Source organism: Onychostoma macrolepis, chromosome 09 (genome assembly GCF_012432095.1).
Source record: "Onychostoma macrolepis isolate SWU-2019 chromosome 09, ASM1243209v1, whole genome shotgun sequence".
In the NCBI taxonomy this organism is placed as follows: Eukaryota; Metazoa; Chordata; class Actinopteri; order Cypriniformes; family Cyprinidae; genus Onychostoma; species Onychostoma macrolepis.
The window spans coordinates 7,609,057-7,897,414 of NC_081163.1; the positions used below are offsets into that span (position 1 = coordinate 7,609,057).

At 36.3% G+C, this 288,358-nt stretch overlaps 6 protein-coding genes across 36 annotated transcripts in view; 5 read left to right on the forward strand and 1 right to left on the reverse strand.

Moving 5' to 3' along the window:
• The first annotated feature begins 6,384 nt into the window (after positions 1 to 6,384).
• cwc22 (CWC22 spliceosome associated protein homolog) lies at positions 6,385 to 63,730 on the forward strand. Its single transcript, XM_058786167.1, has 21 exons — positions 6,385 to 6,543; positions 15,588 to 15,687; positions 19,888 to 20,108; positions 21,367 to 21,419; positions 21,508 to 21,594; positions 21,713 to 21,979; positions 24,875 to 25,003; positions 26,150 to 26,318; positions 26,401 to 26,454; positions 26,540 to 26,675; positions 26,771 to 26,977; positions 29,700 to 29,762; positions 30,434 to 30,538; positions 31,845 to 31,929; positions 40,940 to 41,000; positions 56,165 to 56,242; positions 56,871 to 57,023; positions 57,205 to 57,332; positions 57,415 to 57,516; positions 57,599 to 57,807; positions 62,792 to 63,730. The coding sequence occupies exons 1-21, from the start codon at positions 6,481 to 6,483 to the stop codon at positions 63,367 to 63,369; spliced, it is 3,048 nt and encodes a 1,015-aa protein (XP_058642150.1). The 5' UTR covers positions 6,385 to 6,480; the 3' UTR covers positions 63,370 to 63,730.
• On the reverse strand, positions 43,362 to 45,111 carry LOC131546549 (uncharacterized). Its single transcript, XM_058786170.1, has 2 exons — positions 44,303 to 45,111; positions 43,362 to 44,155 (listed from the first exon to the last, which is right to left on the reverse strand). Exons 1-2 carry the CDS (start codon positions 44,371 to 44,373, stop codon positions 43,621 to 43,623), a joined length of 606 nt encoding a protein of 201 aa, XP_058642153.1. The 5' UTR covers positions 44,374 to 45,111; the 3' UTR covers positions 43,362 to 43,620.
• Positions 63,731 to 67,919: 4,189 nt separating the features above from the next.
• Positions 67,920 to 207,047, forward strand: znf385b (zinc finger protein 385B). Of its 2 annotated transcripts, XM_058786168.1 has the most exons (10): positions 67,980 to 68,073; positions 100,830 to 100,893; positions 100,969 to 101,286; positions 169,422 to 169,564; positions 185,069 to 185,179; positions 196,848 to 197,031; positions 201,852 to 202,163; positions 203,832 to 204,016; positions 204,276 to 204,377; positions 205,928 to 207,047. In XM_058786168.1, the coding sequence occupies exons 2-10, from the start codon at positions 100,878 to 100,880 to the stop codon at positions 206,138 to 206,140; spliced, it is 1,584 nt and encodes a 527-aa protein (XP_058642151.1). In that variant the 5' UTR covers positions 67,980 to 68,073; positions 100,830 to 100,877; the 3' UTR covers positions 206,141 to 207,047. The 2 variants fall into 2 exon arrangements, with proteins under 2 accessions (XP_058642152.1, XP_058642151.1); XM_058786169.1 differs by lacking the exon at positions 100,830 to 100,893 and having other exon boundaries at positions 67,920 to 68,073.
• Positions 207,048 to 222,908: 15,861 nt separating this feature from the next.
• sestd1 (SEC14 and spectrin domains 1) lies at positions 222,909 to 251,738 on the forward strand. The gene is made up of 19 exons (XM_058786828.1): positions 222,909 to 223,024; positions 225,194 to 225,257; positions 226,371 to 226,456; positions 227,515 to 227,623; positions 229,061 to 229,151; positions 231,706 to 231,819; positions 238,406 to 238,519; positions 239,283 to 239,377; positions 239,601 to 239,656; positions 241,151 to 241,371; positions 243,105 to 243,227; positions 245,808 to 246,002; positions 246,770 to 246,884; positions 247,378 to 247,537; positions 247,638 to 247,719; positions 247,809 to 247,931; positions 248,480 to 248,671; positions 249,431 to 249,552; positions 250,521 to 251,738. Exons 3-19 carry the CDS (start codon positions 226,402 to 226,404, stop codon positions 250,675 to 250,677), a joined length of 2,124 nt encoding a protein of 707 aa, XP_058642811.1. The 5' UTR covers positions 222,909 to 223,024; positions 225,194 to 225,257; positions 226,371 to 226,401; the 3' UTR covers positions 250,678 to 251,738.
• A 5,066-nt stretch (positions 251,739 to 256,804) lies between these two features.
• ccdc141 (coiled-coil domain containing 141) lies at positions 256,805 to 287,414 on the forward strand. 4 transcript variants are annotated; one of them, XM_058786825.1, is made up of 27 exons: positions 256,805 to 257,224; positions 260,878 to 261,000; positions 262,888 to 263,079; positions 265,244 to 265,352; positions 265,685 to 265,938; positions 267,368 to 267,487; positions 268,306 to 268,500; positions 269,247 to 269,419; positions 269,572 to 269,713; positions 271,126 to 271,245; positions 271,368 to 271,559; positions 271,658 to 271,837; positions 271,940 to 272,119; positions 272,220 to 272,345; positions 272,433 to 272,621; positions 273,190 to 273,351; positions 273,604 to 273,753; positions 277,699 to 277,839; positions 278,025 to 278,222; positions 278,525 to 278,708; positions 278,903 to 279,015; positions 279,131 to 279,193; positions 279,717 to 280,241; positions 281,171 to 281,994; positions 282,892 to 283,064; positions 286,840 to 286,979; positions 287,121 to 287,414. In XM_058786825.1, exons 1-27 carry the CDS (start codon positions 257,093 to 257,095, stop codon positions 287,136 to 287,138), a joined length of 5,118 nt encoding a protein of 1,705 aa, XP_058642808.1. In that variant the 5' UTR covers positions 256,805 to 257,092; the 3' UTR covers positions 287,139 to 287,414. The 4 variants fall into 4 exon arrangements, 3 of the variants coding, with proteins under 3 accessions (XP_058642808.1, XP_058642810.1, XP_058642809.1); XM_058786827.1 differs by having other exon boundaries at positions 281,171 to 281,295; XM_058786826.1 differs by having other exon boundaries at positions 278,025 to 278,141.
• A 788-nt stretch (positions 287,415 to 288,202) lies between these two features.
• The window catches only part of ttn.2 (titin, tandem duplicate 2), a 163,328-nt gene continuing 163,172 nt past the window's right edge, over positions 288,203 to 288,358 (forward strand). For all 27 annotated transcript variants that reach the window (XM_058786692.1, XM_058786704.1, XM_058786696.1 and 24 more), the window contains exon 1: positions 288,203 to 288,358. This exon is cut by the window's right edge and continues 76 nt beyond it. The gene's annotated coding sequence lies outside the window, so the exon portion shown is untranslated.

The following is a 288,358-nucleotide window of genomic DNA, read 5'->3' on the forward strand; positions in this document are numbered from 1 at the left end:
CATTTGAATGTTCTCTGAATATTCTGAAACAAGTAGTCATTTTTTTTTATTTTTTAAATGTAAGAAATGATTTAGGAAAAAAAAAAAAACGTTCCATGAACAGTGTGTAAGGAAGGTTTTTGTAATAACATTTTGAGAATGTTATTAAAGACCACGTAACTCTAAGCAAACATTCTATTAAATTCTAAAAGTGTTCATACGAATCATATCTTAAGAATTCATACAAAATCGCTACCTTGTAAAATAGTTGTTTTCTCATGAGACTGGTTTGGATGTGACTCATCGGGGTGTTTTTTTGTTTTTTCGTTTATTTTTTTCTCAGCAATGTAAATTTTGATCCAGTGTGAGGTGTGAAAATATGATAAATAATATTATATATAATTAAATCTAATAACAGCATAGTTTAAACTAACAGTTGGACAGAAAACACCAGTAAAAGTAGCGAAAAATGTTTCTATTCTGCCCGTTGAAACGTAGTAAGTACAGATTATTTCACAGACGCATTTTAGTAAACAAATTGGAGAAAGTACCTTTGTGAGCAAAATGCATCACACAGTCACTGAACGGACAGAGACTATGATGGATCCGGCTCTCTCGATCCAGAGCCGAGATGTACTTTTCATGGCACACCAGGAGCATGTCGATCAGTTTCTCTGTTGGCTCTGGGAACCCCAGAGAACAGTTCACTGGGATGAACACCAACAATCACATTGTGTATCACACCATTTATTTACTTTGAGAGCTCATCTCTCCCAAAGGCTCGCCGTGGCTCTGTTCCAAAACTTACTGAACTGCCTTGCCATCTACTTGCTATATAGACAGCAGCTGTTTGAGGGAACATAGTGACTTAAATTAATCCTTGGAGAGCTTTGGCGAGCTCTACAGAGGGAACAACACAAACAGTTAACACACAGGAAGTTCAACTAAAATTGATTTCAATAGAGTCTGACAAGTTAATGATGCAACACTCACTAAACAGAAAAACAGTTGACAAGTGAAATAGCTGATTGTTTTTTTTTTTTTATTAACATTTTATTAAACCATATTAAGATTGACACTGAATGACTTAGAATTATAATATTAAACATGATCCTTTTTTAGACAGAATTAAAAAATAATGAAATAATTCACTTCTGAGGCAAGACAACTCAACGGCACAGATAAACAATGTGATAAATCTTTATTTGGATCTTTATTTAAAGGGATAGTTTACCCCAAAATGAAAATTCTGTCATCATTTACAAACAGTTTATGGTAGCCATTGACTTTTTACATACTATGGAAGTCAATGGCTACCATCAACTGTTTGGTTCCCAACATTCTTCAAAATATCTTCTTATGTGCTCAACAGAAGAAAGACACTCATACAGGTTTGAAACAACTTGAGAGAAAGGAAAAGATGACAGATTTTTGGGCAAACTATCCCTTTTTAACTACCAGCACAAGCAAGTCCAAAAAAAACAACCACACACATTTTTCTTACTTTGAATGAATCTTTTTCCACTCTGTGTTTCTTAAGATAAGGTGTCTTAGAAAGCTGCATGATTATTTTTGAAACAGTCTTTGTGTCTGACTCAGAATGCTTATAGCACACAAGCATTTAGATGCTTTCTGACATTCCTTTTCTTTCTTCTCTTTACCGCGGTATCCTCTTGTTATTCTTCCTGTCTCCTGTGGTGAAACCAGTGCGAGTCTTCTTTGATTTCACATTCAAACATATAAAACTCTGAGCTGTGATAACCTGCACTCTAAACAATATTGTGTCTCATAACATCATGGTAGGACTGTGGTAATGGCTTGAACTCATGTCAGCTAAAACCTATTAGTCACACTTAATGGAACAGAAAGGAGATAAAACAGGCGAATTGTTTATTCATAACCTCCCCGGACAATGTGAAAAAAAATTCAACCTCTTTTTTTATTTGATTTGACTGTGATATTGCATTTAGAAAGCAGCCAACCCTTTCTATTTTTAATATCCATCTCATATCTGTGTTTGCAGTGCTATGAAAGCATTTCTGCAAACATCCTGTGGATATTTGTTCTGGGTCACATTCTGTGACTTCAGCTATTGTGTCTACGTGGTGCACTGTAAACTGTGAAGTCACTGGTGGATGGGCATAGAATATAGGATCTGTTAGGATTGCAATATACTATAATATTGTGAAATACTATTACAATTTAAAGTAACTGTTTCCTATTCTAATATATTTTTAATATGTAATTTATTCCTGTGAAGCCAAAACTTAATTTTCAGCATAATTACTCCAGTCTTCATCGTCACATGATCCTTGAGAAATCATTCTAATATGCTGATTTGCTGCTCAAGAAACACTCCTTATTATCAATGTTGAAAACGGTTGTGCTGCTTAATATTTTTGTGGAAACTGATACATTTTTCAGGATGTTTTGATGAAGAGAAAGAGTGGCATTTATTTGACATTTTTACTGTCACATTTGATCAATTTAATGCATCTTTGCTGAATAGTAGTATTAAAATAATTTTTAAATGGTAGTTAATTTTTTTCTTTTGATTGTTCAGTGTGTGTATATATATATATATATATATATATATATATATATATATATATATATATATATATATATATATATATATATATATATATATATATATATATATATATATATATATATATATATATATATATATATATATATATATATATATATATTTTTTTTTATATATATATTTATACTAATATATTTGGTTTTGTACTCAAGATAAATTTCATGTTCTTATTTCAGGCACATGCATACAGTATTTATATATATATATATATATATATATATATATATACACACACACACACACACATATACAGTGCAAAGTCTTAGGCCACTACACCAGTATTTTCACCAACAAAAAATGGTTTTAAGTGGATGATGATGAGATCAGATCTCTGTGTGGAGCACTGGCTGTTGTCAGACATCTTGTGCAAACAAAAATCTCATTAATGGCAAAAAAAAAAAAAAGTTGTAAATGTAAACTGATATTTCCTACTGACACTACAGCAAAAGATAGAAATAAATAACTGACTTAAAACCATTTTTTGTTGGTGAAAATACTAGTGGCCCAAGGCTTTCGCACTGTAGTCAGACGCAGAGATCAGCTCTTTATGCAGGTACATTAAAGGGACTCGTTATGCTATTTGTTTATCATGTAATTCACGTTCAGCAGCACTTAAGGAACATTACATGTGATTTAACTTGTATTTCACGTTAATCAGGAGCATTAACCTTCTGGCTGCTGTGAGCAGCTCTATATCTGCTGCTTCAGCTGACTCTGGACAGAATAAATGCCTCAAGTCTTTGCAGCAGCACGTTAATCGTAAAATGAAAATCAAAGTGAGACAGCCTGTTCAGGGTCAGTGACAGGACACTCATTTCTTGTCTATTCAGGCGATTCAAATGACTGAATACCACATTCCAGTAATGAACATGCTTTCAATTGATAAAATCTAATTATGTCTTGATGTTTGTAGATGTTTATAGAAAGAAAAATGTCTAATTGAAAGTCTGAGCTTTTTAAAAGCTTTTTTTTTTTTTTTTAAGGAAACTTCTGTGTATTCCCTAGAGAAAATATTTCATTACCTCTTACAATTACACCACTTAACATTTAAAGTTGTCAAGTCAAAACTTTAGTTAAAAAAATGTATTGAACCAACATTAATACAAAGATGACATTTCTAAGAACTTAATTAAACTAGATTTTTAGCTCTGTAGAGCCATAGCAGCCTATAGCATTTGAATACTGTCATAATATTTAATATTTTTAATACATTTTTGTACTTTGTTTCTGCTGTAATTTTGAATGAAATGTATGAAGTAGAGTCAATGAATTGTTTTAAGTGCCAGTAGATGGCAGTGTTGTCTTTTGAATCAAAGATGCAATTCATTTATATGGACATAGAAGGGAAAAGAAATTCACCTCACTGTAGTTTTAACTCACCTTATATGATGAAAATTATAAATAGAAAGTTCAAAAGAGCAGCATTTATTTAAAATGTTATTTTGTAACATTAAAGTCATTGAGTCCTTTACTGTCACTTTTGATCAATTTAATTCATCCTTGCTAAATAAACAAAACAAAACAATTCTAAAATATAAAATCTTAAAATAAAAATCTTACTGACCCCAAACATATGAAAAATAGTATATTTAATATTTATAATATATTTGTTTTTGTATAGATCCTAATTTAAGCATATTTCACTTTTGATCAATTTAATTAATCCTTGCTAAATAAACAAACAAACAAAACATTCTAAAATATAAAATCTTAAAATAAGAATCTTACTGACCCCAAACATATGAATAATAGTATATATTTAATATTTATAATAATATATTTGTAGCTAGTAAATTCCAAATAATTCAAATACATGTATGTTTTTCACTGTATTACCCTTTACATTTTTGTTATGTCATACTGTAAATCATTTTGTGCTTCATAATTGTTTTACTGTAAACATTTGGCCAAAAATTGTGCCAACTAGCCCTTACTACTATACCCTCCCACACTTTATTGTGAAAAGCTCTGCTCCTGGAAGAGGAGGAGATGTCTTGAGTAGCCTGATATTTTATGTCCCTTGACATTCATGCTTTTGCAGACTAACTGCTTTGAGAGCGTTAGAGGTGGAAATAACAACAACAGCAGGGAGGCAGTTCAGGTCACTTCACAACGGATGTGTCGTTTCGGTTAAAGAAAATGTCACATAAGCCCTTAAATAAGAGAAACGCAGGGAAAATAAACCCCCTTCGGGATGGAATAATGTTTAAACAAAACCACCGTCTTAACCTTTACTAAACAAGAGCTGGATGGGTCACGAATGCTTCACATTAAGTTGTTAAAAGCTTATGAATATCTTTTCTTTGTCATCATACAGTATGTGAGATGGTTTGAAAGCAGGTGTAGATATTTTTAAAACCACAAGCTGTTCATGACTCATGCAGTATATGAGGAGGCAGCATTTATCAGAATGATGCTTCCAAGAAAACATGCAGCCTGTACGGTTAAATGCATACAGAGCCAGAAATTGTGCTTAATGTCAATAAACGTGGATTTGTAAAATAGACCAAACGCAATCCTTGAAATGATTAATGTAAACAATGATATAGAGCCTGTGGAAAATATGGACATTGTGTCATGGCCTGTAATTAAATTACAATCTCTCATGGACATTCAGCATCCATTCTGTTTTGCTCAAGGGGATTTTTTATGAGCCTTAATGATGAGAGAGAGAAAGTTAAGCTGGTTATTGATGCATAATGGTTTTATGCTTTAGATGCATTTTTTCATTCACAAAGGATAACAATTCTTTCATGTTGTCTTTGTACTTCAAAAAATAAACAATTATTTAAACCATTAAACCCCATTAATCATAATCTGAGGGTTCAATGTGAATAAAGTTAATGATGTATATGATTCTTTAACTGTGGAACATTTTTGTCCCCTATGAGAAACACTAAAAAAAAGGTTTTATTTTTATAAAAAGTTAACATTAAAAAGTTTTTATTTATAAATTATAAAATTATATTGTGCTTTTAAATATATAAAGGTGTAGAAATGTTAAATTAAATTGGTTAAATTACAAATCATTTCTTGATTTTGGGTATGTCCTCTAACCTAATTTCAAACTCTTCCCATAATAAATGGATGCAAATTCTAAAAATAAATAAATAAATGCAAATTGTAAATATAAATAAATACATTTTCCAGAACCTATTTTAATTTATTTTATCATGTCAAACATTTCAGATAGCATCCTTTAAACTCCCCATAATAAATGGATACAATTTAAATAAATAAATAAATGATTTTTCATTTTATTTTATTTTATTATTATTATTATTATTATTATTATCATTATCATTTTTTAATTATTTTATTTTTTATGCCAAGCATTTTAGACAGCACCTTTCAAAAAGAGTTCAAAAACAGACCGGAAGGGACAAGTGTGAAGATCAGAATTGTTGTTCATTAAAATATTTTTCTCTCATGATCTGAGAGGAGGTTTATTAGGCATCAAATCAATTAGTTTTTGAGAGCTGTGATTAACACAACACACCCTAAATCACAGGCTAAGCTATGATTAGATCTATATTCTAAGATATGTGATAACTTAATTAAGACTGATGAAGTAGCCTAGTAAACAGTGCCACTTATTGAAGAACTTACACCTGTGATTCCAGGAAACGAAAAAAGTATTTTTCTTAACATTAATCATTAAATTTCACTTACTTTGCCTTGGCGTGGACATTAGCCTCAAGACACGAATATAATGTAAAGTAATATCAAGACATCTGTTTCCTGGCGCAAAGTTGTTGTTTTTTCCATTAGTGGTAATCATCCAGCATATGTTCAGTAATGCAGTGTGACTGCTGAGGAAAAACGCGTTGCGCTCCACTTTGGAGCCTCGCGGGCATCCGTAGCGTCATTTCCGGAAGACGGCAGGAAAGATGGCGGCCGAGTCAAACGAGTCCGAAACGGCATTGAATATGAGTCCTACATCCAGAGATGAGGTAGGACATCATCATTCTACCCGCGGTAAAACACGAATATGCATGTTTTCCACGGCGGGGCAGTTTAAATTGTGTCGTGTTTGTGTTAGTTTGGGTTTTACGGGGGTGGGCCTGTACACATGGAGCAGATGGCGCTGCTTTAGTGTGTGTGTGAGATTAGCTGTGTGCAATATTGATATAAACACTGACAGAAACCAATAATAAACACTCATATTGTTTCATACAAGTACAGCAGTCTTTTATGGGTCCCTTGATTCTCTCTAAAGTGAAATTATGTTTCCTAGACAGGTTATCAAAGGGACAAGGTTTTAAGCAGTAACAACGTGATCAAGTCACAAAAACAAATTCATTTAAACGTTTTCTGTCTTGTTAGGCCTCATATAGCCTGGTTATTTATTAAGTAGGTCTAATTGTTTCATATAAAGTGGAAGCCCCCTTTGAAAACATTCAGATTACAAGCATATACCATAATAGAAGGTTTTGTTGAAATTATTGGTCTCTTCTTGTGGCCAATTATTGTTTACATAATGAAAATTATATTGCACTTTGAGAAGAACCATTTATACCATATCATACGTCTTTCTGTTTTCCTGGCAACTTCTCCGTGCAGTGTTCCATTTACTTATTTGAGATTTCATGTAATTTTAAAGCCTTTTGACTTGAAAACTCACTGTTTGTCTGTGAATAATAACTGACAAACTGAATTGTCAGTGTGCGATTAACAAACTACCGAACACCCTAACTTATATTAAAGCATTTCATTGTTTTGATTTGGCTTGTATGTACAACACATTATTCTTGCAAGGCTATCAGATACATCAAGCTAGGTGTGCAGAATGTGAACATCTTATGTTACAGTTTAGAACACTACAGTTCAAAAGTTTGGGTTTGGGAGGAATTTTAAATGTTTTTGAAAAAATCTCTGATGCTCACCGTGGCTACATTTATTGAATACAATAAGAACAGTAATATTGTGAAAAATGTTTACAATTTAAAATAAAATGTTTATTTTTGAATGTATTTTAAAATGCAATTTAGCCCAATGGTTGCAAAGCTGAATTTTCAGATTCACATGATCCTTCGGAAATCATTCTAATGCTGATCAAGAAATATTTCTCATTATCATTAATGTTGTAGTTGCGCTGCTTAATATGTTAGTGGAAAGCATGATACATATTGTTCAGGTTTTCTTGATAAAAATAATAATATGCTGATTTGCTGTTTAAGAAACATTTATTATTATCAGTATGACAGAATGGTTGAGTACTTTTTTAACATCATAAACTATACCATTCAAAAGCTTGGAATTTATATATATATAATTTTTTTTATTATTATTATTTGGAAAAGAAATTATAGAATTTAAGAAGTATATTTAGCAAGGATGCTTTAAATTGATCAAAAGTGATGACTATATATAAAAAAAAGTTTGATAGGGGAAAATAAAAACATTTATTTGAAAGATATATTTTGTGAGGGTTTAAATGTCTTGCGTCAGTTTTGATCAATTTAAAGGTGCAATAGGTGATTGTCTTCAGAAACATTTTTTGTTATGCTGGTTGAAAGTCTCCTCACATCCCAATAGCAATCATTAAATTAAGTGGTCTAAGTGTATTTATCTGTATTTATACAGGTGCTGGTCATAATTAGAATATCATCAAAAAGTTGGTTTATTTCGCTAATTCCATTCAAAACGTGAAACTTGTATATTATATTCATTCATTGCACACAGACTGATATATTTCAAATGTTTATTTCTTTTAATTTTGATGATTATAACTGACAACTAAGGAAAATTCCAAATTCAGTATCTCAGAAAATTTTAATATTTACATTTGAGTTTCAATTAATGACCATCCCTACAGTATAAATTCTGGGTATCTCTTGTTCTTTGAAACCACAATAATGGAGAAGACTGCTGACTTGGCAATGATCCAGAAGACGAACATTGACACCCTCCACAAAGAGGGTAAGTCACAGAGGGTCATTACTGAAAGGTGTGGCTGTTTACAGAGTGCTGTATCAAAGCATATTAAATGCAAAGTTCACTGGAAGGAAGAATTTGGGTAGGAAAAGGTGCACAAGCAACAGGGATGACCGCAAGCTTGAGAATACTGTCAAGCAAAGCCGATTCAAACACTTGGGAGAGCTTCACAAGGAGTGAACTGAAGCTGGAGTCAGTGCATCAAGAGTCACCGAGCTCAGACATCTTCAGGAAAAGGGCTACCAAGCCACTTCTGAACCAGAGACAACGTCAGAAGCATCTTACCTGGGCTGTGGAGAAAAAGAACTGGACTGTTGCTCAGTGGTCCAAAGTCCTCTTTTCAGATCAAAGTAAATTTTACATTTCATTTGGAAATCAAGGTCCCAGAGTCTGAAGGAAGAGTGGAGAGGCACAGAATCCATGTTGCTTGAAGTCCAGTGTGAAGTTTCCACAGTCAGTGATGATTTGGGCTGCCATGTCATCTGCTGGTGTTGGTTCACTGTGTTTTCTGAGGTCCAAGGTCAACGCAGCCGTATACCAGGAAGTTTTAGAGCACTTCATGCTTCCTGCTGCTGACCAACTTTATGGAGATGCAGATTTTATTTTTCAACAGGACTTGGCACCTGCACACAGTGCCAAAGCAACCAGTATCTGGTTTAAGGACCATGGTATCCCTGTTCTTAATTGGCCAGCAAACTCGCCTGACCTTAACCCCATAGAAAATCTATGGGGTATTGTGAAGAGGAAGATGCGATATGCCAGACCCAACAATGCAGAAGAGCTGAAGGCCACTATCAGAGCAACCTGGGCTCTCATAACACCTGAGCAGTGCCACAGACTGATCGACTCCATGCCACGCCGCATTGCTGCAGTAATTCAGGCAAAAGGAGCCCCAACTAAGTATTGAGTGCTGTACATGCTCATACTTTATTTTCATACTTTTCAGTTGGCCAAGATTTCTAAAAATCCTTTCTTTGTATTGGTCTTAAGTAATATTCTAATTTTCTGAGATACTGAATTTGGGATTTTCCTTAGTTGTCAGTTATAATTAGTGCTGGGCGGTATACCGGTTCATACCGAATACCGGTGTTTATTTTTCTTATGATATGAATTTTTAAAATACCGCAATACCGGTGTTATTTAAATAACGTTCGGAACGCGACACACTGTTTGAAAGGGGTCTCTTTTCACTATTGCATTGTGGCAAGAACACAGCTGTATGTGTTACTAAGCGTGTTCTGAAGCTGTAGAACTAGTAGAACGTGATGATGACACAGAAGAACTCATCCACAATATCCACGCGCTGCCACCAGCTCCCGCGTCTCACACACACGAGCGTGACTTTAGCACTATATTTAGCAACTTTCAGACCCTTTTGGCGGCTTTTTTTCCATAGAATATACAAACTGACAAACCTAGCGAATGTTTTGGATAAACCTTAGCTATGGTTCAGTTGGAAGATGTCGCCAGTGCTACCCCGCGAGCGCGAGATCTGACTCCCAGCGCAGCGTCACGTCTCTCTGCGTCTGTTCTGTGCAGCGAGCGGCAGAGAAGCACCGCATTCATTTGGCCGTACCGCGACTGTTTGGAATTATAAATATGAGCATAGTTCGTCTGTTAATATTATGCACTTTTTTTTTTTGTTTACTCAGACGCAGGCAGTGCGCTGCATGAGACAAAAAAGTAATATAGCCAAAACCACCGCATAGCCGCTCTTTAGTATAACGTTAGATGCATGTTGATTTTATCAGACGATGTCGCGATTATAAATGAGAATGACTCCTGGTTAACATGTATTAATGGGTCGTGTTTAGTCACTATTTAGTGTGGAATTTTTCTACAATATTCGCTCATCATGACAGTAAAATAGGGCATTCTAAGTCAATCTACTGCAGTTTTTCCTCTCTCAATCAGTAGAAAATGTGGTTAACACCCGATCATGCATGAAAAAAATAAATACCGTCATATACCGTGAAACCGGTATAATTTTGAAAAATACCGTGATATACATTTTTGGTCATACCACCCAGCACTAGTTATAATCATCAAAATTAAAAGAAATAAACATTTGAAATATATCAGTCTGTGTGTAATGAATGAATATAATATACAAGTTTCACTTTTTGAATGGAATTAGTGAAATAAATGAACTTTTTGATGATATTCTAATTATATGACCAGCACCTGTATATTCTGTGGAAGGCGTAGGACCAAGAAATGTTTGTCCAATCAAAATGCTCAGGCCAAGCGTTTTAATTGTCTTTCCTACCTGCCTGTCAACTCATGTATTTGCATACCTCTGCACACCCTGTTCGTGCAGACAGGATACGTCATCAGCGCGTTCACGTACACTATTGCAGACAGAGCGAGAATGGCTGACAAACATCAACAACCTGATCTTCCTTCCTGGTATTGTAGTACTTTTACTGACTGTACTATAAAGTTTTCTCACCAGTGAATGACACATGATGTAGCCCAGCAGTTCAATTCCAGTCCTCGTTCCCTTCGCTCTGCATATTTTGCATGTCTTGCTTAGTTAACACACACCTGAATCAGATAACCAGCTCGTTAGAAGAGAGCTACGTGCATGAACTGTGTTCCGATTGACATGCTCCCTACATAGTGTTCTTTGCTCCCTACTCCTTGAGCAGGGGAAATCTGCTGATGTAGTAATGAGCGTATACGTTCAGGGGGTGTGGCTTTGGACGGCGACTGTAGGGAGGGTGGAATGTGCACTTTCAGTGCTATCAGGCTAAAGTCAGCATTTTCCAAGATCTCCTACTGCACCTTTAATGTGTCCTCGCTGAAGAAAAGTACTAATTTCTTTCAAAAAAAAAAAAAAAGGAACTGCATAAAGACTGTAAACCATCATTATGTATATAAATGACACTAAAATGACTCAAAACAGTAAATTGAATATAATGTAACAAATTTGGTGAAACTGAACTCGTGTTACAAGAAGTTTGTGCTTTTCTTGACTTGTTTGGGATATGTTCATCTCTGTTTTCTCACATTATTTTGCTTCATTGTTGCATTGTTACATGTTACAGGTATTCCCAGCCAACATGATATAAACCAGTAGTGCCCAGTCCCACTCCTGGACCTTATGAAATCTGTTTTATTTTTTCACAAATTTTATTATTATTTTATTTTATTTTTTCCCCTCAGTTTTAATTTTTCTAGGTTCCATTTTAATGGTTTGATTTTAAATTTTAATTGTAAAAAAAAAAAAAAACATGTCTATGTAACTGAATTCATAAAACCTCAACAATTGAATAATTTATTGGAATCATTAATAGGACCCTATGAAATGTTTTATTTTCCCCAATGGATGGGCTCGTTCTAGCAGAGTTTACTTCCAGCCCCAGTTAAACACACCTTTCATGCAGGTTTGCTGGAACTAAGCTCTGCAGGAAGGTGGCCCTCCAGGAGCAGGATTGGACACCCCTGGTATTACCCATGATCCAGCTATTCATTATTTGCTGTATTTTTGTTTTTTTAAATAAAGTGCTGCTCTAAAGTTATGTCACTCTCTTTGTTGAAACTGAAAGAAACTCCATTCTAGGTCTTTCAGGTTTAGGCTATATAAAGTGCTGATATGGCTCTCGCTTCCCTCTCACGTATTATCGTTTTTTTGTCGTCGACCAGGCACTGTGTTTCTGAATGATTTATTCCTCAAGCGCTCAGCAGCATTCTCAGTGTGTGTGTAACTCTGAAATACCAGCCTACCTGCTGAATGGCAGATCCATGTTTGAAAGACCAGTTTCCCATAAGCTTGCAGAAATCACTTGAGTCGCCCACAGCGTACGGCCTGGGATTAGGCTCAGTGGGGACAGATAGGATGTCGAGAGCGAGACTCTTTTTATATACAGAGGAAAGCAAGCTCATAGCTATTCTTTGAGTTTCCCGCATCCGTCTGCGGCCAATGCAGAAACAGTACGGAGAGTTTCGCATTACCAACACCCCAGAAAACACGCATCTGCTTCCTGCCCGTCCTGCTGAAACAGCAAATTGAATTTTGATTGAAACGGTGGCAGTGGCAGCTGTGAGTGGCATATTCAGTGAAATCGAATTTAGAGAGTGATGCTTTACTGCTGCTGGGAGAGAATCAGGCTGTTACTGCAGCTCCAGATGTTAGTTCACTGATAGCTCCTCTGCTGTCTGATCGTTTCCCAGCGCCGCTTGTAATTGAAGTTTACTTCCCTACTGCAGAATACTGTATTACTGTCTGAGGTGTTTTGTGTCTTAAGCATCTCTGGCAATATCCATTTATGGGTTTCGTAATATTTCCACACAAATGACTTTTTTGAAAATGATTGCAATGCGGTCAGCTTTTAAAAATGCAGTATAAACTGTCATTTTGCATTGGTTATTTTATAACAAAGGACTTGTTTATGCATTATATTAAAGGGATAATTCACCCAAAAAAATTACATTCTATCATCATTTATTCAGCCTCATGTTGTTCCAATTCTGTATGAATTGCTTTTATTTTGAGGGGAGGGGGGGTGGAATGAAAACTGACATTTCCGTACTATGAATGTCAGTGGAGACCAGAAACTGTTTGGTTTCCACATTTTTCTCTTTTTTTATCTAATATTTTTGGTTTATTTTTGGGGTAAATTATGCCTTTTTAAGTCATAAGGCCTCTGCCCCCATTTCTTCTGAATATGTACTAAAAAAATAACTACTTTAGTTAAAGGTCCCATGACATGCTGCTTTTTGGATGCTTTTATATAGGCCTAAGTGGTCCCTAATACTGTATCTGAAGTCTGTTTCCCGAAATTCAGCCTTGGTGCAGAATTTCAGCCACTATGAGCCAGTCCCACAATGAGCTTTCCTTAGGACGTGCCATTCCTGTGTCTGTAGCTTTAAATGCTAATGAGGAGTAGAGAGGCGGGGCAAGGTGGAGGGTGGGTGTGTAGCTTTAACCAGCTTGCGCTACCATGCGTTAATGTTGACAGTGGATGTATCGCAATGGCTCATAGACACGCAGTCATTCAAGCTTTTCAGTTTGACCCAGAATCTGATCCGGATGGAGAAGCACCGGATGAAGAAGTTGCAACTCAGCAGCTACAGCAGGACGTCTCCGAATGGTTAGTTTAAAATATTGTGATATACATAAAGGGAAGATTCCAGATTGGGCCATCTGAGCTTTCATTTTCTCAAAGGAGAAGCAGGATACCCAGGGCTTGGTTTACACCTATCGCCATTTCTAGCCACTGGGGGACCATAGGCAGGCTAGGGGAACTCATATTAATGTTAAAAAAAAACTCATAAAGTGAAATTTTCATGCCATGGGACCTTTAAGGCAGTATTTCTGATTTCTGATTTGAGTTTAAGGTTTTCATCTACTATTTGTTTTAATTTATTTCAGCTTTATCACCAGAATAATCTTTTTTGCAATAATTGTCGATTTTCTTCTTAAATAGAAGTGTAAATTGAGTTACAACCCACATTCCGAGGTAGTCACAGGAGGCCTTTGACTCAAAATCATATTACAGGTGGTCACAGTAGACATATTTAACACGCATGTTAATAACAAGATGTAAACGCATCTTTTTCACTTGTTGTCTAATCACCTGAGCCGGTTGTATAAACAGGGCGGTACAGTGGCCCACAGTTTTTGGGATTTATTTCAGAATCAGAAAGAGCTTTATTGCCAAGTATGTTTGCACATACAAGGAATTGAAGATTGGGAGAGGGGGGTTGCTGGAGGAGTTAATGGTTTTGTGGAGAGATGTTTAGGGTGGATGTAGGGTCTTAGACTGGGAGTTTCAAATCTACAGTAAAACTGTAGTCCTCTTTGGCCTAACAAAGATATCCTCACAGAAACTAATATAGGATGTTACAGTCTCTGTGAGCTCGTCCAGATCGTTGGTGGCAGCTTCAAAAACACTCCAATCAGTGAGGTCGAAACGGGCTATTCTCTGTTTCGTTGGTCCGATCTCTTTCTTTACAGTCTTTACTGCAGGTTTAGCAGATTTAAGTTTTTGCCTGTAAGTTGGTATAAGATGAACCAAACAGTGGTCAGAGAGTCCCAAAGCTGCGCGTGGGACAGAGTGTTATGCATCTTTTATTGCTGTGTAACAGTGATCCAATATATTACTGTCTCTGGTGGGACATATATCATGCTGCCTTTATTTTGGCAGTTCACGGGAGAGATTTTATCAGCAAATTTCTGTAAAGCTGAGCTCACGTGCGCTTGCGGATGAATGTCAACACTTACGAGAATGAACGAGCAAAACTCCCGCGTCGAATAGAAAGGCTTAAAATTGATTAAAAGCACTTCTAGATCTGGACAGCACATCTTCTTTAACACTGTAATGTCTGTACGCCACCTTTCGTTGATTTAGAAACATGTCCCTCTGCCGCGCGATTTCCCCGTTGATTCTGCATCGCGATCCGCTCTGAACAGCTGAAAGCCTGGCAGATTTAACGCGCTGTCCAGAATGGTGTCATTCAGCCAGGTTTCCGTGAAACACAGAGCAGCCAAAGTGTGAAAAATCCTTATTTATCCGGGAGAGCAGAAGGAGTTCGTCCGTTTTGTTGGGTAGAGAGCGGAGATTCGCGAGATGGATGCTAGGCAATGCCGTTCTGAATCCGCGCTGTCTGAGCTTCACGAGTGCGCCGGCTCGCTTCCCACGTCTGCGCGTCCTGAAGCGTTTGATCAGCGCCGCTGCTCCACCAACTACAACGTTCAGCAAAACGTCTGAATAAACGAAATTCGGTAAAAGAACGTGTGGTGTGTTCTGCGAATGTTTAGCAGTTCACCCCTGGTAAAACTGATCGTGTTAGACAAACAAAAAACAGGAAAAACTAACAAAAACTGGAGAGCAAGACACTGAGGCTGCCGTCTGCGGTGCAATCTTGTTCCTTTTTCCATTTTAAAAGTCCATTCCTTTGCCTTTGCTTTCCTTGGCGTTTTTTCTAGCACACTGTTCTCACAGCGCACACTCGAGAGAACAGTGTACAGTGAGAGTACACTTAGACCTACTGTACTTGTACTTTGTTACAGCACTAGTGTGTTCTTACTCTGTGTCCTCTCTCTGCCTTCCAGCCTCCCAGCCCAGGAGAAACGGAGCAGCGTGAGAGAAAGGCCAGCACAAGTTCATCTGAGGATGGAGACAGTGATGGTGATAACCGCAGGAGGGTTGTTGGTAAGTGTGTCCTTGAGGGAAAGTTCACCCCAAAATGATAATTTACGCAATTTTATAATGTTGTGGATCACAAGATATTTTGAAGAACATTTTTAATGACAGTCATTGGTGTCAAGTGTTGTTTTTGACCCCACTGACTTTGTGTATTGACTATTTTCTTTTTTTGTAATTAATTAATTGTTAATTGTTTTTTTGTTTTTTTTTGTTTTTTTTCGTTTTACCTTTAGTAATTTTAGTATTTAAACTTATTTAATTTTATTTGTTTTAATCTAATATTTTATTTTATTATATTGTATTCCAGATTCATTTTAATAAATGAAAACATTTAACTGCATTGAAAACTATTTTTAATCATTTTAGTGAACAATTACAACAATGCAGGAGTAAGTGTTTTTTTTTTGTTTGTTTTTTATTTATTTTTTTTTATAATGATTTTCATTGTCATTTTCCAAATACAATTTCCACAATATCCAATTTAATAATCAATAAATAATTGTTTGTTAAAAAAAAAAAAAAAAAACAGGGTTTGGAAATATATAAGTGAGTAAATGATGAAAAATGTTACTTTTTGGGTGAACTGTACCTTTAAATCATAATGCCACTGACCCTATATCCTCTGAATATTATGGTTAAAAATAATTCAGCTCCGGGTAGAACAAACCGTACATCCGATGACCAGAAAACGGTTTCCTCAGCACTAAACTGGCACATAAGCCTGCTTGTTTCCTCACAGCTGAGACCTAGTTCCAACATTTCCTAAGTCAGCACAAGGACGAACACAATGACAGCATTGCTTCACTGTAGACTCACCTGTTGTGGGTGAACACACAGTTTGTGTAGCTAGCACGTTTCATTTGACGTGAAATACCTTTAATATTATAGATAGGTTTTCAGTCAGTAGTTTTTCAGTTTTTTAAGTCTCAAAGGAAATAGTTGTATTTTTCCATGTGTAGTGTGAATAAAACAGTGAATCGAAAGAAAATATAATCATGACAGTCTTAGATGCAAGTCTTCCTTTAATATTACTAGTATGTCATTCGGTTGGCTCCTAAATCAAACTTGTAAGGCAAAGTCAAGTCAGTAATCAGTGTTTTCCCATAGAGGTCAGTATCTCAGGGCTCATCTGCATCCGGCCTCAGTGTAGCGCTGCGGACACGTATAACCTTGCTGCTCATGCCTGTTTATCTGATCTATTGCTCCCTGGTCTCTAGAGCTCATCACCAACAGTTTCACTTCAGTAGCTCTCATAGTTGGTGTTATTATCCATAAAATGCTTTCAATCATCCCTTCTGCTGAGCTGTTGCAAATCCGAAGTCTGACCAAGTGAAAACAACACAAGTCTCTTTTCGTCTCCTGACACCTGCACAAGGATAGTTGACCACACATGGGTCTAATTTTCATGATTTCATGAATTTTCAGGGGTTTTTGGGGTGGGGGTTTAGTAGAAAAGCAGTTTTTCAGGTCACAGCATCTCGCATATTTCAACCGTACATATAAAGTATGTTGTGAATGTGATATGTCAAAAATCATGTCTGTAAATGCATTTGTTACAAATTCAAAGAAATGCTATTCTTTTGAACTTTCTATTCATCAAAGAAGCTTTAACAATATCTACAAACAAAAAGAGAGAAATAAGAAAAGAAAAAATAAGCTGCACAATGGATTTTGACATTAATAATAATAATTAAGTAAACGTTTAAGCATCAAATCAACATATTAGATTTCTGACTGGAGCAATGATGCTGCAATGATCCTAGTGTTTTTGCTGTATAATTGACCATATGCACAGAGCGCTATTTAGAACTTCCGGATAAAGATAAGCCAGCTCGTAATCTTCCGGTGAAGCTCATTTTATATGTGCTATATATAGGTAGAGACTCTCACAGAAACATCTCCTGCCTCATTCTTATCAGAAACTGAGAAACAAAATAATTGCAACATTGTGAATAATGATTGTGGAATTAACAGTTTCATGTTATTAAAGAACATATAATTTTATATGCAGAGTCCAGGAAAGTACCCACGTCAGTATAACTGTGCATTTAAATCCTGACAAATAAACACTATCATAACTGTTTAGGCAGTTAGGTTAATCTCTTAAACTACATAATGGTATTCTCGATTAATTAATATCTTACCTTCAAAGCCATGAACACATTTTTAAAATCTTATAAAATTTTAAGCCATTTATGGTTTCTCATTTCTGTGTGGTAAAATTCCCATTATTAAAGGTTCAGTTTTCATTCATGAAGAAATATGCTAAAAACGGGTCTCGGCGAAAAATAGACTTTTTAAGATTATGAATTAACGTTATAACCAAGAGATGGCAGTATATGATCACTTATTGGCTGCAGCTGCCATTTCAACTTAGTTTTTCACGTCTTTTGATTTATTATAAAATAAATATAACAAATTTAGTACTTTGTCGCACTGAAGTATAAAGTAGGCTTTAGCAAGTGCAGGAAGTCACAAATTTACAGTCAAATACAAATTAAATAAGTTGGTATAACAAATAAATAATGCATTCAGTATTTTGAAATGTTTAGATTTAATTGGAATAACTAGGCTACTTCGTTTAAGTTTTATCCAACACAGACCTGTAGTTTGGTTAGTCTGAATTTAGTCTGAATCACTTAATGCACAGCTTTATTTTGACATCGGCTCGTCAGGTGATTCATTCCGTTGCCGCTGTCAATCATAGCAATGACTCGCGGCATGATTTAACAGATTCCCTCGCGTAAGTTTAACATTCGCATTTTGTTATTCCTGAAACGGAATATGTGGAAGTTTGGTCATCTTAGACAAACAAAACTTTTCTCCTAAATGTGAATGGATTATGTAGAGAAACCGAGTGAAGGACGCTCTTCTTACGGCATAGTACACTTGACCGGAAATGACTGAGCTGGCTTATCTACAACTAGGAAGTAACCGTGCATAAGGTCAATTGATCAAATAAATGCAGTCTTGGTTAGCATAAGAGGCTTCTTTCAGATACATACAAAAATATGTCTGACCATAAAGTTTTGAGTGGTTTATTTAATTTTTTATTTTACTTTATTTATTTATTCTTTCATTAACGTATTTGTTTCTGGTATTACAATTTAAATGTTTTGTTTCCAACCATATTTATACACAGTTGTAGCATTATAATGTAACATTATATTATTAATAATAATGATTATATTTTGTTTTATTGAAATTCATATTCATATATATCAAGGAATATTCCACTTATGTGGCACCATGAGACAGAGAAAAAATCTCAAGACTTTTTAAAATATTCAAAAGCTTTATAAGAGATATGGAAGTTTGTAGTCTTTGATTTGATTCATTCACATCACTTACCTTCATTCTTAGATTTTTACTTGCATACCATGTCGCGATACCTGCTAAATAGTTTAAGTTGCTTGCCAAAGCCAATTTTTTAGTCTTATTTGGTGTGTGGCAAGTGTTAATTTTAAGCCCTGGATGTGTTTGTTCCTCAAAGTTTTTCTAAAATGTCAGGATCACTGTTGAAGCTCGACATTAAGAGTGAAGCTGCCACCGAGATTGAGCTCCATATCTGGAAATGATACCAGCTGTCTTGGAGCCACTTCACACTGCGACTACAGCCATTATGTATTTCAAGATCATTTAACAAGAGTCATCCTTTCATGCATTTTTAAAGCGCTGCGCTGTTGTGTGCGTATTGTGATAAGTCATTATAGTAAATGCCTTTGAAGAAAGAGTGAAAATGCATTGATAAAGGCTTGAGTGTTTTTGTTCTCTTTATTTGATGGTTGTGTTTGAAGTGACAAAAGGATCCACAGGAAAACAGCAGGTGTTGAGTCGCAGGCCCAGTCGCAAGCTTGGCAGAACGATCTGCTCTTCATGATTATTTCATGGGCTTTTATGCTCCCCGGCACTGATTCAACACCCAGTTATTGAGCTTTGGCTTCTGTTGTTGTGAATGTCACTTCAGGTTTGCAAGAATCCTGCACTGAATCATTCTCCCAGAAGCGATTTAACTTAAGCTAACTTTTGTTTGTTTTTTCTTTTTTGACTGCTAGTACTGACAGTCCTCTAAAAGTGTTTGTGGCCAAGAATTGTGTTCTTCTCTTTATCATGCTTCATGTTTTCTCTCAACATCTTTGTTTGTTCATCACTATGGTTTTGAATAATGGCAACTGTCTGAAAATCAAGTCTTAATGTTTTTTTCAGATGGCCAGCGTAACCCTGAAGCAGGTAGACCCGAGGGTTCAGCTCAACCTGAGGATGCTGGCTCCAGAGATGGGAGTCCACGAGTGGGCAGCCCTGTGGCAAGAGCATCATCCAGGGCCCGGCACAATCAAGGGTCCAGCGGCTCAGACAGTGACAGCAGTGAAGACGACAGTGATGACGGTGTTATGCACAGGATAAAGAGCAGTGTCACACACATCAAGGTGAGTTTCAATCATACAGCATTTTTAGAATGTTAAAGGGGGGATAGTTCAAATTGTAGATTTGGGATGTGCTGGTTATTTTATGGGTATTTATAATTTAACAGTGATTGATAATTTATAATTTAATTGGTTAAGCAATTAATCAATATTAGCATAAATAAACCATGTGAGTGGCTGCCAAAAACACTGTCTGTACAACAGGGTTGTTGTTATTAACTAAAACAAAAACTATAAACTAGTTGTTTTTTCTTTAGTTAAAGCTAAAAAAATATAAATATTAGATGATAAGCTTACAAGCAGCTAACTGAATTATGTTTGAATTGTTGGACTAAAATTACTAAAACGAAATCCCTGTTCGGACAGTAATTGTTTCTCATGTGGACATAAAAATAAATTTACATGGCACCTCAGTGATTAAAACTCATGGACTCGGATGGCGATTTATTCACAGTGGAGAAGCAAGTTCTGTGAACCTACAAACCCGGGAACCCGCTACTCATGTGACCAGTCACATGGTTGTCTGCTGTAAATAAAAATTAATTATATTTATAAGTTTATTCTTATTTTTGTGTAAAATGTATTTTTAAAAATACATATTATTGAGTAAAATGTTTCCTTGTTATTTTTCTTTATAATATACAATCCTATTTATTATTTGATTATTTAAATCTCTTGTTTAAAAATAGGAAAATAGATAGGTATATAATACACACACACACAAACTCATTCAAAATATAAATGCTATAATAATGCTAAAATTACACTACTGTAGATTCATGTGGAGCATGTGAAGTTTAAATGAAGAAAGGATGGAATTAAATGGCTTTTTGTATATATTTGTTTAATTTGTATTTTTATATACTAGAATACATATTATGCATTGAGTAATTAACAGTAAATTAAACACATTGGTACGAAACATAGCTGCATCTATTAAAAATAATTTGACTGAAGTTATTTACTTATTTAAAGGTAAATACCAACTACTCAATCAGTTTAATTAAGTTTAATTTAATAATTTATTAATTCCCACAATTTAAAATTCCTAGTTTATATAAACCTGAAACACTGCCATCCAATAAAATATTAGTGTGTGAATCAGATATGCCATTGCAGTTTACTATTACTGTCACACTGTTGCCATGTTTAGAGTAAGTACTATTAAAGTCATGTGATCTATAAGTAGTTGACACACATCCAGTGCTGGACTAATTGGTGCAACTACTATGCTTTGCTAATGTGATTGTGTTTGTTTCAGCGCGCCTCTGACGACGAGAGCAAAAACAGACAAAGAAGCTCCTCACCTGACAGGTAAGTCTGTTACTAGTCTCAATTAAAAAAAAAATCAATGTAAAATTCAGACCTTTCTATAAACTGGTGTCATTTGTCTCCATTTTAGGGACGAAAAGAAGTCACAGTCAAGATCCCACTCCAGATCCCGCTCTAGATCTCGTTCTCCTCAAGAACGTTACGGAAAGGGTCGTAGGTGAGGGAATGTGTGTTTATGTTCTCAATAAATATGCTGTTGCCTTTTTCGTCCTGATGTAAAATAATGCACCTTTCAGTTCTAATATTTTCTTTGTTCTCCGTTGTCCTCGCATCAGGTCCAGGGAGCGGGAGCGTGAGCGAGATCGAGACCGCTATGATGACCGGGATCGTTATGAGCGGCGCTTCAGCAGAGAGAGGGATTGGGAACACAGAAGGAGGGGAAGGTCAGCCTCCCCAGCCAAAAATGATAAACCTCCCACTGAGGAGCCTCCAGTGAAGAAGAGGAAGGAAGCGCTGGACCCCATCCTAACCCGCACCGGTGGCGCCTACATCCCACCGGCCAAACTGCGAATGATGCAGGCTCAGATCACTGACAAGAGCAGGTTGGTTTCACTTTGCTAAGCAATCCTACGTTTTATATTTATGTATTTTTTATTTATTTTTATAGGGTTAAAGGTGTAAGGGTGTTGTTGTTGTTTGATATAAAGTTTACTTACCTTAGGCTGTATATTTATAATATTGCACTTTGAAAATCCATCATTGGATTTGGAGGATACAAGAAGAAAAAGGGAATTAATAAGCAGGGCAATATATTGAATATTGACAATATTTTTGTGATCATTTTAATGGTGTTGTAAATAAAACATCTCTAATATGAATTTCAGTAATATAAATGCCACTAGAGTTTGTAAATTTGATTTAGTTCAAACAGTCCATTGCAATGAATCAATTCAAAACACTAAAACACTTCAAATCACTTGAATTGACAGCCAAAGGCCTGCAGAAGGTGCATAATCTAGGTGTAGAATTTATGATAATAAAATATTTTTGTAAAAATACACTATCGTTCAAAAGTTTGGTGCCAGTAAGATTATTGGGTTCCACTTTATATTAAGTGGCCCTAATACCTGTGTACTTGCATAGCAACTAGATGTGTACGTAGCTGTCGGGCCAAAAGCGGGCGTGCTAGTGCGTGCCAGGGCCAGTCGCGTTTCCACTGTCACTTCCAGGGCTTGATCGTGCCTCGTCGGTGCCTCCTCAGGGCCAACGGCGAAAACCTTGGGCCAAAGCTGGCCAACTGGGACTAGAGGAGTGGTTATGAACAAAGGCGGAGTTTCTCCGCGTCTTGAGAGCGTCAGGGCTGTAGATCATTTCATAAAGTTAACAGCTATAACACCAGCATTAAAGACTTTTAAAATAATTTTAGCTCAAAACTCACTTTCAGACAGCAGCGAGTGTTTGAAATAACTTGATCCGATGTGGATTATGATCACCATACAAGGCAGAAATATTTATAAGCGATGCAAAAGACTATGCACGCTAGCCATTAACATTACCATACTAAACATGGTAAATATGACTGCTTGAAGAAATCAGACGTCAGCTTCTCATTCTCTATAACAATCGTGTATTTATTTAGTAACATGTTTTATCTGTCGTCTCGTCTCGAGACTTTAGCTCCGTGTGTGTCATAAAAATATATAATGGTTTTTGTTCAGGAGCTCCCTCTGCTACTCAGGTTGTATTTTTGATGGAAAAATATGGAAATGATCATTCTTACTTAACGTGATGTATACTGTGACTACAAATAAACAGAAACAGACTCTACTGAATAAGTAGGGTAGGCCTATTTGTCCTCTTTCTTTTGTGAAATAGTGGTTCACATTGCTGTATTTCTGTGTGACTAATTTTCAATCCTGATAGATTAATTGATTATGATCAATGTATCACTTAATAGGCTATTGTAAAACATCGAGACGGGTAGGTTTAGGAATGTGTAAAGTGCGAGGAGTTGGATCTCGAGTTGGTAGAGTTGGTGCACCACTGTAATACCAGTGTACTTGCATGGTAACTCCTCAGGAACTGTCCACTTAATATAAAGTGTAACATACTGGACACCAACCACAATTTATATGTAAAGCCTAACTTACTGGCCGCTGCTGTGTAACATCAGAGTAATTGCATGGTAAATCCATAGGAATTATTTACTTAATATAAAATGTAATGCTTTCTTTACCAAAAAGTGCCAAGTCAAGTCCTGTTACACATTTGTACTTGCACATACCATTCAGTGGGTTGTTACATATGTGTAGTTACACAAACATTAGAGCTGTAGATACTGTGTACCAATGTGTACTTGCACTGTGGTTACATACTATGTACACATCTAGTTACTATGTAAGTACACAGGTATTAGGGCCACTTAATATAAAGTGGGACCGATTATTGTTATAAATAAATGATTACTTTTATTCAGAAAGGATGCATAAATTGATTATAAATGACAGTAAGAACATTTGTAATGCTACAAGGGTTACAAATTTCTATTTAGAATAAAACAACTTTATACATATAATACGTATATATTTTGAACAGTGGTGTAAATAGGTAAAATGTTTGTTACTTTGTTTTTGTTTTCTGGCTTTGTCTTTAGGAGATTATGCCTACATATTTATTAGAAAATCGGACTTTATTTGTATCGGATTTTATCTGACTTTATTTCTTCTAATCTAATTGTCTTCAAATTACCATTGTTTAATGATCAGCCATTTAAGCCATAAATAATATAAATACTAAAATATTTATTGAAAACTGCCATAAAACTTTAACATTTTGAAAGATAATTTTTAGATTTATTGCCCAGCTCTAATGGGGAGCAATCATCAGATAAGAAAGGTGATCTTTGTTGATCCATCTTGATACATATTGATTTTGAAGTATTTTCAGACATTGTGATAAGAATAGATTGTGATTTATTGATGGTGGGAAACGCATCCACATGAATTCAATGAAGGGGTCGATTAAATTTCCTCATACAGCAGAATGGAGGTCACCAGCCAGGAAATATAGAGGTGTCCCTTAGGGATGTGGGATAACTATAGCAGAAGGAGTGGAGCGCTGGCCTGTGCTTGAGGCCAGACACTGGAAGATAGGTGATAGAGACAATACATCAGAGATCAGTCTCAAGAGCTAAGGGCAGGAAATTAGTTGGTGGGGAAAAATAGCAGTTCTCTAAGTAGCCGAGCATGACTTCAAAACTCCTTAACATCAGCATTTCCCAGGCTATCATGCTGAAGTACAAACTGAGAAGGAGACGACGTTGAAGTTTTTGTCCTGCTATTACGGTTGCGCCAAATATGACCTTTAAAATGGTCTATTACTGGGCGCTAAAGACGAGTGTTTCAAGATCACTGCTGTGTTAACAGGCTGAAAGTGTCTCCTTCAACAGATTTGTGTAGTTGTTTTTTCATCCATTCTTTTCTTTTTTTATTCCACAGTTTGGAGTATCAGAGGATGAGCTGGGAAGCCCTGAAGAAGTCCATCAATGGTCTGATCAACAAAGTAAACGTTTCCAACATCGCCAACATTATTCAAGAGCTGCTGCAGGAGAATATTGTGAGGGGCAGGTAAAGACCACAGCTCTTGTGTTTTACTCAGAATCAGAAAGAGTTTTATTGCCAGGTATGTTTACATATAGAAGGAATTTGTTTTGGTGACAGACAGCTGACTTTGTGGCCATGTTCTTGTTGTTCTTTACCTTTATTTCTATAGCGTTTTACGCATTAAAGACAGTAACTTCACAATATTGTACAGAAAAGTAATGGAATCAGTGATGTGAATTTCAGTATGAGGCAAATCTGAATTCTGCTGTAAAGCAGCTTTAACAAGACAGTAATGTCATTATTGAGCTCCAGTCAGTGCAGTGTAGGTTCAGTTCAGTTGAGTAACTGTGTAAGTTCATCAGTTATGAAACAAGTTCAATTCAGCTTTAAGCAGATATCTTCTTTTGGCCAAATGCATAATCCTATAAAAGCATTGTTAAAAAAATAATAATAATCCATCCAAGATGGCGAATGCAGCAAGAGAAGTCTCAGTTATGGATATAATTTATTAAATACAGATCACATAAACATCAAATAAAAATACTATTACTACTAAAAATGCTATTACTTACCTTTTCTAGTATATTATGTGTAACTCATTCAGTTTTGAATGGTATTGATAAAAACAACTCTGTGTGGTTCAAAATGGATTATTTTACACTATGCACTACATTTCAAACGTTTAAGATGTGTTTTAACGTGTGTGTGTGTGTGTATATACGTATTATTATAATTTTTTTTTTAAAGAATTCTCTTATGCTTACCAAGGCTGCATTTATTTGATCAGAAATGCAGTAAAACTGCAATGCTGTGAAAAATTACTACAAATTAAAATTATCTATTATCTTATCTATTGTAATACATTTCAAAATGTAAGTTATTCCTACGACAGCAAAGTGGAATAAAGCTCACTCCAGGCTTCAGTGTCACATGGTCCTTCTGAAATCATTCTAATATGCTGATTTGCTGCTGAAGAAACAGTTCTTTCCTTACTATCAGTTCTGCTGCTAAATATTTTTGTGGAAACAATGACACATTTTTTCAAGAATCTTTAATGAATAGAAAGAGAGAAAAAAAAATAAAAAAATTTTAAATGGAAATTTTTATAGAAAACCATAAGACAGCTCATATGTTTGACTTTGTTAATGATCCTGGCGTCTCTCTATCCAGGGGTCTTCTGGCAAGGTCTACACTTCAGGCCCAGGCTGCCTCTCCCATCTTCACCCATGTGTACGCTGCTGTGCTGGCCATCATCAACTCCAAGTTTCCTCAGATCGGAGAACTTATACTCAAGAGACTTATCCTCAATTTCCGGAAAGGTTACAGGAGGAACGATAAAGTAAGACTTTAGGAAGCTGGGTACTGGTTTCTAAACGGAGCACCAGTTTAAATGTTCTATTTTTTTCTTTCTGTCTTTTCAGCAACAATGTCTCACAGCATCCAAGTTTGTGGCTCATCTCATCAACCAGAATGTGGTATGTCCTTCTGGTCCTTTTAACAGATTTTTGTCTATAAACCACAGTTTATTTTGTAGTGTAATTGTATTTTCATTGTCTCAAGGCTCATGAAGTCCTGTGTCTGGAGATGTTAACCCTGCTGTTAGAAAGACCCACTGATGACAGTGTGGAAGTGGCCATCAGCTTTCTAAAAGAGTGTGGTCTCAAACTGACAGAGGTCTCACCCCGAGGCATCAATGGTACATTCCTTACTGTTTTGTTTTTTTTGTTTTTGGTTATTATTGAATGGATGATTTTATCTTATGTTTTATGTCTACATTGTCATATTTTTCAGCTATCTTTGAACGTCTGAGGAACATCTTGCATGAATCAGAGATAGATAAGCGTGTACAGTACATGATTGAGGTGATGTTTGCCATCAGGAAGGATGGGTTTAAGGACCACCCTATTATCCCAGATGGGCTTGACCTAGTGGAGGAAGAGGACCAGTTCACACACATGCTTCCTCTGGAGGACGATTACAACACAGAGGACATCTTAAGTAAGATCAGCTGCACTTAAACATGTCATTTCAGAGTGTTTAAACCTTTTACCTTTCTCCATATAATGAATTGGCATGGGCAGGTGACTGATTTTAGATTTCAGTAAAAATTGATTTGAGATCTCAGTAAGTACAGATCTGAGAATTTAATAAATCACTGATTTTATGTTTTAAGATTTTATGTAGTCTTTTTTTTTTTTTTGCCAAATATGATCTTTTTTTTCGATTTGAGATTTCAATAAAGTACTTATGTGAAAGTTCTATAGTTTTTCTGTAACCACTGATTTGAGATTCCAGTAAACTACTGATTTAAGATTTCATTAAACTACTGATTTAAGATTTCAGGAATATGAATTCACTTACTACCATTCAAAAGTTTGGTCGGTAAGGTTTTTTCTAGAGGTCGACCGATAGTGGATTTTACCGATACCGATAGCTAGGTTGGACCACACTGGCCGATACTGATTAATCAGCCCATAGTTTTCAAAATGGATACTGAAAGAGAGCTAGTGCTTTACTATTTTTAAAAAAAAAGCAGCAACAGTACTGAACCACACTTTGTAAATGAATAAAAATATTGATAGTATTTACTATACTGATCATTAAAGTTATTTCATAGTTTGCTAATGTTAAAAGAAGAAACTTTAAAATGTAAAAAATGTAGCCTATTAGTAGCTAATAGTGAATGTTGAAATGAACACACTCTAACAAGGAACAATACTTCTACAGTTTTCATTAATGCTACGAATGGACTCTTATTGTTAAGTATTACCATTTAATTTCAACAGTCATGCTTAAAGATGGCCATCTTTAAATATCTACACAAGGCCATAGCATTAAAATTACATACATATGGATATTGTATGTGTACTCACACACTTTATTTGCTTCTATTTTTTAACACTTGATAATTATCTAATCAAAAAAAAAAAAAAAAGTTAGTCACACACCGGGCAAAAGCGCAGCGCTACGTCTAGGAGAACTCAGAGGTATCACACACACACACACACCAGACGCTTTGCGTTCAAATCAAGTGGCGGTCTAAAACAATTTATTTAAATCACCAAACGGACATAAGTTTGCTTCAAGAATGAACAATGTGGCATAAATGAGTTTGAAGTTCGGCGTTTAAAAAAGACAGAGCAAGCAGAAAGAGAATGCACGATCTGTATTACAACTCTCTATATGAAGCAGACAGACTTTATTAGAGCCACAGAAAGACAAACATTTTGCTGAAAAATGCACAATACATAATTTATAGCCTAGGGTGAAGTCATTATACATTCACAACGATTTGGGACAAATATAATGTAATTTAATAGAAAACTATGTGAACGGCGCTCTGTTCCGCGGCAGGCTTTTCTGTCGGCTGTATTTAAATGCGTGTCTGGAGTTTCCCGCTCTGTGCAGCGCGCAGTGTCACATGTCAAAATAAACAACACGTGCTGTCAGTGATTTCCGCCTCTAGAGGCCGCTCTCGTACTGTATAATGCCAGCGGACCCTTCTCAGCTACTCCAGCAATGGTTGCAAACCGGAAAACTATCGGCATGGATTTTTGCTGATACCCGATAGTTGAGGCAATCAACTATCGGTGCCGATTAATCTGCAAAACCCATGAATCGGTCGACCTCTAGTTTTTTCATTATTTTGAAATAAGTCTCTTGCACCAAGGTTGCGTTTATAATAATAATAATAATAATACATTTTATTTGTGATATGCCTTTCTCAAACTCAAAGCGCTTTTTTTTTTTTTTTTTATCAGAAATAAAGTAAAAAAAACGTTATATTGTAAATAATGCTTTGTATTTTAATGTATAAAATGTAATTTACTCCTGTGATGACTTCAGTCTTCCGTGTCACATGATCCTTCAAGAAATATTTCTTCTTATTAATATTTAAAAGAGCTGTGCTGTTAATATTTTTGTGGAGACCGTGATACATTCTTTCAGGATTCTTTAATAATTAGAAAGGTCAAAAGAACAGCATTTACTTGGAATAGATTTCTTTGGTTGTCTTTACTGTCACTTTTGATCAATTTAATGTTCCCCTTTGGACCAAAAGTATTATTTTCTTTCAACAACAAAAAAAAAAAAATCCTACTGACAACGAACTTTCAAATGGTAGTGTAGTTTTAATTCATAAATGTATCAGTCATGATGAAACGCATGCTTTAAGTTTCTAATTTCCACTGTTTTGTTTAAAACCGTTCCTGTTTTCATCATTGCTGCTGAAGGTGGTGAGTGAGTACGATTCAGTACCTCACTCACCTAACCTGCCAGGCCTCAATTTCTCATGTTTAGCAGCTAATTACCTTGATACCATCATAATGGATGACTTCCTTCTCTCTAAAGCCACCCACAAGGGAATGCGTGCTCTCAAACCAGAGGCTGCAGTCCTTGCTCTGCCTGTGTGTAATTGAGGGTTTTGCTCTCTCAGTTCTCATATTTAGCCACTGTCTGTACTGATGTTTGCAGATAAGCATCTTTTCTGAGGCTTCTGAGACAAAGTGCGCTAATTGAAAATCCATACAAGCGGCCCTTTGGGGAGCATGAACAGCCATTATCACATTAAGCTCTTTTTATGTATTACGGCTAATACACAGCAAATTCTTCTTTATGGGTAATTGCCTCTGATTACATCTCGTTGGCACTGACTTAATTGCTGTGAAATGTGTAATTGCAAACGAATGTCTGCTTTACATCAACAATATTCCTTTTGCAGATGTCTTCAAGTTGGATCCCAACTTCCTGGAGAACGAGGAGAAGTACAAAGCAATTAAACGGGGTGAGTTAATGACTCTATTGCTGTATGCATTCACCGTTCTTCTCATTATTGCCTATTAAAAGAGATGCCCTCTGATGCACCGTCTCTGCTAGCACATTTGAATTTTAATTGTGTACTAATTGTACAACGGACTGGAGACAGCCATATGGTACAGGAAGCTGAAATGGTGGCCCTTGATTGCGACAATTGGAGATGCTTGTTCTCTGATGCGGAGATGATTACTCCATTTACGGCTTGAGAGGCAAAGCTAATGGAATCGTTCAGCAGTGGAGAAAGTGACAGAACATGGTTGTGACCTAAGATGCCAACGGGAAACCTGGGCAAAGACGAGAGAGTGTATTTTAATTGATAGAGACTTTTACAGTTCTTTACGATAATGCAGTTCATCTGTCCCTCAACTTTTGCGGGCTCTCCACTATAAACATATATTAAAAGCAAAATAAATAAAAAATAAAAACATGGTGATGACTATCAGTATGAAGTCTGGTCCACTTTACAACTTTTTATGGCCCAGAACCATTCAGTTAGATTGGCAGAACAAGGCTATTATTGTTAAATAATAATAATATATATTTTTAAATAAGTTGCAAATTGTCATTTTGAATTATATATATATATATATATATATATATATTATAATTGAATTGATCTGTCTTGTTTTCATACCTCAGAAATTCTTGACGAAGGAAGCAGTGATTCTGGTGATGACGCTGGTGGCAGTGGAGATGATGAAGGTGATGATGATGATGAAGATGAAGACGAGGCAGCTGGAGAAGGTATTTAAAATATTTATCAAGTGTCACATACTCTACCATATACTTATAGAAAAATAGGCACAATTGTATTAATATTCCGTGTTATGATGTGGCTTGGTGGCGCTATACTCCTTGTTCGCCGCCTCCTTACTCGAGTTCTTATGCAAGTGCCAGTGTTTGGGGACAATGCTTTGCATTAGTTCCCCTAGATAATCCTGCTCATATGGTCTCTTGGGTCTTGAGCTGAGGAGAAACTGCATAAAACAGTATGGCTATCAGGAGACTACCTGTTCCAGACCGTAGCACATTATGTTTTAGGCATTAAAGGGATCATAACTTTTTTTTTTTTTTTCGCCTCTGAGGTCCAGTAACAATGTTTCTCAAACTTAAAACAGTTTTAATGTAGTTTAAAGCCAGAAACATACTCTGAAGAAGTATGTAAATGCAGATGTTTGGGCAAGCCAACACAAGCATGTGGTCTTGTTGAATATTTGCGTTACTGTGCTGGTAACAAACCTCAGTACGTAAATGGGTGATGGTTACTTATTTACCTGCTATATACCTGTAGACATGCTCAGCAAGACTAACTTCAAATTGTTGCTCTGTCAGTCAGTTTTTATCTTTTTTATTAACTTTAGTTATTTTATTACTTAATTTCTCATTTTTTGGCAGCTAGATTAATTTTTAATTTGATATTTTATTGTTTCCGTCAACTTTTATTCCAAGTAAAACATTTTGTATGCTTTATAGTTTTATTTTTAGTTAATGTAACAACACTGAAATAAATAGTTATTTTTATATATACGTTTGTAATTTATTTTAATTATTTATTGTTTTATGTATTAAAGTATTATAAAATTATAGTATTGTGAAAGTATTTAAACATTTATAACTTTGAAATGTGTACTATTTCAGTTTAAATGTTTGTTTGTTTTCTCCAAAAGATCAAAGAAAATGATCATTTCATTTTATGACTCCTTTGCACCAAAAATATAATCGGCCACTGTACTGTTTTTAGATGTTCTTGAATTTGTAACTTCTGTCGGACGTCTCGTTGATTATAATGTGAAGGTTCAAGAGCTCGCTGTCATTGAGTGCAGACGGTGTAAGCTGTGTGTCTCTCTGCTGTTCTTTAGTTCCGTTCCTGTGATCACATGAGCTTAGCTGTGTTAATTGCTTCATCAAAGAAGGCTGTGAGCGTGTGAATTAAAATAACTCTGCAAAGAACAAGTGCTATTGACCTCTGGAGGGAGACATATCATATGACACAAACTTCAGCCAGTCTCTGTCCTGTTTAACTGTACTGAGCTTTTTTTTCTTTATTTAGAACAAGAGAAAGTCACTATAATCGACCAGACAGAGGTGAACTTGGTTGCGTTCCGTCGAACGATTTACCTCGCCATCCAGTCAAGGTGAGTGTGTGCGTCATGTGATCCAATGGTTCTGTGTCATCTTCCGTGCTTCCATCAGCAGAAAGGGAGCAGCTCTAAAAGTCACCAGAAATAGTCCGTGCAAAAGCTTATTTTGGCTGGAATTGAAAAACAACCTACTTTTGAGATCCCATGTGTAGAGATGAGGCTGTTTTTTCTTGTTTTTGAACCCAACCTCCTGAAGCCCCTGAGGGCCACAGCACGCAGATTGAGTTAATAACGTTTCAGATTAGTTGTTTTTAATTGAATTTTGCCGGCACGGAGCAGCAGAAGTACCGTCATGGATCAGAAATCGCTGTGGTGAAGGACTTCAAAATTAGTTATCCTTTGATATCAAGAGGGTTTGAAAAATGTTTAAACAACAATTCTGGGGCTGATTGACGAGAGTAGGAGGAAGACAGCACGAGTCTATTTCCCTCGGCATCACAGAACCATTTTTCAGTATGACTGTCGTCCTCCTGCGCATGGAGCTGGAGTTTTACAGCTTTTTAATGATATTTAATGCATATCTTGAGAGTGATAAAACATTTAATTTTATCAACATCAGTTTTAGGTTATTTAGGAAATTCTTTTGAATGTTTAATGGCCAGTCGATATTCAAGTTGTAGGTTCTGTAACTGTTTTTTTTTTTTTACCCATTTTGTTTTCCATTTTTCTATTGCCTTTTTGTCTACTAGGTCGCTGTAAGTGGTCATTTGATTATTTACAGTGTGTGCAGAATTATTAGGCAAGTTGATATTCTGGTCATATTTTTTTTCCAAGAACATTTTACCAATTCCAAACCACATCAATCTTAATAACTACTATCAATTTTGTATTTAATCATTTATTACTGATATGTAATTGCCCATGAAGGCTGAAAGTTAAAAACTCCTTATTTCAGGTGTGCAGAATTATTAGGCAGGTTTTCTTTTGCAGATGAAATGAGCCAAAAATGAGACTGAACTCAAGAATAAAAGTAAAACAATTATTAAATGCCCATGAGAAGGATGCAATACTAATGCAATAATAGAATTAGCAAAGTTAAGGCATGACCACTGGGCAGCGAAATGCTCATTGGGTCAGCACGGTCAGAAAAAACAGGTGGAGAAGAAAAGACACCTTAACTGCAAAAGAATTAGGAATTAATGTCAAGAATCAGGTGAGAAACCATCAGGAACCATTTAGTCTCCAGCGCCATCATTTTACAGAACTGCAACCTTCCTGGAGTCTCCAGAAGTGGAATGTGTCAGGTTCTCAGAGACTTTGCTTGGGTAAAAAAATATTTTAAATGACTCTCACTTAATAAGAATAACATGCTGAAGTGTTGTGAAATACATGAAGACTGATTTTTTTATAGGCTTTATGGACAGATATGTTGAGAGTGACTCTGAAGGACCAGCATCACATCCTCTTGTGCCACAGTTTGAAAAATTTATCTTCCAGAATCTGGCAGTAAGTTTTAGGAGCTCATTTTTAATCAATCCTGCAAGACAGACTTTTCAGGATAGGAGATGAACTAAAATGAGCTCCCAAAACTTACTGCCAGATTCTGGAAGATAAATTCTTCAAACAGTGGTACAAGAGGATGTGATGCTGGTCCTTCAAGAGTCACTTATCTGTCCATAAATCCTATACAAAATCAGTCTTCATGTATTTCACAACACTTCAGCATGTTATTCTTATTAAGTGAGGGCCATTTTAAAGAATTTTTTACCCAAGCAAAGTCTCTGAGAACCTGACACCTTGTAATTCTGGAGACTCCAGGAAGGTTGCAGTTCTGGAAAATGATGGCACTGGAGACTAAATGGTTCCTGATGGTTTCTCACCTAATTCTTCACCTTAATTCTTAATTCTTTTGCAGTTAACGTGTCTTTTCCTCTCCATCTGTTTTTTCTGACCTTGCTGACCCAATGAGCCTTTCGCTGCCCAATGGTCATGCCTTAACTTTGCTAATTCTATAATTGCATTAGTATTGCATCCTCATGGGCGTTTAATAATTTTTTTAACTTTTATTTTTGAGTTCAGTCTCATTTTTGGCTCATTCTATCTGTAAAAGAAAACCTGCCTAATAATTCTGCACACATGAAATAAGGAGTTTTTAACTTTCAGCCTTCATGGACCATTATATATCACTTATAAATTATTAAATACAAAATCAATAGTAGTTATTAAGATTGATGTGGTTTGGAATTGGTAAAATGTTCTTGGAAAAAAAATATGACCAGAATATCAACTTGCCTAATAATTCTGCACACACTGTATTTTAAATATGCCTATATATTTTTTTCTCCAGTCTTAGTTTGAGTTAAGTACATTAAGTTAAAGGGATAGTTCACCCAAAAATGCAAATTCTGTCATTAATTACTAAGTTTTACATTAAAACTTTTTTCTGACCGCGGTGAAGAAGCAACAAATATCGCGGTTTGGCGGTTAATCGCACGACAACCCCCCCACCCCCCACCCCCAGCGGAAATCTCGAATTGACTTTTGATCAATCAACAACGCATGCAGCTTGTAAATGAACATGGAAATTAATAATAATAAAGTAGTCTTCTTAATTATTAAAACAGCAAATTATATTTTGTTATATTAACAAAATAATATTTATTTCTATCGGTTTTTTTCCGATGTCTTTTTAGTTTAATAGGAATTAAGGAACAGTCTTTGTCATCGTTTGTAACAAATTCTTTGTACAATAAATTATTAAAAGAATAACAACCTGAGCTGCAGAAACAAGCCCATTGCTTAGTTCTGGTGAGTTGCGCTAAACTTCGATTCCTATTTCTTTAGACATTGTTTTTCGGGTAACAGTCCGTGGATAGAAACACACTTGTCCAAACAACTATTAATTATGCTACAATTATAATAACAACCTTTTTAAAGTGCAACATAAAAAGGGAACACGAGGCTCCCGCAATAAATCCACTCTTTGTTCACGCGCTGTCCGCTTAGTAATTTTATTCCTGACCCGACCGTTCCCGCTAAATATATCTTTTTTCCAGAATCTCACATTTAAATTTCCACTACTGAAAGAGAGAGAGACAACAAATAAAAATGTAGCCTGCACAAAATTTATTGTAGGCTATTTATTTTATTCGTCTCCAGAATCAAATTAGTTTTACATTTTGCTGTCAACACAATAGGAAAAAGTGTCCCAGAGGGAAAAAAATAAAATAAAAATAGGCCTATAGGTTGTACAAAAATTGTAGCCTATTTGTTATTTTTATTCGTCTTGTCAAAATACAAAATTCGTTTTACATTTTGCTGTGAGCACGGCAGGAAAAGTGTCGCAGAGAAAAAAAAAACGACATTTAAATTTATAAGCAAAATATGAACAAAGCCGTTGGCTTGTAGACATTGCGAAATGAAATGACTTTTTAACCGAACAATTTAACATCCCTGAGAAGAATGTCCGAGTCAGACTTGCCTGAAGTGGGTTTCTTAGCAGTTAGCAGTAAACTGACCATTTTCCAGTCCAAGTCCTTCAAGGACAGCGCATCCACACTTTGCTTTGCCATCCTTATTCTGCTGTCACTCATCGACAACCTGCCTGTTCTGTCTGAGGGCCGTTATACACATGCTGCATGCACAGACACCGCAATAAAATACATGACACAGAAAGCACTGGTCCGTGCGTGCAGCGCGTGAGCGATAAGAGTGAGTAAAGCACAGATATGCTGTTCTGAAAGGAGTCGGGAACGGGATATTGTTAGACCGCCCACTCCTGTTCAAATTACACCAGAGTTACCGACCGCTACCGAGTTTTATTCGGGAATTTAATCCCGCGTCGCAAGAAATCTGGTCCGGTCCGGTCCGGTCCCGCGGAATGCAGACCTCTAGCTTCCTCCTGCAAATACCTTGCCAAAAAAAGTGCGGTGATAACGGTAATGACCTCAACACCGCGGTCGGCATCTCATTACCGCGGTAATGCGGTTATCGTCACAGCCCTACCCGCAAGACCTTTGTTCATCTTCGGAACACAAATTAAGACATTTTTGATTAAATCTGCGAGCTTTCTGACCCTCCATACACAGCAATGCAACTGACATGTTCAAGGTCCAGAAAGGTAGTAAGGACTTTGATAAAATAGTCCATGCGACATCAGTGGTTCAACCTTAATTTTATGAGGCAACGAGAATTTTTTATGCGCAAGGAAAGATGAACAAAGGTCTTGCGGGTTTGGAATGACATGAGGGTAAGTAATTAATGTAATAATGTAATTTAATAATGTTTTTTTTTTTTTTTTTTAACTAAAGCATTGGAATAATTAACAGAAACTGTTTAACAATTAACACGCAGGGTCTTATGAACAATTTACATTGTACATTTTTGAATATGATGCAGAACATTTTTTGAATCGGAGTGCAGTTTATTCACATGGACCGTTTCAGCTGATTCATGTAAATGAACTGAAATTACATATGAGTGCCATTTTTGCTGCTGAAGTTTAAATCAGAGGTGCTACAACATCTGACTTCACACTCTCATAATGATGAGTCTTGAGACCAGGGGAACGTTTGCAAAATTGCTTAATGAGCCTTAAGGAAACTTAACGGTTAAATAAAAAGTGTTTTAAAATAATCAAAATGTGACTGAATTTTGTATCACCTGCAAAATTGCTGTGAATCTAGCATGAATATTCATGCATCCCTAGCAGGCACCGAGTCACACTCCACTCTGTGTGTGTGTGTGTGTGTGTGTGGACTCACAGGCTTCCTCACAGCTTCCCTTTTTCCACTTCTATTGACCTGAAGCTTTAAAAAAAGCCTCTATTGCGGAGCATGTTTGAAAGCACTAAACCTCTGAGCGCCTCGGGGCTGCAGAGCACTCACACGTTAAAGATGCAGCAGAGGCTGATTCTGTATCTAGAACTTAGAGCAGTCAGAAGCAGGCTTTGGATGTGTACTAGCTTCATTTAACCTGTTTCTCTTTAAGTGCATGAATTCTGTATGTGATCACAGCTATATGAAACGCGTGTAACATGACACACAGCATCCAATGAGGCTTCTTTCAATACATTCAACTGCTGTGTGACAAGCTTTTAAATATTTTACCAGCTGGGAGTCAACTGATTTCCTTAATGTCTTTAAACTTGCCTGCTGGCAGCTGGATTCTCCTCTTAAAACAAACCTGGTCTCTCGCAGCGAGGGGTCGCCCAGTGCTGCGGTCTCTCTGTTAACTGGCCTGAGTGCAGAAAGAGGGCAGAGCTAAAAGAAAGAGTCACTACAAAGGTTCTCACTCTGCCTTTCTACAAACTGCCTTTGAGGCCAGGATGAAACTGATTTGGCCCACAAATCCCCCGCCCGGAGGCAAGGCTGGTGTATGGACAGGAAAAGTATGACCCAGTAGAAAATTAGATTAGCCCCAGCTATTTTTCTGTTGAAATCAAGTTCATTGGTTTTGTGGTGCAACCCTGTGATTTCCATTGTGGGGTTTTCTTTCTTTTTATATAGAGAAGAAAGAAAATGATGGGAAAAGAGTGGAAAACAGTGTCTGGAAATTCGAAATTCTGGAAATCATACAAAAAAAAAAAAAAAAACTAACTGATAGACGCAGAATTCTGGCAGAAATTTGGGGTCAGTAAGATTTTTTTTTTTTTTTTGGAAGCAGTGCTGTTTTTTTTCTGGATTTTTGAATAGAAAGTTCAAAAGAGCAGAATTGTTTTAAAATAGAATTCTTATGTAACATTATACATTTATTTGCTGTCACTTTCAATCAATTTAATAAAAAAAAATTTAATAAAAAATTTACTGACCTCAAACATTTGAACAAACATGACCAGGAATGTTTATTAAAATGGTAAATAGGGTGTTTTTTTTTTTTTTTTTTTTAAGTAATAGTTGGACATTTCTCAACATCATCTTTTATGTTCCACAGAAGAAAGTTATACAGTTTTGAAACATGTCAGTGACAGTTAAGACAGTGAAGTTTGATTTAGTGGTGCACAGTATATAGTGCTGTACTGGCTGTGTACTGCTGTGTGTTGATGTGGATAGGGACTGGGTTGACTGACAGTCATATGAAGTTGTCCTTGTGGCTAACTGTGCACCGTGGGACCTGTAGTGTCAAGTCTAGCCGTCATGTCCCCCTCTTTTTAGCTGGCCCTGCCCTTTGAAGTGGTCATGGCACAGCATTCAAACATTAAAGAAGTAGAGCAGAGTGAACTTTATTTAGAACAGAGATTCAAGTTTGGTTAGACTTAACCAGGTTTCCACTCCGTAAACTAAAGCATTAAGCTGAGTTTGTTTCTCTGGCTGTGTTGGTTTGTGTGCAGGAGAGATTAGTATATGTGGGCGTCACATGACTGTGTTTGTCAGCAGTTTGTGAAACTAACTGATAGACGCAGAATTCTGGCAGAAATGTCTGAAAGGGATGCAAGACTAATGACCACTGCTTTAGTTTGCGTTGCACTTGTAAAGAGTACAAATACTTGTCTAACCAAACCCTATTTAATTTAAATGGCAGTATTGAGTTGAGTATTGAGTATTGAGGCCTCATTTACGAAACGAACGTACGACAGAAAATTGGACATACAGTCATTTCAACGCAAAACTTGGAATTGATCAAAATGGACGTGAGCAGTGGCTACGATCAAATCTCACGTCAGGTCTGAGCTCGTGTACGCAAGTTTGAGTTAGCCTGAACTTGCTTGCAGCATAGAGAGTTTCTGAGAATTGTATAATTGTATCGACAAAAAATCTTTTTATTGCCGACAAAAAATCTTTTATTTATTTTTTTTTCCTCCTTTCAGGGCTTTAGCTTTATATGCGCAAATAGCAGTATAAACAACAGACCATGAGGAATCACACATCGTCGTTTCACGCGCCTGCAGCGGAATAAGGAATAAAATAAATAGGGCTACACAAAATATATTTCTCTTAATTAACAGAAGAAAGAAAAAAAAACAGTGCGACAAGTATAGGCCACTTTCGTTTTTGACACTCTTAATGCATTTTATTTGTTTTCTTTATATGTTTATTTTTAAAAATGTAACTGATCGGTGATCACGCAGGTGCCTCTCACGTGCGCGCACAACATTTCAGCGTTACTAAGTTGACATTTCAGCCATTAATCGAACTAAAATGCAGTCAACCAAACATAAAAGTTACCCTGCACAATTTACAAGGTCCACTGTAAAATCAGGGTGCAGCATAGAAACAAACATTTATTGCGCATGTGAAGGATGATGTTTTACATGGATATTGGAACAAGTGAAGTACAAAGCCTTGTTTACATCATATATAATAGTTTAGCAACCCAATGTTACATGGCAAAAATGGAAACATTTGGATGTCGAATGAGAGAGGCTTGTGAGCCCAATGCCGTATAGTTTCGCTTTGATAAATTAATTTTAGCTTGACGTTGTATTCCGTTTATAATGAATACCACTAGCCTAATTTGTTTTACTTCATAGTTTAATAAAAAAATTTCTAGCTACTCATTTTTTCATTCTTGTTCTGTAATACCGTTAAATTTAAAGGGTTTGTTGTGGATTAATTAAATAATCTATATAGTGTTTATAATGTTTATAAATGTTTCGTTATATTTACTGTTATGCCATGGTCTGTCTGAATACTCGATTCTGATTGGCTGGCAGGTGTTGATTAAATTTGTTTAACTGCACAGGTAGTTCCAGGTTAGTTTAATCACGTTCTATATTAATGCGCTTCCTATAAACGTTGGTAACCATAGTAACATACAGTTACAGTTGAATAAGTAATACAGACGAAAATAACCGTCATTTTTATCGTTCCGGTCAAATATTGCAGCGCAAATATTATTGACATCTCTAATATGTGAATGCTGGCAAATGACCATGGCATAAACGGGATAATCAACGGCTAGCTGTGCATTAAATGATTTGAATGCACTTCGCTGCGCGTCGGGTGGTTCTTCGCCCCCACGTTGTGAATTTAAATCGTTTAATGCACAGCTAGCCGTTGACTATCCCTTACATATTTAATATACATATAAATGAATGCCATTGTTTGCAATTATAAGGTTAAAGGGTGTTTTTGGTGTAAGATCAATTTCTCTTTCATGAGATTATTTCCTCTTTTTGGCCGGGTTACGTTTCTCCGTGTCGTGAACTCTAGGGGCGTGGCTTCTAAACCAGGGTGTTTTTAGGGGCGTGATATTCAAACGACGATTGTTTTCTTCCGCCACATTTATCAACGTACGATCTTTTGTACGATGGGATTGGCAGTATACGAATGTTTCATAAATCACACGTGACCTTGTCGTAAGCTGATTTGTTCTTTTTTATTATTATTATTATTATTATTTTGAAAACATTTTTTGAGTCAGGTTGACTGATTCATACATCAAACCTTTTATTTTATTATTTTTATTTTATTTGTTAGAGACCTCTTTCTAGTTATCTTGACTGATTCAGTATACAGAAATGGTCATAAGAGTCATTTGTGTGTGATTCTCATTATCCTGCTGAACACAATAGAAAGATGTTTTCTATTTATTGTCTTTGTTCACATTCAATTTAGACTGCAGATTCACAGCTCAGCTATAATATAATGTCTTCATCCATACTGCTACAGATCCAACAGCTTTACAGTAAACATCGGCTCAAAATGTGCCCCAATAGGCTTTGAAGCGAGAGAATCTTGGCCTGACCTTAAATGAAGCACTGAAGAGCCAACACTATCCCTGGACAGTCAAAAGGGTCAGCCTGCTTAAGATAGAAAGCCTCATTTCTCCTTAGAGCGGACATATTTTGTAATATCTTTTGGGTATTAGGACTATATTATTATTCTGATCATGGTCTTCCCCTTGTTAACCTTCAACAGATGATGCCCTCTGGTGCTGTGATAGTTTTGCTTAATTTGGATGCAGTCTGGTTTATATTTAATACATATTGCTTTATTATGTGCTGCAGTTGCATGTAATATATTAAAATTGTATGCACATCATGGGATCTGGTTAAACTCAATGTGTTATATTTCATTAGCACATGAGATGCAGAAGGTGACGTTTTCATTTTTTATTTTCACAGTTTGGACTTCGAAGAATGCGCCCACAAGTTGATAAAAATGGATTTCCCCGAGAGCCAGACGGTACGTAAATAAACGCTGCTCTTCTCTCAAAAATCCTGCAGATCTGCGTTGCTTTCCGTGTCCCTGCACACAGCTGTTTATCGGAAGCTTTTAACTTTATCTAAATATTTGTTTTCAGTTTCAGAAGTAATTTGTGCTTTTGTGGTCACTTGGGAAGCATTTGTCATCTTAATATCCTTGTTTTGCAGTTTCACAGTGGGGGAAAAATGGCTGTTTTGGCTAATGGCAACTGGGTGTTCCCTCCTGTTTAACTGATCAAATGTCTTTCTCCAGAAATGGCCCGTTTGTGATTGTCACCCTGCTGTTTCACAAAACGTGAATTCAGTGCCAGCAGCTCATCAGTTTGATGGAAATTCCTGTGTTTGTTAGCCCCTGGGCTGTGCTTCGCAAATCTGTTCTTACAGCACTGGACTAGGGCTGGGTGATTTGTTGAACATTTACAATAACTCTAAGCAATTTTTCTCGACAATGTAAATTATAAAGAACAGTTATAGACTTTTAGATGAATTTAACAATCTCTTTTCTCTTTACAATGAGCACTTATAACATAAGCAGATATTTTTACAATAATAATTTGAAATATTTTAGTATTTTAAACATTTTAAAACAAGAAAAATGATACATGAGCGAATTAAGCAAATTTTTTGTTGAATGAGGGTCTGTTCACACAGAACTCATTTTTCCATTCCACTTGCACTGCTTATCCATTGTTTTTCTATATAAAGGCAATAGATAGTTGTGTTCGCGTTCGCGTTTCGTGTCTTTTGCAGTGTTACGTGCAAGTTTAGCTTTAGTGAAAATGTATTAAATTTTTATTGTATTTTTATTCTTTGCTAATATTGTGAATCTAATTGGCTGCAATGAAGCAAAATGATTCCTGTGTTTAAAACAAACACAAATTTAAGCTATTTCAGAACAAATGCATAAATATTAAGCTATATATCAGATGTCATTGAATAGCTGATATAAATATTGAGATATGTTGTTTTTAGCTATATCACTCAGTCCTGCTCTGAACACATTGGTTTTCTTGGCTCTCAGCCTGTTAATCAGTCCGTTTGACCTTTTAAGAGAGATGTGGATGATAACTGGATTCGATCCCCTGGGTCTCCTCTGCCTTCTTACTCCAAATATGGACTTGTCTTGTTTAGCTTGTGCCATACAGATAAATCTGTATGTTTTCCCCTGAGCATATATGTAATGTCAACAAAATGCACGGCAGGGATCATGATGTTTTTGACCCTTTTGAAATGACTTCCGCTAAGGCGAACTGTATCAAATAAGATGGGATTGTAAAAATGTCCGAAATAGAATAGAGCCCCCTCACCCTCACCAGCGCATCTGCTGCTTTTGGCCATTTGAGAAAAGAGCCAGTGAGGTGCACAAGATTGAAACATTGTGTTTGCAGGCCTGAGGGAGATTGTGTAACAGGGGTAGCATCCTACAAATGTCTTCTTTATCGCGTCGCTCCAGCCCTCTGCACAGGCTCAGGAGCGGGAGCAGGTCAGGAGGGGGAGAGACATCTACTCGCTCCCCAGCATACAAACATATGTCAGCTGTGCTGTGGGTGACATCACTACAGCCCACTATCACCTCCAAATTAATCTGCCATGTCTTTGCAATAAGGATTTTTATTTTTATTTTGTTGGTTGGTGCCAGTAGTTCAATTTTGCGCTTCTCTTGCCAATATTTTAACTCAACATCAAAAATGCCAAATTTACTTTTGTGTCAGATTCCCCCCCACACACACATTTTTATGCTTGTTAGGAAAAATCTGAATTTTCATATAAAACGTTTACCAAGCAACATCGCTTCAATCCCAGTATACATTTACCCAACTATTATCAAAAGTATTTCTAAATAAATACAACAAAACATTTTTTGCGACCTTACGTGAAGTATTATGACAATGCATTATGAAGAAGAATTGGACCTGTTCTGCAGCTGCATTAGAGCTAATAATAGCATCATGCTACATAAGACAATTTATGAGATTAATAGTACAATTTTACTCAGGACTCACTTCAAAGCACCATCGAGTGTTTGTAATAACTTCCTTTTACGATCACATGTGGAATTTACTGTTGTTAAAATATGCTATTTATAGTCTTTTATATCTACATTTACATTTACATTTAGTCATTTTGCAGACGCTTTTATCCAAAGCGACTTACAATTTGGGGAACACATGAAGCGATTCATCTTGAAGAGGCAATCCGACAAACGAAGTGCTTGTAACACCAAGTCTCAGGCATTGTTTAAATAAGTACAAGCTAGCAAGGGAAGGAATAAATAAGGAGAAAGAGTGTTTTTTTTTATTTATTTTTTTATTTTTTAATATATGTGTAGGTTGAAGTCAAGTAGTGTCGAAAGAGATGAGTTTTCAGCTGTTGCTTGAAGATTGACAGGGATCCAGTACTCCGAATATGGGTGGGAAGATCATTCCACCAGCAAGGAATGGTGAACGAGAATGTTCTGGAGAGTGATTTTGAGCCTCTTTGTGATGGTACCACGAGGCGTCGCTCACTAGCAGATCTCAGACTTCTGGAGGGAATGTAGATTCTTAATAGTGAGTGCATGTAGGCGGGTGCTGAGCCTGTGGTTGTGCTATGAGCAAGCATCAGTGTCTTGAACTTGATGCGAGCTGCGATTGGTAGCCAATGCAATGAGATAAAGAGAGGTGTAACATGGGCTCTTTTGGGTTCCTTGAAGACCAGTCGTGCAGTTGAAGTTGTGCAGCATGCTCCGTCAGAAAGGGCCTGATCTTTCTGATGTTGTGTAGTGCAAACCTGCAAGATCGAGCAGTCTTTGCAATGTGGTCTTTGAAGGTCAGCTGGTCATCAAAGATTACACCAAGATTTCTGACCGAAGTTGATGGGGTAATTGTTGATGAACCTAACTGGATCGTGATGTCATGCTGTAGAGTTGGAGCGGCAGGAAAGACAAGAAGCTCAGTCTTTGCCAGGTTGAGCTGGAGGTGATGTTCTTTCATCCATGCCGAGATGTCCGCCAGGCAACCTGAGATCCTTGCAGCTACCGTTGGATCATCTGGTTGAAAAGAGAGCGATGCCCAGTGATGAGAGAGTGGAGAGGAGTATCTGATGATTGACAGTGTCAAACGCGGCAGATAGATCCAGCAGAATGAGGACTGATCGCTGCACAAATTAGCATTTCAGATGTACACATTCAACTCATATCTATTGTAATCGTGTGTTTATTATCTTATATAATCTATAGTGTCTGTTGTCGTGTTTATTTCTGATGTGTAAAAGCCTGAACATGTATGCTGTGCTGAAACTCACATTGTTTGTGATGTTACACCCGCCTCTCCGTTCTTAAGTTGCCAGGGATACATTCCAAGTGTAATACACATTAGTAAAAGGATCTATTTAATTTTTATTTGTCAATATACACTTTGGGCGGCTGCGGTACATTATAAAAGTAGCCCAAAAAACCGCAACCCGTCTCTGTATTTTTTCCCGCGACTGTATTTTCAAAATATCCCACTTGTGCCGCTGCCCTGGCAACACTGGTTCGCTGTACCCTCATCACACAATGATAGATAACCTTCCACGCTGCGATGACGGGAAGAAGTTGGGGTCAAATCTTATCAAACGATTAATCTGTGTTAAAAAAATATTAACACGTTAACATTTTTTGATTAATCGCATGCGTTAACGCGTTAACGTTGACACCCCTACAATTTACTAAAAATCCTAAATGCTTAATATGTGTGTTTACATTTATTAAAATCAAGTGGTGTAACTATTAATATTATTTCATGGCTTTGCGCTAACATGAACCAACAACGAACAGTTTTATACTAACTAAAATTAACAAAGCTAAATATTAAATACTGTAACAAATGTTTTACTCATTGTTAGTTCATTTTAGTTAGTGCGTTAATTGTTGGCAAATAGGACCTTATTGTGAAGTGTTACTTTTTTTTAATTTCATAAATATATATTTATAAATGTATATTCAGACTTTTGTTTAATTCTATTTATACTATATAATTCCTGGCTATTTGGTTATATAATTGTATTGTTTTTTTTATTTACGGCCATATTAAAAAGCCATTTTCTTTTTATTTTATTGTTTTCCGTACATTGTTTAGAAGCGTTAAAGGGTTATTCCACCCCAAAATTTAAATTTACCCCCATGTCGTTCCAAACCCATAAAAGCTTTGTTCGTCTTCGGAACACAATTTAAGATATTTTGGATGAAAATCGGGAGGCTTGTGACAGTCCCATTGACTGCCAAGTAAATGACTCTGATTGATTTGAACCAAAACAGCGTATCCGTGTGGTGCGGCTGACACAGAACAGCATACGCAGTTTGCGTCCAGCGGATACTCTCCAAAATGGCGCTACGCTGGCACGGAGGAGACAAATTGTTGAATAAAGTCATTATTTTTGTTTTCTTTGCGTACAAAAAGTATTCTCGTAGCCTCATAACATTACGGTTGAACCACTGATGGCAGATGGACTATTTTGGCGATGTTCTTCATGGTTTTCTGGACCTTGACAGTGTTTACTTGGCAGTCAATGGGACAGTCACAAGCCTCCCGGGTTTCACCCAAAATATCTAAAATTGTGTTCCGAAGACGAACGAAGCTTTTACGGGTTTGGAATGACATGGGGGTAAGTGATTAATGACAAAATTTTCATTTTGGGGTGGAGTAACCTTTTAAGCAAATTGACAAGACTGCTTTACTGAGCTGATAATGCAGCTTATAAGTGATTTAAATCATGAAATAAATACATGTGTAAATGATTACCTCATTGCAAAAAGTGCTCGTGTTTGCCAGTTTGTTAGCAGTGGGATGTACTCAGATCTGTCTCTGAAGCCAGAACTGGCAGAACATGGCTCATGTCCAGACCTACCACAGCCATCTGCGTCATCAGATAGATACACACACACACACCTGAGCCTGCCTCAAACCCCCAGTGTCTGTGCAACATGAGGAAACACGTCGACTACTCTGGTTTCCTTAACATCACTGTTTGATAAATAAGTTATTATTGGAACTAGACATCTGAAACTGGGAATCTGAATGTTTGGCTGGGGTTTCTTTCGGCCAATTAAATGTACACTTTTACAGGCATCTCAATGACATTATCATATAACATAACTTAAAACTAATACATTTTTGCCTGATTTGATTTGTCAGCCTGATTTCTTTTTAGTCGTATGATTGATGTACTATGGCAAATTTATCTTTAAAGGTTGCTCCCTTTAATGAGACGCAACGAACGCAGTCCCTTGTTTAGAGCTTCTTTTAACATCGCGGCATGCACTGTTTCTGTCACACATATGGGTTCACGTCCTTGGAACCCACTGTGTTTTATCCCTCCTGAGTTGTCGCTCCAGAATAAACCGTCCTTGAGTGGTTAGTGATGGCTGTTTCTGCCCAGTGATCTGGCTTTGCTCCTAAATTGCAGGGTTCCCACAGTCACGGAAAACCTGAAAATATAAGAGAATTGAAAATGGTCCATCTGAATGATTACTTAGTGATTCAGTCTGAATTTGAATGGTTTCTATTTATTGATGTTACTTATTACCTTATCTGTATTTATTTATTTATTTATTCATTCATTCATTTTCCTGAAAGTCATTAGTCAAAAAGTGTGGGAACCCTGTAAAACACCCAATTTGCCTAATATTCATAGCTGTAATTTCAAGTTGAACATTTATGGTGAGGGTTTGTCATTAATAAGATTATATAACTTTTCTATTTTAGGAAAATCCCTCTGGATGAGGCCATTCACTTTCACATGTTTTAAAGATGTCTATAAAAAGGTGGAATGTAGCTTTAAATTCTGTACAGCTGCTACTGATTGGCAGGTGTCTCTGTTAGGGTGGAGCTTGTTTATAGTCTGCAAGAAGTCCACCACATGTTTGGTTTCCAGTTTCCACACAAGATGTTGACGAGAGCTTTACAGAGCTGAAGATCTACTGAACTCCCATCGTTCTCAAGGTTCCACATGTCCTTTGCCCCTTCTGTATTTAACTATTTTATTCTATTTTAATATATTTTAAATTGTAATTTATCTCTGTGATGCTCTAGTCTTCAGTGTCACATGATCCTTCAGAAATCATTATAATATTCTGAAAAAAAAAAATAATTATCAATTTTGAAAACAGTTTCAAAACCATGGAACATTTCTTTGATTACAAAATTCAAAAGAACAGCATTTATTTGAAATAAAAATTGTAACATTGTAAAAGACTTCTGACACTTTTGATTAATGTAATGAATCCTTGCTGTTTAAAAGTAATAATTAAAAAAAAAAAACAGTTTTTCATCAGTAGGTCATGCTCTATCTTCTAGTGGAAGAAAAAACGTGGGTTGTGAAAACTAGGAAGCCTCATTTTCATTCATGTCGCATTAAATATTCTGTCTGCACTGAGGTCCATGAAGCTGAGATGTTTTACTCTTATTCAGCCTTCAGTTTAAAGAGATCATTTCATACTTCACCCTCAGAAAAGTGAAGGCCCAACCTTGGCGCCTAAAATATAAATGGTTTAACTTGCTGTGTTGATGTTTACATTGAAATGTCGAGAGCAGAAAGTATTCAAAACATCACAGCCGGTCTCATCATTTCCATGTCGTCACATCAAAGTTTCTCCTTCAGAGGAGGATTGTAAAATGTTTCATAGTGCACACTTTCGACAAGGTTCGAGTGAAAATTAGCACACGCAACGACAATTGATGCTGAGCAGCCGCTGTCTGGCAGTGAAGTTGATGGCGCGATTATTAGTCTTGTGAGCAATAAACACATCAGAAGTGCAGGATGAATCATGGGACTTCACAGATGGCCTGTTCATTATTCAGCCACATTTCTGCCTCCGCCAGCCTCAGCCACATGGAGTACAAACGTATGGATTGAGTGCATCAGACTGAATCACAACTACATTCAGTTAGCAGAGAGATAATTCAGCTGCATGAGACACTAATCCAATAATGATTCATTTCACATAGAGCTTCTGCTGCCATTGTGTTTGTTACTGAGTGAGAATGCATTAAGTGCAAAAAGGGATATGGATGACCATTCAGCATTTTGTTTATTTGGTGGGTCTTCTAGTATTTATGACTAGATTTCCTCTGTGGTCTGTTTTCATTTAGGATAATTGTCTCAGATTATCATTTTGTTTTTTTCTTTAATCTGAACAGTACTGAGTCGGAAGAAACTGGATGTTGTAGTTGGATGACAAGGCATTGCTATGTGTTCGCTGTGGCGTTCTAGGTGGTTGCTTACTTGCCAGAGTTATCCTGAAGTTTCTGTGACATTATATTCCCCATTTTTCTATTATTGTGTCTCTGTTGAAAATACTAAGACAAGTCACTTAAAGTGATTGACCACCTCAACTTCAACTAGCTGCACAACTGGTGAAGGACAAGTTACATGTGAGTATATCTTGTAATGCAACTCTAATATCTTATTGGTGCTCATACTTATGGTTAGGGATTTGAACACACACCTTAAGGAGTTACACTACTGTTCAACACTCCTAAAATTAAAGGTTCCAAAGATGGGTTCTTGCAGTGATACCATTAGGTGGTTTTGCACCGGAGGAACTTTTTCATAGTTCCTAGAACTATTGGCGGAAGTTCCTGCTTTTTTGCGTGTTCGCACCACAGGAACTAGGAGCGTATTTCATGGTTGCCAGGTTTTTATAGCAAAGCATGTTGTCTGCAGCATTATTTTTTTCTCAGCCTCGATGATAACACTGCAAGTTGTCATAGGAGATTTAGTCAGATTTTCATGCTCTTTCAATCGCGTAAACTGTACGTTTCAATTGCGTAAAATAACATCTCCATTATCATGAAACCCACGACACACAGCAAAAACAGCTCTGAACACGGCGTCCTCTTCTGCAAATGCAACCAGAAAAACGGCCCAAGGGAAACATTGGTTCTCTAGGTATGACCCTGTTGGCTAGTTCCTAGAACTATGCGGTGCGAAAGCGCCTATGGAAACACAATTTTGAAAAATGTTGATAACAGTTCCTGGTTGCCATTGACTTCCATAGTATGGCAAAAAAAATACTGTAGAAGTCAATGGCTATATCGGCAACTCTTTGGTTACCAACATTCTTTAAACTATCTTCTTTTGTACTCAACAGAAGAAAGAAATTCATACAGGTTTGGAACAACACAAAGATCGGTCTATGTTGACAAAAATGTCAAATATTTGGGTGAACTTTCCCTTATATTATCCGTAATATTTTGATGCATTTTTCAAGAAATTTCAAAATAGGAAGTTCAAATGGTGAATTGAATTTCACAATTTTTGATACCACACCAAATACTAACAATGAAGATTTTTTTAATTGATAGTTATTACTATTAATGCCATTGGATACCATTAATTTTTTTTTTATTGTTGAATCGACATGGTAGCGGTGTGCCTGTGCTTTTTACATCTTTATAAAATCACATTAAATATTTATTCAGCATGTGTGGAGTATATTTCACACCCCATACGGGGGTAATGGAAAATGCATTTCTCCTGCACAGTCCTCTTCACCTGAGCTTTCACTCCTTGGAGTTATTGATTGAATCCTCCAGCTTGTTCTTGACCGGACAGATCTTCAACCTGACTTTTTCTGCCCGTCCCACAGGTAGATTCGTAAGACTCAGGTTGCACTCATCCACGCAAAAAGAAAAAGGTTATGTTGCTGAGCCCTGTGCACTTAGGGAATGCTGTTGCGCATCTGACCAGAGTTCACTCAATGTCCCATGTGTGCCAGTGATTCAGTCGAGCTGGTTTGTTTGTGAGGTTTCAGCTTCTAATTTTTTGATACTGGGGTTTTAGCAAAAGAAGTGATAAGAAGATTTTCCCTTCTTTTTTGCTCTCAATATATAAGTTTTATTGTGTTGCGGATATACTGGAGGTAAGTGGTTATTGATTGTCTGGGTATGAGTCTGGGTTTCAGTCCTTGTGTTGTTTGTTCGATTTGACAGCGCTGCCAATTTCTTTTCAGAGGAAATGAAATAGGCTGATATGGTTTTGAAGGGTTTTTTTAAATGGTTAAAGCCCTTCATTTGTTTCTTTTTGTTCTTTGTGCTGCTGCTTTAATAAAAGCTAATGGCATTTCATCATTTCTTTTCCATCAGTCTTTGCAGAGCAGATGGCCGGTCATCTGTGGCAACAGTCTTGCTGTGCACGATTACAGATTTCACATCACGGATGCTCTCCTGCGCTCCCTTCCTCTCATATCTCTCTTTAAAAATTACTGTTCTGTCCTGAGGGAAACGCTTCTATCAGCTTCATGTCAATCACAATCTGTCCATCATTCTGTGGTTTCTCTAGATATAATGTATCCAAACAGAGGGGACAGGGGTGAGATGTTGTACTTACAGTGAGGGCATGCGGGAGCTCAACCGGGCCGCAGGTGTGAAAAAGGAAGTGCTAAAATGGCTGTTTTGAGTGTGTATTCCCTCTAGTTTGCTGTGTTGGTAGGATCAACACAAAGGGTCACTGTGGGATTCAGGCCTTTTGGGCTGAAGAGATTTACCTGACATCTCCCTTGACAGAATCTCTAAAGCTCCACTATGGTTTCTTTGCTTGAGGCAATGGGGATGATGCTAATGAGCGAATCAGAGAGTGATTCACCAGTGCCAAAACGCGGATTTATGCTCCTGCTTGGTCTGTTGCACAGTAATGCTGCCGGTGTTATTAGAGAAGTTTAATTAGCAGGGATTTCCCTGTTCATACATGAGGAACAGGTATTAGCTGTTTCTTCTGGAATTGGAAGCTTTACTGACGGCTGTATTGCTAATTTCTAAGATGTGTTGGTCTCAGAAATTAAGAAAGGCAAAATAAAAGTTGTCAGTGTTTACTCACCATTGTTTCATTCCAAATAATAACTACTATTCAAGTTTGGGCTCAGTACTTTTTCTTTTTTCTTTTTTTCTTTTTTTAAGCAATTAATACTTTTATTCTGCAAGGATGAATAAAATTGATCAAATGTGACAGCAAAGACGTTTGCATCATGGTTAAATATTACACAGCATAACTGTTTTCAAAATTATGATGATAAATGTTTCTTGAGCATGAAAAATGATTTCTGAAGGACCATGCGACACTAAAAACGGCAGTAATGGCTGTAGGAAATTCAGCTTTGCATCACAGGAATAAATTACAATTCAGAATAATTTAAATAGGAAACAGTTATTTTCAATAGTAATACTATTTCACAATATTACTGTAATTGCTTTTGAAAGGTGTATATATAATGTAGTATAAAACAATTTAAATATATGCAGGATATCCACGACAAAAATGACATGGGGAAAAAAAAGTTATTTATTTAAAATAAATTTATTTCATACTAAGTATAGTTCAAGTCTATTAACATATTGACATATTGTTTGAGGCTGATATAAAAATTATAATTAGACTTTATTTGAAGTATAACTTGTGGACAATGTACAATTCTTAATATTAAGCCTAAAATGTGCTTTAATGTCACTATTGATGAGGATTGTATGGTCTTTGAATAATATTGGTCATTAAATGCAAAATATTTAAAGTGTACCTGAAGTATACTTGCAGTAGTTCCACTTTAGCACAATCAAATATACTTTAGTATATCTTTAGTTGGACTTCAGCACTACATCCGCACAATTAAAGTGCATTAAGTGCAAAATGTTCCAATTTAGCAGATTTTAAGTATACCAGTTTAGTATAATAAATGTACAATTGCTGGGTATTTTTATTTAGCACATAAATATGTAAATGTATTTGTAGTATACTTAGCATGAAATAAATGTATTTCAAATACATTTTAGTATATTTGTTGTTCACTAGGGAGCAGTGATGGGAATAACGGCGTTATAAATAAACGGCGTTACTAACGGCGTTATTTTTTTCATTAACGAGTAATCAAATGAATTACTGTTTTCCCCCGTTACAACGCCGTTACCGTTACTGACAATAAAATGTGGCATTACTATATTATATTATTAGAATTACATTTTTCAGTTCATCTAAATGGATGCGTGTAGCTGTAGCCTATTTGACGTACCATAAACAGTGTGAAAGCGCACGACTCGTCGTCGCTTTCTCTCACATACACGCAAACAAAGATACAGAGCAAGAGAGTCTTTCATAACATGCAGAATTGACGCGCTACATGTAAACAATATTCTTTGTTGTATTTTCCTGTCAAAATAACGGAGTTCCTTTTGGAATTCTTCAGCTTTTAAGAACTGCCGGTTTCTCTGGTAGTGGGCGGAGCTAATGTGCAAACGACAATCTCATTGGCTGGCGCTCACCTATAATCATCACTGTTTTGATTTCAGCAAATCAATGCGAGTGAACGCAGACAACGTGATTAATATTCATGAACCCAGCAGCTCATTAATCCTTAGTTCGTTTTATATTTATGACAAATATGCATTCATACTTGGTTATTCTAATTACTAAAGTTCTATCATCATATAATATTATATTATAATGCTTCACTGACTGATGCTAAGTGTCAGTAGATAAATAGTGTCGATTAATGTACAATGTTTTATAATAATAATTTATTCTTATTTAATTTAACACATTTAACAAAATTAATATTGGGGGCATCCAAAGTTATTTGACATTTGAACATTTTTTTTTTTTTTTTTTAAAGTAACGCAATAGTTACTTTCCCTGGTAATTAATTACTTTTATAATGATGTAATTCCGTTACTAACTCAGTTACTATTTGTGAGAAGTAACTAGTAACTATAACTAATTACTTTTTTAAAGTAACGTGCCCAACACTGCTAGGGAGTAGGAACATGCAACATGAAAGTACTAATAAATAATCAGTTTTCTGAAATCTTAGCCATAATTCGCCGAAAATCACCCCCTCACCTCCTTTCCTCTAATGATATCACTCAAAGGAGAGAAAAGGTTTCTTATCAGTAATCAAGCGCAGACTGTAGGCGATTTCACCTCCCTGAAATATATATACAGGGTGTTAATATGAGAGACTGGTGCCGTAGGGCTGAACCACCTTTCTGCTCTGCACTCCGTCTCAAACTGTTGTGTGATCAGAACACCTTACCGTCACACCTGGGACATGTGGCTCGCTGCCTGCAGGCACCTGTTAGAAGAGTCGGAACCGATCTCATCAGGGCTTAATACTCAGCCGTACCTCGAGTGCCTGGACACTCCGCTTTTTGATATCCTTCTATTGAAAGTGTTTTAGACCTCCTTAACTTTTCAGCTTCCACTCTAATTTGGTGCCAGACTGCAGCCTGTCGGGGTTTCATTTGTAAGCTGATCACAAACATGCCGTTCTTCCTCATAATTCTGAGCTCCCTGATGAATAAATGTGGGGCTGAAATCAATAGGCTTATGGAGTGGTATAAGGCATAAGTAGAGAAGTGTGGCAGCTCTTGTGTCCGTGCAGCAGGATGAGTTGTTACACCTACAGCGAAGGGCAGCGCAGACCTCAGAAGCTCAGCTGAGCCAGCCGCAGGTGTGAAGTGGGAAGAGTTAAACGGCTGTTTGGAGTGGCTAATCCTTCCTGTTTCCTGTGAGGGGAGGAAAGGGCATCTGTAGGCAGGATCACAGCAAGGCCAGGCATGTGGAAAGGTTCGATAAGGGATTTCAAACTTACCTGACATTACCTCTCCACCATAGGTTTCTTTGCATGTTTCTAGGTACAGCAGACTTCTTGACATTTCTGCTCTAGATGCTTGGAATAACCATCCTTAAAGCGATAGTTCACCCAAAAATGAAAATTGTCATGATTCACATACCCTCAAGTTGTTCCAAATCTGTATGATTTAATTTCTTCCTCTGAATGCAAAAGAAGAAATTCAAAGAATGTGGATAACCGAACAATTTCTGGTCCCCATTGACTTCAATAGTATTTTTTGTTCTGTACTGTACTTTGTACTTTGTAGTCGGCCAGTCTCTAGCGCTTGCGAAAAATGCAATAAAAAGAGTGATGGTGTAAAATATTACTACTATGTAAAATAACAGTTTTCTATTTTAAAATGTAATATATTCCTATGATGACTAGGGCTGAACGATTAATTGCATTTGCGATAATATTGCGATATGAAAAAAATGTGAATTTTCAACCACAGAGGCTGTGACACGCGAGAGTAAAGAGGTGTGTTCGATTTGAAGATCGATCGGTGTATGACATCAATGCACGGCGAGAGAAAGCATAAGAAGGCGTCCGCTCTCGTGATCCTTTGATGACACACTGATTAGAGGAAGCATCAAGTTGGCACGCTACAGTGTTGCCAAGTATGCGGTTTGCCTCCAAAAATGTGATCTTTAACCCCTGAAATGCTAATCTTACCAGGGGAACCCCTCCAAAAAACTTTTATTTTACCCCCCGGAATGCGATTTGGACCCCCCTCGAAACGCGATTGGACTAGTTTTGGGCTAGTTTTGATTAGCAATTGGGTGGGTTGTTTTGTGAAAACCTGATAACCCTGGCACGCGGAAATGGTTGAAAGCGAATATGAACTTACTTCAAAGCAGCACATGGAAATTACTCGAGCAGTAACAGTATTACGGTTCATTTCATTACTGAAGACTTCAACCTTAAGATAATATAGGCTATATAATAAGGTGATATATATATTCTTATTTATTTAAAGTCTGTCTAAAGTTTACAGACAGTGTTTAAAAATGCAATCCACACGTTTACATATGTTTATTACAGTGACTTTGAATGACCTAAATACTGAGTGTGGTAAAGCAACAGATTTGTTTTTTGTTTTTTTATTTCTGCAATCTACTTTAGTTTGTGCGATTTGTTACTGACTTTCATATTAATGTTTACACCAGGCTTATTTGTCAGTGCTTTATGTTGTCATAATTATTACATGCTTACAAGGCTGCAAGTTCAACAAATCAGTCAGTATACTACTGTGATTGTAGTTGTTAAATAAAAATGTTGTTCATATCAATTCATGCATCACTTAATTTCATCGTAACATATAGGCCTGGCCTACAGAAATGAACATTTATATTTAATCTATCTAATATTGTGTTGGTCATACTATACGATTTAGTGCTTGTCTTTGAATAATACAGAACATAAAGATCTTTGAAAAAATAATTGCATATTAAATCGCAATATTGATTAAAAAAAAAAAAAAAAATCCCAATTAGATTGTTTTCCAAAATCGTTCAGCCCTTATGATGACACAGCTCATTTTTTTCTCCAGTCTTCAGTATCACATGATCCTTCAGAAATCATTCTGATATGCTGAATTGATACTAAAAAAAAAAAAAACATTTTATCAATGTTGAAAACATTATTGCTTAATATTTATGTGGAAACCATGATACAAACATTTTTTGAAATTTTAGTAATTTAATAATTACTTTGTAATGTCATTCTAATGTCACTTCTGATCAGTTTAATGGATTCTTGCTGAATAAAAGTATAATTTTTTTTCAAAATGTCTATGTGTGTGTATATATACATACATGGATACATATACACATGACGCACAGAGTACCGTTCAAAAGTTTGGGGTCAGCTTTTCTTTTCTTTTTTTTCTTTTTTTTTTGCCTCGCTGCCTGCAGGCACTTGTTAGAAACAAGGTTACTTTATTCACCTGCATGTTTTTCCATACCCGTGTGGAATTGTAAAAATTTGTATATTGTCCTGGCAACCCTTTTGAATATAATGAATGTAAATGAGGACTAAAGCACCAAAATAACACAAAAAGCACCATAAGAGTAGTCTGTATGACTCATGCACTGTTTTTGCAAGTCTTCTGAAACCGTGTGATCTTTTCATTAAGTAGTTTTTTCTATTTTACAAAAACCTCTTAATGATTAATCCATATCTCAAGTGCTTACTGCTTCATGTGCCTGAACGGATATCCAGTGCACTTGAGAAAAGAGTCTTGAGAGTTCACCAGAACAGTTTTTAGATCATCTCATCTAATGCGTTCAGGTTCAAATTATTAAATTGATCTTGAGGCTGTCTGTCGCTCTGTCTGTCTCAGAATCCTAGGCTCCTTGGTGAAGATATGAGGTTATGAGATCAATAGGCATTAGTGGAGAAGTGCTGGGAATGGATGATCAGCCCCACACTTTTCCTTGATGTATCTTTTAAAGTGCCGTGCCTTGATGCTCAGTCTTTGCTTGATATTTTCTTTTTCCCTCACGTGCATCTGTTTCTCTCCACAGAAAGAGCTGTGCAACATGATCCTGGACTGTTGTGCCCAGCAAAGAACATATGAGAAGTTCTTTGGTCTCCTAGCTGGGGTGAGCATGTCTTTCACTTTTTAAATCACTTTATTTTACTCTATTAAAACTTTTTCTAATGTCATTTTGTAGTTGTATGTTAAATTTTAAGATGTATATTGTTTATATATATATATATATATATATATATATATATATATATATATATATATATATATATATATATATATATATATATATATATACATGTGTGTGTGTGTGTGTATGTATGTTTCTTTGTTTTTATTTATTGTTTATTTATTTTTTAGTTTGCATATTAATTTCCTTATAAGATAAACTGTTTATTTTAGGTCTTATTTTTATATTTTATTTTACTATGTTATTTTAATTTATGTATTAATTATTGTTCATTATTTTTTATTTTTTTTTTCTTTAGTAATGTTATCATAAGATTATTTATTTATTTAATTTTATTTATTTAATTATAATTTAGTTTTTTGTTATTCATGGTTTATAAAATTATTTCATTGAAGTGTTTATTTATAGATTCCAACATGACACAAGGCAACATTATGTTCTCTCTAGATTTATGAATATTTAAAGTGACATACACCTCATCTGCACTAATGGTGCAAGCTCACAAGAGTTGTGTTTGTTTCTTCATCTGATGTTTTCATCTTCTATGTAGAGGTTTTGCCTGCTGAAGAAAGAATATATGGAGAGTTTTGAAGCCATCTTCCAGGAACAGTATGAAACCATCCACCGGCTTGAAACCAACAAATTGCGTAACGTTGCTCGAATGTTCGCTCATCTCCTCTACACAGACTCCGTTCCATGGAGTGTGAGTAACTTTTTATTACTACTTTCTTTACGTTTACCACATCAGCATTTAGACATGGCTAATAAACGAATGCATGCCGCAAGCTGTAATTACGTTTTAGACAACAACACATCAATATGGCCAGACGCATTATTGGTTTCCTGATGTAGTAAAACAGTGTAATTTTTTGTCTCTGTCTCAGGTCCTTGAATGCGTTAAAATGAGTGAAGACACAACGACGTCCTCCAGTCGAATCTTTGTGAAGATTTTGTTCCAGGAACTTTGTGCTTATATGGGTTTGCCAAAACTGAATGAGAGACTGAAGGACATGTAAGGACATGCTCTTTGTGTTTCATTGAATCAATTTAATCGATAATTAGTTAATGAACCATATTGTTTGTTTATTCCTCAGGACTCTTCAGTCTTTCTTCGAGGGTCTTTTCCCACGTGACAACCCGAGGAACACGAGATTTGCCATTAATTTCTTCACATCAATTGGCCTTGGAGGACTTACGTACGTACCTGTGAAATCTCTCTTTTTGGGTCGGCTCCAATTATTGAGAACAAATACTTACTGAACCTTTTTTTTCTTTCAGGGATGAGTTGAGAGAACATCTGAAGAACGCTCCTAAGATGATCATGACCCAGAATCAGGACGTGGAGTCATCTGATTCTTCCTCCTCTTCCTCTTCTTCTTCAGACTCCTCCTCATCTTCAGATTCCTCATCTGACAGCGGCAGCAGCGACAGTGACTCGGATTCGTCCAGCAACTCAGACTCCTCCTCCAGCAGTGACAGCTCCTCAGGTATCAAAACCATCAGTTTATTATCTGTTATTATGATCTGTTATGATTGGCTAACCTACTTTATTACTTGAAGTACTAAAATAATTTACGGAAATGTTAAAGGGTCATGACACCCCATGTTTCAGCACTGGTTAGTTCTCACCACAGTTTTAAAAAATGCTAAAAAAGTGGGCGTGGTGCGCTGCAGAGGGGAAGAGGGGAGACAGACTACACACACAGCTTTGGGTTCAGACAGTTTCATTTCGCTCCCATGGAGTTAAAAACAAATAAATGCACAGCCATTTGCACTCTTCATCAAAAACATATATATGAACGTGCTGTTGCACCTCTGATAACGTTTTAGGCTTATTCTGCTGCATTTATATAAGCCTTTTGATGGCTTGTGTCACGGAGCTGTAAAAACGGTTACACTCACAAAGTGAATCACGTTTGTACCGAACTCTTATTACAAAGCAAAAACAAACGCTCTCCTTCGATCCATGAATGTTTCTCTCAGGTTCTCACAGTCTGAAGCGTCTGTCATAGCAAATCAACACATGCTGTTGTGAATAATTATAGGATGAGAACACGCAGTCTCATCATGAATAATTAAATAGACACCGACACATCATCGATGTACTATATATAGTCCATTGCCAAGTCACAAATTGTGACGTCAACATAATGTAGATTTTAAACCTGGAAGATGAAAATTTAAATTTAAAAATAAATATAGAATAAAATAAAATTAACCAGTTTTCTCCAACAGTTAAAATGATCGGATGCTAACATTGTCTTCTATGATGTGCAACACAAACACCTCTGCTAAAACCTCAGAAAAAGTAGTCTGGGGTTTCATGACCCTTTAAGTGGAATCGGTTCCATAATAGGTTAAACTAGTTAAATGTTCCTTATAATTAAGGCTGCATGATGTTGGAAAAAATTGGCATTGTGATATTTTGTATTTCTGTCATTATTGGGATATGAAAAGAATACAGGACTTTTCTGTGAATTTGTAAAGAATCGTTCTTAAATGATTGGGGTGATTTTGTTAAGGAGCATGTTTGCATAGAGGAAAAAATCTAAATTGTTTTTTTTTTTTTTTTTTTTGGCGTGTGTGAACTATCCTTTTAGGGTTGAACTATTGGAGAAAGTTGAAAAATGTTGGTATTGACACATGGGGTTTCATTTTTATAAGAACCAGCCCAAACCTCTTTCAATAACCATAAAGTGAATAATAAATAAATATTCAAAAAACAATAATATTAATTTAATTTCTTCAACCATCAAGCGTTTATATGCTTTGAAGCGCAGCACCGTGTTCATTTACACGCAAGCAGCTCACGATACGATGTTTCAGCTGCAGTGAAACCAGCAGTTGCATATATTGGATTAAATTACAGCCTTCACTATCACACTAAGCAATATGGTGATATGGATTTTATTTTGTTATATCATGCAGCCCTACTTTATTCCCAACTTGAACATTACTTTAATCTGCTCTTGATTTTGTTGTCATGACCAAAACTAAATGTCCCATTTTTATGGTTTAGATTGAATGGAAAGATTTGGATTGTTGATGTTACATTGTGTCTGCTTTGTAGACTAAACCGTTGTATTGAACAAGAGCAGAGACAATCCTGTTTTCCATCATAACTTTAAAACCTCATTAAGTGTGAAAGAAAGTGTGGCCATTGGCCTGGTGCCTAATTGTTCACGCCATTCATGTCTGGACTTGACGTGAGATCTGTTTTGTGTTTGTGTTTGTTTTTCTTCCTTAATTATTCTGCTTGTTATTGAGTGTGTTCCCCCTCCCTTCCTGAGCTACAGGTCACTCATCAGCCTGCACTTCAGGACAGAGTGTCCACTTTGTAGATCCCATCACATACATTCTCAAATTTTGCCAAAACTGGCTTTCTAATTCCGTTGTCAAGAATTTCCTTTAAGTTTCAGCTATTTAGGATCTCTGCAATAATGGAAAATCTGTACAAATCTGAGCATTTTTAATGTTTCCAGGCCTAGAAACCAATATGATTTTTTTTTGGAAGGGGGGGTTCATGAGTACAGTCTATATAACATGAAAGTCATAGATTGATTGATTAATAGGGCAAAACCTTGATTTGTTTAATAGATCGAATTTCCAGGGCAGAAATATATTCATCCCAGCCAGAAATTGTTCATAAATAGCTTGTTTTGAATCAAGGCGTGATGACAAACACTGTTATAAACACTTCCCCTCCCAATCTGCATGCAAATAGACACTTTTTGTGGTTTCAGCACTGTGTAAAAAGTGATTATAATTAGATTTGAGAACAGGCAGATTCTGACAGGAGTCTGTGAGCTGCAGCCATTCAAGTGCAGTAATTTGTTCTCGAGGCTGTTAATGAAGTTACATTTTTAGAAAAGATGTGATGTCAGGCCTCTGTCATCTCCTCTGCTACCATTTAATGATTGTTAATTGATGTTTAATGCTGCTTTTCAAGGAAGACATACTTCCCGTTCTCTAACAGTTCCCTCAAATGTGTGCATGTGCAAACATATTTAACGCTGCTCATTTTTGCCTGTGTAAACAAGTTAGTGGTTTGATCCTACAGGGTTTATTGAAATAGGCCAGATTGAGTGCTGTAGGGTTCATCAGATCTCTCACACCGCTCGTCGTAAAAATGACTCGGAGTTGATCAGTTAAAAACACAACAGTCTTAAATGATCAAATCATTTCATGACTCACTCACAGAGAGTTGTTTTGAACTGTCAACTGTGTTGTGTACTTAAAGTCAGTATGATATGGAAATTCACCCATTTTAAATGCATGTTACTGATCATACTGTGAGAACAGTTTATCCATGCTACTTTTTATTGAATCTTTTTTTTTTTTTTTTACCTGTAAATTTGAATCAAAGTTTGAGTTTTTAAACTTCCTGTCAAACAACAGACTTCTCTCTGTTGACATACACCATGCTTGTCCAATCATTTCGTCCATAAAAACCTTTCTTACAATCTGCTGCAAGCTCGCATTCAGATCTGCTTCTATCCAATCAAAAACTAATGCGTATAATCAAGTCCCCCCCAATATTTTTTTCTTTGCGATAATCCATTTCAATCAGATGAATGTCACACAATGTAAAAATGCAAAAGATCTGTTTGTTATTGTTACATCATAACTTTAAGGGCAGTGTGTAATCACAAAAGTGGAATCAGAAATGGAAAATATGGAGGAAAAGATCTGTCGCTATTAAAGTTGCATCGCGACTTTAAGGGACCGTTCACACAGAAAGTGTCTTTGCATCTAAAAACACGTAAAAATGAGTGGTTTAAAAAAAACACAGCACAAAATGCCTCCTCCATGTTGCCGTCAAATAAACCAATTGACTGTTCTCGAAGAGCTTGATAGACCGGTGATCTGACCAGTAATAACGGTGAATCCATCATCTTGCGAGACAAACAAATCAGACAGGAGAGTAGATTAACTTCGGTGGACTTAAACTTGAAAAATTCTGTGTATTGGCGTTGAAATGAAATACATTGTGATTAGGGCTGCTCGATTAATCAAAAACGATTGTCATGCGCATCATGTCAGTAAAGCCGGTTCTGTAATCAGTAGTAAATCTCCATCACGTGCTTTCAGATGGAACAGCATTTAAAACACAGAGCCTACAAGCTACACAAGCTACAAGCTGACAAGCTACACAATATAGCATTCATAATCGCAGACCGATTTATAAAATCAAAGAAAACGTTCTGCGATAATGACAGCTGTTTGCGTAGCTTCTCAGTGAACTATTGCTCTGTGTAATAACAAATGCTGCTCCATCTGAAAGCACATGAAAATACCATATTTAATAACATGTTTTTACTCCAAACTCACTTCATAACATCAGTCGAATGTTTGAAATAAATCCTTCTGTGAGATGATGTGGATTCTTACACAGAATAAGGCACACAAACATATTTCATAGATTTTATCACTGCTTAGAATACTGTGTCGATTAGCATTGCATTATTATATACTTTATTATAACAATTATAATGAACTCAGATAAATCATATATTGTCGTAGTCCTTTGTTTATTAGTCACATTGAATCAATGATAGCAGTTAAATCTTCTGTTATTCAGTTGCAGCGATAGGCATTTCCTGAGTTTCTTCTTCGGGGTGTATTTGGAGTTTCAGCGCGAGAGCGCCCTCTGGCCTTCGGATGGAGATTTACTACTGATCACAGAACCGTGCTTCACTGACAAGATGCGCATGATAATCACAGCTTTTGCCTAATTGCGATTGCGTTTTCATTTCGATTAATCGAGCAGCCCTAATTCTGATGTTCATTCTTGTTTATTTCATGCTTTAAGTAAATACGCAAAGTCTATTAAGGCAATACAGTGATCTGTCACAACACATGAAAGAGCTACAAAACAGTATTTATTGTTTGAATTCCTTAAAAAATGACAATTTTAAAGCTGTGACCTTGTTTCATACCTAAAGTAACCTGCTCTGTGTTGTCTGTTGGTTAGTTTCTTCTTTGCTCTGCAACATGATATGTAGCGTGAGAGCGGCATGGCTTGTCGGACATAGCAACATTAACTAAGGAGGGCGGGTTTTTGCAAAGGGTCAATTGCCACGCCAACTTGCTACTATAAGCAAAAGCTCGCAACACTTACCCCACCTCTGGGGTCTTCTGATCGGTCCATTGTTTTGGAACAGACATTGAGTACTAATGCATGTAAAAGTTAAAATTCGTTTAACTTGACACAGTGTCTTAAGAATGTGGCACTCATGTGCAAGACACTGAAAAAGACGCAAGATATGAGCGCAACAGTCATACACGTTGTGTAGTGCGTGTTTACATAGAAAAACGTTAGAAAAGTAGTGCATTAGAACGGAAGAATGAGTTCTGTGTGAATGGCTTCTAAGGCATAAGGTATAATTGCAAAAGTGCAACCAGAACCAGAATTCCAGATTTATGTTTGGTTCTTCTGAAACCTTACGAAATTCTTCTTTCCCTTCACAGGCTCTGACTCAAGGCGTAAGAAGGCCTCAAGCAAAAAAAAGGACAAGAACAAGGAAAAGAAGAGGTCCAGTAAGGCAGCAATCCAGCGGTCTCCTCTGGAGGAGCGGCCCAGCAAAAAACACGAGAACCGGCGGCAAGATGGCAGCAATGAGGACCGCCGCGGAACTGACAAGCACCAGAGAGATTCTCGCCGCCGGGGACACGAGGACGAGTTGCCCCCCGCTCGACAGCGAGGAGAACCTGAACGCGGGAGAGGACATAAAGAGCAGCAGCACCACAGGCACGCTCCAGACCATGAGGACAGACAGCTGGATTCACGCAGGCACAAGGACGACGGCAAAAACTCCCGAGCGGACAAGGACAAAGATAGACGCAGAAGCAGAGAGAAGGAGCCTCTGCGGCGGAGCCGGGACAGGTCAAAGTCACGAGAGAGGAGCCACAAAGAGATCGACTCCAGGGAGTCGTACAAGAACGGCTTGGAGAGGGCGGACAAAGAGAACAGGCATTCTGACAGATACAAAGAGTCCAGGAGGAAAGACGAGAGGAGCAGGGATAGCTCACCGAGGAGACACAGATAGCCACCTGAAGGAAGACGGAATAAGATCATGATATCGTACCAGTTTTGAGCCGTTTCTCGTTCACTGTGGCTTTCACCCTTGTGCTTTTGCTTAGCCTCTGTGTTGTTATACAGTAAAACATAATGATTTTTTTGAGCAGTCGTTGAAAGGACTCTTGTGGAAATGTACCGTACATGCACAGATGCTGTGTAAGCTGTTCCTGAACAATTTTAGCGGTTAAACAAGGCTGTGTTCATATTGTCGGGGGCATTTTGTATTTTATGTATCCTTGCCCAATAGTATTTTTGCTGTTGTTTTGGAAGTAATTGGGAAAAGCAAGATTAAAGATGACATTTGCTATAAATTTAAAAGGTTCACTGTGATTATTAAAGCCGCAGTTGATTCAAACTAGTTAGGAAAATATTAAAGATGTATTGTGATGATTTTGCTAGCAATATAAAATATATAAATGTCTGTTCAAAAGACTGGGGTCAGTAAGAATTTTTTTTTTGATATTTTTTGATATATTTTTTTAAATATTTGGAATATTATTTTATTTTTATTTTATTTATTTGCTCAAAAATACAGTAAAAACAGTAATTTTATGATAATATTAGTCATTACTCCAGTATTTGGTGTCTCATGATCCTTCAGAAATTATTCTAAAATGCTGATTAAGAAACATTTCTTATCAATGTTGAAAGGAGTTGTGCCACTTAATATTTTTGATAATCAGCTTTGATGTTCAATTTTTAATATCCGTGCATCCCTACGCAAATATGGTATTTCCAAGGTTTCCAAGGAAAGATTCAATTTGCAGATTCACTTGGAAATGTTTATAGAAAGAAAATATTGCTTTTGAATGAAAACTGTCATATTTATATCTTGGTACCCGTTTAATGATGGTTATCAAGATATGCATAAGTTTCAGTATTTCACCCACCACTAACTGTTCTGATTTTAATATTACAAATGAAAAACAAGGGGTTTATGTCTGTGGTACACAATCTGTTCGGTGTTGCGCCTAGTGTAATGCACCACATGCGAATTCTGTCACATCTAATTTCAGATGCACTGAAACTTCATTGCAGTGTTTCAGTCAGCACGCCGGCATTGGACATGAAGCTACTTTGCTTTTGCTGTTTTCTGCTGTGCTGCCTTATATGATTCACATCTGCCGTGACCTTCAGGGGTAACTGAGCCTAGACTGCATAAGTGAAGCCCGAGATAGTAACAGCCCTTTTCTTTGTAGCCGATGTTAATGGGATGCAGGACAAGCCCACTGGGATTGTAAAGCAGCGAAACGCATATGAATTAAAGGTCATCAATAGAGAGCTGCCAGTCAATTCAGAGAGGAAGGATCCCAGGTTTGCTGTATGATATACAAAAACATATTCAGGTCACTTTTACTTTTCTCCATATATATAATATACTATATATGGTACATAAATATATAGTGAATTTAATTATACAATGTCATTTGTGTGTGTGTGTGTGTGTGTATATATATATATATATATATATAGTTTTTATTTATATAATTGATTTATAATATGATAATTTATATAATAAATGAATTGCTGTAATGCAATTTTGATACATCAATATATAAAATAAAAATATTTGTGGAGTATTGATTATGATTTTCTTGGACATTATGGTGAGAACTGGGGGGGGAAGTATGCTTAATTTACATAAAAATAAATGTAATTAAAAAATAATAATAATGGATGTAAAACGAGCTTTGTTTTCTATAAGTAAATGATAATTTCTTATATCTATCTTTTGATTTTTGGGAGAAATATGCCCCAGACATGTTCATGTGAGCATTTTTTAAAGAGAGAATAACAATCTGCATTATACTCAAGTGGCTCTATAAGATTAATAATTAATGATTTTCTTGTTTCTTCACTTGAATGTCTTTTTTATCATTGGTTTCTGCTCTTGACAGTATCAGAGTACAAGAACTTGATTCTCTCTACAAGAGAAGCAGAAGAGTGCTCTGGAGGGAAAGCTTGCCCGTTTCATTATCAGCGGAGCAAGAGATAGACCTGTTATTTCCAACTCCTTCGACACCACACTGTCAGTCACTTCTGGAAAAGCTCCTTCTCTGTCACCAGAATCTCTGCAGGAATTTTGCACTTTGGTATCACGAGACATTTTTGTAAGCGCACCCCTTCCACTCACAGCTAACTGCCAATTTGCATGCCTGACTCAAGATTCACTTTGCTCCATGTGGTCTTTATTGCAGAACGTTTGGTTTTTGTGCATATATGCATCTGATCTCTTTCTGTTGGTGTCAGTTAAGTCAGCATTTATTCATAAATGCATTATTGTGGTTATTATAGGCTGTGAAATGAGGTGAGATAGTTGATTACATTCAGAGATGTGGAAATAGCAGCTTTCATCAGACCTTACTCAATCCTGAGACTCGTGAGATAGACTTGATACCAGCGTCTGATGTACTTAAGATTCACGCATCCATGTAAAGGAATAGTTCACTCAAAAACTTAAAATCTGCTGACGATTTAGTCACCCTCAGGCCATCTAAGATGTACAGTAGATGAGTTGCAGTTGTTGCTTTATTGGAGCAACCGATTTGGAGAAATTTTATCACTTGCTGGATCCTCTGCAGTGAATGGGTGCCGTCAGAATGAGAGTGCAAACAGTTGATAAAAACATCACAACAATCCTCATGACTTCAGTCCATCTGTCCAGATGCTTTTTAACTTCAAACCACTGCTTCTGGCTAATATGCGAGTCCTCTATCTATAATACTGTTTTCTCCAGTAAAAGTCATCTTTTCTGAATCAGGAGAAGAGTATGCACATATCAAGCACTATTTACAAGCAAAAACAGTCCAAGAGAGTTCTAAACAAATATGTTGGCTAAAAGTTCAAACCTCTTGATGGATTAGTTGTGGATTAGTGTGATGTTTTTCTCAGCTGTTTGGACTCTCATTCTGACGGCACCCATTCACTGCAGAGGATCCATTGGTGAGCAATGTCGAATTCCTCCAAGTCTGTTGAAAAACCAAAACTCATCTACATATTGGGTGGCCTGAGGCTGAGTAAATTGTCAGCAGTTTTTCATTTTTGGGTGAACTATTTCTTTAATATCTGTGCATGCATGTTTTTATTTAAGATTATTAATGGAAAAAAATGAATTTACACCTACCACTCTCATCTACCTCCTGCTGCCACAGACATCCTGCTGAAAAATGTGGCCCGTGTGTTTCATACTCATGCTGTCAGTGTGAGAATGGGCAGTACTGTGAATGCCTGGAAATAAAATATCTCTATGAATGGAAGCTCTGCCCAACGTCACCACAGGAAGTGAATGAACGGGTGGAGTTCAGTGTGGGTGCTTCCTTATACCCTGTTTTTAAATTCTAAAATAGAATTTTTGTAGATCACTATTACTGTAGCGTGCAATTAGGGGTCTATACGTTCTGGCAGACCGTCTCGCCGCAGCAGACATCTTAAACATCATTCAAACCTTGTTTACTGAAGTCCAACTTAAGCTGCCCCCACTTAAAGAAAGAGAGCCATTGGTTTTATTAGGGAATTCTTGGGTTGCAGATGTTCAAAGGTTCCTCTATCCAGATCTTTCCATCTGGTGAAATAGAGCAAAATTTTGATAAATTCTTATTTTAAATCTGAAACTTCATACATCATGCCCAGGACCATTGCTTAAATTCACGTAAGCAGGACAATTGTTTATGGATGGGCCCAGGATAACATTCCCAGCTGTCCTTCCATGGAGAGAGAGAGAAAATAGTTCACAAAAAGGGTAGTGTATTTATTTATTATTTATTTTTTATTTTTAAGGCTTTAGTTGTTATTTTCATTGATCACTTTATCTTACATTTTGTTTAATCTTGTTAGAATGGTATTAAATAGTAAAGGCATAGTAATATCCAAATATATATCCCAATATAAAGTTTTTTTTCTTGCATTTAGCTTGCACACTTTAAATACATTATTGGTCTAATAGAGTATTAAAAATCTTCTGGAAATGTACTTTAAAAATCACAAGGCCAGTATTTTGTGGAATTAAAAAGGTTTCACATTTTCTATTGTTTTTATTTTTATGTTTATTTCCCTTGAGACACAAAAATGATAAACCAACAATATTTGCTCAACAAAGACTTAATTTACAAGAAGTAAAAAAAAATAATTTATTTATTTATTGGCATATAATTGCAAAATGATTGCTTCCCATAGGGAGAATGAGAGGAAGGCAGTGTACAGACAGTGAAAGTAGGGCATACAGTATGTGCTCTCAGGTAGCGCTGCCCCTGAGGTATCGGGATGAGCATGCGTGATGATTTCTAACGCGAAATCACCAATTCTATTTCAATACTATGGCGAAGTTTCAGTTTATGAATATTACTCACGCCGTGCTGACGTCGTGTGGCTGCCATCCAATAGCGTAGGCTCACTTTGTGAATATTAATGACTTCACGCTGACGTTCTAGTTAACTCTCCAATCGCGAAATGCCAGTGGTGAATATTAATCAGTTGAGGTTGACGTTGTTTAGTAACCTGCCAATGGCGAAGGCTTGTGTCATGAATAATACTCCGGTAGCCATCGCCATAGTAGGATTCGTAAACTTGAGTCAGGACGCGGCGCATCGCCTCACAGTCCGTGTGCGCCGTGCAACCTGCAACACAGAGTGACGCTAAGTCTGTTCAAGTTTACCGGCAAACCTCGGCTGTTCAGGTAAGTGAACCTCTGGAGAATTCATATGCAAATGCGTTTTTGACAGCTTTAATACTGACAACCGCTCAGTCTACCACAACTTCATTTTAGTGAGAGAAAGACAGCAACTTGAAGCATCAAGCCAGCATTTGATAATCCATCCCCTGTGTGTGATTTATTAATGTATTAGATTAACAGTCGCGTCTTTCTTCAACGTTTTTGGAGTCTCTTTGCATAACCAGAGCGCATATTTCATTAACAACTTTGGCAAACACTTTCACCTTAACGTTACCTGTTCGCGCCGCTTTCTAATTCAGCGTCAAAGCTGTTGTCATTCAAGGCATCATAGGCGTAGTGCATCTCAGCTGACGCGCTGGTGATGGCAATAAAAACAAACAAAAAAGTTTACGCTGGTAGCGAATAAGGTTTTGAGACAGTTTATCCATAGAACAGTCATTTATTAAACTTAAAGGGATAGTTCACTTATAAAACAAAAGACTATCACGATTTACTCATCATCATACAGTTCAAAATTACTTCCTTTCTTTTGCTGAAGAATGTTCTGTAATGTAATCCAGTAGTCCATATGACTCGTATTCTATATTCCAGGTTTTCATAAGACATGATGGTTTGCCTGACAAACAATTTAAGTTGTTATTCAGTGATAATCTTGAATTGCGTCCTTGTCATTTGGGAAATAGAATGTCCGATTGATGAATAAATGATTCGTTTGAATCGGATCTTCTCAATTAATCGCCAATTGATAAATCCAATGTAGCCTACTGTAAAGGATTCGTTCACGAATCAAACTGAACTCGTTGACTTGATAAACTGGTTTCAACATTCGTGATCTTGCATCTGTTTTTGGCTTGCCACCTTTTATTAGTTGAGAAAAACATTTAGTTAAATAATAATAACAAAATACTAAAATATTATTAATTTAATATTAATAAAACAATATTATAAATAGACAATTAAATAAATACAAAAATAAATAAAATAAACAATTATTAAAAAAAAAAAAAAAAAATATATATATATATATATATATATATATATATATATATATATATATATATATATATATATATATATATATATATATAGCTGTTTTTATGTATATTGATGGAAATGGGGCAAAATAGAACAGACAAGTTAGGATAGTGACAGTGAAATGGAAATGCATGTACGCCAGTAATACGGGATTGAGCGTCTTTCACAGTTTGATGTCATGTTTTTGCATTTGTCCTTGGACTAAATAATCCTCTCGTATTTGTAATTCTACAGTAGGCCTCATAACATATGCAACCTAAAGGTCTTTATACTGAATTTAAGCTCTGGTCTTTGTGTGTTCAGACAACCTTTGTTCATTTACTCATTTGAATAGTTTAAATATTTTAGAAATGTCCTAAATGGAAATACAAAATGACCAGCTGAATATGATTGCATGCTGGTTCGAAAGTTTCATTCATGCATGATTTCTAAGCAAAATTTGCTTAGTTTAATGCAGCCAGAGGCTTTGACCTTTTAAGTCAGTTTCTGTGTGGGGTTGTTGCGCGCTCTCTCTTTTTCTTTCTCTTTCTCTCCGTGTAATGTGAACATAAGGCAGAAGGTGTGGCTTCTCACATATTCTCCCTGAAGCGTGGTCTACCTGTACATAATTAATAGAGCACTTAAGTCCTTTCCTCATCAGGACTAATTTGTTCAGCAGTGTTGCGTCATGCCTTGAAAAGCAAAACACATTGTAGGCTCAAATCACCTTGGGAAATGGTTTTTTTTGGAACCTCTTTTCATAAACAAATATTAGCCCACCTTTGTTCTAGGCATCCTGAAGATAAATGTACCAACAGCGATAATAAGTAAGTGTTATCACAATAGTATAGCGCACATGCTTATTTTTCCCCTTCCTTCCTTCCTTCTCCATTTCATTATTCCCACACATCCTTTCTTCTTGGAGGAGTTTCTAGAACGTTTAATAAGTCAGAAATATTGTATTATGGAACTCTGATCTATGCATTTTTTTGAAAGTAAGGAGATCTGTCTAATTCGACTTTGAGATTGTACTTCAGCTCAGCACAAAATTGTAACCCAGAGCACTCATATAGGAGCTGGTGATGTGCACTCGCTTGCTCAATAAGTGTGTAGTACCACTTGTAGAGAGAACAATCAAAGAGTTTCCTTTCTGCACGGCAGCGTTACAGCATGTCTTTGCTGCCGTTTAATATCTGTGTTAATCACATTTATAAAATTTCAATCAACATCATGCTGCTTCTGGTTATACAGAAGACCTGATTTGAGATCCATAGAGAAAATACTTGTCTGTACAGTATTTAACCCTACTCACCTCTACTAATGGCTATACAAGGTTAACAAGAACATCTTGCCAATTTCAATATCTTCAAATGAAAGGCCGGAGCGCTTTGGGGTTATTCAAGGTCAATAAGAATATCTCGACAACGTCATAGATTTCCTTAAAGGTGAAGTGTGTCATTTCTGCGCCACTAGAAATTCTACGTGGTTTGTTTTCAAGTGGTTTTCCCGAATGCTACTCCTGTCTGTCATTGGTTGTTTGAATAAATATGATGTTACTTCATACACTGTCATCTGTTTGAAAGGAAGGTTGAGATTTTTAATGTGTAACTCACAGGTTTACTGCAGGAATTGAGCTTATTGGTGAGAACTGAACAGCTTGTGTCATCTTGTAGTGTGATATGTGTCTGCAGCAGGGAAGCAAACTTGTCACCTTTTGGCGAACTTTGCTGTTTTGAATCCAAAATAGTTCATTTGTGTGATTTGCGTAGATCAGATGAGTTTTTAAAATTGGGGGAGGGGTATCAAACTGAAACCAAACTTGGCCCTATAAATTTTTCATGTTCTGGGTTTTATTGTGCATGATTGACATTACTTAAAATAAAATAGTGTTTGTTTTTTGTCATCTTTTATCATACAGTATGTAGCCTAATAAGTTGGGGTCAGTAAGATTATTATTTATATTTTGTTTAAATAAATGACTGCTTTTACATAGGAAGGAAGGAAGGAGGCATTAAATTGATCAAAAATGACAATAAAGGCATTTATAATGTTACAAAAATTTCTGTTTCAAATAAATGCTGTTCTTGTGAACTTTCTATTCACAAAAATATTAAGCAGCACAACTGTTCTCAACATTGATAACAATAAGAAATGTTTCTTCAAAAGCAAATCCGCATATTAGAATGATCATGTGACACTGAAGACTAGAGTAATGACTGCTGAAAATTCAGATTTGCATCACAGGAATAAATTACATTTTGCAGTATTTTTAAATGGAAAGGAGTTCTTTTAAAATGCAATAATATTTCACAGTATTACTGTTTTTCTGTATTCAGATAAATGCAGCCTTGGTGAGTCTTCTTCCAAAAACATAAAACACACATGTATTTTTTAAAACTGAATATCCTGTTTTTTTACTCTGAAATACATCATATTATGCCAACAGAACAGGCTGTAAATGGCAACATGTTCTCGTTAAATGAATAACGTATAGTTGGCATGTTGTCATGATCACTGGAAACCGCGTTGCAGAACTCACCCACGTACAATTCCAGAAAAATGTTGTTTCCTCATATTTCCCCAGTATTGGTTGCAGACCATACATTGTGCATTATTTACAGTAAACAACTCACATGGGCCATTCTCAGTAATTTGTTTCATACTCCACATGAATGTTATTGTTTGCGTCATGTTTTATTTTATTTTTTCTCCAGACACGGACTCTGTTGTGGTTGGATATATTTTCCGTGTTGCACAAAAGCCATGATGCCACCATAAATGCTGCTTTTGTGGTATAGCTTGTCCCCCCTGCAGCTGTGAGATGCCTGTATAGGTGACTGGTAATTAGTCCCATTCTGTCTACCGTGATTTATGGAGCTCACCATCATGCGTGAAAGTAATCCACGAGCCAAAAAGGCAGACGTTCTGCACAAGCGAGCTAGTTATGATTTCATATTTTAGTAAAATTATTTAGGTTAACCTAGTACAAACTCAAACCATTAATCGGCTCTTTACATTTTAATATCTTTATAGTGCATTTCTGTGGCCTTTTTTGTTTCCACATTGATACTACCATATGTCTCTGTATAAAGTCTTAGGATGACCCAATGCTCTTCCTCAAGTTTTTTGAGACGCGACTGACTTTGTTTGACATTATTCCATGTTTTTTGATACAAATTTTTCTATCACACTAGATTCTGACACATTTCTACTGCCACGCAGTATATGCCATCATCTCGCCGCACCCCAGTAATGTCTATTAACGTATGTCTCAGTTGGTTTAATAGTCATTTGTCATTGTAGAGCGATACTACCGAGAGTCTGTTACCAGCTAAATTATATAAAAACTAATTTGCTGTTAAGGTCACGACTGCTGTGGAGTGACAAGCAATTGTGACGTGACGTCTGACGTGACCTGAATTAGCATGCATATTACTGTCAGTATACACACACGCATGTACGCATACCTTCGTCATTGTGTGCGTAGCTCCTTTGACCTTACATTTATTTTTACTGACGGAAAAGCCCGGGAGGGGGCTGCTGCTCCTGGCCGGGTATGGAATGGGGCAGAAATAAATTGCCTCCACATCTCCTGCGTCTCTGCGGAGTTTAACGAATGATAACGTAGCTGGGAAACTAGGATATTGGGAAGGTCAGCTAGTTCTAGTAATTAGCAGGAGGGATGAAGATGGAAGGTGAAAGAAGGAGAGGGGAAATATTCCTCTTCGGAAGGGCGTAATGAATCACTCTTGCTGTATTTTTTTCTGACATTTTGAGAGACTTATCAAATAATTGGGATTGCACAATTGGGAAGACAACAACAATATGGTTCCTGAAAAAAATAAATGTCTTGTTTATTTTCTCCAGAGGGAAATTTGTTTTAACAATAATTTCTAAACCTTTCAAGACCATCTTGAAAGTTCTACCATGAACTTTGAGATTGTGAAGCAAAACATTATATTATATATTATATTGCTTCTAATCAAATATTATAATTCATCTCAGAGCCTTCTGGTTTGTTTCCTGGATTAGAAAAATATATTTACGTCCTCTGCAGAAAATGAAGAGGGAAAATATTTCCGTAACCCGGGGTCACAAAAAAATAATAATAATAATAATAATTTGGGCATCACTGTTGTACTGTATCAGCCCGATCTCATGGCAATTCGTACATATTTTACGAGGTGGCTAATTCGTACGACCTCACTCGTACAAATTCATACAATTTTTGCTAAATCGTACGTATTTTATGAGTTGCCAATTCGTATGAATTTGTACGAATGGCCTACACCTAACCCCGGCCCTAAACCTACCCGTCACTGGGGTTTAGAGAAATCCTACAAAATCGTACGAGTGAGGTCGTACGATTTAGCCACCTCGTAAAATACATACGAATTGGTCGTGATATAGCGTTGGCTGTATAAATAATTTGCTCTCTGAATGTTTCATTGGCTTTCCCTGTGGCCCGGCCTTTTATTCGTTAGCTATTTTATTTTGTTCTTGCATTCAAGAGTCAAATTCTGAGCTACTGTAGGGATCCCATCGAGCTGCTGCTAAATTGGCCAGTTCCTGCTTGTTAAAGCCCGTTTGTCACGTGCGTTTATATTTGTAATGTAGCTGTGAGAAATCACACCGCGTGCCGATGACAAGGGACGGATGCGATGGGTGCCGTGAGAGAGAGCAGCACAGGGACTGAGATAACATTACATTTCCCAAAGAGAGACAGTTACAGTGTCTTTTGCATTATGAAATACTGTACAACACACATGTGAATTAACATGACAGATTTTAATGACTGATTAAAATAAATCAGGTTTTACATGATCATTTCTATTGTGTCTTCAAAAGTTCTATGGATGCCGCAAAATGTATATATCTGACAGAGAATCAGGATTTTTGAGAAAAAATGCAGGCGAGACTCGATTTTATCTGAGGACACCGATTGGATTGTGAAAAGTGTAAAAGCCAGGTATTTAGGGAGAGACTGAAAAGTATTCTTGGGATTCGTGATATCAACCCCCAAAAAAGAGTTGTTTCAGTTAAGATTTAAGTTCAGTTTAAATAAAACAGTGCAAGTTTTGTAACGAGAGAGATTTATGGTATCACATGCACCAATACATTAGTCAATTTTGACTTTGTTGACTATGATTTATGGTGAACTGTGGTGCTTTTTGTGGCTGACTTTTTGTTCCCATTGTTTCCTCCCTCTATCATAAAAAGAAAATAACTTAAAATAATAGAAAGTTCAAATCTAAAGGTAAAGGAGTCAGCAATTTCAAACGATCCCTCTGTGGCATCCAATTAGATTCTCTTCAGCAACAGACCTGAAACTGTTACTCTGCATCAGCAAAATGAGGTGCAGTCTTCTTACTGTGGTGCACACAGAAATCAATTAACACTCTTAGTCGTACCTCTTTGACTGACAGTAACTGAATTAATTCAAACCGTTTATTCCGCACTTAAACTGTTGAAGTCAGTGCTAATAATGTCAGTGCTTATATGAAGCCGTCATCTTTTTTTATATTTTCCCAATATCTACGATGTAACACTGATGTCAAAATGGCTTACATCAGTTGCTCCTACAGTCCTAGTCTGGAAGCGAGGACAGAGTGGCCAGAAACCGCTTTGAGCTACATAACGGGTGACAAATGCTGAGTCGTACTGTTTGGCTGTGTTCTGAATCACAGGGTCCCTACACAGTATTCACTGCTCCACACATATCTGTATAAATTTACTTCTACATATTTGTACAATTTGATATCAAATTTAGATCCTTTCTTTTCTAACATTTAAGAAAGCAGTTCAGGTAAGTGCTGAGTCTGCATCCACTAATTCAGTTCAACTCTAATCAGTTTGCTTGCAGCCTCTGCCTCTTAAAACTCTTGGCTTTCAACTGGGCTTTCTCTGGTTTCCTTTTGATTGGCTACTGGCACGAGGTGTCTGTCCTCACATGGACTTCTAGGTTCTTTAGATTTCCTGTCAATCAGCTGTGGTTAGTGGGATGGAACCTTCCTCCCACTGCTAAAATCCAGGTCTGAGTAATGGACCTAAGAGAGGAACTGAACTGTAACAGCTGCCCTGACTGTAGTGGTTTATTTAGCATCGCCTCAGGTTAAATGTAACCCTGCAAAAATCTGATAAAAGCCCCTCTTCTCTATTTATATTTCAACATGTGCATTAATGATTTAAGTCATGAGTGTAGCTCATGTTGGAATTTCACAATGTACCTAATCCCAGATAATGGTATGCATGTAACTCAATCACAGAGGATCCAGCACCAGACAGACTAGCCACATTGCTTCCTACACTCTTGAAAATAAAGGTTCTTTATTGGCATCTGTGGTTATATGAAGACATCCATTTGACATCCCCAATGCAAAAAAGATTCTTTATAGTGGAAAAAGGATAATCTAAAAAGAATTTCATCTTTAGAATATGAAATTCTTTAGATAAAATGTTCTTCACATTAAGAAAAAAAAAGAGGTTATTTTAAAGGTTCCCTATACGGTTATTTGGAGAACCCAAAATGTTTCTTATGGCAATAACCCACATTTGGAATTTTTTTTTTTTTTTTTTTTTTGCATATAGTATATATGTGGTTCACATATATTTTAGTGCTGTCAAATGATTAATCACATCCAAAATAAAAGTTTTTGTTTACATAATATATTTATGTGTACGGTGTGTGTATATATATATATATATATATATATATATATATATATATATATATATATATATATTTTTATATTATATATGTAATATATAAACATAACATATTTTTCTTGAATATATACATGCATATGTTTGTATTTTTATATATATGTGTATATGCGCCTACATTATAAATATACACAGTAAACACACATAAACAAAAACCTATATTTTGGATGCGATTTAATCATTTGATAGCACTAATATATTTAGAATCAACATTTTTATGTGTCTTTTTAAAATCTTATTTTAAAGCTTGTAATGCATTGTAGGGTTGCCTTGTCTGTGAAGAACACTTAGGGCCCTGTGAAATCTGTTTTATTTCATACAAATTTATTATCAGTGGCAATCAAACTTTAATGAAAGGCATAAAACATTTAACATTTAATTAATCTTTTAAAATGTAATTAATTCAAAATTGTAGCAGTTTCATTCTTTCAACAGAGATTTCCTCTTAAAATGAAAACAGAATAAAAATTTGTAATATTCCTTAAATAGTAAAGTTTTAATTATATTTGAGAAGTCTGCTGTACAATAGTAAAGTATTTCTGTTGCAATTTCTTTAAATTAAACCAAACTTTTATTTTATCAGGTTGTTGTGAAGAGCTTGTGAAGGTTGTTGAGTTTCTGTGTTTATATTACAACTCGAATTCCGGAAATATTGGGACGTTTTTTAAATTTGAATAAAGTGAAAACTAAAAGACTTTCAAATCACATGAGCCAATATTTTATTCACAATAGAAAATTTAAACTGAGAAATTTTACACTTTTATCCACTAAATAAGCTCATTTCAAATTTGATTGCCTGCTACAGGTCCCAAAAAAGTTGGCACGGGGGCAACAAAGGGCTGAAAAAGCACGAAATTTTGAAAGGATTAAGCTGGGACAACATCTAGCAACTAATTAAGTTAATTGACATCAGGTCTTTAACATGATTAGCTATAAAAGGGATGTCTCTATAAAAGGCAGAGTCTCTCAGAAGTAAAGATGGGCAGAGGCTCTCCAATCTGTGAAAGAGTGCGTAAAACGATTGTGGAATACTTTAAAAACAACGTTCCTCAACGTAAAATCTCATCATCTACAGTGCATAACATCATCAAAAGATTCAGAGAAACTGGAGAAATCTCTGTGCGTAAGGGACAAGGCCTAAGACCTTTGTTGGATGCCCGTGGTCTTCGGGCCCTCGGACGACACTGCATCACTCATCGGCATGATTCTGTCATTGACATTACTAAATGGGCCCAGGAATACTTCCAGAAACCACTGTCGTGCCATCTGAAGATGCCAACTAAAGCTCTATCATGCAAAAGTGAAGCCATATGTGAACATGGTCCACTGCCTGCGTCTGAGTAACAAACTATGCGCATGTTAACAGCCAAATTATGTTCATGTTTAAAAGTCCAAACAGTCAGTAAGCGACAGGTGCTTGGAAACGCTGTTTTGTAAATTATTTATTGACGATTTTGCTGCGTTACGGCCAACTGAATGTGCTGTTTCTCTGCCGCTCACTGCTCAGAACAGACACCGAGACACTGCGCCAGGAAAGTCAGACCTCGCGCTCATGGGGCAGTACTGGAGACATCTTCCAAGCTTCCAAGTCCCTAGGTTTGTCAGTATGTACCTTTTATGGGAAAAAAGCTGCCAAAAGGGTCTGAAAGTTGCTAAATATTGTGCAAAAGCCTCGCTCGTGTGTGTGTGTGTGTGAGACGTGGGAGCTGATGGCAGCGGGTGGTGGATATTGTGGCGGCTCAATATAAATAAATCAACGTATGGGAAACACTGGTCCAGAAGCGCCGTCATGTCCTGTGGGCCAAGGCTCATTTAAAATGGACTGTTTCAAAGTGGAAAAGTGTTCTATGGTCAGAGGAGTCCAAATTTGACGTTCTTGTTGGAAATCACAGACGCCGTGTCCTCTGGGCTAAAGAGGAGGGAGACCAGTATGTTATCAGCGTTCACTTCAAAAGCCAGCATCTCTGATGGTATGGGGGTGCATAAGTGCATATGGTATGGGCAGCTTGCATGTTTTGGAAGGCACTATGAATGCTGAAAGGTATATAAAGGTTTTAGAACAACATATGCTCCCCTCCAGACGACGTCTATTTCAGGGAAGGCCTTTCAGCAGGACAATGCAAAACCACATACTGCAGCTATTACAACAGCATGGCTTCGTAGTAGAAGAGTCTGGGTGCTGAATTTGGCCTGCCAGCAGTCCAGATCTTTCACCTATAGAGAACATTTGGTGCATTATTAAATGAAAAATACGTCAAAGATGACCACAAACTCTTCAGGAGCTGGAAACCTATACCAGGCAAGAATGGGACCAAATTCCAACACCAAAACTCCAGAAACTCATAACCTCGATGCCCAGACGTCTTCAAACTGTTTTGAAAAGAAGAAGAGATGCTACACCATGGTAAACATGCCCCCGTCCCAACTATTTTGAGACCTGTAGCAGCAATCAAATTTGAAATGAGCTCATTTTGTGCATAAAATTGTAAAATTTCTCAGTTTAAACATTTATGTTCTCTATGTTCTATATTGGCTCATGTGATTTTGAAATTCTTTTAGTTTTCATTTTATTCAAATTTAAAAACCGCCCCAACATTTCCGGAATTCGGGTTGTGTATGACAATAGTTTTGTCAAATAAAATCATGAAATGCTTGTGAAGTGAACTTTCAGAGTAGCTCTGGAGATGAAGTTCATGTGGACTTTCCTCATATACTGAGATGCAGATGCTGAAAACACCATGAGTATGTGCAGTAGACAAAACTGTGCTGCTAATTCACACAGAGACATGCAGAAGATGCAGACTTCATATTCAATCGCAGTCTTTTTGTGCTTTAATAATTACAGACACTAGGCCATATTGGAATTTAGTTTGTTGTATAACCCTGCTTTTGATTTTCATTCAATTTCTGTGACATTCCATGTTATAGTGTAAATTCTATTTTTATAACTGGACTCTGAGATTCTGTCCATATTTTCCATTGCGGAAATCCTAGGGCCTTAGACACATGCTGTCATAGAATGAGTTCAAATGAAGATGTCTTACAAGGCAGCATAATCATGTTACGTGTGTGCCCATGATGCCTTAAAATGCTGCCTACGTAGTTTTTGGAAGAGCTGTTGGGTCTTTTTATAGGTCTGCACAGGTGGAATATGCGTATGTGGCCCAGAAAGTGTAAAAAAAAAGAAAAAAAAAAGGAAGATAACAGAACTAAAAGTTGGGTAAATATTGTCGTAGAATGTACGATATTTATAATATATGGACTGTGGATTAAAACAGAATCTAGACTTTAATCAGAGAGCGAGAAGTCATTTGTTAAATGTGATTTTGAGGAAGGAAGCAGCTTGCGGATCAGATGAACCAAGGGACGGTTTGGCTCAGTGACAGATGGGAAACATTAGGGCTCCTCTAATCCTTTCAACATTGACACCAGAGTGTGAGAGAGGTAACTCACACCCGCAGCGCCTGATACCAACGCACAAAGCAGAAGACCTTACGCAGAATATCTCTTAAAGCTACCGAAAGATCAGAACTGCTGCATGGGTCAATGACCCGCTCTGTTTGAATAGAGAGCATTCAGCGCAAATTTATACACACACTGGAGGCAGAATTAATGCAATTCTATCAAGGGGTCAAAGTTTGGAGGTTAGCATGATCCAGTTAGCCCCTGCCGGTAGACGATGTAACTGCACCATAAGGTGGCAAAAAGCATTTTATCTGCTGAATGCCATTCAAAAGTTATTATTCAATCTGATAAAATAAAATAAAAATTGCAAGCAGCACATAAATCGCTGCTATAGCCTATATCACTATTTTAATATAGCAGATGATTTACCAGGGCCTGGCCCTTTTGGGGGCTGTTGAAAGCCAAGATAGGCTATATTTTTCCCTGTCTTCTGCCTGTAATGTCACTGAGCAGAATCACTACTGAAAGGTTTGTGACTGTGCATGCTCCTCTAGTGCCATCAGCCAATCAGCACACATTGGCTATATTCATATTACTGTGGCTTCTGTCTGTCTGTCTATTGGCCTACCTATCTATCTGTCTGTCTATTATTCTTTCTTTCAGTCTTCAACATCTACCATGTTGTCTGTCGTTTTGTTTGCCTGTCTGTTTGTCATCCTGTCTGTTGTTCTCTGTCTGTCTGTCTTTCTATCATTCTGTCTGCCTGTCTATTGCTCTGTCTGTTTCTTTGTTTGTTCATTCTGTCTGTCTGTCTGTCTTTCATTTTGCCTGTCTGTCTGTCATTCTGTCTGCTGGTCTGTCGTTCTGCCTGTCTGTCTTTCTATCATTCTGTCTTTCTGGGTATCGTTCATTTTGTCTGTCTGTTCTGTCTGTCGTTCTGTCTGCCTGTCTATCGTTTGTTTTGTCTGCCTTTCTGTCTTTCAGTTTGCCTGTCTCTCTGTCTTTCTATCATTCTGTCTGTCATTCTGTCAGACTGTCTATTGTTCTGTCTTTGTCATTTTGTCTGTCGCTCTGTATGCCTGTCGATCATTCTTTTTATCCATCATCCTGTCTTTGTTGTTCTGTCTGTCTGTCTGTCTATTGTTCTATCTGTTTTTCTATCTGTCATTCTGTCTATGAGGAAGCCCTTAATATGATCAGCCGCATTAGCTTCTGCACTGACCCTGGGCTGCACCTCAGTGGACCACTTCTCTCTCACTGTCAGGTGTTTGTGGATGTGATGTAAGAAGCTGCTGGTTAATCTTTCATGAATCGTCTCCTATAAAGGAAACCATAGCAATTGAGCCTACTTTACCACCCTTCCTGATAGTTCTTCCTGATTGTATCTTAGCATGAGTTATAATTTCAATTTTAAAGTTCTGCTGAAGAGAAGGGACCATACTGATTCAGTTTTCCTCCAGATTTTTGCTGGTTTTGGATGTCGTTCACATGAATTAAATTTTTTTTATCAGGCATCATCATTCTCCTCGAGGGATTTTACTACTGTAAGATATAAATAATGAAGTGCATTTGAATTATTATTTTATCATCAGCCGTGCTTATTTTACGTGGAGTCCCATGTTCACTCATTCTTGGAACATGAAGCTTAAAGATTATCTGTCCAGCGAGGACGCAAGTCATTTAGATTAAGAGTAATCTGATTGCATAGTAGGTACAAATTATAGCATAAAGGGCCACACAAGTAGGGTAACAGCCGGCCTTTGTAAGCCCCATCTCTCAGATGATTGGTCAGCGATGGATTACTAACTCGGAGATAATTATGCGGGTAAATCCCAAATCCTCAATACACAGCAGCTGTACGGACAAACATGGCCTTTTTTCATGTGCTGTTATGATATTGAAAATACTCTCAGCCCCTTTCTTCCTACCCTCTGTGTGGTATGATTGTAAATCAGTTATGACTGCTAATCCAGTTGCTTTTTCAGTGCATAAATATGAATGATATTGCACTATGCCTCATCCTATAATTAAATGCCCTATTCCTGACCCCCTAGTAAAATATTGTGAAAACAAAGTTGAGGAGATTTGGCCGTGTATTATCTGATAACAGAGAAAGCATTTATTTATTTATTGCTCATTTCGCAATGTTGAGTAATTGTGTAATAAAATTGAGGGTCAAATTTGCCCCCTTTTTCCATTTTGCCCCCATTTTCTCCCACTTAGTTTCTCCCTTCTTTGTTTTTGTTGCAAAATTGATTTGTCTTAGTTAAAAATTATCTGCAGCCCAATCAGCATTGACTTAAATCAAGTCATTAATGTTCTTTTCTAGATAAACTTTAAATAAAAATTTTTGGTTAAATATTGTTTGCCCTCCTCTGGGCTCTTTACATTGCCGCAACTTAAGTCTATTTATAAAATGTCCACTTTGTCCTGTCTTTGGACCCTTTTTAATAATTTATCTGTCATCTTGGTTTACGGCATGTATAGTCAGGCCAGGTTCATTAGGATGTCCCACAGCAAGGTGAGTCGAACCTGAAAACCTTTACTCCTTCAGAAATCCAGCCGCCTTCTCCTGATCTCTTTCTCACCCCCCCAAAAAAAACAGACAAACAAAAAAAACACTAGTGCCATCTGAAAAATGTTCCGCTGCCAGAGTCATTTAGTGGTCAGTCTGACCAAGCAAATTTCCACCTCCAGCCAAAGAATCTGTCAGGCATGCTGTCTTACTAGTAGAACACTGTGTTGTGAGCATTTATCTCTGTGTCAGAGTTCAAACACTTTTCAGTGACCATTCCAATTTGTTTATGGTTTCTAGAAAAGACATTTGAAAATGTCTAAATCTGACTGATTCGCAATGAGTCATTCAGACCAATTTGTGATTCAGTATGAATGATTAAATTAAATTGCAGACTTGAATGATTGGATCATTAATTAGTTCAATATGGAAAAGTAGAAAGAAAGAGAGACATGCTGGTGACCAATTTTGGCTTTTCCCCCCACTCACATAGCATCTAATGAATTATTTTGAAGCAAAACATGAAAGCAGAAAAATGTATTTAATAATATTCACTTCCATGACTTCTACCTCCTACCTTAATTTTCACGACTTTTCTAGGCTTGAAAAACGCATGACTGTTTTGTATTTGTGATGATGCATGTGTGTGCAGGTGTGCTTATGCATCTTTCCTCCTTGCTTTACCCCCCAAGCTCTCCAACCCCAGTGACAGGAAGTGCCACTAATGCGAGGAACCGTCTCCTTGCGTGCTTTCAAATAGGGTGGCTTTTCTTCACGCTGAAGGGCAAAAGGAGACATTTTTCTCCTCCTTTGGCTCAGTGAGAGAGCTGACAGCCTGGTTCTGTCAGGCGATGAACTGTCAGGTAGAGTCTTTTCTCGTTTTTCTTGCTCATAGAGCATGTGGCTCTTATTCATCAGTAATGGCGTCACGTTCTTCTCCTGTCTAAGCAGCCTGTGAGCTTCTGGGCTAAATACAATGACCTTGACCTTTTTGGCAGAGCAGCCACACTACTATGCTCTGATCTGTGACCAAATAAACATGCATAAGCTATTAGCATATCTGTTATTTACTTTTTGTGTTACAGTACTTGCAAGGGTCTCAAACATTACAATGTTTATGCTACTTTACTACAAAAAATTTTATGACTAATTCAGCCCAAACTAAACCTACAGACTCCATTTAATTTTAATTGATTGATAATTAATTCTTCAATGGGTGTTCACACTGACTAAGAGCAAAGTAACTTGGAATCATTGGATTGGATTGTTGACAAAAGGATATGGGTGTGTTCCATTGGCGTAAAATACATGTAAATTTGTCCCCCACACTTTTTTGGGCAAGTGTGTCCACGTAGAGGTTTTTAAGGGGCAGTGTGAATAAATCTAGATTTAAATTCAAAGAGACAGGATAGTCTGTTCATGACCTGATATTTTTATTCGTATCCAGAATTAGAACGTTTACATGGAGCGCTCAACAGTCTCATGCAATGTATGTTTCATTCATACGCGAAGCCTGAGGGCGCTCTCACGCAGAAAGTCCAAAACGGACTCATAGAAGTAATAACTTATGACGTGCCTGGAAATCACTAATATGGACAAAGGCATCCAGCTATCGCTGTATAAGCTGAATAAAAAACAGAAACATTTTGACTGATGAAACGTGAAGACATTAAACACATGATTGCAACAATATACTGTATGTTTTATGTGTGTTTTTAAAATTATCTTCAGGTAATAATGTATATGAATAATGCAGTGCTAATTGAAATAAAATAGCATTTATTATAGTATAGAAACTATTCTGCTGCCTTCTGTGATAAAAATGGGGGGAAAAAAGTGTTATATAAACAATTCATACAATTGTCATTAGGAAAATATAAGAAAGATCTTATAGAATACAAATTATTGGTTATTATCCAGCAGTGTATTTGATTTCTTAGCCAATTAAAAATAAGAAATAAGAGAAAAATAAAACTTGTCAATAAAAAAGGTATTAGCACATTTGACATTTATATCCCCCTCACTTTTGATGGTGACGCCCCTGCCAGTGACTGTTTATGTTGTAGAATAAAACATGAAAATATATTGACCTTGTGTCACCACAGACCTTATTTCAGGCATTTAACCAGAAATCCATTTAAAAATCAACTGACTTCAGGATGATTTCCTAAAATGCCAACTCCTTTCTGGATTTTGGCCTACAAAAATGCGTCATCCTTGCAGCACTCTCTTCATCTGTCAGTCAACTGTGATATTACAAATATCATCTTTTGACAAAGTACTGGTACTCTTGACATCCTTATTGCAGAAAACCTGTGTTAATGGCCCAATAGTTGATTCTCATGCACAGAGAAAGACACCTACTAAGTGCCATGACAATGGCCTAAACGCTATTTTTTGCTTCTTAGCAAGCACAGCTGTTTTCCGCAGCAAATGCAGATCTAGCCTCTATAATATAGCACAGCTTTCAACTACAAGTGTTTCTTCTCAGCTGCCTCGTATACCGTTGCATTTTCGTCATCATCACCTTCTGCTCTAAATAGCTCAGCTATATTGACATTCATAAGCAATCGACGGATGCTGTCGTCAAGGTGATGCCCTGCCTGTGAAACACAGCTCATCGGACACATATACCATTACACGTTTGGCAGACGTGACCACTATTGCAAGGGCATGCATGCTCTCTCAGCGGCTCTCTGTAATGGTACACTCCGACTGTTTGCATGCTGCTGCAGCGCACATGTGAATGCCGTAGGGACTTTAAGGGTGGAAATGTTTGTATCACTCTGCTCTGGTTTCGAGGACTGAGGTGTGGTTGTTTTGTTTTGCACTGGTGGTGGATGGGGAATCTGGTTTCAAGGGATTATAGCATCTTGATCCTCATCTAGATTGGTGATGGTCCGCAGGGCAGTTCATACAGGATGCATTCTTGCATTGAAACAGATGCAGTGCAACAGTGTTTTTCATAGGCTCATATGTGTAGGCTCATATATATATATATATATATATATATATATAATATTAGTGCTGGGCAACGATTAATCGCATCCAAAATAAAAGTTTTTGTGTACATAATATATTTGTGTGTATTTATTATGTATATATGAATACACACCCATGTATGTATATATTTAAGAAAAATGTGTTATGATTATATATTAAATATATTTATATATCATATAAATTATATTAATAAATATATACATGTAAATCTTTTCAAAATATATACTGTATGTGTGTGTCTTTTATATACACATAATAAATATACACAGTACACACAGATATATTATATAAACAAAAACTTTTATTTTGGATGTGATTAATCGCGATTAATCGTTGCCCAGCACTAATATATATATACAGTGGGGCAAAAAAGTATTTAGTCAGCCACCAATTGTGCAAGTTCTTCCACTTAAAAAGATGAGAGAGGCCTGTAATTTTCATCATAGGTATACCTCAACTAAGAAAAAAATCCAGAAAATCACATTGTAGGTGGAAAATAAGTATTTTATTGTGGAAATTAAGTATTTGGTCAATAACAAAATTTCATCTCAATACTTTGTTGGCAATGAGTAGTAATGTTTTGGGGCTGTCGCTGGGCAACACGGACTTTCAACTCCCTCCAAAGATTTTCGATGGGGTTGAGATCTGGAGACTGGCTACACCACTCCAGGACCTTGAAATGCTTCTTACGAAGCCACTCCTTCGTTGCCCGGGCGGTGTGTTTGGGATCATTGTCATGCTGAAAGACCCAGCCACGTTTCATCTTCAATGCCCTTGCTGATGGAAGGCGGTTTTAACTCAAAATCTCACGATACATGGCCCCATTCATTCTTTCGTTTAAACGGATCAGTCGTCCTGGTCCCTTTGCAGAAAAACAGCCCCAAAGCATGATGTTTCCACCCCCATGCTTCACAGTAGGTATGGTGTTCTTTGGATGCAACTCAGCATTCTTTCTCCTCCAAACACGACAAGTTGAGTTTTTACCAAAAAGTTCTATTTTGGTTTCATCTGACCATATGATCATCCAAATGCTCTCTAGCAAACTTCAGACGGGCCGGACATGTACTGGTTTAAGCAGGGGGACACGTCTGGCACTGCAGGATTTGAGTCCCTGGCGGCGCAGTGTGTTACTGATGGTAGCCTTTGTTACTTTGGTCCCAGCTCTCTGCAGGTCATTCACTAGGTCCCCCCGTGTGCTTCTGGGATTTTTGCTCACAGTTCTTGTGATCATTTTGAGCCCACGGCGTGAGATCTTGCGTGGAGCCCCAGATCGAGGGAGATTATCAGTGGTCTTGTATGTCTTCCCAGCCTGGTGCAGGTCTACAATTTGGTGGCTGACTAAATACTTTTTTGCCCCACTGTGTATGTGTATGTGTATGTGTATGTGTATGTGTATGTGTATGTATATCTATATATATATATATATATATATATATATATATATATATATATATACATACATACACACACACACACACACACACACACACACACACACACACACACACACAGTGGGGCAAAAAGTATTTATATATATATATATATCATTTGAGTTGGTAAGATTTTTGGTTGGATATAGGTTGCATTATTTTATAAAAATACAGTAAAAATAGTAATATTGCTAATTGGTATTACAATGTTATAAAACTGTATTCTATTTTAATATATTCTAAATTGCAATGTATTCCAGTGATGGAAAAACTGAATTTTCAGCAGTCCAGTCTTCGGTGTAACATTATCCTTCAGAAATCATGTGTTGATTTGGTGCTCAAGACAAGATTCTTCAGTATTGAAAATAGATTTGCTGTTTTATATTTATTAAAAAATATGTTAGAATTTTTTTATATAGGGTTGTTGAAGCTAGTTCACCCTGTCAGAGGTCAATGCGTTCATTCTCTGTGTACGGTCGAGCAATAACTCCTGGAATTGAACTGGGTTCTGTGTGGGTTTGTGAATGCAGCTACTGTGTGTGGAGAGCTGGCACACGGTGAGGTCTGCATAGAAAGCTGGACATGAGGTTTGGTCTGACAGAAAAAATAAAACGGCTTTCAACAGATTATTTCAATTCATTTCACTTCACTTTTTTAAAACCTGTATTCTAGCATAAGTTTTGTCTGGTACTAATATGTATTTTTAAAGCACTAATATGCATCTTTAAAGTACTTCTTTGTACAATTTAGGATAGAAAAATAGTACAAAGATGTGTCACCGCAGTGACAACTTTGTACCTTTTTTTTTTCTGAGCGTGCAATATTATTTTATTTTTAAGCAATTAAAAAAATCTGTGGTAATTATCTGTTGTAGTTTAATGCAACATAAAATTTCTCAACAGCATATGTGGCAATTGTCAGTGCACTTTTTAATTCTTCACATACAAAATGTGTTTTTTTTTGTGCTGTAAAGTTTCTAAATCACCCTTTTAATGATGTCACTACTGGTTATGTGCTGTCGATTTGCTGCATATAAGCATTTATTTCAAAAAACAGTTGTTTTTACACACTGAGCGTTGAATCTAAATAATTTTCTATGGTGATCGACAGAGTTCATACTTAATCTAGAACATTCCCTTAACTTCAGAGTCCTTTAAACTGAATGTTGTCCTCAAATCAATGTCAGGAAATGGAATCATTCAAATTTCCTGTGTTTTCTTATGAATTTCATTTATACTTTCCCCTTGAACATCCTGAATGCATTTCTATCTCCTCTGGTTTGGAGAAACAGTCTGCTGGTGTTGAGTCTAACCTTGCTCTGTTGCAAATGTCGAGAATGTCACACTTTCCCATTCAGGTTGCCCACTGAGAAAGTACCCACAAATGTTGTTGTTTTTCTTAGACGTGCCAATAGAAGGGTTTACTCAAGTCTGGACTATTTAAGAGCATTCCTCTCAGACGGTGAAACACGTGTGTGACAAATGACAGGACATCTCCAAACCAGTAGCGTCCTTTCCTCTCGTTTGCTCTCTCTCTCTGCTTTAGATTTTATTGCATGATTCAGCTGCAAATGTTGTTTTTCTCAAACATGCCAGCTAAAGCAGGAGAACGAAGTCCAAATTAGTCAAACGCACCAGACACATTTTCAGACAGTGCAATGCGTCCATACTTAGTCACAGAATTGAAGAAAAACACAATTACACCGCTTTACCATCAAACAGCTTGTGCCTGAGTTCCAGTATGTGACAGAGCCATGAAATACATACTTTGGGCCACGATGGAGTCACAGTTGAGGGAGTTTTACAGTAAGTCTGCAGTGAGAGGGTGAGATTACATGGAAATGGCATGTGTGGTGGTTTTTGTAAGCAGCCCATGAGCTGTGTCACTAAGTTGGCAGCATGGTACCCAAAGGCCTTCTGTGTGCCTCAGTCACTCAACTCACATTCAGTCATAGTGTTAGGAACGGAGAACCAGTTTGTAGTTTTTCAAGAAATACAGTAACCACCTTGATTTTAATGAAGCTTATTGTTTTCACTTGTTCTAGTTTCGTAATTTACATTTTTATTTCATTATTTAGTAAATAAATGTAAATAACAGTTACTCTTTCTGCAGGTTACATTTTTACGCAAATAGGTGCCATGCTTATGAGTGATTTATTTAATCATTTATTCAATGATTTGTTTTAAAACATTGATTCATTCTGATATTAAACTAGTTATTTGTATTTTTGAGTGTGTCATTGAATCATTAATTCAGCCGATTGACTAAAACACTGATTCATTCAGAAACTAAACTAATGATTGTCTTTATAAGTAAGCCATTGAGCCATTCATTCAGCTCATTCATTCAAATAAGTAATAATTGTATTAATGTAGTTTAAAATGCAATTTATTTTCAGCAGTCAATACTCCAGTCTTCAGTGTCACATGATCCTTCAGAAATTATTCTAAAATGTGGATTTGCTGGTCAAGAAACATTTTTGCTTAATATTTCTTTAGAAGCCATGATATATATATATATATTTTTTTTTTCTTCTGAGTTCTTTGATGAATAGAAAGTTCAAAATACAGGATTCTTTTTAAAGGAGAAATTTTTGTAACATTATACATTTCTTTACTGTCTCTTTTGATAAGTTTAATGCATTCTTTCTGAATAAAATAATTCAAATTAATTTCTTTAAAAAGTAAAATAAACTCTTTCTGACCCCAAACCTTTGAATGTAATGTAGAACTGGGAACAGCTGTGTGGGCATGTACAGGCCTGTACCCTATTTTCTCTCTTTCTCTAATTCTGCAATATGCATCCTCTACTCTCACAGCCCCTCTGTTTTATTTCTGTCTCTTTCACTCTATTTTGTCATCTTTCCTTCAGTGCCCTCTTCACTCTCTCTGTCTGTCTCTTTCTTCGTCAGCTTATCTCTCCATGGATCTCTTTGATAATGAGTAGTAAATACAGTCAAGTCTCATCACCGTTATTTATAGTCTGTGTGTGTGTGCGTGTGTGTGTGTGTGCTCATGTGCATGTGACTGTCTATGCAATAGTCTATTTTATTTTCTCATTGATAATTTTGTTTTTGTTCAGTGATATGCTGTCTGTTTTATAGGTCTGAATTGCTGTTATCAAGAGAAAATCAGGCGGGCTTGACAGACTGCTGATTTTAAAAGTGTTTTATGTACAGACTCTATTTTAATGTATTTCTTTGTTTCTGACTTTTTACTTGAAATATTCAATGACAAAATGGCTGTTTTCAACATTGATAGATGTTACGTGAGCACCAAATCAGCATATTAGAATGATTTCTAAAGGATCATGTGACACTGAAGACTGAAGTAATGACTGCTAAAAATTCAAGCCATCACAGGAATAAATGATAAAACTCGTATTTTAAATCGCAGTAATATTTCACAATATTACTGTTTTTTTCTGCTTCTTTTCCAGAACATTTCTTTGGTGCATTGTGGTATTAGAAATGACTACTGAAAGTTTGACAACCTTCCACCTAGGCCAATATATGAGGCAAATTATGAATTTCCCTGCTTTTATTATTGTTATGAAACACAGGTCAAAATGTTCCTTCACTGGTAGTTAGTTTGTAAGAGCAAACACAACTGACATTTTGTGTAGGAAATGAAAAAAAAAAAAAAATCTAGATTCTGCAGCTTTCATAACACCATCTTTCATTACAACACTTGTTAGAGAGGAGAAATCCAATAAGTTTGGTGGATTATAAATTTTCACATTGCTCATGCTCAGTTTCCAGTTAGGGAAGTTGAAAATACCGGTACCAAGTTAAATATGTAAATGTACTTTCTCAATACAACACTTCTTGGGCAGAAACATCCAATAAAAGAGGTGAATTATGAATGTTCTGCTTTGAGTTACTGCTGTGAAGCTGAGACAGATAATGTAAGAGGAAATGTTGCTTCCCTCGTAGTTAGGCTCTTCGTGTGCTGATTCTGAGAGGTCACTCATCAGGAACGCAGGCTGTGTGTAACCGGCGGAGCAGGTGCAGTGATACCAGACCCCTTTGTAAGCAGATTTACCTCTTGTATTTCCACACACTTCAGCATTGTGAAAGACCCCCATCAACACAACTAATGCCGATCTGATGCTCCACTTAACTACTATCTGTTCTTTCAGCTTTTAAGGGCCAGCGTATATATGTTTGACAGCGCCACAAGGTCAAACGCAAGCCAACATATGTCTTCTGAGCTCACGATCTTATCAGTGCAAGAATTTTCCGTACAAAACTGCTTATACTGGATTGGCGTAAATGGCCATATAATATCCACATGCCCTGGTCAAAGGCGCATTGAGGACATCTGTGAACAGCTTAGCAATTGAGAGTCTCCAGTCCTCACCTGACACTGCTGTAAGCTGCCGACCCTCCATTAACAGACCACTTCCTGTCCAGATGTTACGCATGTGCGTGCCAAGCCCTCCCTGCGTGTGACAGACGCACACGGAGTGGAAAACTTTCACATTCATTTTCTTTTTCTGTGTTTCTGCTAAGAGCTTCCAGTGAAAGGCATTAGCACGGAATTAGGCTGCAGAAACACGTCCGCGGCCTTTCCATCTGTGAGATTTTAGCTGTGGGTTTCGTAATGGGCCGTAAGTTTGAAATAGGCACGGCTGACCGGGTGCGACACGAGTGTCTCTCCATCTTTACGATTCCTGGGAGAGATTTGAAGTAATTTCTTGCTTTTCTGATGTGCTTTCTAGCAGTTGCACCATGTGATAATCAGGTGCAGTGTGAAAAGCAAAAAATTTGATGTTTAATATACAATCATTTTGATGTGGTATTTTTGACCATTGAGATTTGCGCATTGTTTTTTTTGTTTTTTTAATGGCCAATCAATTTTATAGCACAAATTTTATGTTTAAGTGTCCAGATATGCAGATCTTTTTCAGTTTTTGATGTATGATTGTTTATGTAATAAATTATGGAAATGCAAAATACCTTATGAATATTTTAATTATTTCTAATCAATTAAGTCTGTTGTTTCTTGGTCTTGAATATATTCTGTGTTTTACAATTTGCAATTAGAGAAGAATGTTATAGCAGTGAATGCTGATGAATGCATACTATTGCTAATGCATAGGTTTAGATTTTTTTTAAGAAGTTGTGGCATTACTTTTTTAAAATTCCAGTGACGCATACTTTGCAAGGATTAAATAATCAATAAAATACCCTGCAAAAACAGAGCATTTCTGATTGACTTTTTTGCTGATTATAAACATTAGTGTTGTTACAGAGACAAGTGTGATTTCCCAGGACATCTGTTTTAGATATCTGAATGATTGACCTTTTTATGTGTATATTCCAAAAAAAAAAAAATGCTTCCTATCCATCTTTCTCTCTCTCTCTCACTGTCTGTGGTCTCTAGATGAACAGTAATTTTTAGTTACTGTTGCTATTTTTATTCCACTCCCACAACCTGGCATAGAACTCAATATCTGGGTAAAGCTGGTAATTAAGCCCAAACTGTTATAGAAGCTAAGGGTGCCAAAGTATTAACATTTACCTTCTGTGGCTCTTAAATATTGCCTGCAGTATATTCATCAGCACCTGCCCACACAAAGGTCACCCATCCAAACTCTGTGCCAAGGGTCACAAACCATTATACTTCAGACATGTGTTTAGTGCTGATTCCTGATTCGTTGTTGAACCACAGACATGCCTCTATTTATCATCTCTAAACAGAGTGTAGATAAACTCTCACTTTTTTCATGGTTCTCTAAGATCCTTACTCTCTTTTTTGAGATGAGTATTTCCCCCATGTACATTCTATGAGTGCATTGCAACAAAACTAGATCACCCCCATTATAATCAGCAAAGCTTTCTAGACTGGAAGCACCAATTCTGTCTTATCGTGTCAGAACGTGAAGCGCCTTCACTTAATAAATGGACTCTAGCTACTCTACATAGAAAGATACTGTGGGTATACTGCTCTGTATGAGATATAATCACATGAGTGTATAGTACACTCTAAAAAATGCTGAGTTAAATACAACCCAGCGCTGGGTAAAATATGGACGAACACAGCGATTGGGTTGTTTTTACCCAGCGTTGGCTTAAACATTGAAAACAACCCAGCATGTGTTCTGTCCAATATTTACCAAGCACTGGGTTGTATGTAACCCAGTATTTTTTAGAGTGTATAAGATGTAATCACATGATTATTCGCATGACACAGCTTACTGCTCACCATTCAAATATTCATCAAGTGCTTGCTGTAGCAGTTGCAGCATGCTTCAGAATCCCTCCACCTTCCCCAGCTCCGCCCGTCTAGATCTGCTACAGAGTGATTTCATATATGTTATATATAGGGGCTATTTCATATATGTTATATGTGCAGCAGCGTGTCTGTGGATGTATTGGCAGTAGCAAATCTTGGTACTTGCTCTGCTGTGGCAGCAGCAGCGTAGCAGATCTATTCTGCCAAGACCAAACACATTAACATTGCCATGTATATTACCACGATAAACTCTCTGACCTCTTTAGTAGCTTCAGTGTAGAACTGTGCTCTTTTTTTTTTCTTCTTTTTCTATTTTGATGGGGATGGGGGGGGGGAGGTTTGCGTCAGGTGTCTCCCTTTATTAACGTTTGGTTGACTGGATTGACCTGTGAGCACCTGATTAACTTTTTTCTGTTGTCTGACAGAATCTCACCATTGATTGCACATGTCATGCCTGAGTGCACAACTCTCCATCTTAAAGCTGAGGGAGGAGAGCAGTTCGGGGTGGGAGTATGTTTCATTGACTCTAACATGAAAACAAGAGTTTCCTCAGCTGGCGGTCTCACCTTTGCCCTCAGGCATCCATCTGACATGACCACAGCTTGACACCTATCATATCGCATTTGTTTTAATGCAATAATCACCTGACCTTTAGGAGTTATATCTCTGGAGTGCAAGAGAAAGAGAAATGGAGACAGGTTAATAGTATGTGGATGTGTTGGGAAAGATTTGAGGGTACGAAATGTTCAAGAACGGATAACGAAGAATGTGCAATGAAATGAACACGCTAATCAGTCAAAGCTAGGCATGGGCCGGTATGAGATTCTCACGGTATGATAACCTTAGATAAAAATATCACAGTTTCACGGTATCACGGTATTGCGATTACAGCTCTAAAATATGTTATTTTTAAATGTCTGGGTAAAAAACAACAATGTTTTTTTCCACTGAACACAATATATTTTATTTTTAAGAAACATATAGAACATTTTGGAACAGTAAACATTGTAAGGCTAAGTAATTTAATAAATAATTGAATTCTTGTTAATTAAATTAAGTGCAGTCACTTAAGTGAGCCTAAACCTGCAGCTCAACAATAATCAGAACATAAATTATTTTCTGTAAAAAAAAAAAAAAAAAAAAAAAAAAATGCAGTCACTTAACCTAAACCTACAGCTCAATAATTAAAAACATAAATCAAAACATAATTTCTGCAAAAAAAAAAAAAAATGCAGTCATTAAACCTGCAGCTCAACAAGGTTTTTGGAGATACGCTCACTTTCTACACATTCATCTTTCAGTCCAAGTTATGAGCGGTGAGGTACAAAGATGTGTGCACATACACATAAGGAGAACGCGCGATTGTGTCTATCTCACACACACACACACACACACACACACATGGTCTCTCTCCAAACAGTGGCAAAGACACCTGAGAGCCAGCAGTTTGTTTGTTTTTTTTAAATGACGTGATTTTGAACAGATGTAAACAATGGCAGGAGGCTTAAAATTATAGACGTGATACCAGCTAAATTTAATTATTGTACAAAATCGCAGAAACGTAGTACTTTATGCCGAGTTCACACTGCACGATTTTCAAACTCGTCGGATCGCTGTTGTTTTCACACTGCGTGACTATCTGGGGTAGCATTTAGTCGCTGCTATGTTCACATTGCACGATGGATCGGCGACAGGGGCTTTCACATTGCACGATTTCACAACAGGAAGAATCGCAGACAACTCTGTCTGATCCGCAAACTACGTTTCACAACAAAACACACGCGAGAAGTGATAAGGAAATAACGCGAGAACCTGCGTGCGTCAGACCCCTTATATCCCGCAAATTGTCTGTGGGCTGATTTCCAGCTACAAAAAGAAAAACAGATTATGCAGGAGGGTGATTCAGGGAACAGGGATTGTGTTCTGCAAAGAGTGGTAAATAATAATTTTGCAGTAACTGTTATGCTGATGTTGCGGCTGGTCAAGCGTGCTTGTTTCTGTATGATATAATTGTACATATTAAAATACTGATATGGTCTATAACTTCTCACCGAACTTCCCTCTGCCCTGTATCTTAGTCTCTCATTGGCTGAAGGTCATCGCCGATGTAGTTTTCAGTCAGAAATCATTGCACACAGCAGGATTGTGAATCGCCGACAGCTCCAGATATTTAGCATGTCAAATATTTCACAGGCGTCGGCGACGTGTCAGCGATTCCCTCAGATCGCATCTTTGATAATTCACACTGTGCGATTGTCACTCGCGTGAACGAGCTCCGATTTGCCTACGATTTCGGGCATTTGTCTGCGATTTATCAAAACCTGTCGGCGAGTGAAAAATCAGGCTAAAATCGTGCAGTGTGAACTCGGCATTAGTCTGCTATTCCCCGCTCTGTGAAGTAATGTAAGGGAGGAAACTAGTTGACGTTAGCTAGTTAATTAGGTATGTTATCTGCCTCGGTAGCAAGCCAAATAGTATTTATTTCAACACTGAAACAACCGGCGAATGGGTCTCTGTCTTGATTGAGGGTGAAAGAGGGAGAAATGAAGACGACACAGATATATCGTTTGTGTACGACCTGGAAGTATTTATTTTGCGATAGGCGCCAAAACGTCATCTGTACAGAACATCGTTGTGATTAGTCTACGTTACCCAAGAAATTCCCATACGGCAGACTTTTTCAACGGGGGAAAAGTTCCAGGGATTCAGCTTCTTCGGCCATCATCCTACACACAGGTGACTCTCACTGACCGCTATCCGGAGGGGGAGGGGGAGGGGTCGTGTGACTCGTTACGCTCTTCACTGCTCACAACTGAGGGAGTCCTGCACTTTCCGTCTTTGACGACACGTAAAAACTGCGCATACCGCAGGAACGGTATAACGGAAAATTTTAGTGGTTTTGAAACCGTGAATTTTCCAAACCGCGGTATACCTTGAAACCGGTTATCGTCCCATGCCTAATCAAAGCTCTGCCAACATCACATTCAGCTTCCACATTCTGCATACTAATATAATGCATTTGCAATGAATGTTCTCACGCTATTTTAAACCTCTCTGTCTGTCATATCTTGCACTAAAGTTTGCATTTGCTCTGCTACTTGGCTTAATGAGTAAGTGCAACTTTGAATTTTGATACACATTTAGACAATTTCACACAAAGGTCGACTGTATCATAGAACAATCAAGTGTTTATCTAAGAAACAAAGCCCTTTGACCTGTTTTGAATTGTCCACTTCAGTCTGTTTTTCTCTGTACTGGAGTGCTGTAATGGATGTTTTGTGGAAATTCAGTATCGGGATCAAAGCACTCTTTATTTTTACCCTGTGTATTAAATGCATTTTTCAGAAAGACCTTTAGAAAATGTCTGAGAAATGTTTGCACTTGTCACACAGTCAAACTGCTTCATAAATTTCAAAAGGCCACTTTCATGAAGTCACTGTTCCACTGATCAGTCACATTGATAACGTTTTATAGTTCTTGTGCTGCTGCTTTGATCTATGATCTGATTCAAGATTACTGCATTTATGGCCTTCCTATTATATATAGAAAGGACACAGCATTTAATAAGCAATTCATTATTTTCTAGTACTAAATTATGTATTGTCTTGATTAAATTAAATTATAAGTCTGGTTCAGTTCAATTTTTTCTGTTGTGTGATTCAGTTCAGGTGCTTCAAATAAGAGATTCACATCACAAATGATATTTTGTACAGGCTTGTGACAAACCATTTGACAGCAAGTTTCATATCATATCATATTTTATATATAAATGCAAGCAGTTTTACAAAAATGTTCCTGCACAGTAGGTAATATCATTTGAGTTTGCAATAGATTTTATATTTGTTACAAAAAAAAAAAAACATCAGAACTGAGATAAAAAAACCTTTTTCTGTGGCGTAAACATGAGCAGTCATTTTCCTACTTTTTAAAAATGTTTGTGGAATAACACGCAATAGTATGCCCCATACTATTTTTAAAAAGCAGTATGCCGTGCAAATTGTGCAGTAAGTTTGCATTCCAAGTGTTTGCACATTGATGTGACACAGTGTTTGAGATGACACTGGAGGAAAGTAGAAGACCCTGGCTGGTTGATTAGTTGACCGCTAAATGAACAGATGTGTCTGTGATGTGAACTGAGCATCACAGGCGGCTTACTTCCTCCAAACCCCAGGACACAAATCATGCAACATATCTGGAAACCCTGCCTGCGAATACAGGTCACCAAAACCACTGCAGCTTCTCTCTCTTTTTTTCTCACTGGCCTCATTTCCACCGCAAAGTAGAGCAAAGCTCAAGCTTAAGTAATAGCAGGAGTTAGAGAAATAGATTCACAATATTGAAAGAAAGTGATTAACATCAGGGATTTCCACTTACAGTTTTTCTTTCTCTGAATACAATAGATTCTTGAGAAAGTGCTAAGGAATGGAGAAGCGCTGAATGGCCTGAGAGGCAGAGGAAGTTAGAGGAAGTTTATCTGCAGGGATTAGAGTGTGCAGCTGCCCGCAGAGATTACTGAGACAGTGTCAGGAGGATTACTGGACAGAGACCCAAACATGGACTCCATGTGTGCAGCCTTTATACTTTCATCCATGTCTGGGTCATTTCACCCTAAAATCAAAAGGAAGAAACAAGAAATAGTATTTTGCTTAAATAAAATGAATTTGTATTGTGAAATTGCCATGGTAATTAAGTATATTTGCCATGCAATCCTGCAATACTGTAATATGAAGAAAAAAAATCTAAAAAATACATTTATAATACCAAATTGTAATATAGAGTATATTCAAGAAACTACAGAAAAAATTAGATATTTTAAATACCATTTAAATTGCAAAACCACTGCATAAATATTGCAGAAATAGATACATTTTTATAGATTTAGTATTATTTAATATATAACATGTATAGATATGTACTATATACAGTATGTACAATTTTTAATTTATATATATATAATGTTAATGTGTGTTTGTGTGTTATTTTTACTTTACGTATTACCTCTACTTATCTATCTGTCTCTCTCTTACATCTTATAAAGTCATGGCCAAAAATATCAGCACCCTTGCAATTCTGTCACAAAATGCAACACTTGTCTCAAACATCTTGCAAATGTTTTGGTATTCACATGCTTATTGTTTTTGTTTGCACTGCAACAACACACACACACACACAAAAAAACTGAAGAAAAGTCAAACTTGATAAAATTTCACAGAACTCCAAAAGTGGACTGGACAAAATTATTGGCACCTTGTCAAAATTGTAAGAAATAATTGCTTTTCAAGCACGTGATGCTCCTGTAATTTGTATTTAGACACACCTGTGGCAAGTAACAGGTGTGGGCAATATAGTAATCACACATGCAACCAGTTAAAATGGAGAAAAGTTGACTCAACCTTTGTGTTGTGTGTCACACTGAGCATGGAGAAAAGAAAGAAGTGTAAAAAGTTGTCTGTGGATTTGAGAGAAAAAACATGGACAATCTCAAGGCTGCAAGTCCATCAGACTCGGAGATCTTAATGTTCCTGTGTCCACTGTGCGCAATATCATCAAGAGGTTTACAGCCCATGGCACTGTAGCTAACCTCCCTGGACGTGGACGGAAGAGCAAAATTAATGAAAAATTACAATGAAGGATTGTTCGAATGGTGGATAAAGAACCCCGATTAACTTCCAAACAAATTCAAGCTGATCTGCAGACACAGGGTACACAGTGTCAGCTCGCACTATCCGTCGCCATCTGAATGAAAAGGGACGCTATGGTAGGAGATCCAGGAGGACACCACTGCTGACACAAAGGCATAAAAAAGCAAGACTGGAGTTTGCCAAAACTTATGTGACAATCACAATCCTTCTGGGAGAACGTACTGTGGGCAGATGAGACAAAAGTAGAGCTTTTTGGTAAAGGACATCATGGCACTGTTTACAGAAAAAGAAATGAGGCCTTCAAAGAAAAGAACACAGTCCCTACAGTCAAACATGGTGGAGGTTCAAAGATGTTTTGGGGTTGCTTTGCTGCTTCTGGCACTGGATTCCTTGACTGTGTGAACTGTATCATGAAATCTGATGATTACCAAAGAATTTTGTGGCGCAACGTAGTGGCCAGTGTCAGAAAGCTGCGTCTCCACCAGAGGTCATGGGTCTTCCAGCAGGACAATGACCTGAAACACACTTCAAAAAGCACTCAGAAATGGTTACAAACAAAGTGCTGGAGAGTTCTGAAATGGCCAGCAATGAGTCCAGATCTGAATCCCATAGAACACCTGTGGAGAGATCTCAAAACAGCAGTTGGAAGAAGGCATCCTTCAAATCTGAATGACCTGGAGCAGTTTGCAAAAGAAGAGTGGTCCAAAATTCCAGTAGAGAGGTGTAAGAAATTCACTCATGGTTACAGGAAGCGATTGATTTCAGTTATTTTTTCCAAGGGGGTGCTACTAAATAATTAAGTTAAGGGTGCCAATAATTTTGTCCAGTGCATTTTTGGGCTTCTGTGTGGAATTGTATCAGATTTTACTTTTCTTCTGTTTTGTGTGCTGTTCCAATGCAAACAAAAAAATAAACATGTGAGTTCCAAAACATTTGCAACTGCAACAATTTTCTGAGAGAAGGGCTGCATTTTCGCGAGTACACCCCTCACATAAATATTTTATTATATCTTTTCATGTGACAACACTGAAGAAATGACACTTTGCTACAATGTAAAGTAGTGAGTGTACAGCTTGTATAACAGTGTAAATTTGCTGTCCCCTCAAAATAACTCGACACACAGCCATTAATGTCTAAACCGCTGGCCACAAAAGTGAGTACACCCCTGAGTGAAAATGTCCAAATTGGGCCCAAAGTGTCAATATTTTGTGTGGCCACAATTATTTTTCAGCACTGCCTTAACCCTCTTGGGCATGGAGTTCACCTGAGCTTCACAGGTTGCCACTGGAGTCCTCTTCCACTCCTCCATGACGACATCCTTCCGTTTGAGGATGCCCCACAGATGCTCAATAGGGTTTAGGTCTGGAGACATGCTTGGCCAGTCCATCACCTTTACCCTCAGCTTCTTTAGCAAGGCAGTGGTCATCTTGGAGGTGTGTTTGGGGTCGTTATCATGTTAGAATACTGCCCTGCGGCCCAGTCTCTGAAGGGAGGGGATCATGCTCTGCTTCAGTATGTCACAGTAGATGTTGGCATTCATGGTTCCCTCCATGAACTGTAGCTCCCCAGAGCCGGCAGCACTCATGCAGCCCCAGACCATGACACTCCCCCCACCACCATGCTTGACTGTAGGCAAGACACACTTGTCTGTGTACTCCTCACCTGGTTGCCGCCACACACACGCTTGACACCATCTGAACCAAATACGTTTATCTTGGTCTCATCAGACCACAAGACATGGTTCCAGTAATCCATGTTCTTAGTCTGCTTGTCTTCAGAAAACTGTTTTTTCTTGTGCATCATCTTTAGAAGAGGCTTCCTTCTAGGACGATAGCCATGCAGACCAATTTGATGCAATGTGCGGCGTATGGTCTGAGCACTGACAGGCTGACCCCTGAATACATTTCTTATGTCTATTTGGGAAAAAAACTGTAAATTACATTTGTACTGAAATTACAAAAGACCCAATAATATGCAAGACTCAGTCCAGACACAATATGATAATATAATAATGTCAGGAAAATAATACCCAAATGCAATCTCTCTTTATTTAGAGGTGAAATATAGACATGTTTTCATGAGATTCACCTGGCTGAGCTTAGCAGTAATCTATCTCTTCTCACACTCATGTACACACGCATACGTGCGCACAGCGATGGATATTTCATCCCCAGCATGCTCTCAAAAGTGCAGCTGACTCAATTGGTATCTTTATGCTCCTTTATCCTCTATCATCCAGCCCAGGAAGCCTCCAGCCGTGGCATTAGTGCAGACTGGGTTGATATTCAGTTTTTGCAATTTTCAGATTAAAGAGATCACCGTTTCCCAGAGCGCAACACTCCCGTTTTGCAGCTATCCATTACGCCAGCCATTCAATTGTAGTGCTTGAGAGGTCGAGGCTCAGGAGGGAGGTTTTATGTAATTTATTCAGTCTTACAGACCCCCAAGACACACAATAGAGGTTTTAGCGTCTGCTGCCACTGACAGGAATAAGCCCTTCGTAGCTGCTTGTGCCCCACTGGGCCGACTGTCTTCACGATGGTTGTGTAAGAACCGTGGGCATGAGGTATGCGAGTCGAGTCTCTTACCAAAGGCAACAGATGGGCACAGGAGGTCAGTCCGTAGCTCTGTGCCGGTTCCACAAGTGGGGAAGCTTGGCTTGAGCGTGCGGAGGGGAGGAGTCAGAGCTCAGGGAGATGAGAACATTCAGCCACCCGTGTAGCCCACACAAGCGCTCCAGACATCCGCACTCACACACGTTTTTGGTTCTCTACCTTGGTGGTTTTAGGATGTAAACTCTCCCCGCCTGGTTTTCCAAAAAGCTCTGTGTGGGGTGATGCAGAATTCAGAAGGTGAGTCATCACCAATCCTGGTTTGCATTAAACACTTTCTGCATTTCAACCCATCGTCTCTTTGTTGTCCCACAGGTATGAAGACCCCCTTGAGCCCCACCCAGCTGATAGAAAATGGACAACTGTACTTCGCCGTCCCAGGCTGCATGGAGGTAAAGGATCCCAGTGACTCCAACGTAGACATGCAGCTCCAGCAGGAGAAGAAGAAGCTGCTCTACTCGCTCTGTGAAGTCTGCAACATCCAACTGCACTCCGCTGCGCAGGCCCAGGTCCATTACAACGGAAAGTCTCACCTCAAGAGGGTCAAACAGTTGAATAATGGAGAGCTGCCCACGGCAAGCATCAGCTCAGCTCCTGCTCCTCTGCACTCTCTCAGCAGCAGCAGCAGTCAAGGTAAGACCTCTGTAACCCAGAGGAGAGAATCCTCTGATGCTTTAAGATGACATGCTTTTTTGTGCGGGCGTAAACAGCTCTGATGATAATGCGCCCTGAGTTAGCGTTTGACTCAGAGGGCCCAACTTGTCATTTCATGTGGCATTTTTAAAGTGTTGTTCTTATTAAAGCCATAGTTCACACAGAAATGAATATTCTGTCATCATTTCCTTACCCTCATGTCATTTTCAAATCCGTTTGACTTTCTTTTGTGAAATACAAAAGGAGATTTTTTTTTTTTAAAGAATATCCTGGCAAGTTCTGGGGATGTCAAACTCCAAAAATGACAAAAGGCCATCGTAAAAAGGATCATGAACATAGTCTACTTCTACATATTCACTCTTATTTCCAGTCTTCTTAAAGCCATATGATTTGTTTGTGTAAGGAACAGACCGACATTTAAGTCGTTATTCACTGAAAATTCGATTTAATGATTTTTGTGAACTAATTTATTATTATTTTATTTTGAGTCGATTTTTTTTTTTTTTAAATATTTATTTTTGTCATTTTTGCTTTTGTTAAGATAGGACATTGTAGAGGAGAGAGAGGGAGGTGGGATTAGGAAAGATCCTCAAACCGGGGTTCGAAACTCAGGACGCCCATAACGCAACGTCGTGACATGTCGGCGCACTGCCCACTAGGCGATCAGCGCTGATGAGTCAAATCTTTTTAATGAATCTGTTGATCCAGTTCACAGAACCAACTGGGGTGCATTTTGCATTCAACGGTGTGGCGTAACATTATGATATATTGTTGAAGAAATCAAAGAGCTAGTCAAAAATGTTTCTTGAAACAGCAATAACTTAGTCGCACTTGCCATGTTGGTTCAACAACATAGAACCATCAGTAATGTCTTGCAGGTGGTGGTTGAGATTTAAATTAATGTCAGATTATTGCTGTAAATAATCAAATGGCATCTGACTATTTTGTTGATTTTAAAAATGATTGATTTAAGTCTTAATAACAAGAAACTATGCTTGTAAACACAGGTGAGAGCTGATTTCCAACAAAACAAGTTTGCGATGCTGTTTGCAAATGTTTGTTGGAACTATGGTTTCAGGATACACTGAATTGTTGTAATATGTTGGTAACAACAGAACTTCCAACTGTAGTTCGCTAACAATGCTTTTGGGAAACACATCTCTGAATGATTTGTTCTTGAATTTGGATTTCAAATTTGAACTCACTTACTCTGGTCACAGAGGTTACAGTGTAACAGCTCACTGAATTTATCAGTGAGTAATAACTGTTTTGGCCTGTTTATCACAAAAAACTATTGTATGATTTCAGAAGACTCACAATATAACGCACAAGTTCTGATTTCGGTGGAACTTTTATGATGGATCTTTTTGGAATTTCGCAGCCTCACTCATTACTTTCTTGGCCAGGGTACCGTTTTTATTTTACGGAAGAAAAAGTCCATACAGGTTTGGAACAACAATAAATGATGTTGACAACCTTTCATTTCTGAGTAAACTTTCTTTAATTATTTTTAAATGCAAGCAACCATATTAGGTGCCTTCCTTAGGCCACAGGGGTCTTGTTTTGCGGGGCTCAACCCACCTTTCTGTAGCATTTTTGTTGTAAGCCCTGGTTAATTTCTGCCCCTGGAAACAGCAGAATCGAGGCATGTGCATCATCTTTGTAACCTCTTGGGTGTCTCTGACAAATTCCTAAAGTATGCTTCTCACATGGGCCTTCGAGGATAACGTGTCTCTTTAACAGGCCTGTGGTGGTGCTGGCATGTGTTACTGGTGCGAATGGCAGCACCCGCACTTGACCAGTAAGTGACAATTTATCAGTGTGTTCACAGTCTGGTTGGTGGGTGGAACAAAGCTATTTGCACTGTTGAGACTAAAGATGAACCTGCATTAACAGCTCATTCAGTTTATGAGTAGGAACCACAAGCATGCCAGTTTACCTTTTATATTTAAACACACACGCTCTTGTTTTGCAAGTTACCTGGGAAACTGTTTGGGTTGCACTGGTGGAAGATGGGCAGAGGAAGCGTGAGAAGTTGGTACTGGATTGGCAGGCGAGACTCTGGCTGTCAGCGCAGTGTCAGGGTGGTGGTGACCAAACTTTCATTAGATTGGTGGAAAAGTAGCATATAGCTTACAGACATTAGACAGACTGTGTTAGAGTCCATGGGAAAATTGTTGCCTCTTTTGAAGGGGCGGCCAGGGCAAAATGGAAATTTTTATTCAGTTTCGAAGAGCTTATTGCACTATTAGAAGGTCTACTATGTCATAGTGTATTTCATGACTTTATGAATGCTGGTAAAATAATTTGTGTGCTTTCCCTCATGAAGAATCCCAGATATGATTTTTCCCACCATGACGTAACTCTACTATTAAATAATAAAAAAATTGTGGCCGCATATTACACACAGACAGTTTGGGGAATGAAAAAATCTTTACAAATGGCCTAAATTATCATTCTGTTTGTCTACAGAAGTGTTCATTCTTGTACTTGTGATGGTTGCAGCTGTAAACTAGAAACAAGAGTGTTAGTTTGACATTTGTCACAAGAAATCAGAGGTCCGGTGGTTTGTTTGTCTAAATTAAATCTTATATTATAAACTATTATATACCATATAAACTATCAAAAGTTTGAAAAAAATAATTATTTTGAGCGAGGATGCATTAAATTGATCAAAAGTGACAGTAAAGAAATGTATAATGTTACAAAAGAATTCTATTTTAAATAAATGGTGTTCTTATGAACTTTCTATTCATCAAAGAATCCAAAAAAAAAAAAAAATGTACCATGGTTTCTACAAAAATAGTAAACTGCACAATTTCTATTATCTGTGTTCAGAAAAATAAGCACTCTATTAACTGACATATGATTTGCAGTTAAACCTAGCGGTAGAACTTGCTGGTGAAAAGTCTGATATTAAAAACTATTAATGTCAAGACACTTATCTCTGTTTGTTAATTTTTTTAAATATTTTTTTTCCTTGGATAGCGCTTTAATCCATAGATCTTCTATCCAAAATTGTGACTTCATTGCATTTGCAAGTAGTTGCTCAGTTCAGTTTTGTACAGACTGTGTAGATTTAATATGCAGTTGTCACTACCTGAACTTTTCCATAGTGAATTTGGTTATGAGATGCAGGTTCCACTCTGGTAAATGACCAAACTCAATGTGAACAGAACAGAATTAAGCACTCAGTAGAAGTATGACAAGCATATTCACTTTTCATCTATAACGTGATGAAAAAGTGCATAGTTTGTAAGTGTGTCATCAAGTTTTCCACGTGTTTGTCAGATTATGTTTGGCTGGTGTTATGCACGTCAGCCCACATGCGTGTAGATGTGAGAATATAAAAGTGATATATATATTTGGTTTTTAACTATATGAGTGTGTGAAAAGCAGAGGTGATGTTTGATCTGCCCTGCACAGCTGCTGCTCCTGCAGGGATGTCTGGGAGTGAAAGCTCACGTGTTTTCATCTTTCTCTCGCTGTGGGAGCTGGGAGCGTCTCTGGTGCTCCATGGAGCTTCAGTAAACAGCAATAAGAGCTGCAGGGACTGGTGCATTTGGGCAGTCATCTGTAAATGCCTCAACTGCCATTTTAAAAGAATAGGTTAGCTAGGGCTAGGCCAAAGAAACTCAATATTTTCAGATTTATGCAATATTTTTTTGCAATTTTATGAGATTTGCTATGTATCTCGATAGGCTTTTTTTCTGCCTGGAAAACCATTAGTTTGTACCAAATATATATATATAGTGCTATATTTTACAGCACAAAATATTTAATTTTTATATAACACGTGAAATCATATTGAATTTATTGTAAATATTCTAAATCTGTAATAGAAATATATGCATACTGTATAGTAATAATAATTATTAAATAGTATGTTTTTCATAATAACTAGTGCTGTCAAGCGATTAATTGCGATTAATCGCATACAAAATAAGTTTTTATTTGCATAATATATGTGTGTTCTGTGTATATTTATGTGTGTATGTGTGTGTATATATATATACACATAATATGTGTATATTTATTGTGTATATATAAATACACAGTGCACACTCTCACACACACAGTGCATATATTATGTGAACAAAAACTTTTATTTTGGATGCGATTAATCGCGATTAATCGTTTGACAGCACTACATAACGTTAACATAAATCTCTTTTGCTGTGTTTGTAAAATGAATTACTATTCAAATGAATTCATTGAGCGTTTGTGTTTGTGATTGAGGCGGTTTGAGTTGGACAGTGCCTCGTGCTGCAGGCGGTGTCAGTGGCTCTGAATCTTTAAGCAGGCTGCTCATTATTTGCTGTAGTTTGAGCCGGACATATGTAATTACAGCAGGGAGGATGTGCTGCGCTTTACCGTGGTGTCCTGTTGACTGACAGTAGATCAGTTCTGCTCAAAGCGGTCAGACCGTGGAGGAGAAAAGCTGTGCTCGCTCCTCACATCTGTGCGCCGACTTTGATGGATTATTGAGAGTGTTTCTGCCAACGTGGCACTTCATTTGCTTACTATATACGGAGTACATTTCTGTAGTCTATGTGTGTGAAAGTGCATGAGTGTGTGTGTGTGACTGTAGGCCTACATATGTATCACATTGTTGTTGTGGTCAGAGCAGTAGTATCCACTAGATGGCAGTGCTATCATCTTAAAAAGAGTCATTTTCATCATTATGGCTTGTTCATTGCAGGTGAAGATGGTAGTATTTTTTTAACTAAGATTAATAATGTTTGTAAACATATAATACAATTTAAAAAAAAAAAAAGCCAGACTTTGAGTTCATGTCTGGCAGACTCATGTTTCCAAGTCCTGTTCCTTTTCACCTTTATTTCCTTTCCACTTCTATTGATAAGGTGGCCAAAGAATGACTAATGACATGAATAAGCCAGACAAATTCACTCTTCCTGTATTTTGAGTCATCATAGCTTACGCATGTCTGCTCTGATTCTGTCTGAAGTACCTCAGATTAAAATAAACATATGCCACATTCACAGCTGAGTGTGGCTCGAATGTCATTTTTTCCCCCATCATATGCGTCACAGATCTCTTTTTTTGGGGGGGATTATATTGTTACCAGCAAAAATACTTAACACTGCCTGACATAAAATGTGCAAAAATGAAACTGTTAGGGGTACAGTGGCTTGTCACTGGGGCATTACGTTGTGTGCAGTTATTACATTATGAGTTGCTACAGGGACAAGTTTGTACCCCTTTAGTACCTAAAGTTCTATGAACCTTTCAGGGGTAACTAAGAAGTAAAGATGTCCCTTTAAGTGCACTGCCCCAGTGACAAGCTGTTGTACTCCTAAAGATACAATTTGTGCTTTTTTTTTTTTTTTCTTCTGAGATTGAATTTGACCTTTTCGTTTCTGATCTGGGTCACTGTCATATCTGGAAATAAATTGGAAATGCATCCTTCTTTTTTTAACTTGACATTCATCATAAATGTATGTTTGATTTACCCTTGGCAGAAATCATAAAATATTGTACTGACTTGTTTAATACTGTATGTACAGAGTTGTGCAAAATATATAGTTTTTGTTTAAAATATATTATATGTTAAGATATTTGCACAGTAGCAATAGAAGCAAAAATGGTATTGCTGATGAATAGATTTAAGATAAAGTTATTCTAATTGCATATAATAACAAAATATAGCCTAATGTCATATTAAATGATATTATGAAAATTGTTGAGAACTTTGATAAACATGTAATGGTTTTACATGTACATATTATCTTTTAAGAATTTGGGATCAGAAAGATTTGAAAGAAGTACCTTATGTTCACCAAGGCTGTATTAATTTGACCAGCAAAAAAAAAAAAAAAAGATTGTCCTTGATTTTATTTTATTTTATTTACAAGCTCAGGCTGAAATTGTGTGCATTTATGTCAGTTTTAACTCAAAATTCTTCATAATTTGTAAGATTTGCAGAAGGGTGCTGACATATAAAGTCAAAGGATGGCCCATTTTGAAATTATTTGTGAATTTATGTGTGAATGTGTTTACAGTGTCCCATATTTCCTGGTTCTGATCATTCTTCCATCCAGTCTGCTCTATTGAGGTCGCGTATGACACCATAGAATGCATTATTCAAATTTTACCCTTTTTTACCTTCCGCCCTCATAATTAATCAACATGCAATTTGGTGCCAGCCTTCACTGCACATCAGCTTCACTGGCATTGCCTCCTTTTATTTGTTCACTTCTGATGAAAGAGCCAGTGTGAGGTCTTTAATGCATGCGGGTCAGTTTAGGAACCAAATCGGTGTCTGGTTTGGGCCACATTTAAAAGGTAGCGTGAACAACCTAACAAAAAACACCGGATTTGAGACTAAAATTGAAATGCTCTCATAAATATTTTTAGCTCAGGAGAGGTTTTTTGTAAATGAACTCATTAGTGAAACTGCTTGAATTATGCAGCATGTTGTTGAATAAATGTCATAAATCATTTGGCAAGTCGTCTGCCGTCTGGTGAAATGTGGTCGCCTCACGGTGATGTAGTCTCAGTTGATGAGTCATGACGTGTGCGAGGTACAGCCATCGCTGGAATGAAACTTTAATGGTCTCCGTTGAAAGATTTATACTGTTTAGAGCAGCAGGGGTGTGAGGCGGCGTTCTCACATGATGTCCTGAACGCAACCCTCATCTCAACCTGGGAAAATGAGGCTCTCAAGAGTGGAGCAGTGAGAGCATGTTGCCCTGTGGGCTTCCCTCTTGAGTGTATATTTCAAACACAGAGGTCTCCTTTACAACCTGCCATTAACATGCATCTTGTATCTGGATCGTATGTGGAAATTCTTTAGCTGGATTACATTTATACCTTAGAACCAGTGCATCTCCGGTGTGATCAAACAGAGTTCTGATCTCATTTACCAGCGCAAAATAAAAAGGCTGCTGCTTTTTCTTTTTAACCTCCTCTTTCACCTTTTTCTTTATCTTCTTTTTTCTACTTTTTTTTAACCTTCTTCTTCTTCACCACCTTCACATTCTTCTTCTTCTCCTTCTTCTCCTCCTCCTCCTTCTCCTCCTTCTTCTTCTTCTCCTCCTCCTCCTCCTCCTCCTCCTTCTTTTTCTTCTTCTTCTCCTCCTCCTTCTCCTCCTCATTCTTTTTCTTTCTTCTTCTTCTTCTTCTTCTTAACAATTTTCTTTTATTTACTAATTTATTTTTCTTAACCTTAACCTCCTCCTCCTCTTCTTAACCTTCTTCTTCTTTACAATTTTTTTCTTCTTTACTGCTTTCTTTTTCTTAAACTTCTTCTTGATCTTAACCTCCCCCTTCTCCTCTTCCTTCTTCTTCACCTTCTTCTTTTTCACCTTCTTCTTCTTTTCACCTTCTTCTTCTTCTTCTTCTTCTTCTTTTCACCTTCTTCTTTTTCACCTTCTTCTTTTTCACCTTCTTCTTCTTTTTCACCTTCTTCCTCTTCTTCTTTTTCACCTTCTTCTTTACCACCTTCTTTTTCTTCTTTTTTTTTCACACTCTTCTTCTTCTTCTTTACCTTCTTCTTTTTCACCTTCTTCTTCTTCACCTTCTTTTTCTTCTTCACATTCTTCACACTCTTCTTCTTCTTCTTTACCTCCACCTTCTTCTTCTTCTTTACCACCTTCTTCTTCTTCTTCTTTACCACCTCCTTCTTCTTCTTCTTCAAATGTGGAATCCAACACGGACCACCTTTGAATTCATTGATCTAATTGCAACCTGGCTTTTAATGTGGTCAAGCACATCTGATTGTGAAGTATATCATGTGTAGAGTAGGCCACATATGTGATGTGATGGGAAAAATGGAGAAAAAATGTCTCCTGTTGCAAAAAACCATGTCCTGTTTAAGCAAGAAAAATTATGCAAATGTTCAGATCCAATTTTCCATGTGAGTGCAACGCTGCATGGACGATTTGCTATTCAAACGCCATCAAACGTGTTTCTGTCGAATAGACAGAGGGAGAGACAACCCACCCAACAGGCGTTTGATGAGTCTAGGACGGCCAGCGCACGCCTCCCAGCAGATGGCCTGTCCTTCCCGTCGGCCTGTTTTCCATGTGGGTTTACATTTGTCCGTGTGTCCGTGAACGAACTTGTCCCCCCCCCCCGTCCAGCTCCTTTAGATTAACCTTCAAAATATATCCTGGAGAGAAATTGCTTGGGTCACACACACAGTATGACAAGTTATTCATGGCTGTGATGCTGTTGGGAGCGTGTATGAGGCATGAATTTCTTGCTTTCTGTTTGTTTATATGGAGCGGGCACCTTATCTTCATTTGCCTCCCTGACCTGCCGCTCTGCATTGTAAAATAAGTAGCCTGGGATTAGTTTGGTGTGGGTTTTTCTTTGTATATGCCGTGCCTTGTTCTTGAAAACAGCCTTTACTCACCGTTTGAAGTTGAAAATAGGCCCATATGTTTGGAGGTAAACAAGTGATATTTGAATTATTTTTCACTGTTGTTTATGTTCCCTTTTTCTCTTTCTTCCGATGCGTGAGCTCATCATTATGCTAAAAACATGCTTTGGAGAGAGATGCTGCTTTGTGTGACCACAAAGCTTCTAAACATTTAAAAGCACCATTTCACAAACTGGAGAAAGAGATTGAGACCACTTTATGTCTATAACTAAGTTATGCAGGTTTCTACCAAAAGTCTGGAAATCTGGAACCGTTAATAGCACTGGATAATGTTTTCATCACTTAAAGCATTCAAAACAACAGCTCAATCTGCCTAGACTGACATGATGGAACTAGATCACTTCCATTATAATCAACCAAACTGTCTGCCGTGGCCAGTGGGGACACATCAATAGACAGACACCTGGTTCCTGTTTTTTGTTATGCTGCACAGCTACTCCAGATGCTTCACTTTCATGGTCCCACTAAAATAAGAAGGTATCATTATCGCAAAATAAACCCAGACAGGGTGATCAGGTCTTCCTGAAGGTGTTTATGTTGTGATAATGACCAGCTGACTGGACGTTTCCTTGCTTATTATACAGCTCTCTGCCAAATACATACAGGAAAGCACATGAAATATTGATTTGAAAGATTTCAGAGAGCAGAGCAGTGACATTAAAATTATTTAATTAATGTGTGAATTGATTCTGTGAAATATAAATAAACACATTTTATTTATTGCATTTTATCAGGAAATTATATCTTATTTAAAATTTATTTATTTATGCAATTTCTAGGAAATTAATTTCTATTTTATATAGCAGAAAAAAATCACATGATATATCCAGTTATTCTTTGCTTGATTTAAGTGAATCATTGTTTCTTGTGGGGAGTCTATCGCGTGGTTAGCAACACGACTGGCTGTTTCAGTATTCCTGTCTCACAGAAAGCTGAAAGCTAGTGATCTGGCCTGACCAGAGCATGGATACAGATGAGATGGAGAGGAACGTAAATGAGGAACACAGCAGGACTCTACTCCAGAGGTGTGACATTTCATTAACAATGGATTTAAGCCTAATGGCTTTACCCTCGGCATTTCACTGGATGATTGCATGAATAATTTCCTCTCATGTTCCAGCAGATTTGTCTATGAGCAGTTGTTAGGTTGTTAGGCAGTTCATTGTTTAGATTATGTGGAGCTCTTGAGCTGGAGTGTGTGCAGTTCCGGTCTAAGGCCAGAAATATGCTTTATGGATGTCTTTTGGCACAAATTATAAGGCAACGTTGCATGCATCTTCCACTAATAAAGTAGTCCCATAATACACTGCATTGCAATATACGCAGTGTATTTTATATAATTACTGAAATATGGGAAAGGTTCAATAAAAATAGCTTTATGAAAATATTAGGCAAGGCAAGTTTATTTGTATAGCACATTTCATACACAATGGTAATTCAAAGTGCTTTACATAAGTAAAATAATCATAAAAAAATAATCACAACTATAAAATCTGAAATTTTAAAACGTCTAAAATTATTAAAAAATGAATTTAGAACAGTTAGAAATAAAAATGATTATACATAAAATACAGTGCAATCAGTTCGGATGTAGCACAGTGCTCATTCAACAAATGCACAGCTACACAGATGAGTTTTGAGTCTGGATTTAATTGTGGCTAATGTTTTAGCACATCTGATCTCTTTTGGAAGCTGGTTCCAACTGCAGGCGGCATAATAGCTAAAGACGGACTCCCCTTGTTTTGTGTGAACCCTTGGTATTTCTAACTGACTCAATCCGAGTGGTCTGTTAGGTTTATATTCAGTGAGCATATCTGCAATGTATTTAGGTCCTAGGCCATTGAGTGATTTATAAATGAGTAAAAGTACTTTAAAATCAATCCTAAATGTAACTGGAAGCCAGTGTAAGGACCTGAGGACCGGTGTGATATTCTCAGATTTTCTGGTTCTAGTCAGAATCCTGGCAGCAGACTGGCCATCAGGAGAACCGGGACAATTCCCAGTGGCCTGGTGGCTGATTTGGCCCACTGCCCTGTTTTAAAAAAAAAAAATAATAATAATTATTATTATTATTATTATTATTATTACATAATTGCCTGGTAAATGTTCTAAAGTGATTATTTCCGAATTCACCATTCGATAATAAATCTCTAATAAATTCTGAATTGGTTAGTTGTGACTGCAATGCTAAGCTTTGGCTCGCGTGCGATCCGTGCCTCTGCCAAACGGTTTCGATCAGAGTAATCAATGTAAGCGATTTGAGAATAGAGTGGAAGCGCCCAGATGGAGCAGTGAAGCAAAACTACTGTTCAGGAATTTAAGTGCAGGTCAGTTTTATCTGTAAATAGGCTATTGTATTTGTTTTTGTTTACTTAGTTAAGCAGTAGCAGCCCATTACTCATTGCTCAAAATACTGTATACTAAAGGACATCATAATTATCTATTGTAAAGTTACAGTAGTAATTTAACAGACAAATAGGCCTAATCGTATAGTTTTAAAAAAAATTGGTTTAGAGGGAGCTAGGGCCGACAACAACACAACTCTTATGAAAATTATCGATGGTTTTACTATGGATCCAAAGACCACAAATTAACCATGGTTTTGCTACACTTAACCATAGTTTAACTATGGAATTTGTAGGAAGAAAAAATACAAATGGTAACCCATTTGCCAAAAAAAAAAAAAAAAAAAAAAAACATGGTTACTGTACTTTTACTATAATAAAATCACGGTTAATTTTTGTAAGGGAAAAATGACTCTTGTTCAGAATTAGGATTTTTCTATAAAGATATCGTAATGATGTAGTTATTATTGTACTAATTTTGACATTTAGGCAATTTAGAAAGTATAGTTTTGTTAAATCTTGAGTATTAAAGTCATATGTGAGAGAGAGAGAGATATCAGAGCAAAATAAAGAGACTGAAAAGTAAAATAGAAGTGAAGGTGCAGTTCAGGAGAGAACTTTTAATTATTTTGCTTGTCCCAAGCCTAAGGATTTAAAGCTTTTTTATGTGATGGCCATACACACACACACACACACGCGCGCGCACACTGTGATTAGATTAGATTAATTATTATTTATTTAACTAATTAATCATTCATCATTTATTTAATTATAGCCTATCACAAGTGATGAAATGTCAAGGTGGAACTGCAAGATTGTAGTTGTAAGTTGAGTCATCCCTGGTGCTTTAACTTAGGAGCACTATTTGTATGATCAACAGAGCTGTTTCAATTTCAGTTACAGGATCATGCTGTCTTAGATGCCAGTGTTCATCAGTGCAGTGCAATAGGTTTTGGAACAGAGCTTGTGTTTCTTGTTCACTTAATATGTTTTGCATCACATGTTGAACTACTGTGCTGTGTAGCTTAAATAAAGATTATTTTTACATCCATCTCATTCAGCCAGTGGTCATCAGTGGAACATTGTCACTGTTCTGTAATTAACACACACACACAAACAGGTGATGCTAGCCTTTGGAAACGATGACTAGATGTAACCGTGATAGCTCAGTGTGACATTACTGGTGGCTTGTGTAGTCCAACCAGGGCTGAAATATTCAGTTACCCGCAGTGTTAGTATGTCGTTTGGCAGCTGCTTGAAGCTTTCTGAGCCGTGGGGTAACGGGGATCATCCGGTGACATATACTCACACATTTATCTAAGCCAGCATGGCCGTTTACTCATGAGTGTCAGGTTGTGCAAGCCACTTCTCCATTCATTTTGTCACCTCCGATGGCGGGACCCGTCCGTCTGATTCTCTCTCTCTCAGCGTCCTGGGTCCTTTCAGATCGCCAATCATTCTGATTTGTGACAAGCCCCTTCTGAGCGACGGGGTGTTGTGAATGTGTCATTTGGTTTAGTACAGTCATCAGCGGAGCCCTGTCATTGCTCCTTAGATACTTTCAGTGCTGTGAAACTATTTCAGTGATGTGTGATTTTTTTTTTTTTTTATTTTTATTTTTATTTAATGCTGTTGTTTTTTTTGGGGGGGTGCGGGGGGAGGCTTGGATCTATTAAGTTATAAGTGTATATAGCACAGTGTTTTACTATAATTTAATTTTATTATTTGTTATTTTGTCTTTAGTATTTTTTTTTTTTTTTTTTTAATTTTAGATTTCATATTTAAAAAATTGAGTCAAATAAGTTATTGCTGAATATTTTGGAAAGTTTCTTTTAATGGAATAACCTAAAGAATAATGATATTTGTGTAAAAAAAAATACATGTACACACACACACACACACACACACACACACACACACACACACACACACATATATATATATATATATATATATATATATATATATATATAGATTGATTGATTGATTGAAAAACTGATTATTATGATGGTTAAACTTGTGTGCTTTCAATGTGCAAGGAAATTATTTTATTACATTGATGCCCCTGATGGCTATTTTTTTATGATCTCATTAAGTCTTTTTTTTTTTTTTTTTTTTTTTGCTTTTAGTAAAAGCATATGCAAACAACATAAATATAAAGCTTACATTTCTGAGAACATGCCATTTACCTTTTAAACTAGATATTACAAATATTTCACCCTTTTATCATCTCTGATATTCTTATTTGTCATTGAAAAGTTTAATCATTGCATTTACAAATAAGCAGTCATTAAGCATCATCCGTACTGCTGCTTCTGCTAGTCTATAGGAAGAAGAGAGATGGAAAATGATGTGTTTTTATCACTGAGTTACGCCTTATGGTGCAAATGTGGTCTGTGCATTACAACGAATGAGCATCAGTGACCCGAGGTAATTAGCCGGCTGACACAGTTTTCTCTTTCTCCCTCCTCCTCATGCAGATGGGTGTATGAATCTATGTGTGTGTGTGTTTGTGTGCCAGAGACTCAGGGATTCCACAGAGAGGGGAAATGAAGCAGCGTCTGAGGAGGTGCATTGATCTTAAAGACTATTGTCACACAGATGATAAGACACAAGGCTGAGCCGCTGTAGCGCTGCTCACAGCACCGCGCAATCTGTGGGATTCTAGCTTATGGTTTTGATTTTTTGACTCGTCATTCGAATACATTACTGTTTGTGAAAATGTGGACTAGCTTTCTCAACAGAGGTGAGCAGTCTTGTTTGCATTACAAATTTGCTGTTTTTTGTGTATTAATGTTCCTGTCACTTTCAGAATAAATAAATTCCCTGTTCCGTAATTAAAAAATGACATTGTGGTCACATTTGCACTGCTGTTTTTTGACAAAAGTGCTTTGAGAATAATCTTAATGATTTCTAGCAGCAGTACACGTAGCAAAGACCAATTGCAAATTAGATCTTTCAAATATCTCAATTGTTTCTCCTAGACATAAGAGAAATTAAATGGAGAGCAAATGGAGTTTTTGCTGTTATTTTTGGAGTTATTTCTATTTCTCCTGAGAAAAAGACCACAGTAATCTCACTTGGAGTTTCAGAAAGCATTTCAAAAATGTCTGTGCTCACATTTGTCACCAAAAAGACATCAAATTCTCCAATCTAACTTAAGAGATCTTAATATCAAGTCAAATATATATATATTTTTTAAATCGTCCAAGACGCTTTGGTATCTGTTTAATGTATATCAACAGTTGTCTTTATTTTTTCTTGAATTTAGGAGAACATCTGAAACAATGTTGATACCTAAATGACACATAATCATAATTGAAGCATTACCTTTTATTATTATTTTTGTTGTTGTTGTTTTTGTCATTTTGTATGTTTTATATATTACATTTATATTGTATTTTAAATTATTGAATTATTTTTTTTATTATTAATTTAATTTTAATTAATTTATTATTTTTTTTACTTATTGATATTGAATCATATATTAAGAAATGGAATCATCTTAAGAGTATTTCATGATACTCTTGAAACTCAATGATATTAAAAAAATTAATAATAACTGATCAGTTGTTCAATCTGAAGTGAGAGATCTCAAAATTAACTCGGTAAATTCTTCTTTCATTATTATTTCAAAGGTGAGAGAACTCAATATGAACTCAAATATTTCTCAAATTCTTCCAAGACTGCATTATTTTAGCTGTGGTATCCATGTTAATTTAGTTTACTGTACATCTACATTTGTCTCTTTCTGAGGAGAAACATCTGAGAAAAAGTTCAACCTAAATTAAACCTAAACAAGTGTAGCTGACAGTGTTGCATGTGCATTCTGCTCTTGATTATTGTTTGTGGCAGTTTTATTGTAGTAAATAATTATTAAGGTGAGTCGATTTTATCCGAAGCCCTGTTTTTAACCCTGCGTCGTGACACGAGTTGTGGATGCTTTCATCCGTAAGTCATCTGCAGCCTTCAGGTCAGCGGCAGGGCAGTGTGAGGAATACATGAGGGGAGGAGGCAAGAGTTTTCCATGTCTGTGTCTGCATCCGCAGGGCATAACACACACTCTCATGTGTGTGTGTGTGTGTGTGTGTGAGAGGCAATGGAGTGTGACACGCAGAGGAGTGGAGGATGCTGGGATCAGGTGAAATGGGAGAGGGGGAGAGAATTCAGCTTGTTTCGCTCAATATGGAGCAAAGCGTGGATTTGAGGCAGATTATAGTACGATTCGCTGCATGCAGATGAGGAGGTAATCTACAAGGAAAGGTGGATAATACCTGGAGGAAGATTTCAGTTAGCATTGCCGTCTCGGTGGCGTCTTTGAGACAATCACCTGAGCTGTGACTGTGACTAATCATGTTGGAGCCACAGTATAATGCTAATTGGCAGTTGGCACTGCGTAAAAGACAGATAGATGTCAAAGACAGATATTATTAGTAATAGCTGTTCATTGTTTGTTTAAATGGCACTGCATTAAATACATAGTTCGAAACTCTTTGCTATTAACTATCCTGAACTTGGACGTCAAAGACAGATGATGATGATTTATTATTATTATCATGCATAGTATTCATTCATTCAACACTTTTAAGAAAAAAAACAATCTATAACATACTGTGAATTATTTGTGGTTTATATGTCATAGGTTCAATTCCCAGGGAATGCATAATAAAATGAATACCCTGAAGTCACTTTAAAAAAAAAAAAAAACTTCTTTAAAATGCATAAATGTAAATTCCTTCATTCTGAATAATGTGAAAACAAATTCATTTAAATATATGAGCATTGTAATATAATGTAAATTCAGCATTCAAACCGTCATGCCAAGCAAGGACGGCCTTTTTGATCATTTTTGTATTTTCCACAAATGAATGAACCCCTGGTATACATCTGTGCTTTTTTTTTTTTTTTTTTTTTTTATAAAGTCTTATGTCATGAGCATTGCGTTTTTAGTGTTTCAGGTGTCTAGTTAAATCAAGTTCAACTTTTAAAAACATTCAGTTCTTCTTCTTGTGATAGGATGAGTGCTACTGGCAAATAAGACCACAGATACCACCAAAAAATGACGACTTCCCACTTTGATTTGAACGAAAAAGGTTATATATCTGGTATATAAAGGTTGTATATCTGGTTCTATTGAAGAACCTGCTTCTGAATGTAAGTTGTAGGTTACACTTGTAGTAGTCAATCAGATTGTAGGCTGATTATGTTGACTTGCCGATGGCTGAAGCAAAATCAGGATATTTTTCTAAAGGTTAGTTTATTGATATCACATTGAGCATCAAAGAAATAAATAAGTTTCCCCCTATCAGACTTTTGAACTCCACACCGCTCTTCTTGGGTTTTTGCAGTAGGCTTTGAAGGCTTGAAATTGCATTTGATCCATGCTCTCTTTCCCCTGTTTACAGGCTCTTTTATTGCAATGGTCAGTTTATGGTTCACTGCCAGGAACCATAAACTGGCCGTTTTCTGTTTCTAGCCCCGATGCGGTATCGAGACAGCCAAGGTGTCCGTGTGAGATAAAACACCACAATGACACACCGGAGAGCAGGCTAACCATCCAACCGAGACGCCAAGGGCATTATTGCATTAATTCAGAGGGATCACTGTCAGTGCTGGGAAATGCACGATTCATTACTGCCATCTCATTTCATATAATGGTTTTTTTGTGCACTGTTTTGTGTTTATATGCATGGATGCGTGTGCGCTTGTCTCCGGGAATCATTGTTGTGATGTGTGAGAGTGTTTTACAACCATCACGTGAGTGTGTGTGTGGCTGACAATGCACATGAAGTTTAACTTCTTTGGCAGATCAATAAGCACTCGGCGTAAAGGAGCTGTATGTCAGCAGAGCCGCGGTGAGTCGGCCAGCTTTTAGAGCATGATTTTATTAGCTCCACTAATCGATTTCTCCCTTCAGACCACACAGCCGCCGCAAACCGATCTGTGCCTCTTTTCCTCCGTAATCGCTTGGCACGCTGAGTCCTTTTGTTTTTCCCCTTCACAGGAACTCTGATCCCTGGCTGATTGAAGTGAGGACTCTTTCTAGAGATGAAAATCCTGTCATTAATTACTTTTACCCTCATGTTGTTCCAATCCTCTATTAAGAACACAAAAGAAGAGTCATCTAAGGACATTTTGTAGTCATTACAGCTGTCGAATAGATCTTGTCCGATTATCATTTTTACTGATGTTCACACTTTTGTACAAATCAAATGACACTGTCACGGCACTGTGCATTCAACAACTTGGTTACAAGTTATTTTACCTTTGAAAGTGTTCATGTGTAAAGTAACTTACTTATTAAATATACTATTAGTATAAATTACCTTTCAGCCTTTTTACAGCCATTCATTCTAAAGTGAGAGATATCTACTACTGTTTCGTTTTAGGAAGAAGCTCACCAAGCATTTATTTAATTAAAAATGTTTCCTTTTTGAATATATTTTAATATTTTAAAAATGAAGTCTATTCCTGTGATGACGACAGCTGAATTTTCAGTATCAGTTCTCAAGCCTTCAGTGTCACATGAACTTTCAGAAAACATTGTAATATGCTATTTGGTGCTTATGAAACATTTCTTATTATTATCAATGTTGAAAACAGTTGTGCTGCTTAATATGTTTTGTGGAAACAATTATACATTTTATTCAGTATCCTTTGAATATAAAGTACCACCATTATTTTATTTATTCTGTTCTATTCCATTCTGAATTATAAATGTCTTTATTGTTAACACCAGTTGATCACCAGTTAATGCATTTAATCGCTGAATAAAATAAATTTCCAACAAATTACTGACCCCAAACTTTTGACCAGTAATGTAGCTCAAAACAAAGACAAAAATAACTACGGTATTTAGATTTCATGTAGTGGCATTAATAATTATATTAATATAATTTCTGCTGTCAAAGTTCCAGGAAGTCTATAAAAGCAGGAATATTAATAAATGTAGTCTGCATGACTTGTGTGCTATATTTATGGTCTTATGAAATACAAACAAAATGTGGTTCACCCAGGACAGGTCTGGGAGAGAATTGCTCTTTTTAAAGGTTCAGAGAGAGATTGGTTTTGAAAGGACAGTGGCAGGTGTTTTTATCGCTTTTTGCTCTTCCTTAACTTGTCTGGTGTCTGGCTCGTGAATCTTCATAGAGAAAAGTACTCATTACCAGTAGATATGGAGGACTGTTTTCTTAACTTGATCTGGTAGGGGAAAAAAGAATATAAAGCCAGTTGATAAAGATGTCTTTCAGTTGCTTCTTGTGAAGCAAATTCAAATGTTTAAGCTTGGCAGTTTTTTCCCCCCTGACCTTTTATCAGACTCATTCATATGATTTATTCCCCTATAATTGCTTCTTTTCATCTAATCAGCAGTCGTAAGAAGAAATATCATAAAAAGCACACTGGTCATGAGATAAAATGTGAGTCAATAGCCATTAATTCTGCTATAGAAATTAGTAAATATGCAATAGTTAAGGAGCACCATGAAGGCAGCGTTCATTTAACGCTTCAATCCAATATCTGCTCACGTTAGAATGTTCCTTTGATTTTTCACTTCAAGTTTCTGTTTTCATTTATTTTCCCAGCAGCCTTCATCCACCTTTTCAGTTTCATTCAATTGGATTAGCCTCATCAGTTGAAGTCACTTTATTTCACGTCCTCAATTTAAAAAAAAAAAAATGCCTAGGTATGGTTTCTCCAGCGTATCGATTGGTACAAGGCTCTTCTGTTTTCGCTGGTTTTTGTTGGACACACAGTCCTGCGAGGCCCCTGTCGGCGTGTATCTCTGTCTTTTCATCTGCAGCGTCTCTGGAGAAAACCATCTCTAATGTTGTTACTTCATCACCTTCAAGTAGTGCTGCAGCAATTAAGATTTGATAGTGTGCAAACACAGATGCTGCACCAGTGTTACCGCTGCATTACTCTGAGCCGCTCTGCACGCTATCTCAGTCGTCTCAGATCACAGCTGATGTTAATTGATTTGGACATTCACATACATGCACATTACCAGTGGAGTATCTTAGAGGCTGTTCCACCATTCATTATGAATGTGAACAAATATATTAGCGATCATTTGATTATTAAGAATTTAAAAATGTGTATTTGCTGACCAAATCCATTTCTGGTTGTGTATATGAAGCAATAAATCACAAATACACCTAAAATCCGTGTATTTGCTGACCAAATCCATTTCTGGTTGTGTATATGAAGCAATAAATCACAAATACACCTAAAATCCAAGCATTTGTGGTAAAGTCATTGTAATTTATATAGCTTTAAGTGAGACATTGCATAAAATGTTATTATAAAAGGTTTTCAACAAAATGTATTCACCACCCTGGATCATATTTGCTGAATGAAATCCAATACTTGTTTGTTTTTTTGTTTTTTTCGAGTTCTGATTCCAAACTTTTTTGCTCTAGCACACTTTCTCACAAAATATTTTGTAATAATTTTGCTTTCTACAACTATTTGTAAGGTGAAGTCGTCTTGCAAGTATTATCCCAGAATTAAAAAATAAAAACGCAAAGACATGATTTCTCTCTTCCTCTGAGCTGGGTTACATCTATTTGTTCAATTTTCACCCTATTTTTCACACATGAATGATTCTGAAGACATTATTTTATGCGAAATCTTGATTTCAATGTTAAAATTATGGCCAGTGACACAAGAAAATGCAAACATCACCCAGATGTTTTCTGCACACCTGTGGTGATCGTTTTACTACATCCAAACAGCGACCAGAAAATTGCAGTTTAAAAAAAAAAAGGCTTATTTTGTTCAAGTTTCCACTTCATTGCAGATTGTAAGTTAAATCTTTAATGCTTATTTTTGTCATTAACAACATTAACAATGAAACATTTGACATTTGTCTCTTCTTTTTATTTTGTTGTGGTATTCAAAACAATAAATAACAAATAAACATTATAAATAAATCTTAAATATATATATATATATATATATATATATATATATATATATATGCCATGGTCTGTCTGAATACTCGATTCTGATTGGCTGGCAGGTGATGATTAAATTCGTTGAACTGCACAGGTAGTTCCAGGTCAGTTTAATCACGTTCTATATTAATGCGCTTCCTATAAACATTGGTAACCATAGTAACATACAGTTACAGTTGAATAGTAATACAGACGAAAATAACCGTCATTTTTATCGTTCCGGACAAATATTATTAACATCTTTAATATGTGAATGCTAGCAAATGACCATGGCATAAACGGGATAATCAAAGGCTAGCTGTGCATTAAACGATTTGAATCCACGATGTGGAGGCGAAAAACCACCCGACGCGCAGCGAAGTGCATTTATTTATTTATATATATATATATATATATAACTGAGATGTGCAAACCTGGTGGTCAACTACAAGAAACGTCTGACCTCTGTGATTGCCAACAAGGGTTTTGCCACCAAGTCATGTTTTGCGAAGGGGTCCAAATACTTATTTGACTTATTAAAATGCAAATCAATTTATAATTTCTTTTAGATGCGTTTTTCTGGATTTTTTTGTTGTTATTCTGTCTCACTGTTCAAATAAACCTACCATTAAAATTATAGACTGATCATTTCTTTGTCAGAGGACAAACGTACAAAATCAGCAGGGGATCAAATAATTATTATCTCTATATATATATATAATTATTTTTTTTGTTTTGTTTTTTTGGTGTCTTTGAATTCTATATCATCAAATTATGTAATGGTAGTTCTTTTTTGCAAATCTGCAAAAGCGTCCTTTTTCCAAGATGCAGATCTGTGCTATTAATAATCACAATAAGCTATTTTTATATTTATTATAGTCTATTTTCATGATGGTTTTGTAGTCAGTGGTTTGATTTTTTTTTATTTTTTTTTTTTTTTTTTTTATATATAAGATTGTAGAACCAGAACTATATAGTTCTGTGTTTCTGAGGAGCAGCAAATGTCTGTATTTAGTTTTGAAGACTGACGTAAATGGCTAAATGTGAGGATTTACCCAGAGTTCAATGAGCTGTGTCGGTGTGTATTAAAGCGCTTAGAGCCACACTGACACTGGTTTCGTGCTATTAGAAGACTTCACAAACTGACATGACTCTTTCCACCGCAGCATGGAGGTCGAGACCTGTGTGCGATGAACATCCTCTCTGCATTTTATTATAGGCATTATGGCTTCATCCTCACCACAAATGTCTTTTCTTGATCCCTGATAGTGGAATTATGGTGAGAAACAGCTGGTGGCTCATTCACATGCACTTTGCCAAGCTTTTGTGTGGTTTGTCCTCAGTCTAAAGAGACCTCCGCCATATGCGGGCCATTACTGTCAGGTTTTACTCTGCAAGATGCCTGAAAGAGCTTGAGATGCCCTTGGATTAGAGAATCGCATTTGATTCATGTCATTTCAAAGCCTGTGTTAACATGGTGTTCAGCTTGTGTCCTTTGTGAAGAGGCCACCATGACAGTGGGGTGATGAATGAAATCCTTGGCGTTGTCTGAAAACTCCTCGCGGTAGTGGAGTTTTGTGATGCCAATGTTCTTGAAACAATGCTTTAAAGAAACTAAAAAAACCTGGTGTGTCAGATAAACCTGCTTTGTAAATCATCTCTCCTTGAGTGCTATACTGATGTTAGCATGCATGAGGCAAGTTCAAATCAGTAGCAAGGCCGACAAATGCGATTTCTTATTATTTCCAAACATTATTTCTGTAGCTTTGAATGGGTGGTTAGATCAGCTCATTCTGGCTGTACCACATTTCAGGCAGTTTCTGCAGTGTCCTGCGGTGTGACATGCTGTAATTTCAGTTCTTTTATGATTAATATGTATGCATTTTTTATGATTTCATATTGAGACGGTACATTAAATATTTGTACTTTTAAAAATTCATGTCACACCACAGGATGATTAAAATGAACAAATGAAGGTCAAAATATATACAAAAATTTTTATTTATTTTTTAGTTTAATATTTTAAAAAAATGAATCTGTCTACCATCTATCCATTTATCCATCCATTATTCTTTCAATCAATCTATCGATCTATCTATTGTTATATCGTTCTATCTGTTGTTCTGCCATTCTTTCTGTCTGTCTATCCATCTATCTATCATTCGATCTATCATTCTGTCGTTCTATTGTTCTATCTTTCTATCCTCATGTCTGTTTTTCTATCGTTATATATAACCTATTTTGTCATTCTGTCTATTGTTCTGCATCTGTCTGTCGTTCTATCTGTCTGTCTGTCTGTCTATCTATCGTTCCATCTTTCTATCCTCATGTCTATTTTTCTATCGCTATATATAATCTATTTTGTCATTCTGTCTATCGTTCTGCATCTATCTGTCTGTCTGTCGTTCTATCTATCTATCTATCTGTCTGTCTGTCTGTCTGTCTGTCTCTATCTATCGTTCCATCTTTCTATCCTCATGTCTATTTTTCTATCGTTATATATAATCTATTTTGTCATTCTGTCTATCGTTCTGCGTCTATCTGTCTGTCAGTCTATCTATCTATCTATCTATCTATCTATCTATCTATCTATCTATCTATCTATCTATCTATCTATCTATCTATCTATCTATCTATCTATCTATCTATCTATCTATCTATCTATCTATCTATCTATCTATCTATCTATCTATCTATCTATCTATCTATCTATCTATCTATCTATCTATCTATCTATCTATCTATCTATCTATCTATCTATCTATCTATCTATCTATCTATCTATCTATCTATCTATCTATCTATCTATCATCATTTGTTTGTTTGTTCTATCGATTGTTCTATCAATCTAGTAAAAGTTAGAATTACATAGAATTAATCAATTAAATTACATTTGAGGCTTTTTCCAAATATTTCCAGAAGATATCTCTAACTTGTGGGGATTTTCAGTATTGTGCTGGTTTGCTGAACTAATTGAGCTCCCAGCGATTGTCTGCGTCTCATTCACAAGTCAAAATGTGTGTTATGGTTTAGAAGAGCTCATTCTCTTTCATTTAGTGCACTGTTATGTAAGTCTTGGCTCACGTAACTCATTTTTCCCTCTAAAGCATTGTTTAAGTGTGTTTCGGTGACGCTCTGCTTACTCCTGCAATCCTATGCTTGAAACCTTTGTTTAGACTCGAAACTTAGAACTGAGATCTCAGTTAAATACCAAGTTAAACAGTTTGCACTATTGGACTATAGTTAATCTTATAAACGTCACACTTTAGTCATAATCCTCCAACTAAAGTTTTGTTAAGATAAATATTTCATTGGTGCCACAGCAGTGACTGTTCCTCTTGAAATCACTGTGAGAAATGAACCTCTTTTGTTAATGAGTTTCCTTCACTTTCATCCTCAAGAGACGGCGATAAAACTCAGATGCAAAGAAAGGATATTCATGTTCTTAAATTGGATGCATTCAATTTAAAAGGCTTAATTTCAGAAATAGACTTGAACAGCTGATAATGTCTTCATTGTGGTGAGTTAATAAAGGATTTTGCTACCTGGCCAGCTGCTTTGAATAATGGGCAGCTCAGCTGTTAAGGATTGACAGCCTTTATCTTCAGCTGATCACAGACACAATAGAGCGAGTCTATTCATAAAACTTAATGTCACCTTTTATAACCTCTATATATGGATGGATTTAGTCAATCAGAACATCATCAGCTAATCAGAAGCCATTTTCTTCAAGATAGCAACTATGTACATGTGTATGTATTAATGGAATGCCAGTAAAGTTTACAATACAATTTTTGACAATATATTTGCAAACTGCTCTATCATTAAGATTTCTTTGATTTTTACAATGCTTCTCGCAGCCATATTTCAAAAATGTATATAACTATTCCTTTCTTTTCTCATATAATTATGTACATGCATGCATGATATTTTTATACACTGGTATTGTGAGCACTGCAGCTGGACTGTTTTATCATTTTCATAAAGTGAACGTTTTAAGTGCCTCTGTTGTAGTGCGTTCTGAATGCATGAGGACTGGAGGAAGGAAGAGAGGATAATGTGTGTGTAACCTGCAAAATTACTGTATGAAGGTCTGTTGAGACCGTCTCAATTCATATGAGAACTTGCATGTTCTGCTCTCTTTGTTATTGCTTAGCAGGAGTGGCCATCCAAAATGAGTTAAGCGCCATCTGAGCATCTAGAGGCTCTGGCTGTCAGGCGGTGTCGACTTCGGGTTCCCTATGGTGCATTTGAATGTAGCCCGAAGTTGCAGTTCACTGAACCAGAGCTTGAGTTCTTCCAGAGTAATACCATTTTGCATGAGCTTTCTGCATGACTGCCGGTCTTGCAAATGTAGATGCATGACTTGTGAATAGTTTTCTTTGGAAGTCATATAAAACCTCATCAGCCTATACAGAAGTGTTACGCCCATTCAAATTTAGGGGCATGACTAGACTAACGGTACTCTTAAAGGGATAGTTCACCTAAAAAGAAAACATTTTGAAAGTCAGTTTTGGACCCCATTGACTGTCATTGCTATTTTTCAAAATATAATCTTTTGTGTTCCACAGAAGAAAGAAAATCACAGGTTTGGAATTACACAAAGGTTAGTAAATGTTGACTGAATTTACATTTTGGGAAAACTCTCTTTTAGGGAAGAAAATGAACAAAATTCTAATTTTAAGCTAATACATTACTGTTCTTTCCTTTTATTGCTTCACTACTTCTAATTTTGTATATAGCAGGAAAGTTTGATTTTATGCCACTCGGTTGAGGGGGAAAAAAATCAAATGTATCAACCACAAATAGCAATAGAGGCCAGAGTTCCTAAATCATGAACTGCAAGGTTATTAAAAACTGTTGGTAAAATCTTTATAGTTGAATCTATAGTATAGGAACCAAATGAGCTAGGATTGCCATTGGTACCCCCTTAAATATAGGTGCCTGTCCCCAAATCCTGTTTTAAATATTCTAGAAATGCTGAGTGTTTCTGAGAATAAGTGGTTGAGTCTCTGGAATGTCGGAGAGGTGTATAATAAATCCTTGGATGTAAATTCCAATCAAAGTCCACAAGAGAAAGACAATGGTTGTGGTTTCCCTTGGAAACTCACTCCAAGGGTTATCTGGAATCAATTTTCCTAAAACGATGTTATTCGGAGATGATGTCATGGTGAAAACCTGCAGCTGGACTCTGGAGTTCAGAGAATTGTACCTTTTGGCTCTGGATCACATTTCCAAGCCTCCCGTCAAACCTCATTTTCATCCTTCCAATAAGTGTTACACATGGATTAGGTTAGCTGAAGAATTGGGAGATGCTGATAGAAAAAGAAGAAAAAAGCCCACCAAATTGGCACCTGTTTTCCATCCCGTGCTGTTTGGTCTCTAGGCTTTCTTCTGCGAATTGCTAGATTCAAGTGGGAAGTAATTATTGTGTCATTAGTCTAATGCAGGGGTCGGGAACCTTTTTTGACCAAAGAGCCATTTTTAATTTATTTTTGGTTAATGCATTTTTCCAAAAGAGCCAAAGTTAAAAAAAAAAAATTATATATATATATTATTGTGCAGGGCTTTTACTGTGAGGTTGATTTACAACATGAGAGGGATGAATTCTCTTCAGAGTTCTCTCCCTCTCTGCGCACGCGCACGTGTGTAAGAGTCTGAGTGAGTGAAAAATAATGCACGGTGCTTATGTCGACCGTATTTAAGTGAATACACACCAATGCGGGCATTTTGACACTCCGTGTTTTTAGGCGTGCCACCGAAGAAAAAGTCTGTCTTGTCTGTGTTCCACTGGGACCTCGCGCGCAGAAAACATCCAGTCAGAAGCGGACTGAGTTCTGTTTCGCGGCTTTGAGTTTTTAATACTGTCTGTCTTTTTAATATCAAGAATGTTCCACTCTTTACTGTCTCATTCTTTCACGTTCCTTTATTAATAACGCTAACAGTCCCACCCGCTGAAAGCTGCGTGGAAAAAGCGAAAGTAACCGGCGAAATGTTTCAAAGTATGAAATATATAAAACAAAGTATATGTTTCAGCCCTGTCACTTTTTAAATACTTTTACACTTTTTCTGCTGTTCAAAAAATCTTTCTTTTCACTATTACCACAAAGCTACGAATTTGAGCGCAGGAGCTGTACGTTACCATAGAAACGTCAATGGTTTGCTCTGGCAAACAGCTCTGAACGCGCACTGAACATGTACTTATGTATTATTATTTTATATGTATATGTAGAGCTTATGTAGGCTCTACAACAAAGCAATTAGGGGTGGCTCGATACCACTTTTTCAGAACCGATCCCGATCCGATACCAAAAATTGGGAGTATCTGCCGATACCGATATCGATCCGATACCTGGGCAGTTTTTTAAATCAGTGTTGACTTTTTATACCTCAATGTGTGTTGACCAGATCATGACTTTTTTGTGTTACACAAAATCTACTAAATATAGACAACTTTATTGTAAAGAAAAACAACAAATGAATATAATTATAATCTATGACAAAAATACTATTATAAACTAGGTTAGTGGATAATTCAGTAGCAAAAGTTACTCTAGAAAAATCATGAATGCACAATTTTATAAAATCAAAAATTAGTGGAAAAAACATTATTTATTGGGGAACAAATAAAAGTGAATAAGTGTAGGACTAAATCTAAAATGATAATGTAAAATTATATACAATGCTCTTTGTATTGTTGTAAAATACATTCATGAAAAAAAAAGTAATATATTTATATATATGATATATTAGATATTAATGCATAGGGTATTAAATCTGTGCGATAGTTTACTGAGCATTTTCTTTTAACAGTTTTAAATTTCAGTTACTGTGCTCGTTAAGAACATAGTGCTCTCTAGTCCAGTGTTGTGATCTAACAGAGGAGGCACGAAGATAAAGTCCTGCAAGATAAAGTCCTTTTATGCAAAACCATTTATCTTTAATTACAAATCAAGTGTAATATTAGGAACATTTAATAACCTTGCAGAGAGTTTCATCGTCTTGACTCGTTACCAAACACGACACGCAGTTTGAACGCTGAATGGAGGATGACAGACAGCCACAGTGGAGATAAGTGTTTACGTGAACTTGACTTAAATATTCATCTGCACCTCACATTAATCTATGCAACGGCTTCAGAACACTTGAAATATAGTGCACGAAAACTTTATGGTGTTTTATAATGTGTTTGTGGATTTTGTGGGACTTAACAATAACACAATATTATACGCACAGTATCGGATTTGGATCTGTCTCGTCTGACCGATACCCCGATCCGGCAGAAAATGCCAGTATCGGAGCGATACCGATACTGAATATCGGATTGGCGCACCCCTAAAAGCAATTGCTGATTCTCTAGTGATGTCTAATTTTTGTAATAGATTATTTGTTGGTAAAGTGTGAGAGATCCTCTGGTCTAATGAAACGTCCGACTCTCCGGGGAACGTATCCGTCCACCGCGATCGATTCCCTTTGTAGCACTGCAACATAAACATGAATTCACTTAGCATATGGTTATGCTTTTATGATGTACCATTAAATATCTTTCCATGGTTTGCTGATATGTAGGAACAATCCTAAACAATAGAGTTGAGTCTAAAAGGGACCGTTTAGCCAAAAATGAAAGTATTGCCATCATTTCAAAGTTAAAATAGACGTTTATGATACATTTAAGAAGACCTTTTTGAGTATGCATGTACAAAATGTCTCCCTTTTGTGTTTCACTGAAGAAAGAAACTCATACAGGTTTGGAACATCATGAGGGAGAGTAAACGATGACAAAATGTTCATTTTTAGCTGAACTGTTCCTGTAATGAGTGTTACATTACTGCTGTTAAAAACTGCATACTGCATATTTCCTGCAGCCCCCAGACTGTCATTTCTATTGCTCTTATAAATAACAGATACGCTCCATATGCAAGTGCTCTCTCAGAGCCACGTAGCAAGTCGGAGTTTGTCTGTGCACATATTTTCTTTCTCAGCATAGAGCATCAAAAGTAATTGCCTCTGAACTGCCTCACAGTTTGTCTGCTTTTGTGTCATTTTGATTTGACATGTCTTTAATGTTTAGGATTGTGTCTATGCGCATATCTCACTGAGACGTGAGTTTTCCAACTGTGGAAGGTTAGAGACATTTTATGGTTTTTTTAGACGAAGACTACAGGGTTTCACCAATGAAGATGCTCTGGAGCTGGTGTGAGTTTCTGGCCATTTGGCTTGGCCTATCACGCCAGTATGTATGTTCTTACATTTCAACAACCTTACATTTGTTGATCATGTGCATGTATTGTATGACTTTCTTAGTTTAAACATTTTTTGTCAGAATTACAGGAGTGATTTGTGATTTTCTTGGACGCATTCGTTTAAAATGCATAAAATATGAAAAATGTTTGTATTCTAAATGTTGTATTCTTTTGGCATAAAGTCAAAATATACACACAGAGTTAAAGCTAGAGCCACCTAAAGTTGAGGAAAAGTAGAATACACAACATGTTTACAATGGGGGGGAAAAAACTCTAAAAGATCCAGGTAGAAAAGAGGTAACAAAAGGAGCCCACAAGATCATCTTACAATAAGGACAACATGATTTCCCTAATTATTAAAAAAATAAAAATAAAAAATAGGACGACTGAGTACATTAAGCTTGAAAATGAAAGTGCTTTTTACTTGAATGGTAAAGAGTTCCCCATGTTTTATAAATTGTATGTATTTACTGGCAAGAAATTGGGAAAATGTTTTAATCTTATTTTTCCCTAAAAAAAAAAAAAAAAATGAATGTAAAAATTCATTCTTTATTCATATTGATATGTATTTGATTTTATTACATACAGTGAAATGTATATATTAGTACAGTTAGGGTTGGGTCTGAAATGTCATAAAAACAAACCGAAAATGTGTTGAGCCCTAAACTAGTTTTACCATTGAAACATGAAAGCCATGATTGCGTTGGTAGAGACTCTGGGCTCTGGGAAATCACGTTGTCGTCATTATTGTAAATTGATCTTGGGAGCTCCTTTTATTAGCTCTTTTCATGGGCTCCCTGTTCATTACAGGTTGCAATTTAGCCTTTATTGCTCTTCAGTCCTTAAAACTGGAAATTGCATGTAGTTTTATAAGAGGTCAGTGGAAGTCCTTTGTAGGCTGACACAGTGATTGTACTTCTAACTTCTAAAGGGGCCGACTCTTGTCTTCATTGCCAGACTAATTCATTCTGACGCAGAGCTCATCTAACGCTGAGAATATTTCACTAAGTGTCCCTTTAAGGATGTGATTTAGCCGTTGGAACTTAGAAACAAAGTGGACACAAATCAGGAAACCAAGAGACATCAGGGCTTCTTCCTCCTATAAAAAAAAAAAATCAGTAAACATGAACTTTTGTGAACCTGGCAGTGGTGGCCATTACCGCACTCCAGCAGGGGTCCGGCATAAGGGGTGTAATTCGGTGGTTGAGTTGAGAAGTGTTTGGAAGGAAAGAGAATCAGCATGAAGGACATCTCACTGGAAGCTTCAGCAGAAGGAAAGTCCAAATGGAAAATGACAGCTTGTCCTATCCATTGTGCAGTGAAGTACACCCAGTTCTTCACAAGCAGAAGGTAAATGCTTGACTTTAACTGGCCTCGTTTGCTCCTCCAGACTATGACTGGCCACATACGCCGCTCATTACCCGTTCCTCGTGCTCATGAGTGAAGATAAGTGTATGCAAATTCCCTTGAGAGTTGCAACCTAATTTCTGAAACTGGCATGGCGGAATAAGACATGGTTCTGCACTAAGGGAATCACCGTGCCAGACTCTTCAAGGCATATTTGAGCCTTTATTTGGAAAAGACTTGATATGAAGCCCCTCTAATCTATTTTTGATGAGCTTCCTCTGATGGTGCGAAGCCGTCGCCCTTCCAACACTAGACGGAACTCTCCCTGAGAAGCCTCTGGGTAGCAGCTGGGTAGACTGACATTTTTGAGAGCCAATTATTGAATAAGTTAACTCCACAAGCATAATTAAAAGCAGTCAGATGGGTAAATTGCGGTGAGTTGAGCACCATTTACTCTTGAGGCAATTTAGTGGTGTAACAATAGGAGCCTGTACCTACTGTTCTTCAGAGAATTTCCCAGAAGGCCTCTGTTGCATGGCTGCTCTGATGTAGTGAGGCGTTTAAATGTATTTGATATTCTTACTTCAAAAGCTTCAAATGTGTACACTATTAGAGCAGTATGATTCAGTTTTCCGCTACTGAAGGAACGTCCTGGATGTAATACACACACAATTTCTCATTCTTCAGTTTGTAAAAACAAACGGAACTTGTGTTTGCGATAATCCAAAGTTCTGTCATGAAACTTTAGATGGCGCTGTCTGATCTGACATAATGACTTCATTATTCTCATAATGCTGCTAATTGGTTTCTTTTCACATCAGCAGCCAATGAGCCTGCTGTTTAACATTCAAGTACTTGACTGGTGCTTGCTGTAGCAGTCCGCTTCAGAAACCCTCCACCTCCCCCAGCTCCACCTGTATAGATCTGCTATGGGGGGATTTCATGTGTTATATATGGGGGTTATTTCCTATATATTTTGTGCAGCAGAAATCTTTCCTACATGCTCACAACAGCATGTCTGTGGATGTATTTTTAGTAGCAGTAGTCGGTACTTTCTCTGCCACAGCAGCAGCATAGCAGATCTATTCTTCCAAGACCAAACACATTAATATTGAAACATATATTACTGTGCTAAACTGTCGGAGAGCTGTCACGACAGAAATGCACTTACAATTGAGGCCCATGGAGCACCAGAGTGAATGTTAAAACATATCTATAATATATCTAAATATATATTTTCTGAGCACCAAATAAGCATATTAGAATGATTCCTGAAGAATCATGTGATACTAAATTCTTGAGGAATGGATATTGAAAATGTAGCTTTGCATCACAGGAATAAATTACATTTTAAAATATTTTAGCATAGAAAACAATTATTTTAAATGGCACAGTGTTACTGCTTTTTTCTGTATTTTATTTAAATAAATGCAGTCTTGGTGAGCAAAAAAGACAAAGAAAACTCACAGACTCCAGACTGTTGATTGGCAATGTATGCCACAGATGCTGTCAATAAAGCTTAACTTGTATTGAACTCGAGGAATTCCCTTAACCTCATTCAGATATTGACATGACTGGTGGTATTCGATATGAATACAAATATACTTGGAATGAAGCAAGTCATTATTTTCAAAACCTCACTAATAATTTAATGTGAAGCTCAGCAATGAGATGGAAATCTATTAAAGGGGTCATTTCATGAGGGATCAAATTTCCCTTGATCTTTTGAGATGAGAGTTCATTGTACTACCAAAACATACTGAAACTTTCAGACCTCAAAACTCTCTCCACAGTGAAAAAAAAGATGTATGTCAACAGCTGTTATTTCGTTATCAGATATTTTACTTGATCACACATGTTGATGTAATATATAGGAAGTGTGTGTGTGTATGTGTATATATATATATATATATATATAGATAGATAGATAGATAGATAGATAGATAGATAGTTTTTCTGATAAAGATAACAGAAAAACTAACTAAAGTAAAACTCTAGAAAATGTGTGTTAATACTGACTGTGTTTAGCACCTGCCCTTTTTTTCCGAACTGGTCTCATGGTATAAACGTACCTGGGAGCACTTTTTAGCAAGACATTTCGCCGCAGTTTCAAAGAGAAATGTCCACTGAGTGGCGCTAAAACACGGGTTCAATATGTAAACCCTGGCACGTTTTTATTACATTGATATAGGTACGTATTGCTGTGTTTTTATTACGTTGCTTCAGTTACGTGTTGCGGCGGTTCAGAATTCAAATATCCGGGGACCGTCGCTAAAAATTAATGCTCGATCGTGTTGGAAATATGCCCTACTACGCCAAATCCAACCCTAAACCTACCCGATAGTGTTGACACATGCAAAACTGATATAAAAACGCATTTGTTGATGCAACCATGCTATTTGAACTTCTTTTATATTCAGATTTGAACTGTTTTATCGAACCGTAGTTACACAGGATTCGAACCGGAGCTCCTCACCTCTCAAGTACGTTTCCGTACTCCGTGAGCTACGGAACAAACCTACCGTCTATGAAAACCCATAGATATGAAGCTGGATATGTGTGATGCTAACGTTCAAAAGCATCAGTTTTCAAATCTCCCAGCATATTAATATTGTTTTGAAGTCATAACCTGATATTCTTCAAGTAATTGTGCGAAAATTATGCTTTATTAATCGAAACTCTGTAAATTTGTGTGAAAAGCAATAAAAGGCTTCTGAGTTTTACTGCCTCTAGTGTTCATTTCTTTTAGAAACTGCAGTGATATGTACTTATTGGTACGTATTTCGCGTCTCCCAAAAAATGTGCGCCCAGGTACGTTTATGCCATGAGACCAGGTAGGTTTTTCATATATTTTGCAACTGAAGTTTAACAAGATGCCTGATCATTTCATGTCTGACCTTAACAGTTTGAGTGCCATCAACATTCCATCAGAAATTTTAGTGTAGATCTTTTTTCGTGTAATTCAGGCTTTGAAGAGGCTGTTATTGAAGGATCAGGCTGTTGGAACGAACCTGCTCTTTTGTGAGTGAACTTAACATAGCGGTTCTCAATTCACATGCAACGAGAGTGTTTACATAAAAATCTGAAAGGCACAGCATCTTGTTTAGTGCTAAGGTTCAGAAAGTGGATGAGAAAAAAATAATTCATGGCTGTTTTGGGTTTTTAAAAAAAGACTAAAATTTAGGTGTACATAGGGGGCGGAATTTTATTTATTTATTTACGAGGCAGATAATTTATCAAGACTTACAATATAACTGTAAGAGCAAGACATTAATTAATTTATTTTATTTATTTATTTATTTATTTATGCATGCATGCATGCCTTTTTTGCAAGTGTTGATCACTTGCTATTCAATGTAATTCATCTTTTGCTTGTAGACTTTTGAACTCGCTAATCAGAGCACAGTTTGAGAAATTGTTGAGATCTCTTCTAAGACGCTTGTGAGATTATTGTAAGTTTGCCTCAAAGGGAAAAATCTAATGATTAAAAATGCATGATATGACCCCTTTACATGTTAGTGAACAGCCAAATTTTGCACAAAAAAATGAAGAATTATATTTATATATCAATATATAATTATATATATAACTCTCTAGAGGAGAGATTTTACAGTATCAGACAGCAACAGCGATTCTGCAAATGGCCTTTTCTATTCTCATGCCCCATGTTTCCACAGCTTGAGGGCACGATTGGGATTGTATTTCACCCGGCCCCGGCCTGAAGAAATCACAGCAGGATTAAGCAGTTGTGCCGCACCTGACACGAGTGATCATTCCAGTCACCGTGGGGCTGCAGCTCAAATGGCTATGACAAACAACCAGTACCCAGGCGGTAATTCAATCAGCACTCTACTGGCATGAGAAGGAGCTCTCATAGCGAGATTGGCCCCGGCTTTGATAAGGTCCTCCTCGGAAGTCCTAAAATAAAGACGTTTGAGGAGAAACAAAGGGAGGTGAAGGACTCTGGAAGATTCAGGAGGGGGTCAAGAGAACAGGATAGTGAGAGATAAAGATAGCTAGGGAGTCGGGCCCAAGGGGAGGGCTGAAAGAAATTAAAGAGGACCGGGTTTGAGACAGAACAGGCAGTCCACATTCCAACGTGTTTTGATGTCTAATGTGCAGAAGAATCCCCTTAGAGCCAGCGACAGCACCGAGTGATCCTGGGATTGGGCTCTCCCGTTGAGGTACGCAATCCACAACGGAGTTCATTAGTGCAATGTGTCTAACATCTTTCATTTGTACTCTCTTAAGCAGATTTTATATTGTCTCGTGAGCTTATTTGATTTACGATCTGGTAGAGGCGGCCAGCCATGTTGAGTGAAATATTTGTGTCCCGGGTGCAGAGATTCCCAGCGTGCGACGTGTCCAAAAGCGTGAAGACGGCAGGGAATAAATCTTCAAATTGGGAAAATGTGAGCTTCCAGGAGTGGAATCTTTGTAGTGGTTGTCATCCTGATCTAATGCCCGGAGAGAAAATTATGAAATATTGTTTAATTCTGAACCGTGTGAAATCAGAAGGCCCAAAGGGATTCCCCTGTGTGTTCCAGACACCAGATCCCCTCTAAATTTTGTTAGTTTGCGTGATTTTTACCTTTGCTCTCTTCAGCTATTCTTTTAATGAGAACCACCTCAGACACGTTGACATAAAACCGTCATTGCATTTATTTACTTTGCTTGGTTTTAATGTGCATCATTCTTCAGAGCATGATATTCATATTCATATTTTTATTTAAGCATTTAAAGGCAAATAATAATAATAATGTTATATATTTATTACTTTCTTCTCATCCGTTAAATAATAATCAATTAGAACAAATAATAATAACACTGATGTATTAGTATTCATAATTTATTATTATTATTTAAAAGTTTCAAAGATAACTAGTACTACTGCTGTTATTAATAATAATGTTTTATTACTTTGTTATCCTGTTTAATAGTAATAAATTAAAATTAATCAAATTAATATTAATTTCTTAGTATTTATTATTTATTATTATTATTAATACTACTTCTACTACTACTACTATTATCGTTTTATTGTTATTATTATTATTATTATTATTAGTAGTAGTAGTAGTAGTAGTAGTAATAATAACAGGCACTGAAGAATTATGCTCTCCACCTCTACAGAAGTTAAGCAATGGATTTTCCCTGCAGAGTTAAAATCACTGAACACTAGAGGAAAATGTTGTTGTTTAGAATTTCTTGTTTGTCTCAGATATTCCTTCTAAATTGCTTTAGGGGAACTAAAAAAATAAATCGAAACAAATTAAACAGTTGTCTGTGTACAGTAAGCCATGAAATCAGTTTGAATTCTAAAGCTCAGAACATTTGCTCTTGGATGAATTTGGTGAAAAATGTATGACTTGATTTGACTTTTGATTGTAGACTTTTTCTCTTCTGAGAACATTTTGAGACATTGCTGAGATGCACTTGAGATTACAAGGCTCATTTCTCAAGAGAAAAAGAGAAGCAAGAGACAAAATTGCTCTCCATTTAATCTGATTGCTGTGTAGGAGAAATGCATAATTTATTCAGTCAAGATCTATTAGGTTCGTTCAAGTCGAGTTAAGATCTATTAAATCTAGGCAAACAATTTTTTTTAAATCATTTTATGTGATGTCAATATTTACTCATCCTTTTATCTAATGCTTTTTCTGTGGAATAAAAAATCTTCATACAGCTGTTTTCCATAAAATCCTTAGTATTGTAAATAATGACAGAATTGTAATTTTTGGGTGAACTGACCTTTTAATTTTCACGTCAGCTCATAAAATGCTCAAAAACTACATGCATTCGTCATCACACACAGTTTCTGGGTTTGTCCTTGTCTGCTTGTCTGGCGTCTGCTGGCTGCAACCCACCTTTTAGTCTATTAGCTTGCGCAGTGTGCCATCCTCTCAAGGCTCAATGCACTCTGTACCTGATTTAACACTAATGTTCCTGTGACTCACTCAATCCCACCTCTTATCTTTGCGCTGCCCTTTACAGCATTAGCAAATTGGAGATCTCTCCTACACATCTTCATCCAGCTCATTAGCAAACAGTTGCCACAGGCTCTCTTTGTTTGTGTTGTACACCACCCACACTTTAAACATAGTCATGTAAAGGTCTGGCACCCTCAAGTCTAATGATGTCTTAATGAAATACAGACACACTGTATGGCTCTTAGAGCTGGACACTACATTTGATTAAGTATTCACTGGAGTTTTGTGGGTAAATATGCATTAAATATTGAATGCTGTGTAAATTTGGTAAGCAGTAATATTTTATTTTATTTTTAATTTTTATTTTATTCGAATTGTTTATAACTGAATTTAATGTTATTTAAATGGTTAAATAATAAATGTTTGACAACAAACAGTATGGGTATGAAAATGCAAAAATAAAAACAAATTCAATCAGTAATTGTTTGTAAATTTCACATGCTTAAAAAAGGCAAGCAGTGAATGCATTGACTTAAACAGTCTGCAGTTTACTTAAAGTGACTGTTCAAGTGAGTCAATAAGATTCAATTAATTAGGTCAATTAATAAGACGTCTAACAAGATGCAGTAAGATGTATAATTAAGAAAGCACACTTTTCTTTGTTTAATGGTGTTATATAAATCAATTTGACATTGACACCCCAGCACCGTGTTGATTTTGCACAAGAAAAAACTAAATGTAACAATTTAGTTTTATGGCTGCTGTTTCCCTTCATCGCATTAAAAAATATTCTGCATTAAAAAATATTCATGAGCGAGGAAATTTCCAGACACTTCTGAGAGATGCTATTATTTTGCCTGGCTAGCCTTTTTCAATTTCATTTCTAAGATATACGTTGTTATTTTTTTTAAAAGCATATTGATCCGTCTCCTGGGAAATGGCAGTTGAAATCTGGATATTATAAAACAGATTATGGCCATCTGAAGCAATTGACTCCCTGTAAGAAGACACAAACCGCCCGGTACTCTGTGCCTTTTTCGTCCGCACTCGCTATTGTCCAGAGGAAAGATTATTTACAACTCTGAGGCCTGACAGCGTCCTTATAGAGGAAGCCATTATTTACTGCGATTCCTGACTGTTCACACATGCTATATTATCCTAGACAATGACGACAGGCCAAACAAGCGCTTAGGGCAGCAGTTCTCAAATGAATGTCTTTGACAGCACCAAGGTGAAATGGAGCAGTTTACAAAATGTCCCAAATGGCACCCTCAGCGCTCACAATCCTATACTTTGCCACGTGGGCTTTTGGGTAACAGTCCCCCGTAAAGTCCCCAACAGTGTGGGCTTGACAAAAGCAACACTATATGAATTATTTTTTGGAACACAAAGGTAGATTATTTTTTACCAGAATAAAATGGGGTCCATAACTGACCATTTTCAAAACTTTTGATGTATCTGCATTTAAAACTACTAAAACTAAAACTATTAAAAATCATTTTGTTCACTGAAATAAGGCTGAAATAAAATATACAATATAAATATTAGATCTGTTTGTTCTGTTCTAAATTAATTAGTACTAAATTACTAAAACTGAAATAAAAATAAGTTATAATGATAAAGTAAAAACTTATAAAAATAACAAAAGCACATAACAAAACTAAAACTTAACTTAAAATGGAAAAAATATACTAATTCAAATAGTATATAAATAATACAAAATAATACTATCTTCTTTCATCCCTAATGGTTGTGTGTATGTGTGTGTGTCCAAATATCTACTCACCCTCATGTGGGTTCCAAACCCATAAACCTTTGGTTAATCTTTGAAAGCCAGATTAAGGTATTTTAATGGAACCTAAAAGAGGTTGCAGTCCCAAAACTGAAAGTCCAGGTTACCAAATTTTAGAAGATCCAAAAAGATCAAAAAGGCGTAAAATGAATTCACATGAATCAAGACCCCTCGATTCAAATGGATTTTTATTTTACAAAGTCTTTTATGAACTTTTTGGATCTTCTAAGTTTTGGTTACCTGGATTTTCAATAGAGCGACAAAGACCAGAAGGTTTCATTAAAAGTATCTCAATTTGTGTTTCAAAGATTAACAAACATCTTGTGGGTTTGGAATGACATGCGGCATAAAAATATTAACAAACTTTCATTTTTGAGTAAACTGTCCCTTTAAGTAATTTATTTTCAAACTTCACACTCTGCAACACTCCGATTTCAACACTGCATTGTATTGTCAATGGAAAGAATCCTTGATATGCTTCATATATTTATAGTTCCCCCTTAGCTTTGCATGTTGTTGTAAACAGAGAAAGGTTAGAGTAGTTTTCGGCACGTAATGGAGGCAGTCTGCTAAGTGATCAGCGCTTGTAAGGCCTCTCTATCCAGCACTGTAACCAGAGAAGGAGACCAACTTTCAGTTGCTGAAATGCTGCAAACAGATGCCGCTGTCCCTGTCCCTGTAAATCACATCAGCACCTCCAGGGAGGGGGGGAGAGGGTGTGGTAACCCTCATAACCTCCTAGGCTCCGCAGGCACCAGCTGGATGCTGGAATATATGTCATGATGATCAGGACAGCGGTGTTGGGAGAAGTGCGAACCGTTGTTCTCCGAAACGGATTTCTGCTGAAAAGGAGATGGAAATTGCTGCTGTGACAGGTCTGTCAGCTCATTGTAACTCTTATGAACTCTGCAACCTAATCCAAGACACTGAAATAATACTTCAGGCATGTCCGAGTGGACAGCGATTACGAGTTTCCATTCAGGGCGAATGTGTAGATCGGAAACCAGATCAAAAACAAGGTTGTGTGAAAGTAGGAGTGGCTGAATGTAATCTCATTTTGCCATTTTCTTCTCCGCCCTTCCTCAGCTGCAACCCTTGCCTGTCTCTCCTTAGTAAGCCCTGGGATTTACATGCCGTGAACTGTTGTATTCATGAATGTGAGGTCTCGCACTCATCGCAAGCCAGAAGAGTAACTTGATCCCAAGAGAATTCTGTTTAATTTCTTTCAAAATGTTCCCCAGGAAACTCGATATCAGATGAAGGGCTTCGAGACCTGAAAAAAAAACTCCACTCACAGATGTTTCACTCCCAGATTTGCACCTCCTCTCCACCTGTGTATATATATATACACACGTTCAGAGCGCTTCCTTCGTGAAGTCACTGTGTGGTCGGTTGTTTTCTCTGAGCGCGGATCTGGTTTCGTTAGCGCTCCTGGTGTATTTGCACATGCAGTGTCTGCTGTGACAGAATCATATTAGGATTTCTCTGCAAATGCGGCACATTGCTGCAGCTCAGTCACGATTTTGTTTTGTTTTCATTGTAGGTGCTGTCGCTTATCTCGGTGGCTGACATGCGATTCTGTTCTGAGGTTTCTGTTGTTTGGTTGTATTTACTGGGCCTGTACTTTGTCAAGGTTGCTGGTTTCCTTTGGACACAGAGGACAGGTGGTCTGCCACAATATGTCTTTAAAGAATCTGATAACATTTATTTATAAGCAACCAGCTGATTTGAGATTTCAGTAAGTACTGATCTGAGATTTTAAAAACCGCAGAATTTATATTTTTAGCAGTGTTTCTTGCTAAGTATCATACATTTATATATTACTGATTAAAAGCTTAGGTACAGTAATCATGTACACTCTCAGAAATAAAGGTACAAAAGCTGTCACTGGGGCAGTACCTTTTCAAAAAGTACACTTTTGTACCTATTAAGTTCAAATATGTACACTTTAAGTACTAATGTGTATCTTTAAGGTACCAAAATGGACCTTTTAGGTACAATCATGTACCTTTTGAAAAGGTACCGCCCCAGTGACAACTTTTGTACCTTTATTTCTGAGAGTGTACTTATGGACTATTCTATTACATTTTGTAGTATAAACAGTGCAAATAGTGTGTTCACACTGAAAATTCCAAAAAGAAAAAAGAACACTTTAAATATCCAGGTGATACACTTAAATAACCGGGGAAAAAAAAAAACAATGTGTGGAATGTTGGACACTCCACTGTCGCTGCCTTAATTACGTCACGAAGGGGGAGGGGCTCTCAGATTCATACATTATAAAATTCATACACTACATTGTTGAGTACATAGTGTATAAGTGTATAGTGTGTCATTTGGGACGCAATTAGTGTTTCTTAATTATAAATTACTTCAAAAGTGACAGAGAAGACTTGCTTATTGTAGAGTAGAATTCTATTTCTAATGAATGTTGTTCTTTAAAGATTTTTGAAAAAAAGAAAAATGGTAAGCCACACAATTGTTTTCAGCTTTAATGATAATAATAATCAGAAATGTTTCTTGAGCAGCAAATCGGCATATTAGAATGATTTCTGAAGGCTCATGTGACACTGAAGTTTGGAGTAGTGATGCTGAAATTTCATCTTTGTCTCACAGGAATATAATATATTCAAATAGAGAACTGTTATTTTGAATTGTAATAATATTTCATAGTATTACTGTTTTTATTATATTTTTGATTAAAAAAATGCAGCCTTGGTGAGCATAAAATATGCAATATAATGTATACAGCTTTTAAATATAGATTGTTTATATATGGCGTGCGTTTTTTTTAGAACAAAACTTTAACTATTCATTATCCTGTGAACGGGAATAATTAGTTATAATGAAAATTTTCAATTCAGTGAATAAGCCAGATGTTGATTCAGTGACTGCTCTGATTCAGTGAGTTCATTCAGTGAAGGTTTTTTTTTTTTTTTAATGAATCATTACAAGAACCGACTCATAACAGTCATTTGTTCAAGAATCTGCTTGCATTGGTCACACAGTATGTTTGTTTTGATTTTCAACCCATGAGGACCTCTCAATAGACGTGTGTTTATTTTAAGCCTTTTAATAACATCACATTCAATTTAGCCTGAAAAATAAAAAATACTCATTCATACTCACATTTTAGATGATATACAATAGAAACATGATGGTGAAACAGGATTCCTTTTTCCATACAAATTGGATATTTTTCGATTTATTAGTGCACCCCACACCTTACTTTCATAAGTGACATTTACTTAATATTTCATCCAAATCTTAACATCAGCCTTTATAGCACTCACTCTCCAACGCAGACTCTTTCTATATGATTTGAGTCACCAGTCTGTGTTCCAGCATTCACAAAGTGAGCCTGGGGTTGCCCCTGATTTACGAGAACCAGATTCCTACGAGCTGAATCACAGCCAGGTGCGCGATTTCCAAAGCAGATCGGCCAAAGCCCCGTCTGATCAGCTGCTCTGCTGATTTTACACAGCTTCTCATGCCACATCCACAGCGCAGCGACCCAGATTTTCCCTTTTTATCCACGCTCAGAGGGACTGTGGGAGCCGCATCTGCCGACTCCATCTCTGGGTAGACTCTCTCTCTCTTTTCTCTCTCTCCTCTCTCTCTCGCTCTCTCTCTCTCTCTCCGTTTCGTCTCGGCTGAGAGCAGCACGCTTTCAGAGTGTATTCTCTCTCTGTCAGCGCTGTACTGCACGGACTGCTCTTGCACGAGTGCTTCATCACTGAGCTTGACCGGCACAGAAACCCTCACCAGCTGCGCCTAAACGCAACCATGCTCTTAGGTGAGTACTGTTTACGGCATCGATTCGTCTGCATGCTTCTTTTCTTGTGCATCACAGTGGTAAACATCTGAAAGAATGTGTCAGAATGGACCTGCCTTCAATCCAGATATGTAGTTGAAAGCAGCTTGTGATTTATTCCGTTTCGCTTTGCTATTTGGAACTGAGCTTTGAAATACAACTGTGCTCTGGATTTATGGAAGAGATCCTGTCAACACCACTGTTTTGTTTATGTGGGTTAAGTTTGTACTATCACTAATACAGCGTGACACCTCAGGCTGACATTAACTTCTCTAAAAAGACCCACTGTAATAAAGACAATCAATAGTTCGTTTAAAGATCAGGCATTTGATATTATAATACCTGGCTTACAGTAAGACCAGATGTGTCTATTAATAGTTTTGTCTTTCACTAAGGGCACTGAATTATCTCTTTTTTTTTATTTTAAAGTCTTAATTTGTCTCAGTTGGTTTTCTGACACACTTGGAGTTCTCCTCAGTTGCTTTTACTGCTGAACATATTTTATCCAGAATTTGCTCACGTCATATTCACACCTACCCGATCTGAACGCATTCTGATCGCCCTCGTAGCACGACATTGCGGCTTACACGCTTTCAACCGCTGACATGTGGGTGTTCGTGAGCAATCGGTCTCCTTCAAAAGCTCATTGATACCAGCGCGATGGAAAGCCTCTCTCAGGAGCATCTCATTCGATGAAGTACTAATGCAGTGTCACATTCCCGAGGAGTGCGACTTGGAATAATCAGGCATGTCTGTGGGGAGCGTAGGCTTGAAATTGCTGTTGATGGTCGCTGTGCGGCTGTCTGCCAGTCTCCCGAAGCCCCCTGTGGAGAAGACCTGGGGGCTCAGTCTTTTGCCAGAACTTTAGCTGCTTCGTTAAGCTTGCAGCTCCATTGCACTAATAGAGTGACTAAAAGAAACACGTTCAGTGCAAGCTTTTTTTTTTATATATGTTTATCCAAATACTTTTTTTATGCCCCATTTTAATGTGCAGAGACTGTAAGTAAGCCATTTATGGGGTGATTTGACCGAAAAGAGTAAACACTGTGGCTCTGTGGCTATATCAAAACATTGTGCTGTTTGTTTAAGTATCCCGGCATAGCATGGCATGAGTTTTGGGCGAGACGATCTGTTGGATTAGGGAATACTCTATGTGCACAGGGAAACCTGTTTGAAAAAAAAAATCACTTTTACTGGGAGACATTAGTGCCACATGTTGTTTTTCCCCCTCCAAAACAACTTTATTTTATTTTATTTTTATTATTTTTTTTTTCTCCAAATCAACAAAACAACATCCACTCAAACAAACAACAGGGAGGGGGGAGCAACAGACACCCCGTCAACAATTTCAATTTGTAGTAAATAATTGACAACAATTGGACATTCCCAAAACATGTGGAGAAAAGTACCTGTTGATACAGTGTTACAGATATGACAGTTATAGGTCGATTGCAGTTTCATTTTAAACCTCTTGAAAGGAGTTATGTATGCTCTATGGATGACTTTGAAATGAATAAGACGATGAGCCAAGTTTTTAGAAGTTAAGATTAGATTAGACCACACCCTCTCCCAGTCGATATGTTAATTCACAATTCCAGATAGATTTAATAGAAAGAGACTTTACAGTGTAATCATTAAGTTTACTATATATTAAAGAAACAGATGGCCGACCAGAGGGGTGGTGCGATCCAATCCCATATAGGATGAGAGGAAATAGGGGATGCCCAGGGAACTCCATAGGCCTTGAGAGCAGAACATAACTGAAAAAAGACAAAATATGATGATGCTGGTAAACAAAATTTAGTTCTTAGTTCTTGAAGTGAGCAAAGTCCCTGGTTATCATATAAGTCACCGCATGTGTTTCTGCCCAATGTAGACCAAGAGGGCTGGATTTCAATATAAAAAATTAAAGTTGTGCCATAAGGGTGTGTTGTTATAAAATTTTAAAGGTCCTCCCATCAGACGTTCCTTTTTAGAAAAAAAAAAAAAAAAAGTGAAGTCCTTGGATGTAGTATTCTGGATTCTCCAAAGGTCGATTACATTAAATTTATTTAATAACTTAGAGGATGGGTTAACTGTAGTATCAGGGTGAGATTATCCAGTGCAGGATTTAAAACAGCATTAAAATCACCACACATCACTAAAGCACAATCAATCTGCTCAAGTAATATATTGGAAATATTTGTGAAAAATGCACTGTCTGCCTCATTCGTGCAGTAAACGGAGACCAGTGCTAATCTGTCATTATGTATTTTACAGCGTATAAAAACAAATCTACCTTCATCATCATTCCCGGTATGTTCAATAGTTAAACGTAACTTAACGACTAAGATAAGCACCCCCTTAGTTTTATTAGGGGCTGCCAGTTTGAGAAGGCTGCCAGTTTGTAATACTTGTTTTGAAAACGTGCCATATCGCATTGTTTTAAATGAGACTCTTGTATCAGGGCACAGGAAATCGATTTACGGTGCAAATATTCTAATATCCGGCTATGCTTAATAGGAGAATTTAGGCCATTCACATTCAATGATAAAATAAAATAAAATATTCAGAACATGCATTGTGTGCTCGCAATGCCAAGATTCTGTCTAAGTGAAGAGAAACAAAAGCAATGCCATACTGCCAGTGACATGTAAACATTAGTATGTATCCTAGATACCAATCCACCTAGATGCATAGTCCTTTTAAAAGAAAAGCAGAATAAATAAAAGTATTGATGTCTGTTGAAGGGCACAGAAAAAAAACAAGAACAAGGAACGACAAACAACTGTGTATAAAAACCAAAGCAGACCACACATTACCGAGAGTGTAGGTCTGCATAAACAACAGAAACAAATGTTGATGTGTGACCAGTCCACTTCAACGCAGGACATGTCCCCAAAAGGCCCACTGAGCCAAAAGCATAGTGATTGAACCTGCTCTCCATCAGCCCGAAGAATAATAATAAAGAAAATAAATCATTATTATTTACCAATCAGTGGACGAACGTACAGGGCAGGGGCAAGATTCCGAAAAGAAATGAACAAGTGTCCATGGCCTCCTTGTTATTGTCCTCTTCAGGGCAGTTAGGATCACCACAGACCTGGAGACGAGAGGATGGAGACGGTAGCCGACACCTTCCCGCTGCTTTGTAGCGCTGCAGAATACGTCTTCAGTGACAGTGAAGTAACAAAATCCAACAAAACATTTTTGGTCGTTTGTATATCCAAATGTAGATCACGGAGTGCTGGGGTCAGTACAGAGTCTATCGCTTCTCTTACAGTCGAAGCCACTGACGAATCGAGAGTACTTTGCTGCTCTTTAAGCGCTAGCTTGATACCGTTAGCTATAGCAACGTCGAGATCCTCTCTGGACATGGTGAAATCTATGAATTTTTTTCTTTATTGGCGATTGTTCACTCTCTCTTTTCCTGCTGTCCTTGACTGCTGGGGTACTCATAGTGAGCTAAATAAATTTACTGACAGGATGTATACAATTTCTGACAAAGCGAGCAGAGCGAAGGACTATGCGAGCATTGCTGCCGAAGGGTCACGTCATTCTCCTCAAAAATCTATTTATTTTTATTAAAAAAAAAAAAAAAAAAAAAAAAATATATATATATATATATATATATATATATATATATATATATATATATATATATATATATATATATATATATATATATATATATAATGCGTTTAATAAATATTTAATAATATTATAATATTTATTTATTCTTGTTTTCTCTTTCACACAAGTGCATCATGTTTTTTTTCACAGTGTGGAGGTGTAGTCCATGACTTCTGATCTCATCAGTTGCTCAATACAGAATACTAATCGAAAACTGGTTTAGTTTTTCAACACGGAATGTTCTTCATCACCCACTATTACCATTTTTAGAAGTATTTATGCCCACACAGATATATTCAAACATTGAGGACATTCTACACGCCCAAAATAACATTTCAAAGCTGATTCTACATCATTTGATTTCAGGAAATAATGTCTCTCATTGAGGAGGCATTTGCATAATCAGGTTTCTTAAATTGGTATATATGTGATTAAATATTTAAGCACTGTATTTGAGCATCATCCTCTGTGAACAAAGGAGGTTTTGTTGATCTAGGGTAAAGCAAGAAGTGTGTGCTCTCTCTCTCTCTCTCTCTCTCACCGTTTCCTCTTTCTGTCAGAGGAATCTGATAGTTGAGTGTTGAAAGAAGGAATGCTCTTTGGCTGGCTGTACTAGCCTTCATGAGACAGAATAGACCATCTTAATTATGATTCATACTCTCCAGTCCTGTTGTGCTGCTCTGTTGAGCAGTTGTGCAATTGTTAAAACTTAAATGCAGCTTGAAATTAAAATGGTCATAAAATGCTGACTCACATGTGTTACATAAAGAAGCAGATGCATTGGTTTCTCAATTGCTTATCAAAAGCTTGGGGTTTGTAAGATTTTTACATGTTTTTGTTTTTTTTACAAGTCTCTTATTCTTACCAAGGATGCATTTATTTAATTACATTTCCAGTAAAAACAGTAATATTGTGACATATTATTGCAATTTAAAATAACTATTTTCTGTTTTAATATATTTAAAAATTTAATTTATTACAAAGCTGAATTTGCATCATTACTCCAGTCTTCAGTGTTTCTTGATCCTTAAGAAATCATTCTAATATGCTGATTTGGTGCTAAAAAAAAATCATATTGTTATTAATTTTAAAATTGATTGTGCTGTTATTAATTATTTTTGTAATAATTTTTGTGTAATATATGTTTTTCAAGATTATTTGATGAGTTCTAAAGAACCACATTTATTTAAAATAGACATTTTTGCACCAAATGTGAAAGTCTTTGCTGTTACTTTGCTGTTTGACCAATTTAATGCATCCTTGCTGAATAAAAGTATTAAGGTTTAAATATTAAATGTATTTTTTGCTTCACCTCTGAAATGACTTTTCTTTTTCTTTGATGTCACCAAACTCATTTACATCAAACCTCTGGCTACATTCTGTTTATATCACCAGCTTTTAACAATACAATCAATTTGTGAGTCCCACTGTATGTTGAATTTAAATTTCCTGTGTGCAAAAAATATAAAATATTTAATATTGTTTTTCTTGCAGTAAATGACCAAAGACTGTTCAATCATTGAACCTTAAATAAAGGCTCATGACAAGTTTTTAGTTCAAGTACATCCCACCCTGTGAGCATAACATTGTTAAAGCACAACTTTATTTTAACTTGTTGAAACAGCTCTCTGGAATACTTGATTCTGACTGGCCAGTCACTATATTCTTCGGCCAGATATATTTGCATAATGACTGCTGCTAAACCATGACTGTAAAACTTAATTAAATGACTTTATAGAGACACGCTTACTAAACTATCTTTCTTCTGTGAAGATTTTTTTTTTTCCTCCATAAAATGAAAGCCAGTGGGGTACAATGTTATTTGGACCTTGAAAATATCATAATTTTGTACCACATAAGAAGTCATACAGGTTCAGAATGATATAAGGGTGAGTAAATGATAGTAAGTAAATAAGCAACGACAGAATCTTCGTTTCTGGGTGGACTGTCTCTTTAAGCTCAGATCTATCAGTATGCAAAACCAACTAGACTCTGAGGTCCACTGTTTTAAAGTATTTCTAAATCATTAAGGGAAATAAGTTTGCAGGTACCAAGTGTCTTGTGTTGCCATGGTAGACTGCACTGATATGCATGACAATTACCCTGGTCACCATTTCTGGACCTGATCTCTTGTCTCTTATCTGTAATTAGAGTCGAAGCGCTCTTCCACGCTTCACTGCGAAGTAATCGTAATTGTGAACATTTGTTATAGCAAACAACTCTGTCAGCAGTAACAGTGATAAATCTACAGGCCTCTCTCATTGACCCTAGGTTAATACAGCCGCCGTTTTGGTTTTAATTGACGCAAAAGCGTAACTCCTGCCCAGGAGGAACGGTGCGGCACGGTATGGCACGGCAGGCGTTCATAGCGAATATGTCAGCCATAGCTTTGAGCAGTGCAATAATCCCCTTGACAGGATTTGATTTGCATGCACTTCTATGCTTCTCACTGCACTGAATATTAATGCCCAATATTGTTTGATAAAGTAAAATCAGAGAATACATTGGGGAGAGAGAGAGAAGTCACTTGGAGCATCGGCCCACGCGGCGCGGGAGCAAACCTACCGGGGACGACACAAGGTACATTTCCAAACAGCCCTGGGGGTTTTGGACCAACGTGCCAAGTTGATAACGCTCAGAGCTGGCTTTTAGCAGGCATTTGAGATTATTTGACAAAAAAAACGCCCAAAGCACATTAACACGGGTGGCTGGAGGGGGCGTTCAGTCTGTCTGTCTGTCTATGTGTCTGTCTGTTCAAGGGATGTTGTTACCAGAGGGAGCCAGGCTTGGAAACAAGCTTTAGGGATGGAGTTTGGGCTCGAGCGTGACAAGAGGTTCTCCTGTTCCTGCTGTTCCTTAGTCTCCATGGAAACCACAGAGCTGAAACAACAAGTACTGCCGCTGGTAAAATCACTTTATGAAAGTAATTTGCACAGCAAGAGTGTTGCGTTCGGATACGAGCTCGAGCAAACCCACATGTACTCTTAATAGAGTGATATTTACGTTTCCGTTTTTGACCGTCCTTGTGTTAAATACAAAAACAGCCCACTCGGATTCCATTTTATCTTACTCCGAGCCACATGAAAAGTATAAATGTGTCATTTGATCCTGGCCCGGCTGATGCTTTTGTACGACAATCAGGTGAACACGCGCAGCCCTAATTGTATCGCTCGCACTTTACGGGAGGTTTGCTAATGCAGATCTGTTTCCGACAGGGGGGTCTTGTGTCGCTTCGCTCGTTGAATGTGACAGGGTTTGTTCTTTGTGTGAATAATGAAACATGCTCCCAGAGTCGTGTGCGAGAGATCCCGTGACAGCCCGCTTTAATGATCTTGTTATTGTTCTTTGCAGAACAGATGTTGGTGACTTAACGATTGTTTGCGTTTTGTGATCTCCCACTTTTCCCAACATTGCCATCCCGTAAATCTCTGTGTTTGATTTGCGCTGCATCTATTTGCATATTTGTAAGCTTTTAATTATCAGTGCATCTTGCTAAACCAGACATTACCGTCAATGTTGTTCATACTTGGGGGTAGGTTTGATTTTTTTTTTTTTTTTTTCAGTGAGTAACTCGTTCGGTATGGGATGGTTCGATACATTTTTGCTGCAGTCAAGTAAGCCTTTAGATTTGTGTGTTTAGATCCTCTTTTGGTCAAATAAATGCCTTTGTGCTTTGTTGGTGTACCACATATCCACCTTATTCCTGACGAACCTACTGCATTTTGAATTATGGGTGGCACTTCCGGTTTGGGGAACTTCCATTCAAAAAGACTGAAACAAATCATTTCAAATCATAAGGTTGGCCTACAAATAAAGCTTATCCGTCTGTTTGACTGAATGAGCTGTCGATATTCCTTCATGTTTTATTTTCAGACATCATGAGAATAACCTAACGCTTGGTATTGGTATAACGTGACGTTATAACTAGAATATCTATGGCAAGAGCCCTTTTCATTCTTTTCCTTATGATTGTTTTCTTTTTTCTCTTTGCATTCCGCTGTAATAGTATGAAAAAGGACAACATATAATGCGGTCTTGTGGTCTTTTCTCCCGATTTAATCTACGATATAAACCGTAAATAATTCACTGGAATGCATGAAGAATCTCTTGTTTTTCTCCTCAAGTCCTCACATCTCTTTCCAGGTTTGTTTGTTTTCATAAACATCATGAGCATTTTTGATTAAGGCAGTGAATGTTACATAATACAAATATACTGTATATTACTACACCCGTCCGTTATTGCTGTGGAAAGAATCGCACTTTTGGGGTTATTCATGGTCTGTTTACACTTTCACACTATTAAATGACATTTTCATGGTCGATGGTTGAAGGGTGCAGTACAATAATGACATCTCATTGTACACAGTTAAAAAAAAAAAAAAAACTATTATTGCATTCATAGAGCAAACCTTTCACTGTTTGATTACATCTTAACGGACGTTACACCCATAATTCGTGCAAAGTGTCATGGGGCGAATAAGGTGGATACATATGAATGGAATTGAATGGTGTGCAATCTTTTGTGACTGGCTTCAATAATTTAAATGGATAGTTCTGGTCCTTGATTCTAAATGGTTGAGCCGCATTCAAAGCCGTTGTAAATTACTCTACAAACATACTCCTTTGACCTCATTACATCAGTATTCCTCCGCCACTTCATCTATGTGTTGCTGCAGTTCCTTTATGATGTATTTCAGCAAAATTAACTATTTGTCATTTTTATACATTATGTTTGCACCTTTCACATTTAATTTTGAGACCACAACCTCCCCATCAAAGAAACTCTTCCCATGAGGGAGAAATGTTGAAGTGCACGATTGTGTGTGTGGAAGCCCAGAGTTTCTGAAGAAGAGAGCTGTCCTACCTGCATGTCAGTGTATGTATTTGCATACCTCCACACACCATGTTTGCACAGACATGATACGTCATTAGAATGGAAGGCGTTATTATTGTAATATTATGCGCTTTGTACTGTAAAGTTTTCTCACTGGTGAATGAGACATGAGGTAATCTGACAGCTCTTATCGTGTCGTTGGTTAGCTTCTGGTCTGCCTGTGCGCATTCATGTGTTTTGGAGGAGGTGTGGTTTGGAAAGGGGAGTGTGGGATCTTATGATTTTAAAGCTAGATTACTATTGCTAGCCTTTCTGAAATCGCCTACCCTACATTTAATATATGTATTGGGTGGTAACCATTTTATATAAGCAGTAAGCTCCAAGACGTTGTGGTTTACAGTGAATTTAGAACAGCTAAAGGGCGTTGTTTGGCATGACGTGACGTAGTGCTGAAGTCCTAAAATAACTTTTGGTTTTTATAGTGCACTTAGACCATTTTGAACACTTCACAACAACACCTTCACAATCACCCAGAACACTCTACTGACTACCTGTCAACCACCTATAGAGCACCACATAGCATTGCGTTAAAACATTCAGAACTCATTAGCAACCACACAGCAACTGTGTTAAACCCCATTCAGAGCATCTTAGCAATCACATAGCAACAAACCACTCATATTTTCTTTTGGAAGTGTAAATATTTAGTTTGACTTTACTCTTCCCTTTTCTTCATCAGAGCTTTTAACAGTTTAGTGTGATATTGGGAGGACTGAATGCTTTTTTTTATTTTATTTTTTTTTTGTCTAGATGCAGTCTTCAGAAAACGCCTAGGGAAACTAGTAATCATATTATTGACAAGCTGCCAGCATGTCAGACATTCTCTGCTGAAGTGTTATAGCTGAATAACTGTACACAGTTTATTTTATCTTGTTTCTTTCTTTCTTTCTTTCTTTCTTCTGGTGGTTTTGATTTGGTATGCCATGTTTTATTGTTCAGTGAAGTGCAGACCTTGGGACCGATGATATTGGTGGTATTTCTTTCATGCTGTTTTTCACCAGCGTTACGTATGTGATGCATGTCTCTCAGTGGGCCAAATGTTTCCTTTCCCATCCTCCCCAGAGTGGACACGGATTTAGCTGCAGTCCCTTTGCTGGCACGTCTCGGTGCGGTGAATTCACAGGTGCCCAGAAAGCAGGTGATGGATCTCTTGAATGTTCCCAGAGTATTGTCTCCCAGTCAGTATCCTCCCTAGAACCTCTAATCCTTCTGTCAACACGAGAGTATATCTCACCAAACGATCCATCCGCGGACACGCACATCCCCTGCACTTCATTCTGATGGTGAGGGTCTGACAGCTGTGGATTTTGGCGGTGGGATGCGTTGCATCTTCCGAGCATCCAAGCACAAGAAGTTGGCTCCAGTTTTTGCCCTTTGATTCCACCCTCATCCTCCTCCACCTCCTCCGTCTTCTTCCAGCTTTTATCTCTCTTTCCATCCATCATCTCTTGCAGGTGGATTGAGTCAATCTTGGTGAGTCACTCCGGGCTACATATATAGAGTAAAGTAAGAGTAAAAGATTCACCACCCACTATTCCACAGGGTGATTGAGAGAGCGAGAGTAACCTTTCTCGGTATAGCTGAAATGCATCTGCTCATTTGCACTTTCACTCGAGGACCTTGCTTCCATTTGCACGCTCACTTTTAGTACGTATGTCCGTCTCCTCTCAGGAGAACAAACACCACACTACTTCTCACATGCAAATGCACGCTTACTCCTGAGGGTGGTGGCGAAACTTTCCCATTGTCTCCCACAAAATGTGTTACGAAACAATCTGTAGCGGTCTGGTTCTTGTATATGTATTACTCAAAAGCCAGTTTTTGAGATAAGTGAACCCATTTTATTGTGAAGTACACTTTGAGTGCACTAAACAGATGGTAGACGGCAGCGACGCTTTGAGAATGAGATGATGTGTTTTGTAACATTATCTTTGTGTTCATTCAGCTAAATCCAGAAACATTTTTATTCCAAGTATGCAAAGGCAGATGTGACTGAGCCGGCAAGTCATTGCAGGCAAGGTTCCGTTGTACAGAACTGTTGGTAATAATAACCTCAGAACTCAAGGGGGCGATAGAGTCACCTTCAAATGTGTGTGTTAAAAATCCAAGGAATTCTTATATATTTGAATTTTAATGAGACGTATTTGAAAGTGACTCTTAGTTGTCAATAACAGTTGTGATTTTTAATAATTTTGTGAAATCAGTGATACATTTTTCAGGATTCTTTGAAAATTATAATTTAAAAATAAAAAAGACTTTATTTCTCACAAATCTGAGGGAAAAAAAACACAATTTTGAGATATAAACTCACAATCGCAAGATGTAAACTTGGAATTCAGAGAAAAAAAGTTTGAAAGTTTAGATAAAAAATTGCAGTTACCTTTTATATTTGATTCTGTGGCGAAAAAAAATGCAACATGTAAAGTCAGAATTCTGAGAAAAAAGTCTCCTAATTCTGACTTTTTTCTTTTAAATTCAGACTTTTCGCCACAGAATTAAACATAAAAGGTAATTGCGACTTTTTTCTTACAATTTCAAATTTACAGCTCACAATTCTGACTTGCGAGTTTATATCGTGCAATTCTGAGTATATTTCACAATTCTGACTTCATGTCTCACAATTCTGAATTGCAGGCAGAAGCAACATTTATCCATTTCAGATTAATAGAAGGAATGATTAACAAATTAATCAAAATAACGATCAAAATTATCAGTGGTTACAACCTAAAAAGTTATCGGCCATTAATCAAGTTAACCCAGTTGAGTTGTAATCTTGTAACTACCTTTACATTTTTAGACATCTGCCCACAAACACGTCAGTCTATTTCTAAACCCGTCCATAGTGTATCTCCATAGAAAGACGGCAAGAAAAACAGCGCAGCGTTTGTCAACAGAACTCTCCGTTGTGACCTGTAGATGCTCTCGTAATTCCAAGCTGTTCATTGCATCACCTGGCAATTTTTGGCAATCTAATCATTCTCTGTAGCACGAGGACACACGCTCATTGTGAGGCATGATTTCATTTACCCCGTTGTCAGGAGATTTTTATTAGAAGCCACACCAACTTCGTTTTCACAAATTGTGTTTAAAGGCACAGACTGAGCCCGCTCTGTCTCGCTCTGATGTGGACCTGAAGCACTGGCTTGTAAATCTGCATTTAAATTGAATTTAGGACATTATTAGATTTGCTTGAAATAGTGATGGCTTTGCATGCGTCGTCTACATGTGAATGTCTCCACTGAAAAAAACATTTGAGCAGCTGCGTCGCATTAAGTAGTTTCATCCGACCGCGGGTCACTATGCCTTCTCATTATATGTGCGTCTAGCTGCGATGGACAGCCTATATCACCCTTTGTGTCATTTAGTCTGACAGAGAACGTGCCAGAATTATGCCTTCTGTTTTCTTTTCAGCACCACTCATGATCTATGACTGACTTCATAAAGCCATGTAAGCTGGCTAATAGTTGGTCTATTTCAGTATCGTATCCATTTACACTAGACAGTCAGTCAATACTAAGCCCAGCCTTATTAAATCCAAAAATATATTTTGAAGTCAACATGAAATCAAAATTGATCACATCTACTTTTTTCTCTGTCGCCCTATTGCAACTGTCGCAATATGAATTTATCTCACAAATCTAATTTCACTTTCTCACAATGTGACTTTATATGTCAAATACTTGCAACTTTATATCACACAATGTGACTTTATACCTTGAAATTGTTACTTTGTGCTACAATGTGACTATATGCTGTATTACAAAGTGCTTGTATTTCTTCATTCTAACTTTGTATGCCGCAATATTACTAGTCTTCAGGGTCACATGAGCCTTTAGAAATCATTTAATCTAATTTGCTGATTTGGTGCTCAATAAACATTTTTATTGTTTTTAATGTTGAAAACAGTTGTGCTGCTTAGATGTTGTTGTGGAAATCATAATGTTTTTACTTTGATAAATATAATTATTTTGTAACATTATTTCTGTCACTTTTGATCAGTTTTAATGCATCCTTGCTGAATTAAAAAGTATTAATTTCTTATCTTAAAACTTTTGACCCCAAATATTTGAATGGTTGTGTATATCTTAAAATGGACTTTAAATGTCACACTGTGCCTTTTCTCAAATACCAAATCCCATCGTTTATCAGGTTATGGAAGTAAACGGGTTGTAAATTGCATTTCATGTTGAAATTAAAATGTGTGTGTGACCTACCGTGTAGCAGTTAGTGCACATGCTCTGACACATTGAGCTCCGGAGTACATGCAGACAATGCAGGCTTGAATCTGACACCGTTTCCAGATCTATCCACTCTCCATAAAAGTGGACAATGTTAGTGTGTGTGATTTCCGAGCCTCTCAATGATTTAAACCTGATAATTACAATATCCAATTATAAAACAGAAGTCTTTTTGCATCAGTGAGCAGTTTTGCATTAAGTAAATAATTTATTTAAGCAGCTTTTTTTAGTGCAGTGCTCTAACACATAATTATCTTTTAATCTAATTACTATGAAAGAGCGTTTTTAGACACTGAGTGTACTCAGTGCACCAGCTAGTTTGTAAACATGTAAACTTGGTGTGTGGGCAGTGGATCGAGAGCTGAATGCTGCTGTTATAATAGCACTGTGTTTATATGCTCTTATGGTTTTGTGCAGTATACATTTCACATCATGATTTTTTTCTGTTGCTCTTTTAGACTCTGCGTGGCTTCACATCAGATGAAGCTAATATCATTGACCTGCTGTCGTCTTGCTAATGAATACCTTTGTGATGGAAGGAAGTTACTTGCCCTTAGCAGACATTTCCCACTAATTACGTGGACAATCCCTCTGGAGGAACCGAGGGTTAAGTGCTGTCCTCAAAAGCCTCATTGATGAATAAAAAGGATGGTGTGTTCAGTATTTCTTCAGTTCCTGAGTCACCTGACTTGAACCTGAAACTTTGATGTTAGCAACCCTGATCCAGATTTAATGCTAATTTAAATTGTTTAATGTGTAAAGTCATATTTATTTACGGTATATAGCACTTTATACAATGCAAAGCAGCTTTATAGGAATGTAAAAGAAATAATAGCATATATAAAATATTATTACGTTTCCAAAGTTCAGTTATGAAATGAATACAATTTCAGCTGTAAAGCGGCTCTAAAAAGATAAGTGTTATTCAGCTCACTTTAGTTCAGTGTTGATTCAGTAACAGTGTAAATCTTCACATTATAAGTATAGTATAGTAAAGAATTCATTATTATTCATAGCTCAGGTCAGTTCAGTGTCGATTAAGTTTAAAAATAGCGCAAAGTTCTTACCAAAATTAATTCAGCTATAAGCAGCTCTACAGAAGGTAATTATTCAGTGTTTAAATCAATAACAGTGTCAATGCAGCAGACTTCATCAGTTATGAAACAAATTCAATTCTGCTCTCAGGGGGTGTTTACGCAACACAATTTTCAACTAAAATTGGAAAACCTTTTATACATTTTTATATGATTTTACATGACAACAGCTCTTTGGGGACCTGAAAATGCAAACTTTCGAAAGTGAAATTATGAAAATGTGAATTTGTAAAAACTATGATGTCTATGCGGATACGTATTATGCATGTGACATCGCCAACTACTGGCCTGGTATGCATAACACAGTCCCTGAAGACATTTTCACGGATCCTTGCGAAAATCATTTTGACAACATCGTTAAGTGTACACGAAAAATATAAAGGAAAGAAGTTTCCATTTTTAGCGCATTGTTGTTGTGCAAAATGTACCCTTAATCCACTTTACAGAAGACAACTGTTATCATCCAGCTCAATTTGGTTCAAGTTTTGTTATCATCCAATGGTGTTAATGCAGTTAAATTGATAATATTATTAAATATTACGTTTTTTAAAAACCTAAGCAAGTCAAAGGCAACAGTGGCAAGGAACGCAAAGTCTGTCAAGCTAGGTTAAAAGTCAGAAGCCAGGCTACTTTGGTACCAGTACATGTCCATTACAAAATATTATAAAGGAAGAGTTCAACCAAAAATGAAAACATCATTATTTTATGTTGTTCCAAACCCATAGGGGTTTATTTTCTTCTGTGGAATGCCAAAAAAATTAGGTGCTAGGCTGATCTTTTCCGTACAGTGAAAGTGAACGGAGACTGTCAAGCTCCAAAAAGGACAAAAAAAGCACTATAAAAGTATACCATAAAAGTGTGGCTTGTGCACTAGATTCCAAGGCTTCTGAAGTTATACAACAGATTTGTTGGTGAGAAACAAACTGAAATTTTAGCTGTAACTCCATATTTTTGCGTTCAATGAAAAACACCCAATTTCATAGAACCAGTAGTGTTTGTAATATAGTGCACGAGCCTTATGGACCACTTGTGTATCTATGCTCTTTTACTGTATGAAAAAGAACAGCTTTGAAATTCTGATGAACTCCATGGTTGAAATAAAGTCATACATGAGGGTGGCTAAATGATGACAGGATTTTCATTTGTGTCTGAACTACTCCTTAAACAGCCGAAGCAAACCACCATTGAGTTTAATCGTGCACCTGCTCACGGATATTCTAAACACTGTAGATCACAGAGACAGTCTGCTGTTGGGCTGAATTATTTTCTCTCCTTGGAGATCTCCTTTATACGAGCAGAATCAAATTCAGATGTGTGGGTTCGGCTGCGCTCTCAGAGAATGGCAGCAGCAATGAATGTTCATCGTTTATGGCAAAGATGAATAAGCCCCTCTACGCCGGGCCTGATGTGTGCTCATTTAATCCCAAACATTTTCCTTTGTTGGTGTAGGAAATTGTCCTCAAACTGTCAGCATTGAGTGTTTCTGTGATTCAGAGTGTTCTCCTGTTGTTTAATTCTGCAAGCTGCATCTCACTGCAGCCTTTTTTTCAGTTTCCCGTTCAGTGGGTTTCTACGCTTCCAATAGTAACAGCCAGAAAAAATATGAAGTCATAACCACAGTATCTGTTTTCCCCTGTACAAAAGCTTAAGAAACATTATCCCAGTCTAATAACGTACACCCTTTGGAAAGGCCTTTTTTAGGAATTAGCGATGAAATCATTCTCCGAGGGCCATTTAATAGGAAAAGCCACTCTCAGTTGGGTTTGGAACGCCATCAAGATTTGGGAGGGCTTAATTTGCTCAAAGTACTGGTCTTGCTTGTTTTTCCAGCTAGATCTGAAAAGCTTCACCTCCACCCTCATTTACTGTACTCTACTATAATTGCATAAATTCAGCTGTTATTTTGTCTTTGGATGTAAATGTCAGGACAGTGCAAATGCAATGTTTATGATCTCTGAAAACACCCCTGCTGTAGTGTTTACTGAAGTGCAAAGATGTGGTTTTTCATTGCAGCTTGGTTTAGATTAGGTTTCAAATGACATCTGAGCCGGTGCAGGTCCAATATGATTTCTCTTTGCCGCTCATTTGTTGCACCAGGTGGCAAGAGACCTGCAGGGTGCGAGCGAGTGACCACATCTCAAGATCTCCCTCGCTCTCTCTATCTCTCTTTCTCAGCTTGGTTTCTTGCTTCCAGTACAAGGATTAAACTGATTAAATCCCACCTGCCACAGATTCACCCTCCCCCCCGAGGAGACCCCCTTCCCCGAAACCTACCTCACCTTTTCCATTCCCGCCTGGGAGAGATGGAGCGAAAACCTAGACCTGACAAACAGCCTGTACTCGGAGACCACACAGTGTAGTGAATGAATCATTTCTTCTGAGTTGGATCTTTTCTGTGAATCAGTTTGCAAAAACATTCGGAATCGTTCAGTCATGAATCATTCACATATTGTATAACATTACTTTAATAGATGAAATTTTTTAAATAAAATGTACTGGAAATATGACCACAGAAATCAATTACATCTTAATTAATTTCATGAAATAAGTAATTGAATTATCTTGGAAAATCGTTTTTAGTTTTAGATTTATAATAATATTTAGCAATATTGCTGTTTTTGTAGCATTTTCGACATCTTCAAGACGTCTTTCAAAAACATAACAAACAGCCCCAAACTTTGAACTGTAATGCACACTAAACAATAAATTATTAAAACTGAAATAAATATACATCTCTTGGCTGTTTTTGTATATTGATAAATAAATAAATTAAAAAATATATATTTTTTAAAGTAATAAAAATCCATTTATAAAAACCATCTTTGTTGCATAAGATTTTTTCATAAATACATTCTTGTTACATTGTTTGATAATTTTTATTAATTTATTTATGTGCAAAGCATAATGTTTACTTTTAATAATTTATTGTTTAATAATATACACTAACTTTTATGTATCTTGTTCAAAATACAGTAAAAACTGTACTATTGTGAAATATTATAATTTAAAAAAGTTTTCTTTTGTAATATATTTTAAAATGTAATTAATTCCTGTGATGGCAAAGGTTTTTTCATTTATAGAATGTTCAGCATTTATTTAAAATAGAAAATATGTTGTTACTATCACTTTTAAACAAATTTAATGTAATCTTGCTGGATAAAATTATTAATTCCTTTTAAAAAAAATCATGCCGATCCCAAACTTTTCAACAAAAATATACTTTCAAGTTATGTTTAGGTTCTAAATTACTTTAAATTACTTTGTTTCTACAAGCTGAATCAGCAACAAATTGAACTAAGAAATATGAAATTACTTTATTGGCTTTATTAGAATATTTTACACCATGCTAGAAAGTCAGGGACCACTTGACGTAAACGAATCATTGAATCATTTATTTATTTATTTATTATAACAAATTGTTCATAACAAAAAAGCAATTTGCCGTGAGTCAGAATTCCCATCACTCAGGATGTTCATGTGTAGCACTGATATTTTTCACAAAGCTGTCCAGTAGTGGGAGAATAAGGCACACAGAAAGTTACCCAAACTTAGACTTTTGACTCCAAAAGCTCTGCTTGATTCCATGCGTTGTTCCAAAGCGCTACAATTCAGTCATTGCGATTAATGGAGAGTGAATTTTTGGCAGCAGTTGTTCTGTATGCACTGAATTAATGTTAGGACTCTATTCAAGGACACGTATCCTCTGTTTTATGCTGCAGGCTTCTTTATGCTGTCACATTTCTCCGATTCATCAGAAGGCATTCGTATAGTATTTCTTGCATCGTGTGCTTTGGAGGATACTTTGGATTTGGTTCACCAGTCAGTTAAAGGTGAAATATTCAAGATTTGTGTGTGGAAAACTTTTGGTAATCTTTTCATGCATTCTTCATGAGTAAAGCCTTTCTCTGTGAATACATTTCTCCACGCTTTTCATGAATTTGTGACTTCACACGTTTTATAGATAGCTTGCAACTCTCTTAAAAAAAAAAAAATTCTGTAGAAAATCCCTGTCAAACTATTAAGAGGGCTAAATTTGGAATGAAAAGTCTCTATTCGTGTGATTTCCTTCACTTATTTTTATCTCCCAGAGTGCCCCTGTGAGATAAGGTGCATGTTGGCTAACCTTTGGGAAAAGAGCAGCCTCACACAGCACACCATTTGATTTGCCGTTGTCAAATACAATCAGACGGAGAGACTCAGAATTGCGAAAGGGTGAAGGTGAGCCAAGGGGCTCTCACCAGCTCTCGTTCCTGCTCCGCAGGAGGGTCCAACCTCTCACTAAATCAACACTGCAAATGTCACGGCGTCCCATCCGACAAGGCAAAGTACAGATAAGCACTTCGGTCCTGACCTACCGTGGCCCAAAAGGATTTTAGACACTTAAGTCACACTTAAAATTGTACAAATGTCACCGCTTTAGATAACAAAATAGGAAAGAATGTACAGTATCTGCAAACAGCTTTAGCTGAAAACTAACTTTTTTTCTGAAAAAAGACGTTGAAAAAAAAGAGCTTCTGAAAGAACTCTTAAAACTCACCAATGATAAAAACAGTAATATTGTGAGATATTATTACAATTTAAAATAAGTCTGGTTTATTTTTTAATATATTTTAAATGTAATGTGATGGCAAAGCTCATTCTAATATTCTGATTTCCTGCTCAAGAAGCATTTTTTTTTTTGTCACTGACAATGTTAAAAACAGGTGTGCCACCTAATATTTTTGTGAAAACCATGATACACTATTATTTAATACTACAATAAATAAATAATCTTATTCAACAAGGATGTGTTAAATTAATTAAAAGTGACAGTAAAGACATTTGTAATGTTAAAAGATGCTGTTCATTGAACATTCTATTGATTAAAGAATCCTGAAAAAATTACTTGTTTTCCACAAAAGGCAGTTTTCAACATTGATCATAAGAAGAAGCATTGTATAATTGAATAATAATTGATAATAACTGTGCACCAAATCAGCATATTTGAATGATTTCTGAAGAATTATGTGGCACTGAAAACAGGAGTAATGGCTGCTAAAAATTCAGCTTTTAAATCAGGAACAAATTGCATTTTAAAATATATTCAAATTAATTGTAATATTTCACAGTATTACTGTTTTTGCTTTTATTTTTTTTAATCAAATAAATGCAGCTATGCTGCACATAAGAGACTTCATTCAACAACATTTAAAGTCCTAATTATTCCACACATTTGATCAGTTGTGTATATTAAATTGAAAGTGTGTCCAATGTAGGTTTAGCTTGAAAAGTGAGTTTGTGCTATCTTTTGATATTTTACTACAGTGCATTGACATTCAAACATTTTTCTGTGTTGCTGAAGTGTCCAAATATTTTTTGGCCGCTGTATGTTGCAGTTGTATTAATGGCGCTGAAGTCTGCTGGCCGTTTGCTCAAAGAGCAAATCTCTGAGAGACAAGTGCTGCTGCCAGCTGCTGCTCAGGCGTCTCGTTTCTCGAATCGGACTTGGAAGCACAAAGATGATGAAACCGAGTTGAAAGAGAAACTTGGGTCAAGTCTGATTTAAATATAATTTTTTATCTTTTAGATTTCAGACTTCATTCTCTGCAAAAAAGCAGATGACTTTGAGTGCAAATATTCTTGTCCGCAGAAGATCTTTTGGCTGCTTCTGTGAGCTTTGATTACAGACTCTTCAGTCACTCTGGTGAATGGTAGTTATCCACCTAGACTGAACATTTCATGGCTGTACACCTTGTACACTTTCACTGTAAAAAAAAAAAAAAAAAAAAGGTGAGCCAACTTAAAATTTTAATGCAACCAGCTTCAGCAGATTTTTGAGTTCGCTCAACTTATTTTTGTGGGAGATTCTCACATTTTTGTTGTATAAACTGTTGAGAAAACTCAAAAATATGCTGAAGCTGGTTGCCTTAACTTTTTTTTTTTTACAGTGTTGAACTTGCTTCTTTTCCACCATCAGAAGTGGTCTGCGATTATTTCTTTCTCTGTGATTCTGCAACTCAAGGTCTGTCAAGCCAGATATAGTCTCACGCCCCCACGGGCCGCTCACAGTCTGTTCGCTGACCGTCTGATGTAAATTGCAAACACAAAACGGAAAGAGCTAAATGAAATCTCAAGAAAATCTGATCAGGAATCAGGAGTCCGCCAATCCACCTGGAAACAAAAAAACAGTGATACAGTAAGCACTTTTAGGGAAGAAAAGTGGATATACATCAACAGAAAGTGTCTTTACATAAATTTGTTTAGTGTTTTCCAATTATTTTTTCCAGTACATTTTTTTTCCCATGATGATTTAAGATTGGTATATAAATGGCACGTAAAACAAAATAAGCTCTGTCTTGTCACTTTTCATATAGGTAAGACATTTCTATTTGGGCAAATCCTTGTCGGAATACGTAATTGTTGCATATCTTCTCTTTGCACATGCAACAGATTTCCTTTTTAAATGTAGTTTGACAACAAGTTTGGGGTTGGTAATATTTTTTAAATATTTTGAGGGAAAAAGTCTGTTAGAAGGCGTTTTGAAAGAAGTGCAAAAATACAGTAAAAACAGTAATATTGTGAAATATAATTACAATTAAAAAAAATATATTGTTTACTATTTTTATATTTTATGAAATGTAATTAATTCCTGTGATGGCAAAGCTGAGTTTTCAGCAGCTATTATTGCAGTCTTCAGGGTCACATGATCCATTTACTGCTAAAGAAACGTAGTCGTAATATCAGTGTTGAAAACAGGTCAAAAGACCAACATTTCTATGAAATGGAAATCTTTTGCAACTTTATAATGAATGCATCCTTGCTGAAACAAAAAGTATAAAAAATCTTACTGACCTCGAGCTTTTAGAACAATACTGTAGATAATCACAATTTTCTGAACTTCGTAATTGGATCAACCTCAAACGTCAAAATCTTCTCAAACCATTAATCATACAGCTTTGTTCACATATAAAATAAATACAGACATTTTCCAGCCAGCAAGTTGCAGCTAAATGACAAATTAGCATTTTAGAAGGAAAGTATATATTGCAAAACACAATGCAATAACATGTTTTGAAAATGAAGAAAGAAGTGTTTTCTAAGGAACCTGAAGACTGCCTGCGGACACGTTTTCAGCTTTCCTAACAAGCTATCAGGCAGTAGGCTAAAAACACTAGCGGGTCTTTGTGAGGTTGTTAAAAAAAACCCTGTTGTTTACCTGGCCGAGGTAGTTCAGCTTTAGATTATGCTGCAATTGATTCTAACCTTTCAGTTACCTTTACTAATGACATGCAGCTCGTAAGCTTCTGGTGGTGCAGCTCATTTTTTTTAGCGTTGTTAGGAGAAGCTAACCTTAGAAACAGCAAAATGGTATGATCATTACAGTACCTGCTTCAACAACTAAATGCGGTATGTTGGAGTGCTTTGTTTGAGTGTAAGGCTCTTTAGCCTGTTGGAGCTGAATGGAGATTGTTTGGTGCTGTTTTTCCCTTTTAAGAGGTTAATTACTATATCAACAGAACCAGATGCTTAATAAACAGACATTTTTAAATAGCATTTACCCATTTTTGTCTGTTTTTTTAACCTCCAAATATAAACATAACCTATGTTCAGATTGAATTACTATCAGCATACGCAAAAAACAAATAGGTTTAAAAAGGTAAGAGTTTATTTTTACCCTTTCCGTTATCAGGGTCATTGCAAATCCTGATACGACCCGTTCAAATCACATCCCCAAAAACCACATAAATTACACAGAACTCCACCTCTCCTCACAACATGTTCTCTGGCCGTCACCAGCGTTTCCCAGGTAACAGTCATTACTTTCATGGATTTCATTCTCTGGATGCTGATGTGGTTTAAGAGATGGTGCTTTTGAATCCATTTGAATGACATATACATTCAGGGCTCTGATAGACCTGATGACTGCTGCTCTAAGAGAAACAAATTGAATATCACACCAGAAGCTCACTGTCGATTCATGTTCGGAGTCTATAATCTTCTTGAACAGAATAAACAGAATGTATGTTTTCGTCTTTTAGCCTCCAAAGAGTTTTTGGACAGTACTATGGCAATAGCATTGTGGTAGTTATTCATTTCCATAGCTACATGGTATGATTCATATGTCTATTTATTGTGCCATCTCATTTTTCCTCCGTTTGCTTAGTCATAATGTCAGTCTGTGTAAGGCTGGAATACACTACTTTTGCCCTGATTTTCTCTCAATTTTCAGTCTGGAGAAGTTGATACAAGTTGCCAAAAGTCAAAGTCCATCTGCATATTTGAGTTGACAGATTTCATAGAAAATTTTGAAGCGTATGATGGTCACAGACAAGTTTGCTATTATAATACAATTTTTGAACACTTATTGTTTTCATTTGTCACACATCTAGTGTGAGTTTGTTGAGATGCAAACAACTTTAAAATCTGTTATCCTCAATCGTTTAGTGTATGATGCCCAGATTTTCCTTGACTGTTTGCAAAGTCAGTAAGCGTATGATGTTTAACGTTTTAAAATCTGTATATTTGTGTTGTATTCGAGGCTTTAGTGGTGCTGATTTTTAGGATTGAGGATTGTTGACTTGGTTGTTTCTGCTAGTTGCATATTTATGCCAGTAGGTGGCAACAAATGACTGTTTATGAGTGACTGACTGATAAATTCACTGTCAACTGATTCGTTCAAACGCACTCATTCCTTTGGGGACGAAACACATGAATGTCTTTATAAGTTCGTTCAATCATTCATTCAACCGATTCACTCAAACATCCAGATTTCCGCATGAACAAAACATGTGAATGTCTTTACGGCTGCATCCAAAATCACATACTTCCCTACTATATAGTAACGAAAACAGTATGTGACAGAAGTATTGTGTCGGATACAAAAATTACCTGGATGACTTACTACTTCTAGCGAGATTCTGAAGTGTGGATACGATGGAACCATTGGTACCATTAACAGGATTTTACTGTAACATCTTTTACAGCGCATATCATAAATCACTGACTCTCATGCTGCTGTTTTCTCCCAGTGCTCTGTATGCTCTGGTCTGCTTCATAGCACCTGCTCTGGCCAAACACAGCTCTTTGGCTACAGAGTGCACAATGAAGAACAGTAATTACTGCGGCCTCTTTCACACACACACACTCTTTATCCTGTCATCAGTTTTAGTGATTGGCCCTGACCACAGTCTTCAAACCACTGGCATGTCTGCCCTGCAACAGAGCACCATGTCTCTCTGTAATGGTCTTCTAGTATTGTTCCCAGCAATTTAGGCTGGCACTTGAAGTAGAGTATAAGAGTGGTAATAGAGAGCAACAAAAGAAACTGTTAGGGAAATACATTCACTTTGTTTTTAACTGTTTGATTCATGGCATCCATCATTTACTCCAGGGTTTAATGTTACATCCTAACCAGCATGGCTGATGACCCCTTATCCATAATTCTGTGACTGTTGTCTTCATATGTCACAGTGACAGCGTCCAGAATCGCATACTCTCTGAGTAGGTGGTACTTTTGAATAAGTCATTACTTTGAGACCATTAAATATGTAAGGGAAGTATGCGATTTTGGATGCAGCCTGTGAATTTGTACCTACAACTCTTCTCGCCTACTGTATAGACCTTTTTCTTGAATAACCGATGAGCGGCGCCATGATGGATTCTAACTTCCGTTTGGGTGCTCTCGTGTTCCGGTCTCCATAGAACTCCGTTAAAACGGGGTAAAAAAAAGACAGACTGAATTGAAACTTTTTCAATATAACTACATATAAAAATGTGCGGAGGGTTGCTGTGCTGTTGTTGGCTGCCACAGTAACTTCAGTAAGCTAAGGAATTCCTTTAAAGTACTTGTTTTGCATATCAGAAAATCTGTCTTGCCAGGCACTGTATATATGGCTTGCAGCGCTTAAATTAAAATACGGAGTGTGAAATAATAATATATGTTAAAATAATGTTTGCTCTTATCATTCTGTGTACAAAATCCCATGAACTTCACCCCGATCGGGAGATGTATGTGCATTCATCGGTTTTCAATGCAGCTTAACCTCGCGTCGCTTCATGTCATCTTCCCACTCACTGAACTATGACTGTAAAGTGATGAAACAATGGCGCCACATGATTTTTTAAAATGACTTTCATAGGTTTTACATTATATTATCGGCTCTGAAAATATGTGAATGTGACTAGAAACCGGAAATGTAAAGCACCGTTCTAATCGGGGGAGACTTCCGCGTTCAGAAAAAGGTCTATACTAGGGAAGAATGCAATTTCGGATGCATCCTGTGAATTCCGACATACTTTTCATATACTGTTTTTCACCTGCTAGAACCTACTATGTGATTTTTACATGCAGCCTGTGAATTTGTACATACTACTCTTCACATACCGTATTTACCTACTGTATAGTAAAGAAGTATGCGATTTTAGATGCAGCCTGTGAATTTGGAGATACTTCTCCTTTCACATACACTCTGAGCTCGGACCCCTCTCCCCAGACAGGGGGAGTACCCTGGGCTCGGGAGTCATTCACATAGTATTTTTCACATACTGTGTAGTATGGAAGTTTGTGATTTTGAATGTGTACGTACAAGTCTTCACATGCTTTTATTGCCTACTGTATAGTAGGGAAGTTTACGATTTCAGATGCAGCTTGTTTTTATTGTATGAAAAAGAATTGGCTGACAAACGTAATAATGCACAAAGTACCTCTGAAACACTATCTTTTATTGCAGTGGCCAGATGTGTAACTCTCTTAAAATGAATCATTTTGGCAGAGAAAAATATCGGTAAAGATTAGTCTTTTTTTTTTAAGTAAAAAGGAATCGCTAAGAATATTTTCCTTTGCGATTAAGCAATTCATGCATCAAAGCGGTCAAACTAATACAGTGAGTCAAAACCTAAATGATGAGGACAATCATTACCCATCTGAGTCTTTGCATCTCTGATGGTTTCATTAAGCTTTGAAATATGCAGCGTTTCGCCTCATCTGAACCATGAAAATGCAGTTGTTTTATTGAAACTGAATGTTCTGGTCGGGCCACAGAGCTTCAAATCACGGCTATGAATTTTGATGCCAGTCAGAGGGCCAAGTTCAGTTATTGCATGTGGTTCTCATTAAACTCAGCAAATGGGAATAAAATAAGTCTGTTTCAGCGCTCGGATGTACAGGTGGTGAGGGAGACATCTGTCTAGTGATGGAGTGTGTGCATTTGTGTTATACCGAAGTGGACTTGTTCTGGCCTGTGCATTGCAATCAGTGATGTTTTGAAAAAAAAGAACATGCATTTACACATAAATTAGAAGCGATTTTCTTGAAATGTTGACTCTGACAGTCTGAACACAGCGTAAAACAGTTTTTCTTCATCTCCATAATTTGATTTTGTTTTACAGCCACGAATGCAGTTTTATATAACCAAATAATACTTGTAAGGCAGCCACAAAACATACTACAAGATGCCTCATTGAGGGCGTCTAGTCAGCCTTGACTTGTTGGACGACATCTGAAAAGAAAGCCAAAAAGCATTCCTCAGACTCTGCCTTACTGCTTTTGCTGTTTAGCTCACTCTGACAGCCATTGATTCCTTGTTTATTTTTTTGTACTTTTCTTCAGACAGACCAAATGACAAGAAAAAAGCACATTTGCAGCTTGTTTTTTTTTTCTTTTCTTCTTTTTCTGCAAAGAGCACAAATGTGCCACGCTAGCTTATGATTAAAGCAGCATTAGTGTGCATTATGCCTCCTGGGGTACTGTGCAGTAGCTTTAGATGTTCCTGTATCCCCTGCCATGCTAAAAGCATGTTTGCTTTAGCATCGTTTTTAGGAGCATTACAAGGATTTGTTAACCATTACATACAGAAATTCAAAGCGAACCACAAAGCATGGCCATGATCTGCAGTTTATTTTTGGCTGTACTCAAGCTGATTATGTTTCGCAGCTTGACCTCTGATTCGTACAACAAAGGATCTTGGATCTCTTTTAACTGGGCAGAGAACTGGAAATGACCCTTTTCCTTTCGACACATACATGATTAGATATCTCCATGGCACATTACACAAGATCCTTCTTCATTACACGTCCGATTGGAGCTGTCATTGTGTCATATAAATGGACATGGTACTGCTCACGCTGATCAAAGCGCATTAGAGACCAATTTATTCAGCGATGTTGCACTAACGTTACAATTCGCCCTATTATAGTGGAAGTATGTGCTCCAGATCTCCAGTCAGAATGAATAACTGTGAGTAAATGAAAAGAGACTAAGTAACTGATTGTATAGAATTAAAAGTGATTTAAATGAATGAGCTTACTTGTGACAAATATGCATGCTAAAATGACAAGAAGTCATTTAGAAGATGCTTTTATTCAAACCCACTTACTGTAGACTTGTCATTGTCACAAAAGTGAAAATTTAGAAACTGTCCCTTAATGAACTCAAACTATCAGTGTTCAAGCCAAGATCATTATCCTATGTCAGACCACCCCGTTGTTACAAATAGTGCTCCACACATGAGGAGTTTGGATATATTACTTATATACTTTCATAGTGTTTATCAGTATCTTTTATTTTTACAGAGACTTGCAATTATTAATTTATAGGTCATTTTTACGCGATCTTTTATTTTTATTTTCTGCTTTCATTTTAATTAAAGTTTTGTAATTTTGTTATGTGCTTGTAATTTTAATATTATTTTACTTTTTATATATATATATATATATATATATATATATATATATATATATATATATATATATATATATATATATATATATATATATTATTATATATGGTAATATATATATATGTTTTAGTTATTTTATTGCTTTAGGTGACAAGGCAGTTTTTCTCATTTTTATTTTTACATTTAAGTTTTCTTACTTTTATATAACATTTATATTTTATTTGAGCTTTATTTCAATTAATGAAAATAAATTGTAATAGTTTTAGTTAACAATAACAACACTGGCTTGGTGTAAGCATGCTCTAATAAACCAATGTATAAACAGATATTAGGTAAAATATTGAATTTATGGGGTTTTTTTTTTATCAATACACTGATGTATTTAATGAAGTGAGCATATTGTTGCAGTTAATTATGAGATTTGTTTCTCTGCAAATAATATGCATGCCAGTGATGTTAGGGATAGGGATGGTTCACCCAAAAATGAGGAAGAGTAATGAGGACTACGTTTGGAACATTGCATACCAGAACTAGTCTTTCTTTCCTGATCTGTTTTTCACTGTCTGTCAACCTTTCTCTCTGTTCTGTCTCTATTTCTGCCGGTCTTCCTTCCCAGAGCACTCAGGTATTCTGCTTCTTTGGCCAATGATGTTGAGTTTCCTCTGATCACTGCCCGTTCTCTAACGCATCTTTTCTCGCTTTCCTCATCAATGCATGAGTGGATTCAAGAAGGGATTTTTGTCCCTAAAGCTTTGTAAGTTTTGTCTCTTTTGTGTCCTTACTCTCTCCCTCTTCTTCCTCTCCAGGAAGTTCCTGTCATAGCAACACGCTCCCCACTTTGGTTCGGACTCCTTCTCTAATGATGCAGTCCGGTCTGGACATGAAGCCTTTCATGACCTTCCCCGTGGAGAGCTCCTCTCCGGTCGGCCTGTTCCCTAATTTCAATACGGTAAGCAAGCCTGCTTTCATCTCCCTGCTCTTGGCCGCCTGCCCCTTTAATGTTGGCCTCGTTCCTGTGTGTTGACACTGATGGAATTAAAACCTTCTCTGAAAATCATGGAGTGAGGAGGGATAATGTTCTTTGTTAGGTGTATATCGTCCTTCACAAACTGCAGCTTGTGTGGTTGTTTGGAAGAGGGTACGATAATTGCATGCTAGCGGCTATTTAGAATGGCGTACTACACTGGAGGCTCGCCCAAAAATGAGCCATGAGGTTAGCAGACAGCAGGGAAAAAACAATGCTGAATGCAAATAACAAAATGCAACTAGCCATATAATCCTGCATAGTTATGACAGCAAAAAAAAACTGGCTTTTCAATATTTAAAAGGTAATTAGGAATTTTGTAGCTTGCAGAATTTTGTAGCTCCTAGAACCTTGCCAAATTAGGCAGATGCCAGCATGGGCAGGTTGTGGGACATGCCCTCATCAAATAACTAAGTAAGGTAGAGAAAAATTTTTTACCCAGACTGGTAAATCAATCAAATTTTATTTATTTATTTATTTTTTAAAGAAATAAATTCTCCTTTAGGAAGGCCACATTAAATTGATCAAAACGACACAAAATACATATTTATAATGTCACAAAATATAAATGCTTGGATTTCGAACTTTTCAAACTTGTTTTTTGAGCAGCAGATCAGCATATTGATTGATTTCTGAAGCATCGAGTGACATTGAAGACTGGAGTAATGATGCTGAATATTCAGCTTTACATTTTAGGAATAAATTGTTTTAAAATATACTTTTATAGAAAACATTTAATAATAATTCACAGTTTAATTCCTGTTTTTACTCTGTTTTTAATCAAATGAACACAGCCTTGGTGGGAATTCTTTCAGAAGCTTCAAAAAATGTTACCGTTGCCAAGCTTTGAACAGTTGTATAAGTGTTCACTTGCAGCTAGGATAAACTAGGATGGTTTTTGCCAACCACAGGGTGTTTTTGTGCTGAATTATCGTTTGCCAGGAGCATTAATCCAAATATGATTAATTTTGTTGGGCCTCGTGGTTCAATGTTTTGAGTCATGGATCGGAACGTTTTTTGGATCAGCAAGAAAAAAAAATATTTCAATATAACTTTGCTTTCCTTTATTACTAAGCGAAGTACTTCTTTAATACCACAGCAAAAACTACTAGCCTAAATAAGAAAGTTCAAACATGATTAAAGACAAGTGAACAGCCAGTAAAAAATAAGAGCAAATACACAGATTACAAGCATAGATAAATACAAGTTACAAATATAATATAGTTGGTAGCATTCAGGTACAGAAATGTAATAATTAAGTGTAAAAAAAAATCACTGCATAGTGTATACTGTATAAATTAAATATAGATTAATCGTTGTCAAAGCTGTGCTTTTTTTGTTTGATTTGCATTGATGACAGCAGCAGATATTTATAGGCTGCTGTCCCTTTAGGACCTGATGCACGGATCCAATATAATGATACACATCCGATTGTTTTCTTACATTTACCAGAATGATTGTCAAATTGGGTATTTTATCAACATGTTATATGTGTCTGTTCAAACACAAGGAGATGTGAAAGAGGATTCATTTACACAGTTCACGCAGTTTCTGAAACGCACATCTCTATGCGTGCGCATGAGTACCAAATCTCTTTCACCTCTTCTTGTGTTTGAATGGTTTAAAATCTCTTGAGTGTGTAAACACATACAAATGGTAAACCTTCACTTATTATGGTTAAATCTTTCTATTAATCCTTGGATAACGTGTTTCGAACCATGGGGCCTGCTCTGTACGGATCACAGATCAACTACAATCTATTCAACTCTTAGTCTGGCCTATGCAGTTTATGGCAACATTAATAAATTTCAGTGTGAATTCAACATGAATTGTTTTTTTTTCCACTTATTTATCTTCTGGATCAGCTGTTTTGAACATCCTTAATTAAACTCTTTCTATTCCTAGCAGACCGTAGGCAAGACATTAGAAAAGGCATCGCTGACAAGTTGGTCATTTTTGCTCACCCTGTTCAACATGAGATGATGTTTCACTTTTTATTTTCTGCGTTTTGTTCTTGTAGCCTTGGTATTAAAACAGTAGTAATATCAGATGTTCAGTTTATTATATCCCAGTTATATCCCAGTTTTTTTCAAGATATGCAGTCCTAGTATGTACCATTCTGAACGTTGCCAGTGTGTTTTTGAGGGAAAGTCTGCAGTCGTGTCGACCCCTCACGCATTGATTCCAGCCCCTGATCCAACCCCCAAAATGAGAGGGAGCAAAATCGATTTGTGCTTTTATCTCCACACCCAGACTGCTGTGGTGATGGCAATGAAGGGAGACAGAGAGAGAGCCTGATGGGATCTGAAATAGAAAGAAAGTCAGTCTGAATTTGGGGCTTGTTTAACTGCCATGGTTTTATTGTGCGGCTCAAAACCTTTCTCCTTCTTTCTTTTCACTTTCTCTCTCTGTCTCTTTCACTTTCTTGTCACTCTTCTCAGTCTCCGCAATGCACTGTCCTGCCGTGATTCAAAGTGACAGTGCTCTTTAAAGCGGTTAGTAAAGGCCAAGCCTTGGGTCAGTGTGACAAAAGGATGGTGTGCCATTCCGAATAACAGATTTAAATTACAATGTATTTTCAATTTCAATTCAATCTATACAGAGTACACAGTACATCCACTGTATATACACACACACACACACATACACTATATATGTTAGTTTTATATATATATATATATATATATATATATATATATATATATATATACAGTGAGGAAAATAAGTATTTGAACACCCTGCTATTTTGCAAGTTCCCCCACTTAGAAATCATGGAGGGGTCTGAAATTGTCATCGTAGGTGCATGTCCACTGTGAGAGACATAATCTAAAAAAAAAAATCCAGAAATCACAATGTATGATTTTTAACTATTTATTTGTATGATACAGCTGCAAATAAGTATTTGAACACCTGTCTATCAGCTAGAATTCTGACCCTCAAAGACCTGTTAGTCTGCCTTTAAAATGTCTACCTCCACTCCATTTATTATCCTAAATTAGATGCACCTGTTTGAGGTCGTTAGCTGCATAAAGACACCTGTCCACCCCATACAATCAGTAAGAATCCAACTACTAACATGGCCAAGACCAAAGAGCTGTCCAAAGACACTAGAGACAAAATTGTACACCTCCACAAGGCTGGAAAGGGCTACGGGAAATTGCCAAGCAGCTTGGTGAAAAAGGTCCACTGTTGGAGCAATCATTAGAAAATGGAAGAAGCTAAACATGACTGTCAATCTCCCTCGGACTGGGGCTCCATGCAAGATCTCACCTCGTGGGGTCTCAATGATCCTAAGAAAGGTGAGAAATCAGCCCAGAACTACACGGGAGGAGCTGGTCAATGACCTGAAAAGAGCTGGGACCACCGTTTCCAAGGTTACTGTTGGTAATACACTAAGGCGTCATGGTTTGAAATCATGCATGGCACGGAAGGTTCCCCTGCTTAAACCAGGCCTGACTTAAGTTTGCCAATGACCATTTGGATGATCCAGAGGAGTCATGGGAGAAAGTCATGTGGTCAGATGAGACCAAAATAGAACTTTTGGTCATAATTCCACTAAACGTGTTTGGAGGAAGAAGAATGATGAGTACCATCCAAGAACACCATCCCTACTGTGAAGCATGGGGTGGTAGCATCATGCTTTGGGGTGTTTTTCTGCACATGGGACAGGGCGACTGCACTGTATTAAGGAGAGGATGACTGGGGCCATGTATTGCGAGATTTTGGGAACAACCTCCTTCCCTCAGTTAGAGCATTGAAGATGGGTCGAGGCTGGGTCTTCCAACATGACAATGACCAAGCACACAGCCAGGATAACCAAGGAGTGGCTCTGTAAGAAGCATATCAAGGTTCTGGCGTGGCCTAGCCAGTCTCAGACCTAAACCCAATAGAGAATCTTTGGAGGAGCTCAAACTCCGTGTTTCTCAGCGACAGGCCAGAAACCTGACTGATCTAGAGAAGATCTGTGTGGAGGTGGGCCAAAATCCCTCCTGCAGTGTGTGCAAACCTGGTGAAAAACTACAGGAAGCGTTTGACCTCTGTAATTGCAAACAAAGGCTACTGTACCAAATATTAACATTGATTTTCTCAGGTGTTCAAATACTTATTTGCAGCTGTATCATACAAATAAATAGTTAAAAATCATACATTGTGATTTCTGGATTTTTTTTTAGATTATGTCTCTCACAGTGGACATGCACCTACGATGACAATTTCAGACCCCTCCATGATTTCTAAGTGGGAGAACTTGCAAAATAGCAGGGTGTTGAAATACTTATTTTCCTCACTGTATATGCATACGCATACATATACACATATACACACACACACACACACAAGATGGAATTCAGTACATTCAGCTTCCTGTGTGTGAATTTAATTCTAATTCCAGCTTAATTTGATTCTAATTCTAGTTAAAAGGAAGTAAATTCTTAAATTCTCACCGATCTGTCTGCAGTTGACCGCACTGTTTTTATGGCCCAGCACCCAACAGATTGTGCCAAAAATAAACAAATAAACACGGCAGAAGCGGTCATAATTACTGCTTGACTGTTGGTGCAAATCAAGAGGTTCTCCGGGCTGCAATCACGCCACCGCAAAATTAGCGTAATTATACCATCTCCCTACAAGGCCATCAAATGAATTATTTTCTCCTAATGAAACTAATCACAGTAGTCTCTGTTGAGCTTCCCAGGAATGGCATAGGCTAATTATAGTTAGTGATGCGCATGATTTGCGGGTATTTTGGAGGTATCGCTTGATCAGCGCTGTTGTTTGTTCGTCCCTTATACTGAGCTCACCTCTACTACCTCTCTTGTCATGGCGTCTCCCCTCCAATCAGCATCTGAGTTGGGTTATTTCTATTATGCAGTACATTTCCATGTGTCTACCCGCCTTTGTAGACATGTTCCATGTGTCTATCTTGAATAAAACATTAAAATTGAAATCATATTAGTTTTCTTTAATGTTTCTTTATGTTTTAATTAATAACCAAATTATAAGGATTGGTCCTCAGTTTCACTTCACATCCTGTCATCCCTTCACATGACAAAATCCTTTTGGAAGGTAAACAACAGCACAAGCTTCAGTGATAATATCATCATTTTAAAAGTAAAAAAATATTAAAATGAACTACAGTTGAATCCCTCACTTTATCCCAACATCCGTGGAGTAAACAGTCAAATTTAAGTTTCTGAAAGTTTGGTATATCCTCTTTTAAATTACAGCATAAATATGATTATTTTTAAGTTACTGAGTTTTGAAAGTACTGCATAACAGGCATGACTCAACAGAGATTCAGAGGAAAGAGAGCTGCCATTGTGTCATAAAAACAAAGAGTTGTGCGTGTGTGTGCCCTGACATATGCCTCTCCTGGCACACCGTCAGAGCTGACTGTTTGTGGAACATCATGAGCAGGTGTCCTTATGTATAATTAGTGCTTCCTCCACTCCACATGCAGAGAAGCCTGCAAGTCCTCCCAAGCTGCTATTAACACGAGCCCACCATTTTACTGAACACGATAGCTCCAAAAACACATTCTGCCTCTTGCAGATGATAACAATATGATGCACACTAGGGATGAGAATTATGAAGAATTTAATAATTTGGTTGTTAAGATTCAAAACCACCATTTTTTTAAAGCTGCAGTCCGTAACTTTTTTTGGTTAAAAATGATCCGAAATCGATATTTGAGCAAGTACATAACCAGCCAGTGTTCAAAACTATCGCCTCACTTTAGCACGAGTCACAACAGTAAGCTTATAATAATGTTTTTTAATTTGAGTGCTACGGGTAGGTTTTTGCGGTAAATTCGAGCATGGCACTGCGTCATTACATCACGTCTGTAAACATAAAGAAGTTTTACCGGCTACTAGGTTATCGCATGTGAGGAATATTCAGGTGGCAGATCGTTTAGCCTTTTCTCACAGCAGCTGGAATAAGTAAATGTATCATTTTGAAGGCGGACTGTAATCCAGAAAGGATTATGTGTTTATGAAACATGCGAATGAAATTAAATTTATATTCCAATTTATAAATGTATATACAAAAGCATGTATGTACACAATAAATGCATTGTACCAAATGATTAATTTAAATGTAAGTACACATTTGTTAGGTAGTTAAGGCCACCTAATATAAAGTGGGGCCATAATAATTAATTAATAGTAACTGTTTGATGTGATATGAGCTAACCGGTCTTTAGATTAAATCACCATTGGTAGCGCGATTTATGGTTATGCTTTTTTCCTCAGTTGGTCAGAACAAACGTGGCAGACATGTTACTCACTTGTTGAGATGGCAATATATGGTGAAAATTCTTATTTGTGTCATATATTCCAAGACATAGGCTAGAATCTGTGATTGCGAAGTACAGTAAACATCCACACCGGTGCGGTGACTGCACCGCCTACGCAAGCAAGATAATTGACCCTATCGGTAAGCTCCGCCCCCCTTAGTTACTGTTGAGAACTCAGACAAACAAACGGAGTTGCTAACTGTCTTACAATGACAGCTGTCAGTGTGAGAACCTTGTCCCTATATCTTTTTGATAAATTTTGGACACAGAAAGACCACCATTCAAGTGGGATTTAAATATGCCATGGAGGGATATCAAAGATTTTTAAATAAATATTGTGGGGATTAATTTGGATGCGAGGGTTTACAGATCACAATGCAAGCTGGGGAAGTTTCATGTTACATTCGTCGCGATCGTGGATGACAACATCCCTGATCAACACTTTTCATGTATTGCAGGGTATGATTAAATTAATTTACTTTTAACCAGTTAAATATGAAGAGACAGTGAAATGTAGACCTTAGTTTGTGTTTTTGCCATACACTGTACAAGATGCGAGAACAGTCCGCTACTTAGGTTTGTACATTAGCATGGACTCGCTACTTTAACGTTAGCTAGTTTTAGCCAGAGATACCTTGCTGAAGCACAAGACGACATTAACATTCTGCTTGAGCAGATGAAAATTGTAACTTAATGAGAGTATGACAACCAGAAAATGAATGTCTTTGTCTTTATTGGGATTGGGGTGAATGCTTAGGGACATTTCGCTCCGTTTTGTTTGGGTTCAGGAAATAGAATAAAATAAATTATATTGCCCATCCTCTCAGGATACCTGGAATCAGTGTTACAAGTACCCCAGGCACATCGTTTTGCCATTTTTGAAGCATAAACCCCATAAAAACTTCGGATCTTCCAATGTTTATCTATGACGCTGAAACCTAAAGATGTCCGAGTTCTTCCACTCCCCGTGCGAATGACACTCGACTGCCATTGGCTCATCTGCGTTCGAGGGGAGGGGCTTACCGATTCTGCACACTGCTGCAATTCCAGATTTTCAAACAGAGATGGAGACAAAGAGGCAAAACTTACGGACTGCAGCTTTAATTAATATTTTTTCAGAAGGGATACTTAAAATTAATAAAAGGTGACAAAAAATATTTATATAAATATTTAATATTTATATAAATAAATATATAGATTTGTTTATACAATTATAATTTCCCAAAAATTCCAATTCAAAGAATCCTAAGAATATATATTGGTTTACACAGAAAAATATTAATCAGCACATCTGTTTTCTGCTTTGATATTAATAGGAAATGATGTTGTGCACAAAATAAACATATTAGAATGATTTATGAAAAATTTTGTGACAGCTTTACCAGCACTGAAATTAATTACGTTATAAAATATTTAAATACATTTTATTTCATCTTAATTTGTAATATTTCACAATATTTGCACTTTTTAATCAAATAAATGAGATGTATTTTTTTTTTTTAATTAAACAAAAAGTGTTTGGTAACAAACATACCAAACATTGGTAACAAATTTGGAGCACCACTTATTGTTTCTTTTTATTTAAATTCGGATAGTAATGACCAAAAGTTTTCTCCATCTGTGACTCATTTGTGAGTTTTGATAGGGTTTTTTTTTTTTTTTTTTTTGCAGAACTGGCTATATTACACTATATAGAAATATAGTACACTTGCATGCAATTTTTTTTTTTTTTTTTTTTTATTTATTTATTTTTTATTGTTCGACATTGGCGGAAGAGAAATGTTAACCAACCTGATTGAAACCATTTCTGAATAAGAACCAATTTCTCAGTTTCTGACACTAATGAATACAAATCATAACAACAGAAAGTGGAATCAGACTGATTTGTTTCATGATTTGTGAAATATATTGAATAAATCTGTGCAGTGGAGGCAGTTGCGGCTGCATTGGATAAAGAGGAGTTAGTCATCAGTGTGATTGTGTTTATGTGCTTGAGAGCACTGTGCCCGATCAGGGATCCCAGCATGATTACAGCGGGCGCATAGTCACGGCTCTCTCTCTGTGACTGAAATCAATGCTGCCAGAGTCACAACAGACTGAGGCCGGTTTGTGCTCAGCCAGGTGTTCTCAGCCATGAAGAGAAGCACCACATTATCCATCTGCTGCGCTTTCTGTGCTTCAGAGACGGTCTCTGGCCTTGGCAAGGTCACAGCTATCGACTCACTCCAAGATATTCTTGCTATTACAGAGCTACAGATATCATTGAGGGAGCTCGTAAATAGGTCCAGAGACAGCCAGAGAAAGAATGATGGAAGAGAAAGAAAGAAAAAAGACAGATTGTTGTATTGTCAGTGTTGTCCCTGAGAGATGCTACAGTGGACATTACCATGAACTCGTTGCTTCTTGGGCCGTTTTCTCTTTCTGTTCAACTAATGTCATGGCTTGGCAACAGATTGAAGAGAATTACATAAGGTTTGCATGTTTATATCAATCAATTAGTCTGCTTTTTTCATTTGTTTGCTTCCTTGACATTGCAGGTGATCTGTGTGAGTGCACTCTTTCTGGATGATATTACTTTTCAAATTTCAGGTTTGTTTACTTGTTAGATTTTTAATTATGTCAGAATGGAGGTGAATGGCAGGGAAGTGTAATTTAAATTAATTTGACAGTGACTGAAAGCTCTTCACTTCCACTCAAGCTAATGTGATTAACAATGCCCTATTGACAGGTAAATCTCATGAGATGGAGCTCCACCCACAATACCTGACATCATCATCTGTGAGTGAAGAGTCAGAATACACTTGAACAGACATAAATAAGTGAAAAAATCAGATGCAAGATGTGCTGAATTTTGACAGATCAAACATACGAAAGCAAACTTTACATTTGAATTTGTGTATTTTTAATGGTTTATAGATAAATTAATAAAAAAAGAAATAAAATTGTAATGTTTATGTGATCTTGTGAATTGAGTGAAAAGAATAATTTTTACAGTAGTATTCATTGTATAGTAAGTATGCATAAAAAGTTTTGATTGCCACCATTGTTGATAAGGAATTTGTAATAAATCATAAACATAGAATCCAAAAAAAAAAAAAATTAAACAAACAGTACAGAATTTCTGGAGGGAAAAATTATTGTTAAAATATTAATAAATTGTCAGATTGTTGAAGTTTTATGAATTCGATTGATTGGACATCCGTTTTATTATTAAAATCTTATTACAAAATTTAAAAAGAATCCAGAAAATTTCAAACTGAAAACACAGAATTTGGGGGGGAAAGGAATTTCATAGGGCACTACAATAGCCATTAAGGCTATGTTTACGCTAGTGCCATTTCATTTTAAAACACATAACTTTTGCTACGGTTACGCCTGTTGTTTACACTACTCCGGCGTTTTCTACCCTTGAAAACTGAGATTTTTGAAAACGCTGCAGACCATGTTTTACTTTGAAAACTCCGGGATTGCGTTTCAGTGTAAATGGAGCAAAACGGAGACTTTTGAAAACGATGGCATGGCTGCCCACATTCGCTCTGCGTATCCTTGACGACCATGTAAACAATAGCATCATGCGTATTGTTGTACCCACATATGTATAGGTTATTCCCCATACGACCGCTCCAAGCACGTAGACACGTCCGCCATCTAAATAATGTGGTATCTACCTGTACACATCTATGGTTGTCATGTGACATGCATTTTCGGTTGTTTAGTGTAGACGGAGATCATTTCTGAAACCACAGTGAAAGAGCCAGTGTAGACGAGGATCGTTTTAAAACGAAAACACACTAGTGTAAACAGGGCCTTAGCGTGCTATTTGCAGTTCTGATGGTTTATCATTTATTTACATTTATTCATTTATGTTTTTGAATGTTATTTCTGATTCCACAGTATTTTGATGTTTGACATTTAAAAACTGATTGTCCATTTAATTTAAAATCACATTGTTGGCATTTCAGATTTGTAATCTCTGAGCAATGTCAGTACAAACTAATTAATATTCATGAGCTCGTATTTTGCCATACAAGGACATTGCAACCCATCCATCTTCAGTTTCCCCCTTCTGTCGAATTTATTCCAGCACCACAGGTTGAGCTGCGTAGCGCAGGGCAGATTTTTAATACACATCAGGGCGCTCCAGCCACATGCCGAGGAAGAGCACAACAACAGTCCCACCAGCTGTATCTTCTCTCCTGACCCCTCCATCTCCCGCAGTCATTATATCTTTAGCCTGTAACTTCCCTGCACTGATAGCTGTTGTGCTTGTTGTGGTGGGAGAGCGAGATTTTAATTACAGATTGCCGCTGTTCAGCATCATGCACAACAGGTAGCATGTCAGAGAGCTGACAGACTGCAACTATGGACTTTGGATTCTTTAAAAACAGGATGTTTGGGGGATGGTAGAGGGCATTTTCTGTGCTGTGGTTTGGCCGAGTGGTGAGGAACTGCATTAGTGACCTGCAGAGGTCATGAATGGATAGCTGCTAGTCCACTTTACTGTCCCCTAATCAAATAGAGAGGATGGCACTCTTATTCAAGGATAAAATGGCATCAGCAAAATGCAACGAGTCCATTTATAAAGGTGGTATGGGTGGTCCGGTTTAATGAAAAAATTCATAATTAGTCCAATAGCAATCTGACTTAACTCTCACAGAAGTGAACTGTCATTGATGACATAATTTGCATCTTTGTTGCACGATAACGTTCCAAAAAGTGTGTGTGTATATAGTATTTTATATGTATTGTATTTTACAGATCTTTTTGTGTTTTTCAAAGAAGTCTTCTATGCTTACAAAGGGTGCATTATTTAATCAAATATACAGTCAAAACTGTAATAATGGAGTTTTTACTTTTTATTTAGATATTTATTTTATTTTTAAATTGTATTTACGTATATAGTTGAATATATCAATTTAATTATATACATTAATAAATTGTGTGTATATATATATATATATATATATATATATATATATATATATATATATATATATATATATATTATAATATTAAAATGTATTTTTATTAATGACAGCGGTGCATAAACTTTCTTAAAAGGAAAAAATACTGAATTTACTATATGTATATTACTATGTATATAGTATAGTATTTTCTTCGTGCTATGAAAAAAAGTATTATTCACTCAAAATTCACAAAATAAATGAAGAAATTGGCTACTATCCCATTGACAAATCTACCAGTGCTAGAAACAAACAGCGCAGGGACTTGCTGATTTTCAGTGATCCAGTGATTTAATTGCGGTCACTGTGAACGGGGCTTGGGACGTCATTAAGCTAAACATCTAGCTGGTTAATGGGGAATTTAAAACATTTTAGTTAAATAAAGTCAAGGCTTTGAGTGTAATCCATCTGGCTTGAAGGGTAACTGTCGTAAATACTTAATGGACCGAGTTCATACAAACTCTTATCAGGAGTGAACAGAATTCGCTGTGTAGAGTTGACTCCTGTTTACCCAAGCTCATCAGTTATTCAGAGCTAATCAGCCTGAGATGCGAGGATCAGCAGGCAGGCAGGGTGACGGCGAGCGTGCTTGTGTGTGTGTTTGAGAGATGGAGAGCGAGAGCAAGAGAGAGAGGTGTTGCTGTGAGAACAGACCTCCACTGCATCGCTACTGGAGCGCGCCACACCACGTCTCTGTCTCCACTGGTCTCTCTTTCGCTTGTGATTCCACACAAAAGTGCGCTATGGACACTCTCCGTTTGCTCCAGGTAAAATATGCCAGGATTGTGTCTGAAGTTGAATATGCTGGGGTTTTTCTGTCTGTCTATTAAGTGAGCTGTGAAATGCTTTCCTGCTTGGAGAGACGGCTGTAGTGAGTGTGTGAAATGGTTAAATGACTTGTAGGCAAACTCAGAAGTCAGCTCTCTCGTGCCAGGGTTTCATGCATGGCTTCGAGAAGTAGTGAAACACTGTGCGTAATCCTGTTGGACGCTGCAGAGCACATATTTTAGAGCTTGTTAAATTTTGTCCGTTTATTTTCTTGTCTCATTAAATTCTCAGATCCATGAGCATAGATTTGGGACACCATATGAATGGAAACATGTCCCTGCCACAGTTAGAAACTACTGAATAGTCCTTATCATTATTGCTGCTCTAATTGTATGTAATTTAAGCATTACATGTTTGTGGCATATTTTTATTGTGTAAATTATTTTATCTATAAACATAAATTAACAGGGACACTACTTGCTGTTACAGTTGTTAGTTGTTATTCAATAAAACTCCAGTTCTGAAGTATCTTTCTCATTTTATTTACAATACTGTTCAAAAGTCTGGGGTCAGTAAGTGGCAGTAAATTCATCTATAGTGTTACAAAATATTTCTGTATAAAATAAATGCTGTTGTGAAAAAGTATCATGTTTTCCACAAAAAACAAAAATGTGTGTATATATATATATGTATATGTGTGTGTGTGTGTGTGTGTGTGTGTGTGTATGTTTCTACAGCACAGCAGCACAACTATTTTCAACATCAATAACAATAAATGTTTTTTGAGCAGCAAATCAGCATATTAGAATGATTTCTGATGGATCATGTGACACAGAAGACTGTAGTAATGGCTGCTAAAATTCAGGTTTCCATAATTACATTTTAAAATATATTTATAGTTCTTTTTACAGGTAATAATATTTAAAATTGTACTGTTTTTACTGCATTTTTGATTAAATAAATGCAGCCTTGGTGAGTGTAAGAGCCTTCTTTCAAAAATATTAAAAAACTTACTGACAGCTTCGCAGATGGCACATGAGGCACGTCAGTGACATCACGTTTACACTTTAAAAAAAAAAAATTATTTAAATGTTATCAAATGAAATTTTAGAGCCTTGCTTGAGGGAAAATAGCGCACAGATCTGATGGACTGTTGGTTATATATATATATATATATATATATATATGTATGTATGTATATAATATATATATATATATGTGTGTGTGTGTTATTTATCTTTTTGGCGGTTGACAGTTGTGGTCGCTAAGAACTATGGAAATGAGATGAGTGAAGATTATTCAAATATGTCCTTTTGAGTTTTTTGGGGGTGAACTGTCACTTAATGCCTTGTTTTAAGCCTTGTTTTTGATTGACACATTCGCTCTGGCACAAACCAGATGTTTGTTTTTATATGTTATATAATTGCTTTTAAACATGTAAAAAGCAATTTTTTTTTTCAAATCATCAAAAAGTATTTTTTTAATGTTTTTATTTAACGTTCAAAGACAGAGGACAAATAATTATTTCTATAAAAAGAACAAGTGCTCTGAATTAGATGTTCACTGTTTAGATGAAAATATTCATTTGATTTTAAAACATGCCTGTGAATGTTAAACTTAAGCCTACGCTGAGCTATTCCTGGATCGCAGTAATAAAGTCTATTTGTTGTGTCATTTTGCTGTCACATTACGAGCATTCAGAATTTAATTGGAGAAAATGAGGGCATATTTGTAAAGGTTTATAAAAGGCTTTTGTTTGCTTGAATTTCATTTTATTTGCTTGAATGAAGGATAACTAGCTGGCAGAACTTCAGAAGCTGCAAGTGATCAAGTCCACAGAGGTTGCTTGGATGCTCTCCTGTTCTGATGTGGCAGAGATCACATTTGCTTTCCTGTCTTCATCCTCCTTGGTTCAGTTATCAGAGTGTCCATTTCTATCAGGTACAACCCAGGAGACCAGCAAGGCTGCCATTGATTCTCACCATTAAACAGCTGTCTTGCCTGCAGCTTTGGATCCTTATTGCTCTCATTTCCACCTAGCGTTCAGGGTCGTGGAGACTGACTAATGCAGGGGACACTCTGCCTGTTTCTGATTCACATCTCACTAACTCTCTTTTCTAATGCTGATTTCATACTTCACCAGTTATGCTTATTGGTGCGTTCGTCAATGCGACTGCATTGTGAGTACTACCAGCAGCTGTGATGAGTCGAGACAAGAAGATGCCAGCTTTACTGTTTTATTCATGTTTTTGTCACTTTGAATTTACCACCAAGCTTTGCATCATGACGATATATTGCAATAGAAGCAGCTGTTGAGCAGATGGAATCTCAAAGCTAGTTTGCAAAATTAATTCTGACTCTACTCCGACTAGTCAGTTGACTTGGACTCCAAATTAGAATCTTTTGCAAGGAGGAATATTTTCTGCAAATTTTATGATACAAATCTCTGTCACACTTTTTGGTTGGTTGGTTGGTTTATGCTGTCATTTGCTCCTATATTACTCAGTAGTCTTATTCTAGTAAATCATGAATTGTTTACCTACCTTATTTACCCCAAAACAGTGCATATTGGTACCTTAAAGGTACATGTTAGTACCTAAATAGTACATGTGTGACCCTGGACCACAAAACCAGTCATAAGTAGCACGGGTATATTGAAACAGGCTTTAACCCAAACCATATACATGTAACATACATTATTATGCTCACCAAGGCTGCATTTATTTGATTAAAAATACAGTAAAAACAATAGCATTGCAAAATATTATTACAATTTAACATAGCTATTGTCTATTTTAATGTTTTAAAATGTAATTTATTCCTCTATGAATTTTAATCAGTAATTATTCAGTCTTCAGTGTCACATGATTCGTCAGAAATTATTCTAATATGATGATTTGCTGCTCAAGAAACATTTATTATTATTATCTATGTTGAAAACAGCTGTGCCGTTTCATAGTTTTGTGGAAACTGTGATACGTGTTTTACAGGATTCTTTGAATAGAAATTTGAAAAGAACAGCATTTATTTGAAAACCAATTTTTTTGTAACATTATAAATATATTTACTGTTACTTTTCATCAATTTATTGCATCTTTTATGAATATGGCATTTATTTCAAACCCCAAATGACATGTCAGGTTATGAGAAATGCTTTATACAATTAAGTGTGACAATAAGCATGAAAAGATGCTAAATTAACATCATTAATAGCAGTTCACATCCTCAAATGAGACATATTATACCCATTGTGAACTGAACTGTTTTTAGTGCATACTCACTTCAGAAAACCCCTTTCACATCAGCCAAACGATTCAAACTCTGAAAACAAACACTCTGGTCCACGCCAGAATCTCTAGTGTGAAAGCACCCTCAAGTGTTCCTCTGCTCTTTATCTTCCAGATGGACCCCGTCCAGAAAGCAGTAATCAACCACACATTTGGAGTCTCCATTCCTCCCAAGAAAAAGCAAGTTATTTCTTGCAACATCTGTCAGCTCCGCTTTAATTCAGATGTGAGTACAAAAAAACTAACTTTTCTCTGCTTATTCGTGTGTGTTTATATGAGAACGTGTAAATGTTTGTCTTTGGTTTGTGCATGTGCCGCATCTCCTTCCAGTGTACCCTTTTCTCTTAAATATGGAAAGAGAAGTGATCTTAGCCCATTCCAGTTCTGCCTGTGTAAAAGTGGCTGTTATAGTGCTGTGTTTCGCTCTGCACGCTGATGGCTGATTAAAACTAGCCCCAGTACAGCCGTTTAGGGTGCAAGTGGCAACGCTCTTCATTAATCATACAAAACAAGGTAAGTGCGCTAATGTATGGTGATTTTAGCAGATGTGATGCTGCCAGTTTCCTCAGCCAGCTTTTAACGAACACTTCTCAGCCATTTTGTTTTCAGTGCTCTCTCATTCTCTTCCTTTACCTATGTTGATTGCACCCTAAGTCATTGAGTCCATAATACACACAGCAATTCAAAAAACATGGCAAAATACAAAATAAATGGTCAATTCAGTTGTGAACAGGATTGTACCATTTGAAATTGAATTGAGAATGCCTTTTAAATTCTAAGTCAGTTCCGAAATAGAATGCAATTCAAATTTGAATGCAAGGAAATTAATTGATCAGTTGAAATTCAAAGCAATTCATTAAACTCGAATGATTGCTTGACAAAGCCTTGTTTTAAAGATTTGAAAACAATTGAGCCTAGAAGATTTGTTGAATGTTATTCCGGTTCCACTTCCTGTGGGTTGTGATATTTTCAGTTTATCTCATAAATTTAAAAAGCAAGTGAATTCTCTTCGTTCTGAATTTGTCAAAACCCTGGTTGTGAGCTTGCAGTTTAAATTGAATATTAAGGTGAAAGGCTGTGAGAAAAAGAAGACATCAAAAGATGGCAACACATCTTTAATTTGCCTTGCCATTGCTGGTTACACATTACAGCAACATTGAAGTCTGTTTCGTGAATGATTTTTTCAATGGAGGACTCTTTTGAAGAAATTCTTTTTGATGAATCATCAAAATGACTCACAATTCACTCTAAAACCACTTTATTTATTTATTTATTTATACTGGTTGAGAGCGAGACAGAGAGAAGTGTGTGTGTGTGTGTGTGTGTGTGTGTGTGTGTGTGTGTGTATCAGTGTGTACAAACATACACACATACAGTGGTGGCCAAAATGATTACAACACTAATATTTTCACCAGCTTAAAAATGTTTTCAAGTCAATTATTTCTATCTTTTGCTGTAGTGTGTCTGTGGGAAATATCAGGTTACATTTACAAACATTCATTTTGCCAATAATTGTAATAATCCAGTGAGATTTTTATTTTATTTTTTGCACAAGAAGTCTGACTACAGCCAGTGCTCCACGCAGAGATCTGATCTGATCATCATCAGTCTGTCTGGAATGACATGAAGAAACAGAACAAACTGAGACAGACTAAATCCAGAAGAACTGTGGCAACATCTCTTCTTCAAGATGCTTCAAGAAACCTACCTGCAAAGCTCCCTGAAAAACTATGCGCAAGTGCACCTAGGGCAAAAGCTGCTTTAATGCACAGGATGTTCACACCAAATGTTGATTTAATTTAGCATCCTCATTTTACAATCTTTTAACACAAGTGACTAAAACTTTTAACAGTATTGTAGCTTTGCAGGTAGGCTTCTTGAAGCATCTTGGAGACGTTGCCACAGTTCTTCTAGATTTAGTCTGTCTCAGTTTGTTCTGTTTCTTCATGTCATTCCAGACAGACATGATGATCAGATCAGATCTCTGCGTGGAGCACTGGCTGTTGTCAGACTCCTTGTGCAAACAAAAATCTCACTGGATTATTACAATTAATGGCAAAATGAATGTTTGTAAATATAAACTGATATTTCCTACTGACGCACTACAGAAAAAGATAGAAATAACTGACTTAACACCATTTTTAGCTGGTGAAAATACTATTGTTCTAATTATTTTGGCCACCACTGTATTTATGAATAATGTATATGTATGTATGTGTGTGTGTGTGTGTGTGTGTGTGTGTGTGTGTGTGTGTGTGTGTGTGTGTATAGTCCAACTAACATCAGTTTAAACATCACTCAGCTGCTGTTTATGATTTTTCTAACTTTTTGTCGATTTTCATGCATAATGTGCCAAATAAAATGTGGCCTTGTTTACTCACTGGCAGAGCAGTAAAATCCCAGCGGTTGCACTAAACAGTACCGTTGTGTTTACGAGTGCTCATACAGGTGTGGGGTTCTGCACAGAGTTCGCTGGCAGAGGCTTGTGCTGTGTTCTTCTCTATGGGAGAGGGGTAATTACTTACTGTACTGCCATGTTGTTCCACTCTGTCTTGGCATTGATTAAGCCATTTAATTTAAGATGAATGGCACAGGGTGGCAATAAGCCCTAGCTGACAGAGGGCTCCCACTGCGAGCGGTAATTGAGAAAAGGTTTCTCTCCGAGTGGAAAACAGACGCAGGAGCACCATTGTGCATCTGTTTTGTCTCCTCCAGGTCTTTTTCATCTTTATCGTGACAAACAGGCAGGAATGCAGCACAGGAACCGGGGGAACCCCTTTGGACTTCTGAGCAAAGGCAGACATGGTCCTGTTGTCTCAGTTGGGCGGCTGCTGGGTGTTCCAGCCGGCCTGTTGTTCCCTCCTGCGGTGCATAATTGCTTGATTGCTATCGAGTTTGAAACCAATGTTTTCCAACACAGCCAACGTGCTCCTGAATTGAAGCGACTGTTAGAGATTAACTTATCTCAGCTTCCTGTTATCGTCTTCCCCTCTCTCGCTCTCTCTCACTCCAAACAAGCACAATAAAGCAGAAAGTGAAATGACTGTCCTTCTTGGGATAATTTAAAACAGTTTCCTCTTGCAATCTCCCATTTGAACAACGCTTTAAAGATTAAGCGGCGTATCTGTGCTAGCGTGGGGCGAACAGAAGTGTCAACGGATGTTCCCCAGACTGCCGAGCTCTTTGATGCTAATTCTGAGTGCATGTGTTGCCACGTTGTGATCTCCACCGATAGAGCTGTCTCTCCTGCTCTCCGTGCTCCCTGGAGATGCTCATCTGCAGGCCCAGTCCAAAGCACATCTTGCTTAAGTGGAAGTGATGCTCTGGTTGGCGTGTCAAGACGAATCAGCCTGCGTCCCGTGTTTACCTTCGTTCTCCGCGGGCCTGAAGATGCCGTGTTTGTCGAGCGCTGTGCTGTTACCATTATATGTTCCAGGGGAACAGAGATTTGCACACGTTATACACAGGCAAAATGGCTCGTATCGGTCTCACAGCTTGCTCGTGTAGATTAGCCATCGCCCTCAGAAGCTACAAACTTTATCCTTGGTTTTATTAAAGCTCAAACGCCTCTTCATTTTGCCACAGTCCTGCGATGTAATTTAATCCCATATTTAGTGCACGCTCTGGACTCACTGTGTCATCCAATCCTGTTGCCAGAGGGGGAAAACATTGTGTAACCAAAGGTTGAGCACATCCTCGGCCAAGCTCTAATGGAGTTTTGAGGGAAGCAGTAGTTCCACTCAGTGCTTTTGTTTCTATAATGAGTCCAAGTGTGCAGCTGTGAAGTGTCTAATGGGCATTTCCACTGAAAATGCACCATAAACAGATAAATAAATAGGGTGTGATATTCCTCCCCGCTTGTTCTGTGAAATATTCCCATAGTGGTGTAAAATAACAATGATATTCAGAGTGATTCATTTGGACCTTAAAAACAGTCTGGTATATATATATATATATTTTTAAATAAAATCATATTTATGTAGTTCTTTATATAATTTAGCATATTAGTATGTTGCTATATTATGCATATTAAAAAAAAGCATTTCTGCTATTTCTATTATTTCTGCAAATAACTTATGTAATCTACTTATGTAAACTAATTTGATTACATGTAACTTTTTTTAATTTATTTTTTTTATCAAATGTGCATAGTGCGTGCTTGTGCAAAACCTCTGAGTAGTTGCTAGATTGTTTCTTTGTCATTTCTAGGGTATTCTAGGCAGTTGCCAGGTTGTTGCTTTGTAGTTGCTAGAATGTTCTAGGTGGTTGCCAAATGTTTGGTGCCAATGTTTTGTTTAATTATTTAAGTGTAAAATCATTGCATCCAAGCTTTCTATTCATCGAAAAAAATCCTGAAATTAAAATATATCATGGTTTTCACAAAAAATATTAAGCTGCACCACTGTTTTCAATATTAATTATAATAAGAAATGTTTCTTGAGCACCATATCAGCATATTAGAATGATTCTGAAGGTCCATGTGACACTGAAGACTGGAGTCATGGATGCTGAAAATTCAGCTTTGCAACACAGGAATAAATTAGATTTTAAAATATATTAAAATAGAAAACTGTTATTTGAAATTGTAATAATATTTCACAATTTTACTGTTTCTACTGTATCCTTGGTGAGCATGAGAGACTTTTAAATGGTTGTGTAGCTGCTGTCACACTAAGTATTTTAACTCCACATCATCAGGCAGCACAAATGTGACTTGCTGGTGAGCGTCGCCACTGCTGTTGGGCTAATGTGTACAAATGGACACACTCGCACACATTACATGTTCCCCAAGTCACTATAGATTAGCACTAATTAATGGCTCAGATCAATGTGTGTAAAAGCCAAACCTTAAATGCCATTTATGTCCATTATGTTTTAAAACTTTGCCAGGCGTATAATTACGGTCTTTAACTGTTCATACCCGCCACGCAATTTACTGACCCCGTGCAAGTTTATAGTTCAACTCCAGCCTCTGAAATGCCTCTTATAAATGACCTTACCATTAATGTGTTCAGCATTTTATTTTATATGCTTTCCACGAACTAAACATGCTCCCATTTTCTGTAGAATGCAACTTTTTTTAATGCCGTAATTACACTTCAGGCAGGGCCTGCAGGCAGCTGACAATTCTATAAATTGGTTTTGGTTTGATATGGTGTTTTTATTTCATATTTTAACTCAGAAATCTTGGCCCTCTGTTTAGCTGTTAAAATAAATTCTTGCAGATGTGGCCTGAATAAACTCTGTGAATGTGGGAAAATTGATGCTGAATATTCAGCTTTTCACTCTACTGCCTTTTACAATTACACAGAAACTGTTTATACTGAAACCTTTTGTTTCCTGGCAGCTTTGTCTTTTTTCAGTTACATTATATTGTCTGAGTTTTTTCACCTTTGCAAGGTGTGTGTTTTGAAGGTTGTGTGTTCTTTTGAAGACTGCATTAAAGAAATGAGAATAATGGCTGGCGTACGCTTAGGTTTCCCTTATCTCCTGTAAATGAGCTGTTTTATCTCCATTTGCGCTCAGCGTAACAGAGAAGCCCCGGCCATTTCATTTGAAGTTACCTGATCTGAAGGTGTATGTCCTGCTGTGATGTGACATTTGGTGAAGTGGTGGCTTCCCTCCAGAGACCTACAGCCCTTATGTGAGAACATGCCAATATGGCAGATAACCAGCACATCTCATTAAAGCTTTATGGTCTCTTATACATGCTGTGTCATTACAGCCGCCACACCCCCGCAACACGTGTCTCTGTTGAACCGCTGTGTCGTTGCTTGACTAACATTACCCAGCAGCATAAGGAGATCCTAGTCTCAAATTTCCTGTTTACACCTGGTATTAAGATGGTGGACATTGCTAAATTTAAACAGACTTGGTCTTTGCACTGTAACCTGTATATTTATTTGTATTTCAAATTTGTATTATATGAACGATTTCTGAAGGATTATGTGACACTGAAGACTGCTGAAAATGTAGCTTTGCCATCACAGAAATAAATTGCATTTTAAATTATTTTATATCTTATATTATAATAATCTGCACAACATTTTGGTTTTTGCTGTGTTTTTATTAAATTAATTCAGCTTTGGTGAGCATAGGGGGCTTTTGAACAGTAGTGTAAGTAATTGTTTTGGGAGTTTTTAGAGATGTTGCCTGCGCCTTGGAATGTATGACCCAAATAAGAGTTTTCACCGTATATTGCCATCTGAACAAGTAACAAGTCTGCTTGCCATAAAGCATTGCCATAAATCCCGCTACCAATGGTAATTAAATCTAACGATCGATTAGCTCATATCACATCAAACCGTGCAAATTATTATTATTGTTATACTTTATTCTCAAATGATTAATGTTAACAACATCAGCATTGCTTGACAATGAGCATAGTGTGTATTAGTGTGTAGATTTCAATTTCTGTACAGTCTAATCTAATTGTCATGCCATTCGAATTTCTTAAGAAATTCTTTTAACCCAAAAAGCAAACTATGCTCCCTTCGAACTGGTTTTCTTTAAAATACAAATCTTGTGTAATCCCAGCCTATCTGTAATCAGAAGCACATTTAAAACTGGAATATACTTTAATTTCATTCACGTGTTTCATAAACACATAATCCTTTCTGGATTACGATCCGCCATCAAAATGATACATTTAATTATTCCAGCTGCTGTGAGAAAAGGCTATAAACGATGCTCCACCTGCAGGACCCTCACATGCCATAGCCTACTAGCTGGGACAACTTCTTTGTTTACAGACGAGACGTAATGATACAGTGCCATGCTCGAATTCCCCGCGGAAACCTACTCGTACCACTCAAATTAGAAAACATTATTATAAAATAACCGTTGTGACTCGGGCTAAAGTGAGGCAATAGTTTTGAACACTGGCTGGTTATGTACTTTCTCAAATATTGATTTCAAATCATTTTTAACCAAAAAAAGTTACGGACTGCAGCTTTAAATATATTTATATATTATATAAATATATACATTTAATTTTTTTCAAAATATACACTGTATGTGTGTGTCTTATATACATAATAAATATACACAGTACACACACATTATATAAACAAAAAACTTTTAATTTGGATGTGATTAATCACAATTAATCTTGATTAATCGTTGCCCAGCACTAGTTGTATTATATCTTGTCTAAGCCCTCAGAATGCCTGCCAGATTATAGGTTTTTTCCACCTTCAAAACCTCAATTTGAAACCATTCTAACAGTTGTACACAGCGATATTTCTCAGATGACTGCTCGTGATTGGATCACAGAGACAGATCTTAATACTAGGTGTGTGCAGAGCTTACATGTGAGGAGATAAGAAAAAAGCTGGAAATAGGAATGTTTCACTGCATTGAGATCTGCAGAAATTCTTGTGAACTTTGTATAAGATTGAGAATTGAGGATCAGTTCCACTGATACTGGTACTAGGGTAAAATGCTTAAAATGCTATTGACATTTTCTCTAGAGTCTGCATACATTTATATTTAAATGTATTTGCATTGCTTTGACCATTCTCTTCTGTTTCTTTAACATGACTAAACGAATCAATAATGGATTCGTTAAGGAATTGAAATCAGAGTTATTCAAGTACTTGTAATTCCCGTCCCTACTTAGAAAACACAGCTAATTCTTTAGTCTTTTAAAAAGTAGTTATTTGGAAGATGGATTACCAGTGGGGGTTCAGATAAAGGCATGTTCTGCTAAAAGTCTTCTGATGTATTGAGCTGTAAGTTGTTGTTGTTTTTAATGAAAATGCATATTATAAGCTAGACAAAAGCACTTTTATCTGCGCTCTGAGATAAAGAACTGAAGAGTGGAAATTGGCTAATAATCAGACTTTTGGCATGTTTTTTTTTCATCAAATTAAGGTTGTTATTGTGCTAAAAATTATTTTAAAGGCTGAAGTGAAGGGAAAGAGTATGTCATAATTACTGTATGACTTCATGCATTGAGTGAGTTTGTGAGCAGAGGTTTTGTGGCAAGGACCTGTGGCCTCGGAAAAACAACAGCAGTTGGCACTAATAATGCTTGTGTTGCATAATTGGCTGAATCATTTGAAATTGTCAGCGCAAGACTAAATTTGTTGCATGCACAACTACAAGCACATATATGTTTAAAAGCAAACCATTTCAGAAAACCGGACTATACACCCATCTGCAGTTGTTTGGAAAAACAGTAGTCCTACTACAAATGAAGCTTTGTTTGAAGTGTTTCAGATGGCTTTCTTATAGGCATTTCTACACACTAGTCTGTCCTGTATTTTAACATACGAAAAAGTATACGAGACACTTTTATGAGACATACTGAAGTGGGATCAGAGCATAACACAAAAAAAAAAACCTATGAGAAATAGAAAAGCAAATACATTTCTGACAGTGATGCCCCATCTGAGGCCGGTCTGTTTATTGCATCAGCCAGCCTGTGCAAACCACAAAGACAAAGCATGTATGCATGAGAAAATAGGCTCCCTAAAAGATACAAGATCAACTGTGTACTTTCATACAACAAGCTGTTACAATATGTAGGTGTGTATGTCTTTGACAGGTTTCTTGTACAGTACATGAGCGCTGAATGGGAGGATACACAGACAGCTGTAGGGTAATGCACTGATATTGCTGGCAGCTCCTATTTGCAAATATCAGCAGAAAGGCTTACTGATGCTTATTGCATATGCAAGCCTTTTTTGTTTGCTCGTTCGTGTCCTGCTCTTGTTGCAAAGACATTTTTGCAACATAGCTATTAATAAAGAGTGTATGTGTCTGACTATTCACTGAGGATGTCATATACGCTCATTGGGCCTTGTTCATGAAACACGAACAGAATGAATTTCTGTGTAAGAAGATAAATTTCATACCAAACAAGCAGAATGAAGTTTTCTGGCAAAACATTAATGCATAAAATGTTGATTAATTGTGATCATCTCTGTGTACACTTCCATTCAAAAGTAGTAGCATATTAAATTATTATAACACATATTCGGCAAGGATGGATTAAATAGATTAAAAGTGACAGTAAATACATTTGTAATGATTTTAAATTTATATTTAAATTTATACATTTATAATGATGAGTAAATGCATCACAAAAGATTTCTATTTGTATTTCTAAATGTATTATGGTTTCCACATAAATATTAAGCAGAACAACTATATTCAACATTGATGATAATAAGAAATTATTCTTGAACACCAAAATCAGCTTTACCATCAGAGGAATAAATTACATTTTAAAAATACATATAATATTTTAATAGTATTACACAATATTAATGTTTTAGCTTTTTTGCTTAAATAAATCCAGACTTGTTGAGCATAAGAGACTTCCTTCAAAAACTTAATTATTAAAAATAACAGACAAACAAACCCCAAACTTTTGAATGGAAAGTCGGTTCGAATTTTTTTTTTTTTTTGTCAAATTTGATTCCAATTCCAGATTTGTTTGTCTTTTCAAATCAATGGAGATGATTTCCAAGTGTCAGTTCCAAACTTTTAACAACTGGAATTTTACATTCATTTGTGACTTTTCTTTTCTTTTTTCTCGGTGGAACGCAAAAAAAGATATTTTGAAAAATGCCTGTGTGTTTTATTTCCAATTATGTTTGGACCCCAACATTCTTCAGAATATAATTTTTTTACAGGTTTGGAACGACGTGAGGGTGAGCAAATTATGACAGAATTTTCATTTCTGGTGTAACTTTTACTTTAATGTTCATGAAACATAAACAGGTTGGTAAATCTATTCTTAGTTTAAAACAATTTACAGAGAAATTCGTGCTACTCGTGTTCCATGAATGAGGCCCCTGTGATTGCTAGAACTAAGCTGGAAGACACTTAATGTTAAAGACTGAAATTACAGTCAGAGTGTGGATGTTTTTATAAATATTAAAATGGACGCACACTTAGCTTGGGAGAAAGTCAATTTATAAATGTCAAGTGCACTTAATCCAGGTCACAGGAGCTGCTAACATTTGCACGGTGCAAAGACAAAACGCCCCGGGTCGTCACATCATTCTCTCCTGTCACTGTCTGCAGCAGCGTCCCGTGTGTCATTATGACTCTCATGCCTGTCACTTGAACAAGCAATCTGTGCTGTTGGTGCGACGGACATTACGCACCTAATTTTCGCTTGGTCTGTCTCTCTCTCTCTTCTATCTTATCATATTTCATGTTTTTCCAGCTCTGGCTCAGATGGTTCGACACACATTCACAAGATCACAAGTGAACTGCAGCCATTTTGTCTTTACAACAGAAAAGAGAAAGAAAAGAACTTTGACCCCTCTTTAATCACAGCACCTTTGCGACATGCTGTTAGCCGCATGCTTTGTTAGAGATATTCTTTTTTGTCTGTCTGTTTGTGTGTTTGTATTGATCAAATGTATATATGTATTAACTAGTAAAGTTAATATGTTTATTTCAATAGAGGCACATCCAATACTGTTCTGAAATCATTGAACTTAATTAAATCCAAGTCCCCCAAATACAGGTTCAATAAAGGTGTGTTCCGACTGACAGCATTTGAATTGACTGACGGCGCCTATAAATACATTGTATTTGCTTATTTAAAAACCATAATTAATAAATAAATATTATATTGTATTTATTTCTGAATCATTTTAATGTTAATATATAAATATATATTTAATTAATATATATATATATATATATATATATATATATATATATATATATATATATATATATGTATGTATGTGTGTATATACATATATACACGCACGCACGCACACACACACATACATATACATACTGTGTATATATACATTTACACATACATAAAAACATGTACACACACACACATATATATATATATATATATATATATACACACACACACACAGTATATACATATACACATACATAAACACATGTACATACGTGTGTGTGTATATGTGTGTATATATATATGTATGTGTATATATATATATATATATATATATATACACACACACACACACACACACACACACACACATATATATATATATATATATATATATATATATATTTGAAATTATTACTATTATTAATTTAAAATGTTAAATTAAGTAATTTTGTTTTTACAAATATTCATTATTGTTCTGAAAACAGTGTATGTCAGTATGATCGGCCTTACCTGATAACTTTCTTCTGTGATTTATAATGAAAATCCTATTGCTTTAAATGTTTATATCTCATTACTGAAGGACAATAATTAATGCAAAACAGTGAGATTCCTGTAATTGCTATTTAAACACCTAGAATACCCCAAACTTTGAATAATCTGCAGTAAAAACATCCATGAGCAGTGCTGTCTGGCTCTCCCGGCACTGTCAGAAATCCCTTAAACTTGCAGTTAGTGAACGTGACAGAATATCAGCGTTTGGCGAGAAAATCCATCTGCAGGTCTTTTGGGATTTTGTCACTTTTGATGTCATAAAAATGAGAAATTGAGCTCCTAATTCTTAGCAGTCAGATATTCAAAGGATCCTAATCCCTCATAAGCACTCTCTCTCTCGCTCTCGCTCTCTCTCCCACTCCATCTCACTATTTTTAAGTGTGAAGTAGTCAGTTTCCCTTTAAATCTTCACTTAGAAGTTGAACTAAAGATATGAGTAAACTCTCCATTAACGGCCTCGATGAGTGCCAGCTATCGACGCCCATTTAGTTTTCTCCATTGACAATCAATTCCTTCCAAACAAACATTGTCCGGCTCTATTTCTTAGGCTCTGGAAAATTTGTTCATCTCAATCTCATCGTTACCTTGATTGGAACAGTGCCTGCTATTGAAAGCACGTTTGAGATATGTATGTGTGTGTGATTGCAGTCCATGATGGTAGATGCTAGTGTGAGAAATGAGCCTGATTGGATGGTTCATTTGTTCTCCTTTGTAGAGCCAAGCCGAGGCGCACTACAAAGGCAGTAAACATGCCAAGAAGCTCAAAGCACAGGAGTCCACGAAAAATAAGCAGAAAAGTGCAGCCGCCCAGGACAGCGGCGCTAAGACAATCACCACCACCAACACCACCACCACTTCCTCCTGCACTGCAGTCACTGCCAGCTGCTCTGACCAACCAGGTTAATAGCTCCTTTTGTTCTTGCTCCACATCACCTGTCCCGTCCTCTTTCTCCACTCCAACCCTCTCCGTGTGTGTTTACTCCCATGCTTTTCTTCCCGCCGCTCTAACCCTGACCCCTGTTTTCGCTCCATCTATGTGCTTGTGTTTGTGTTTACTGTATGTAGTCGTATTTTTCCTCGTAAAAGCCCATTTAGGATGACCGGGGGCATCCGTCAAGCTCAAAAACGTGCTTGTGTGCGAGGTAGGTGCAGCCCTGCTGCGGCTGTAATCAGCCATATGCTTTATCATGCTAACAACAGATCACTTTTCCCGCAGCTCTGTTTGCTTGTTTCATCATTACCTGCATATTGAGTTTCCCGCACATGATCTTTTTGTCTGTTTTTGTGTTGCTTTTAAATGTTTAATTATTGATAGCGCATACAGAATTGGAACAGGCGGTCGGATGCGTGCTGGGATGCTGTTATTTTCTTTTTTTTCTTTCTCCCTGGTCTTTGATTTGACTGAATTAGATTTGTGTTCCATTTCAAAGAACATAATCATCTGATCTTTGCTTCACGCTGTGACCCACTCAATTTCAGGCCCTTGTGTCTGATTAAGAATCAAGACCGGGATGTACCAAGACACATGCCCTACGGGGTGCAAATCCGAGCCAGTGCATACTTTCCGAATTCACTCGTTCTCTAGCCAGAGACAGATTTGGGTGCGCCTCATTTGTTAGGCAGTGGTGGTCCTCATTGATATGCAGTGTCTTTGCACAAATCAGGCCAAATGAATGTCAGCCTGATTCACAGATGGCTTATGGGTCCTCGCTGTCACGCCGTCGTATTAGCGCGGCGTTGAGCTCGGCCCGAGACTAAGGAAGGAGGCTGCTGTTGCCGTCTTTCCCCGAACCCTGGCAACGTGCAATGCAGTCAGATTTAGTTTACATGGGAAAACTTCAAGCACTAAATCATTAAAATTGCTAGCTCCAGTGCTTTACATAAGAGCCCGCTTTATGTAATGTTTCAGAACTCGGTGTGTTGGATTATGTGCACACGGTAATTGCTCTGCCTTTTTTTGTTTTTTTAAGATCCAAGAAATGTTCCGCACTCACTGATTTTCTCAGAAAGGATAGAGCAAGGTCATTTCAACATAGCGGTCACTGCTTGATCTGCGTCCAAACAAGAAGTGGCAATTGTTATCACTTTGGCTCTGTTCCAAAACCTAGGGAGCTGCCTATGTATGCTGTATTTTAAAGGCATTATTGGCACATTCTTGATCCAAAGCTCCTCTTAGCTAAATTCTAAGTCGGAATTATATGCTACCAATTTGAATTGATCAAAAGTGACAGTAAAGACATTGATATAAAACTTTCAGTGCTGATCTTTTGAGTTTTCTTTTCATCATACACTCTAAAAATGCTGGGTTAAATATGGACAAACCCAGCGATTGGGTTGTTTAACCCTGTGTCAAAAACAACTCAATCGCTGGGTTTGTCCATATTTTACCCAGTGTGGGTTGTATTTAACCCAGCGTTTTTTAGAGTGTAGAATCCTGTAAAATTGTGTTACCGTTTCCACAAAAATATTAAGCAGCAAAAAAATATTTTAAAATGTTTTTTGAGCATATTGGAACATTGTTTTTGAATGATCATGTGACACTGATAATAGCTTCTGAAAATTCAGCTTTGCCATCACAGAATAAAATGAAAATTAAAAATATATTAGAAAATAGTTGCGTATTTCCCAATTTTACAGTTTTTACTGTATTTATTTACTGTAAATAAATGTAGTCTTGGTAAGCATAAGAAATTTTAATTTATTACAAGCTATATTCATATATAAATTAATTTATTACAAGCTATATTCAAGATATGAATATTATATTATATTATATAGTTTTATGTTTATGCATTCCCTGGGAATCAAATCATTTCAGCTACTGGAATGACCTATAAATATTGCTGTAATTCAGTTCTAGTCAATTAAATTTAATACCTAAAAACTATTGATTACAGTTTAATTTAATTAAAAATGGACTGTTTTACCCAATATGTGACCCTGGACCACAAAACCAGTTTGTCTGAAAGCTGAATAAATAAGCTTTCCATTAATGTGTGGTTTGTTGAGATAGTAAAATATTTGGCCAAGATACAACTATTTGAAAATCTGGAATCTGAGGGTGTAAACAAAAAAACAAATATTGAGAAAATTGCTTGTTGTCCAAATGAAGTCCTTAGCAATGCATATTACTAATAAAAAAATAAGTTTTGATATATTTATGGTAGTAAATTTACAAAATATCATCATGGAACATGATCTTTACTTTTTTGGCATAAAAGAAAAATCTATCATTTTGACCCATACAATGTATTGTTGGCTATTGCTACAAGTACATCGTGCAACCTATGACTGGTTTTGTGGTCAGGGTCACATATACATACATACATACATACATATATATACATACATACATATATATATGTATATATATATATATATGTATATGTATGTATATATATGTATATGTGTATGTATATATATATATATATATATATATATATATATATATATATATATATATATATATATATATATATATATATATATATATATATATATATATATATATATATATATATATATGTGTGTGTGTGTGTGTGTGTGTGTGTTTGTGTGTGCGCTGCTGTCTCTGTGTGCTTTAGATTTTTTCATGAAGCGTTGCTGCCTATCTTGGGTCTTCTAAACTGGCATAGAAAGCAGCTGCCTATGTAGGCATTGAGAAAGCTTACAGGGTTTTGAAACAGAGCCTGTATTTCTTTTAGTTTTGAAAAGTTTTCCAAATTGTTGTACTTTATCTCTGATCTATTTTCTTATTCGGCTACAATACGTCCTTTATGACTCACCGCAAAAATATTGAGAACAAGAACAAAGAGGCATACGTCTCTACTTCTACCTACCACGCTTTGGAAGATTTTAAAAATAAACTTAAACTTGGAGAGAGAGAGAGAAAATGCAAAAGAGCAGCAGTTTCAGCCTAGAGGTTCAGGTTAGTGTCAGCGGGTGTAATGTCACTGTACGGGGGAACATTAGACTGCTCTGGCTGCTTTGAGTCCTCCGGGAGAGGAAAAAAGCACGAGCAGAGAGTGACATTCATATAAAGCAGTGGAGTATTCCCTCAGAGGCCTGTTAGAGAGTGGGTGGAGAGTTGCAGGCATCCGACATCAAGTGCTTTTAGGGCCTCCCACAGCATGTAACGCCATGACAAGGGCGTAAGGGTGGTGGGCGATCCAGGGGTCACGTCCTATCACATTACAGCACGCGGGACCCGAGCAGGAGCCTGACTCGGTGTAACTCATCTGACATAGAAACTAGAGCGCTTGCCTACAGCGAAGGGCCTTATATCAAACCCAAACACACAAATAGATTTAAAAAAAAAAAAAAACAGACAGGAAGGAGTTAAAAATATATAAATAGAAAATTAAAAATGTAAGAAAAAATAAGATTTGTAAAATAAAATAATTAATAATTAATACTACTACTACTATTACTACTAGTAATAATAATAATAATAATTATTATTATTATTTATTATTGTTATTATTATTATTATAACATGCTTTTAAACCCTCAAGCTTTTATTTTGGTGAAATGAAGAAAGACATGTTATATTTTTAATATGCTTCTTATTCCAAGTCCATTAAATCTCAAAAGTATAGAGCTCAAAATATTTTAAAAATATTAGTGCTGTCAAATAGTGCAGTGCTCTTTCCTGTAGCTCAATTAGTAGAGCATGGCGCTAGCAACGCCAAGATCATGGGTTCGATTCCCAGGGAAAGCAAGAGCTGATCAAATGTAAAAACTGTAACTTGAATGCAATGTAAGTCGCTTTGGATAAAAGCGTCTGCTAAATGCATAAATGTAAATGTAAATGTAAATGTAAATGTCAAATCTGATGTAAATATTTATTAAATATGTACATGTATGTGTGTATTTATGTATACATACACAGAACAAACACACATATTATGTAAATACAGACTTTTATGACTTTTATGATGCAATTTAATCGATTTGTCAGCACTAAAAATATATTCTTATTTGAAAAGTGTTGAAATAATAAATAATAATAATTATTATTATTATTATTATTATTATTATCATTATCATTATATGCATTCACTCAAGTCTAATTAAACCCTCAAGCTTTTTTTTTTTTTTTTTTAAATAATTTAAAAATCCATTAAAAATGGATTCCAATCCATTAAGAAGTGTTTTAAAAAATATTTAAAATAGTTATTCTTATTTGAAAAGTGTTAAAATAACATTATTATTATTATTATTATTATATGCATCCCCACAAGTCCAATTAAACCTTCAAGCTTTTATTTTGGTGAACTGGTGTAACACATTTGAGTTTCTGCTTATAATTGACTATTTTTAATATGTATTTTAATACATATTAAAAAGATCCATAAAACCTTGGAAGAACATGCACATAGACTATATGTTTCATTACATCTCAGCCTTTTGTGGTTTATTAATCGCACTAGGCCATAAAATCAATTTTCTTTTCGATTTAAATGTGTACCTCAAATTTCTTTATTGACATACACACCCTTCTTGCTTCTTCACCTAAGTCATCTGACACAGAAACTAGAGCGCTTTCCTTGCAGCAAACGGCCTTATATCAAACCCTAACCCACAATACTGGAAAAAAAATAGACAGGAAGGAGTTGAAAAATGTGCCAGTGCACAATACAGCATGCTGAGCCCTTCACCACTAACTGTCAGATTTGCTCTTTCCTTGTTTCTTTCTCTCTCTCTCTCATGTTCCCAGAGAAAAGCACAGAGCCGCTGGCTGCGCTCAAAGTCCCTGCCTCCCCGCAAGCCTTTGTGCCAGCTCCCGCTGCGCCCGCAGTGGCATTAGTGCCCAGCCCTTGCAAGACGGCACCCGCACATGCCAGCCCACCCACTGAGCCAACAGGACACGCGGCGGCCCTGAAGAACACCTCCAAACCAGCAGCGCTGCCAGTGGCCCCGTCAGAGCCCAGCGTGGAGTCCGAGGAGGAGAAAGCCAAGAAGCTCCTGTACTGTTCGCTGTGCAAAGTGGCTGTCAACTCCCTCTCACAGCTGGAGGCACACAACACAGGTGTGGCCAACATCTGCCTCTGCATTGCGATGTCTTTCCCACGGCGTTATGCGTTCTTCTTTATCATTAATGTTTCATAGAGTGACCCTCCGAGGCTTGGGAGTGTGGAAATGTACTTACAGTTAAGACATAAATCAAACCCAGCGTAGCGATGTGAGGCTCATAATTGATAATGTATGAAGAACTGGAAAATGTAGATGAGGTTCCCACGGTCATGGAAAACCTGGAGATACTGTGGAATTTTAAAAAGGCAATTTCTAAGACTGGAAAAGTCATGGAAACTAATCAAATATTAAAAAGTCACGGACATTTATGTAGTCGGTATGCATTTCTTCTAGTTATGTTCAGGTTTAAAATATTTAATCTGCAAGAAATTGCCTTAGAAACATTCTCCAGACACACTGGGAGGAATATGTTCAGAGGTGTGGGCTGCAGTGAGACTAGTATTAATATATTATTATTATTTTTCATGCTTTTGACAACATTCACTATATGTCTTGATATTTGCATATTTAAAAGCCTTTTTTCAATCAGAAGAACTAGTATTTTAACCAAGCATCAATAGGCACGTAAAATACAATAACAATTTAGTTATAAATATTTATTTCACTGTGAACTTTAAGAAGAATTATATACATGATAATAATACTACTGATACTAATAAACAGCAATCACTGAACAACATTGAATCAGTCACGCAAAAGTCTGTAATTGAAACATACATTACGGTTCAAAAGTTTGGGGTCAATATTTATTGTTTTTGAAAGAGTCTCTTCTGCTCACCAACGCTGCATGTATATGACCAAAAATACAGAAAAACAGCAATATTATGAAATCTTATTGCAATTTAAAATAGCTGTTTTCTATTTGAATATATTTTAAAAAGTTGAATTTTCAGCATCAGTACTCCAGTCTTCAGTGTCACATGATTCTTTAGTAATCATTTTAGTATGCCAATTTGGTGCTCAAGAAGCATTTATTATTATTTTCCATTTTCAAAACAGTTCCTGCTTAATATTTATTTTTTTTAAAAACTATAATTTCAGTATTCTTTGATACGTAGAAAGTTCAAAAGCACAGCATTCATTTAAAAAGTAATACATTTGAATTCTTTTATAATATTATAAATGATAAATTGCAGAGTAAAAGCATTATTTCTTATTTTATTAGATTTTTTCCCCAAAATGAAATCTCCCAGACCCCCCAAACGTTTGAACAGTTGTGTAATTTTAAACAGATTCACTTAAACACAGTTTGAACTGATTCATGGATATGGATTAAACTTAGCAACACGATTGCCTTTGTTGCATCTGAACTGTCTTTTGGAGACTTAGCATCTCTTAATATTCTCATACTCGCAAAGGAGGAACACTTAATTAGTCTAATGAGTCTTTAGTAAACACAGTGGCCAAATAAAATGCAAATTAAACCATAATATTGATATTATACCCACAACAAAATCACTATGTACCTTTCCATTCCACAACCTTGTAAAAGCTGTAAAAAATAAGCACGTCAGCGAGTAAAAGAAAGCTCTCGGCTGACATAATTCAAATATCCAGTGTTAGAAATGCACTTCTAACAGCCAAAGCCTAACGGTTTGCATTGAATAAACAGATGTGTTTCTGTGAAGCCAGAGAAGACATCCTACTTTGTCTATTTCATCAGGTTCAAAGCACAAAACCATGCTGGAGGCGCGAAATGGAGCTGGTCCCATTAAAGCGTACCCCAGACCCGGGTCCAAACTCAAAGTTCAGGCCACACAACTGAACAAAGGCTCAGGCTTACAGAACAAGACGTTTCATTGTGAAATCTGTGATGTCCACGTCAACTCAGAAATCCAGCTTAAGCAGGTATTCACTTCAGTTTTCATGCGTCTTTGGTTGCATTTGTCATGATCATTATTTATGCAGTTGACAACAAACGTAACGCGTACAGCGATGAATAATGAAAGCACTATAAATAGTAATGTGATTCTGTGGCTTGATCTTACCAAATTTGCAAGCTGTACTTCCTGTTATGCAGTTTAGGCTTTGAAAATTCGGTTCAGTGTTAAGTTTGGTCACAAATGCGTTACAGTTGTGTTACAATGGATTGTGTTTTTTTTCACAGCATATCTCCAGTAGGCGGCACAAGGACAGAGTGGCAGGCAAACCCACCAAACCCAAATACAGCCCTTACAACAAGCAGCAGCGGAGCTCCAGCTCTCTGGCAGTAATGCATTATTTATGCTCTTTATAATCAAGCGCTTTCATCAAGTGTTACTCGCATCTCAAGTGTCAGGGCTGTGAGGAGTTTGTTGTGCTCTTTCTAGGCTGACAAATGCCTCTTTGGGATGCTAATGCTTCACAAGGGTTTAATGCTCGCTTGTCATTTTTCAAATTATATGCAAAATATATTTGAAACAACTTACTGGTTGTAAAACAGTTGGCCCTTCGCTAAGCTCCACCTACCTTGTTTACTGTTGCTAGCTCAGACAAGCTTCAGAATGAATTTCTTTTCTTTCTTTTTTTTCTTCTAAGTGTTCCCTGTTCTCTGTTTGCCGTATTTGTGAATTATTTATATAAATCCCATTTGAAACTATCCAAATTATCCATAGGCTTGCACTAGAAAAGACTTTTGTTGTCAGTAAAGTATTAAAACATGTACAATTATGATGATGATTATAAATAGTAATAATTATATTAACATTAATAAAAATTAATAAAAAGTATTAAAATGTCAATTATAACACTAATATCAATAATGACAATAATTCATATTTGTAGAGTATTGAACTATTAATATTGATTAATAACAGTAAAGTATTAAAATTTACTATTATACTTCTATTACTAAAATATTATTTATTAAAGTAATAGTAATAATGTTATCAATAATTGCAGTTTTATTGTTATTATTATTATTTTATAGTAAATAAAAATAATTGTATTTATAGTTATAATATTTATGATGATAATGATTATGATGATGATGATTGATTAATTATATTATTATCAGTAATTATTATTATTATTATTATTATTATTATTATTATTATTATTATTATTATTGCTGTTGTTGTTGTTTCTATCAGCAACATATTAAACCTGGTAAAATTATGATGATTATTAATAGTAATAATTATAAAAACATTAATAAAAATATTTTGTGAAGTATTAAAATGTTAATTATAACACTAATATCAATAATAACAATAATTCATATTTGTTGAGTATTGAACTATTAATGATGATGATGATGATGATGATAATGATGATTAGCAGTAAAGTATTAAAATATTTACTATTATACTTCTATTACTAAAATACAATTTATTAAAATAATAGTTATAATATTATTAATAATTGCAATTTTTGTTATTATAGTAAATAAAAATAATTGTATTTTGTAGTTATATTTATGACGAATATTATTATTATATTGTCTAATTATATTATTATTATCAGTAAACTATTTATACTATATATGTATAAATAATAATAATTATTATTATTATAGCAACAATAATAAAATAATCATTATTTGTAAAGTATTAAACTAATATTATTTTTATTTGCACAAATCTAAAATATATATTATAAAATAGAATCCCTCAGTCTCAGTATTTAATTACATCTCAGGCTTTTGTGGTTTATTATTTGCACTAGGCCATAAAATCAATTTCATGTCGATTAATTGTGCAGCCCTAATTTAGTTTTTGACATAGGCACTGTTCTTTCTCCTCCTCCAAAGTGATTCAGTGATTTTTCTCTTTCCTCCAGGCCAAACTCGCCCTGCAGAACGACTTGGTGAAGCCCATTTCACCGGCTTTCCTCCCCACACCCTTCTGCCCCACCACAGTCCCGTCCATCTCCCTCCACCCTCGCCCCAACACCTCCATCTTTCAGACAGCCTCGCTTCCACACTCCTTTCTCCGCGCCGCTCCGGGACCGATCCGACCTACCACTGGGTCCATCCTATTTGCGCCTTACTGAGCGAGCGGCCACATCGGAGCGGACGTTTCTCGAACTATGCCACGGCTGTATGCTTGAAACAATGGTGTATTTATTAAAACTTTATCCTCAACTGTCCTCATCGTCACAAAACCCAGGAAGGATGTCGTCTTTGTGAGGGCTTGTGCATTTGAAACACTAAAAATAAACAAGAAAAAAGTGTTGAACTGCTTCCTGAAAGACTTGAATTATCATGGTCTTCCTTTTCAACTCAACCAACCAACCAATCAACTCCAGACAAGCACATGTCTTGAGGCGCTGTCAGAAACGATCCCAAATCTTACCGTAGGACAGTACGTGTTCAGTCAACGGCTTGATGTTGTCAGGGAGCCTGTGATGCAGTTTTTGGCCTGTGTTGCTGTCTTGTATCGTGTAGTCAATAAGCTCAATCACCAGTACTTCAGTGGCGCCCACTCTTTCCCTTTTAACAGGAAACACAGCATTTCTCTTCTCCACATGTGTTCAGGTTCCTCTTTTTGTCATAAAAGTAGATTCAACCTGTTTTCATCACGAAACAAACTCTCTTTTGTGTAATAGGACAACCATGGGCCTTTCATCTCTCTGTGATATCCTTATTTGTCACGAGACTGTAGTCATCTGCAGCTCTCTGATGATGCAATAATGTACAGATCATTAAATATTGATATTCTCCATAGTGTATTTAATGTTTACCTAAAAGGTTGCAATACTAGTTGTATTTTATGAGCTGAAGGACGCACTAAGAGAACTAGGTACGATATTTGGTACATTATTTTTAGAGATCAAGAGAAAACAGTTTCCATTCACTGATAATTCTTTATTTGGCTGTGGAATTTCATCGTCCATAGTATAAATGTATGAGAGTCTGTACATAAAGATACTACATTTTCAATAAAATAATATATTTAAATGATTTCTTCATGAATTTATACTGTATATTACTTTTCACAAATCGTTATCAGTCATTATTAAATGTTTAGTGAATTGATGAATCATCTTCATATTTATTTTCAGATGCTTTTTTAATTATGTTGTTTCTACTGTAATGTTTTCTTTAAGTTCATTTATTTGTGCAGGAGATTTGTTTGATGAATTTTATTAAAACCAGTTCAGTGTTGTGTAATTTGATTATTAAATTTAATGTGTTTTCCCCCCATAGTCCTTAGTCTTTTCATGTACATTCATCTCCTTGATGAATGACTCATTCAAATCTTGTTTGCTAATATAAATAAGATCATATCTCAGTTCCCTGTTTTTTGCACAATTAATGGAAATGATGTAGTCAACTTAATTCACCACATTCTTGATTTTATATATATATATATATATATATATATATATATATATATATATATATATATATATATATATATATATATATATATATATACACATACAGTATACAATTATATTCATTTATGTATTTTTTTATGTCAAGGATGTAATCATTCAGCGTGGGCTTCAAAAGTCTGATACCACTAGAGAAAATGTGTTGCTTTTTGTAAATTTTTCATTGCAAGGTATTTTAACATCACAATTTGAGTGCAAAATTTGTCCATGAACTTCACTGTAAAAAAAAATCGTAAAATGTACGGTAAAAAAACGGCAGCTGTGGTTGCCGGAATTCTACCATAAAAAATACGGTAACAGCATTTTAAGTTTTACGGTTTTAACTTAAATTTACAGTTAAATACCATAATTTCATTAACTGATATAATGTTAATATACCAACCTATTAAAGTACTGAAATCTGTTTTGTACCTTTTGAAATACACTGATAACCACCAAATGCAGGTGGTGATGAGAAAATCACATGATGAACCAAAGCCCATCACAAGCAGATTTTAAATAATAACATATATAGATGGTGCATAGTGTCACCACACAAGCACTAAACACCATCGTGGTGAGACTCATTAAACTGAAATATGCAATAAACATTAATTTAACAACATTAGATGTAGCATACAACCCTAATAAACATAACTGATAAGAAAAAACATAAAATTCAAACAAAATTTGAAATGCAATGCAGGGATTTCTGGGAAACATCAGCTTACGGTTTTTCAGTGTAAATGTTACAGGAATTTACCGTTAACCATTTTACTGTAGCATTTTCACAGTTTTTTACCGTTAAAATTACAGTCATTTTTTACAGTGTTCTTACAGTCTTAGTATTAGCTCCAACGATCAATGTTACAAGTTTACTTACTTGATTAGCAACCTAGTATTAGTGTATCTTAAATAGGCTATTTATTTTTCATTTTATATCAAATCATTATTATTTGAATTTCAATGTATTGATTGTTTTGCCTTCAGTTATTTCATTTTTAAGCCTTTATTTCCCAATAAAAGTGGTTTCAGACTTTTGCAATGTACATATATATTTGTGTTGTAAATGCCAAGCACAAAGTGCCATCACTATTTATTTGTTTGACATTCACCGCCTCACTATTTCTCCCATATTGTGACTTCATTTGTCATGATAATTTGCCTGTGATTATGTATGCAATGACAACTGCAATAAGACACAGATCAGGATGCCTGGCCAGTGATTGCTGATATAATGGGACTGCCCTTCACCTCTGCTTTTCATTAGGATTGTGATAGTAATACTGGCTGACAGATGTCCAGCTCTCAGTGAGAGCAGCTTAGAGACGCACAATCCTTTCTGACATACTCCCTTCAAACACTCAGAAGAGCCAATCAAAACCACAGGCCAGATTCTGGTTCACTGGGTACTGAACACCCCCACTGACCTGTACCAATGTCACCCTTGGCATTAATAAAATGATGCTGCTACATTCCATGTACAGTACTTTTAGAGAGGTAAGTCAGAGGTTATATTTCAGGATGGCTAAAAGAAAAGCAGTGCTCAGGGCATAAATGTCACGAATCATTTCAAAATACATTCCTCTGTTTTATTAACATTCTGTATGCTTCGTTATTTTCTGTTGTAGGCATATCTGTTATGAGTTTGATGCTTCGGCACTGTAGTCACCTGTAGCTGTCAGATTTAGCATCTCAGAGGTGAGTATTGTTGAATATGGAGCTATGAATTCGTTTTGATGAAAAATAAAACTTAAATCAGTTCTGAAGAGCCAGAACTTGAAAAATGCTTAACCAACATCGTCTACCAGTAAAGATCTGTACAGAGACAAGCCAGTTATAAATAGTGTATGAAATCGAATTTATTGTGAATTATTTACAACTGCTTGGATCTGTAAAGCCTGACTTAAGAAATAATAGTCAGCGTTTTTTAATGGAACAGTTTATCAAACCAAAATATTACAAGGGGAAAAAAGAAAAGTTTCATATTTGATACATCAGGCTTTTATTGCTCATATAGTATGATATAGGGGAATATGGAGTTCACATTTGAGGAGCGAAAACACCTTTTATTTTTAAACACAGTTTTATTCCAAAACTGAATGCTATTTGGTGCAGTTGTTGATGTTTTTATGGCCAAAAAGGTGATATTCTGTATAGCATATAAATGCATATAAACAGCAGTTAAATCTCCCAATAATGTTTTAGTAAGATGATATTTAAATGTTTAGTTTTATGATCAAAGCTCTGTAGTTTTTATTGTGGATACATAATGCAATACAATGAAATGATGATTGAGTGATGTACGAGTAAACCTTTCTCAAAAGCATAATATTTGATACATTTAAACAAGATTTAAAAAATGAAAAATAGTGAAGTAAACCAGTTGTTCATCTTGAAATATTATTAAAAATATACGTTATCCTTTTTATAGTTGTCCTCATTAAAAACATTTTTAAAAAGTATAAACTGTCAGTCAGACGACAGATTGTGTTTTTCTGTGAGGTTTTGATCATGTTGATCAGAAATTTTTCTTTTGGTCAAATGATTCAATTTAAGTATTTGACACAAACACAGGCTGAAAACAAATATTCCCACATAAAAGCCCTGAAACTCAATTCTAGAGTGTAAATATTGTAATAAAAAGTTTGTTTCTGTCATTGCAGTTGACTTTGTCAGTAATGTATTTGGGTTGTGTAACTTCGATGCCCCAAGAAAGTGCACAAATGAATCCCAACAGCAAAGGAGAGTCATTTTGAGAAGAATGGGCTCTGTGTGGCGCGGGTGATTGGTAGGCGCCCGTCTCATCAATTCTACAATAGCTTTTTTGTCTTTTTTTTTGTATGTTTTTCATATTTTTCTATCCTACAGGCAGAAAGGTAGTGCGGCTGCTGATGCAAAAAAGAGGGTTTTCTGAAAGGATTGAAGATTTTCCAGACGTTTCATCCACAAAAGCATTCATCTACAGTACAGGCCTACATCCAAAAACATATTTGCTTGTTAGATAACGACATGTTAAACAGAATGTACAGATGTTCTCCATTGACTCATACAGTGCTTTTGATGCAGCAGCCAGATCATTTTAAGTGCCCCAATTATTCGTTTTGCATCAAAGTCGTTGGGTCCAGGTTGAGCTGTAAAAAAACGGTGAGTAATTTTGGTAAACCAGATTATGAAAGTGTAGGATAGATTGTGTTCGATGCCTGCATAGCTACACACACACCGCTCTTGCATCTATGTATAGATTCTGTAATCGGCGTAAAAAAAGAACAGGAATTATTGTCAGGATACAGGATATCGCTGGCTTCAGCGGCCCGGTCACTCCAGCCTTATCCGAAAATACATAAAGAACTGCTGGCAGTGAACTAATGTAATATAATACGTGACCACTAATGCTGGCTGATTGTAAATCCTTTTGAGTGACAGTGGGGGTCTATTTGAGCAGCTAGTGTATGTCCAGCTCGTGCTTTGGTCTCCTGTGTTTGAACTGGACTCAGACTCGAGTATAAATCAGCTGTAGAGATCTTTACATGGAGACAACATTGTGCCTTGGAGAACAAGTGCAGTTTTGTCACTCAGCTCAAATGAAAGGGCAGCTAATCCTCACTCTTTGCTCAGCATTTCAATAAGAACTGAAATCATTTGTCTTCAATAGTATCCGGCAAGGGAAGAATTACTCGCCATCTCCTGTGGCCCTGTGGTGTTTGATATATTTGGAAAATGTTATTACTCAGTGGTTCATCTTAGGAGGTAATTTATTGCATTTAAATATCATTTTTTGTATCAAATGTTTCTTTTAAAATCCTTTAAGATGCAAAAATTGACAAAAATGAGTCAATTACTGACATAGAAAGCATACAAGGCTGTAAAATGACTTTGGATGAAGCATTTGTTCTTTAGAGAATCTTATGAGAAACATTTGGGTTCAAAATATTTAATTACAAACATGCGCTGTAATGGTTTTACAGATTGAACCTTCATTTACAGTTAATCACAGTATATTTCATTAACTGAAATAATGTTAATATACCAAATTACTCAAATTTGTTTTTATGCTGACAACCACCTTAGAAACACAGGTGGTAATTAGAAAGACAAATGATCAAAGTTCATTGTTTTTACAAGCTGAGATAAATACTAAAACATGTAACGTTCACGGTGTCATACTCAAAAATACAAAAATGCCATCGTGGCAACATGACACTAAAATAATGCAGTAAACATTATTTTAACTTGTAGGATGTAACAAACCCTAATTTGCATAACTGAAAGAAAAAAAAAAACCTAATAAGAAACAGTGAAAAACAATCAAATGTGAGCTGTCACACAGAACTCTCAATTCGTGGTTTTTCACTGTAAATTATAAGGTATTTTACCGTAAAATGACTCTGCAGTGTACTATTAGCTCTATTACAGTTTTTCATTGTAAAGAGTAAGGCAGTACCATTAACCAATGAACGGGATTTTACAGTAGCAATTTTACCGTCAAAATCACGATCATTTTTAGACTGTATATTGAGTATTATTATATTGTGTTGGTATCAAAGCAATTGTGATCACGTTGAGACACATGTGATAATATTGAGGTATTTTTCTCTGGAAAATCATCTGTGGCCCTTTCCCAAATAGCACCCTCACGGTCTTCCTCCGAATCCACATTTTGCGACATAATGCCGCTTTTATAATAACACATTTCATAAGCTCATTTCATACTAACTATTTTTCTCTGCTACAAGCACAGCCTACACAACTTGTATTCAGCTTTTCTCTGACAAGCACTCTCAAAATCCTTGTGTGCCAAAATGTCATCTAACTAAAGTACACTGACTATAGGGCTGTTAGTGTAAATCAAGCTCACTGTCACTTACTGCAGTAAGACACTTTAACATTTTTACAAGGGCTCTTTACTAATAAACATCAGTCAGCTCTGCTTCAGATCACACCATAAATGTGCTTCACAACAATAAAGATTATAAGATAGCAGTGTTTATGAAATGTATTTTGTTGAGGGTCTCATGTGAATCGAATTTTCCAACGCTACAAACCAGAGTATTTCCAACTTTTACCACAGCTATATGCTGAGTTAATATACATTCCCTATATAAATCAACAGTCATTTCTCATGTGGCAAAATAAATGACTGTACTGGATTCTCAAACAGCTTGCTTGTTGTCATTAAGTCTTTAATGTAATTAATTTTACTTTGCAAGACTGATCAATACTACATAAAATCACCAGTGCCAACCTACAAAATTGCATTACATTTCTTCTGAAAATCCCAACACACCATCTATTTACAAGGATGATTTGATTTCATTTAGACTTGTTTGTGAATTTCCCATTTATTTTTGTAAATTAGATTTGTAAGATCAATTGGAATCTCGTGAGACTGCTGGAAACTGCAGAGACTTTGTCTGTAATCATAAAGACTCTAGTTTACATTCTACATTAATAGAAGTGTTGTAAACAAATGACTTGTCGTCTGCATACACAATAAAGATCAATTTTAAGGTAGCCTGTCAGTTCCTGACAATCACAACAAAGGGTAGAGATTTTACACTCCAGTTTAGTGCTAATCTAGCTTCTTAATTGGGGGCAAGACTATAAATAGAAATAAATATAGAAATAGAATTTATTACAAACAGGCAGACAGCTAGTAAAATGAGATTTGTTCTTTTAATTGGGCGGGATTTTTCCCCAAAAAGTGCTATTGGCTCATTTAGCTACCTGTAAGGCGGGCTTCCACTTCTATCAAATCTGGGATTGAACTAGAATGCGTTACTACAGCCACCATAATTAGTGTAATGATTTCTCTCTCTATTCACTTACTAATGGACCGTCTCCGTCCTTTCATACTGTCTCTTATAGCTACAAAATGTAAAAAGATCTTCCCAGAACTTGTACCACCCATGTATGGACATTGCATCCTCACATCACAGTTATGTAATGAATTAATTTTTTTTGCTAACTATTAGCATGTTAATTCACAACTGACTGAACATACACAAAAATGTGCTGTTGATGGGGTGATGACTGAGCCACATAATTGCTGTTAATTATGGCCATTTGAAGTGGCCAGGATCCTGACAGACAGAGGCTCGAGTGCGCCCTCTGTTGACTGCATTTAGTCTGTTGTCATTTGGGTGAGGGTTTTAAACTACCTTCAAACTTTACTGAGACTTTACTATCTATCTTTAGATAGATAGATAGATAGATAGATAGACAGACAGACAGACAGACAGACAGACAGACAGACAGATAGACAGATAGATAGATAGATAGATAGATAGATAGATAGATAGATAGATAGATAGATAGATAGATAGATAGATAGATAGATAGATAGATAGAAGGCCACAGTAACCTAAATGGAAAGTTCTTTTTTACTAAATATTTTGCTTTAAAAATGTTTGTATTTACATTTATGTCTTTGCATACATGATACAGTGATTTATTTTAGTGTATAAAGACTAAATTCTCTGTATTCCTAAAGTTTTTTGAAGATAGGAACTTAAAAATAGATAGGACCTTTTAAAATAAAAATGAATGATACAAAAGTACCAGTACATAATGCATCCAAAAGAAGAGGAGATTCAATTTAGCTGATGCCTGATGAAAACAGGAACAGCACTAATAGTGGCTGGACACACTGTCCTTGCAATGTGAGTTCTATAGAAACCCCTGTGTGGGGAACACAGATGCCCTGCCAGTCTGCTCTTGTCAAACTGTCCCCAGGGGTGACAGGCAGTAATTACATATCAGCACAATTACTGCGCACTGCCATGAGAACAATACGCTGAGCTGGCCGTATCTTTGCATCTGCTCATTACCGCAGTAAAGCTCATTGTGTAATCCAGCGGCAACTGTCTCACTGTGGTGACTGCATATCATTTCCAAAGCCATTCCATTCAGCCCAACAGCTTTATTTGACTAACAACGTTATCTCGCCAAATCATTGAAATTCAAGCCAACAAAGTGTATTTATCAAATGCACCAGTGGCCAAACAACCTGTTCAAAGTTTCGTGACAAAGGTAATGTCTAAAATAGAGCTGTTCAGTCATGACGGAAATTTGTAGGTCGATCTGAAACGTTTCCTATCTCAAATAATATGTCCAGGTGTGACATATTTCCAAAGATTTATATTTACGTAGCTTGTTTGTGGCAATGATGAAAAGAAAGATCTTTAGAACAGCAGTGAAAATTTAAAAAGCGACTGAACTGAAACTTTTCCTTTTATTGAAATGTTGCTCTGCTGTGCTAAGAGACATTTCAAAACATAATTCCACAGCGTACTTTTGCTTTTGCGCACATATATTTTGTGTTGTAGCCTACAGGCTAAATGTGTCATATTTATCCATGATAATCAGTGCAGCTTTCACTGGGAGGGGCTGTTTGAAGATATTAATAAATAAAAATGTCAGGATCCTGCCCTGACAGTCTTGTCTGTCTTGTCCCTGTTCAATGTTTCTTTGTTTGTTTTATGTCTGAGCACATGGCTCTGTCTCTGTTTGTGTTTGCCATGTGCTCCTCTTGTCCCACCTCCTTGTTTCCCCTGGTCACGCCCCCTTGTTTAGTCCTTGTCTAGTCCTCGTTTGCTTGATTGTGTTCACCTGATCCTCATGTGCTCTGCTCCTTTATATTGTATTCCTTTCCCTTGTATCTTTGCTGGTTCGTTTTGGTGTTTGCCTGTTTCTTGTGCCAGAATTGATCCTTTGAGCTTGCTCTAGGTATTTTGATTTCTTATCTAGTTGTTTTTTTATTTCTTACCTAGTTATTTCATATCCTCGTTTTCTTTTTGTCGTCTAGTTCTTGTTTTTGATTGTGTAATTTAATCTTGTTTCCCGTTTGTTTAAGGTTTTCGTTTACCTGTGTTTTTGCAGTTCCAGTTCCTTTTTGGATCTTGGCATTTGTTTTTACTGTATTTCTTTGGCTAGTTTTGGTTATTTTTTTTTTGCTTTGTCCTCTTTTGTTTTCAATTGTCTGTCTTGTCGTTGTGTTTGTCTTTAGACTTGTCTTGTTTGTTATCGTGTTTTGTCCGGTCCCGCCCTTACCCAGATTCCTTGCCCTCTGACCCCTACTGCCTGGAAGCAGCTCTCCACTCTCACGTGTCAAGTCTCTGGTTCTGTGAATCCCTACTTGGTGTCTAGACTGGTGTGACATTCTGAGCTTTACTTCAAGCTACGGGTTCCCTGTGTTCCTGCCTAGTCCATCCTCTGGAGCTGCCTCTTCCGTGCTTGAGTCCGTTGCCATCTCGGACTGTCTCAGTGGCCATCCCTCCTTCCTGTATTGTGCCATCTGCCCTGCCCCTCTTTTTGGACTGTTTCACTCCTCCCTTTCCCTGTTGTTTCAAGTCTACATCTTGTTAATAAATTATCCTTATCTGCTCATTTGCATCTGGGTCCCATTTCTTGCAGTTCCCTGACAAAAAATGGATGAATGAGAAAGTAAAAAGTGGGAAGTGTTTGATGGGGGCTCGAGTCCCTGCCCTTTTCCAAAATTATTCAAAAGTGCCCCTCTCTGACAAACAGCAATGATATTGTGGTCAATAAAACAAAATGCATTTGAATTCTAATTAACATGACAATTTGGACAAAACAGTAACTAATCGCTCAATTCGGAAAATTCCTGTTTATTTTTTACGTATGTCAATCTGAAGCGTAGCTATGGGTTTCGTGAGTTTTTCTCGGCTGAATGATATTCCAGTCTGTTTGGAAACCAAGGCTCTTGAGCCATATATGGTTCTTTCAGTGAGTGCTGAAGGAAAAAATAAACCAAACAATAGGCTGTTTAAAACATTTTTCATCAATAATCAAAGCTAGTGTGTCGATTTAATTAAAAATCCATATATTATATATTTTAGAATAGGCTATTGCATAATTCAATAATGCCCGTTTGTCATATAGCCTATAACAGCCTACACCAGCCAAGCATGATCTGGCACAAGAAGTTCACATTTCATTGGACAATAATATGAAGTGGAGTGGTTATTTTCCGTTCTTATTCATAAATCGGTTGAAAATTACGTGGGACAGACGAGCTTATTTGTAGAGCGATCTGGATCTGTGGTTTGTCTCATTTTATAGTAAATCAAATTACATCGCTGAGAATATAGATGACTACAAAAGCACTGCACAAAACCGTGCAGCGCCAAAAGTCGCAATAATGGTAATCAGTAGGCTATTCAGTTCACTTATTTGATGAAACTATCATAGTTATTTAAGCCCAAGTGCCACCTACAGGTCTGTTATATGAAGTGTAGGCTGGTGGAATGGTGACTTTAAATATTACAATTTTTTATATTTATGCAGCATTATGAATGTGTCTTATGCTCATCAAGCCTGCATTTATTTTATTTATTTTTATATTGTGAAATATTATTACAATTTAATAGAATGTTCTTTTATTTCTATTTTTTTATATACTTTTATACTATTTTAATAAAATATAATTTATTTCTGTGATTCAAATCTTAATTTTCAGTATCATTACTCCATTCTTCAATGCATGGTCCTTCAGAAATCATTCTAATAATAATAATAATTCCTCACATTTATATAGCGCTTTTCTAGGCACTCAAAGCGCTTTACATTGTTGGGGGGGTTCTCCTCATCCACCACCAGTGTGCAGCATCCACCTGGATGATGCGACGGCAGCCATAGTGCGCCAGAACACCCACCACACACCAGTTTACTGGTGGAGAGGAGACAGAGTGATGAAGCCAATCAGCAGATTTGGGGATTGTTAGGAGGCCATGATGGTCAGAGGCCAATGGGCAATTTGGCCAGGATACCGAGGTCACACCTCTACTCTTTTCGAAAGACATCCTGGGATTTTTAATGACCACAGAGAGTCAGGACCTCGGTTTAACATCTCATCCGAAGGATGGTGCTTTTTACAGTATAGTGTCCCCATCACTATACTGGGGCACTAGGACCCACACAGACCACAGGGTGAGCACCCCTGCTGGCCTCACTAGCACCTCTTTCAGCAGCAACCTAGTTTTCCCAGGAGGTCTCCCATCCAGGTACTGACCAGGCTCAACCCTGCTTAGCTTCAGTGAGTAACCAGTCTTGGGCTACAGGGTGACATGGCTGCCGGCAATTCTATTATGCTGATTTATTATCAATGTTGGAAACAGTTGTGCTGCTTTATTTTTATTCATTTATTTATTTATTGGAACCTAGGGATGGGTATCGTTTACATTTTATCGAAAAACCAATACCGATATCAATACTGCTTATCGATACCGGTAGGCTACTACGATACTGTTATCGATACTATTTGGTGCAAAAAGATATGATGTGAAAAGTTGTTGAAAATTTCAAGTTATTTTATTACTGCTGAACTTTAGCAACTGTAATAAAGTTCTTCAGTCAGGAGCAGGAAGTTATTTTGCTCTTTGTGTTTTATTTTATTAACATTTAAAGGAATAGTTCACCCATAAATGAAAATTGTCATCATTTACTCACTCTCAAGTTGTTTTAAACCTGAATGAGTTTCTTCCTTCTGTTAAACATAAAGGTTATTTTGAAGAATGTATTCATTTTTATTCTTGTCCTGCACTGAAAAGAAGACATTTTGAAGAATGTGGGTAACCAAACAGTTGCTGATCCCCAGTGATTTCCATATTTTTTTTTCTATCAAAGTCAGCAACTACCAACATTCTTCAAAATATCTTATTTTGTGTTCAGGACAAGAATAAAAATTAATACAGGTTTGGTACAACATGACAGTGAGTAAATAATGATAGAATTTGAAATCTGTTTCTCTTCGTTTACTTTCACTTTAGACATAACTAACTGTGTTTATACGCAAACCTTGTGTGTTTCTGACAGTATTAGCGCAATCAGACGATAACTAAGATAACCAAGTAATCATGTGCTGTTTGAACGGCCTTTAGTGAAACTTATGCACGCTTCAGTGTACGCGCTCTGAATCCGGCAAGGCTTTAAATTAAAGCAAATAATGTACTTTATAAGTGCAGTGTCTCGTGAGTGTAACTCTACCGCTGAGTCAACATTTGATGTGAATGTGTCTCGCGAGTTGCAGTTGGAGCTGGAGCCGGGAGACACAGTAGGCTAAATACAGCGCATTGCTTGAGGTAGATGTTGTGTTTTGTTTATATTACTGCATAATATTACTGGTGTTGCCTCCTTTGTTCACTATTACACTACTTCATATATTGCATCTGACACTGGTGTGGCTTAGTTTTGTCACGTGAGCCCACACTTTTTCACTTTTTCAAAAACGTTTCACTCTTGCCGCGATGACTGATTGCACGCAAACACACCGCACGCGCGCACTGATATCACGCGCACGTTGAGCAAACGTCTGCCACTTCATTCATTGAAGTAAAGTGACAAGCAGCAGCTTCTAATTCGCCGTTAACACTGAAGTATACGGAGATAAAACAACGCAAGTATCGATAACAGTATCGTTTGTCCTGAAACTTAGCGGTAGTCCTGTATTGACCCAATTATGTACCGGTCCAAAAAAAAAAAAATACCGGTTCTCGGTATCGCTATTTGTGATATTTTTTGGGGTTCACTGATAAATAAAAATAAAAATTAAAAAGAACAGCATTTATTCAAAATAGAGATGTTTTCTAACAATATCAATCTTTACTATCACTGTTTCTATCAATTTAACAAATCCTTGATGAATAAAAACTAATTGCTTTCAAAAAAGTACACTACCATTCAAGCTTTTTTTCAAGTGTATATTGTTACAAAAGTTATATTTTAAATAAATTCTGTTCTTATTTAACTTTTTATTCATCAAAGAATCCTGAAAAAAGTATCTCAGGTTTCCAACATTGCTAATAAATCAGCATTGCATAAAATGCATTAAGTAAATAAATTAAATGAATAAAGTATATTAAAATTTTGATCAAATAAATGCAGGCTTGATGACTATAAGTGACTTCTTGCAAAAATATAAAATAATAATGTATCCAAACTTTTGACCTATAATTTTATTCCCCTCATATTGCCCCTTTTTACATTTGAGCCCCTGCCCCTTGAGGAACTCTCTGCATGTCCCTGTTAAAAAGTAATATTAAAAGTGCAATAAACTAGGAAAGAGAACTGAATGTGCTACTGACAAAAATGCTTTATGTGTGTGCGCTCCGAGTGGAACACGGATAAGCGGTCAAATACACACAACCAGTCTCAGTGACGTCACAATTATGCAAGTTGTAAATAGGCTGTTTACAATGTGAAATCTGTTGATTTCTTGAACGCAATGGCCAATCAAAGACGTTTAGGTTAGAATCACTAAACACACAAGCAGTTTATATATATATATATATATATATATATATACATATATATATATATATATATATTTTTTTTTTTTTTTTTTTTCAGTACTGAGTTCTAAATTGAGATCCCCATGGGTAAACAAGCTGATAAATCATACAGAATGATTGTTTTGTTTTTTTGAGAATGTAAAAATGCAGAAAGTTTTAAGGGGTAGGTTTAGGTGTAGGGTGATAGAAAAAATACGGTTACAACAGTGAAAAAAAAAAACATTACGCCTATGAAGAGTCCCCACAAGGATAGCAAACCTGTGTGTGTGTGTATGGAAAAATTCATTAGCCAAAAATGAAAGAAAAAAGTCTCTGGTGAAGAAATGTTCCTCACTCCTGGTGTAGACAAAGCTGGAAATGATTCATTGACACAAGTGACAATTAAGCCAGAGCAGTTTCCAGTAGTGACTCAATGAGCAAACAGAGACATCTAGTGGCATCTTTCTACGCCTTTTTAAACCTCGATAATTAGGCTACTCTGAGCTAATATTATTACCATAGCAACTGAATCTATCCATGTTCTTCTATTTTTGGAACCCACACAACATAGGATGTGAGCCCACTTATCCCCACTTATCTTCATTTTCCTTTCATGCATCTTAAAGGGAATTTAGATGAGTCTGCCATCCGTTAAAGCATGATATTTCTATCATATGCATTAGTTTGTATATTATGTTTATTATTAAAATTATGGGAGTGACACTTTAGTATTCAATGCAAATTAGCACGTTTCCCATATACACTACAAAATAATTGACAAACGCCTCTTTCATTACTGTTTACAATCCACAACATCATGTTTTCATCTTGAGCCAAAATTGTTGAGAAGTGCAAGTGCCAGTTCTGTTTTATAGTAGCATTTAGCAGAGGTTTTCGACTGCTTGTCGTCAGTGTTCCACTAACTGATTGTCGGTTATACTATAGATAGATGATAGAGGGTAATGAACATCATGTGGCTGTGCTTGAGGGGAAACTCAGTGAACTCAATGAGACTGATAGTAGTCTACATAGTTGTAATATGTATACTCTTTTTGTTTTAATTGTACTCACAGATATGGCGAACAATATAGTTTGTATTATTATTACTCAAAGAAAAAAATGCCAATGAGCATTTTTCATGCCCTAAGATTAGCAAGTACTTTAAGGGCATTTAAGTCAGCACCGTCAGCCAGTACAGCATACGTGTTGAGTGGCAGTATAGCAATATACCAACAACAAAAAAATATATATATTTTTGAAATTCAAATTGAGCAGAAAGTAAAAAAAAGAAACATAAATATGCTTAAATGTAGGCTTGTGTAAAAACTATGTACTGTGGGAAAGAATGGGGATTTGAAATGTCAATATATTTCATACTTCAAAACAGATACCTGGTCGCAGAAAAGATATGAAACATGTCCACTTTTAATTCCAAATGCAAAATGCAAAAGATACAGTTCTTTAAATACATATTTTGCAATATCTTTGGAACCTTTGTGACATTTATAAATATGCTTGTCTTGTAATTTAAGGAGATATTTCACTGGACTTCAGAAGTATGACCTTTTACAATTTGTAGCCATCATATACAGATTTCTGTAATTTATTAAACAGAATGTAATGTTCTAAAGTGAGACAACAAAACAGCAACCACGAAACACCACAAATTCCTTTATCAGTCTATACTAGCTCATTTGTGTAATGTCAGTAACCAGTATTCCAAAGCAAATGTGTTGGGTTTAAAATAGAGAAGTTAGATGATGGAGTATGAACTTCTAGATTCTGCATGCCAAATAATATATTCACCAACAAATATGTGCAAAATGTAGGCTATACCAAAATCTAACTTTGACTAGAAACTGATACATTTTAAGAGTCCTTCACCTTAAAGGGAGAGTTCACCCAAAAATGAATATTCTGTCATCATTTACTCACCTTCAAGTAGTTCCAAACCTGTATGAATTTCTTTGTTCTGCCGGACACAAAGGAAGATATTTTGAAGAAAGTTTGTAACCAGGCTGTTTTGGGGCACCATTGATTTCCATAGTAGGAAAAAAAAATACTATTGAAGTCAGTGGTGCCTCAGAACTGCTCTGTTTCCCACATTCTTCAGAATATCTTCCTTTGTGTTCAGCTGAACAAAGACATTCATACAGGTTTGGAACTACTTGAGGGTGAGTAAATGATGACAGAATTTTCATTTTTAGGTGAACTATCCCTTTAATGCTTATTATACAAAAAAAAAAAAAAAATATATATATATATATATATATATATATATATAATAATATTTTTTTCCATAAAATTAATTATAATATATATATAAATTAATTTTATGGATTTTTCTTTCTTTCTTTCTTTCTTTCTTTCTTTAGTGTAATCTTTAGTGTTACTTTTAAAGTAATATTTATTTGTCTGTCATCTGTCTGTTTCTACTGATTTCTTAAATTAAAATGTTTAGTTTGAAACATTTTGATACGAGGAGGTAAAAAAAAAGAAAAAGAAAGAAAGAAACATCCAGATGATGTTTTATTATATTGACAGTTTTCCTATGGCAAAAATGACAACATCATCACTCTAACCAGAAATTCACTTCATGTTCACTTACTGTTAGGACATTTTTGCATGGTCCATTTGATGTCAGCGTTCCTCTCAATCACCGTACAAATATTTAATGTGACCCTGGACCCTGGTCTTAAGTAGGACGGGTAGCAATGTAGCAATAGCCAAAAATACATTGTATGGGTCAAAATAATCCATTTTTCTTTTATGCCATAAATCATTATGATATTAAGTAAAGATCAATTTTTCAACTTAATTTTTGATTAGTAATATGCATTGCTAAGGACTTAATTTGAACAGCTTTAAAGGCAATTTTCTCAATATTTTGATTTTTTTGCACCCTCAGATTCCAGATATTCAAATACTTGTATCTCGGCCAAATATTCGTCCGAGATACAAGTATGGAAAGCACATTTAATCAACTTTCAGATGCTGTATAAATCTCAGATTCGAAAAAATGGACACTTATGACTGGTTTTGTGGTCCAGGGTCACAAATATCATTTATTTAAAAGATGCACTGTGTGTTTAAAGACACTCTAGACCCCGCCCATAACAGTGTGAGACACGCCTTGCGCCGTCATGTGGGAGGTGCTATATGAGCAGAACCAGCCCCTTTCTAACAAAACACAACGCCGAGTCTCTTCTTGGTATCAAAGGCGAATATCAATAACATAGATCGACTCCGGGGCCCAATACGGAGAAAGGTAATTTTATTCTTCATATAATCCATGAATGTGATTAAGGATGCTGTGAGGTTCTGAGCGAAAGCACATGGATCATGCATCCGCGTCTTTAGCAGGGCTAACAATCACAGCGTTATTATCGACGCTCATCTAAGGTAAGTTAGTTAGGGATTGTGCTTGTATTCAACCCCAAAACGCACCGCATATATGGTAGTCATGCATTAACCTCCATAGTACGAAATATAGGTCATTGCATGCGGATCTGCGGCTCGCGCGTGCCAGCAGCCATGCACGCTGCCAGAAAATATGGTTCATGTGAAATGAATGCCTAACTGTATGTAAATGTATTTTCCCATGACACCCCGGCCTCGTACGTTGTCGTTAGTAAGGGGATTGTTTCACTGCGCAGATGACATGTAATCATAATAATATGTAGGCCATATAGGTGGATCCCGTCTTTGTCTCGCGCCTGATCGCCAGAGCACGAGCGACTCATTCCTGCAACTCTCAGCCAGCTGTTGGTTTGAGGCCAGACACTGATTCCCAGGACTAGCCAACTGTTGTCTTTATGTGTCCAGAATTGAGTTTCAAAGACCACAGTATGAATTTTAATGTTTAAACTGCCCAAGTTTATGTTTATAGAGCTGCACTGATATGCACAAATGGAGTGAATCTCATAAGAACTGTCAAGAACATGTCCAAGTCCTTTCTCTTAATTTAATTAAAATAATCGAATAGGACAATTATGCTTTGCTTAAAGAAAACAGGCTTTTTTTTGTTTGTTTACATAATAACATTATGACTTGTAACCAAATCCTCATTACTGTAATCCAAAATCAGCTTCATGATATTGTTCTACCTTTCATTTATGCTTATTTTGATTAAAGCATTGCATCATAGTATTGGTTATACTGAATGCAGCAGCAAAGTGACTATTACAGTAAAGAGAATCTTGTGACTGACTATTACAGTCATGTGAGAGAATGTGAAATGCATTGTGAATTTAGATGGGAAAATAAGCCTATTCTTCATGAAATTGTCATAATGCAAAGAAATGGACCAGTGGTTTTGTTGTGAAATGCATTTAGATTTTTGTTTTAGAGTTGTGACATTTTCATGACGACTTGCTTAACTATCATAATCTTAATGCAAAGAAAATGTAAGCATCTCTTTAATTATTTATAGTATTCATCCATCAATATGGTTTTTGTGATGTCCCCCCTCCCCCGTCTTTAGTTTGATAATCCAAATAAAATGGAAATCTTCCGTTGCTTCAAAAATACTTAATAGAGAAACATCCAGATGCATTAGGCTATGGCTAATGTGAATCTGAGGGAAAGTTGTCATGAAAGTCTTTCACAATCCTTAATGGACCTAAAAGTCATAATTTTTGTGCTTTCACTTTTGGATTTAAATTATTTGTTATTTTTTTTAGAGTTACAGTAACTCTACAGCAAAATATGTCACCTTTTACATATTGAAGCTGAAGTTGGTGTTGAAATCGGTTTTGCGTATGCAGCAGTGACATTGCAGAATGATTATTATGTCCTAGAACCATTTGGAGAGATTTGCACAAACATGGTCATTGGCAGACATTTGCATTGGGTTTGGCCAGTGGGTTGCATCTTTGTGCAGTAGTGCAATGTAATACTTCTAAAGGTCCAAAGGCCTTTTTATTTTTTATTTTTTTTGCTAGCACTCATTTCTGGCCTGCAGACACATCAGCAAACCTTGTAATCGCTGCTGAGCTGTCCTTTTCTAAATGATGTGGCGCTTTTCCGTGCATCAGCTTATGTTAAGATGAGTATGCCAAGCCATGTTTCCTTTGCAATCCTCCTAAAAATTTTTATTGCCATCAAAGAGGTAGCTGATAATCTTTTTTGGTGGACATTTAGTTGGTATGATATGACTAGCAATTGATTGTTGCTGGTTGATTATTGAACACTTCCATTCTTAGCAGTTTATGAAGAGTTCTTTACCACTCAAATTAATTCTGATGTATTCAGATTGGTCAAACTGTGATTGCTATAAGCTGGATGCCAGAATCCAAATCACCTAAGAAGGAATTAAAGTCTTTTTTTTTTTTTCATTCTCTCTCACTATCTGTAACTTCCACACATCCTGTTTTCCCCTTTCTCCTCCTCCTCCACTCCTTTTGCTCCTCTCCTGCATCTTTCTGCCTCTTTGCAGATCATGGACCAGGAGGGAGTCGCATGACATGGAATGTACTTGATGTGCTGCATCGCTGTTGAAGGTGAGTGAGACTGTCAGCTTTTTGAAAACTAGATCAGGCTGTATTTGAGGACTCGCATCTCTATGTAGTTGAATCATGCTGTGAACGTTCCAGTGTTGCCTAATTATAGGGATTTAACCTAGTTTTCTGTTTGTTTTACCAGTTTGTCTGTTTTTGTATCATTCTGGTATTTATGACATGGTGAATGTTGCTCTGTTAAGGGTTTTGTCGGAAGCCCCTTTTGTTTAAAATTGTGTTTATTATAAAAATGAACAGGAATGTAGTGTGTGACTTGGCGTTAAAGGAATAGTCCACTCACATTAGTTACTCACTCAAATGTTGTTCCAAACCTCTTTTTTTATTTATTTTTTTCTCAATGAGATGAGGAAATTTTGAAGAATCTTTACACAGTCCCTCCGAACAACCTGGCTTTCTTCAAACTATCTTCTGAAGTCATCTTTCTTTACTCACCTTCATGTTGTTTCAAACCAGTATGGCTTTGTTCTGTAGAACATAAAGTAAGATATTTTAAGAATTGTCTCTGTTTTGGTTGACTTCCATTTTATGGACAAAAACCGTTTGGTTGCCAACATTCTTCAAAATAGCTTTCGTGTTCTGCAGAAGAAAGTAAGTGATACAGGTCTGAAACAACATGAGGTTGAGTAAATCATGACCAGACACGACCGGTTTGATGTTCTGTGAATAATGACTTCAGTTTTGGTCGGTTGGTTCCTCATGCAAAGCTGTTGTATTATGTTTTTGTTATAGTGTGTTATCTTCAGCGGTCCATATTTTAGGGTAAACTATCCCTTTAATTTACATAAAAGCAGTTTTTGTTTAAAATCTGCCAAAGAGCTGCATGTTACATCAGCCTGGAGAGTATCTATTGAATTGTGTCATAGGCACATATGTAGTTTTATTCATTCTGTGGGACATTTTGGGGCTATAATCATGAAAATGCAGGTATTTTACCCTTAAATGATCACACATGACTTCTCAACCGAATCTTAAAGGGATAAATTCAGTCATTTCCAACCCCCTGTGAGTTAATTTTCTGCTGAACACAAAAGAATTTAAAAAATGTTGTCTTTCAGTATGTTCTTAACATGATGCTATGTTGTCAACTTTTTTCAGCTGCGTAAGTAGAGAATAGTCTCATTCCAGGATGGAGGCCTCCAAAATATTGCCTGTGCTGAAGAAGAAGCTGGCCTTTCTGTCAGGTAAATTCCAGTAGTACAAAGTATTTTGCGATTTGATGCTAACTTAAGTGTTGAATTCATGATTTTAATGTAGCACAGCAAAAAAAAAAAAGTTGAGTGTCTCATAGCATTACAGAAAAGTGTTTGCTGCAGGCCTCCCTCCTCTCCAGTGTAGTCCGTGATGTGAATACTCTATTTGCATTTCATGATTAGATGTGACTATAGCGGTGAGCCAGAAATAAGCTGCTATTCGATAAAACGGACAGTGCCAAGTGATGATTTGAAACCCTTCACTTGCTTTCTTGTTTGCTATGATGGACTGTGTCTCAGGCAGCATTATTTTCTTCATCTGTTTGCTTTTCATATTTGTTTCAGAGAGTGTTAGCAAATTTTTGGGGGGCAAATAATTAGTTTTGTTTTATTTTATTAGTTATTTACGCAAGCTGGACTCCAAAGTCCCGTTCATACCAAGGATAACTAAAATGATAACAAATAAAGATACAGTTTTTAAATTGCTCTAAATTAATAATATTAGAGTCAACTATAATTACATGACCGCTACCACAATATCTCTGACAGCAATGCCACATATGGAAAAATTACTTTCACTCCAAAATTCAGTATTATCAGTGTATGAGGCTGCTTTGTCCATTATCATAGCCTAATGGTTGTATTTCTTGTGTCAGCATGGTTCTTGCTTAAAAAAAAAAAAAAAAATCCTTCTGAATGCCACTTACATGTCAAAAAGAACATTGGCAAAATGGACTATAAGTTCTTTTGAATTTCTATCATTTTGTTGAGATGCACTGTGCCTCAACAGTATTTATTTTTGCACTAAATTGGGTAATGAAAGCTTCTAGGAAAGGAATTACTAAAGCATTTCATGCTTGGTGTCCTTGAAACGGTGCATGTTCCCATAGTCACGAGGCTCTACTCCTCCAATAGCTTTTTGTATTACTTCGGTAATGTTTCCTTAAAGCCTCGCACTCTGACACTCTTTTTCCATTTGTACACCATATTTCACTCTGTGTTGCTGGATTTTCTGCGTATTTCCTGACTCGGCCTGTGTGGTTTTCCAGGAGGCAAGGACAGGCGCAGTGGTTTGATCCTGACCATCCCACTGTGCACCGAACAGACCAGCATGGAGGAGCTCAGTGCCACCCTGGATTACCTACTGGGTATTCCCAGGTAAAACACCACTTTGGAAATCTTTCTTGAAATGAATGTATTACTCCATTGCAAAGTCTGTATATCAAGCACCTGTCAAAGCACTGAGAGCAGCAATGGAGCATTAATCTGATCACTGTAATTATAATGCACACTGTTATGGTATTCACGCATGGACTGGAAAGTGGCCATAATTCATAGTCAGACTGTGGTTAGAACTTGAAAAATGTTTTTATTGATTTCTCCAGACCTTTGAAGGTCTTTTAGGCTCCAAGGCTCTGGAAAGAGTTATATATATATATATATATATATATATATTATTATATATTTTTTTTTGTTAGTTTACCCTTACTACTTTTGTATTTTACTGTATTGATTTTTTTATATGAAATTAATTTTTCTGATTCTAAATTCTGATTGGATGAAGCATGTCCTAAACCACTGGATAAATATGCACATTGTGTATTCATACCAATTTGCTGTGTTTTGCAGCCACAGGCTATATAAAGAATAGTTGTTTTCTAATTCTTGTGGTTGATTTAATATATTTATTGACTAGTTCTTTTATCATTGCTGTTGCTGCAGTTTGTTAAAACAAGTTGGCAGAAATCAGTAAAAATCAAAGATTTATTTACTATAGTTCTAAAGACTAAGATTTAGAATCAGTCATTGCATTTTTAAAATCAAATTTATAGTATGTATACTATGGAAATGGATATTAGAGATGGATATTAAGTTTGCTTAATGTTGATATTTAAGTGTTATTTGATTATTAGTGTTGTAAAGATGAGCTGAGCATTATTTGATTTAAAAAAAGTATTGTAAAAATAGGGGACATGCATGTGAACAATTAAATATTCATTGTTTAATGAAACGAATAAAAAGTCTAATATTAGTCAATAACAAATTTAGTAACAATGTATTTGAATGTTTAGCTAAGAAAAATGTGTTTAGGAACTTGGCATGTGCTTCACGTTGCTTTAATCTGGTCCTGTTATTGAAGATATAAAAGTTAAAGTCTGACAGTCGAGCCTCACATGACCGATGGCAGTAAGACCGTCACTGGTTCTGTAGTCCCTTTTGGTTTTCATTGCTTTTATAGTGACCTTCTCCAAATTACTTTCTGGTGACATTTTTAGAGGCATTTTACAGGGTGAGTTGGCTGTTCTCTTCCCTCAAAGAATGAAAAGAAGTGTTGTTCAGCCCTTAAAGTTTTTTTTCTTTTTACAAACCAAAATAGTAACTGTATGATTGAATACATGTTTCTTGGAATCTGTGACTCACACAAACTCAGTTTATTCATTTTTAAAATGCCACCACAGAACAAACAAATTAGTCTGTTTAACAACACAGCCACAGTGGAGTCATTGTAATTGATTCATTGTATGTGGACTAACAACATGTATTCGTGTTATGTAACCGAATAAAATGTCATGTTTTTCTGTTGTATCTCTGCAGCGAGAAGTGCAAAGCTCGTGGTTTCACAGTCATCGTCGACGGCAGGAAGTCTCAGTGGAATATTGTGAAGACTGTTGTTCTGATGTTGCAGGTAGGAAAATAGATTTTTGGCTTTTGGGTTTTGTTTTTGTTTGGCAGGAAACGGCAAGGGAGAAGTAGTTTATGTGAAACGTATGTTCTTGTTTCTTTGACATCTGGCTCTTGTTGTTTTTTTTTTTTGTTTGTTTTTTCCCACTAATGAACCCCATTTAATATTTGTGGTGATTATTTAATGAGTGCTTAACTCCCCTCTAATCACTAATCACAAGTCACTTCTGAAGCAATACCTGTAAATAATGAGATTTCAGTCGAGTGCTATTATGAGAAGCCCATGTGGTTATGTGTGTTGGCGGCCTTCCCTGGTTTTGTAGAGAGCATTGTGTTGTTGGAAATCGTTGACTGAGCTTTGTTGAACAGAATGGATGCTTGTTCTGCCCTGTTATTTTTTTCTGTTTATGGGACACACCACTGAATTGCTGCTGTAAACTTAGGCTTTTATTTTATATTATGACTTATTCTGCGTTCCGTCAAGGTCCCAGATTGCAAGTCCAGTCACTAAGTGGCCATCTTGGCAGTGACTCTGGACAGCTATTTTCTAGGCAATAGCAATAAAACTTTGGCGACAGTAGTATCATAAGTTTAGCTGAAATTGTGCTAAAATGCTTTATTCAGGATGTGCCAGCTAAGACACATGTTTTGATGTAAAAACAAAAAAACAGGTGGTTGGCTCTTTTAATTGAAAGGGGAAATATCCTGTAGCCCCTGTATTAATCGTTGCAGTTTTATTTTTTTTTATTTGAATAGTCTATATCCTGTACTGTATCCAAGTCAGAATTTCTAATCTCAAAGATTAGAGGGTTACAATTGAATGCCACTTGAAGCTAAACTTCCAACTTGGAGATGTGTGTTGTGAAATAATGATGCTAGTGGTGTATGACGTTGCACAAACATGACGACATTCCGGGCAATGCACATAGTTAATGAGAAACGGTCACTTTTAAATAAACGAACTGTATCAGTGAATTTTCCCCCACACATTACATTGAAATGTTTTTAGAAACAGATGTGATTAACATAAGTGACCCTCTCTGTTTATAATAGTACACTTGATACACACAGTAGCATGACTGTGTAATTTACACTACTGTTCAAACAGGAATGGTTTTAAAGAAATTGATATTTTTATTCAGCAAGGATGCGTTAAATTGATCAAAAGGGACAGTAAAGATATGTATAATGTAACAAGATTTCTATATTAAGTACATGTTTTATATTAAGTAAATGATGTATCATGGTTTGAAAACACACAAACTGTTTTCAGTATTTATAATAAATGTTTTTGAGCAGCAAATCAGCCTATTAGAATGATTTCTGAAGGATCACGTGACAGTGAAGACTGGAGTAAACTCAGCTTTGCATCACAGGAATAAATTACATTTTAAAATATAGTCAAGCAGTTATTTTTAAATTGTAATATTTCACAATATTATTATTGCTGTATTTGATTGAATAAATGCAGCCTTGGTGAGTATATAAACATTAGTGTTTTTGTTCTTTCAAAAATGTAATAAAAAAAGAAAAATTGTACTGATCCTAAACTGAATGGTAGTGTATTTTTTGCAAATGAATTATTAAAAAGACCCCTGTTGGCATACAAACACTTGTCATTTTGTTTCAGGCGTTAGATTTCCTGAAGGAAATAGCAGCTTGAAGGCAACATTAAAACAGCATTAGCTTCAGGCTTAGGATGCATTTTATTCATTTGATTGTATTGCTAATTTAAAAGTCGCTATTGTTTTTCTTCACAAATAGATTCAATAAATGCAATGATTGAGGGAGAAACACAGCTTATGGACTATTTTATCATAAATTGCTATATTGATTTGCCAAAGAAAGCTCCCGAATCCTTCAACATGTGAAAGTGGTTTCTACCTTGTAGATTTGTGTAGCCTAGCTTAGACTATTGGTGGAGGAGATGGCAAAGCTTCACCCTGTTCTCTGCTCGACGTGTCCCCCACATGACCTGCAGCTTTCAGTTGCTGTGTGCAGATAACTTCATTTCAACAGACCTTACAGATGTGATTTAAAAATAGAATGCAGTGCTTCTATCTGTAAGACTTTTTACCATTTGAGAGCTTTAGGAAATATGACAGTATGAGAATTTGTTCTGAAATCAAACTGTCCTTCAGACCAGGAGGTTCAGTAGAATTCATCAGGGGATTTTAACTTGGTTGAGGTTTGTGTTACCTCTGTCCCCTTTTATGTCTGTATATCAATGATCGATATACATCGAATAAAAAGAAAATGCACCTCTTATCTTATTTGTTTGTTATTTGGAGCTGGAGTGTGAACTGTGATTTTTGATTTTAATTTCTCTCTCTCTCTCTCTCTCTCTCTCTCTCTCTCTCTCTCTCTCTCTCTCTCTCTCTCTCTCTCTCTCTCTCTTTCTCTCTTTCTCTCTTTCTCTCTCTCTCTCTCTCTCTTTCTCTCTTTCTCTCTTTCTCTCTCTTTCTCTCTTTCTATCTTTCTCTCTTTCTCTCTCTTTCTCTCTTTCTCTCTTTCTCTCTTTCTTTCTCTCTTTCTTTCTTTCTTTCTTTCTTTCTTAGAATGTCATCCCAGCTGAGGTCTCTCTTGTCTGTGTGGTGAAACCTGATGAATTCTGGGACAAAAAAGTGACTCATTTCTGCTTCTGGAAGGAGAAGGACAGGCTTGGCTTTGAGGTATGTATACTGGAGGTGTTTTGTTTTAGTGGACAAAGAGCTACACTTTGACTTATCTTTATTTGACATTAGGGATGGGCACAAGTACTGGGTGATCAAACATGAAAATGTAATATTTGTGTTTTCATTTTGTGACTGGTTGCAGGGGCATGTTGAGTGGTATTTTGTAATCCGATTGGTTAGAGGTTGGAACCGCAAATGTATACAGACACTGTTGCATCAGTTTTATCTGTACATTGACCTCACAATACGTATTGTCCAAAACAGCTGTACAGGAAACGGTACCTTTAAATAAACTCTAAGTCAAACATTAAAGTTGTGAGAAAAATGCCACAAAAGACTTCCACTTCCAAGTTTGGACATGCTGATGTTATTGTCAAAATTTTTTTTTTTTTTACGTTTTAGCAATTTCAGCACCCAATTATTTAAAGGGGTCATCGGATGCAAAGTTCACTTTACAAGTTGTTTGAACATAAATGTGTGTTGGAAGTGTGTGTACACCTCCATCCTATAATGATAAAAATCCACCCAGTGTTTTTTTTTTTTTTTTTTTTTTTTTTAATCCCCTTGCTCAAATCAGGCTGTTCTGAGATTCCTGTCAGAATGACATAGTTCTGTACAGGCCGCTCCCACGATTGTTGATTGACAAGATATTACCTTAGACCCGCCCTGAGTGAGCTGAGAGCTGTTGTTGTTGGATGTAATAATGAACATAGCAGTCGTCATTAACTCCCGACATCTGAGCCGCTGAAGACGCAGAGGATTAACGTTACTTTCGTTTTGAAGGGAATGCACCGATCGCGATCTCCCTAAATCTGTCTGTTCATGCAAATCATTCGTGATCCAGCATCAGCTACAGAAGAAGTGAGTATAAGGTTTTTTTAATGAATCTTTGCAAATCGCTTTTCCTAATAACGTGCTAGTTAGCCAGTTTCGCAACTGAAGTAAACAGTACTGCTCATCACTCCACGGAAGAGAGGGGCGGGGTCAGCAGAGCTCATTAGCATTTAAAGCAACATGGACTAGAATGGCTTGCTAAAAACAGAGCTGATTTTGACAGGTAAAAAATGTGTTTTTTTACACTATCTTTGAGAAATTTTAACCAAAGTATTTTATAGATTTTTCATTAAGACCCTAAAGAATCATATCATCTTGTGGAAAATGGGCATCCGATGACCCCTTCAATTAAACCTTTTCTTTTTTTTTTTTCTTTCCCTCAATTTTTTTTTTTTTTTTTTAAACCTCAGCTTTTGTGTTCATCCTAAATGGACTGTTTAGAATGGTTCCACTGTGATTTCCATATACATCAGACCACTGCATCATCACTTTGTATAACTGTGCATAATACAATCACACAGACTGCGTATTTAATTAGTAACACCCGAAGGATCTCATGCGTATAAGTAGGTAATTTCCCGCATTCGCTGTGAATAATGAAACTCCAAATACAGAAGCTGCGCATCTTCATTTACAGTGGTCTGAGGCTTCACTGTGAGACTATGTTTTTGTTATTGACACTAATGCAATGGTTTCCCTTCTCATTTATTTGTAAGGGTTTGTCATAGAGTGGTGTTGTGAGGGGAGTAAGGTTTGCAGGGCAGTTTTAGGGCTTTAAAGTTTATGCAGCACATCTGGGCATGTCTGAATTAATCATACGGGAAACTGCTGTGAAGCAAAAATGTGTTTGTTTCTTTGATTTCAGTATTTTTTTTCTCTTTTTTTTCCCTTTTGAGGTCTATTTGTGATGTTCGAAATGAATTTACAATTATTCTCTAATAATTCATTTATGACCCCCATGACATTGAAATTAATTCTGACTTGGTTTTTGTTGGTTCAAATTATTTTTACATTCACTTTACCTTTTCTGTCATCCAGCACTCATTTAAAGTTATTCTTTAATAACTCCAAATTTAATAGAATCTTTAGCAGAGCTCAAAATAATTCCATAGTTTAACTTGCAGAATTTACAAATAGTTTTTTATAATAACAACAACAATAATAATAATAATAATTTATTGAAATTTATAACATTATTTAAAAAAAATAACTATTTAATTTTAATATTTAATATTATAAATTGCATTTATGTATATGAATATTTAGCACAGTAATTATAGATATGTAAATTTATATTACTATTGTTATTTACAATAAAAATGCATATTTAGGTTTTTCAAAATTGTCTTATTACTGTTGGTATTTTATTTTAAAAATTTTTTGTATGTATTTATTTTTATTGGTGTATCCCTAATGAATAGTACATTTAAGCATGTAGTAAGTGTTTAAATCACTATACACTGTTTCAAATAGGTTTGTTTGGATCCTTCACTTTAATAGATATCTCCTGTAATACCATACATTAGAGCAGACCGCAATGTTTCTTCCTAATTGGGCCATGAAAAAAATGGGTGAATTTGGCAGCTGGTGGAGTTTGTGTTAAATGGGGGGGCCCTCCAGCATGCACTTTAGGAGCAGGAAATGGTGCTCTATGTGAACATAACCGTAGCATGATCATGCAGATGTGCACTACAGTACGCAGCTGTGCATAGTATGTAAACTGATGAGGCCTGGCCTTGAACCACACACTCATTTGTCTGGCTGTCTTGCTCCATGCCCTCACTGGGCATGAACCAATAACGCCATGTTGCCTGGAAACCATCACACGGATCTTGCCAAGAGCTGGATGACGTGTTTAGAAGGACAGTCGAACCACTGTCTCCTAAATAGAAACCTCTGTATGTGTATGTTTGTTGGGGTCATTGTGTTGTTTGCGCTGTGATCTGGGCCAGCAGGCCCCTCTAGCTGCCTACAACTACCAGATGGCACAGTTTTGGCTGAATGGAGGTCAGTGTATCAGCATTAGGAAGTGGAGGCTTGAATACGGAGACTAGTGAAAACGATCATTACCATACTCTTGACCTACTTGAGGATCCATACTTGAATGGGGGTTTTGTACATGTGGCCGATCGCTGAGGTGCACGAGGACCGTACGCTCTGCATTAATCATTCTGCCCAAGAACCTCTTCATCACTGATGCTTGGCCAGGCATAAGTGAGCATATGGGAAGGGAAAGACCCGGAGGCCTTATTAAATAAGTGGATCCTCTTTCACTGCCACTTAGGGTGCATAGGACCATCTGTTACTGGACTGCACATTTTTTTTTATGCTTATTATTGCTGATTTTTCTTTCTTGTAAGGAGTTCAAGATGCTGATGCTGAGATTCACTTTCCTTTAAAACAAAGGGAGTTGATGGCGATTGACTGATATCAAAGAGGTCTGTGATACCTGGAATATGCGGTCTGGCAGAATTTTCATTTTTCATTTTTGATTCATACGTTGCTTGCTGAAAGAGCAAAGTCTTCAGTGACAAAAAGCTGCTTTTTCAGCCAGTTGTTTTATTGACATCTGCCAGCAGCGGCTAAGTGGATCCTGCTAACCAGCCAGATCTTGACCCATTGATTTATTTATCGACAAGGTCAGTTTTGACATTTTGAATTGCATTGCATTAGCTGATGACTGTATTGGTAGCCGTTGAGAGTTTAGCATATTATATATGTAAATACAACTTAAAAAAAAAAAATTCTAATGATTTGTTTAGATTAATTTTAAGCTTTTGTGTAAAATTTGTTTTAGGCTTTATTGCTGTAATACATGAATGCACATTATATCAGCCACCCTGCTCAGTAAATATTTTATTTTAGCATTATTACTTGGGTGTTATTTCTCATTAGAACAATTTAACTAAACACTACTGTTCAAATGTTTGAGGTCAGTAAGATTTTTTTGTTTTGAAAGACGTGTCTTGTTTTTACCAAAACTGCATTTATTTGATGCTGTAAAAATACTAATATTGTGAAATATTTTTACAATATAAAATGGCTTTTTCTATTTAAATGCGTTTTAAAATGTTATCTATTCATGTGATGGCAAAGCTGAATTGTCATCCAGTCATCATTACTCCAGTCTTCAGTGTCACATGATATGTTCGAAACTCTAATATGCTGATTTGGTGCTGAAGAAACCATTTTTATTATCGGTGTTAAATAACTTTTGTGCTGCTTCGTCTTTTTGTGAAAACTGATACTTTTTTTTTTTTTTTTCTTGCAGAATTCTTGGAATAAATAAAAAAACTAATAGCATTTATTTGAAAAGTAACTTTTTCAAACGTTACAAATATCTTTGCTACTTTCAGTCAATTTAATGTGTCCTTGCTGAAGTGAAAGAATTCATTTAAAAAAAAAAAAAAAAAAAAATCTTACTGACCCCAAAATTTAGGAATTTTGAATTTTTTTCCCCTTCAGTTTTATGCACCTTTCTGTTTTTGCTAGTGCTTTTTAACAGTGGTGTTATATACACTTGAAAGGTAACCAGAACGCGAGCTCCTTTAGGGGACTGTATTGATCAGAGAGCTTTAGCAGACCCAGTGTTTAATCTCCTCCAGCTAACCTTGCAGATGTGAGGGCACCGCTGGCACACGTTCAAGCTGTTGCGTCCCTGAGCTCAGGGTCACTGAGCCTGAGGAGGATTTCAAAGAGTGCACATTACTTTGATTAAATAGACCGATTAAAAGTTTGGTGAGCAGATGGTTTTTAAAAGGGATAGTACACCCCAAAATGAAAATGGTCATTTATTTACCAGCATACTGCACTTTTTTTTTTTTTCCTGACACTGATAGAGTTCAGATTGACCACAGATGTCAATTATTTTTAAGCGTGCTTCTCTTTATCATTTCCTTTCTGTATTGGCATATTTCTGTATTTTTGTTTTTCTTCTTTCAATGAAAAAATAACAGCTTACACATTTTGAATATGAGTGGTGGCAGCATTGTTATTTTTGAGTGACCGTTTCCTTTTTAAGGCATTTGAGAAAGGTGTTGGACTTTTCTGTAGTTTTCTGTGTTTTTTATTTTCTCTGCACGCCTTCCGTCTGTGGATTTGCAGTGATGTCATGGCAGAAGGAGATAAGATGAAATACAGTTCAAAAGCTTTTATGCTCAAACTGCGTTTTAGTATCTGCCACTATCTGAAACTTCACAGCTCAAAACAAGGCTTTTTTAGATGCAAGAACTCCTGTTAGAGAGAATTTGTGAAACTGACATGAAACAAACCTCACTGTGGCTCATACTTGAAGAGGCTTTTTTTCTCAAACTGTCCCAGGCAGACAGCCACACGGCAGAGGCAAACACGCCCCTGACATCCTGTGAGTAATGTACTCCAGATATTATGAATCCAAAATATTTTTCCCTCTCTCTCTCCTCTACGCTGGAACGCAGGCCGGATTTGTTTGCAGCGAGGCCTTGTCCCTCGGTCCCGTGTGTTGACTCAGCTGAACATATTTGTAAAGACAGCTGTGCTGTCTCTCTCTTCCTGTCCACACACCAAAGTGCAGGGCGTAGGGGTCTCCTCATTTTTTGAGACGGCATACATGAAGCACAGACATAGTAATGATTAGCATTTGCATTTAAAGCATAACACAAGCTTCTGCCTCTAAATTCTGATTTAATGAGCCTCGTTCTCATCTTAATGCACCAAGTTGTTACGCTGCTTGGCAGCTGTAAATGGTTTTGTTTTGCATTAATGACCAGCTGATTGTACATTTGTCCTGCTTATTACATGGCAACATACCAATTAAATAAGTAAATAGACATGAAATATTGATTTAAGCTGGTTATATGAAAAGAAAGACCACCGAGTGGTGTGAGGGACATTAGTCTCCTTCACTGTGCTATTTTATGTAAAGCAGTCAAAACAGTCAAATATATAGGTTATTCATCATTATAAATAATTTATTAATACTAATGTTTTTATTATTATTATTGTCAGATATTACGTAAGTATTTAATTTAAACACATTTCTTAAACTGTAGTATTTTGTTTAAACAGTCAAATATCTAGTTTATTTGTCATCATATGGAATATATTAACAACAACAACCACAACAACATCATATATATCATCAATTGTCATTATACTGAAATAATCATTATTGTCAGATATGGTTATAGTGTTATTTTTTTAAACTACTTAATTTGGACATCAGTCTTTACACTGTATTTTATGTCTAAGGAAAGCAGTCAAATACAGTTTATTTGTCATATAGGATTAATATTAATAAAAAAAAATGTGTGTGTGTGTATATACTGTATAGATTTTTTATTTTTTTATTTTTAAAGCTAACAGCCAACACTATATACAAAGTTGTAATCATCCCCTTGTTTTTAATAGTTTTGGTGACTGACATTAAGTGACAGTTTTTGATTTTGATTCAGCAGAAGGGTTGCGTCACATGCAGAGTTTGTCCTATATGCCTTCAAATATCAAATAAATTATTCATGGATATTAACCTTGCATGACATTTCTGCTGCAGAAGGTCTTGTGCGGTTTTAGATTATGTTACATTACGTGCACAGATGTCTGTTTAATTGGTAACATTAGTGAATGCTGCACTTTGCCCTCTGTTACTACCATTTCTTCTCCAAAATGGGTCGGGATGGTTTTACTTTCTGGTCTATTAATATTCTGAGCACAGATGTTGAAATAGCTCTGGTTTTCAGTCATACCTGAGAGTTCATTTTCTCTCTTTCAGGTGATTCTGGTTTCTGCCAATAAACTCACACGCTACATTGAACCATGCCAGCTTACAGATGAATTTGGCGGGAGTCTGGTTTATGATCACTTGGACTGGCTCAACAAAAGATTGGTGAGAACAAAATCCTTTATTTTAAATTTTAAATTTCTCTTTACTGGTAGACCACAGTGATTCAGGATTATTTCAGTTAATAGACTGGGCAATGTATTCATGATATATTCATGTGATTTATAGCTGGCAAAGTAAAATGAAGTAACAGTGAATATTGATGTATTATGTTTCGTAGTTTTCTAAAGGCAGTGTCATTAGACTAGTTCATTTCTGGGAATCAAATGGTTTTAACGAATTGATTCATTGCCCTGATTCACAATATGTTCAGACATATTTTAAATCAAAATGTTTTAGCAACAATTTTTTTTTTTAAATCATTTTTTAAAACATTTTAAATTATTGATTTGTTTTATGCACTTTTAATAATCTTTTTTATTTATTATTATTTCTATTTAGCTGTAATTAGTTTAGTGCTTCAGCGTGTTTTGTTTCAGTTAGCTGTCAAGGCAACAAGTTTATTTTCCCCCCCCATCTAACTTATATTTTATTTTTACTTTATTTTAATATACATTTCATTTACATTATATCAGTGAATGAAAACAATTTTTTAGTAGTTTTATTTGAACAAAAACAACACTGCTGAAACTGTGATCCTTTTTAGCTGCTTCACTGCATATACATAAATATTGAGATGGATATTGACCCTCATTAAAAGGCTGAAAAATAATTGCAATGTTTATCTATATCGCCCTGTCCTAGTGGCTGTTTCAACAGTATGACATTTTTAATTTGAGGTCTTATTTGCCATTTGTTCTTCATCTAGGTCTTTGAAAAATTCACGAAGGAATCCACGTCCCTTCTGGATGAACTTACCGTCATCAATGAAAACGAGAAAGGAAGCCAGGCAGAGAAGGACAGGTACTTTGTCTCATTATCTCAAGGCATAAGCTCCTAATTAAGAATGTCTTTTCAAGGGCCACTGTTTTCTGTGAACTATTAGCCATTCTTAAAGGTGTCATTTAAAATGTTTAGTGCATTTAAAACGCAATCAAATATCCAGAGAAACCAGCATGTTTGTTTCATTAAATGGTCATGATTTTATAGACGAACGCTCAGAAACAACATATTGTTACACTCATAGGTCTTCAGAGAGCAACATCCTGCCTTCATTTGATCCCGAAACGGTCCTACAGACTGGTGAGTGCCGATCTGTGCTGTCTGTGTTTGTATGCGTGTAGACTGTGCTTCGAAATTGCAAAACTGCCAACAGAAAAGTTATTTCTGTAATATTTTAGGTTCATTTGTAAAACTAGTTGCAAAAGCAGATTTTGGTTTGGGAATTTTAACTGCGTTGCTCTATCCAGCAATGTGATGTCAACAGTGAAACTGTTTTTCCAGCTGGCCTGTAACTCCATTCAGTTTTATTGGTGGGGTAGAGCTAAGAACTTGGCTTTAATGTTGTTTAACACACTAAAGCGATTTCACAGCTTTTGTATTTGAAGCTGAAGCTGGTTAGTAAAGTGTGTTGACTCTGCCATGATCAGTATGTCTCTGACACCATGCCCTACTCTAAAGAATGGCTCCAATGAACCTTTTCTCCGTGTGAGTGACTCACAAACAGTTACAGGCAGGCTTGTGCACCATTTACAATTGAATTGTGAATGCCTTTTATATGCCTTAAAATTCAAATTGCAGGCTGAATTGTGTTTTTAAAGTAGAATTAGAATGCAGTTAAATGTATAATTGTAGTTTTAAATAATGCTCTTTGTTTTTCTATATGAAATAAACATGCTTAATGAATTTTTTTTATTTAATTTTTTTTATTTTTCAAACAATATAACTTAAATATGTTTTATATATTTATTTTTACATGAATATATTGGTATTGGTCTTGCATCAAATGCACATTTGAAAAGAACGTCAATTAACATGTAAAAAATAAATAAATTATTAACAACTGTTAAGGCAAATTTGTGAATGAAATATAATGGACCAAATATTGCCTGTGTAATAAAGATATTTAGATTTTTTTTTTACTAGTTTGGAACTTAACTTTGTTATATATATATATATATAATATTAATTATTGCATTTTTAATTATGTTTTGTATGAAATTTTTGGGTTGGTGCATTGTCCTCTTCTGTCCTCAACGTACTTCAACGCTTGCCTGTTTTGTATTTCTTTTGGGCTAATTCAGTTCCTCTGTGTTTCTGTTTTGCCTTTTAAGTCTTTGCCGATTAAATTCCTATTCCTGTCATTACAATTCAAATTCCATTGTAACATCTTGTAAGGACAATTCAATTCATGTTATATTCATGTTCTTGACTTAAAAAGCGACAAATTCTCGATAAATCCTGAATTTTGCCTAACCTTGGTTAAATAATTCACAAGTATTGGCACAAATAAAAACACAGCAATGGTACATAATTACTTTTTCTTCTGTATTTGAGTATACTTTGTGTCTAATTTAGGTGATATACTGGCTTAATGCATTCATACTGCATCAATTCAATCCGTACTCCTTGACCGATGGGAAAATTTGCCATCACATTTGCATTCATTTTCTTTGTTTGACACTTTGCTTATGAAACATTTTATTACTGTTTACTCCATTCAGTTTTCAAATGGCTTAAACCTTGATTTCTGTCCTAAATGTTGTTTTTCTCCCCTGATTTCTTCCCCTCTTACAGGACATGAGTTGCTCTCAGAGCTGCAGCAGAGGCGTTTCAATGGCTCTGATGGTGGAGGAGGTGGCACAGCCTGGTCGCCCATGGACGATGAGCTGCTGGCTCAGCCTCAGGTGATGAAGCTCCTGGACTCTCTGAGGGAGCAGTACACAAAGTATCAGGAAGTTTGCAGACAGCGCAGCAAACGCTCCCAGCTAGAGGAAATCCAAACCAAGGTCATGCAGGTAAAACACTGAGTGGGGGATTTATAAGAATTGTAAACCAAAAAGTGAAAGATGGTTGGTCTTTAGGTTGCCTTTGGTGTTTTTCAGCTGTCAGACATTCCTGTTCTCTTTGTTTGAGCCAAGAAGCAAAACTGTTGTACTTCTTTTTTTTTTTTTTTTTTTTTTTTTTTTTTGCCAAATACATTTGAGATCTCTTTGCACAGTCATCTTTTATGAACACCACATGATGTGGTGGAATGTGAGTTTCAATTTCATCTGTCAACCATTTTGCTTTATTTGTATGTCTAAATATCACTGAGGTTTAAAAGAAGACATCTTGCTCCACAGCATCAGTTCAGACTGTGGCTGGGTTTTAGTACTTTGGTGAATCAGCAGTCTTGGTCCACAAATAGAGTCGTTTTTGGTGGTTCTTCGCACCATACAATCTTTGAGTCTTTCCACAGAAAAGATTTGTCACATAATTCTTTAAGAAACAGTGCTGCGCTGTCTTCTTGGAAGATTTACAAAATTCACTCCCACAAAATTCCTACTGAGAATCTGATTACCATAGAGAATCACTGGTAGAGAGCAAGGCTAAACCTCTGATGGATATAAATTACATTAATATTTGTTTGTGCATTCATATAAATTCTTAGTTTAATTTGAGGAATGTCTACGTTTAAACTCTGCATCCAGTTTTTCTTAGTTGGTTAGTGTTACATCTGCATCACTAAGTGTAGTGTTTAGGTTATGTAAGGTGATGGTGAGATCAGAGGTTGTGTATCGTATGAAAGTCTCTGAGCCACTCTTTTTGGACAAAATAAAATGTCTGTTTCCATGGTGATCAGGATATTGGGAGGTGCACATCTTGTGTGTCGGAAAAGAGTTTTGGCCTACTTCACTTTGTGAAAAATTGCGCAGGGAGGAGGGAGGGGGAGGGGGGGTCATTTGTAAGCTGCAGTGCCTGACGCAATTACAGACAGGAAGGCGTGCAAGCTAAGCAGCGGTTCTTAAAAAGTTCAGTCACCTCAGCATTAGACAAATTAATGACTTTCTTCACAAAGCAGGTTCTCTTGCTGCTATTCCAGCCTTTCATTTGCTCCCCTAGTTCATTAAACAACAAAGGTGATATTAATTTGTCTGCCATTTCAGTTGTTAAACCCATTTTTACCTCTCAGCTGTTGAATTGAGACTGAACTTGCATATCAAGCAAGTTAATTAAATGGTTAGTTCACCTATTGTCACTATTGTCGGTTTTTTTTGTTGTTGTTTTTTTTACCTTCTTGTTGTTCCAAACCTGTATGCTTTTCTTTCTTTGCAACACAAAAGGATGAATTTTGAAGAACAAAACACCATACAGTTCATTTGACATTTTGAAGACACACTATTTGTGTGAGAAACAGACTGAAATACAAGTCATTATTCACTGACAATCTTCCGTTTTGCAGCAGCTCTGAAATCCCATTTGTGCTCTGATACTGATGTTCATTCAAAATCTGACAGCTGAAAGATCGTGCAGCCCTCCAGACATGCAACCCACATTTGCCTTTTTGTAAATGAGTAAATATCTCATTTACTAAATCTCTAATTTGGGCTCTCATCGACCTGATCCTGTCATTTAGATAATTAGATTTGCTCTGTGTTCTTCCTGATTTCTTTCCGATTAGAGTCTGCTCAGTGGCTCGAGGGTCAAATGTGGTAGTGATTCACTAATTAAAGGTTTCTTTGTCTGTGTTTGTTTTGTGTGTGAGCAGGTTGTCAATTGGCTGGAGGGTCCTGGCACAGAGCAGCTCCGCACACAGTGGGGGATTGGGGACTCCATTCGTGCTTCTCAGGCCTTGCAGCAGAAACATGAGGAGGTCGAGAGTCAACACAGTGTAAGTACAAACATAATCTCTAGTGCATGTGTATGTATTTTATTTTATTTTTTCCAGAATATAGGCTCTGTGAAATGCAAATGGAGACTTTTTTTTTTTTTTTTTTTTTAAAGAGTCTTTACAAAAGTCTGTTCCATACAATAACTGTTTAGAGTGACCATGTCGATAAAGATCCAAAAATGACATAAAATAGTGTGAAAGTCAGCCATATGGCTCATGCACTATATTCCAAGTGTTCTCAAGATGGTTCTCAAGGAGTCAAATCAATGCCACCTATACTTGCAAAAAAAATTTAAGTAGTGGAAAAGAAAATAAAAGTATTGAGAAAAAATAAATATGCTTTTTGCAAACAAAAATAAAGAATTACAAAAGAAAATGAAGTATTACGAACAAAAAGAAGTTATGCAAACAAATTAAAGCATTGCAAAATATAAATGAAACGGAGCAAAAGCAGTGATTTTGCAACACAGATTTTCCATGGCCAAAGCTGCTAATTTATTTGCAACGCTGCTTTTATTTTGTTTTATCACAATAAAAATTAGTTTTTTTTCTCAATACTTTCGTTTTTGTTGCAAAACTTAATTTTCTTTTGCAATACTTCAGTTCTTTTGCAAGTATATGTGGCATTAATTTGACTCCATATCACTGGTTTTTATAAATATAAAAGCAATTTATTTAATAAAAAAATAAAAAAAAAGGTTTATGACACATACTGCAGGCAAACACCAGATGGCGATCGAAATGGTTTGGCTTCACTTTTCAGGGCATGTGTGGCACAATTGAACTAAACAGCCATGTGCACTGGTACATGTAGTCTTTTAACCAGTGAATTGTAAATAGTGTACATTGAATACTGGCAGTGACTGGTATTTGGCCTAAAAAGTTTGTGAACCACTGTTGTAGACCATAGAACTCAAACAGTCAGAGCTGCTGAAAGAAAAATGATCTGTGATCTTTCAAATCAACTGAAGTCAGTCAAATGACACTAAAATGCCACATGCTGCAGTTTAAGTCCCGCCAGTAGGTGGCGTTATTGATGTATTTTACTTGAGGCAATCACATGCTGCTCTTCTGGAATATTTGTGCTTCTGATTATACACACTTTGTTTGAGGAAATAAAAATATATTGTGTTTTAGGTTCATTTTGAATCTTTGATTCAAGCTATCTGGGAGATTTAAGTACATAGTCATCAATCAAAGCTTTGTTTACAGTCTTGGTAAATGCATTGGATTTGCTTTAAAGATGCGGTTTTCACCTACAGATTTGCACAGTTTTCCTGAAGGTCAGCTGTTTGGCCGTCTGTCTCAGGAGTGGTTTGTGGTGTGCTCTTGGCTTGTCTGAAGTAGTTACTGCCTCTGTATTTCTTCAGTGTGGTTTGTGGCTCTCTAAGATCACAAACAGCCTCTCTGATTTACAGGGATCTCTGTGATGTAGAGTTGTTGGTATTGATGTTTTGTTACAGGAAGGTAATGTTTTGGAGTGTGTGTGTGACTCGGTAGCTTTATGGTTTGTTGAACAGTGCCCTCTTTGTCACGTTGAGTCAGGAACTGAGCCAATTATAGACATGGTTCAAACCATAGGTTATGTAAAAGTGATTTAGTGTTAGTCAGCATGCAAAGTGTTGCCATAGTGGTGAGCTTTCTTGGAAGATGGTTTAACAGTAGTGTTATTTCAGCATTCTGTGAATAGGGATTTTGGACACTATAGTCATTTATCTTGAACTAATAATTTTCAAAAGAACGTGATGCAGCAGCTGCTCAGTACTTATATATATATATATTAGTGCTGGGCAACGATTAATCGCGATCAATTGCATCCAAAATAAAAGTTTTTGTGTACATAATATATGTGTGTGTATTTATTATGTATATATGAATACACACCCATGTATGTATATATTTAAGAAAAATGTGTTATGTTTATATATTAAATATATTTATAAATTATATTAATAAATATATACATGTAAATACATGTGAATCTTTTCAAAATATATACTGTATGTGTGTGTCTTTATATACACATAATAAATATACACAGTACACACAGATATATTATATAAACAAAAACTTTTATTTTGGATGCGATTTAATCGCGATTAATCGTTGCCCAGCACTAATATATATATATATATATGTATGTATATGTTCCTTATTCCTTACTGACCCCAAACCTTTGCTTTGAATGGTAGCAAGCAATAATGGTAGTTATCCTTGCCTAAGCATTCGCCACTAGTTAATATTACATTGATAAGCTTTTATTACATTTTAGCTTAGTTTTTCTATGAAAATGTATGGGGAAATTAATGTTGTTAATTACAAAGAAACATTTGATTAGTTTGTTTGATACAGTTAATTTAATGGCCTTTTCATCAGTCCACAAACTGCAAATGTTCTACCTTTTTAGAGATTTTGTGGAGTTTGTGAATCTTTCGTGTAAATTTCATAGTTTCATGGGAGCTGTTGTATCCATTTGCCCTGCGGCACTGGTGTACTGTGTTTATGGGCCTGAGGTCTTTATGAGTGCTGGTGGTTTATTTAACTGTGTATTAACAGCTCACGTCATGCTGTTTGCTGCAGGAGTGGTTTGCTGTTTACGTGGAGCTGAACCAGCAGATCGCAGCACTGCTGAACGCAGGCGATGAAGAGGACCTGATGGAGCTCAAGGGTCTGCAGCAGCAACTCAGTGACGTCTGCTACCGGCAGGCCAGCCAATTAGAGTTCAGACAGAACGTCCTGCAGTCTGCCCACGAGTTCCACATGACCGCACAAGACGTAAGATTCAATACAATCAGATGATATCGCTAGATCTTCATGGAATCTGCACTCACAGAATTGCAATTAAAGCTCTGCAGATTTCCACAGAACACAAACATATTGTGCATGTAGATACATGTAAATATTTTGGCTGGCTACTTTGATGCCTCCGCTATCAGTACAGTGTAATACTATCAGTTCTGTTGAAAGTCAACATAGTCAAATTTGATGAATCTTACTTTTCAAACATTCACAGTTCTGGTCTTTTTGTGCACAGTTCATCAGGGCTTGTTAATCTGAATGAAAGCTGATTAAAATGCAATAACTTGCTCAGCCTTTGAAGTAAATTTTCTTTTCATTTAATGATATGAAACCCTCTTAGATTTTCATCCCGTGCCCTCTATTCATCTGGCTCCATTGTGGTATTTAACACCTGCTTTTCGCAATCCTATCCAAATTCCAGAAGGATAAAAATCAAGTCTCACCCTACTTTCTATTTTGCTTTTGTTGAATATCCTGTTCCCCTTGGGTGTTTGTCAAAATGCAGAAATAAAATGTCTTGAAGTCAACACAAAATGCCATTCACTGGCCATTTGCACACATTTAAAGCCACAGATTTCCTCATCAGTCAGTACAGAAAATCTGTGTACATATTCATTGCGAGTCTACATACTAATTAAAATGCATTACACATTATTTTATTGTTTATTGGGTGTTTCAACATTATGTGAATATACATGTATAGAAAGCTGCTTTCTGATGCCACTGTCATATGTTTGTCGCAGTTGTCCCAGCAGTTAGACGGGCTGTTAGGCATGCTGTGTGCAGACGTCGCCCCTGCAGATGGAGCTGCGATCCAGCAAACTCTAAAACATCTGGAGGAGAAACTCAAGAGCGTGGGTAGGAAGCTCTGTTGTTCTACTCGTACATCTAATCCTGGTTCATGTAATGGTACTTATGCATCATATAACCAGATGTCTGATTTTCAAGAACCATCCAAGACATACAAATAAAATAAACTGTGGCTGGTTGTCTTGTCATTTAGTAGCGTTAAATCAATAACGAAGAATTTATACTTAATACGAAGAATTTTCAAAACGTTTTTGGGTGAATGCATTTGCATTTAGCTGACGCTTGTATTTAAAGCAGCTAATTACAAAAAATAATAATAATTCTTAAACTGACATAAAACATTCATTAAAACAAAGTGAAATATGCTACTCTGCTTGCTAATTAATGCTTTAAACAACATATACATTCTCAGTTGTTTTATCAAATATATGCCTTGTAAACGCAACTTTTCTTTTCAGGGTGACTGGCATCAGGATCTTAAAAAATCCACATTGAGAAGTTTCCTCTCTTTCTGTGTATTGAGTCTCTCACTGTTTTCTAGAGGGTGCCTTGCAAAGCTTGAGAGAAAAAGGCCAAGTACTGCTTGACCAGATGTCTACCCAGACGTCCTTTTCCTATGGCAAGGATGTAAGCATTGAGAACAAGGAGAATATCGACCACATTCACAGCGTCATGGAGGACATGCAGCTCCGCAAACAGAGGTTCCTCTTTTCTTTTCATGATTTGTAATCATGGACATGACACTTCTGGAGTACCAAGAGAAAGTAAAGATGGTCTGATGTGTTCGTTTGTGTTTTATAGGTGTGAGGACATGGTTGATGTCAGGAGACTCAAGATGCTGCAGATGGTACAGCTCTTTAAGTGTGAGGAAGATGCTTCACAGGTCAGAGCTTGAAATTCAAATGGATAGACTCTTAGAAGTGGGTCTGTAGTTTCTGAGGGGCTGTAAGGGTCTTTTAATTTTTTTCATAGGCAGTGGAGTGGTTAGGAGAGTTGCTCGATGCTTTGTTGAAGACCCACATTCGACTGGGAGATGATTCACAAGAAACCAAAGTGCTGCTGGAGAAACACAAGAAGTTTGTGGATGTTGCACAGGTATTTTGAATTTCCTCTGCTGGCACACCCACCAGCAAATTGAATTGTATTGAATGAGCAGCTAAAGACAATGTAAAATCCCAATGAAAAAAATCTATTTTGTAGTATTATTATTATTATTATTATTATTATTATTTTATTTTTTATTATTATTATTTTTTTTAACTTTAAGGTTTTATTAATTAATTAATTAAAAATTGTATTCATTAAAGTAGTCTATCTAATTTAATCCCCATACATTTTCATGGAATTTTTTTTTTTTTTTTTTTTTTAAATGCATATTGTTACAGGAGGTAAAGGTAAAAAAGAAAAAAGTATTTATTTTTTCTTAACAAAAGTGACACTTATATATAAATGTTTCATTCTTATTAATAATCCTATTTTTCCTCTTTGTATGTATGGGCGAATTTTATTTTTATTTTTTTTGGGGGTTGTTTTTGTTTAGTTTTTTTTTTTTTGTGTGACTTAGAGTATTGTGTTACTTGTTAGAGTATCCAGCCCATGTTTTGTTATCGGTTCACAGTAACCATTTCCTTTTCTGCTTTCAGAGCACCTATGATTATGGCCGCCAGCTGCTGCAAGCCACAGTGGTGCTGTGCCAGTCTCTGCGTTGTACCACCCGCTCATCAGGGGACACGCTGCCCAGACTCAACCGTGTGTGGAAACAGTTCACAGTCACGTCTGACGAGAGGCAGCACAGGCTGGAGATGGCCGGTGCTTTCCACACAGCTGCGGAGAAGGTTGGTACAGTTCTGCAAAACAAATTTCATACCAAATCTAAAGGAGTAGTTTAAGGAAAATTGTCACCATTTACTCACCCTCATGTAATTCCAACCTGTATGCATTTCTCTCTTCCATGGAACACCATGGGAGAAATTTTGGTGAACAGCATTATTCTTTGGATTTTCTTCTTTTTGTGTTCCACGGAAAATATAACCGCAAATGGGTTTGCCCCAACATGAGGATGTATAAATCATTTTTGTGTGAATTGTTCCTTTAAAATGTATTGTTTGAGTTAATTTATCATGAAGAACCATTGTTAGCTTAATTCTATTTATTATGACCTCATAAATAACTATGGTCTGACTGTTGGCAGCACTAAGGTTTTTTCTTGCATGTTTATTCATATCGATGATGGAGAAAATCTGCATATTCATTTTTAGCAAAGTCAAATGAAAGCAAAGACAAAAAAAAAAAAGGTTCAAAAGACTATGAATTTGCATTTTACTTATTAAATACTTGTTTTTCCTTTTATTATTATCATCATCAAAAAAGAAGTTTGGGAATATTGTATTCAAATAGCTTTGGATGCCACAATCTATCCAAAGCCTGATGATTTTGATGTAGACTTTTGGACCCCACTGTATGTTAAACTAATTTCTCATTAATAATAGAGTTTTAGAGGAAACTAGTGTGTTTCAGTGATGTGGTCACATGTACCGTCTACAAACTTCCCAGCTGTAATATCAGGCAGTAACTGGTTTTCTCCCTGCTTTCAGATTCTGAGAGAAAGCCCTGAATTAGCCGAGCTGATGGTGGATGTTGAGGCATATGAAGAGGTGGAGACTGTGGGGAAAGGTCTGCTGGACAGGCTCACTGTGCCAGTCATTTTTCCTGATGGGTAAGAACCGAAAGTCCAAAGTACAGCGCACTTATAAAACTTTGCTACTCTCTATTTTCTCTTAACTCTCATTAGTCTAAATGCTCATATTCTTGCATGTTCATCTTTTCTTTTTCTTTTTTTGGCGTTAATAGCTTTATTTCGATAAGGACAGTCAGTAGACAGGAAACAAAAGTGGGAGAGAGAGAGAAAGAGAGAGAGAGGGGGGACGGGATTGGGCAAGGTCTGCGAGCGGGGACTCGAACCTGGGACGCCCGCAACAACACTATATGTGGATGCGCTGCCCGAGAGGCTATCGCCGTCGACATGTTCACCTTGAATTCTATATGGATCAGCATGAACAGGATTTATTTATTTGTTAAAATCTTAACCATTATTATTACTATTAATAATAATAATAATAATAATAACAAAATTTTTAAGAATAGGATCCTTGTAAACAGCATTGAAGGAGTTCCCATGTGTTTTCAGTCCGTAGTTGCTAGCAGGGAATGCATGAATTTGCAGAATGTATAGCTTGAAGCCTGTGTCACTTTGAATAAAGTGTCTGCCAAATACATTAAATGTTGGCTGCTTTTTCTTCACTCACTTATTTATGCATCTATGCTTAATTATTTTTATTTACTTTTTATATTTATGTGCTTATTTGCCAATTTATTTGTTTATCCAACTGCAAAATCCTGGGAGGAGTAGGAGTCATTTATGATGTATTCATTCATTTTTATTTTTAATTTTTTGGATTTCTGATGTATGTATCTGTTCTAATTCATTAATTATAAAATACAAAATTTCCTTGTGTAAAGAAATTCATATGTAGGCAAGTTTAACCCATTTAAGCGCAAACATTTAATATTTATTTTCTTAATTGGATTGCTTTATTATCTTGGGCTGTTATTCAACAATCACTAAGATGGAAATGTTTTGTTTTTGTCGTCATTTCCCTCCATCCCCATTTGTCCCGGTTGCAGGAGCGAGCAGTTCTTCGGCAGCCCGGGCGACATGGCCTCCTCGGCCGAAAGCATCCGTGAACGGATGAAACTGGTGGAGGAAAAGAGATTCCTACAGGAAGAGGCGGAGCAGCGGCTGGATGAGGAGTCTCTGGAGACGGGGCCCAGGGAGAGTTGAGAAGCCGATACCCCTCATGCGCTCTTGTAGGAAGCGTTGCAGTCGGCAGTACAGCGCCTGATCTTCACGTGCATCTCGCTGCTCTGCCGGCCCGGTCCAAATGTGACCTTGATCACCCGCCGTCTCTGTTATACTCCACCTCACCAAGCCATCTTAACTTACCGAGCGCAGTTAAAGATAGACTCCACGGGCTCGCGTTGCATTGCCTGCGTGGACAGCTGAATACTAAATTGACCACACTACTTTGAACTTTCGCCTCCCTACAAAGCTTTACCTTACCTGTCGACTCGTTCTCCTCCCAGCGAGGCGCCTTGAGCTTGTAATGGTGCTACTAAACCTATAGAATGTACATAAAGCGGCATCTTTACCCCATTTGTATCTGGTGCTCTAGATTTTTAGGCCTTTCCTGACCGTAAGCATTGTATTTTCTATTTCTTTCCTTCAGTTGCTTTCTGTTGAGAATTACCAAACCTTCTCTCTTGTGCCAGTATAAATATCCACCCGCAAGGCCTTTGCTGAAGATGTTGTTTAATGTAAAACCGGTATTGAAATGGGACATGACAGCACATCAGAAACCGAAGCTGTTGTAGTTCAACCATGAAGGTACAAACAAAGCAAAGCTTTAAGGTCAAATGTCGAATTGTTGTTTAGAGCTTTGTTTTGACAGTAAAATGTGAAACGGAGCTATGTTTCATCTCATAAATTGTCAGTCTAATGCGTACGCTGCTTGCATATGGATGCATGTCATAAGATATTAATTTCATATTTATTTTCCTTTTTTTGTACCTTGCATACCATTTAAATTGTATAATGCTTTTGCCATTTTTAAAGGCTATAGTGTATTTTATGAAAATATAAGTTGTATAAAATAAATGAAGAAAAAAAAATGCGCCATAAGACAGGAGAGGGAAGGCTGCCTCTTTTACAATGTCATAAAGCTGGCAGGTTGTTACCGTTTACAGGACTTTGTTACTGTATGTGTGCTTTGCATAAATCTGCCTCATGTTGTCCATTGCTGTACAGGAATATTCTAGCACCTTCAATAAACATGGGCAATATTGCGTTTTTTTTTTTTTTTGGCTGGCTGGCTGGCTGTTGGGTGGTTTGTGCAGTAAAAATATTTCTGAAAAATCTTCATGCATATTGCATGAACTCTAACTTGTGTTTATATAAATGGTTTCTTATAACTTCCCAAGATGCCAGGCTGTGAGTGCATAAGTCAAGCAGGTCATTAGTTGCCTGCGGCGTTGCTATTTGCTTACATTCTGCCATTTCAGGAGAAAGTCTTTGTCATTTTTGTATCATTTTAGTCAAGGTTAAGATATTTTTATACTGAATATTTCATACTACATCAAAGTTTTACTCCAGACTTAGGCTGCTCGCCTTAAACTCTTGCTTTCTTGTTATTTTTTTTACAGACTCTAAATGATTCACTTAGTTTGTACTGAGAATCACTGACATAGTTGGACATTGATTTGATCTCACTAAACATGTCCAAAACTTGTTTAGGTCACATTTTACCAAAAAATAAGAAAATTAACTAAGTAATTAAATTTTGTATGGAGAAAATTCTCTCTCTCATTTATTTATTTATTTGGTATTGCAGTATCTTAGTATATTAATGTTAATAATTTTATTAAGTGATGTTCTTATTTTATTCAAGTTTTAGGCATCATCAGCAATAAAATAAAATAAAATCCTGTGCCAACTCAACATTCATCTTTTTGTTCAGATTTTATAAAGATGTAAAGGGTGTCAATTTTAACATGCATGCTTGTCATGTTTCCAGCAAGCTTAGTCACAGAGTTTGTGTGATGACTGGCCTGAGAATCAGTGTTCTGTCTAATAATAACTTTGTAAGTTTATCAGGGCCTCTGACAGATGGCATGGTGTCGTCCGGGGCCACAGGGCCCTTCTTACTTAGTCCTGCGCTGCCCATTGGTGCTCTCTAAAGTCTATTGGATTTCTCAGCTGTCTTAGCAGCTGCTGCCTCTGTACTGGTTTTGGGAGGACTGCTGGGATGTCTGTAACAGTGGAAAAAGACAGACCCTCTGTGACAGTTTCCTGGAAACCTTTATAATAGTTTTAACTGGCAGCCTTTTCAAACAGTTCCCAGTCTGCACTAAAGTCTAAATTGGAATGATTAAAAAAAAAAAAATCTAATACTGGAAATCACATGGTCATAGAAATTCATTCATGGATAACCTGTTTAAAAGATGATGGTAAAGTGTATTATAATACATATTTTTGTCTATTCTGTAAAGAGCCTGTAGATTTTTTTTATTTTTTTCTGTTTTACCAAAGTGCTCACAATGATCTTTGTAGATAGAATGACATATATATGTGCCTATATTGTGTCTATAATCTTCCTCACCATGTTCTACATGTAGGGTGTCCTACATTGTAAAATCATCTGTAAAATGCTGATTAATTATTGAAAGTAAAACACACACAGCTGAATTGCTCTTCCAATGCTCAAATGTTGTTATAAACGTCCCCACTTTATCTCAAAACATTTCCTCCAGCAGGCTTTGATAGGAAGACCCCATAGGAGGACCTCAGGATGTTCAGACACTATTGTCCTCAATGGAAAAGTCAACATTACTGCAGCAGTAAGCATGTGGTCTGATGCTGAACTAAAGGTAACTTTTTCCACAGTGATCATTCCAGAAAATGATTTTTCTTCTAGGAATGCCAAGTATGAAATGTTCATAATTACAGTATCTGATGCACATCACTGAAATATACTACTGTTCAAAAGTCTGGGGTTGGTAAAATTTTTTTAATGTTTTAACAAAACAATTTGCTGGCAAAGCTGAATTTTCAGCATCGTTACTCCAGCCTTCAGTGTCACATGATCCCTCGGAAATCATCCTAATATGATGATTTGGTGCTTAAGAAACGTTTCTCAATGCTGAAAACAGTTGTGCTGCTTAATGATTTTGTAGACCCTGGCTGTCATACATTGTTTTTCTTTGATGGATAGATCAGTTTAATAAAAATCTAAATTCTGACATTTACTCTATAGTCATTCTAAACCTGTTTGACTTTTTCTGTGGAACATAAAAGATCTTTTGAAGAACATTGGTAACCAAACTGCTTTGGTGGCCATTGATTCCATTGACATTTCTCAAAATATCAATATCATCCTTTATGTTCCACTGTAAAAAAAAAATGGGAAGAAAAGGTTTGGAATGACATGAGTAATTTTTTTTTTTTTTTTATATATTTTTTTTTGTGGTTGGACTATCCCTTTAAGAATTTGGGGACTGTTTTTCTTGGGACTGGTCGTTATCAGAGAGTCTCTCTGGCCTTTTCCGTCCATTATGCTGTGGTTGACTGATAAACATTAAAATCTGCCACCTTCAAAAAACCTTTTATTCATTGATTTATTTATTTTTTAATTGCTTGCAACATCACTGTTTGTAATATTGTTCATTTGCATAAATCTATACTGAATAAATGTATAAACAACATGTACTGTAGGTATATAAATATTGCACGTCTCTCAAGAATACTTGATTCCCGAGCCCCGAGCCCCTGCCCCTTAGAGGTCCGACGGTAAAGTGCCCATGCGGTCTGGTGCCCCCGGTCTGGGATTTCTGCCGAGGGTAGAGGTGTTCGATATGACGATTTTTGATCGTGGACTATAAAAAATGTCTCCACGATTTGCTTTTTTGAAGAAATATCGTAGTATCGTACTTCAGCGCGCATTCTATCAGCTGCAGTTCTGGCGCCGCCGTCTCTATATACTGTACAACGCCACATACATTCACATCAGTGTTAACTCAGCGGTAGAGTTACTCTCACGGGACACTGCACTTATTCGCAGTCACCAAAAGTACATTATCTGCATCTGCTTCAAAGACTTACTGGTTAAACGTTTCACTCAGTGTTCTGTTCTGATGAGCGCCTTTTCTGAGCACATACACCCAAAGCGCGTGCTCTAAAAAGCCCGTCAAACAGCGCCTGATTACTGAACTAAGTTATGTTTTGTGCTAATACTGTCAAAACACACCAGGTTTATGTATAGACTCAGTTGGTTATGTCTAAAATGAAGGTAAACAGCTGAGAGAAACGCATGCGTGCCTGTATATTAGATGCGTGCAGGTCTTAAAGGGACAGTACTAAACATGCAGCCGACTGTAATTAAAGGAATAGTTCACCCTAAAATTGTAATTCTGTCATTATTTACTCACTCACATGTTGTCCCAAACCTGTATTAATTTCTTTCTTGTGCTGAACACAAAAGAAGATATTTTGAAGAATGTGGGTAACCAAACAGTTGCTGGTCCACATTGACTTTAACAGTAGGAAAAGAAAATACTATGGAAGTCACTGTAGACCAGCAACTGTTTGGTTTTCCACATTCTTCAAAATAGCATTTATTTTCAGCAGAAGAAACTCGTTCAGGTTTAAAACAACCTTTGAGTGAGTAAATGAAGGTATAAAAATCAAACACTAGCCTATTTTAATTTTGGGGTGAATTATTCCTTTAATGTTAATAAAACACCAAACACAAAGAGAAAAATCACTCTCTACTCTTGACTGAAAAACTTTAATACAGTTGCTTTAATAGGAATCAATCTATATAGTGTTTTATTTTTATATTTGTTCATTAAATTTCTTGAACGCTCCTGCTAAATACACCTATTGTAGACTACCTGAAAATAAAACACTGTTTATTTTATTTGTATATTATGTGTATTTGTAATGTGTATTTTTGCTCTAAATTTTTAATAACAAAGATAAAATAATGACAACGATTTTTATCTTCACCCACTTTGGCCTAAATATCCGCCATACTTTTTAATATTTTGTTACCTTGAAAGGCTTTGTCTTTATAATAGGGAAATTAGTTTGGCTGTACTGCTCAAACAGCTTGCAAAATAGAAAATCCAACATGACAAAGAATTGTGATAATATTGTGAATCGTGATATTTCAAAACCATACAACCCCCATTTTGCCCCTGCCCCTCCGGAGGTCTGTGCACGCCACTGGTCTGTGGTTTGGAACAGGCATTTAAGGACAGAACAAACCTCTTCCGTGCTCATTTTAAACACATGCTACACCATGGAAAGATGCCATGCAGGGCACTCTGAGAATGCCTTTGTGTCATTTCTTACCATTTAATTATGCTGATGACAAAGTATAGTTTCAGTGAAAATGAACACTTCTGATGGGATTAGTTCACCAAAAAAATTTACATTCTATTAATTTATTTTTCCCCCATGTTGGTCAAAATGTTGGACTTTATGTGGAACAGAAAAGATGTTTGATGATAATAAAAAACATTTTAAAAAAAGTATCTCTGGTTTCAACATATATTAGTTTAGCCTCGAGCACTGAATCAGCATGTTAGAATGATTTCTGAAGGATCATGTGACACTGAAGACTGGGGTAATGATGCTGAAAATTTAGCTTTGTCATCACAGGAATAAATCACATTTTAAAATAGACTAAAATAGAAAACAGCTATGATAAAATAAATGCAGCCTTGGTGGGCATAAGAGGCTTATTTCAAAAACATTGAGGGGAAAAAATCTTACTAACCCTAAAGTTTTATATGGCTTGTGTGCTGTATTCAAAGTGTTTTGAATTTTTAAGAGTATCATAATATGACAGACAGAAATGTCAAATATTCTTACCCTCTAGTGAGTTGCATCAGTCAGATGATCTTGAAAAAATCAGATCAGTCTCATTTCAGGTTTTGTGAATTGGATCATTGGAAAGATTTGAGTAGAATTAAGTGGGTTGTTTAAGAGTAAGACATTGTTCTTCAAAGCATTAGAGAAAGAGCAGATGTCATGATTTTTACAGTGAATGACTTTTAGTTTTTATTGGAATATACTGTAGTACTTGCATGGAGTATGTGCTTTGTCCTTTTGACATAAGACTAAATGACTAATAATGGCAAAATGGTGAGCTATTTTTCTAAGTATAATTGTTTCCAATATGCTCCATTGTGATGAAAAGCAAAGGTTAGTCATAGTGAGACATGCAAGGGGAGGGAGAGAGCAACAAACTCACCAAAGCAACCAAACGGGGGGTGTGTCAAATGGCTCTCTGCACAGTGTGATAAACTTAGTGGATATTTCTATTTTTAACACGCCTCTCTCTGCCCTGTCAACATAGACGGCTGTGTTTGCACCATACTGTTCATTCAGGCCAGTGGCCCCGATGGAGCCTGCAAGAGCCCAGCAATGCTGAAAGACCTTTGAGGGGTTGCAGAGTTTACCTGCAGGGCAAGTGGATCTTTGACGTGGGCTGTGTCACTTTAAAAACCCCAGAGACTTCACTCTGTTTGGGTTTAGCCGCCTGCTGGGACAGTTGTGGACTTTTGAAAAGGGGAGATTTGGATTACAGCACAAACCTGTGTGTACTGAGCTTTGTTCTGACCTTTCTGGTTTTTGGATGTGTGGACTCGAGGGGGCAATGTCCACAATGTTCAGTGAAGGTGATGCTGGAGGTCAGCCTTCCACAACAACACTCAGCACTGTGGCTGTACAGGCTGGAACTTCCCAGATTGTTGTAGCAGTACTCAAGGTATTTGAACTATTCTACTTTACAATGCAAAGCTTTATGTAGACTGATGATATGTGAACTGTATGTTTGTCACTGGAAATGTGGTATATACATTTTTAATTCTTTCAGATGCATTACTGTGCAGTTAATAAGAACATTCTTTGGTGATTGAGGTTGACTTGTACTGTAGTGTTAGTTGTTAGTGTCTATATAGACTATATCTTCTGTGGAACACAAAAGAAGAAATTTAGCAGAATGTCCCAGCTAAAGTGTTATTGTAGTATTATTTATATATTATTATAGTATTTATTTAGAAGTTTTAGCTTTTATTTTAGTTGTCGATATTTTCAGTTGTCACTTGAATTTTGTGCCTTTGTAATGTTTGTTTGTCTATTTAGATTTTTATTCCAGTTTTAGTATTAGTGATTTTAGAACTTCAATTTAAACATTTTCAATAAGTTGCCAATGAAAATTTTTCATTTGAAGTTTTTTAAATCTAATATTCTAGTTTATTTCATTATTTCTATTTATATTCAATTACTGAAATTACCTTTGATAGTTTTAGTAATTTTAGTACAAATACATTGCTTCATCTTATTTCAGTTAGTTGCCAAGGCAGCTTTTCGAATCTGTTTAATTTTCCATCTAATAGTTATATTTTATTAATATGTATATAATGTATATTTTTAATTATTAATGATATATTTAATTAACAAAGATTAATTAAATTACAGATTTTTAGTTTTAGTTAAACAATAATAACACTGCCTAGCTGGGACTGAATTTTTATTTTTAGAGTAAACTATTCCTTTCCTGATAATATCTTTGAATTAATAATACTGTACGCCTGCATGCAATGTTGAACTCACAATGTTGAACTCACGTCATTGCTTTATCCAAAAGCACTGATACAATCATGGAAGGAAACTGCTCTCACCAGTGATGTTATGGGCACACAGTTCGGGGTATTCAACAGACTCTTGGCTTGGGCTATCAATAAAACCTTATTGTTTTTCCGTGAGAGGATTCCACAGAATGTGAATATTCCATAATGCCTGACGCAGTGACTTAATGGGGAGGCAAAAACAGCTGTGAGAAAAACACAGAGCACTGTGATGGTCCAAACTCCTGATGGCCTGAATTATTCATAAATATTCTCTGTGACCAGTCATGCTTATGTCTAGGTTTAAGAGTTCTGTTATTGTCTAATGTAGGCCTGCTCCTGCTGTTGTTTCAAGGAATAGTTCAGCCCAAAATGAAAGTCTGCTGTTTTGCACTTTTCCCATACAATCCTAATATTGTTTATAGCTTACATGTCTGTGTTTGACTCCAAAAAGTTCCATAAATGTACAACCCGAATTCCGGAAATGTTGGGACATTTTTTTAAATTTGAATAAAATAAAAACTAAAAGACTTTCAAATCACATGAGCCAATATTTTATTCACAATAGAACATAGAGAACATAACAAATGTTTAAATGGAGAAATTTTACACTTATCCACTAAATGAGCTCATTTCAAATTTGATGCCTCCTACAGGTCTTAATAAAGTTGGCATGGGGACAACAAAGGGCTGAAAAAGCAAGAAATTTTGAAAAGATTCAGCTGGGACAACAACTAATTAAGTTAATGTAGCAACTAATTAAGTTAATTGACATCAGGTCTGTAAGAGTCTTAGAGAGGCAGTGTCTCTCAGAAGTAAAGATGGGCAGAGGCTCTCCAATCTGTGAAAGAGTGCATAAAAAAGATTGTGGAATACTTTAAAAACAACGTTCCTCAACGTCAAATTGGAAAGGCTCTGTAAATCTCATCATCTACAGTGCATAACATCATCAAAAGATTCAGAGAAACTGGAGAAATCTCTGTGCATAACGGACAAGGCCGAAGGCTTTTGTTGGATGCCCGGTCTTCGGGCCCTCAGACAGCATCTCTGATTGTATGGGGGTGCATATGGGGGTCCCTCTTTGAACTGTTGTCGTCTGGTCGACGCTACAGAGCTCTGATCACCAGAACGGCCAGGCACAGGATCAGTTTCTTCCCTCAGGCAATCCATCTCATGAACATTTGAACACTTAACAATAAACATGAAACACACAACACTATCATACATTTATTTATTTATCAAATTTGCACCTAACATACCTGTACATACTAAATTGTCTATTTTGTACATTGTGTTTGTGCTATTTTGCATATTTGAACATTGTTATCTTTATTATCTGTGTCTTGTCTTGTCATTGTCATTCTGTTGCACTGTGGAGATTCTGTCACCAAAACAAATTCCTCGTATGTAAACATACCTGGCAATAAAGCTGATTCTGATTCTGATTCTGATTCTGATTCTGATAAGTGCATACGGTTTGGGCAGCTTGCATGTTTTGGAAGGCGCTATGAATGCTGAAAGGTATATAAAGGTTTTAGAGCAACATATGCTCCCCTCCAGACGACATCTATTTCAGCAGGACAATGCAAAACCACATACTGCAGCTATTACGACAGCATGGCTTTGTAGTAGTAGAGTCCGGGTGTTGAATTCGCCTGCCAGCAGTCCAGATCTTTCACCTATAGAGAACATTTGGCGCATCATTAAACAAAAAATACGTCAAAGAGGACCACAAACTCTTCAGCAGCTGGAAACCTATACCAGGCAAGAATGGGACCAAATTCCAACACCAAAACTCCAGAAACTCCTAACCTCGATGCCCAGACGTCTTCAAACTGTTTTGAAAAGAAGAGGAGATGCTACACTATGGTAAACATGCCCCGTCCCAACTATTTTGAGACCTGTAGCAGGCAATGAAATGAGCTCATTTTGTGCATAAAATTGTAAAATTTCTCAGTTTAAACGTTTATGTTATTGTTCTATTGTGAATAAAATATTGGCTCATGTGATTTGAAAGTCTTTTAGTTTTCATTTTATTCAAATTTAAAAACGTCCCAACATTTCCGGAATTCGGGTTGTATACAGTGCTTGCAATCCTCCAAGTTAAGTTATTTAATAGGAGAAAACAGTGAATTTAAGTTATTTACTGACAATCTTCCCTCCACCAGAGCTATCAAATCTCATTTTTATTTACAAATTACTCCTATATATGTTGCAGGTCTGACATAATTGGTTTTTAGGTGTAGTATCCACCTCATTCCTTGTTTAGATGATTGGTTCTTCATACACAAGGCAGTTAATGCGTGTTAGTATTAAAAACCACCAGATGCCTGCAATAGTAAGCAGTCTTAATGTATACAGAAATGATAATTAGCCATCAGTCCGCATACCTTAAACTGTATTTTTTGCAGTTGTTTAACAAACATGACAGGCTGTGGCAGCTGTGGCAGCTCCACATTTCATTCATTCTCAGAATGGCCCTCCCTGTACTTGCAAATTGCAATGCGATTTTAAGATCAGTGCAATTTGCATGCCAAAGTTTGCATTGGGACTTGCAATTGATCGGATGGGAATTCACTGAGGGGGCTTTGCATTGAAATTGAAGTGCTCTTTGGCCAGAGGCCAGTGGAAGACCTTCTTTCAGTCTTGTTTACAGTCTGTGGAATGCACTTGAGGCCACGTGGATATAAGAGGTGCATGTGCAGAAGCACAGCCATACATTAACAAGTTCTCGGGTGTGTGGATTGCGTGTGTGTGTGTGTGTTTGTGTGTGTGTTTGTTTGTTTTAAAGTGTGGCGAGCTGGTGCATCTACAACTGACAGAAGCACAACCCAACCTTCTGGAGATTGGAAACAACCAGGATGAGACCAAAAAGCTTCTAGAGGAACATGAGCAGCTCCTTGCTAAACTTAAGGTAATCTCCACTGTACCAATGCAAAATAAAAATGTCTTGATCTTAAAGCCCAATAGTTGGATGTACAGGACCAGACAAAAGTTTGTACACCCCTACAGTAACTGAATTTACATTTCACATGATCTTTAAATTCTTTTTTTATTCTAAAGCTTATTCTGAAATGCTTAATTTAGTTTTGTAGACAACTATAAATAGTTTGTGAATACATTTTCAGCATTTATAATTATAACTGTTTTTGAGCACAAAATGAGCAAATTAGAATGATTTCTGAAGTATCATACCATGCTGACGATTTGAATAATGGATGACAATTCAGCTTTGCCATCACAGGAAGAAACTAGATTTTAGTTATTTTAAATTGTAATAATATTTCACAGTATTACTATTTTTACTTTATTTTTGATCAAATAAATGCTGCCTTGTTGATAAAAAAACAATAAATCCTAGTCTTTCAAATACAAACTTTTAAAGAGTAGTGTAATTTATATTGTTTTTATTTATTTATTTAAGTTGAGTTACACCAGGGTATACCCTGAACTTTCAGTTGATTAGCCCCAAACCTTGCTTACTGGAGGTATGTGGTTCCAAAAACGTGTCCAGGAGTCAGTTCATTCAACACAGAGTATGTACCTGTTTAAGACATTCTCAACAGAGCGATGAATCGACGAGTCACTATGGAAACAGACGCTAAGAAAAAGCGCTGGTGGCTCTGAAGTGAACTAACCCTGGAGAGCAAGTTACTATGCTTACTTACATTCCCTGAAAGTTATCTCCGATTTTGGAATCGAAAGCTGAGTTTATCCGCTCGCTTATCCTCAAACATGCCTGGGTATGTCACATAACCTGCTTTCTGGAATACACCCCTGATGGCAAAGTAAAAGCATCCAATAATAAATGCGATCTCATTAAATACTGCTTAAAGAGCATCCCAGGATGCACCTCATGAAGTTTAATGAGAGTTTAGACAAATTGTGATGAAAAAAGTTTTGATCATTCCTAAACTTTAGTTGCGTGATTTTGTAGGATTGATTACTTTTATTCTAAAAAGTGAAAAATAGCACCTGTGTTGTAAACTTTTGGTATGTATTTGTCTAGTTGTATGTCCTTCTCACAGAACCATGAGGAGGTGATTTATTGGATTTTCACAGATGTTTTTTGGTGCCGTTGTTGGAGGCATCATTATAGCTCCTGAACTTTAATATGATCCACCACTCAGTTTAACTTCAAGGTTCTTCAACCTTTAATTTGAGCCTTTGAAATACAATTGTTATAAATCTGCTCTGTTCACTGGGATGATTCCATTCATGATGAATGTTTTGAAGTTGAATAAAAAAGATATTTGCAGGGTAGAAATAAAAGATTTAATGAAGAGAAATTAATAACAGATGTTAAACATTTTGTGTACAGTTTCATAAGACATTTTATACACTTTTATATTGCCAGATCCAAATAGCTGGCATTACATCAGAGTCAGACGTATGCAACAAAGAGATGCTTTCCGACCTTACAAGGAGAGTTCCTTGCTTCTTTGAACTGTCTTCAAAATATTGATTCGAACATACAATTATATGCTACAGAAGCGTTTCCGTGCTATATTTGAAAGTGAAAAAAACATCAGAGCCGCTATCTGACCAAAAGTAACTACAGGCTCAGAATGAAGAGTACAGCCTTTAATCAGAACAAAATCCTCTAGCACAGTTAAAGCGTATTGCATGCTACCAAACATTTAATCATGTACTTATGTGCATCTGCCCACCAGACGTGTCTAATCAGCATGGGAGCTGCTTTTTGTTTAGAGTTTAAATAAAAGCAAGAGCTGTGTTCACTTGCAGTACATGCTATTGGGCAATGTGTTATGTCTAATAGTTGAATTTCAACTTTACACAGAAAAATGAAGGAGGTGTGTGGGCTTTGCTGGGGGAGGCTGATAAAACAGCAGCTCAGAAGGAAGGAGAGAAGCTGGTTTATGAGGCCATGGCTGTCTCTCTCAGCGAGGCTTGGAAAACACTGGTGGCCCACCTGGAGAAGAGGAGATCACTCCTGATCTTGGCATGCCATTTCTTTGAGTGTGCTCTGGAGGTAATGTGGTTTCCTATAGAACCTGCTGAAGTACTTGAACCATCAGAAACTTGCTGTAGGAAAATTGCAATTGTTGTTTAATGCCTTATCATAAGGAATCTAATTGAACTTTATCTTTCGGTAATGTGAAAACATACAGAATTCAAAACGTCCTCCCCAGGCTAAAAGGCCATGTATTGAAATGTAGCATGGTTAACTGCAGGTGTATGTAGTTCATCATATTAACAAGAAAGTGTCTCAGTACTGTACTTTGTTTTAATTTTGAACAGTAAAATCCAAAACAAATGCAGCAGCACACTGTTCCCACAAAATGTAAGCAGCTTCCTGTTGGTCAGCGCAGAAAATCCATAAAATTTGAACTGTTTCAAGTTGATTTCCCTCATCAAAATTCAAATTTGTTTGTTTGTTTGTGATGTGGAGCCAACTTAAAAGGCAACCAGCTTCAGCAGATTTTTGAGTTTGCTCAACTTATTTTTGTGGGAGATTCTCAAATTTTAGTTGTATAAACTTGAAACGACAAGTTGAGAAAACTCAAAAATCTGCTGAAATTGGTTGCCTTAAAATTTTAAGTTGGCTCAACTTTTTTTTTTCAGTGTGCTTTTTTTATGCAGAAAATGCAAAGAAAAGTGTGGCTTAAGTGTTCACATTTAGAGGCTGGCTGCTGTACAACTTTAAAAGCCCATTGTTCAAATTTTGATTATTTTCATAAGGCCTTTAAAAGTATTTAAATGGGGAAAAAATTCTGTCCCTGATGGTTAGACGTGCCACAGGGAGTGTGCTACTCTATGTACTGTACAAAACAATGTTTTTGTTTAGAAATACAATGGATGGTTTTTGTTTTCACAGCTTTAAAGTTGGGAAACACGGTGCTATTTGATACTGGCTGAACATGCAATGTTGTGTATTTGTTCTGTTTTTTTGAACAGCTGTTTCCGTTTATCTTCAGCAATCTGAAGCAAGTCAGTCACATTACTTTGATATCTACTTCAGTTAGATAAAAGAAGATGACTCATTATCAAGGTCACAAGCTGCTGTTTTGACAGCAGTAAAAATGGTGGTTGTGCAAATAAACTCAAGCATGAGAGTGTTTCAGAACAATATCTGTTTTGCTGATAACATTTCAACAGACATGCTTCCTGCTAAATTACCGTTATGATGATGTACATAGAGTCGACTGCATTCATCTGCTGAAGGTTGCTGCTGTCATTTTTGTAACATGATGGAGTTGTCATTCACCAGAAGCTGGTTATGCAGAGTACACACAAGGTTTCCGAGCAGATGTTGAAAGAAATGTGACATACCAGATCTCAGATACAGGCCTACACTGTTTGCATGTTTGTTGTTGCATACAAATTCTGTTACATACAATAAATATATACTTTTCACTTTGATATGATATTATTTTGAAACTATTTACACTACCCTTGAAATGTTTGGGGTCAGTAAATGTATATACATTTTTTTAATTCTTTTATCCAGCAGTGATGCATTAAATTGATAAAATTGATAAAAATTGAAAAAAATCAAAATTGGCAGTAAGGACTTTTATAATTTCCCTAAAGATTTCTGTTTTAAATAGTGTTGTCAAACACACATGCATGTATATATTTAAGAAAAATGTTACATTTATATATTAAATATATTTATATATATATGATATCAAATATATGAATATAAATATATACATGTACATACGTAAATATCTTCAAAATATATGCTATATCTGTGTGTATTTATATATACATAATAAATATACACACACACACATATTATGTAAATAAAAACTTTTATTTTGGATGCAATTAATCATTTGACAGCACTAATTTTAAATAAATGCTCTTCTTTCACAAATATATTAAGCAGCCCAACTGTTTTCAGCATTGATAATAATAAGAAATGTGTTTTAAGCAACAAAACTAGCGTATTAGAATGATTTATGAAGGATCTTAAAAATTCAGCTTTGCCATGACTGGAATAAATTACATTTTAAACTTATTTTTTCACTTTGTAGTGTTATTTCACAATATTAGTGTTTTTAGTGTATTTTTGATCAAATAAATGCAGCCTTTGTTAGATATAGATGAATATATTGATCTGGCCAATTATACTGGCTTTTCAATCTTACCACTTTTTTCAGCTGCTTTTAAAACTTTTTTAATTACAGTTTGCCATCAGGATAGATGAAGCTGAAGACTTTCAGAGTGTTGGTCAGAAATCGACCACTGCAGACAACATGAATGAACTGCTTCAGAGACACAGCACTATTAGAAGAGGTAAGAGATTTGTTCCCTAGTTCTGTCATTCTGAACACCTTTGCAACAAACTCACAACTGGCTTATGATTCCCTGGAACCCCTTAGCAGCACCCTAGGACCTGCCAAAAGCAGGAGACTATGTGATGGCATAGGAGTCATGCAGATATAAACCTAATGAATGAAGAGGAATTGTTCTCAGATTGGCCTTTAGGGAGCTTATTTCAGGAATGTTTGGAATTCTAACCACAAAATATCTTTCAAATATGTGAACAGAGTTTTTTGTTATCTGTCATATATACTGTAAAATAAAACACACCAATATATTTTAAGAAGCTTGTGCTCTGTTCTCAGGGATGTTGGAAAAGTCAATGCTGGTGTTGAATAAGAGTCGTGAGTTGCTGGAATTTTTGAAGGACTTCCAGTCTCAGCAGGCCCTGAAGTATGGCAGAGCTTCTCACGGGGCCTGGAGCAGCTTTGGAAAGGTGGAAGGTTTAATGGAAATTCTGCAGGACAGACGCCGGCAAGTGGACCTTTGCATGAGACAACAAAAGCATGAGCTGGAAACGATTTACCATGTTCGACAGTGGGAGAGACAGGAACAGGAGGTAAGTCACTCTTGCAAAGAAAAGTTCATTATTATGAACTTAAATTCTCCTAAAAACAAAAGATATGGCATCAGTTGCACCAGTTTAATTACATTATTACTTCAATGGTTAGGGTCTGTAAGACTTTTTTTTTTCTTTTTAAAAATTATTTTTTTTATTCAGTAAGGATGCATTAAATTTACAGATATTTTCTATTTCAAATAACTTTTTTTAAAAGTTTCTATTTATTAAAGAATCTTGAAAAAAAACCTATAAAATAATAAACAGAACTGTTTTCAACAGTGATGATAATTATAAAAAATATTTCTTAATCACCAAATCAGCGTGTTAGAATGATTTCTGAAGGATCATGTGACACTGAAGACTGGATTAATGGATGCTGAAAATTCAGCCTTGCATCACAGGAAAAAATAAAATTTTGAAATATATTAAAATAGAAAACAATTATTTTAAATTGTAATAATATTTGAAAATATCGCTGTTTTAAAAAAAATCATGATACTACATATACTCCGCCAGGTCCAAGACAACTGTTATAATGGCTCATGCAACTTTAAATGTTCCTGATTGCTTCTTTAAAGATATCTACTACATGACAACAGGATCACAATCCTGAAAAAAAATCTCTCAAGACAACATGAGTTCCACTTCAAGTATTTCACTGCTATTGTGTAATGGATACCTTAACGAAATACAATATTATGACAAATATAGCTATCATAAGTTGCTTTTTGTGTGTTCATGTTAGATTGTCCAAACTCTCACATGGTAAAGGATATTCAAGCATGCTCAAAGGCACTCAGCATGAAAACTTGTTGATGACCGGCTGCCTTTTTAAAAATGTTGAACTAAAATAACTGGCCAGCATACTTAGCATGCTGAGAGGGGACAGGGCACATGCTTGTGTTTGATATGATCCCTGTGGAAAACCCACTTTGCTTTCATTAAAGGGCACTAATGCTTTGCATATCAATGTTAAATTTAAAATGTTATTAAATGTTAAACTGCTAATCTTCTTTTTTAAATCACTGTGAATCAAATCCGTAAATTACTTATTTTTATTATTCAGCTACATAGAGATATTTTAACTGAATCATTGTGAAAATGATTTTTTTATTTAATTAAACCTGGAATCAAATCATATTAAATGAAGAAAACATATTTTAGATAAACTAGCCTATTTCCAGGTATAAAAAAAAAAGTCAGATGTCAGTCAGATGTTTTTGCTTTCATTGAGCATCATGTTTTATTCACGACAGATAATAAAATATGTTTTGGTTTGTTTTCTACTCTTAGCTCATATTGTTATGCTGATCATTTATAATTAGAACTTTGTATTAAAATTGACAAATGCAAAGTAGAAGCATTTTCACTTGAGGTCTCACTTTTAGACGCTATTGCATTATGTGTCATATGTGCTTTTAAACAGGTAACACAGTGGTTTAAGGAAAAGGCTACTTTGTTCTTGGAAAACAGTCAGCTGGGTTCATCTCTGTCAGAAAATGAGGACTTACTACGTGAATACAAAGAATTTGAACAGAAATCCAAGGTAAGAGATCACTACACTGTTCAATGAACAGATAAAATATACCTTAATATATTCAAGACGAATTAGTCAGAATAGTTTTCTTTTCTAAAAAATATTATAATTAAGTGAAAATATAGAGATACATTTAAAATAAGTTCTTTGGATTTGAGTGGGGATATTGTGCTCAACCATTATGGACTAACTGCTATGTAACTTGAAAAACTGATTTACTAAAAAATATTTCAGGTGTTTAAAGTTTTTCTTTCTGTAATCAAAATATTTCAAACAAAAATTGATGTGTAATTAGTAATCAGTGTTTTTTTGTTTATTTTTTTTAACGTTTTTTCCCGCTCTTGTCCTAGTGTTTCTACCCTGTTAAGTTTTTGCAAAATCACTTTCAATCAGGACATCATTTGTGACATAATTTGGTGGGAAAACAACATCACAGACATATTGAATGCCAACAATGTAATCATTTCTTAAATATAATTACATAAATGTGTATGGTATTAAATGGCTTTTAAAATAAACTTCAGGCTGGAACCATCATGTAAGCTAATTCTCACTCTCTTACTCAGCAACAGCTACAGTAACATTAGATCTCTATTTCTGTACTGTTAATCTTTGTGCCATTGTGTAAATAATCAAGTTATAATTAATAAAGTGTAAGTGCCTGAGTTTGACCACAGCACATTACTGAAAGTCTGATCCCCTTGTAGAAATACTTTCTAATATTACAACACATATTCTTAAAATAAAATTAAAATATATTTTTAAGTTAAAAAGGTTAACTTTAATGGGTATCTAAAGCTGTTTAATGGTTCATGTACCTTCTTCAGGACTGGCGTGTACTGGTTGAGAGGTTGATACAGCAGGCGTCAGATCTGCTTTCCTCGAATGAGTGCACACAACTTCAACACTTGTCAGAGAAGAGTGAAAAACTCAAAGCTACACACGAGCAGTTCTGGAGCCTCATGATGAATCGTCTGGCTCATCTGCAGGAGAGCAATGCCTTTTACAGCAGTGCTAATAAAGTATGTAATATAGTAGCACTTCACACACTCTTCTTCTGACCACACTCTAGTGACTTGCTTGACATTTGTTTTTGTGGTTGAAGTATAGTACCCCCTAGTGGAGATGTATAATGTGAGTGATTTATAGTGTGTGATGTATATATTATATATATAATTTATTATTATTTTTTTTAAGAAGGCTTTGAGTAAAATAAGGTCTGACATTATTATAAATAAATATGATATTAATAAATAAATATATAAATATATATATAATTTTTTTTTCAGATACACTTAACATCACTGCACAATAAAAAAAAAAAAAAAAAAAAAACATACAATAACATACAGCCACATAAAACACATGATGCCAATTTCACAATTCACATAATTAATAGATCAGAAATTGCATAGAGTATAGGATATAAAATCCTGCCTTCAAAAGATGTTTCTAACTACCCAGTGTCATCTTCACACACATACCATGATCACTCCTCCAGTCCAAAATAATTTATGAAAGGTGACCACAATTCCAAATAAGAGCTAATACTCTTCCTAGCTACAGCAGCTATCCGTTCCATAACCATGTACTCTAGTAATAAATTTAACCAATGGTTAATATTTAATGATTGCTTAGTTTTCCATTGTAGGAGAATAGCTTTCTTAGCCATAATCAGGGCAATGTAAGCCAATTTTACATAATGTGATGCAACCTCTATCTCCAAACCTAATCCTAATTTTTTTTTTTTTTTTTTTTTTTTAAACAGGCATTTGAGGTGCTGGGCACCATAGAGATTGCTATAAAGGTACTGAAGAATCAGCCTCTGCCATTACCCGAACTGGCTAGGAAACATGATGAGTATTCACGGAGTATAAAAGACGCATCTGTCGAGCCTCTTCAGAGAGGTCAGCTGTTACTTCAGAAGCTTGACCCACAAAGGTGAGAAGACGAAGAGCAGATGCTATAGTGTGTTAAAAAAAGACCCTATCACAGCAGATATCCAGACTCAGGGTTTTCAGAGGATTGATAAAAGGATTGAGATGTTCTGTGTAGTGTTAGGCATCCATGGTGCGTGTGTGTTTGATTGTTAGTGCCCAAGTTGGAGGGCTGCAAAGGATGCTGGGATACATCAAAGAGAGAATCGATGCTCTGAGCCATGAGTGTCACGCCCACAGAGAGTTAACAGGCAAACGGCAGCAGCTGGTGTCTTCATTTGAAGAACTGGTGGATAAGGTATAGAAAAATGTGGTAATCTCTGTATGTAGCCGACACCATCTATAACAAAGAATTGAGTGAATGTCATGAAACATCAATTTTGTGGCACTGTTCTAACAACAATAATAATAATGCTAATAATTTTAATAAAAATAAACATTTTATATATATGTGACCCTGGACCATGAACCCAGTCATAAGTAACATGGGTATATTTGTAGCAATAGCCAACAATACATTGTATGGGTCAAAATTATCGATTTTTCTTTTATGCCAAAAACCATTAGGATATTAAGTAAAGATCATGTTCCATGAAGATACGTTGTAAATTACCTACTGTAAATATATAAAAACTTAATTTTTGATTAGTAATATGCATTGCTAAGAACTTAATTTGGGCAACTTTAAAGGCGATTTTCTCAATATTTAGATTTTTTTCCCAGATTCCAGATTTTCAAATAGTTGTCTCAGCCAAATATTATCCAAACAAACCAGACATCAATGGAAAGCTTATTTATTCAGCTGATGTATAAATCTCAATTTAAAAAAACTGACCCTTATGACTGGTTTTGTGGTCCAGGGTCACATATATGTAATGCCAAGAAATGTCAATTTCTTGTCAAATATTTCCACCCAATAATAATAAAAAATAATAATTCAATGGCATAATAACTGTAAAGGATTAGAACTATAAAGGATGTATTTATTTGTTTGTTTATTTATTTAATGCCATGAAATTATTATTTTCATTTGTCTTTATTTATGCTGTTTGAAACAAAGCAAATGCACTATTTATTTATGTATTTATTTAATTGTTTGTTTTTTATTGTACATGCCTAAAATTCACCCTTCAACTTTTTCTATTTTTAAATGCATAATTAGGTTCTTTGTTATAAGGTGATAAATGTACCTTAATATTGTAGCTTGTTGAAAAGTGCATATATGTGACCCAGGACGACAAAACCAGTCTTAAGAATTGAGATTTATACATTGAGATTAGATAGATCATCTGAATGCTGAATAAATAAGCTTTCCATTGATGTATGGTTTGTTAGGATCGGACAATATTTGGCTGAGATACAACTATTTGAAAATCTGGAATCAGAGGGTGCAAAAAAAAAATCAAAATATTGAGAAAATCGCTTTTAAAGTTGTCCAAATGAATCTTAGCAATGCATATTACTAATCAAAAATTAAGTTTTGATACATTTGCGTTAAGACATTTACAAAATTTCTTCATGGAACATGATCTTTACTTACTGTAATATCCTAATGATTTTTGGCATAAAAGAAAAATCGATAATTTTGACCCATACAATGTATTTTTGGCTGTTGCTACAAATATACCCCAGCGACTTAAGACTGGTTTTGTGGTCCAGGGTCACATATTTCTTCATGATGATTTATCTCAAAGTCCTGAATCTCCACAGGTCTCTGCTTGGATTAAGAGCAGCAACAGTGTCCTCTCTTCCAGCACAGAGCCTGGTTCATCTCTAACTGAGGCTCAGGACACCCTTAACAAGCATGTTGAGCTACTCTCACAGTCTCAGGTGACTATACAATAGAAAACAATATGACATGGAAAGTTATTTTACCATTTTATACAATCCCTAAAAAGTAAACGTGCTATGAAGTCTTTCTGTGAATGATGTTTTTTTTTTTTTTCCTGCAGGATGTTATGAGAGAATCAGAGGTTATATCTGGTTTTATAAAGGAACTAAAGTGGCTGGAATCCTCAGATGCAGTTGAGTTGTCTAACAAAGCTTCACTTTTGGCAGAGGAGATGAAAACATTGCTCAGAAACATTTCATCACATGTGGAAAGCCTTAGACCCTATGTTGACTTTCTGCACAGTGCAGATGAGGTATGGTTATATATTTAGGACATATATTTATAGTATTGATGTATCCAGTTAGACAAAAAACAATATTCCAATGATGATTATTTTGTGTGGTGGCACAGGTTGAGGAACAGATAAGGACACTTGAGGAATGCTATAAGAATAGGCCAGAGGAAGTGGAGGAAAATGAAGGAGCAGGTGCAACCATGAAAGATATGTTGGATGCTAAGTGGCAGTCATTACTGCATAAGTTTTTCACCATGCAGGACCTGGGCAACAATTTTATTAACTCCTCTAACATGGTAAGACACTTTGTAGAGCAAACGTACAACTATTACTCTTTGCAAATCTATGGCAGTGTCTTTGGGTTTAAAACCCTTTTTTTAAAAATGTATTTGTTGCAGGTCAGTGGCAACCTGAATCTAAACATTAAAGCAGCAGGACATGTTGTAGAAAAATATATGGAGACACTGACCAAAAAGAAATCTGAACTAGCAGACTTATGGACGTCCTGGCAACTGCATTATAGTCAGATGAAATCTGTGAAGAAGCAGTGGAAAAAATTTAAGGATCAACTTAAAAAGGTAACTCATAAATACATCATTTTAAATAAGTATTTCAGCTTTTAAAAAGGATGCTATTTTATTTCTTCCATCAAAACATTAATTGCATTATTGCCTGCAGGTTCTTCATGATTTAAAGGCAATGGAGGAGATTTTTGCTCCAGCTTCAAAGGTTGATTTGGGGGGTGATTCTCAGTCTGTGTCTAAACTACAGGAGCACTTCAATGCTGTAAAGCCAGAATTCCTGGTAAAACTACTATTTTTGCTTTCTCATTATTGCAAATGCTTTGTTTTAACAACTGCATAACTAACCTCAATTTTAAAAACTTCACAGCAACTGAATGCAGAAGTGGAATTCCTGGTTAAGGCATCCGAGCTGCTTGGCTTGAAGGAAATACCGGTGAAAGAGAAGAACGAGAGAGTTTCTGAGCTCCTGCAGCTACATCAGCGTGTCAGGGATAAAATCAGAGAGTATGAAACCATTCTCAGTATGGCCAGTAAATTTCATCAGCTTTATCAAGAGGTAAAATCTATTTTCTGTCACTTTAAAGAGTCATTTGAAAAGATATTGTAATGGATTTCAAAACCAGAATTAATATGCACTGTTAAAAGTCAGCCACCTACTCATTCTAATGGATTATGCAAAATAATAGGATAATGAGAATTAAATAGTGATGTATAAAAATGAAAAGCATTTTCAAAGTCACTACTCACTCTCTAGATAATAGCTTTGCAGACCGTGTTCATTTATTTAGCCAATGTCACGAGTTGCATCCTGACAACTGTATATTGTGACTAAACAGTAATAGTATTATTGTCATCATCGTCATTATTTAATAATTGGGTGCAATTGTTTTAAACAGTACTGAACGAGTGGACATTTGTTGGAGAATTGTTGACTGTTTTTCTTTACCTCAACTGCCTTGGAGAGCTAAAAAATATTTGAATTTTGTGTTATTAATTTGTTAATTGAATTGTTTGTTTGTTTGTAAGTTTTAAATATTTTTATTAATATTATTTATTCTTTCTATATTATATTATATTATTTACTGAAATTTGTAGCCTAAGCATATATATATATTTTTTTTCAGCTGGACACTGTTTTACATGCAGAACCAGTGACTGTGTTCAGTGACACCAGCCAGGCCAGGACTCAGTTAACTCAGCACCAAGAGAGGCAGAGGCACATCCATCATCTTTACAAGCTCGCTCTCTCGCTGGGTGCAGATCTCACCAGCACTGTGCAGCAGTCGGTGTGTCAATTACTTAAAAAATATTATCTTCAAAAGATTTCATGCATTTTCTGGATTTCCTTTCCCGAACCTGACAACTTTCTTTACACAACATGATGTGAACAGAACCTGTGGAACAATCATGTTGATAATTTCTTACATTGTCATGCATAAATATACATAACAATACTAGTTGCTTTGATAGAAATGGTATGAAACAAGTGCCATAAATGAGCATTCTTCTCCATTTTCCCCCTTTCTTTATGCTCCAAGCATCTGCTGGTGTTGTCAGTGCAGCAGTTAAAGGAGAAACTGGAAAAATTGGAGAGAGGAAGCGTTGAATGGATTGCTGAGGCCAACAAGTGTGAAGAGAGTTTGATGAGCAATGTCCACTTCTGCCTTTACAAGGAAGAGATTGGTGAGGTAAGTTTCGTCTCATCTGAAGTGCAATTCAGGAAAAAAAACATTGTGCCATGGAAAAACAATATCGTTGTGTCTTGATTGCATCATGTGAGGTTAATAGTGGTCTTTTAGGTCCACTAAAATATTTTTGCGCCCTATAAAAATCACAAGTTCAAATCATAAGACCATGTTCCACTATCTCTCACTAACTCAAAAGGTCATTATTTGCTGCTGTGCCATTAAGAAACGCATCTATGCATGTGAAACGAGACCGCTGGGTCCAATATAGTTTTTAATGTTCACGGCCTCTTTTCAAAGCCTGCATTGCATTGTACAAGGGTGATGGGTTTAAATGTCATAATCGGAAAGATATTGCAAAAGTACAGAACAAGCCATTTTAGCAACTTAAGTGTCATGCTCTTATTTTCACTGGGGAATAAATTGAGTTTTGGAAGTTAGTATGTTTCACTCTCAGAAATAAAGGTCACTGGGGCGGTACCTTTTCAAAAGGTACATGTTTGTACCTAAAAGGTCCATTTTGGTACCTTAAAGATACTCATTAGTGCTTAAAGTGTACATATTTGAACTTAATAGGTACAAAAGTGAACCTTTTGAAAAGGTACCGCCCCAGTGACAGCCTTTGTACCTTTATTTCTGAGAGTGTTTCATAGTACAAATATTTTTCTTTTATTTTAAAAGATCACTGAAGCTTGGATTCCTCATGCCCTTATTGCCTGTAATTTTCCTTAAAGATGTGTTAAATCTTTTTCCCAGCGTACAGATCCAGGGCTCAGGGAACACACTTGTTGGTATTTTGTGGCTGACTCTCATTGTCTCTCACCCTGAATTATTTATAGCTTGTCTGCCCTTGTTAAATTTAGTCTGTGAACTGCAGGGGTTGTCTCTCCCTGTGTTGACTGAGGGATCCTGCCATTTGTCTCTCATCACTTCAGATAGCAGGAAGGATTCCACCCTTATCACATACTTACTGCCCCACAGCCACAAAATCCAACAGTCAATCCCTAGGATTATACCGCAAACCTCACAGGCCACAGAACATCAGATAGGTTTCCTTCCTTGAATGACTTAGTTTCATGATGTCCTTTATGATTTTTGATTACTGCACAAATTGGGTTTTCTGTGTATGAGGGATATACAGCCATTTTTGTTTTTGTCCTTTGTTGTTGTTGTTTTTTTTTGTATTGACTCGTTGTTTGCAAATATTCATAAGTTTAATTTTATAGTTTGATGAGCGATACCATAATTAATTAAAAGTATTTTAGAATGTCTTTAAAAACTATTGTGATAATATTGTAATCTCTGTCTCCCTCTAGAGGATGATAATCATACTTTTTCCTCTAAATCAATAAGCACAGGCATTTAGACCAGTGATTCTCAACTAGGGGTGGGCGGGGTCAGGGGCCACTATGGGGGCTCAGCAAATGTTTAAGGGTGCCTCAAGATGACCGCATTTTAAAATAAAGACAAAACAAGCATTAATGTAAGCTAAATAGCTAAGAGTCCATATATTTATTTCAATTCACCCCATCAACAATTCTTTTTTTTAAATAATTATAAAAGTGAGATTTCTAGACCTGGATTTCATGTATCCATTTCATGTATCAGGTAGAAATTGTAAGCAAAGCCCCTATGCTTAATTATTTCCCGTTAACTCAAAAAACAACTGCCAAAGTTATGGAGCCTTCAATATTGTTGTGTACAATGGAGTCAAAAAAGTCACATTCTGCAGATACCGTAGATGGAGCATAATGATGATAACTGAATTAATCAAATATTCTTTTATCTTTCCATGAGGAGATGTCACACAAAGACATGTATTGTATTAAACACATGCAGCTTGTGGGTCTCTTTATGTAAGTCAGTATTCTAGAAACTCAACGTCTATCTTGCTCTTCAGTAGAAGTAGAATTCAAAGCTTCTTATACAAAGCTTCAGGTTCCCTGTGTCACGTGATGTCATGCTATTTCAATGTATGACTGCTGCAAGACTTTAAATAGAGCAAGGAAATTTCTAAAATTAGCTGTACTTACAGTCAGTCTGGCACTACTTTCAAAGCTGTTTTATGAAACGAGTTGTGTACACTACTATCATTTCAACAGTTTGGGGTTGATTAGATTTTTATGCTCATCAAACATAAAAATCAACAGTAGAAACTTGAAGAATAGGCTACTACGTATTTGTGATATGATATACCTGTACATGATGATTTATAGTTCATTTGAATAAGACATGATTCAACAATTTCTAAGACACTGTCAATGTGTCATACCAATCAAACCACCAGCCAGTCATAAATATGCATGAGTAAACAAGCTGACATTTTAGCTTGGACAGTTGCTGCTGTTCATCTGCAAAGAGAAGTAACTCTGTTTCTCTCACTGTCTCTGTTTCGCTTTCACAGTCCAGCTTTCATAGACTACAAATGGATATTATTTTCATTGTAGTCGCATTGACCAATTGATATTTTTAGATGAGTTGATTTAGAAGTAAAATGTCAGTGCCGTCTTGTTTAGCAGAAAATCTAAATGCAGTCAATACTTCCAGTGATGATTTCACTAGATTCGCCAGTTTGGTCTGCAGCAACACCTCATTTCTTGGTTTCCAGATCAGATCACAAGGCCCTGAGAAACAACTGCCACCATAAATGTTAACTGAGCATAATTTAAGCAACTTGATTAGATGTTAACAGTCACCATTATGCCATGTGAAAGTTACACATTATGAATGTATCTGAACTTTCCTCTGCGCATGTCCTTCTGTCTGGGCAGCAACAGAAACTTCCTCTACAGCCCTCTGTTGGAAATATCCTGTAAGACCGTCGTGAGGCCTCTTTAATTGGCTCTAGACGCTGGGTTGCAGCTGTCCTTGGGCAACACTTGAGCCTGTCATTTGGAGACACCATTGCAAAACGACACCATTGCAAAAGCTCATCAGGCTGGACAGAAATGGATCTGCATTATAAATCATCCACTGCTCTGACAATTAATCCCTCCAAAATAATCCCCCTGGACTCAGCCGAACCTCACTCTACTGTCTGCTAGAGACCCTCCCCATACCCATCCACACCTAATCTTATATTTGATTACACTATTATATTTGGTTACACATTTCCTAATCAGCATGTTAAAGAAGCTGGCATTGTGTTGTTAGAGAGGTTATAAAGGGTTAGTTAACCCTATAATTAAAATTATGTACTCATTCATGTTTCATCTGTTTTGTATATTATGATACATTTTTTGGGCAAAGCAGTTATGTGTATATATGTGTATACTTTATAAATATTTCTAACAAAAAAGTACTTCCACAAAAGTTGTTTGCACCGTTTGCACCGATCTTTCGTTTAGGTGCGTTAATCCATTAAATCACTTACAAAACCATGATCCGCACTCATATGAAACAGTCTTTTCTTTTAGTTTTATTCTACATTCATCACCAGTAGGACAAAGACACAAACGTTTCGGCTCAAAGGCATTCCTCAGTGTGCTAAAAGGAAGACCTTTGAGCCGAAACGTTTGTGTCTTTGTCCTACTGGTGATAAATGTAGAATAAAACAAAAAGAAAAGACTGTTTCATATGAGTGCGGATCATGGTTTTGTATGACAAAAAAGTACTGAAATACACTGACAATCTTCCCCTCTGATGAAGCTCTTAAATCTCTTAACATTAGCCTTCAGAATAACACATTATTCCTTATACAAAGCCATTGTAGCAATTACTTTTGTAATAAATTTGTACTACTTTTGAGACACTTTCCCTCTTTTTTGAGCATGATCACATGGCCACTTTGAACTGTTTTTATGTGGAAAAAAAGGTTCCTGAAGATTCTTTCAAATTCCTTTATTTATGTGTGAATTATTTTCTTCTTTAACCATTGGCTGTTGTTCTTTGCATGATTTTCTATTGCTACATTAACATGTTTTTCCTGATTTTTTATTTTTTTTTAAGATGAGAGAGTCCTTTAAAGATCTCAAAAAGAAATTCAACAATTTGAAATTCAACTACATGAAGAAAAATGAGAAGTCGAGAAACTTAAAGGCGGTGAAAAATCAGATCCAGCAAATTGAGATTTACATTGAAAAGCTACAGGTAAGGAAGCTCTCTTTTAATCTGCTTGAAAGTTTTATTATTATATATGTTTTTTTTTTATTTGAGGATCTTCACTCAGCAGTGAGAGAATTATACAGACTCATACCTGCAGGAGATTTCTTCGTCTTTTAATGTTTTGACAACTGTCTATTTATAAAATGTATCCAAATCCCTCCCTGTTGTAGGTTTTGAAGAAGAAGCTGCAAGCCTTCACTCTGAAAGTATCCAGCAGCAGTGAGAGGCATTTAATTGGCAACAGCCTCAGAGAGATTGAGGATGCCTTAAATGAGCTGCAGAGACAGGTGGGCGATTTTGACAGGGCAGTGGAGGAGTACAAACAGAACCTGGACATGAATGTCAAGCTCCAGCAAGCCTTAGAGGAGGTGGGGTGCACCGGGAACATATAATGAGCCAATAGGAGCTACTATCACAATTCAGCAGCAATTTTACTTGTTTATTTTAAAAGCCTGATGTGGAATTTCTGGAATTTTTTTCATTTATTTCAAAGTTTCATATTTATGTTTACTTTCAGATCTTTCCATTTATAATGCTGCTAAATGAAGTAGAAAACAAATTAAATATGCCTTGCTTCCACAAATGTGTGACTTTAAAGCAGTATCACAGTAAATGGCTATAAATAGTCTCTGAAAATAGTCTCTCCTCTCACCTTTCATTTTAAACACAGTATCAGTTCTGGTGCGACGAAGCAAGCTCCACAATTGTACGTGTGGGTAAATATTCCTCTCAGTGTAAGACTAAGGAAGCAGTCAGTTCTCTCTACAAACAGTTTGAAAAATTTGTGTGGCCCACAATACCACAGCAAGAGGAGAGAATTAGCCAGATCACAGAGCTGGCAGTACGGATACATGGTGAGAAATTAAGAATGCATTCTGAAATATTGCTTATTTATTATTTACTCTTTTACTGAATAGAACAAATTACTTCATAGAAACCCCAGTGTATAAAAGTAATTGCAGCAGCCCCTTAAAATCCTTTATAATGTTCCTCTGACCCAAACAGTAGAGCTGCTGGCCTCAAAGCATGACTGCTTTTTTTAATTTAGGTGCTGAAGAAGGAAAGAAATATATGGAGAAAACAATCAACAAACACCATGAAATTGTAGAATCAATAAAAGAACTGTCAAATGGACTGCTGGACCTTGAAGCCAAACTTCAGGTGATAAAAACGTCAGACATAATTATTTTACTTGGTACATTAATCTGACAATTGTATATAACTAAAAATATAAAATATACTTCTATTAATATTTGTATATGAAATCTTTATGTAGTTGGAGACCTTGAAGCAGTGTCTATCACCTGAAGACAACAACAAACGAGACACCATTGATACGGTAAACACCAGTAACACATTGACTTGCAATTGCAAAGATGCCAGAAATACAGTACATTGTCTTTTATATTGTACGTTCGAAATATTAATGCAGTAAATTACAATTAAAGTTCAGTTTCAGTGAAATATAGAATAAATAATCAAGTTTTGCTCCCTGTTTTCTCTAATCATTACGAAGATTGTTATTTAATAAAATCTGTCAATATAATTATGTGAATATTTGATGTATTTGATCTGAGTTTTGCATTGATTCATTAAACATATTCACAGAAATGAATCACACTTACATACAAACTCGAACACCATTATTTATGCTGAAGTTTAAAATGGTGACAATTCACAAGACAAGGAGCACAAAACCAGTGTATTGATGGTCTTAAGGAAACATAGTCAACTAAAAAGAGAGCATTTAAATTATTGCATTATTCAGTGTTGTTTAATTTTATATAATCAGCAAAAACACTGCAAATGTATCATGAATATTCCAAAAATCACCCAACCCTAAGCCAGCGTTTCCATTTCAGCCTGAAACAAAGGAAAGTGGACATACCCCTGAGATGACAGGCCCACACTGTACTAAAGAGATGCCTGTCGGCAAGAATCTGGAAAACAAGAAACCTCAGCTTCGCAAGACGCGAAGCCAAGATCTGCCAGACAAACATCATCCAGAGCATCAAAAAGTGCTGTCAGAGACCAGGTTGTACACACAGGAGGCCTATTCCAAGACCAGCAAAGTGGAGACCATCACGAGCAAATCTACTATAGAGAGGAGAGAAGAGATGCACACCTCTTTCTCTCACTCTCACACCGTTAATGTAAGCCATTCTCCTGCAGAGCGGGATAAGAGGAGTCACGTTCTGCAGCAAACCAAGAGAGACTCACAAGAAACCCCACCTCCCCCACCTCCTCCACCTCTGCGGGATCCAGGTGTATCACGTCCCAGCATCATAGACATTCAAAGAGAGCTGCAGTGTGCTGTTCAGAAGACCAGCTCTGAGGACAAGTATCAGGCCTGTAGTAGAAATCATCCTTTTCACTCATATTCCAAGGTGAGCCTTTTTTTGACACGGATTCATTTTCCAATTGTTTATTCAAGTAGGTAAAATTTTAATCATTTTATTAGGCAAAGAATAGTCCTATTTTGAAGCGCTACTAAATTACATTGTGAGGTAAGTAAATATGTTGGGATAATATGAACATGTGACGGGGTGAAACATTTAAAACCAAAATGGCTACATTCAACAATTAACAATATGACTTTTATGACACAATAAAATTAAATACTTTTGTCTCTTTTGTGTGTTTTGGCTCCACTGAAAAAAGAAAACCTCCCTGTTTGTGTCTGTTTTGTCAATTATAGTTATATTTAATTACAGTGGAATATGCTTATTTGGTGCTCAAGAAATATTATTGTTATTTTCCAATTATTATCAATGTTGAAAACAGTTTTGTTGCTCAGATATTTTGTGTTCCTTATACACTTTAAGGATTCTTTGATGAATAGAAAATGCAAGAGAACAACATTTATTTGAAATTGAGATCATTTGTAACATAAATGTATTTACTGTCATTTTTGATCAATTTAATATGTCCTTTCTGATTATAAAAAAAATACTGACCCCAAACTCATGAAAGTTTAAATTATACATTTTATACATGAATATTATATAAATTTTTTAAACATACAATTTACATCATTATCTTGATGCTACAGTCACTTTTGAAATATTTTAAATAATTTCTATTGCTTCTGAGGACATGTAAAATGCATATTCTATGTATAAATAATACACTATAATTACATTAAATATTTTGTATTTCAGTATATCTAGGCTTGCATAACATGATTTTTGTCTTTAGTGGACTTTCTAATGGTGCTTTTAAATGCTAACTAACAAAAAATGGCAAATAAAATCATATTACAGGGAGAATTACAGACCTTCTTTCCTCTTTATTAGTGTATGTTTTGTTTCTATAGACTTCTGCTCATCATTCTTTAGAGGAGGAATATTTGCCACATGGGACACCAGAGCCAGCAGCTCCTGTACCTGAAGGTGACTTCCAGCCTGACCATCTTACTGAGGAATCGCTCTCCAATGATGAGTACGAATGCACCTCCCCAGATGACATCTCCCTACCTCCTTTATCTGAGACTCCAGAATCCAACATTATTCAGTCAGAAAATGACCTTGATGACGGCTATTGCGTGAGCTCTCACAGCCTTCACATTAACCAGCACAGTCATCAGTCCCACTCCCAGCACGGCGACACGCTACACCAGAGGCAGCGGGAGTGGACGTCGAGTCAGGCTGAGAGCTACCCATCTCCCACCACTGGCTTGGGGGCTAGGCTCAGAGCAGAGTCGTCCTCTTTTGTTCAAAGCCCCCTCACAGTACCTGCCCCTAGCCTTGTGTCAAACACCATATCCAGCATCTTAAAAAGCAAATCTGGCAACCCACCACCAAGTAGCATCACTGAAATGCTTTACTCAGTGCATGAGAGCCATACCGAGATGCAAAAGTGTGTGCATGATTCTAGTACGAGTCAGTGCCACAGCGATTGGCCAAATAACACGCATGCTACCCCTACCCCATTAACCACAGAGCAGGACTCGGATCTCTGCAAGCCCACAGCCATCCGAGAGGAGATCAGGCGGGCATCTTCCAAAAAGGTTATGGGAAAACTGGCAGGTGGCACAAGCCCTAACTTCTCCAAACCCTTGTCTAATGCCACAGTAATGGAGGGCTCTCCGGTGACCCTGGAGGTGGAAGTCACTGGATTCCCTGAGCCTACATTAACCTGGTGGGTAGCTTATAACAAACTTGACCCATAAGTTAAAACATTCTTTGCTAATAGGAGGAAAAACTGGCTATTGTTTCTTAATATAATAGTCTACATTAATATATTATTCTTAATATCATTTAATAATATATAGTATTAAACATTTAAATAATATAATATTTTACTACAGTTCAGTACGGTTTAAAAAAAAAGAAATTTAGAAAGAAACAACTTTATATAGCAAGGACACATTACAATGATCAAAAGTGATAGTAAATAGTATTCATCAAAGAATAACAAAAAAGTATCATAGTTTCCACAAAAATACTAAGCAGCACAACTGTCAACATTGATAATGTTAAATTAGAATGATTTCTGAAGGATTATATGACGCTTAAGTTTTTTACTGTATTTTTGATCAAATAAATGCAGACTTGGTGAGCAACCCCAAGCTTTTGAACAGTAGTGTAATATATAGAGATATTAATTATCTAAATGCTATTGCATCCAAATGGGTGGCAAATTCTCATTATACAACATTTTGATCGATATTCCAGTTTTAAAAATTCATCCATCAAAAAGCATGGTATTTGTAGTTCAGGTAAATTAACAAATAAATACATATATATTTTTGTCTGCCTGCATGAAGCAGGTTTGTTGAGGAAAGTTGATGTTTTCTCCATTAATTTTGATCTCATTTCATTCAAACTACTTTTTCCACTATCATGCATATATTCCATGTATACTAATTTATTAATCCACATTTCCTTTCGCTAACCTTTCCTTTTTATGTAACCTCTGTAGGACCGTCAACTTTAACATTTCCTCTAATTTCTCTTTTTCATTGAGTGTGTATTAATGTGTGCCCTTTTTTGCTGTGGTGTGATTGTGTAACATAATAATTCACTCTTTGTTCAGGTTCAAGAATGGACACAAACTGGCCAATGATGAGCACATAGAACTATCCCGTAAAGAAGGCAAACATGTGTTGTTCATTCACAGCTCTGCAGTGAGAGACTCTGGGCAGTATGTGGTCACTGCCTCTAACTCAGCTGGCACTGTCACGTCCAGCTCCATGCTACAGGTCAAAGGTAACAACAGCCCTGACTTAGATGTTCTCAAACTGGACTGGCACACCTGCTTTGGCACCCTCTGTTTCTTTTTGTGGCTTCTCTATCTGCTGTTGTTATAATGGACACTGCCATTAACATAAGGAAAACACATGGATGTGGACTCTTCACTTTTGAACTTTCTTCACATCACATAACCACTGGTGTGCACCGAATTAACTGTCTTTGGTGACTGCACAAATGTAAGAGCACATGGGTAGTTGATATGAATCTTCATCTAAAACTATTCTAAACTAGCAGTTTAATAATTATTTTAGAATGCAATTCATTTATAATGCATGCAGCTCTTATGATATTGTTTGAAAGACTACATTTGAATATTTGTAGTTTTGAAATGGTGGTTAGGCACAGGACCTAAATATATACTTTATTATATACAGTATACATTCATTTTAAATTTCAGCATAACATTTTGTTGTTTGTGTTTTTTTGTTTTTGTTTGTTTGTTTTTGTTTTTTTTACATTGTCACATGCATCAACTACCCATGCACAGATTTGTTCATTTTGGCTATGAACACTGAAATCACTATAATAATGTTTTGCAATATTCAAATTCAGCATGAACTGAATTATTGTGTATTTTTCCTATTATATTATGGAAGTAGCAGTGGATCTGCATGCAGTTCCCTTTGTGATGTTAATGAAGCCTTGGTCTGCTCTGCAGTTATTTATAGTTGCAGTTCTGAAATATTCAGCATTTTACAATTAAATTATTTATTTTTAAAGAGTTTGAGTGTTTTTTTTTAAACAAACCCACTTCTATCTAAATGAAATTCAGGGATCACATACTCTCCCTTATGTCTGTTCAAATCTATATGAAGATATTTTGAAGAATTTATTTATTTATTTTGACCATTAAATGAAACTAAATGGGGTCAAAATCAAATAAAATCAAATAAAAACTGAGAGACATTTTTAGAACAGAATTGTGATGACAGAATTTTGCCTTTTGGGTGAACTATCTATTTGGTGTTAATATTTGTTATTTATTGAACTTTTCATGATTACAACAATAAAAGCATGTAGCCATAATACATTATTTATCTTATAAGATAATTTAACATTTTAAAGACACACAGTGGTTCATCTAAAGCTTAATCAATGAGCCTTATCATTTTATACAAACAGTTAATATGGTATTGGTGTTCAATGTGCTTCATATCTACGTTAGCTTGAAAATGGGAGTGTAGTAAATAAGGACTGTTGTAGTCAGGATGATGTCATCTGTCTTTAGCATATGTATTTTTGGTTGCAAGAGAGTCTGTAACTTTATCTGAGGTAGGTGGTGACTGAGGTAAGTACTCTATATTCACTCACATATACTCACATATTATCAGCTAACAGACACATCACAATTAACTTTGTTAAATGCATGCAAGTTACTTGTCAGTGTTGTCTTAATATCCATATGCTCTTGAGTTTAATTTCCGGGTGGTCTGATATTTCTGTTGATTCTAAGTACATTTCCTAATAATATTTCCTATTGATAAAATACTCGCAATATTTTCTCTATTGCTAGGAAATACATTTTATTCAGAATAGGCCTAATCCTTGAAGACCCTTAGAATTTTTGGTCCATTTTTGCTAAAAAAACAACAACAAAACAGTGTATGTGTGTGTGTGTGTATATATATATATATATATATATATATATTAGTGCTGTCAAACGATTAATCACATCCAAAATAAAAGGTTTTGTTTACATAATATATGTGTGTACTGTGTATATTTATTATGTATATATAAATGCACACACATGCATGTATATATTTAAGAAAAATATGTTATATTTGTATATTAAATATATTTAGATATAATATAAATTATATAAATATAAAATATACATTTAAATACATGTAAATATTTTTAAATATATACTGTATGAGAGTGTATTTATATTTACATAATAAATATACACAGTACACACGCATTTTTAGAATAAAACTTATTTTGGATGCGATTAATCGTGTGTGTGTATGTATATATATATATATATATATATATACACGATTAATCGCATCCAAAATAAGTTTTTGTATATATATATAAATGATGTAAAATTTTTCATTGTGTCAACTTTTGGCATACAGGTGACCTTAAAGGTAAGACATAGAGTAAAAGCCCCAAAACTTAAAATTTGAGTTCATGGGGTGATGGAGGTTCTTTACTGAAGGAAAGTTAAGGATGACTATTAGTCAATGGCATTTTACTGTTATCACACAGCATAACTCAAGGCTCTCAGGTTACACCTTTGCTTCCATGGTATGTTGCCCTACTGAGACGGTGTCTGAGGTGTCATTCTGCACCCCAGCTTATTCAGATACAGCTGTCACACAGACATGGACCCTGTACTTTTAGCTGGACTTTAGTATTCTTTACTTTTTTACTTACTGCGGTACCACTTTAGAATACTGTTCCATCATTAATGAATAACTACACAAGAACACATGAGTAATGCAATATTAGCACTCTAGTAACTACTAGTAACTAACAAGCAACTCTGATTAATGAATTAGTAAGTAATAGTGCTTAGTCGAATGTGGTAGTTCACTATTAGCTAATCAGTAACTATTATTTTTTTCATACCTCCCCAAGAACTACTAAGAACTACTGTATACAGGTTGATAATTAATATGAATAATACATAATGTATAATTCATTCTAAAGTAAAGGTCATGGTAACCCAGTAGTAATGACTCAAGTATTACCAAATTCTTCAGAGGGAATTACTAATTATTTGGATCAGTATTCTAAAGTGAAGATCATGATAACTCCCTAGTAATGACTGAAATCATTGTAAGCTTTTGAGGTTTTCGTAAAGTATTGAATAGTAATTATTCAGGTGTTACTACATACTTCTAAAGGAATTAGTAATTTTTTGGATCAGTATTCTAAAGTGAAGATCGTGATAATTATCTAGTAATTACTGAAATAATTGTAAACTTTTAAGGTTTTTGTAAGGTTCTGGTTAGTAATTCATTTTGCTAGATTTGGTAACACTTCATCATTACTAGTGGGGTTACCGTGATCTTCACTTTAGAATACTGATCCAAATAATTAGTAATTTCTTCAGAAGGATGTAGTAACACTTGAATCATTACTATCCAAAACCTTACATATATCTCAAAAGCTCACAATGACATCAGTCAATATTAGGACGTTATGATGATTTTCACTTTAGAATACTGATCCAAGTAATTAGTAGTTCCTTTAGAAGGATTTGGTAACACTTCATCATTACTAGTGGGTTACCATGATCTTCATTTTAGAGTTAATTATTCATTATGCATAATTCACATTAATTATAAACCTGTATAAAGTAGTTCTTAGGAGTTCTCAGGATATATGAAAAAAATAGTAGTTATTGGTTAGCTAATAGTTAACTACCAGTTTCAACTTAGCGCTATTACTTAATAAATCGTTAATCAGAGTTTCTCGTTAGTTAATAGTAGTTACTACAATGTTAATAGTGCATTAGCCATTTGTTCCTATGTAGTTATTCATTAACGACTGAACAGTATTCTAAAGTGTTACCCTTAATGCTTTTCTTTTCCAACAGTAAATGATAAAGGCAGCTTTGAAAAACCAACACATGCTTAATGAGGCTCAAGCTGGAGTATGACAACCCTTTTTGAATTATAAAAGCTGTGTTAGCCTGTTTTTGTTTGAGATGATGTGATCATTTCTGCTTAATCTTTTCAGTGCAGTAAATCATAATGTAACCTGATTTCCTCAGTGCACAGGGTCACTCCACCCTTCCCCTCCAGACCGGATGAGCAAAATTTATTAGTGGAAGAAGACCTCAGCTCACGCTGCACCTATCCACAAATGCTCTGCAAGAAAGATGCTAAGGTTGCAGCATGTGACAAGAGCCAAGTGAGTCAAGCAGCGTAAAGTCTGAGACCACTAGCATTCTTCTATTGTTTCATGTTCACCATTCTTTTGAGAATGACATAATGGAAAGAAGAAAATGTGTCCATATACACATTAAAATAATTTGTGTATGTTTTTTAACAGAAGCCAAAACCATTATAAAGGCCACTTTATGGAACATACTGTATAAGAAGGATCTGGAAAACCCATTATCACTCATCACTGGCACAGATGCTGTTCAGGGGAAAAACTTTGGATATCAGAGTTCACCAAGCCTGGACTTCTAATTCTTTGTGAATTATTCATAATTATAATATCTGTAACACTACTGATAATTTGGTATGCATTGCCTTGCAAAAGTATTCTGTATTCAATACCAATATATTGTCATACACACATTCTGAACAAAAATAAAAACAGCTGTGGCTAAGTTGTTGTTCAGTGTTTGTTGCTGAAAGTGGACAAATTTGTCAAGATCATCATGAACCGTTACTATCAAATAACTGCCACATATGATTATCTTCAAGTGTTTGTGTATGAGTTATGAATGAAGACAAATTAGCTACATAAAGCTATATAAATTGTTATAGTTATAGCTGTATCACATTTTGTCATTAGATTGTTGTCTCATGAAAGTTAACACTTGCAAGTCCTTGTCAATGCTATCACATGCATTCCACTCTTACATGTCACTGCCTATCTTTAACATGGTCTCCTCTGTCAGTTTTAGTTCACTGCAAAACCAACTTGGTCCCACAATGATGGTAAAGTTCATAATCAACATCAACTTCTATTCTGATTTTCAAAGCATTAAGATAATAACTTCTAACAGATAAATGAAAGAATCTGTCTGTGATCTGGGCTGGAGACGTTTATCTCGTCCACCCCGAGCCTGAAGTGACAGCCCTTCTCCCCCATTTGGTTCTTCACTTCTTAAGGATCAACATGTTGTTACAGTGACTGATTAATTTATGAGATAAAGCCAGCCAGTGAAGATTTCTCTCTTTATGAGGGGCATTTTCCAGTTTTTTTGGTGTGGGGGTTTCAGCCACCCTGTGATAATGGGTCCTGCGTTGTGTTAAGTAAAGTGGGTGACAGGTGTGAGCTTGCATAAAATGGCTGCTACCTCCCATGATGCCTCATGTGGGGATGGCCAATGGGGCATGGCAATGTAGTGATGATGCTCAGTAGCCAAGGGGTATATAAAGTAAAACCACCATGTTAACACTTCTGAGCAGTTGGAGCATTCCCAGCCTTGCCTCGGGTGTAGGGATTGCAAGGGAAAAAGCAAAACTACACGGATAAGACCCTGTGTAGTTTTGTTTTTGGGGGATATTTCGAGGCTCAACCGTTCTCACACTGTGTTTTCTGAAATCATATCT

Excerpts from the sequence above, each read along its gene's own strand:
- cwc22 (XM_058786167.1), top strand. The coding sequence starts at position 6,481 with ATGGCGGCCGAGTCAAACGAGTCCGAAACGGCATTGAATATGAGTCCT. Across the intron at positions 20,109-21,366 it reads GCAGTGTCACACACATCAAG|CGCGCCTCTGACGACGAGAG; the intron begins GTGAGTTTCAAT and ends TGTTTGTTTCAG. Across the intron at positions 21,420-21,507 it reads AGAAGCTCCTCACCTGACAG|GGACGAAAAGAAGTCACAGT; the intron begins GTAAGTCTGTTA and ends TCTCCATTTTAG.
- LOC131546549 (XM_058786170.1), bottom strand. The coding sequence starts at position 44,373 with ATGTGTATTACACTTGGAATGTATCCCTGGCAACTTAAGAACGGAGAG. Across the intron at positions 44,156-44,302 it reads GGTGTAACATCACAAACAAT|CGATCAGTCCTCATTCTGCT; the intron begins GTGAGTTTCAGC and ends TAATTTGTGCAG.
- znf385b (XM_058786168.1), top strand. Across the intron at positions 101,287-169,421 it reads CAGCAGCAGCAGCAGTCAAG|GAAGTTCCTGTCATAGCAAC; the intron begins GTAAGACCTCTG and ends CTTCCTCTCCAG. Across the intron at positions 204,017-204,275 it reads CAGAAATCCAGCTTAAGCAG|CATATCTCCAGTAGGCGGCA; the intron begins GTATTCACTTCA and ends TTTTTTTCACAG.
- sestd1 (XM_058786828.1), top strand. The coding sequence starts at position 226,402 with ATGGAGGCCTCCAAAATATTGCCTGTGCTGAAGAAGAAGCTGGCCTTT. Across the intron at positions 229,152-231,705 it reads CTGTTGTTCTGATGTTGCAG|AATGTCATCCCAGCTGAGGT; the intron begins GTAGGAAAATAG and ends TTTCTTTCTTAG. Across the intron at positions 238,520-239,282 it reads ACTGGCTCAACAAAAGATTG|GTCTTTGAAAAATTCACGAA; the intron begins GTGAGAACAAAA and ends TTCTTCATCTAG.
- ccdc141 (XM_058786825.1), top strand. The coding sequence starts at position 257,093 with ATGTGTGGACTCGAGGGGGCAATGTCCACAATGTTCAGTGAAGGTGAT. Across the intron at positions 265,353-265,684 it reads ACACAGCACTATTAGAAGAG|GGATGTTGGAAAAGTCAATG; the intron begins GTAAGAGATTTG and ends CTCTGTTCTCAG. Across the intron at positions 272,622-273,189 it reads TTCATCAGCTTTATCAAGAG|CTGGACACTGTTTTACATGC; the intron begins GTAAAATCTATT and ends ATTTTTTTTCAG.